Raw genomic sequence first — 288,358 nt, 5'->3', positions numbered from 1 at the left:
TCGTCTGCTTTCCCCTTTGATGCCCCCAATTGTTTTTCCCCCACCCTTTCCTTCCTCAAGCCAATCAGTGGCAAAGGAAGGGGCAATTTTTATAGTGTGACACTGCCCACTGTTGCTCTTGTAGGGCTCTGTAGATTCATTTACTCCAAGCAACACTGGGATGTCTGGGACACAATTTATGTACATGTTGCACAGTTGCTTTCTGTGTCTCCTCCCCAGGTCTGTTGATAAATAGGGATTTCAGTATCCAAGTCTGTTAATACAGCACCTTTTAAGAGCAGTGAATGAGGAAACCACTATGTGTCTGAAAGTTCAGTTCAGGTAGGCACTCCAGAAGTCCACATGATTAAATGAAACTCATCCAAACCTCTTGAATCTGCCATGTTTTCTTGTCTGTTCAGGTAATTCTATAAGATACCTCCCATGGTAGCACCTACCTACTTATTGAGCTAGACATCTATCTTGTTCCAGAAATCACTAAAGAATGTTTTCTTGTGAGACTTTCACTATTTCCTGATTCCAGGCTGGTACATGGAAATTAATTTTTTTAAAGTTATTCCAAGTACTCTATCAAATCTCCTAAAAAGTTGGCCTGTTTATTACAGTACTAGGACTAGCACAAAATTTTCAAAAGCACCTAAGTGACATAGGAGTCTAACCCTAATTAAAGATCAATAGGTCACATTTGAAAATGGGACTTAGGAGCCAGAGTGACTTATAGCAATGGCTCTCAACCTTTCCAGACTACTGTACCCCCTTCAGGACCCTGACTTGTCTTGCATACCCCCAAGTTTCACCTCACTTAAAAACTACTTACTTACAAAATCAGGCATAAAAATAAGCATTACAGCACACTATTACTGAAAAATAACTTACTTTCTCATTTTTACCATATAATTATAAAATAAATTGATTGGAATATAAATATGGTACTTACATTTCAGTGTACAGTGTGTAGAGCAATATAAACAAGTCATTGTCTGTATGAAATTTTAGTTTGTACTGACTTCACTAATGCTTTTAATGTAGCCTCTTATTAAACTAAGGAAATATCTAGATGAGTTGATGTACCCCCTAGGACACTCCTGCGTATTCCCACCCCTGCGTATCTCTGGTTGAGAACCACTAACAAACACTTTTGAAAAATTTATCCTAAGTCAAATATTACCCTAAGGTCACATAATGAAACCATAAAATGTGGTTCTACTCTGAAAAGTGACACTTCATTCAAAAGACAGCTATTCTGCTGAATTTACTGATTAATATATGTTTTTGCTACTTTTTATTGCTGAAAGCATAGGATAGACAGACAATGCAACTACAAGAGTGTGTCCTGGAGTCTATCAACAGATTTCTAATTAAGTTCCAACTGCAGATTCATTGAAGATTCATGTGTGTGTCAGAAACAGCCCAGCTTGACTTTCAGATTGTATGGAGAGATTACATGGCTAGCAGTTAGGGTAAAAAAAGTATCTGTAAAAAGAGTACATTTGTTCTGGAAATCACTGAAAGAAACAGAGGGCCCTATGATGACATTTTGACAGAATGTCACTTTTTTAAGAATAGAACTATATTTTAATTAATAAAATACCTCATTAAATTTTGGTACAGTTAATTGCCATTTGTACTAATATAAATAATGGAGGCTACTGAGGGTCCAAACCACAGTTCTTTGGATATTTCTGAAATTAGGGATGAGAGAACATGCTCAAGTGTATTTAGAATGCATTCAAAGTTTGAACAAAACATTCAAGCAACAGAATCAATGCTCTGTGAATAAAACTTACTGAATTTATGCCAATGTTTGGTTTCTAGGTACACTTAAGCTATGTTAGCAAAAATTTCACAGTAAACAGAGGACCAAAGAGTACTTCGCATTATTCCTACACGTGCTGTCAGCACAGAAATGTAACACTAACAAATAGCAGAACAAGAAAGTAGCAATGTAAGCACCAACAGGAAGAGAAAAAAAGCAAGATAAGGACTGAAAATCTGAAGGTGTCTGGAAAGATGGAAGGCATATTTCTCAACTCATAAGGTTCACAAAGTGTGACAGGCCCAAATAAGAGGCACAGTGCACACACACACACACAAAACTTAAAATGGTGTGTGAGTCATACCCTTAGTGTAAATAACTTCTTACTTCTGATGTGAATGTTTTTCAACAATAAAAGTGAAATGATATCAAATTTGTGTGGAAAGTAGGTAACCTTGCAACTCAAATGTATGATGTCCTTTGAAATGAGGTACACAACATGTATGGTGAGGTGACTGGTTGTGCACCTTGTTCTGGCAGGATCTGCAGACTTATCTCCACTGCTACAATGATCAACACCCCCTGAGGAGTGCTAAAACTAGGGATGTTGGGGGTGCAGCAGAACCCCCCTCCCTCCAGCTTGAATTGGCTTCCATTATATACAGGGTTTTCAGTTTTGTTCAATGGTTCTCAGTACCTCCACTATAAAAATTGTTCCTATGCCACTGCATCCTCAACAACACACCAACACAACAAGATTCATGGGTCCTACACGTGTCTCTCGCAACATGTGGTGTACCTTATCCAGTGCATTTAATGCCCCAAAAGCAACTATGTGGGTGAAACCAAACAATCATTACATTTTCGAAGTAACACAGGAAAATGATAAAAGACAAAAATACCCCATCCCCTCGGGGCAAACACTTTTCACAAAGCGATCACTCTATATCTGACCTTCTAGTCTTCATCGTCAAAGGAAACTTACACAACACTTTCAAAAGAGGAGCCTGGGAGCTCAAATTCATAACTTTGCTAGACACTGAAAACCATGGACTGAATAGAGCTACTGGATTTATGGCTTAATGCAACAATCGGTAACCCACTAACAAACCCCCCCTCTCCCCAATGACTTGAGGGGGGCAACGGGCCACTTCACCTTGAATGGTCCCTTGAAATATGTTAACTACTTACGCTAAAGAATCTGTTCAAACCTTGTATTTAACAGTGACTCTTTAAGTTAGTTTCCCAGACCTGAAGAAGAGCTCCAAAGCTTGTCTCTCTCACCAACAGAAGTTGGTCCAATAAAAGATAGTACCTCCCCCACTTCTAATCTCTAGTATATGATTAATGATGGGAGGGAACTTCAATTGCTGCAGCAGGGGTTTCGCTTGGGGAAATATAGGAAAGACTGGATACTTATCCAAACCTACTCAAGTTCTCTCACTTCCCATTACCATTACTAACAGGCCTAACATTCCTGTTCATTTGCTGCTGCCCAAAGGCCCTTCCCCAATAGCCTCTTCTGCATCCCCATCCCCCATGTTACCAATACTCATGGCATCATCCGGTCTTGCAAGACCCCACTGGTAATCTTCTGGGCTCTGTCATCTCTTTGCTGGGAGCAGGTGCAGGGTTTTGGTGAAAATTTTGTGGACCCTGGGGCTTCTCCACTCAAAAGAGGGGCCTCAAAGTTCAGAAGGCAACTGTGACAGTAATTACCTGAGTTCAGAGTTCATAGGGGGAGGATGGAAACTAACCAACACAGACCTGACAGAGAGAATGCTGAATACGAGGTGCATGTGTGGTGTGGCACGTGCATGGTAACTGCACTCCCATCTTTTAGAACAAGATATTCAGAAAAGCCTGCTTATGCCAATGGAGCAGCAGATGATAGGTGTAGTCTCCTCTGAATAACACAAAAATCTTAACTGGGGTCCTTCCAGCAGCTTGATTCCTCCACTGGAATAGCAGGATTTTCAGGGAGAATTGGCAGAAACTTTAATCCCCTCAACAGGCAAGCAGTACAACCTGGGGGAATCCACAGGCAGATCACTTCCTCCAGTAAACATTAAGGATACATTTCTTTGTATTCACTGTATATTTCATTTACACTGAAAGTCATTCTGTATAAATACAGGTAGACCAAACATTGCCCTTTTCGGCAAAAAAAGTTAAACTGAAAGAACTTGACTGAAGAATTGCAGAGAAATACAAATCATCACTTGGATTCAAGATTACACAAAACAAAACAGTTTAGGGAAAAAACATTAAATCTCTTCCTTATCCTAAACACAGAGGCCTGAATTAAACATAATCCTCCTCTGCTATTTGATTATAGTGGCCAGGCTGAAATACAAAAAACAAGGATTTTGTTAGTGGAACTGATACGCTATAAAAGAGGGTTCATATTAAAGTAAAGAAAGCTAAAGATGGAACACAATCATGTCACAATTAAAGTGAGCATAAGATTAATTGCAAGGCTCAAAGAATTTTCCTGGAATTCTTCCTCATACAGTACATAGTTTGCAAAGAAAGCTCAGTGTTCTCATACTTTTAATTTTGGGAAATATTTAGTGATGCCAGAATTGCTTTGATTCTGATTATCTCCTGATTACTTACACACACACACACCTCAGCCTGAATGTCTACACCACAATTAAACAGCCCCCAGCCTGAGCCCTGAAAGCCTGAGTCAGTTGACACAGGCCAGCCACTGGTGTTTAATTGCAATGTAGACATTCCCCTAGGAATACCCAGAGCATGGGGGTTGCATCCCTGACCACAGCAGCTAATCGCCATTTATGGGCCTATCCTTCATGAACTTACCTAATTCTTTGTTGAACCCAGTTATTTCTTTTATTTATTTTAAACCTGTGCCTATTAATTTCATTGAGTGACCCTAGTTCTTGTGTTCTGTGAAAGGGTAAAAAACACTTCCCTATTCACTCTCTCTATGATAAAGCAGTGAAAAGGAATTACACATTCTAACTTGGGTAAGAACACTAGTCAGGTATTCAGCTGGTGTACACTGGCCTGGCTCCATTGATTTCAACTGAGTTACACTGATTTACACCAGCTGATAATCTGGCCCATTATGTCTCCCTAAATCATCCCTGAAGCTTCAAACAGATAAATAATTCTTCACTTCTCATCCAAAACTTCTGCATAGAACTAATGAGAATTGTTAAAACAGTTGCTGCGGTTCACTCTAGAGGTGGCCACTTTTCTATTTCTGAAGTAGTAATTCCCTGGTGTATAGTTTGTACCTTAGTTTACATTTGCAAATGATTTTGAAATACTTCAATTTTTAGTCTATTCTTTTCAGATTTTTATACAGTGTCCATCATTGTAACTAAAGTGATTAAAGGAGCACTAGAAAAGTGTGACCTACTGTGTTATTAATTAGTATATACCAGGGCTATATATGGGAGTTGAGGGAGGAGAGTAAATGATAAAGATGATATTGCCTGCAGCACTTTATTTCAAAGGACATCCTGTCGGTGATTAATGCCTGCGCTGGATGAATGTGAAGAATGTATTCAATTCTGCCTTTGAAATATGACTCAGCGAGGCTGCCAAAATATATTCTTCTCAGGACAAACATTTCACTAGTTCTGAAATCTGCAGACAACTTGGAAGCTAAATCTTATAGATTCATAGATTTTAAGGCCAGAAAGGACTGTTAGGATCATATAATCTGACCTCCTAACACAGGACAAAGAACTTCACCCAGTAATTTCCACATTAAGACCACAATTAGTTTGAGCTATGGCATATATTTTTAAAAGATGGTTAATCTCCACTTAAAAACTATAAGTGACAGAGAATCCACCATTATGTCCCCAGGTAAGCTGTTCCAATGGTTAATTACCCTCACTGTTAAAACTCTGTGCTTTATTTCTAGTTTAAATTTGTCTAGCTTCAACATCCAGCCACTGGATTTCATTAGGTCATTTTCCACTAGATTAACGAGCTGTCTATTATCATAAATCTTTCCCTTGGAGGTACTTGTTGACCATGATCAAGTCAACCTCTTAACTTTCTATTGGATAAACTAAATAGATTAAGCTTCTTAAGAATATTCCTATAAGGTATGTTTTCCAGACCTCAAATAAACCTTGTAAATCTTTTCTGAACCCATTCCAATTTTTCAACATCTTTTTTGACATGTGGACACCAGAACTGGACACAGTATTCCAGTTGCTGTCTCACTGTATACAGATGTAATAGCATCTTTCTATTCCTTCTAGATATTCTCTTGTTTCGGAGGGAATTACACATTCTAACTTGGGTAAGAACACTAGTCATATACTCAGCCCTCAACTACAACATTGCATTGGATGCTCATGTTCAATTGTTTTTTTACCATGACTTTAAGTTCTTTTCATTCATCTTACATTCCAGGATACAGTCCCTATCCTGTGTGACCTATGTTCTTTGTTTCTAGATATATGACCTTGCATTTGGCTGTGTTGAAATGCATGTTGTTCAAATGAGCCCAATTTACTAAGCAGTCCAGTTCAATCTGTATGACTGAGCTGTGATTATTTATTGCTACACCAATTTTTGTGTCATGTGCAAACCTTACGAGCAGTGATTTTATATTTTCTTCCAGATCATTGAAACATTGGACCAAGAACAGATTCCTACAGGACCCCACTAGAAGCACCCCTATCGGATGATGATTCCCAATTTACAATTGCTTTTTCAGGTCTAGCAGTTACGCATTTCTTAATTCATTTAATATGGAATGCAGATTCTATATACTGCTATTTTTTAAAAACAGAATGTCATGTAGGACTAAATCAAATGTCCTACAGAAGAAGGCTACAAGGTCAACAACGTTACCTTTATTAGGCAAATATGGGAAGACATTCTCCTTTCTGAACACAGAACAGAAATATTTATTGAATACATCTGTCTTTTCTGCAACATGCATCGTAATTTTACCATCTTTGTCTTATACTGGATCTATAACCATTTCTAGGAATTTGTACTCCCCACCTCTTCTGCACACTTTATCTTTCTTAAATAGGGTGTATTCAGTGATTTTTTCCAGTTGTCAGTTATTCCTCTAGGTTTCAGTAATATCCATCATATTTCTTTTTGTAGTAAGAAGTGAGAGCTTAAGGCCTGTAAAACAGGCTAAGGCCTAAATGGAAAAAGCCGAGTGAACAGAAGTATAAGGGGTCACTCAAGTTAACTGAGACTGGTATAGGAAAGTGCTGATTCTGCAAGGTTGTAAGACTGCCAAAATATTACTAAAATATGTAGTGGGTATAAGAGGTACCAAGATACTAACTCTCTGAAATGACACTTTGATGGGTAGAAATGATACATGGAGTGGCAGTGCCCAAATCAGCCAATCAACAGAAAAAGGTGGTATTAGACTATGTCAGGAGGGTGGCAACTACCTACGTGAAAGGGGGCAGACCGAAAGTGTATGTAATAGTGTATAAAAGAGGGTGTCCGAGGGAATACCGGTGTCCGGTCTAGAGGATAACGGAAAGTCCCGCCGTTGGGCCGAGACCATTGTAACGCCGCCGATATGAAACTGACCCAGAGATACTCTGTAAGTCATTTCTCATTGTGCCGCACACAATAAACCTCGCTTGGGCGCCTTCGTTACTCAGCTAATCTGTGGTCGTGTCGACTCATTCGATCGTGAGAGCCGTCTCAATTCCCTGGCCAGAGCTGGGACAGCATTTACACAGGGACACATGCACGCAGCCTACACTGATAAACACCGGTGACCAACACACCGAGTACCACACTTTTCATAAATGAGTATTTCTAATTCCTCTTGTTTATTACCCAAGCTTCTAGCGTTGATACATAAACAATTGACGTATTTCTTCTCTTTACATCCCTCAATGCCTCGATTCTTTACATTAATGCTACCCTGAGTATGAGTTATGCTTGAGCATATGTGCTGTGCTAGTTTAAAGCCCTCCTGGCTACCAAAAGACTGAACATCGAGACCAAAGCAAGTACCAGCCATACATCCTCCTCCTCTCACCAGAAAAGGTGTCCCAATGTTACCCACACACACCAAACCTTCCTAATCTTACAGCACTTACCTAGCCAACTGTTTACCTCTGATATCGTCTGCTATTGTCTCTGAAATGTGGACTAGAAAATACCTCCAAGATGACTTGTATTTCCTATCTTTCAGCTCCCTTCTGAGATCCCTGAAGCTTTTAATGATCTGCGAAATGTTTTCCAAGGCAATGTCATTCATGCCAATAATATCATAACCAACAGATCCCTGTCCGCAGACTTCAGAGTCCCATTCAGTCCCTCAGTGATGTGTGTTGCCTTTGCTTCAGGAAGACAGCCCACATCCTGCTATTCTTTTGTCTCCTGCAGAACATTTTATCCACTCTCAGTAACAGTGAGTCCCCGATGAAAACATGTTTGATGTCCTCAAGCACTGAGCTGAGCATCCATCCTCAAGTGTGTCCCGTGGAGATCCCTGCTCATCCCCTCAACTGGAATCTTCAAGTGCATTATATGCTGCTTCTGCACTGAGTACCTGAAAGTGATTAGATACCTCTACATGAGGTGAATTTCTCCTGGTCCTCTTTCCTCCAGTGGTCTCAGACTGTCCATCTTCTGCTTCTGGCTGTACAGAATGTCTCCTCCTTCCATTTCCTTATTTTGTTATAAACTGCCAATTCTCCTCTCTGTTTTCCATTCTCTCCTGTTCCTTTGAAACCAATTCATTCTCCAGCTGTGTCCATGGAGGTGCTGCCCATATCTGGTTATGCCAGGACTCTCTTGCCTCTCTGATGCTATACGAGGTCAATCACTGCCCTTCGAAATCTGAGATTTTTTCTTCCAATACAGCCATCAACTTGCACTTCATACACCGGAAGTCTCTATTTTCAGACAAAAAACAGAACATGCACAGCCCTTGTAGGTTACAATAACTTTTCCATTACTGCATACATAGAGCTGTACATGCAGAAAAAATGTTCCTACACTCTAGCTTGCAAATCCCCTTAGAAACTTACCTGTTAGCCTGCTCAGGATTTCACTTGGCAACAAATTTATATTCTTAGATTCCCTGGTCAGCTCTGCCCCATCACAAACAGAGACTCAAACTACAGACTGCTCTCACCTGTCCTGCTCAGGGGTGCTAACTGCCTTTGCAGAAATCCAGCCAATAAACAAACAGATCACACCCACAATTCACCAAGTCCCTTTACCTCCAAGCACAGAATCTACAATTACTCCATAGAAATTCCCTTGGTAGACACTACTCATTGCCTGACAATGTAATGCAGCACTCTCTCTCTCTCAGATTCTGTTTGCATTTGTTCAAGGAGGAACAAATACCAGACAAATGACAACATTAAGTAAACACTGCTGATGTCCTAAGCAACCAGTTCAAGGGATGATAACCAGACAGTAGGATTCCAGGTGGTGTATATCTTTTTTAACCTTAATTTCCAGCATATTCATAGCTGTTTGTTGTTCCAGAAGTCTATGCATAAAATGGGGAACTTCTTTGTTTGTTCATTTCCTTTCTTTGAGGTCTTCTAATAGTCCAGATGCAATTCTGTGGATTAGGACAATGTCGCAGGCAAGGCTATTTCCTGGTTCAAATTAAATGTAGAAGACACCTTCAACCTGAATTCAGGCAGTGTCATGAGGATTACAGAGTTCTGGAGATAATCATCTAGTTGGTCCTTGTACCTTACAGAATAAGGGCATGCAGCTTCCTGAATTTTCTGGCAGAAGAAATTGCAACAAGAAATAGGATCATCAGGTACAGTAAACAGATTCTTCTCAGGGGCTCAAAAGGAGATGCTGTGAGAAAACTACTAACCTAATTTTAATGAAGAAAGTCTCAGTTTTTCTGATTTCTGGAGTCTAGACTCACCTATTTGGTGGCCCACAGAAAAGTGATCCACTGCACACAAGAATGCTACATCATCTATGGAATGTGCTGTAACTAAAGTGGCAATCAAAACTAAATCGAGACAAGGTTGCAGGAATTCCTGAACCAGAAGGAAAGTATTTTCCCATAAACTTTAAGGAAAAAGATGGCTTTCAGGAGAGTACCTTGGCAAATGTGACCCTATCTGACAACATGCTCTTTCTTTCCCATACCCTCCTCTTGGTTACTTTTATGACTACCACCATATACTCTGCTTTTTCAAGATATAATTTATGTCAACTTGCATTCACTAAACCAACATATGAGGCATAGTTTACACCACCATTTAAGTCACCTGTTTGGTCTTTCAGCTTTGCATGATTCTTATAGATGTTATCACAGGTGTTTATTTACCTTGCAAGATATTTTAAACCACAGCCTCTTCCCATCTGATATATTTTGGATAAAATAAAAAATTACAAACACCAAGGCTTGGATCCACAAAGGAATTTAGGTGTTACAAAGCTGAGCATTGCAACACCAAACTTTTAGGTACCTAGAAAATCACAGAACACTGAAATCATAAAGCCTGAGTTAGGTGCCTAGGTTCCTATACACTTAATGGAGAGAGATAAGTGCCTTAGAATGTGATTTACAAAAGTCAGCCTGCTAGGCAGCTCCCCATCTAACCTAGCCAATGGGAATGTTAAAGAGGGGTGTGTCCTTTAGCCTCACCCTTCTCACAGAGTTAGGCACCTAAATCCAGGTTGCAGGGAGATGCCTCTCCCTGCTAGCAATCCACAAGCAGGAACCCCTCTCCTGGAATCAGGTGGCTAAGTCATTTCTCGTGAGAATGAGTGAGGCACCTGTCTCATCGCACACAAAAGGCAGGTGGGGAGGGAGGTGGTGATGGTGTCCACTTTATAACTTTTAGCTCAATGTATGTGCAACTCACGTGGGATGTGGAGACCTGGCTTCAATCCCTTGCTCTGTCTGAGGTGGGGAAAGAATTTGAACAAGGTCTCCCACCTCTCAGGAGAGTGTGCTAAGCACTAAATGATGGACTAGTCTGGTGTGGGTCTCAATGTCTTCTGTTGAAGCTGTTTCAGTGTGTACATTGGGGCAGAGAGAGAGAGAGAGTAAGAATGAGGGAGCATGCACGCATGCTAAAATGACTCTATAGCCTGGTGGTTAGGTGGGAGACCCAGCATCCAGCCCCCCTGCTCCAAAGACTCTTTATTTATGCACAGTGGGATGGCTTCAACAGGCAACACTGAGGGAGCCCCACTTCAAAATACCCCAGAGCTTAGCAGCTGGAGCACTCAGAGGTGGAAGACCCCTGCTCAAATTCTCTCAAGCGGAGGGAGGAATTGAAGGCAGGTCTCCCATATCCCAGGCGAGTACTTTATCTACTGGGCTGAAAGTTATAAGGTGGGCACTGGCACCACCATCACCGGACAGATTCTGAATGGGGCCTAATCCCGTAGATGGCCTCTGAGCACACCTACCCAACTGGGCCCTGCATACAAGTTAGACAGAGGAGCACAGATCTTCCCCTGGTTCGTGTCTGGATGCCTAGAGAGAGGCAGCAGTGTGTGTGCCCAGAGGTTGAAACGTAGGCACCTAGGGAACTTTTCCTGCAAAAACTTAGACACCAAGTGATTTTAGGTGCCTAGAGTGTTAGACAGCAGCTGACTGGAAATTCTGTGGATTGCAGGGGAGCCTAAAACTGGGACATAGGTGCCCTAAATCTGGGGATTAGGCACCTAAATCCTTTTGTGGCTCTGGGCCCAAGTAAAGTTTTAGGGCTAAATATAAGACTGGTGGTTCATGGAGAAACAATCACCGACTCCTGCAGTAGGCGGAACAAACAATGGAATAGTTCAGAACTCTTGCAAGAAGATATTCTGAAGAATAAAAGGCAGTTTAACTTGAGTTTGTTTGCTTTAAGCAAGTGTAAGAAACAGCGTAACATTGATTCACAGCAGCAGTCGGCAAGCATATTCAGCATGGCCCAGTCTGCCACTGCATTGTCACAAAAGCATAAAGACATTTTTCAAAGAGAAGCGAGCAAGTGCAGCTGCATTTGAATAGTGCTATGTATTAAAATTAAGAAGAGTGATCAATGCAGCACATAGAAGCCATGCAAATCTTTTTTGTTGTGTTATGGTAACTGGTAACTCTCAGACCTCCTGCTGAAAGTTTTGGGGTTTCTTCCTTTTTTTTGTCTAAGGAAGAATGGTCCAGTGATTAAGGCACTAGCTTAGAACTTGAGACACATGGGTTTAAGTCAATGTTCCACCAAAGAATTCCTGTGTGACCTTGGGCAAGTCACTTCGTCTCTCAGTGTTTCAGTTCCTCATCTGTAATGTGGGGATAATAGCACTGCCTACCTCAGAAGTGCTGTGAGGCTACCTATATTAAAGAATATGAGGTACTCAGATACCACAGTAATGGGCACCATATAAAGTATTGAAAATAGATACCACGGGATTTGAGATTTATACTGAACCTTACAATTAAAACCATTAGTGCTAGATGTGTGGTGCACAGAATACATTTTCAGAATTTGTTGCCCTTTACAGTGACCATTTTCTGTCTGCATCACAACATGGCCTCATATTAACATTTCGGTGGTTTTGATGGGATACTTATACACAACCAATATGCCATTTAGACAGCAATTGAAATTCAAACCTCTATTTACACAGCAAAAGTAGATTCTTTCTAAATTCCATTGTGACTCAAAAGACATAACACATATACCAAGACTTATATCACCACTTCTGAATTTGACCCTTACATTTTACATCCTTGCTTTAGAATAGCTTATTGACATTTTTATGCTATAGGCCTTTGTTAAAAGCCTCCTTTTTACTAAAATCTTCTTAACAGGTTCCACTGCTACAGAGGTTTGCCATGGATGGCCCTTGCAGACTTGAAAGCTTAGTATAACAAGAAAATTTGGTGTGTTACTTTTCAAGGGGAATATTAATAAATGACACTGCTACCAAATAAAATATTTCTTTTGCATATGTACAGTGCTTACAGGTACCTCCCTGATCATTCTATGCTCCTATAGCTGCATGTTTTAAGGTTGGGCATACAGACTGCATCCCTACTTCCTTAATAATTATTTTGTGTAGTTCTGAACAGCAGACAAAGGGGAGGGAGGAAACAACACCTCAGTTGGTTGTTTTTCTTTAAATTACATTGTGGACATCATTAAACTTAATGTTATTCCCCCTTCTGTTCACAATCTGTATATAAAAGAACAATAAAACTCAAAAAAGCCATTATCCAAATCCAGAATAATTGGTTCCTATTTAAAGCCACTTCAAGAAGTAAGATAAACAACCTGTCACAGAAATTTGTGTGTGTGTTTTCAGACACCTTTTTAGATGAATTCCACTGCTTCTGTCTAATTTTTTCAGCTAACTCAGAAAGGAGAGTATTAGCTAAAGATTCCAGCCTTCTTTAGGCTATTCAGAATGTCAAAATTTCTTTATTTGCCCTTTTCACTTCTCTACACATCAGAATACCAAATATCCTGTCAGTCTGACTTCCAAGTCACAACTCTAAACACATCAGAACAACCAAATACAGTATCCTCTTGGTATGGGGCTCCAGCTTGAAACAACACTTGGAAACAATCAGGCTCACAGATAAAATAGGGATAGAATGCACACCTCTATACTGCTGTATGGGCATATGTTCAGATTTTACGGCACCCCACTAAAAAATACTGGACAACATTGTTCTTAATGCTCCAGTTATACTTGAAAAGTCACTGCTCAACAAGTTTAAACTGCATACCAAATGTAGTATGCAAGTATAACCAGCATCCGTTACTATACATACTACAGTATACTGGCATCACCATCTGATATAATAAATGCAGACCTCAGACCCTTGGCAGTAAGCCACATTCCAAATTGGTGCTGTAAATCCCACAGTAGGCTGAGCACTGTTTTTATTTTCAAAACCATTATCCTTAAATGCCAGTGGAAATCCCTAGGTGCCAAGCCTTCTTTAAAACTTCTGATTTGAAGCTAACTCACTTTCAACTGGTTAAGGCATCAGAGATGAAGTTGTTGTAACTCATATATTAGGATTGCTCCCTCCCTTTTAAATGCTATGCTAATTAGTGTTTGACACATTCTCAAATCATATTACTACATCCCAGGTTGTTAACCAATACTAGTACCTCAGTCAAGGTCACACACACATTAGAAGGACAAATCAGTATTACAAGCCAGGGACAAATATATTACTTTGACAGTAGATGAAGTCAGCATCTAATTAGGTGGGTTTTTACTTATGTTACATCACACTTTAATAGGCAGAAGTGACCAATGGAATTACAAAGTTGTCGGGAGCACCAGCACAGATTATCTGGACAGTCCCAATAGCATTCACTATCACAAATGCCACAATACTTACAATGATAATTTACCTACAGGTGAGGAGGCAAGAGCCATATGGTTGAAGTGAAACTGACAGTCTCATTCCAGCTGAGAGAATAAATAACTTTTATTAAAAAAATGCAAGCTACAATATACTAACCCTGATTGCTTCAGTCTTACACTATCCCATTAATCTTCTTTCCTTAGAGGGTGAAGTTCCAGAAATAGGAAGACAAAGAAGAATATCGTTTATTGAAACTAGCATTATCAGAGAGCAACGGGTGTGGGTGGGGAATTAAGAATGAACCTATTTAGTGAAGAAATAGGATTGACAGGTAAAAAAAAAATTATTATTTTTTTTTTTTTTACTGAAAATATACAGTCAGATGAGATCCGGTAACATTCATTTTAAGAATAGAGTGGGAATTACTTTCAAGAACAAAAGCTTGAACAATTGCTGATATATACTCTTCTGCAAAATTCAGGGACAGGATCATTTCTCTCTCAATTTTCCACCTGCATTTTGAACATCCACAAAACATCCAACTATAATGATCCACTAAAGGAACTATTCCAGGAATATATGGAAAACAAACGAAAAGCTTTGAACGGACTGGAGTACACCAATAAGGGCCAAACTATAGCTAGCCCCATGCAGGTATGGAGAGGATGCAAGGAGTGCACCCTTTTGTGCATGCACCTGCACAGTGAACAGCCATAATTCCAATCCATATGCTCCTGAGTTAAGAAGTGAGCGAGTCACAGCACCACCAGTACAGCTAGATATTCCAAGGGGGTAAGGCTGTGGCTGCATCCATTTTCTGAACTAGCTGATGGATTGCAGCAGACCAAGTGAGGGAACACACACTCAGTGTTACCAGCTCTTGAAATTTTAATGGGAGTCTCATGATATTCTGGTGTTTTTCTTGAAGTCCTTGCTCCTGGAAGGATGGTATTATATTTAAATCCCAGCTTTCATTTTTAAAAAGTTTCAGGCCCTCGTGCTTGCAAAGAAAAGCTTGACCCAAATTGAATGCTAAGGATTCAAAAACCAAAAAGCAAATAGTAAGTAATCAGAATGTATTTTTTTAAAACATCTTAGGATTTTTAAGTGTATTTCAGGATTTTTGGGAGCCTGACTCGTGATTTTTGAATGCTTGAGATGGCTATGCTGCACACTGCCCTTCCAGAAAGAAGGAACAAGGCCTGCTTTTCAGAGTGTTTTCCACCGGAAGCCCAGAGGCATTCTATCCATCTGTGCACCTCACACAGACCAAAAAATCCCCCAAACCTCTTCCAAGTGAAAGGAGAAAGGCTAATGTAAACTACATAAGAAAGTACAGAACTTTAATCTGTCAATCATGCACTGTATAAGCATTCACACAGCTTTTCCCCTTCACCTCTGTATTTGATACTGGCAGCTCTCAAGCCAGTGCTACTGGAACACGTGCATTGACCAACTTAATGCTACCCTCCTCGATCACAGAACAGAACTACAGTACATATGCCTAAACATTTATTGGAGCCATCTGAAAATGCTGCATACATGATGTGACAAACTTCTTCCTCTACCTTGGTCGGTCCAGCACTTCCTTCTAGTGGTACATCAGGGAACTGCTACACCCCTTAGTGTTCTTCCACCCTCTAGTGGAATACAGGAATACCCTCTAGGGTAATACAGCCTCTCTAAGGTGGCCCACTCCCTGCTGGGTCCCAGTCCTGTCTTTGGTTCTCAGAGACCCTTGCCTCTTCGCTGGGACTCTTGCCCCTCCAGTGAATGGCTGCGGGGGGGGGAGCCGAGTCCCACCCTCAACTCCAGGCCCGAACCCAGGGACCCTACAAGTAGCCTGTGCTGTGGCTTCAGGAAAGCTGCTAGTTTCTCTGGGTTACTTCCCTGTGCCCCTTGACTTAATGTCTGGACCTGCTCGGACAGGGGTCTTTCCTGGCCTCCTTGCCAGGGGAGGCTCTTGACCTCTCACAGTCCCACTGGGCGTGGTAGTGCCGAACCAAATGTCCAGTTCTATCTTCCCCTTCTGGCAGGGTCTTTTCTTTCAGGTCTCCAGGCCTGGGAAAGGTCCTTTGCCCTCTTCAGGCAGTTTTTCCTTCCCCAAGTCTTTGTACCTGCAAGGTTCTCTTCTGCCAGCGTTCTGCTCCTTCTCCAAAACCCTCCTGGTTTCTGACAGTGTCTTGCCTGCTCTCACATACTGTGGTAGCTCACCTCACTCTCTCAACTCTAGTCACACTCTTTCTCTGGAGGGGAGGCTTTTAACAAGTCCTAGGCGGGGCCCTGATTGGCTCCAGGTGTGTTAATTAACCTGGAGTAACCCCTGCTCAGCTACCAGGGGAAAAGGGACTTGCTGAGCTGGGGCTGATATATTGGCCATCTAGCATTCTCCAGTAGCCATCTAGTCTGACCTTGTCACAATGAATAGACATGGTAAGTTAAGTTCGGCATTACTACTGACAGGCTAAAAGCTATTATCAATTAATAGAATGATAGCATCTATTGCTTTGCTCCCATGTTCAGTATTAGGTTCCCTAGTGCCATCAAGAAAAACTTTGAAGCTGTTAAATAAAATGCCATAAATTCACTACATGCAGTATCTTCCACTACTTGGCCTAGACAACCAGAGGTAAGTAGCTCAAAGGAACTTAGGCATAACTCAACATAACTAGATCTCAAATGTTAGCCTCTCCTCAACTGTTCTTTGGCAAATTTGCTCCTATTATCTGACCAACTATTTTACTGAATAATTATATACATTCATCTGACAGGGTGCTTTTACACACCATACATCTTGATATATCATGGATGTGGATTCATTTTTTTAAAATCCCTATTTTTTAAGTTAATTTTCAGTTCAAGTGAAAGCTGGTCTTAAATTCATGGCTGTTACTCATTTTAGTATTTTTCAAACTGCTGCCGTGAATAGACATTTCAACAAAATCAAATCATGTGTATATTTAGTTAAAAATCCAGTGCAACTCTCAGTGGATCCATTGCCTAAATTCTTTTATTTCTGATTTGTGGATAAATCAGAAATAAACTGAATAAATGTAACTAATGTGTGACACAAACAACTCAGAAAATTCAATCCAGATGTATAGTTAAATACAAAAGTATCCTAAGTATAGTACTTTAAAGGCTTTATGACACTCGTATCAAGAAAATGAAGTTCTATGTACAGTGGTAAATCTTCTACTGAACTTTCAATTGTAGAGTTTTAGACATGTAACCTTTTTTAAAAATCCATTCCTCTATTACCCAAAGTATCACATTTTCAACATGTGGCCACTATAGGTCCATGTGCAACTCTGTGCAGGTAGTTTATGACAGGAAGTACATGCACAAAACCACATTTAATGGATTTAATTAGGTTTTTGAATATGCAAATGAAATTTACATGCACCAAATAGAACATGAAGGGAGAATTAAAACTTTAAAGATTAAGCCAAAATAGCCTACCAAAACAATAAAGAAAGAGTGTAGATCTAATTTCTTGATGTTATGCTAAGATTCAGATTTGTATTGGGTTAACTGAAATCTTGTGTGGATGTGAGAAATGCGGAAAAAAATGACCAGACTCAAATAACTGTATACTATTGTAACAGCTACATATGCAGCGTTACACACTTTCCAGATCTAGAGTCAGATCCAATGGGCTCTGGATCTTTGGGATACTTTCCACTGACTTCAATGAGTGTTGGACCACGTCCATAATGTACAGTAGCTGGTAAACAGAATAATCCAGGATTTTGAAGTTGCAGTAAGTTTGCACAGCTTCTACGTACCAAAAATTCTAGATTCACCACTTGCTATAATGCCTTAAATAGGCACAACATGTTATTTTTCCTCTCAACATGTCATGTTAAATATTGCCATACCAGAAGGCATTATATTGCATCAGAACCTAATTACGGTGGATGCCCTAGGACACAGCAACAGCAGAAATTACTGTTATGACCAAGTACATATCAGTGTATAAAATCACAACTATTAGAATTCAAATGAAAGATGATAATTAAAAAAATAACTAAAAGAAACAAGAAACCTGAATTAATATCAAATATATCCTCATAGAATGGGGGTGAGCAGTGAGAAATTGGAGAATGGTCTAATAACTATAAAATTAATGTTTTAAGTACTCATATGAAGTGTTATTTGATAAGAGGAACTACTGGGGGAAATGGTCACATGTAAAATTTGTAACTTGAACCTACAGTATTTAACTTCCATTAATTTGTGTGTGTAATATTAGCTAATAATTGATTCTGTCCTCCAACTCTCTCCTCTTCTTGTTTCACACTTGTCAGTTGTTCTTGGTGCAGCTCTAGGGATCCCAGTTTTTTCCTACCTGCTCCCCTTCAATTCATCTGCAGATAGATCAATCCATTAACTCTTAAAAATTGAGTCTAACAGCCCTTAAGCTCCAGGATTTATCGTTTCCTTGTTGGTTTCTCAGAAGTAGCTATGGGGCTGTTGCCCCTCCTCTTCTATCCCAGGCCTTTCTGCCTTCCTTTCTGTTCCCCCTTCTTTATAACTAGGCCTGTTTTCTTTATTGGTCCTACTTGTACTTGTCTCCACAATTGGCAGTTCTGGCAACTGTGCGGCAGTGTAATCAGCTAGACTGCCTGTACACAGGGAACTCTCCCCTCTCTCTTCTGCCTATTTTCAGGGATGGGGTTTGTAAACCCCCTGATATATTCTGCCTTTCAAGGTTGAGGTCTGGCCTTGAATGGAGAAGGCTACTTCTCGACAAAAAATTGGCATTGTGATGCAAACTTCCTTCCTGATGTTGAGATGGCTGCTAAGTAAACCAGTGTTCTTTAATGATAGACAGCACTCCAGTATGTCTTTTATCTGAACTAGAGAAATAAATAACTGGTAGTGTGCCCAAATAGTAAATCTCTTCCACCTGGTAGAGTAATTACGCCACAGAGTCCTTTCTACTGCGGATGAAAATATTCTGTTCTTCAGCTGAACAGGTGGTCCTCTTCACTTTGGGAATGAAAAATAATGGGAATAAAACCCTTTCCCCTGTATTCTTGAGGCACTTCTCTGAGATTTAGATCTGATGGCACCTCCAGATGCAGCATGCTTGTGTGAGAGGGGTCCCTGAAGGAAGACAGGGAAGGCAGGTGGAAGCCTGACGTTACTGATGTTAACCAATCAGTATCCATGCTGTATGGTGCAGGGAGGGTAGATTCAAATGGAAGATCTGTCCATCATTTCAGATATCAAATCCAGCTAGAAAGGCAATTACAGTGGAAGTTGAATGGAGAGATTCTTTAGATCTGAGAATCAGAACTGCCTCGGCTAAACTAGAACCGTCATGATCATGCTGGTTGAGGCCTGCCTGAGTTTCTGGAGAATTCTCAGGACTAATGGAATTGGAGAGTAAGCATACTTTAGGCCTGAGGACAAGGAGATTAGGAATGAGTCCCACAGAGATCTTCATCTCTGCTCTCCTCTGAAGCAGAACTTTTGGCATTTGTTTTCTTTGGTGACAAAGAGGTCAATAGTTGGATGACCCTCTCTCATGAATGTGTCGTGGATAACAGTATCCTTGACTGATCACTCGTGGTCATTTGAAAATTATCTGATGAGGTGATCTGCTATTACATTTTGCAAGTCAAGTACGGCTATCAGAGTAATCTTGTGATTGGTACAGCTTCTTGACACAGAGGGGTGGCTCTTGCTCACTCTCATTTGTTTATATAAAACATGGCTGTAGTGGTGTCAATCATAACTTGATATGTCCGACATTTTGGAACTGGGAAGAAAAGTGTGCATCCTCCACAAATGGCATTAGCTCCAAGACATTTACGTGAAGCCAGACTACTTGGGAAGTCCACATGAGCTGTGTTTGAAGGTTGTCTAAAGGAAACTCCCCATCCCAGCATGGAGGTATGTATCACCAACATCTTTGAAAGCTATGCTTGAGAGAAAGAAACTCTTTGAGCTTTGTGTTCCTGAGGCATTTCTTTGAGATTTAGATGTGACCGCACCTCCAGATGCGGCATGCTTGCATGAGAGGCATCCTTGAAGATGGACAGAGAAGGTGGGTGGTAGCTGAATAGGTGCCATAATGTTCCTTCTTGGGTCTTGAGCTACCCTTTTTGAGGCAACTCAAGGGGATTTCAGGTTTCTTAAGGAAGGAATTGAAGGAGACCTAGATCTCTTCACTTTGGAGGCTTGGTGTTCTTTTCTCCCCATCCCCCCAGGTTTTACCAGTTAAGGAGGATGGATCTTCAGGAATGGTTGTCTCAAGATCCATGAGCAGAGGGGCCAGCAGGAGCACTTTTTGAAGATGAATGCTCAGGAAAATCTGGGCCTGGATAGGCATGCATTGACCTCTCCAGAAGGCACATCTTCATATTAGACTCCCTAACTCTTTGGGTTCTTTTTTGAAAAGATTTAATCTGTTATGTACCCCTCAGCCAAACACAATAAGTATTTTATGTCCCTGTCATTAAGAGGCAATATCTCTCTCATGAAGAGCAGTTTTTAAAAGCCTGGAGATCTGTGTTCAGTCAGAATGACTGGTCCCAATACTGAAGCAAATTCCCAGGCAAAAAGGTTCTCTTCTCCTAAAGAAGAAAGGAAACACTATCAAAATATCTAAAACTAACACTAGTGACTAACTACTAAGTACCTATCTACTTACAAAGTAAAGGGTAAACTGCACAACAAGCAAAGAAACTTAGACACTGCAAATTCCAACTTGTAGTCACAGATGATGAGAATGAACTGAGGGGATGCTGGGGTCACCTTCCCCCCCCCCCCTTTACGCCTTTGGCTGCAGGTGCAAGGACACTCAGGGCCCAGGTGTGGCCCCAAAGCATGCTGCTGGTCAAAAGAATCTGAACTTGAGTACATGGGGGATCATGTGTGCTGACAGTGGAGTATATATGGACAAGTACTTGAAGAAAGCATAACTATTCCACCAGTCCAGGTCATTTTCTCTGACAAAATCAGAATAATTATATTCTGTAAAATACTTGGAGCTACTTCCATCTGAGACAAGTCTTTTAGAACCCACTCTGAGACTGTCCAGGAAGAGTTCCCCTTTAGGCTCATTTTATAGAGCTGTTTCCTATGGACTATCCGGAATATGGTTCATGTTTCAGCAACACACACGCGCGCACACACACACACACACACACACACACACACACACGCACACGCACGCACACTCTCTCTCTCTCTCTCTTCTGTAAAAGAGTTTACCACAGTTTTCCAGAGTAAGGTACTACTGAACATGAATAACTGTGAGTAGTCCCATTTAAATCAATGATACTACTCAGAATAAGGATACCAGAATCCAGTCCTTGGTGATTAAGCCTGCTCTAGTATTTTGCTTCCAGTTGGCAGATACAACACCTGATTTACTTTCAGGTTTTAGCATTTAATTACCAACAATATCTGATTTTGAGGTTAAACTGGCCAACATATATGCTTGAAACAAATTACTTTTGTTGTCTGCTCTCTAGAAAAGACAAGTAGCAATCAGAACTTAAAAAGGTCTGATAATTTGACAGTGTTTATTTTGTTTGGTTTGGAAATCCAGCAAAAATAGATTCTTCCCTGAGATTTCCAGTACTTCCTGGTTTTGGTAGAACAGAACATACTGTGAAAGTATCCCCTCTCATGGCTGTTCTCCTTTCAGTCCCAACAGAAAGCAGGAGGAGCAGAGCCATGAACATTTTTTTTTTTAAAGTTAAAACAAACTTGCTTGAATGTCAAAAATGGGTAAGGTCATGTTCAGTTTGAAGAAAGGTTCAGGCTCATTCAGGCTGATTCTTATTTAATCCAAACTAATTCACTAATTTGTACTAAAAACCAAGAGTGCTAAATCAATCTTACTGTTTCTTTACAATTTAGTGATATAAAAATGTAGCACAAAGTAAATATACAGCTGTTCTTCAGGGTATTATAATCAGTGAACTAAAAATGTTTTGCTTTTATGTTTCATCCATTGAAGAGGAGTGGAACAGTTGCAGTTTTCCATTGTTTGAATAATGCATCTTAAGTTATAGCATTGCCTGGAAAGGTCACTATAATTAACAGCCTGTCAGCATTTTCATGTGAAACTCCATCTTTTACAGGGTTCATAACAACTTGGCTGCTGATTTTACTTCTGGTAAAAAGCTGGAATCTGTCAGACTTCATGGGTGAAATCCTGGCCCTACTGAAGTCAGTGGGAGTTTTGCTAGTGACAACGATAGGGCCAGGATTTCATCCCTCGAGCTTTGTGGTGTATTCTGCCTATAAAGACTGCTATTCCTGCTTTAGATCACCTAACACTGCAACGTGCAATTTGAACATACTGTCAGGGACTTGGAGAGTTTCGTGATTTTACATAATGGTAAATTGCCCTCTGATGAAAAAGTCTAAACAGATTGGAAGTATATGTGATATATGCATGCTATAAAAGTCATTTGAATTCCATGAGAGCATTGAAATTGATTCTGATCTCTCAGACCAGTTTTGAACTCTTGTAACTTCATTGGCTTCTATACTGTTACTCCTAACTAACTTTGGTTTAAGTGAAATCTAAATCAAGTCCATTATGGTAAATTATTTTCCTACCATAAAATTTGATAGTACTCTTATGTTCAGACCCTTCCACCCTCATTTTTAAATGGTTAGCACTGTAATGTGTATTGGAGCTTTAGCATATGCTGCTCATATTTTAGTCAAACTTTCAATGTGTTAACATCACATCAATTTCTGGTATAAATACAATGCAGCTTGTTTTTGTAGGCATGCCATTATGGGAACCAAGTCACATCTATCAAAATTAATTGTAAGGATTTGGTGTCTGAATCTCCTCTTAGTTAGTAACGTAAGGATAAACCAGTGAACTCAGAAGAGTTACATCAGTGAAAAACTGGTGTAAGTGAACGGAGAATCAAGGCCCATCTTCTTCCATAAGAGGAAGAATGATCCATAAAGTTTATATGTGTTTAGAAAGATGTATATATTTTAAGGTACTTAAATCATACATGGCTTGTTTTATAAATGGAAGTGCAGAGAAATGTACAATTCATTTGTTCTGTTCTTAAATCACTAATGATACTGTAGTCAGTTAGGATTACTACTGAAGTTATCAATATTCACAAAACTTGTATATGAGGCAATAATTCCTAACAGTATTCTTACTAAAATAAGAATGTCAGTGTTTTGTTTTCTTTGGTGTTTTGTTTCTTATGGGTATGAAAAACAAAACAATTTAGACTAAAGATATTTTAAAGTATTTTAAGTGCATCATCCCATGTATACATTACATCTCTTTCCAAGAGCTGGCAATGGTCACCAGGACCAGTACAACGATCTATATTCCCTAATTATTGTTTAAGGGAATGACAGGCATAATACTGTTAACAGTTCAAAGTTTATAGGTTTTGTTGTTCCTTCTAGCATCTAGATCCAGAGAGTCAGGAACCTAAATAAGTGCCTAATTGGTGTGCTGATCACTCATGACTCCTGTGACGTCATTTGAGAGCTGCAATGCCTATCCACTCTGAAAACCAGGTCACTCATCTAGGTGACTAAATGTGGATCAAGATGCCTAAGTTTAGAGACCCAAGTTTGAACATTTTGGTTCATGTGTTTTTGAATTCTCTTTACCAGGGTATCCTAACCTAAGCTGACAACTGTATCATCATACCAGATTAAGAATTTGGCTATAACAGCAAGTGTGTGCCACTTCCCAATCAACAGTAAAAGCTCTCCTTCAGCACTGGTTGAATGCACTAAATGTCTTAAATCGCTGTAAGGACTTCAACACTTTGAATATTTTAGACCTGAGTTTGGTAATAACTGCATCCCTTCATGAACCTTTCAATTCCCCATTAGAACCACAGCACAATTCTCACGTGCCATATGGGTTATTGCTGTAAACCTCAGCTTTGTGCTGTGATCCCTATCCTTCTTTGTCCCATCCTCTTTCTACTGTTTGTCACTCTGTGATGGGGTATATAAATCCCACACTAGCATGGAAGGGGGTAAGAAGCTCCTTTGGGCTGGAATGCCCCTCTGCATCTGTAAATCATGCCAAGAAAGGAGGCAAAGTCAAAGGAAGGGAACTCCTCCCAAACCTGGGTAACCCTAGGAAGGGAGCAGACTGCCGAGCCCCTCCAGTCCTGAAGAGATGACTGACAGTCTGCAGAGGCCATGGCCTTGCAGAAGGAGGGTGCAGGACCCGAGCAGAAGGGGGGAGAGGACTGATACTTACACTAGCATCCTACTGGACTCTGAAGTGGATAGTGATACTCCCAGTGCTCCCTCTGAAACAAGTGAGCCCCATATCCTGGAAGGAGCTGCTCACATGTTTCTCTTTTCCTTCCTTTCGTTTAACACAGCTCTTTCTATTCCTTGTGGAAGTCTTCTTCAGTTTCAGATCTGGACTGTTTGTATTGCCACTTCACCTCTCCTTCAAACTTTGCTCTTTTCTGCCTTTGCAATATTTCTCAGATGGGTAGCAATACTGTTTGGAGAGACTAGATAATGACACTGTGCTGGATGGTTCTGAGCAGCACCAAAATTTTATGGTTAGTGCTTGAGAAGTTCTGCACACTCATCTCAGCAAGGAACGTAGATCTTATAACAACCTCCTGGAACTGATTAGGTTGCAGCTTTGCAAATAGCGTTTTTGAACCACATATGAGCTTCTTCAATAAAGATGTGTTGGATACAATTGGTACAGCAATCCGTGAACTGTGCAAACGTTAGCAAGTTTACTTTCCAATAGTTCCAGAGATGATTTGTGATGGTACTCATAATAGGTATAGTTACTCCATTCCAACTTTGGTAAGGATTGGACAATGTTGACTATGTGGGAAGTTTTTCAACACATGGCTTAGAGACTGAAGTGGATGGCTGCCTGCGTGGTTCATGTGCTGTCAGGAGTAGCTGTCTTGCTTCCATCTAGCAGATTGAAAAGTATTCTGTTGTTTTGGGTCATGGATGAGATTAAGGTCATAGAGGGAGGCCCAGTCCAAAAGATCACCTCCATTTTTAACTGACTCTCTATATGATGCAGTTCCTGCCGATTATCCCATAAACCAAAACTGTAACTAGCTGGCCAAATCTCTCAGATTTTAGCCAGCATCAAGTCTCAAGTCATCTCAGCCATGATGGACATTGGCCCATCTCTGAAAATCCTTCAGCTAAGTGTTGAAGGTCTTTTAGCTGCTAAACCTGCCGCTCTCCAGTCCCTAGCATCCAAACACAACACAGATATAATCTGCCTTTGGGAGACATGTTGATTTCCTTTCCACCAGCCTCTAACACTGAAGCTTATGACCTTGTGAGTTACTCTCTGCATAGCAAATTTAGCTGGGCTACCTATGTTAGAGCAGATCTTGCTGATATGGAACCACTCCTATCTAATTCAGATCTCTAATATTGTAAGAGTTGGTCATTTCAGAATGGCAAATAAGTACAAACCTGCTAGTCAACCCTGGCCTACCCCAAATATTCTTCCTAAGCTCCCACACTCTGCCATCTATATTGGAGATTTTAATAACCACCAGACCATCTGGGGATATAGGATATGTAATAGAATTGCAATGCATTGTAGAAGGACTAAGTGCATTTGAGGTAATGTATTTAGAAAAGAGGGACTTCCCTTAAGGGAAGAAAGGGTCAGCCCTACCTTTGTTACAATTAATTAGTTGCTTCCCAGACTGAGAAGGTGAGACTAAGGGGGCCAGTTAATAGCTTAATGCACACCTGGGGCTTCAAAAAAAGGGCTGAAAAAGATCAGTCTGGAATATGGAACCCAGGGAGCAGGCAGACTTCTGTGGATTACCTGAGCAAGGGTCTTCTGGAGGCCAGGCACTCCAGGAGAACCAGCCTAGGCACCAGTGCTCTGTACCAAAGCAGGGAAAGATGCAAGAAATCAGAGCCCTGCATGGGTTAAGAACAGTACTCCAGGGGAACCAGCCAAGGGGCTGAGTACTATACTGGAGCAGCAGAAAGACTCAAATGGTAACCCAGAAAACAGCTGAGAATGGGGTCCACAGGCTGGCTGAAAAGAAGAGCATGGAGTGCATAAAAACTTTTTTGTTTGAACTTTTTTTTTTGAACCCTGGAAGGGACATGGCTGGAGGGCCAACCCACATCTCCACCACTGACTTGTGTGTGGAAACTAGGACACTCACCTCAGAGAAAGAAACTGGGGCACATAGTACCAGCAGTGCCATGCTTGAACAGGGATGGCACAACAGGGTGATTGTGCCCTAGGATAAGAGTCTATAAATTCGGTTTATAAATCACACAAAGAAAATGAGCAGAACAGAAATCACTATCCAGCTATCTAGACTAGACTGATACATTTCTCAAATGTGACCACAACGTGAGCAAAGCTGGAGATCTCAGCAGTGTGCAGATGAAGAACTGAGTAGATTGCGAGACAATTAGGAACAAATAGCTTTCACTAGCCAGATATTAGATCAACAATCATTAACTATAATCTGAACCATCTTCCGTGATGAAAGCACATGAATAAAGCACATACAAACAGTTGCAAAAGTGTCACTGAGAATCTAATAATTGGTAGCAGATTGGCTCACTTGTAGAATACATCTAACAATTTATCATGATATGCTTCACTTCTTAATTTTAAATGAAATTCCTACTGACATTCAATATCAGGAAAAAAATGTTATTTAACATATTAGGCTATATTCGTCCCTGATGTAACCCCACTGAAATTAGCAAAGTTACATAAACAATGAATTTGGCTCACTGTATGCAATTTAATCTTTGTGGTATTTTAGAGTTTTTCCCTCATTTTCTACAGTTTTCAGTTTTTTCCAAGATAAAATTTTAAGCTTAGAGCATTATTCTTCTTCTCTACCTGTGTGCAATGCCTATGAATAATGAGTTGATATAATCAACTCTATATCTCTGTATCTCCCCCACCACAAACCTTACTACTACCATCACCTCAGCTATCTTACACCCCAGGCTATGCACCACTACCTTAACTCTGCCCCCCTCACCACACCTTTTTAGCAAAACATCCACGCCCAACACTATTAGTGCGGACGTTGAATGTACAGAAACTTACACTTTGAACCTGCAAGCAATAGAAACAGGTACAAGTATGTGTCACTGCCCTGGTAAAGCTCACCTTGCTGGACGCTTGCCAGGCTACTATGCTTGGGTCCCAAACACTAGACCCATGTGGTTTAAACTTCCCCTTTCTTATTAGGCTTCAGCACTGTCTCTTTCCTTAGGCTCCGTCTGTTATCCCTTCCTTGAAATGGGATCTCATGCTCCAGCCGCTCGCTCGGCTCCGCAGCCAGCCACACAGGCCACTGCTGGAGCAGCTGGAACAGCTCACTGGCCAGCCGCGCCGGCTGCTCCAGCAGCAACCAGTACAGTTGGCCCCAGGGGACCACCGAAGCAGGGATCCCAGGTGAGGCCCCGGGGATCACCAGTGCAGCAGCAGTCTGGGGGGCAGCCTGAGCAATGGCTGGAATGATACCCTGAAGGCCATCGGAGAGTGGGCAGCTGCTGGCCACGGGCAGTCAGCCTGTGCCATTGGAGCAGGAGCCAGCCATCAGCCCCTGGAGCCGCCGAGAGCAGCAACACTCCGGGAGTGGCTAAGATTTAGTCAGGGGTATTTATAGTAAAAGTCATCAACAGGTCACTGGCCATGAATTTGTTTATTGCCCGTGACCTGTCCATGACTTTTCCTAAAAATACCCACGACTAAATCTTAGCCTTAGTGATTACCCTCCCTTCTTCCACAGGCATCCCCATTGCTTTAATACACCCTTTCCCATAGTTCCTCCTTGTGGGTACTCTGGGTCACAGTTCATCTCTTCAGGATACATGATAGTGGAAGGAAACAGAAAAACAGGTTTTGCAAAAGGTTAAAAACACCAATTACTCTTCACAATAGACCAGTGGTTCTCAACCAGGGGCACGCCTACCCCTGGGGGTACGGAGAGGTTTTCCAGGGGGTACATCGAATCATCTAGATATTTGCCTAATTTTACAACAGGCTACATAAAAAGCACTAGCAAAGTCAGTACAAACCAAAATGTCATACAATGACTTGTTTATACTGCTCTATATACTTTACAGTGAAATGGAAGTACAATATTTATATTCCAATAGATTACATGATAAAAATGAGAAAGTAAGCAATTTTTCAGTAAGTGTGCTGTGACACTTCTGTATTTTTACGTCTGATTTTGTAAGCAAGTCATTTTTTTAAATGAGGTGAAACTTGGGGTATGTAAGACAAATCAGACTCCTGAATGAGAGCCACTGCTTTAGACAGCACCAGACATACAAAAATCTGAAAAAACAAAACAATACAACATTTGTATGCATTTCTGTGCCTACATCTCCTCTCTTCCAAGTGTTCTTTGAGTTTAAATCAAAGTCCTTTAAGACAGTGTTTCTCAACCTTTTTGATACCAGCGACCAGCTTGCTGCCTTCCTGAACTGTGTCAGGGAGCTCTCAGGGACCGGTGCCAGTCCACGGACTGGCCATTGAGAAGCACTTCTTTAGGATGTTCATGATCTTCTTCCTCTTCTCCAGCACCTGGCTTCTCCTCCTAATCATGGAGTCTCTCTGCCTCTCTCAGACTCTGGCAGTCAGTATCCTACTGCTCTCTAAAATGGCCTGCAAAAGACCATCTCTCTAACTTGCAATCACTTTTGTCAGGTGAGTCCCTGGTTCAGCATCTTCAGGTGATCAAAGTCTCTCACCAAATGATCTGTTGCTTCATTATCTCCATCCTGGAGTTCAGACTTGAAAAACAACTTTGTCCTAGGTGTTAGCATCTCTTTGTCTAAGGGTACTCCATTCGAACGGACAATCACAGTTCATCAATCCTCCATTGTTAGCCCTGTGCCAGGTGCAATAATTTCTCCATTCATCTCCTGCACATTTTAGCTCCATATGGAGACAAAACACAGCAGAGAATTCACACTGGAATTTGCAATCTGACTCAGATAGACACAGTCCCCAATATCAAACAGAATTCATAAAACTGATGTAGACAGATTCCCCAAATTGTCATAATATGGATAATATTTGGCAGGAGACAAAGTTGCAGCACTGAAGTTGGAGGTAAACTGATTGTGATGGGGCATATACCCCACACTGGATTGAAAGGAGTTAAGGTGGCCAGGCAGGCCAATTAACTCCATGGGCTGCACCTCGAGGAGGAGCCAGGGAGCAAGCCAGGTATCTGGCTCTTGCCCAGGGGAAGCTGCAAGGAAGTAGACTATAGTCACTCCTTGAGCGGAGGAAGCTGGAGGCTGGCAAACCCAGAGAGGGGAGAAGCCAGTAAGGTAGGATGAAGCACAAAGAAACTGCAGTGAGTTCTAAGGAGATATAGACCTTGGCTGCATGTTATAGGGTCCCTGAGCTGGAACCCAGTGTAGAGGACAAGTCTGGATTCCCCTACTAGCCACCAGGTAGTGGCACAGGGCGTTGAAGATGCCAGCCAGACAACAGAATCTGGAAGACTTGAATTCCATGGACGGGGAGGACTTTAGTGACTTGGCTAGAGGGCAAAGCCACAAAGAGGAAGCTGCAGATCTAAGAGTGAGCAGGACAGCAGAGTGAGACAAGAAGGGGAAGACATCACCTGAGGGAGAGTGCAGGCTGGTGGAACTAATCCCCAGCATGGCCAGCAGGAGGTGCTGCTATCACTGAATGAACCCTGGGACACTTTTTTTTTTTTACATCAATATTAGATTTTTAATATATATTTCACAAAATCCTCAGAGATGGGAAAACCTCAATGTAAGTTTAACAGGCTTATTTTCCAGGAATGTCTTAGCCTATAAAAGGAAAATAGACAGCAAAATGAGATTAATAACTTTCTTAAAATGTATTTTCATGAAAAGTGCTCTGTTTGTATTGCAAATAAAACCTTTAAATGTAACATGACAAGTAACAAGCTCCGTGTGCAATATACTGATTAGATGTACAAGCACTTTACATTAGAAAGGTTCCTCTAAATCATTTGATTAAGCATTTAAGTAAGCATTAAATTTGACCTAAGAAAACCACAATTCTGCTTAATAACCCTATAAAACACCAACTAAGAACCAAAAGGTATGAGCTTTAGGATCCAGGTCTTCTGCCTTGCTGATAATAACAGGAGTTTCACTTGAGTAAGGACTGCAAGATCAGGGACCAATTTTATTCTTAAATCCTTGGTCCTACAAAGAAGTGCATGAACCTGTGAAGAATCCTACTAAAATCAATGGGACTTTGTATGAGCACAAGAGTCCATCTGCACAGAATCAATTGTAGAACTGAAGCCTCAATGCTGTATTTGCTTCTTCATGCTTTTGAGTTTATGGCATCAGATTTGCTTCTAATGTTTTCTTAATTTCCTCAAGAAAACAAGTGAACAGTTTAAACGCCTCAGGGGTAACTCAAAAGTTATCTTGTGTGTTTGTCCAGCATCTAGCACAATGGAGCCCAAATCCTGATCAGGAGCCTTAGGTACTACTGTAATATAAATGTTTAATAGTACTACAACTAATAGTAAGAATTCTATGGAAACTCTGGGTCTAATACTGCACCCATTGAAAAGGATGACAAAATTCCCACATAGGGCTCAATCAAAGCAAGATTAAGGCCTATGGCTTTGATCCTGTGATTGACTTATTGCAAGAACACCTTTGCCTATATGTGGACATTAAAAATTATTTTAAAAATTCTGCATATATGGAAGAATAGAATTTTAAATAAATTTGTATGTTTAGAAAGATTTTCCCCCACAAAATATCTGTTTTCCCCCCAGAATGCATGTTGCATAACCCCCTACTTGGGGAGGTATCAAACCACAAGTTCCTGGCCTGAAAAGCAGACTCTAGAGCCAATATTAATAGTCTATTATAGTCATTCATGGAACCCGTTTCTTGAAGCCTGATTTTCATTCTTGCTAGAGCAGTTGCTATTCTGAAGAACAAAATGTATATGGAGAATTAAGTATATTATTTTCCTGTTTTTTCCTTAACCATAACTTACTAAAACATAATTCTGATATACATCAGTAACATGCTATTTATTTTTACATTTATTTTCATGTATTAAACAGAGTTCTGGGCTATATATTGACATATGGGAAACAAAAATTGGAACCAGTGTCTAAAATATACTTGATATTGTTATTTTCACTCTAAACTTTTGTGTAGTAATCCAGACCACACACTGGTAGTTGATATGCAAACAACAAAGCAGACGTGAGAATCCACAGTTCAGTAAATATAAGCATATGACAATTTACAGCAAAGCAACTTAATATTTTTTATCATATTTAGTGTAGCATTACTAATACTAATTCCATTGTTCTGCTAGTACACGTCTGTCTGTCCCACCCATCCCCATTCTCCTCAAGGATCTATATAAACAAACTTTCAGGTTTTTTTGTTCCTTGATATTTTCCCATTCGTCTCTTGTTTCATGTAAGAACTTGATATCAATCTTAGCCACTCCCTCTCCACTTAAAAAAAAAAAAAAAAAAAAAAAGTGGTTTCTGCAAATGCCGTCTCTGACTATTTATTATTTTCCAGCATCCCCCCTCTATATGCTTTTCTTGTTTAAAAGTTTTTAATTATGATGGTTTTATTTGCTTTTATGATTTTTGCAGTGTTGTATGAAGGCCCTGAGTACCTCCATGGGAGATTAGAAATAATTTCATTTATAAAGTAAACTACAAATATTCCCAACACTAAACATTTCATCCATATATATTCATACTCAATGCTTTTGCCAGCCTTGGGCTTTTTTTCCTTTTTCTATGGATAGACAAACAGACAGGGTGAAAGGCTTTTTTAAACTGTCAGCATCTGTCCCTGACACATGAACATTTTGCAAATGGTGTAGTTTAAAAAAAAAAAAGCTAATATTAATTCACTACATTTAACTGTCAAGCTGTACAAAAAGCCTGGGGACTTCATGTAAACAACTTTTTTACCTGTCAAAATATTCTGTTTCAGTACTAACAACTGCATCAAAACAACAAATATGAACAACTGCATAAAAATTCATTCCAAATATAAGAGACTTGAAGTAAGATGCTGCCAAGAAGCTTTTGCAAATCTTCTATTATATGTTTCATTACAAGAAAGGGACGTATTTTGTTTTTTATTATATAAAAAATTCCACTAATGGTAACAAATGTTAATGCTAACAAGCAATTAACTACATCCAATCCCCAATTGTTTTATTCAAAGCAATCAAAACTGAAACTATCATAAGACTGACAGACCATTTTGTAACAGAAAATCCTATAGCCATCATTCTCGTAAAGTTTCATATTTAGGGAATATTGTTTTGGACTACACAGCCAACTGTATGTTGTCCTTCACAGCCAAGAAAGATTGACAAAGAGTATCAAACTGTTACTTTAATGGTGTAGTTGAGAGGGAAACTTTCTGTGGTTTGAGGCTTTTCATTAGAAACCCCTCACCCCAAACTCACTTTTTTCTGTTACCACAGCTTTCATATGACTCTTTGCTCAGGCAACAGGTTACTAGATAGATAACATTCCTTGCAAGAATTCTCTGTTGAACATTCACCGGTATTGCTTGTTTCCATTAGAAGTGCAATTATTTCTCCTTTTAAATAAGTTAAGTGATACAACTCCAAAACCAATTCTGTTAACTATGGAAGATGTGATTCCTAGCAACTACTCACTTTCTACAAGAGGGTAAAATAATTGTTACATAACTCGGCAATAATTTCTCCTGGGGCACTGGGGGAGCACATTGCTAGATCAGAACTGATGGAGAGGGAAGGAGAACACACACTATCCTCTTATAAAAGCTATCACACTGTTCCTCTGGACAGTGATGAAAGAATGAAGAGTTCAATGTTTCGCCAGTGGCATCTTTGCCAGTGAGTCTCCTACAGAGCCCCTGCCAGAATCTCTCACTCACACTTCATCTTTCAACACCTGCAGAGGTAAATCAAGCTCCATATGTCTCATCTATGTGTGAATTTATCTACAATCATTGTGTCTGGTTTCATTACCCATACATATTTATTCCAGTGATAAGTGATGAACTTTGCCTTTCCAAAAAAAATGCATACAGCTAAAATATTTTGGATGTTTGCAAAATATTGCAGATAACTTAGCTCTTCACCCTACTATTTTTGATGGTTGCTTACAGACGTCATTTCCATTGCTGCAAAACTAAATGTGTAAATATAGAAGGGGAAGTGGGAAAAAAAAGATGTTTGAATTATATAGGAAATAACTTACTACAGAAAAAAGCAGCAAAAACTTTAATCTTTCTAAGATGTTTACTGGGCATTATAATGGGATAAAGTACTAATGTACATGTCAGGTATTATTTGCATTAATGCATGTAGGGTATATTTCTACTGTAAACACTCAGAGCATTAATTCTTAACTGTTACTAATGAAAGATGTCAATGTTGGATAAACTTGTTTCATAACACTGCCTAAAAGTTTTGTCTCCTGCTCAGACTTAGAGAAGGAGAAGCCTGGAGAAATCATTATTTGTTTATCCCCAAAGGAGCATGATCAGCACAGATATACAAGTGGGAAGGGACAGACTGTGATGGATGCAGCCCATAGATACAGACAGCTATTATTCTTTAATTCTGTCATCTCTTTAGGTTTCACATATTCAGGGCTTAATATTTTGTTTGGATGATTTATTGATGTTACAGCAACTGGTCTAAAGATTTTACATACATTTATTTTAAAGTAACCTATAACCCATAAATTATTTTGATCAAATTACATCAACTACAGCAATATGCAATTGTATGCCTCCATGGGCATTCAGCAAATTGTTGATTTAAAATATAGCTGGATGGACCCAAGAAAAATAAATCTATGCCTAGGGATTGCTGACTGCTACTCTGATGTGACATCCCAACACTCACTACACAGATGACCTCACATCAACCAGGGAATCTGTCTATAGCATGAAGTTGATCTATAGAGGAGACAGGAGAAGTGAGATTTTTAGCTATATGCTGTGGTTTTCCAAAGCCTGCAAAACTTTTTTTAATCACAGAAAAGTTCATTAACATAGCAGACCCATGAGTAAGGGAGTTACTACTTTCAAAAACAAACAACCCTCTTTTGTTGCAAAGGTGCCAAATGAGTTCAGAGAAAAATAAACAGTTCCAACATATGTAAATAGACATAATGGCCCAATTCATGGCTACGCTCTAGCCCATTTGTGGCAGTTTAGTGTCAGAAGAAGCAATAAACTGGCTGGATCTGGTCACCAAGAAGCATCCCTTGTGTAGGTGCCTTGAATTTGACTAAAGTGTGTAGTTCTCTTTCTCCTCTCTTCTTCAGGTTTTCCCCACTTTCTCTCCCTGCCTCTACTCAATGCAGTCCCAACCACATACTACTCTATACTGCTTTCCTTCCTACTATACCATCTTGGACTGCTCACCCTCACCATTCCACTACCAGAGTGTTGAGCCAGATCTAGCTAGCTGTGTACCTACCCTCCTATGGTATCAGATCATACATGGAATCTATGGCTATGTCCACACTGATGGCGGCAAATTCACTGCCGTCAGATCAACTTATCTGGATCGACTGAGTGGTCAGTGAAGACCTGCTCAGTCGATCCAGAAATCGACATATTAAGACCATCTCCTCAAGTGGCGTAGCGCTGCGTCAACGGGAACACAGTTTCCGTTGATGCAGGGCATTGAAGATGGAGCACAGAACAGAAGCACAGAAGTTGACGGGAGTTACGCAAATTTTTTGCGTAGTTTGCGTAACTCCGGTCAACTGCCATCGAATCTCCGAGGTAATTGTAGACAAGCCCTATGTATGTAAAGATGTTTACTCAGCTCTATTGATAGGAAACAATTTGGGACTAAATTAAATTAACTTCTCACTTAGGAATGTTACAATAAACGTAAAAACTCCAGTATGTCACTAATTTATTGTAGTGGCCCGTAAGTTCTTTCTATAGTTGTATGTCTGATTAAGTGTTTTTATTGAGGGAACTGTACTAATTTGTTTTAAAATTACATGTTCTTGGAGTGGCACTTTGAGCGGCACTCCCCCACCAGGCCCCATTTAAAAGTAGCACCAGCTAAACACAGCAACACCATGGTTATAATGAAAGCAACTACACGGGAGCATTAGCAGCAAGACATTTAAGGTATGGAAAAATAGAACTTCTGTGTTACTGACATGCTGGAATTCCAGTAGGTGGACGTTTCTGTCTTACAGCATCTTGCTTCATATACAGAAACAGAACCTGGGATGGAACTGCATCTTCAGTGGGTTTTCCAAACCATAGCTGAGAAGCAGTTGTTTTTTCCATGCATACCAGGAACTTTCCTTACCTTTTAAATGCTAATTGACTGAATTTCAATAAGTTCATTTTCAGTTGTTCGACTGCATCCTACTTTCCCACCTTCCCAAACTTTCTCACTTTCAAGCTGAGGGAAATATTCTTGCAGAATAGAAACATTTTATTATAAAGCCATCTAACCATTTCTGCGTGTGGTTGGAAATACTAATGATATTTGGCATTAGTTGCTGCACTTATATTTGGCACTATTAGTTAGAACTGAAGTTTTCTTCGGAATAATGACAAATACTTGGATTTAAGAACAGTTATCTAATGAAAGAACTCTTTGAATGGTGTGAATATAGGGACAGTCTTATTAGTGTACCAAACCACAACAATCTGCATTGAAAATTGAAAAGGAAAAGTGTATTCTCTTCCAAAGACTTATACAAATATGAGTAGTGCCGTACTAGGAAGGAATTGCCCTTTTATGTGGCAAAGTCTGTGTCAAGACTAGATTCAGTGACTCCATGGGTCAAGAGAGACCATGGGCATCTTTAATCAAGCAAAACTCCAAATGACTTCTCAACTCCACAGTAGAACTTCGCTCCACAGATGCAAAGTCAATATAGTGAAGGCTGTCTCTACCTTGCTCTTAGAGAAACCCCTTCTGTCCTTACATTGCACAGGAACCCTTCTTCATTCAGCATGCAGGTTAGAAGATGCGAAGTGAATGAAACTGGTGTTCAAAATGTATTTTTATCTTTGATTTTCAATTTGTGGTGCCCTATCTAATTTAACTGCACACCAAACATATGAGGCACAAGTCTCAAGGACCCCTGGCTCACTCACTCCACAAATATCCCACTTTGGAAATGAATGAGGTAGAGATCTGGTGCACGCATATACAGTATTTTTATTTAAACCCCCCTCATTTGATCAAATCAGAATAGATTTTCACTGGATCAATTAAAGGCACATCTGCAACCTGAGAGCTGCCACATTTCAAGCTTCTACCACGTATTGCTGAGGTAATTGAGCTGTTCCAGGTAAGATAGCCACAAACAAACAGTAAAGTAGCTCTTTTCACTCACTTCCCATTTGAAAATGGCTGATTTTTTAAAAAAATATATTTTTTTTACATTTGGGGAAAAAAAAGTCACCACTTTGTAAAAGTGGAAAATTTCAGCCTAAAGGGTGAAAATTTGAGAGAGTAATAAATGACACAGACATTTTAAAATGGAATCAGTCAGGGTCAATGATCCGCTTCTAATAACGGTCTCTAAAAATATATTTTGAATGATTCTTCCCCACTTTGGTTTCTCAAAATCATCTCTTAGTCTACCTCTAATTGTTGTGGTGACATTTTACAAAATGGACACACAATCAGATTGAATGCACAATGGACTATCTATATTATGATCTAGACCACTGGAAGGAGGATAAAAATGGCTGTTTTCATACAGTTTTATCATGGGTGGTATTCACCCAGTATATCTTCTCCAATATGTTAAGAAAAATGTGCTAAAATAAACCACTAAAAATGACTAAGTACGCTGGCTGACTGAGAAAGACATGGAATCATTGTAACCACTAATAGCATGAATGCTGATATTTTCCATAAACAAATGTAAGCTATCAATGGAGATAGTGTCTGCTTAAGCAATCAACCAACAAAAATGGAATTCTGATGCAACAGTAAGGTAATCAAACAGATTCAATCCCATACTAAGCAAATATATCTAGAAATTCTTGGTCTCCTTTACCAGTTCAACGTACCTGTTCCTCTCAGACCTCAGGGTCTGGAAGAACTTTGTGGTTTGGCAGTAAAGAGCAGCAGATAGGTGCAAATGTACACAATATTACAAAGAAAATCTTTATGATTTAATTTAAAAGAATGTAAATATACTAATCAAAAAGGAATTTATCTAATCAAAAAGGATGCACAGAGATGTGAGTTCAGCCATTCTGATTTCTCAATGGTTCCCCACATTCCAGGAACAATACCTGCCTTTGTCAAACCTTACATCTGTAAATAAGTTTTCAACACTGAAGTAACAGAAACCAAGTTAACTAAAATATGCCTTAAAATGTGATCGTGACTCGAGACAACTTTATACTCAGAACGTCTGCACACAATCTGGTATTCCTGCTACATCTTTCCTCCTTTCCAGTAGACTGGCTGTCACAAAGTTAGTCACGGTAGGCAGAGTTGCACAGGGGAGGGGACAGCAAACAGAGACTGCTCCCCTCCTCCTGGCCACACTCACTGCCTTGCCTCTCTTCCAGGAAGCAAACTATTCCCTGTCACTTGTTATAATCATCCATCATTGATCATCAGCAGGGATAGAATTCCAGACTTCTCACATAACAACTAAGGCTTCCACAGCTTGAGCTAAAGGACCACCTGGGTACAATTTTCAAAATCTCCTAAGTGAATTAAGGACCTAAGTCCCATTTCCATGAATGTCTGCTCCAGCTTTGTTCCAGAGGGCTATGGACCGCATATTAAGTGGCTTGCCAGGAGTCCAGTGCTATCTTGACGACATCCTGGTCACTGGCAAGAATGAGGAGGATCACCTTAAGAACTTGGAGACTGCCCTACAAAGACTGGAAAAATACGGCCTATGAGTCTGAAAAGACAAATGTGATTTTTTCCAGCCCTCTGTTGAATATTTGGGACATACAGATGCTACTGGCCTTCGTAAGGCTCCTGCAAAAGTCAAAGCTATTGTGGAAGCTCCATCGCCTCAAAACGTAAACCAACTTGGCTCTTTTTTAGGGCTATTGTATTATTATGGAAAGTTTTTTCCACCATTAGCAACAATACTAAAACCACTACATGAACTCCTTGGCCAGAACAAGATCTGGAAGTTGACTGAAGCCTGTGATGTTGCATTTAACAAGGCTAAAAGTGCGTTGCTAAATTCAGAGATTCTGATGCATTTTGATCCATCCTTACTTCTACAGTTGGCCTGCGATGCCTCCCCTTATGGAGTGGTTGTATCACACATTATGCCTTTGGGAAAGGAGAGACCCTTTGCTTTTGCCTCATGCACCCTAAGCAAAGCAGAAACTAACTATGCCCAAATCAAACGTGAAGCAATGGGAATTGTTTTTGGAATTTGGAAATTACACCAGTACCTGTTCGGATGGAAGTTCACATTTCTCACCGACCATCGACCTCTAACATCAATTTTTGAACCATGCACAGGCATTCCACCATTGGCTGCTAGTTGTCAACAATGGACATTGTTGCTTTTCACACACACACACGAGATCAAATATTGGAAATCCACTCTGCACTGCAACGCAGATGGTCTCTCAAGACTGCCTTTACCAGTTAAACATCAAGATATTGGCCAGAAAGAAATTTTCTACTCTGAACAGGTAGAGAACACACCCATCACTGCTACTCAGGTAAAGAAGGCAACTCGCGTTGACCCAGTACTGTCCCAAGTTATGGACCTAGTGATGCATGGAACATCTCTACGGGACTCAGGTCTCACCCGACCTTCTTCATTACATGTCTAGGAGGATGGAGTTATCTATCCATTCTGGTTGCTTGTTGGGGGGGATGCGCATCATTTTTCCACCACTACTGAGATCACAGATGTTAGAACAGCTACATTCAGGTCACTGTGGAATAGTGCACATGAAAGAAATTGTACAAAGCTACTTTTGGTGGACTGGCCTGGACAGTGCCATTGAAGAGAAGGCAAGAGCTTGTACTTCATGTCAGAGTGTGAGGAATGTGCCTCAGTTGGCGCCCCTACACCCATGAGACTGGCCTGAAAACCCATGGCAGTGTATTCACATTGATTTTGCTGGCCCATTTGAAGGAAGCATGTTCCTGGTTGTTGTAGACACCCACTCTAAATGGCCAGAAGTCTCTGTAATGCCATCCACTACTGCTGTAAGTGCTATCTAGAAACTGTGTGAAATCTTTAGTCGTTTTGGTCTGCCAGAACAACTTGTGAGCAACAACAGGCCGCAGTTCATCTCTCAGGAGTTTGAAAATTTTATGAAAGCAAATGGGATACAATCACAATCACTTCAGCACCATATCATCCATCCACCAATGGATTAACTGAAAGGTTTGTGCAGACCACAAAACAAGCTTTAATATCTGCAAGGGACATTTGTCCATTCAAAAGCATCTGGACACCTTCTTACTATCCTACAGAAATGCACCTCATGTTATGATCAAAATGTCCTCAGCCTTTCTAATGATGGGATGACAGCTGCGCACTTGCTTTGATCTGCTGAAACCTGCCAAAGTAGGACAAGTTGTGCAATGTCAACAGCAAAACCAAGTAATTAGACGTGCATACAAAGCAAAAGAATGAACCTTTAGTCCTGGACAGACTGTCCTAGCTCGGAACCATGCTTCTGGAGCTAAATGGGTCCCTGCTACAGTCATCACCCAAACATGACCTGTTTCCTACACTGTCCAGACTGCAGATGATCTGGCACATCAAGGCATGATCAAGGACATATCTCTAGTTGAACTGCCTCACCTCACCATTACAGGTGAGATATCATCAAATCAAGAGTCACCTGTTCCTGACTCCTCTTCTTCTTCCACCTCTGCAGCAGATACAGCCCCCTCCCCTGTTTGAGCAGATACAACATCCTCACCTGTATGAGCTACAACTCCTGAGCCCATTGTTAGACCCACACCAACAACACCTTCCGATGCAAGGACACCAGAAGTCTGCCGTAATCCACCTAGAGAAAGAAGGCCTCCTCAATGGCTGGATCTTTAGCTAGGCGAACCCACTTTATGAGGCAGAATAATCTCCGGGGTTTAGCTGGGAACTGAGGCAGTCTACCCTCATTCCCTAGTTTAGTGATTGTTCTGTAAATGAACGTTTTCTTTAAGGGGGGAGGAATATGTTGTGTATTTTTTGTCTTGCCTGATTGCCTAGGCTGCCATAGCAATGGAGCTTAGCTTGTTGCCATAGCAATAGAGTTAGACTATTAAGGGAAAGCTCAGCTAGTCCTGGCTTGTTTTAGTGTTAGTTCAATGAAGACGCTCCCTGTGTTGCATCTCTCTGTGATCATGTGCTGATTTCTCTCTCTCAATACAAGCAATGAAAAGGAATTCAACATAACAGGTTGGGTCTTTTTGTTTTGTTTGTTGGGCGTGGGGGGTTGGCCTCCCACTTCTTGGATTCTGTTCAGTCCGATAGCTGGCAGCTGTAGCAGACACATTAACCACTTATGTGGAAGAGACCAGAACGAGAGAAAGACACACACACTATGTTAATGTGGGTTATATGCTCATTCTCTGCAATCCACTTCTTCACCCCTGTACTACTGCACTCCTACCATAATATGCCACCCTCATCCCCTAAATGCCCCCTCCACACATTGTCCCATGATTCCCTCCATACTTCTAGAACATCACTCATTTGCTCTAGCACCTTTGGCCTTCCATTTACCGGCACTATCGCTCCTTAATCCTTTCAATACTTCCCCTCTGTGCCCACTTTTCCCCATTCCTCTTGTAAACATTTATATATCTAAATATTTACAGGGAACAAAAGATATATTGTGATGCTGGGGAGACAACCTGAGAATGGCAGCCAACGCCAAGGGATAAGGCAGAGCAGCACAGATGAAAAAGCAGGATGAATAGAAGCAAGCTGACCTCCATGCTTATTCAGTCCTTCATCCTAGCTCCTTAGGCTTGTAAACTCTCCCCACTTCATAACAGCTTCCTCTCCAATCCAAACCAGTTCCCTCCCTTTTAAATATTGTCTACCTGTTTCTAACACTTAAACTAATGAGCAGCTTTACTTCTAACCTTCCTGAAAATTCAATCTTTATCTCAAGTAGCATTGAAAGTTTGCTGTGCGACAAATTATTTTTCTTCTACAACAAGAGGGTGCAACCCACACTAAATTCAAATCTCTGTGGAATTTTAACTATGGGGTTACTACCAGCACCATGCATCACTGTTTTTAAGAACTAGTCTATTACAAGATTCAAAATGCAAAACAAACATTTCCTTGGAGATGTGCATAACTTCCCCTGATTTCATATCTTTGTCTTCTATTTTTAAAGGTATTCTAATCCACCATGCATGCAATTAAAAGTATTTAATAATTCCAATGACATGAAAAATTAAGGATTTGCAGTTATCTTGTAAACCAGCTTACCATCTGATGCATAATATTCTACTAACCCAAAATAAGTGGTTTTCAGTATTGCTTTTTGTGTTCCATTCTTTGGCATCTCTTCTTTCGTATCACTGTACATTAAAAATCCTAAAATAACTCAATGGAACAGGCAGTGGTTACAGAAATGGATGCTTCAAGACTATTACTATTTTTCACTTCAGCAATAAGGCACTCTCACAGTCCAGGCAGCCACAGTGATGTTAGCTAAACAACCAGACTATTGTTCTGCTTATTTACAGGAGCAGATGACAAAATAAACAAATATGTTTCCTCTGTAAGGTTCCTCCATCCAAAGCAGCCAGGTAAAAAAAGCACCTCTCTTCCCTACTCCAAATCTGAATTATAGATTAAATTTGTTTTCTTCAGATGGAAGCTACCCTCACTCCTGGAGAGCAAGAAAGCAGCTTCTTCTCTTCCAGGCTCCACCATGATTTCTGGTTTACATTCTCTATTGGAGGAGCTTAGAATTGTTAGCATTACTCCAGGGAATGCCCTAGTTCACAGGAGGCTGGCAGGTGGCTTCATTTTATTGCATAAAATCTTCATTTCTTTATTCAAGTGTTATTGATGGTACAGTCAGTACAGTACCATCAAGAGTTAATAATGACTTGTCTGTTAGGCTGTTTTAAAATAAAGCTGTTTTAAATAAGTTCTGTCAGAAATTCTGTTGCATATCTGTTCATGCAGTAACTTGCTGTCCCACTGGAAGGGCACAGATAACACTCCCCCGCCTCATTTGGCATTGATTCATTTCTGTACTTTGGTGTGTTATATACATCAAAACTCTCAACTGCAGAGAGAGAGAGAGAGAGTTTTTTCAAATGCAGTATGTTGGAGCTCAAGAATGTTTTATTTCTAAATTCTTCCTGCCTCATCTTGCCCACAGCATAGCAAGTCAACAGCCTTAAAAGACATTGACTATCTTCAATATTTTCAAGAGGAAAGGATACTCTATTACTATTCTATTAAAAATAGATGTATATATCTCCTGCCTAATTATGTAAGAGACATTTATTCTATGCAGATTTTTTTTATTACAGGTTTATTTCTATTTATGCCTTATTGAAATAACGAAACAATGAACCTAAAATAATTGAGGGATCCCATTAACATTTTTAGAGTAACTTTTAAAGAGCTATCTTTCAGTATCTAAAGGAAAAGTAACAAGAGCTGTGTAAGTCATGGGATAGTACTGCTTGAATAAAGCCTGCTAAATTAGCGGGGAAATTAGCTAAGGCAGCCAGGCTAGCAGCTTTCCAATGGAGAGCGTATCATATTCTGCAATGCAAACAAAATATTTTGAAGTTGAGTCATTTGTAGACAGAATTTGTTCCAGTCTTCAACTATAAAGATAATTTAGATCCAAAATTTGGAACAAGCATGTACTTAGTGGGGGAAAAATACTTCAGTTGACTAAACTATTCTAATATATCTACATACATACATTATTGATGGAAGAATCTCAAAAGTTTCATTTCGGAGAACACATCAAGTTTTCACAGGCTAACTGCAATTTATTCATTGTCTTTGGATTCATGTGTGTTTTACAAGAAAAAAGCAATAGTTCATACTTCACATTAAAAAAACCACAAAAACTGCACTGGAGAGGCCAAAGGAGGTTGGAAATCCTCATGAATTTGTTATGGGAGAAAGAACTGAGTTGTCCATTTTATTTTATATTTTTAAAAGATAAGCTGCAAATTGACAGATACTTAACTAAAGCAGACAATACAAACTACTTGAAAAATATATTCGCACTTAAACAGCACCACATTTGTTCTGATATTATTGGCCAATCTGCAAATGGTAACTGAGACTTGTGGGCATTTCCACCCCAATCACAATATGTTTTTGCCCTAATACATATTGCATTTCCTTAATAAAGGTGAAAACATATTGCATTTCCTTAATAAAGAGAGAATTTTAAATTGTATATGAAGTTGAAAAGATAATAGCAATGAATATTAGTTCTAATTAAAAGCACCAAAAGGAATTAGTTATGTGCTCCAGATATAACAAAAAGCTGTCAGATCTAACCTTTCATTTGGTTTACAGTACAATTTCTTGGAAATTCTCAAGTCTCATCTGCTAACACCATATCTATGGAATCCTAACACAGACTTGTTTAGGTGAAAGAATAATGTTTAATGTCATACTTCCTTAAAGTTTACATGATCTATAGTCCCATTTTATACCATTATTTAGAACATAGATAGCCCTGTGATTTATTTATTTTTCAAATATTTCATTAAGCTATTTCTTGCATTTGGTATCTTACATCTACAAATAAACATATTGGGAAAGTTAGCCAAAATATGATCATTAGAATCTCACAGAACTTTCTCAAGAGCAGGGTTCTTAGACTCACTCTCCTGTCTAAACTCCAATTGGGATAATTCGATTCTGATTATGCTATTCTATAGAGGGTTTTATACTGTGCTCATCATCATACTATCTGATCACTTAATTGAGCTGAAATCCAGTTTTATATTCTCTCTCTTGGAGTGTGTATGTTTACACAGCATTTTGAGATATTTTAGACTGAAAAGTACTACTCACATATACAGGCAAGATTAATATAACAACATTAATATTCAGATACTTTCAAGATGGGTCACACAAGAATCTATATGAACTATTGTTTCACTGTTTATATATTATTTTAAATCTTTAAATACTTGAAAAATTAGTTCATGCTATTCATAAAAATATATGAAGTGAACATTGAGTATGACATTTACAGCCTCCCAATGGCAGTGACTTCTGATGGGCTATTTCTCAAAATGTCTATGTCATACATATTTACTTTTATTTTGTGGAGACTTTTACAAAAAAAATTCAGTGCACTAGCTGCCTTTACTTTTTTACCATCACATATTTAAGTACAGATGAAGTTAGTTACGTTAGGTGTTGTACATGGAACCAGAGGCTCACCTAGTCCTAATATCTGTCTTATACTATTATTATTACCATAGTATTACCATAAGGAGATTTCCCACACATTAGTTTCACTTTTCAACTAAAATACTCTGACTACTTTCATTGGCTTCCGATCACTTTTGGTGACCATTAGTAGGTGGGAGCATAAACTTATGGGAATGTTTGGGAAAATACTTAAAAGGAAAGTGCTTGGATTAGAAATACATCTACTCTGGTAAACTCTTTTCTGAGATATTCAATTGATTTCCAAAATGTCACTGATATCTGCCCTGATTACCTTGCATGGTAGAACTGTGCCATAATTTTAAAAAGATTATGTGTTTTTCTTTCTGTGTGACTACAGAAATGTGTGTCTATTGAGGCATGTGAAATTAACAGTAATGTTGATTTCCACAAAGCAGCTGCCTCCACAAACAGATAATAATAGCAATACTCCAAAAATCACGATCAGTCAATAGGTTTGTTTTGAAACAATACTTATAATGTAATATTGCTGGAAGATTTTGGGTGGAGATTCTGTCAGATCATACAAATGGAATTTTTCCTTTCTAGCTTGTTCATAGTTTCAGATTATTTTCTCATTTACTCTTATGAATCTATTTGAGTAATTTTTCTAATTTACTTCCTGAGCAAAAATGACCACCTGTCATAAATTTTGAAGGATGTTGCCTAATTTGTGCCTTTTGTCCCAACTTGTATCAAATATTTGATCAGACAAAAAGTTTGTTTTCAAGGCATAATGCAAAGGATTATATGCTGAGATAGACATGTACAACTTCTAAAACTCTGTGGCATGGAGTACCTTAAACTATTTTCCTCATTTTTAATACAATTATTCCATATTTATTTTATGAAGCTATTCCTCCTAATAAGGGTATATCTATTGACTAGTTAATATAGTTTATAAAGCATATAGGGTCCAATACTCAGTCCATACGCACAAAACTAAGGACAATGGGCCAGATTTACAAAGGTATTCAGGTGCCTAAAGATGCAGTTATGCACCTAGTACAAAGTGGCTAAAGGCACCTAATGTACTAACTCCCATTGAGTTGAATGGGAGTTAGATGCCTAAGCTGCTTGAGCACTTGTGGAAATGTCACTAGGTGTCTAAATACCTTTGTAAATCTAGCCCAATGACATTAATGTCCATATAAGAGGTAGGTATTAATAATAATGTGAGGTTTTATCCAGGCAAGGACTGAATAAGGAGGTAATCACCGGGCCCATTATGAATATAGTCTAAAACCTTTCGTTTTAATGAAATTCTGAATGTTCTAAATCACTTGTTGTTTTCTAGAATGGCTGAGTTTGTTGATCCCACAGGGATCATCCTTAAAAGAATGCTATACATCAAAAGAATTACTGTCCTTTAGACAAACGTATAGAAGTGCACAATATATTATAGTACACATTTAATTACCAATGACAAGTTGCTGGATATCCAGTTTTGTTGCTGGTCATTCCATTCTCATTTGAAGTTGAGACAGGAATATCTAACACGTTAAGTTATACTATTATTATATAATCTGCACTAAGGCAGAGCCAGTCAGGACCAGGACACCATTGTAGGCAAAGTACAAACAGGTAGCAATTGACAGTATCATCAATGTCAAATAGTTACCAATAAAAGCGTTCTCATACCTCAGAGACTGAGCTGTTCAAAGCAAAGTTGGCCATATGGTATGATAATACACACTTTGAAGAACTAGATTATTGCAAAACAGCTGTAGAAAACTTTTCCCTCACATTTCTACTGAACACCTACTCAATAAGGCTATATTTGGTAGTTAAGGGATTTGTACCATTTTTAAGTTGGGTCCATACCATTACATTTATAAATGACTTATGAATTTGAGAGACAGAATATAGTAGCTTTGTAAGAAGTTAATGGGAGTTTCCCCTGACTAACAAGTTCAAGAGCAAGTCTTCTGTTCGTTACAAAAAATTCAATTTTTAAATAGGTTCAATATTTAAGACAACAAATGATCTTTGGTGTTAACCTGATAAAATTTGGTAAAGGCCATTTAGAAGTAAATGTTTAAATGCATCCACTTTCCAGGGAGTTTTAAATGAATGAGAGAATCAGGTTAGAGAAATAGGATATCAAAAAAGAGTCTCAATTACAATATAACCACTTTAGAACAGAACAATGATTTACGTAAGAGAAATTGAATACAGACAAGCATTTTTAAACAACCTTTTAAAAACAAAATAAATAAAACCAACCAACCCCCCTTCTTTCACTTTTCCCCAACCTCTTCAGATACAGGACTTCTGAACAAGCTTTTCATTCCATTTGAAAGGTACAAAGAAGATCCCAAAGCTAATGTGTGATCCAACATCACACAAACCTTGTCTATGGTGTAAAAATTGCAACTATGTGATGAAGAGTCCAAAGAAAGAAGATAAGCAGTTCCTCAGTTCTGCTTCACCTATCAAACCAAGAATCTAACCAAACTCCAATTAGTAAAAATCAGTTCTAGACAAAGGAAAGATATATATTGGGAGATGGAGTCTTAAATGGGAGATTCTGGAAACCATTGGACTTTATCCGCCCTAAGTTGTAGGATGAGTGCCCGTTTGCACCATTTGTCCTTCTCAGGGCACTGGCATCCCAAGAGCTGCAATGCATCTCCAAGATGACAGCACCTTTTAAATTAAAGCAGAAGTTATCACTTCAAATTCTTCCAAATATTGGCTGTCCCAAACAAACCGTAGTACAACTTAGAGCAGACCTGAGTCTGCTTTAAGTTTTGCTATCAGATAATGGCCAGTAAAGTGATCCCTTGGAGGTCAGGAGCATTGGGGCTTGTTGTATTTCGGTCCCAACTCAACTCATCCCAAAATACCCCTTTTTGTTGAGCAAGGGAGTAGGAGTGGTTGACAGAGCTAATAATTCATCTACACTAGACGAATCCTTAGCAGCTATCTTAAGAAGCATAGAGTCTAAAAATGATCATTCCTGAGTCTTGTCTTTATTAAGACAGATTAACAGTAAAATGACAGGGTAATGCTACAGTACTTGCCTCACAAACTACTCAACCCACATGCTAGATCCATGCACTGTAAAAAGCCACTCCCATCCTCCTTTTATCCAGGTGCAACAAGGAGTCAACAACACACACAATATTTTCCAGCCAGATCATCACCTTGATGAGGTTTTCAAGATAATATTGTTATCCTGTTACAAGAAGATATTTGTGCTGCGTGGTACATGTGTCAGCAAAAGCAAATCTGGACACATGAGTGACTTCCAGTATGTGCAGTTTTTGTGACTGGTTTGTTTTTAGAGAAGTGTTGATTTACTCACATTCTTTTACTAAGTACAGGACTTTTCTAAAAGAACTCAGTTTTAAATTCTGGACCATTTGTGCAATCTCACTTCAAAATTCCACTGTTTACCATTACAAAGAATGTGTTGATCAGTCATATAAATATAATTAACCTGTTTTAGTGAGCCATATTGTGACAGGGTGCTTGGAGCACCAGGTGGTCCAGTGGTTAGTGCACCTGACCGCCAACTCTTTGTCTCCCTGTTAGGGGGCAGTAGCAGTGCCTGGTCACTGCCCCCAGGCTGGGAGCATTTGGACCTCCCCACTGCATCTGGGACCTTTGCCCTTAAGTAGCTCAGGGCCCTGTGGGAAGTAAGACTGGCAGGATCCTTCCTCTAGAAAACCTAGATCTGCCATTCTGGGCTGCTACTTACCTATGTGCATCATCAGTTTGCGATGTGGTTCCTATAGTCTAAACAGTCAATAGTTTCACAAAGTCCCCAACAAGCAGGGCCCTGAAAAACCTGCTGCTTCTTAACTGAGAAGGCACAGCCAGGAGCCTTACCTACTCTGTAGTCCCCTCTCAGACTGCATCTTCTCACAGACTTCCTGAAGGATTCTTCTCTCCTGCAGCCTGACCACCACCACTTGCCTAGGCTTCTGAGCTCCTTTTAACTTGTTCCTCCTGTTGGACCATGCTCAGTAGGCCTGTAAGGGTGGGCTGCATAGCCCCGGTATTGCCTTTTAACCCCTCTGGGAACAGTGTGGGGTGTGTACACTCCATCACACACTTTCTTTAATGCAAAACAATGTACAGTAATCACACAAAAATGTAGGATTTTCATATAAGCTAAGCTTTTCACACTAAAGCATTAGCTAACTTTTTCCCGTGGTCATTGATAACTTGTTATAAAAATTAAACAACTTTTTCCAACTGCACTATAACATAAAAACTTAGTTTTTAAATAAGGATTATTGGACCTTTTTTATACTTTGAGTTAATTTGTAGAAATGTATTAATGTAAAGAAAAAAACATATTGTAGTAAAAATGTGGTGATCATTTCCTTTATAGTTATCTCCCATCTTGTACAATATTCCATCATTCTAGCACGGATTTTTAATTTTCTTTTTTTTTTTTTTTTTTTTTAATTCAACCACCACAAAAAGGTGCTCTGAATATGGGGACTATGACAACTTTTTAAAACATATTTTAAAGTGAACATTAACACTGATGGAAGTGGCTGGACTGACTGTCCAAGTGTTAACAGTAGGATGGTTTTTACCTCTCCAAATAATGTTTTTGTATTGTAGTCTTTTTTTCTTACAGTATTCCGATGAGAGACTTGGAAGTTCCATTTTTTTCGATTGGTTAAGGGGAGAAGTGATGATACAGGGCAGGAGTGATGACAAAGAAATGAGGAAAGACAGAGAACTGGGAGGAAAGTGTGTGTGAAGGGGAAATAAGAATACCTCCACTCATTCTCATGACTGGTGCCTGCAAAGTTACATGACCAACAGATGAAGTGGCATGTAGTGGGACTCAGGAAAATCCATATCACAAATATGCAAGAAATGTGCAAGTATAGGAGTACCGCCAAATATGTATACTGTTTTAATTACAAGCATGGGGGTCAGATAGTTATATTAAAGCCATCAATGATGCTGTGTGTGTGTAAGCAAAGATAAATAATCCATTTGATGTGTACTAAATTTTTACTGAATGAACACATTCATAAAATGAGACTTAGAGCTGTGTTCAGATTGCATCAGCCCTTCTTTGATACACCACAAATGGCATGAGATAAGACATATGCCTTGAAGTTTATCTTAAACTAATTATGAGAAACCAGATTGTTATCTGGCTTGTCAGTTATGAGGCCTGTGTGAGTTAAAAGGACCATCTGCAGTCTGAGATAAGGCCATGAGGTTTTCTCTCATTTGCTGCAGTATTAAAAATATATTCTATCAGGTTAGAACATTTGGCAGCAGTGAATACAAGACATTTTTGATAAATTAATAAAACCTTTCTACCCAATCAAGGCTCAGTCTCTTGAGATGTAAAATGGCCATCTAAGTGGTCTCTGGAAAGCTTACGTTTTTGGCATGAACAGCTTCACATGGTGGATTATTTCACAGCTTTTATAAATGTTTGCATAGAAAACAACTTTATGATGTTTGTTTTACATGTATTGTGTTACTTGTAGATTATATACATATGTGTACGCACACATGCATATATATGTACAAAATCATATGAGAGACACAAGGTGAGTGAAGTAATATTTTATATTGGACCAATGTATTTAAAAAACCTGATGACAGCTATCCAGCCCTATAGTTGTTTTAAGTTTCTTGCATGATTTCCAGGTAAGTTTCCTGATTTCTTTCTTCCCGTGTGCAGGAAGCATATAATGATTTCCTGTCTGAGATGGTCTCTTCTGGAGTGTCGGAGGTGCAATAAGTGGCTCCTCGGTTTTTCTGAAGTCCTTCTGCAGAGTTGTTCAGCATACTTGGAGTTGTATGTATGGTCAACTTCTTTGACCTATCTTGTCTCTCTAATATCCTAGGACCAACATTGCTAAAACAACACTGCATAAAATAATGAGGCATTCCTTCACGATTCCTCATTTCCTTCCCTACCCTCAAAAGCTTCACATCACATGAACTCTACTTTCTTCCAAAGAGGAGCTGGATGTCTCTTCAAAATGCAGACCAGTTTTCTAGGCTCCTTCAAGACCAAGCTAAAACCTGCATTTTGCCATACAAGTCTTTATCATGTAAAACATATTCTCTCTACTCCCACAACCAATTTTTGCTGCAAAACCACTGTCCAACTTTCAGTAAGTCACTATAAACAGTGTAGTGGCCTTGCTTTATGACAAGAGAAATGCACAACCCAGTTGTTTAGAGTGACAGGTTTGAGCTCTGTACCCAACTCACCCTCTTCAGAAACTGCTAGAAATAATTAAGAGAAATACAAAAAAGGCTGAAATCTTTTATAACATAATATTTCCAATCTAGACAAGAAATTCAGGTGTTTTGGAAAATGGTTTAGATGAGATGTAGAGTCCGGGGAAAGGCCTGTGATAAGACGACAGGATATTTGGCTTGATTCAAAAGGAGACTTCCAAAAATCTTTGAAGATATTGACAAAGTCAAATTTGAACCTAAAAACTAGGAGTACCCACAGTTCTGGCTTTTTTACTAATAAAAGTGCAGAGTATTTGTATGATTTAAAAATATCTTATTATGCTTGTAATGCACATTCTTAGAACAGATCAAAAAATTGTGGGAGCATTTGGGGTTTTTTGTCCAAGTATAAAAGACTTTTTCTGACCTAATGACTCACTATTCAGAGGTACAGATGATCCGCAATTTACACTGAAGTTAGTGGAAGCTGCAGGTTTGCAGCACTGCTTACAAAAGACACTTTAGCTGGATATAGAAACCCCGCTTCTGGCCTCCTAGTGAGGGAAAGAAGTGTAATAGGAATCCCGGCCCATAGTCCATCATGGGAGATGCAGTCTGGCCAGAGAGTCCATCACCCAGGGGAGAACAACCAAAGTCCACAGATTCTCTTCTTCCAACAATGCAAACAGAGCAATTATTCAATGTTACCACTGTTTGCATTGGCATCTCAACTTTTAAAGTTTACTTTAGGGCAGCAGCAATCAATGTCTCCTGATACGGCCTTGATTTTACTGTGATTTCTTCACTATATTTTTTCCCCTAAAATTTGCACCAGTGGTAATAATGTCAGGAATACTAGCATAGACAAAGTGCTTGTAGTTGCTGTTGTCATAATGACCACGATATCTAGATTGGCTTTGAGCAGGGTTAGGAAACATCATGGTCAAAATGTTGATTGGTGCCCAGAGCTAATGTTTCTGTGTTGCTGTCGCTGGTGGAGCTGCACCAGAATTACTGGGAAGAGGTCTGGCTCAATGAGCGCGCTCAAAGGAACATTCCAGAAAGAGAGGTTTGGCAACTTTGTTGTATGACAGATGTAGGATTAGTTCCTAAGGATTCTTCAAACCTCTGTCGATTTCACCAACTCACATGGCCAATAGGATCCTTCAGGTGACCTATCTGCTGTGGTTTACAAAAACCAGGACAAAGCACTAATCGCTGTAAAACCAATAGGGACAATCTCTGAAACCAGAGAGGCCTTGTTTTTAAAGGTAATCATATATCTTATTTATGTATAAAAAAGAGATTATGCTGTTCTTTCACATTATTGGACAATGGTGTATATTCACAGCAGACAACAGTGAATTACATTTTTGGGAAGATGGAACAGGAGTCAGTTGGGGGCAAGGGGAAGAAGGAGCAAACTTTTATGCAGTCTTGTTTAAAGAGTGTAGGTGGTGGGGATATTAAAATAGGATGGTAATTGTGAGCTGTATACGATATGTACAACATGAAGGTCTTTCGATGAGATCATAACTACATGAGTGAAGCTTGAGTTGTTTTCTTGGTGATATAATAGAATCCTAATGTGAATCTATAACCTTATTTAATTTTCCAGCATATTTATTTTATTTGATGGATAGCACACAATTGTAAAATAAAAACATGCTTATGAATTTACTAAAACAAAATATCCCACTGTCTTTGGTGTAAATGTTTGTGGCTGTTTTCTGCTCTCTAAATTCAGAACTAAAGTCATGAATAGATTTTTGCCTATCAGTGGGGTTTTTATATCTAACTGTCAATAAACATACAGCTAATTAAAATTTTAATTGTTTTTAGAAGATTAATGAAAACATTTTTACCTTTTTGTAAAAAAAGTCTATAAAAATGGAATATTTTGTATGTTAAATTGTCATATGGTTTTAATTGATAATGTTCTAGTTCACAATGTTTTATTGTTTTTGTATTAATTGTGCCAATCATTGGTAGATGAACATCAAAAGTTTGAGCTTATATAAAAACCTAACATTTTACATTGTTCTTCTAAACCTAAGCAAATCTTTCAAACCTCACAAGTAACTGAAACTGGACAAAATATTTGACACTTCTCCCACCAAAATAACTGCTAGTCTTAGGTGGTATTCCAACACCATGATTGGTTTTGATCACAGACAGAAACTAGAACTTAAAAAAATATATCCAAATATTTCAAAACTGTAAAAGTTTACTTTTTAAAATGCTTGAAGCTTTGGTGGCTATTCTTTTATCTGAATTGTTTCACCTATCACTAGGATCTATAAAGACATGCAGTTAAGTTTTACTTCTTTAAATGAAACAGAAATGCTGCATTTTTTTTTCTTTTGGTAATAGTTGGAATATGAAGTCACGCCATCATGAGAAAAAGTTCAAAAGAAAAAGCAGATATTGTGCTGTTAAAAGTTCTGAAGCAAAGTCACTACACAAAATTATTAAAATATTTCACACAAAATAAAACTTGAACAATTGCTTTCAGCTGTGATTTTCAGAGTAATGAAATATTTGCCAAATAATTGCCTTATCAAAACACAAAATATATTGTGGTTTGTTTCTATTTCTTTCTGGCTGCACAAATCAACCCATCTAAATGGTTAAAAATTAGGTATACAATCAAAAATATTGTAATTATCATCTTAAAAGATATCTCCTGGTAGATATCCCAATAATTTGTTTGATGTCTCTGAACACTTCACTTCTAGGTGTCACCTGGAACTTTACTTAATTAGGGTATAGAACCATATTTCTCTAAAACTGAAAACACAATTGGTAGTATTCCAAGTCCAAAGAGTACCAATGTCATGTCAACCAACCGGGATAAGGGAGGTCTAGCCTAGTGGTTAGAGGAGGCAGCAGGCCTAGTAGTTAGTAGACAGGAGCCAAAGCCAAGTGTCAAACCAGAAGGCAGAAACCAGATACCAGAGTTAGGGTCGAGCTGGAGTCCATGGTCAGGAGTCAGAGCCAAGGGTCAAACCGGAAGTCAGGAACTCGAGTCAGCAGGGTATCGGGCAAGAATTCCAGTTGCTGCTGTAGGTCCGACTCTGAATTATGTTGTAAGGGAATGGAATTTCACGTCTTTGCCAAAGCTATTTTCCCTTCAAGCTCTGCATTTTAGCCTAACCCATTTGTTTTTAGAATCCAAAGTCCTGTTATCTATTGGTGATCCTGTTTGCTTCTTTCGAAACTACCATCTGTTCATTGATTATCCTGTTTGTGAAGTTGCTGATGATTCTGTTTGTGAAAACACTGATGATTTTAGCTGTTCTAAGTTTGCTTGTGAAACTGCATCTTATTTCTTGTTTCTGGTGAGAATTTCTACAAAAGAAAGGGGGTAAAGTAGGGGGAATACCCCCTGGATTCCAAAAACACTGACTTACTAAGTATTAAAACTATCTAACTACCTAGAAGAGAGTAGAACTAATTACCAAAAAAACTAATTTAAAAGCAAAAATGCTGAGGGGTTCTGTCTCAGACAAGGGCTGGCAGAAAAGAACTAGAAAGGCAGTTGGTCCACACTGCCCCTTATGCCCTCAGTTCTGAGCATGATGAGGCAAAGGGCATAGGGATGGACCAACGGACACTGCTAGTGAAGAATCTTCTAGTTTGAGGTGCATGGAGCTCATGCGCAACCTCAGTGGAATACCCATTGGAGACCACCCCTCAAAGAAGCAGCAAAGAAACTATCTCCAGTTATTTGATTCCTACAGGGAAACAAAACTTTATATTCATTCTTTAAAAATCAACAAGATTGTGTCAAAGACATACTTGACTCCATCTTCAATTCCTCTGCCTAATGGAATGACTCTCAAGACCCAAATATTGGCTAACTGCTTGGATCAAAAGGGGTAACAGTATATTTGAGATAAACATGAAGAACAGATAGGTCAGTCTGACAGCATTATGTAAATATGTTTTTCAGACACTAGTATACCTAGTCTGCCTAAACAAGATTAATGCATTATCTGCCACTCTTGAACTTGGATGGTGAGAAATTTTTAGCAAACTAGTTCATATTTTAACATTAACTGAATGCTGCTGAAAATAACAGCTCATCTGATGCAAAATGTATTTTCCAGATAAGTAAAAATATGCTCAGTGCTTTTTGGCAATAGCTGACTAGACCCTAATCCACAACTTCCTGTCTTTGTAGCCAAAATCTCAAAGGAATATGGCCTCACTGTACCAGCTGGAATTAAGCTTTATCTTCAGATACTGTACCTCCGTATTTACATTTGGGTGTTTTGTTTGGAAAGAATGCTCCAGATTACAAAGCATAACAAAAATTTGACTCCGTTGATCTTGTAGACCAAAAGTCTTAAATGGTCTAAGTGAAGACCAGATCTTCTATTTGTAAAACAGTGATTTGCTAGACACCCCAGATGTCACATCTTGGTCGAATTGATCGTATATTTAAATATAATATATGTATATATTATTTATGTGTATATATACACATGCCATCTCTAATCTATGCTAAGATTTTTTTACCACATTATGCATTTTCAAATGATAATATAAATATTATAGTAAGCTAAATTTAGTTTTCTTCTGTTTTCCCATACATACAGTAATTTTAGCTGTACATTGTCCCCCAAGTCCTCATTACTAATATATTTTTATAAAAAATACAAGACTGTTTTACTAACAGCTCTCACAAAAGGCTGCACAGTAAACATATCATTTTAACTTTAGGCAACTTAGTATATATCACTTTTTAGAAACTTTTAATCAATCCTATCTCCCAAACTTAGATTGAGATCAATGTGTTCATACATTGTAAACTTTTTCACAGCAAGAACATTATCAACAACTACCTTGAATTCACTCCTTTTTACCGATGCAGTTGATTTAGAAACACTAAGACGCAGATCATGCTCTCCATTACACTTGTACAGAAAAATGGAGTAATTCCATTGATTTCCATATTGTTACTTGGGCATAATGGTGGTTTAACCAGAGTCCGGCCCTAATTACTTAGAATATTTTAACCACCTGAATTATATTAATATAACCATATGCTTTCTATATTGTGTAGCCATACTCTGTAGTATTTTTCTCAAGTTAAGCATGTAAAAAATGCTAATAAGTCTAATGGTAGACTCGTATCTCATTTGCTTCATGGTCATCTTCACCACATACCCTTTCATTATCTTTACTAATTCTGCTTCTCCTTGTTATGTCATAACCTGGCAACATTCTTTTAAAGTGCCAATATTGCATAAGCATGTTTGCCCCTCCAAGATAACATACAAGGCAGCACTGGAAGCAAAATTTGCCTAACTGAGATTTTTGAGGCATCAGGAAAGTGTTTACTCAGTGATTATTATTAAAATTTGCTACTCATTCTGGAATACGAGTAATGAATTTTCTATGAAAAATATACAGTATTAAGAGAATGCATAAATAGAAGTGCAGTGGTAAAAGGTATAAGACAGTCACTGAGGTTTCCCTAAATGGCTAACATTACAAGGAGTGTTCCATAATTGAGTGTTGTTACTGTACCTGGCCAGCTGCTGCTGGAATTAGGGGGCCAGAACAAAGTTCAAACCAGTAAAATTCCTACTGTTATTCAGATGTAATATGACTAAGCGTTTCAAGTTGACGATCCAACCAAAGGACTTCCAGATTTCTCTGAGAGGTCAATAATACATTTGGGGAAGCGGTTCCCACTGAAAGATATATAACCAAAGAACTGAGAGCACAGTGCCAGCTAGGATTAGGAAACAAAAGAAATTTCGGAAGGCAATTACTACAATGTGTCATTAATTTTGGTACTGCTGAAAGCATTGTTTACTATTGGTCAATTTTATCCTGCCACCTGAGACACACACACAAATTACTGCTGTTAAGAAAATGGAAAGTTTTTATCAACAAGGATTTTTAAACATAATGGTCTAGTGTGTGTGATCCCCTTACTCCCAGTTAGTGACCAGTTACTCATGTGAGTAGTTTCAATGATTTCAATGACACTACTTGTGTGAAAAACTACTCATCAGTTGGAGCGTAGGAGAAACCAATGTGTTTCAATGTGACCATATACAATTTAATGCAAAAAGCCACCATTAATGCAACATAGGTTCTCCCTGAGTCTGTGTTTTTATTCAGTGAAGAAGAGTATGGGGAGAATCAGGGATATTGAGGCAGCTCCCTGATCTTGTGGGGTGATTTACACCAGCTCCATTATGACTTAGAGAAGTCTAGAAGTTAATTTAACTTACACCAGAGGTGCATGGTCTCTATGAGTATTTCTACACTGCAATAAAAGAGCTGCAGCACAGCCACAGCTGGTCCAGGTCAGCTGACAGGGCTATAAACCTGCAGTGTAGACATTTGGCTCAGACAAGAACTCAGGCTCTGAGATCCCTGTTTGGGTCTCAGAGCCCAGGCTGCAGGCACAGCCTAAACATCTACACTGATATTTTTAGACCTGCGACCAAGCTCTGCAAGCCTGACTCAGATGACCCAGGCTCTGAGACTTGGAGCTGTAAGTTTTTTTTATTGCAGTGTAGACATACCCTTTGTGACTTTACAACATTGGAGGATAAATGTAACATAAGAACATAGTACTGGAAGGTACCTCCTGAGCTGAGTCCAGTCCCCTGCTATTGTAGGCAACCCTGCAACGCTCTTTTTATAATTTCTCTGTCAATTAAAGGAATGACACTGACAGGAAGCAATTAAGCATCAAGGAGAGAATTTGCAACAAGCTGTAATAATACATTAAGTAGCAGTACTTTTTGGGGAAAAAACCCCACGTAGAGCTTAATTCCTGGATTCTTTTACTTTCCAGATATTGTTTCCTTTAAATAGATATTTTTAACTCTATGATAGATGATGTCTAGTCTAAATATTAGTGTTTATTACATTTTAGCTATTGCTTCCTGCTTCTTGACACACTGAATTTTATTCCGTTGACTATCAATCTGTAATACAACATAAACGATGATGATGATGATTCCTAATTTGTGAGTAAGGTCTCTTGGTGCCTTAACAAAATTGACTAAAAACATTCTGTAATTTACAATACAGTTTTGGCCAGCATGTACCAAAAAAATCAGAAGCTTATTTTTGGCTCAGGTTACTTCCTAGATATGCAAGTGTTACTTCACAGAATTGGTCTGTTTCTCACTCTCTTTCCACTTAATTCTCTTACAGATCCACCCATACCCCAAACAAAAGGGTCATGAGCCAGGCCTCTATACTGCTCTTGCTGGAAATCAGTAGTGAAATTCTGGCCCCCACTGAATTCAATAGCAGTTTTCCCATTGTCTTCAATGGGACCAGAGTTTCACCCTAGAGCTTCTTCTTTAATCTCTTGCAGCATAGAGTCCAAACCTGAAACCCTTGACATACTGGCTCACCCCCCTTCTTAACAGATCTGGCCCTCTGACAAGTAATATACTCCATTACACGTGTTTTTAATACTCCTTGAACCTATGCTGTGAACAATATTACACATGATGACATTTAGTGTCATAGGAACAAAGATAGTCTTCTAATTGAAACCCAGTTTTCTTCAGCACCTGAAGAGCTCTGTGTAAGCTCAAAAGCTTGTGTCTCTCATCAATAGAAGTTGGTCCAATAAAAGATATTACCTCACCCACCTTGTCTCTCTAATATCCTGGGACCAATATGGTTACAACAACACTGCATATTTAACATGCAATTTAAAAAAACTCACACACCTTTAAAGTTCCCCTCTGAATTTGGCTCTGCAATGGGGCATACAATCCCACTCTGGGCCCAAAAGAGATAAAACGCAATACTGGGCACAGGTAACCTGCCCCTCTGAGCCTGCCAAGCATGCTTTGGCTGTACAAGAGTGTTAAAAGGCGCTCAGAAGCCTCGCCAAAGGATGGAGGACAGGCTGTAGGAGAGGTGAATCCTTCTCTAGGAAGCCACACAGAAGATTGGGCCTGAGAGGTGACTACAGAGCAGGTAAGCCCTCCAGGCAGTGCCTTCTCTAACCCAACCCTTTTGAGAACCATAAGGTCCTGCTCATTTGGACTCTTTTGAGAAGCTATTGACAGCATAGACTATCGGGGCCATGCCCCAAACTGAATAAAACACATAGGCAGGAAGTAGTCCAGGGCAGCAGATTTAGACTTTGTGCAGGGAAGACTTTGCTGTGTTGCTTCCCACATGGACCTAGGCTGGGACCTGGTGGAAAGGGAAGGCCTGGGTCCCCCTGCCATGTTCCCCTTAAGGGCAAAGGCCCAGATGTGAGTGGAGGCCAAAACCTCCTAGCCTAGGGTCATTAACCAGACACCTCTATTCTAAAGATAAAAGATGTCAAATAGGAAGTAACAATGTGATATTAATAATGATAGTAAAAGGTCAAGCTGGTGTTTGGTTAATTAATTGTGAGCAAACCTGCAGGTGAATCAATCTCCTGAGTTTGGTATGGCATCATTATACATGAGTAGGCATGGATACGGAGAGCTCTTGGTGTCTACACTGAAGAAATAAAACAGTTGGAAACATGCCCCTGCTGAGCATTTTCATGGCATGGAGGGGATTGTTGGGTGACAGTCACAATATAAGCAAATACTCTTCCCAGCCTCCCCTGGAAGAGGGAGGTTTGTCTGAATAAAAGGAGGGCATAGCTGAGGCATCTACGGCTGCCAAGTCAGCTCTTGGGGGCTATTGGCAGCTGGCACAAAGTACAGCAATTCTGGGACCACTCTACTTTATGCTGGGGATTAGAAGATTGTAGGGGAAGAGGAATACAAGATGATTTAATAGTACATTTGCTTCCTCTCCCATACTGTGCTGAGCACAGCTCAGAAAGGTCCAAGCAGCTGGGCCAAGATGTTGTGTGTGACTATATCATACTTTTCTGGAAGGCTGGAATCACTTTCTGTTGATATTTTAATTTGATACAGAAGTTGTCTGTCTTCTTTTGATAATTTATCTGTTGTTTGCTAATACTCAGATTTTTCCGAGCTGTTCCAAGGACTGTAAGATATGAGATGTGATTTATTCCATCTCTTATTTGTTGTGTTTTGTCTAGCCTTATTTTAATTGCAGGACTCCCCTTTATGGTACATTCCTTAGCAGCTACTGTTAAGATTTTAAACCGATGGTGTTTTGAAGTGTGTGGGGGGGGGGGGGAGGAGGGGGCGGGAACCTTCCCATAATATGTCACATTTTTATCAAACTGTGTGAAGTTATTTTGCAGGCTGTTGTGTATGATCCAAGGCCAGAATATTTGAATCTGTGTGCTGTCCCAAAGTGTGTGTGGGAAGAGGAGGGAGGGAGGAATTCAGGTGTTTGGGTTCATTTTGTTAGTGTTAACTGGTGTGTAGAAGAAACGCATGACACTGACACTCTCTTCAAGATGGCCACTGGAGGCAATATGAGATGTTCACAGGATACCTTCCCAGGTTATCGTCCAGAACAATTACATTCTAATTCCCCTTTCTCTTCTGTATGAAGTGTCTTTCTGTGTCTGCATCTTTAAGAGTTGCACAAAATCCTGATGAGAAGGGCAAGAGATAGGAAATTGCATCTAGAAGTAGACAGGGAACCCTCCAGAAACAAGGGAAGATCATTAGAACAAGCATGAGAGGAAGCTCTGGCTGAGCAATTGTCAGTTTCATTGGAAAAAGTTATTAATACTAGTAAGTGTGTCTGTATTTCAGCACAGGAAAAATGCTTCCCACTTCACGGCTTCTTTTTAAAATCTTCTCCTTTAGTGGACTTTTAGGTATTGATGCTCACCTGCTTATCCCCTTCAGTGTTATCTTATGGGTATTGATTATGTTTAATTCCTAGAAGAATGTTCTGCAATATGTATCCAGTTTAGTTTGCAATACTTAGATATTTCTTGCTCTCTGTGGACCTGATTTTCAGATATGCTAAGCACCTATGACTCTATATGAAGTCAGAGGATGTTGCAGGTGTCAAATACCTAAAAATTAGACCCTTCAAGTTTGTTTTACTGTCTGCCATTTTTTGAAAGAGAGATCAGTAAAAGCTACCAGCCTCCTCTTTCCCCTCCCCCACCTTAGAGAGAGAGAAAGTAATGATCAGTATTCTTATTTTTCTGCACATTTGTGGGTACTTTCTCTTTCTCGCTCTCTCTCTCTCTCCAGTTCCTTTAGTTAGCCCTCTCTACAGCATTCCCCCTGTAATTGCTTCCCTCTCTCCAGCTTGCCAGGCATGTGACTCCGTACTCTCCACCACTGCCTTTCTTCCAGAGGCCCCAATAGATTCTATTCCTACACCTCCAGCTCCCGTTAGCAACTTCCCTCCCTTTTGCCCTCAACGCTGTCCCTCCCCAATCCACTAGTCACCTGCCTCTATGGTCAGGAGTCTTGGTAGGTGGACTTTCACTATAAAGCTGAAGAGTCGTGTAGCCTACTGTATAGGACTCTCCTCCACCACTAAAGTAAATATTTCTAAAACTACAGCACTAATTCAATAAAATATCTAAACTTGCACCAAATACACTGAAGTACTTATTATGAATGTGCTATGGACTGAGAACTTTCTACATATCCCTTACAGTTGCAGTCACATTTAGCCATACTCATGTGGTGTACAGCTATGGCTTGCTGGCAACATACATAATCTTGGAGTGTCCCATAAGTTGTCCTTGTGTAGCTTGTTCACTGATGAACTTTTTAAATAATCCACCCTACCCCCAACCTTTTCACAGCTGTCATGGGTGCGTAGAATAGTTTCATTGGCATAAGCAAGTTTATCTTCTGAAGAACGTGAAGGCCTTCATTAATTGAGCAACAATGTTAGTGCTTTCTATTAGAATTTGTAAAAGAAGCTTGTGTTCTCCCACAGTCTTGTGTGCCTGATAGATGTAGAGAAATAGATGAGAACTACTCACGCAAATGAAGAAGCTTGGTAATGAATTAATGGAGAGAATGCCTCTTTCCCTGTGTCCCACTGAGGAAGTCCCAATGAACCGGGTCATTACAACTATTGGTTCATGGGGTCAAAGTCCCAGATGCCAGAAGCAGGACAGGGCCTACACTTCTGAAGTCTGCTCCCTTTAAATAGTTCAAAAAAACCCAAACCCAAGATCTTCAAAAGTAGCCAATGAGTTCTGGATGCCTCAACTTTTACGTGCCCAACTTCACACCTGATCAGTGGCCTGATTTCCAGTAAGTATTGAGGAACCTGGCTCTGAAAGCAGGCTAGTCATCCTTTTAAATCTTGGCCCATATTTGGCAAAATTCAGAGTATAGTACAAGTTGTATTTATACGGTTATGCTTTGGATAGATCTCTGAATCCATTTAATAGATGAGAATTGGATAGTTATGATTTTGCAAGTGTGCGAAGTGTTCTGTTATGTTAATTTAAAGGCTCCTTCTGTTAATTTTTTAATTGTTTTATTGATGTATGGCATTCTAACTTTAGTAATGAGATATAAATTTTAAATAACTAAAGTCTTGTGTAAGTACTATCTTGATATTCTTTTATAAAAACTTTGCTGATGAAAAGATTACTCTATAAGCTGCATTTACTTTTATTACTATACTTATATGAAACTTTACTAACTTAAGATTTAAAATCTATTTGCATTTGACTACACTGGACAGAAGGATTGGGCTGAAGTGCGCATCTAGTTTAGAGACGCATTGGGCCAAATTCTGCTCTCAAATGCACCAGTGATTGAAGTCTATGGGATTGCATATATGGGAGGGAAGAATTTAGCCCAATACCATAAGAGAACATACTGAGCTTTGAATGGCAAGTCACATGCAAGTTTAACAGTAGGCCTCTTTCTTTTTAATGCAAATATCTTTTTTGGATTCATCAAGGCAGAGGTGGTAACATCCCTCTAGACCAAACTGCAACATAAACCTGGGCTAAGACCCACATTTTCTAACAAAAATAGAGGACCATTACAAACTGCCTGTTTCAAAGACCTATGGGCTGCTGAAACTTCCTCACCAGCTAAAGTAGTGGATATAAAGAGGCTGAGTTTGACAGATCTCAAATCATTGTGGATGAAGGATTGGAGACTTGGCATACAAGACAGACCAGGTTGGGAGAAACATGTAATAGTCTTTCTCAACCTTCTGTGGTTCATCAGCCAGTTTTAACAAATGAACTGGAACATGGAGCTCACAGTATTGGGAAAAACTAGAAGAGGTTTGAGAATGGATGAATAGGTATATTGAATTTATGATCTCTCTGTTCCTTAAAAAGCATGTTTTTGTAAGTCTGTATCTATCCTTTGCCATTCCAGTGGCATTTGAATATTGGCATAAGAATTTTCCATCCTATCCTGAGGTCTCACTGTTCCAATAATGCAAAAAGTCTTGGAAAGATCTCATAAGCAACACAGCATAGTATGCAGAGTCCTGGTATGGTTCTCAATGATTTGTTTTAAATATTGGATTTCTATATAAAAGTGCTGTACTGATCCCTGAAAAAATAATGGAAAAAAATGTTAAATATCGTTCCCCCCTGTGAAAGACACCATGAGACTAGGATGTTAAGAGAAGGCTGGAGATCTTATGAAATGGTGCATCAGTTCCATTGGCCTGTTGAAGTGTGGCATAAATTATCCCATAAAATCAAAGATTGAATACATCCTCTTACAAATTAAGTATCTCTTTTGTGGCCACAGAATTTAGGTGCATTTTTCCCCTCTATTAACAACAACAACCCCTTTGCTGAAAACGATTTTATTTATAGCAATATCATTTTATAGCCAGATTGAGGCTGGCTGCTCTATAGGTATGTGCCTCAGTTTCCCTCAAAGTAATGTCTTAGTTTTCCCCTCACATGGGAGACCACTGGCTTCCAGTCCTATTAGATCCATGAAGGGACTTAACTCTGGTACTGGTAAGACTGAATCCCAACCCCTATGAAGAGCCAGCTTACCTGATGACAGTACATGAGGAACCTCTCTCTCACTGTGCCCTCACGAAAAAGCTAGCCAAAAATCACAATCCTACTGCTTCCCTGAGTACAGAGATGGCTCCTTCTTAGGTCCCTATAGGAGGAAAAGGACAGCTCAAAGGAGACAGGGAGGAGGCCAGGTTACAAAGGTCTTCACCACTTATTGGTCTTCACCACCAGTACACATCTCTGGACATACAGCGGTAAGAGCATGCTCTACAACTGAGCCCTCACTGTGTTTAATTAAAATAAACATTACAAAAAAAACCCAAAAAAACAAAAACCTCCATTTCTTACAACACAGCATTTTCCTATCTTTAAGCAAGAATCTCAGAAGGACATTTCATGCTTCGTCAAAAAAGAACAAGACTCCATTGGTTTCTGCATAAAACTAGGTTTAAGCAATCACTGAAGTACTGAAAACAATGATTCTCAGATTTAGTTTTTAGCAGGCAAGTCTGCTGGCTCAACAAAACAATCCAAAAATGTGCACATGTAATTATTTTCTTAAACTCTGCTATAGAACTCATAACATTTCATAAAAAGAAAGCTCACTAGTCTTTGAGCAGGACTCAGCATATGACAATTTGTTTCTCTTGAGAATAAAGGAGCTTACCTTGAACTAGAATATCAGCCGCCCGGGAGCCAGCTAACAGAGCTGTAAACAGTGGGAGTTCTATTGGAGGAGAAAGGAGGAGGCAAGCCCCTGTTCCACAGGTGGAGTGAGTGACTTTTTGTGTGTGGTTTGCTTTTCTGTTTTGGGGATGGGGGGTTGTTTGTTTGTTGTTCAGTTTACAGAGTGTGGTAGGGGAAGTATGCAGTGAAAGAAGCAGAGCCCTGATTAGGGGGCCTACATAGGCATCCAAGCAGTCAACCAGTGGCCCAGGAGCTAGCAAACAGAGCGGTAAACAGGAGAATATGAGCGGGGGTGTGTAAAAGGAGTTTGGGGGAAGGGAGTGTGTGGTGGTCTCATTTTGTTTGTTTTGTCTTTTTCCTTGTCAGGACTCTAGGTGGGAAGGCTATGACAGATACAGAGGCAGCAGTAGTGGTGACTCAAGGAATAGAAGAGACAATGAAGATGTCTGGATATGGAAGCTGCAGCATGTACATGATCCTGGAGCAGGTACCTGAAAAGTGCTTTGTTTGTAAGAAGTGCCACCTGTTGGAGTTGATGGAAGAGAAGATCCAGGGTTTGAAGATGCAGGTGATGGAGCAGAGGCAAGAGAAGGCTGAAGGGAAAAATCAAGACTTGCAGATAAAAGCTGGACTGAAGAACTCTGTGGGGGAGGCTGTGGATGAGGAAAGTGGCCAGTGGCAATTTTTACTCTTTGAAGTTTGATCTCTTGGAAAAGAAGTGTAAGCAAAGTCTGAGTGGCCCTCCTCTGCTCAGCCAGCTGAAATTTTTTATTTGCATGGGCTCTGTATTTGCATAAGTACAACTAGGTGCTCAGCATGATTGCACTGTATCTGCATAAGCACACCTAGGTGCTGAGCATGATGGGAAATGGTCAATCTGGATGATAATCACTTTAGTGTTAATTGCAGGGGTAATGAAATGTTGTTCCCCCACTGTATAAACAAATGGCAGCAAAATTGTGCTTAGCCTTCTGATGAAAAATTCACTCTCATCTGAACAGAACTCAACAAAGGAGGCATTCGGATGCCAGAGACTGTAAAAGCAAGAGGGAGGGATTGGGGGAATCTTCTTGCTGAAGCCGCAACAGCCCTGATTAAGGGCTGCCCTTAGGCATCTCATCCCACTGTTAAAAGATAGAATTAATTAATCCTCTGGGAGTCTTTTGTTAAAAAGCAGGGACAATGCTCCTGTGTCAGCAGAGGGTTTTTCCTGTAAACTGAGAGCTGAAACCACTGGAAGCTGAAACGCACTAGTGCTGGGAAACCTCGAGATACTGACAGCAGCAGAGGAGGCCCACAGGTGATGGGAGCCAGCATAGGGAGCCCGCAGGTGGCAGGAGCCAGAGGTCGAGGGTGGCAGGAGCAGCAGAGGGGACTGGCCACACCCTGCGACTGAGGTGGACAGTGCGACGATGGTCGGGAAGGCAGGGAAAAGCGAGAAGGGAGAGGTGAAGGACACGCCCCACGTACCCTAGGGTTAGTGCAGACAAAAAGAAAATTGAACTGGCTGCAATGAGATAAACCATCCTGGGTCAAAGACTTCCCTGGTGCAACTCACCTAACTTCAATGGGATCACGGATTTAAAAATTTTATTGAAGATAATGTTTAAAAAAATGGTCAGGTACAGAGTTTAAATGGAAGAGTTTCTGGATATCCAGGCATAATGTGCAGATTATCAGCGGGTACAGAGTTTCGTTGGGAGTCAGGGAGTACAATGAAAGGATTATCTGTGGTATCCTGGATGGGGGGGGGGGGATAATAGGTTTGACAGTTAACAGTACAAGCAATCAGTAATTCGGGAACATCACTTATTGCAGGGGTTACATGGGATGCGGTTAATGGGGAGTAGGTATGGCCCCATGTCCTAAAACCACATAATTCAGGCTCTGACAAGCTACTGCAGAGTCTTAATGCATGCTGTGCTATTTATGATATTGGAAAAATGCAGTCTTTACAAGGATAACCTAAGATTGATTTAGCACCATCAAAGCCAAAACTCAGTAAATGAAAACCTGAAAAAGAATTTTCCATGTCATTACAAAGACTGGCTTGCTGGTGGGGGAAAACTCCATGTAGCTGATGATTAAGTGAATAATCACTAGTGACCCAACACAGCAGAAGAATGGAGTTTTCATACAGATTTTTTTTTCTAAATTGAAATCTCCAGATGTGACCACTAGGAAAAATACACTGTGTTAGAAGCTAGTAAAGGATAATTCATATTTCCAGACACATCCAAAGTGATCTGTTGCCAATTTGAATAGTGCGGTGATTTTAGTGCTAACTTCAACTATCTGAGAAATCCACAAGTAAGGCTCCCAGCTGGCAGCTGTACAGATAACTTCATCCAAGCAGGTCAGCAGAAAATTAATATGATGTTTTCGATGGCTGCTGGGCAGATCTATCTGTGAGGACTTCAAACCCACATTTTTTGCTTTGCCAATCTGTCCCTGACCCACTTCCCCACCTGTCTTCTCATCCCAATTCCATTTTCCTCAACTAGCAAGTCCCAGTCTTCACTCCTCAAGCTTCTCTTTGCAGCCCCAGTCTCCCAGTCATTTCCAGTTCTGCCTTTCATGCCTTCTTATTCGATCTGTCTCTCCCTACTCTGGCCTCTAGTTATTTCCCCCTCACCATTAAGTTCCAATAGCCTACCCTAGGCTACTTTTCCAATTTCAATATGCCACCCCCAACCCTTTATCCTAGTATTTTTGTCCAACCTGTCCCAATTTTCTCCTCCTACACCCTGACTCCTTGTCAGTCCCAGTCTCAACTGCTCACTCAGTCTCAGTCAGTCCTCCCCAGTTCCCAGGCTCCTTGCCTAACCAACCATAGTCCTCACCCCTGCATCCCAATCTCAGTTTTCCTCTCCCGTTGCCAGACTCCAGTTCCAGTTTCAACTCTTGTCTTCTGTGCTTTCAAATCAGGGAGCTTCCTCCTTCACACTGCCTGTGCCAAGCAGGAAGCCTGACAGCAGACAAGTGACAGGCTCCCTACACTCAGTTCACATACTGGTACCTGGACTTTGATCCAGTATAACCCACAGCAGCCCAGGAATTGCAAGGAAAGTCCAGCTCGTCCTCAAGCTGGAGCATGCTCATTGTGGACAGAATCAAAACTGAGCTTAATAAATTTATGGAGGGGATGTATGATGGGACAGTCTAGTTTGGCAATTGACGGATCTTTGACTACTGGTGGTAGATATGCCTATGGCCTGTGATGGGACGTTTGATGGGGGGTGGGTTCTGAGTTATTAGAGAGAATTCTTTCTTGGGTGTCTGGCTGGTGAGTCTTGCCCACATGTTCAGGGTTTAACTGATCGCCATATTTGGGGTTGGGAAGGAATTTTCCCCCAGGGCAGATCGGCAAAGACTCTGGGGGTTTTTCACCTTTCTCTGTAGCCTGGGGTATGGCTCACTTGCTGGTGGATTCTCTGTACCTTAAAGTCTTTAAACCATGATTTGAGGACTTTAATAACTCAGTCGTAGGTTAGAGGTTTATTACAGGAGTGGGTGGGTCAGGTTCTGTGCCTGCACTGTGCAGGAGGTCAGACTAGATGATCATATTGGTCCCTTCTGACCTTAGATTCTATGAGTCTATGAGAATCTTTGGGTAATTTAGCTGCTAAATCTAAGTCTCTGACAGCACGTTCTAACTGCAATTACTCAAAGGCTTATAAGCTTGGCCATTGACTGCAGATCTTAAGTTGGTCCTAATATTTTACAGTATACCACTTTTCCTTCTGTGTGCTACAGTTTGAGTTAAACAGAAAATTAGTAATAAAAATCCACCTGATGCCCTCTGTACCATAGATTATATCATAAGCATCACAGCCATATTCCAATTGAAGCACATGTGGATCCAAGAACACAAAAATGCACAGCAAATGGACTGGTGAGACAAGTGTGATGACACCTGTCCCCATAATATATTCATCTACCGATACAACCTTTACATCTATTACAGAATGAGTCATCACAATTCTACCTGCATTTTAAGCCACATATAAGCAGGTAAATATTTTTTGCCCCTTCAGATCATAAAATAAAGTAAATCCTTGCCCCTAACTTTGTTCAGGCACCCAAATACTAGTACTTATACTGAAAATGTTGCTCAGAGAGCAATGTATTATCATTCCCATTTCAATGATGGGTAACAGTCATATGGAACAAGTAAGTAAATTGCCTAAGATAGCCCAGGAAGTCTAGGGCATAGCTGGGAATAGGGAACAACCCAGATATCTGGAGTTCCAGTCTAGTTATTGCCAGAAAAAGGATAACTAGGTATTGATGCTAAGGGGAAACCAGTTGGTACAACATAAAGGACAAGGATAGCTATACAAGAATAACAGCCATTTATTTGTATATAGGAAAAATGGAAAGTGTTAAACAATTAATCCATTAAATAGTCCAATAAATTCTATTAAAAAGATCAAACATAAAAATGAGAAAATCGGGCAAAGGTTAACCATAAACATTAGCTGTTGCTGTTTGTTTTAAGGTAGAACTTTCCGAATCAGGATCAAAACTCCATTCTGCTAGGCACTGCAAAAACATTTATTTTAAAGGACAATTTTAGTTCCGAAGAGCTTACAGAAAAAACTTAAATTTCTTTTAATGCAAATTTCTCTCATATTACGAGCATAGTAACCATTGATAAACTAGTGAAGGATAACATGTTACCAGAATTATTAAAATTTACAGTAAAGATACTATTGAATTTATTAGTACTATTTTTATCCTGACACTATCATAGACGTATTATACCATCTTTTCATAATCTTTGAGTTTATTATAAATATGCTTTAGCTTTGTTGAAATGAAAAAACCACAAATATTTGGGGGTTTTTTTTACTACACAGGCAAAATGTAACCAGATAAAAAGTGTGTATGTGTCTTATTTGTTTTACTGATAAATTCATAGTTGTGACAAAAATGGATAAGGAGCCACAACATCTGACAAAGGCGTTTTGCCAGCATATTGCTGACAGATGGCAATATGGTTAGAACCAATTTAAGGATATATGTGCATAGAATCTCTCTTCCAAGAAATCCTCTCTCCCACTGCTATTGAATCAGCTTATTTACTGGAAACAAATGTAGCTAGAACCCCCTTAGGCTGCTCACTTTTGCCTTTTCTTTTTTTAAAGGCATCTATAAACCATTCAGAGGTCTCTTCTATTAAAATGAGATTTCAAACAATATTTCTCATCCTGTAAAAGGAGCGGAGAAGAAAGGAGGACGAGAAATATAAAACCTGAAAAGCAAGTATTCTAGAAAGGTATATACAGCTACAGTTCTTAACTTGATATTTGCTGTAGATGACTAAATAAAAGTTGCAGTTTTTTAATGTCAGTATATTGTCTATAGTAAGGAAAGGAAACTACAAGGGAATACTGCAAATATTAAGGGTGGGAGATCTATTTCAATTGATAACTTCTGGGGGGATGGTGTTAGTACCACCACTTGAACTTTGCCACCCTCCAGCAACTATCCAGGAATTATAAAATTTGAATAAAAATGTTCTACAAAAAAAAGTTAATACAAATAGTCTTCAGCCTTGCAAACATTGCTCCTCAAAAAATATCTCCTCAAAACAAGCAGCAGCAATACTGGGAGAGCACAAATTCTTTAATGGTTCGCCCTCATTTAACTCAGACACAGGAAACACAGGTGGAAGACAGCTAAGAACAGCAGCAGCACTGGCATAGGGAGAATACTTATACGAGGGTTGTGCATAAGAGAAGCTGAGATCCAACAGCAGTTTCAATCTTGTCTCCTCTGTTATCTTCTCAACTCCCAACATCAGTACAGTTCAGACTACATAATCTGATGCTGGAAGGCAGGTTGAATTCAAGTAAACTATATAGAAAGTGTACTCTTTTCAAACCAGCTTAAGTCATTTTTTGTATGTGAGAGTCAATTCATTATGAATGCTACTGTATAACAAAGATAAATGTGATAGTTCATAAGGGATTGTAATTATTAAATGCCACTCAGATCACACAGATGGGCAAAGGAGAGAGACTGTTTCCCTGATATCAAGGGCACTTACCATGAAGCCCTTATACACCTAAATTGCAAAGAGAACAAGAGGGGGAAAAAAGTGTACCTGGGGAGATGAGGGACTAAAAGCCACGTTGATCACAGATTCCGTGTGTCCTGTCAATTTATGGGAAAAGGTGCTTGAACGCATCTCGTATATGTAAGCCTAAAAGACAACAAGAGTTTAAATTTTCAGTTTTGAGGCTTCTACTGAATTCTCTTAATTATAGCTTGATAGGAATAAGCATTCTAGCTAAAAAGTTTTAGCTATAGCAGATATTTCCAAATGGCCAGGCACATATAAAGTCTATAGATCTGACATTTTATATAATCAAGAATGATTTAACAAATGTTAACTTTTAAAATGTCCTAAAGGAAAAATGATTTAGAAAGAGCAACTATCTTTTTTCTTGGGGGGAGGGGGGGGGAGGAGAAAGGGCATATGGATGTGTTTCAAGTAGACACTAAAATAATGCCAAATATGACCTTTCTTAATCAGGTTATTCTGCTACAAAGTTGTTCTTCAGAATCTAAATATGTATTTTTTGCACAAAAAGTGTTAAAAAGTCCCATCATCTTGATGTCTGTGATTAAAAAGCTGCTATTTGTTTGTCAGCCACACTAAAATAGCATCTTCTTTCTGTTTATGGTTCCTAGCACCTGTTGGCTAACACATTGTTCTCAATAATGTGGAATTCCTGAACAATTAGTGACACAGATGCACTTACAAGGAATTGACATCTCCTGCCCCCCAAAAAAATGTTTCAGTAAAGTAGTGGGGAAATGAATGTCAGCCAAACATGAGAAGGTAGATTTGGTAGGAAAAGAATTACTGTTTGCAAGCTTTTAAGTGATTAAATGGAACCAAAGGAGAAATGCTCTAAAGGCCCAATCCAAAGCCGACTAACGTCAAAGGGATTTGGATCAGGCTTGCAAACTTCTAACATTAGTTCTTTTGTTTTGCTTAACTGAGTTAAATGTACATAAAATAAATCATGTATTAAGTATTTTTGTATGCAGAGAGACTAAGGAATCAGATGCCAATGCATGATTCTGCTCTACAGTCCCATTCAGCTGGTAAGAAGAAAGGAAGTAGATGTGACATAAAGTTGTCTGGTATTTATATTCAAAGCACATAAAAAGACAATGTACAAGAAATACACAGAACATTGAGTAAAACTGATTTAGTATATGGCAAAGAAAATGTATAAGAAAATAAGTTGTAACGGTATCTGAGAAAACACTGTACAAGTGAAACTCAGTAATCTGAGTAGGCTTTATAGTAATTTCAAAAATTGAATGTTCCTTTTTCACTGTATCTCTGTGGCTGTGCTTATGAACATGGAACTCATGAAAGCATTTTGGAGCCTAGCATAGGAAAGCCTGCCTGAATAGTTAATACTTTCATATTACAGTGTTTTTAAAAAAATTAACTCATTTAGGTTTTTGTTGGTGGGGACACAGGGAAATTCTGATCCCGCCAAGCCAGAGTAAAAAGCCTTTGCATGGAAAAAATTCAGAGATGCTAGTGAGACTAAAATCCTCACCCAAATTCAGGTACAGAGCCTGGAGCATCTATTCAACCTATTTCTTTGCACTCCCTTTACATGGGGTTGTGGTTCAGTACTTTCATGCAGTAACTTCCCCTCAGCATCAGTCTACAACTGCCCTGCACTCCCATATAGCTACAATGGAGCTTAGAGCCACATCACCCAGGGATCTAGAGCTCCCCTGAGCAGCTTCTCTGTTCTCCAGTCCCCAATGCAGCAACAATGTGGCACTTACAATGTAAAACATCACTTCTCTAGCTGAAAGATTTGACCACACCATAAATATAAAAGTATTAACATTGTTCAGTAACATACAGGATTAACAGCCAATAGTTATCAACACTTTAGCTTTCTTTGTATTAATAAGGATCTTAACAAGAATATACTTGTACTCATTCTACTGTATCGCATATAAATCACCTTTCAACAGGGTCTGAGCTAAGAAGGAACACAGTTCTCCTTTTAAACTACATGGATGTATTAGTGAGAGATCTGGCAGTGATGCCCATAGTTAAGATTGCCTAACACTATCCATCATAAATCCCTGTCTTGGTGGTTTATAACTCTGCCAAACCATAGCCATTAGGGATGACATTGTCCATGCCAGGCTCCTGCCTCAGACTGGAATTTATTTATTTTGCAAAGTTTCAGCTTGAACAACACCCAAATTAGTTGACAGTTGACAATTTCAGGCTTAATTGCTCCACGCCTCAATCTCCCTCTGTAAAAAGGAAATAATACCACCTCATCTCACAGGGTATTATGAAGATAAATTCATTAATGTTTGTGAAGCACACAGCTACTACAGTGATAAATGCCATAGGAAAGTCCCTGAGGAAATGATATATTCTGTACTCATCACATGGTTTGGATGGCATGCAGTAAATTAAGACATGGGGTCACTAATATGTGATCATTAAATACTATCTGATAGTACATATGTACAGCAGGGCTGAATTAAGGGCACAAAATCCATGAGTAATCCCTTTTGTTTCAATGGGACTATTTACAGAACAAGGTGCTACTGAGCATTAGTGAGAGTGGCAGAATCCGGCCTATAGTCAATTATCACCAGGCCTGGTAATTCATTTTTTAGAATTTTGACTGATATCAACATTTACTTTTAAGCATTTTTTAGTTTTATTGTTTTGATTTTTCACAGTTGCAGGAAATTATGGAGGGCAGACAATTACTTAATGACAGACAGATTTAAAAAGTTAAAACTTTATCAACTATTAAACACAAATTGTCAACATCACCTGTCAAAACATACAAAGTAAATATACTTAAATCAACAATCATACCTGTTTTTACTATTCATTCACTAGTCCATTTGTAACAAGACTATTCAATAGTCTAATCACTGGATTTTGACTCTAAATAGTTCTCAAGCAGCATTTTTTTTTTCTTTGCCTATCTGTAAATTTCAATTGTTATTAGTGGAAATAGGTCAGTTTGTATGTACGGTAAAATTGACATTTACCAACACTTACCAATTTACCAAAACCAGAACCAAACCCCAAATTTACCAAAACCAGAAATTTCACAAAAGGATTCTGCAATCCAACTATTAAATGCATTTATTTTCACATTTATCTTGTGGTTTCAAAAGCAGAAGTTGGAAATGTGACCAATCATCATATTAATGACTATCCTTCATTGGTATCCTTATTGGTGTATATTTTAATATCTGCAGCTAATCATCAATTTGGAAGGAAAATTATGTATTTTGGCAGAGAGAAAGATATATAAAAGTATAACTCTTTTCCTGAATAGTGCAAGAGTGAAGTAAAGATTTTTTTAAATCAGGAAGCAAGCCTTTCAAATTTTTTTTTTGTGCTTAAATTAAGCGAGAACATGTAACCATGTAATATAATGGAAACCCTCCATTTATTCACTGATCCAAACTAGTAAGCAGCTGAACCCAATTTTCTTCAACTTTACCCAAAATTTTAGGGACTACTCCATGTTACAGGATGTACCTGCCCCATAGCACCCTCCGCTAGCCAAAAGTAGTGTTGTAGGTGTTCCCTGCCTCAGTTCTCCTCATGTCTTAAAGAAGGCAACCAAAGGTTTACTCAGGGAACAAAGCCCCTTCTGAGTGGTCTAAGTTTATTAACCAAAGACCCAATGAAAACACAAGGAGGACTTTCATCCCGGCATCGTAGTTTGGAGAAAGTCACTAGTTTATCCATTGTCTCACATCCCCAGGTCCACCACTCCCCTCCAGGTGGGTTCTCTTGCATTGGGTCCTTTCTTGAAGTCATGCCTCTTGCCATTACCTGGGAAGAATCCTTCCTCAGAGCCAGGCTTCTGCAAAGAACTATCAGCTGCAACTCTTCTCTGGGACAACATATAGACCCTGAGAGGCAGGGCTTCCTGCCACTGTTTGGGAGTTTCCAGTTCCTAAGAGCACATCTTGCAGGCTCCTTGCACTCATGAGTTCTCCTGCTCAGCCCTCTTGAGAGCTTCTCTCCTCAGAAGCTTCCTGTCTCTAAGATCCACCTCAGCTAACCATGGTAACCTATTATCAGGCTAATAAGCTGTCCATAGTCACCAAGCCACTTTCAGGTGGATCTGAGTTGGTTCATTCTCCCTTACAAGAGTGTCACAGGTAGGCTGGTCCCTGACAACCCTGAAAAGGCCAGACCCTCACACTCCCCCTACTTTGAACAATTCAAAAGAATACATGAAAATTAAAGGGCCAAATTCCCTTTCAGATGCACCCCACTTAATTCAGTCAACACGACTTCCATGAGATTGCACTAGGTAACGTAAATGACATCAAAACTCGTCCCACTGTGTCTGCTTGTCAATTCCTTTTACCTAAAACTCTGCAGACTTGAATGCAATTCACTCCAAGCTAAAAGCCATCTTTTAAAAACATGAAATAACCAAAAAGCAATATAATGGTAGTCCGTTTTTACCCTTATGCTTCCAGTCAGCAATATACTAGTAATATCATGGCATTTAATATTTGCAGATTTTTGAAACAGTGCAGGGCAATGGTTATATGGTAAGAGTTAATGTTTACTTTCTTCTAAAAGCTACTGGACATATGGAATTGGAACAAATCCACTGAACAGGGTTGTCAGCTTGCCCACATGTGCAAGGTGACCTCCTCAAATAATAATATCTAGTTCTTAGTTAGCATTTTTTATCAGTAGATCTCGGTGAGCTTTACAAAGGAGGTCAGTACCATTATTCCCATTGTACAGATAGGGAAACTGAGGCACAGAGGTGAAGTGACTTGCACAAGGTAATCCTGCAGGCTATTAGCAAAGTCAGGCACAGCCTGATTTTCTGAATCCCAGTCCAGTGCTATCCATTCTGCTACCTGCTGTCATCACTTGCAGTTGGCGGATAAGCAGGACCTATGCTCCAATCCAAGGGTGCAAAGGGGAAAAGAGAACCAATGAAGGAGAATAGAGGGGAGAGACCAAGTGTGCAGCATAGAGATGGGGAGAAATAGGAAAGGAGGTAAGAGAACACTGAAGTGAATCTTCATTAGAAAGCAAAGAAAGATTTATAGGAAAACACTGGAATTTTTTAAAAGAATGAAAATTATGATGGAAAAATGGATGATATAAAAATGTAAATGGACCATTGAAGAAAAAAAGTGAGACAAAATGGAACAAACTAATCCTAATGTGTAGCTATACTGACATTAATGGAGTTTCACCAGCCTTAAATGTGGATAACAATGCTTAATTGTACCTAATCTTACCTTAAAAAAATTCACGTTTAAAAAAAAAAAATTAAAACCAGAAGAATTGTTTTCTGCTAAAACACCTGTCAATTTCATCCTGAAAATTTCAGGGGGCTGCTACTGTGGTCTGTTATGTAAAGAAAATCCTGACCCAGCCCAACAGATCAACTGGGGATAAAACTGAGTGAGCAGAATTCTTGCAGAAGTGTTCTCCCTTTTAGTCCTCCATTGCAGATTTCCCAACAGGAAGGTGCAATTGATCCCTATACTAATGAATATCCGAAGCACTGCACTGCTACATATATGGCAGAATCGGCAGGAAAAAAAAAGACATTGCATATGGAAACATATAGCAAACTCTTTCAAGCCCTTTGCGTCTATCCCCACTCCACTCAAACATGCACACACCTCTTTTTGCAGAAGTCCCTCATATGCTTTGGGTTTAAACATCAATAAAACATTTTTATTTTGCCACAACACCAGGAAGATTTGCTGATTGTAAGTTATTGCAACTTTAAGGTTTCAGTAGCAACTTAGTTTGCTTTTCCACAATAGTATAGACGTCGGCATTTGTCCTTGCCCTGATTCCTCTTAAACGTCTGTAGACAATACTTCCCTCCTCTGCCACCCACTTTTGGAGTCTGCCGACATTTTGTGGATATTCCACATGAGACTATTATTGTGTTGTAAGCTTTTATGGAAAGCAAAACTGAGGCAGTTTTTGAAGCAAGTCACTAATTGTTTCAACATGGAAACCATTACAACATGTGGCTCGGTATGAGTGTCTATGTAGTCAATACTAAATACTATGATATAGTTTACCAGGAATATTACAGCATGTGCACAATAAGTGTGTCACAAATAAGAAAAAACATTACCAAGACAAACACAATGTACAGAAACAGCTTCCAATTTTTCAATGAACTTTTGTCACTGATATTTAAGCTAACTAGTGATAGTCTAAACTCTAAGAATCAAACCCTCAACTTGGTGTAAGATCCAAGAAGAACCTTTCAGTAAATTTTTAACTTTAATTGTTAAATATGATTTCCTTTATTTTTAAACAAGCTGCATTCAGGCATTGCTAAGGAATGGACTAAATCCAACATCTATAAATTCCTATTTGAGTCCACTACAATTCTAGTTTTACTACAATTTCAGTGTCACAAACTGTTTTAATACTCTATACCTACTACATCCAAATAGGTGATTTTAGCACACATTTTTTTTAGAAAAACAACAGTAAATGAATAATAAATGATACCATAGCACCAATGACTGTGAAAAGTGTTGAATATGAATTCAACTACAGAAGTGGAACAGATTTTCTGCAAACCAAATGTAATAAAGTAGAAACTGGAGCAGTCAAGGAAGTATTCCAAAATACCCAAAATGCATGTGTGCATATAATCTGATGCAGATTCTAGCCAAAATCAATCCCTTTTTTTCATATTAGAACCAATTTCTTGTAATAAAAATACTGATTCAGTAGGTATTGATATTTCCTTTCCATCTTTGTTCAAGGGTCAGCCAAAAGTAAAAATTATTTACCTGCGCCATTAATTTCCAAACACGTTTCCTGCACCCATAACGATGCACCTATTTGTGTTTTCTTTTACTGGAAGTATGCAGAACACTGAGTATTCAGCTTTCAGTAAAACTGGAATGTGAAAGAGTATTTGTGCACTTAATGTTCATGTATCAGTTCTTTCTTCTCTACGGTTATGTGTGAAGACAGCAAGAGAAAGGGGGGAAAAGGGTGATGTCCTTCTCTGAGTAGGAGGTTTAATTCAAATGGGAAATGACTTAATACTACTGGGTTAGGAGGATTGAAGAATGTGCTGAATATGCTGAAGCTTTGTTTGAAAAGAGTTTCTGTACACTTCGATTTCTTACATTCTGTGCTTTCAAACTGACCCTTTCCTGCTCTGTTCCTATCGAGCAGCAACTGCCAGAAAGTCCTGTTTCCCTGGGCATGCTCAGTGCAGACAGAATCTTTGAGAAAATTAGCTGTAAGCCTCTCCCAAATAGCAATTTTCTGAAGCTTGAAGCATGGTGGATTTTCACACAATAGTAACAGGCACTTCTCTGACCTCAAGACAATCCTCCCCAGCTAAATTTAAAATCTTCTGCAAAGAAGGGAGGCATAAGAACTTCTCAAAATGGTTGTAAGGATTTTTTTTTTTTTTAACATTAGCAAAACAATGGATTTCCTCCTAAATCTCATTCTGAGAAATAGGTGAACCACTTTGGCTGAAATTAAAAACAAAAAACAAAAAGAAATCTGCCTGATGCAGCAATCAAGCATGGGAAATTTCAACCCAGGCAGTTAAAATTTGACAAAGATATCAGCAACTGAAAAAGGGGTTGTAAAGGCCAGTAGGAGCCAGGCCAGTAGTATCATCTGGGCTGGGGTCAAAGGCAGGAATTGAGACTAGTTACCAAGCCAAGTCAGGAAATAGGTATCAAGGTTGAAGTCAGGAGTAAGATGTGGCAAAAGACAGTGCAGATGCTGGCTTGCTACAGACATTGTTACTCAGATGACTCTCTGAGGTAACTTCCTGGTTTTAATTGTTGGCGTGACCCAATCAGGCAGCCCCAGGATTCTGTCACTCCGGCCTCTTTAGGTCGTACTTCCTGTGGTGCCTACCCCTGCAGTAAGCATTGGATGCTGCTTCATTTTGTTCCCCATTGGTGACATGGAGGCATCAGTTGCCCTGGACTGCATAACTCCAGGTTCTAGACTGTTGGACCCTTATAGAAAACAAAATGTTCAGCAACCTTAATCATAGGCATCACTACCAGCGCTATGTATAAGCAAACAAATTTCATCAGTATCTAAACACATAATATCACATTTTGATATTCTACGTATGTGTCCACATTCTGGTGTGGTGAAGGAAGTATTAGTCTAATCAGGCATGTCACCAGAACATTGATCAAATTAAGTAGGCGTGCTTTAAAAATCCCTTACAGTTTTAGAGGTGTTAAAGTGCAGGGACTTTTTTTTGCATTATTTGCTAACTTAGTGCCTCCCAGAAAGGGACCATAATCCTTGCTTGAGCTCTGTCAGTACAACCACAATAGGAAAAACAACAAATAATTAATACCTTTTATAACTGAAGAATACCATCAGAACCAGTAACATCTTTAAAACCACAATGTACTTAAAGTGAACAGCACAGTTATAACTAAAGTTCTTCAAATTTCCAATAGAATAAAATTTTATAAGCAGAACCCTTAATCAAACTCAAGTTTTGCTTTTGTAAATCTCCTTTCTCAGAAGATTATGATTCATTTTCTTCCCTTACTTTATTTAACAGTCGATTAGCCAATTCTGAGGCCTCAAATACAAGTTTTATCTGTCTGCCTATGCTAATTATATTGCACCCATCACTGCTGTATCCGGGCACTGGTTTTAAAAGTATAAGTGTTTTACTTTTATAATATATCCTAAAGTTAGCCAAGTACAGAACTATTGCTTTAATGTTTTCTTCTTGGAAAACAATCCTCAGCGCCACAGCCTGTCTCCAGAGGGACTATGTGGCTCAGCTAAGATCTAGGAAATTTTAAATTTTGTTTCCTGCAAATGTCTCTTTCCTGGCTGCTGCTGAGATTCTCTCTTTCTATAATCTAAAATTGTAGCAATACAGTAATTCCATTTCCTGTTTTGTATACTGAAGTTGACTCAGTAACAGGAACCCTAGAATACTTAACAACATATATAGAGTCATCTTACACTTTTAAATATAATATAGAAAAAATAATTTCCTCTAGGAAAACTATGAAATCAGGATTTTCCCTTTCCATGATATGTTTAAGACTACAATGAAATCTAGTATTAGAAATACAGGTGATACGTAGCAATAAAACTGAATAAAATTCTGCAACTGATAACACAGTAAAGGTAAATATTATATCTGACGTTTCTTTTTTAATAAAAGCCTTGCAAACTTAAGCTTTATTTTCAAATGTGGGCAACTGAACAAAGGGTCCAAATACTACAATTGGGCATTAAAAATGGGTATGTTATGTGCATAACCATTCAACATGTATTAGTGCTGATATGACACCCACAGTGTCTACATTTGAAAAGTGGGCCCTCTCTCTGTAAGAAAGATTCCTTAGCTAAGAGATGAATTATAAATACTTTTCAGCCAAACTTTGAGAATTATTTAAATCTTGAAAGTTAGCCTTTGCTTTGTGTTCTGTATGTATGTTTACACTGCAATTAGACATCTGTGGCTGGCCCACCAGCTGACTTGCACTTACATTAAGGGGCTGTTTAATTGCAGTGTAGACATTCAGGCTCTTGCTGCAGCTCAAGTTCTGAGACTCTCCCACCTCACAGAGTCCTAGAGCTTAGACTCCAGCCCAAGCTGGAGGGCTACATTGCAATTAAACAGCCCCTTAGTACGAGTCAGCTGGCATGGGCCAGCTGTGGTGCAGCATCGACATATCCTATGGGATCACCATAAAAAGGAATTTCCACATTAGGTAGGGAAGTACACCCTTCCTCCAGCCAACATGAACTTCTCAGCTGTCACAGTGGTACGCAACAAGGTGTGGTGTCAATCGTGGCCAGGTCTCAAACGCAAAAGGCACCACAGATTAAGCCAAAAACTTAACCTGAGCTAGAATCGAACAGTAATCCAGTGCAGCATCGGTATATTGTGCTTCTGCTCACCCATTTCCACTGAGCAGGTGAGCCATTGCATTCTCAACTAACTGAAGATTTTGAGTGGTATTAAAAGATTGTGCTGCTTCTAAACTCTATGTGGAGGTGAAAAAGGCGTGGTTCATATTAATAAGGAAACAGAGCAATTTCTTAGCTAATCCCAGATGAATAAAAGCAATACAAGCTATCACTGCTATCTGGGAATCCAAAGAGTCAGGAGTAGAAAAGTAAATCAAGGCTGTGAGATCCTTCGTTTGCAAGAAACAGATGTAATTTACCAATATATGGAATGGAGCCATCACAATCCCCCTCAGTTCTTCCTCCTATCAACCAGTAGTATCACCATCCTTTCCACACTAATCTTCAACAATCTTATTTTTACCCGGATCGCTGTGTAATATCCACTGAAAAAAGCACAAAAACTGCACTTCCTAGACTGCATTTATAAAGTCAGAGTATCAGCAGCATATCAATAACACTGCAACACAACATGCCACAGATTCTCCACAGCAGCCTTCCATACACGTCATGCTGGAATGTTGGTAGAATGGAACAATGAGGAACTCTATGTGTGATGCCTTTAGGACAGTGAACAATTACAAAGTATCACCTCCAGACTTTTCTGAGAGAGAAGAATTTTGCCACTAAAGAAAAATCTCACCTACCCCTGCCAAATGCTGTATGAAAGTCAACATCACACCATGGTCAACAGTTTCAAAGGCTTCTGATAAAGCTAAAAAAAATTGTGAACACCTGATTTCTGTCAATCGTCAGAAAGATATCAACCAAGGATTTTAATACTATTTCTGTACCATGAGTTATGTTCAAACCCAAACTGACAGTGATCTAAGAAACCAGAGGGATCTGGAGAAAGCTGGAGTTGTCCCAACCCAACCTTCTTAAAAAACATACCCTAAACTGAAAAGACAGGGCTGTAACTGGCAAGGTTAAAAAGATAGGAAACACAAATTTAAGGTTTTTACAACTACAGGGTTTCTTGATGTTGAAAAGAGGGAAGTGGGGGCACACACAGAGCAGTGCAGTGTAGACATATCCTATGGGATCACCAGAAGAATGGAAGGAGGAATGGTATGATATGGCAGAAATGGGCGGCAGAGCCCCTGGAATTGAGGGGGCAGGAAAATTGGAGGTGCCAACAAGGTTAGAGTTGGGGGATGGGAGAGTGGGACACAGGGTGAGGATTACAGATGGGGTAGGGCTGGTTGCAAATTTTCCAATTGAATGTTTTTTCTGATTTTAGTGGAAATCACGCTTTTCTGATTATTACTAAATCAGTAAGGTTATTCCCAGTGACAGCTAGAACATTCCCGGACATTTGGGAATTGATCTGATGTAGTCTTCAAACATCATCATGTTACAGCCAAAGAAATAGAGAAATGCCATCGAGTTGAGGGTTTGGCCTCACTTTACTTGGCCAATTAATTTGTATTACGATTGTGTTTAGACACTCCAACTGAGATTGGGTTCTGACTATGCATAGTGCTGTGGTAACATTTAGTAGGAGACAGACCCTGCCTCTGAGAACTTACAATCTAAACAAATAAGTCAGAAAAGGGGTGGGAGAAAGGATATATCACCATCCCAATTTTAGATGGGAACTAAAGCACAGAGAAATTAACTAACTTGCCCAACACAATACAGAAAGTCTATGGCACAGCCAAGAAACTAACTCAGATCTCTTAAGTCTCAATGCAGTGCTGTAACCATGAGACCAACCTTTCTCTGCAATTAATTTGTTAGAAATGGAAAAATGAAAAGACTCATGGTATGCCTTTGATGAACTCAAGCTTTTGTTTCTTGTTCCAAAGATTTTAGTGGTAGGGATCCAATCTACAGTGTGATAGTCCTAACTATTCTGACCCTTCAGTACATTCATATCATGAAGTAGCTGAGGTGGTTATTAAAATGATTACATCAGATATCAAAACTCCAAATTACTAAAGAAACATTTTAATCTTAAAAGAAGGCTATCGATTAAAAACAACTGTCTGTATTCACCAGTGTCACCCAAATTGTAGCAACAAATCAAGTGTGTAAGAGACAAAATGCTTCAGTATTTATCCAATAAAAAAAAATTAACACATTTTAGCCCTTACGTTAAAGGGGAAATATTTTAGATACACTTGTTTCCCTGAAAAAATAACTCCTCATACAATAAACCAACTTTAAGTACATTTTCTGGATTTATAAGAATTTGATAGGGACATTTTTCCACAGGTACAGTGCTCTGGTATTGCTGGAGTAACTTCAGTCAACCAAACATCAAAGAAGAGGGGTATAGTTTATTTATGATTAGAGAGTAAAATTGCAAAAATCAAAGTTAAAATCCTTTACATGCTGAATGTAATGGAAGGATATTAAGCTACTTGAAATACAAATATTAAACACACAGGCAGACAAGATGTTTCCAAATAGCTCATAGGAAGAGTACCAACTATCAGCCAGAAATCATTCTGATCTCTAAGAAAAGAAAACAATTGAGATTCTGGAACAATGTGTATGTTAGAATTTTTCTTCAGACTGAGGATAGTAAAGTTCATCAAGCAACATCTCATTCATTCTAGGAAGAGAAGAAAAATACAAAGCACTTTGAGACTGATCCAGCTCCACTCAAGCCAACAGAAGCCCTTCTATTGACCCAGAATGGGAGTTGGATCAGATCACTTGTAACCAGAAAGAAGACAGAAATGGAGGATATCTACCTGTAAATCTTAAAATTGCTGCATAGAGTGGGACTTTTAGTGAACAATATATAGACATAAATCTGTCCTTCAAAGGCCCTACAAACTGGAAAAATGGAGTGCCAACATTCAGAGATCATTACATTTAGAGCCCTGAGCGGATACAAAATTTGTATCTGCATCCAACATGCAAAAATGATCCACAGATATCCATGGATGCGGATATCCGCAGATATAAAGCGCATATTTGCAGATTTGCAGGCCTCTAATTATATATCCAGATCTCAGTACTGAAAGAGAAATATCCTTCCCAAACCAAAAATTTAAAAAAAACCCAAGCTGAACTGTTTCTGGCGTTTGCAGGCTATTTATCATAAAGAGATTTATGCCAGGTTTCTCCATCTTACTGACAAGGGACTTCATGAAGAAAAAAAAGTCATTTCTCATGTCTGATGTTCTGCAGTACATGGAAAGGCCATTCAGGTTCTTAAGGAGTGGTTACATAAGACAATATTATAAGTCTGTGACTTCAATAATCTAGATGCCATATGACCCACCCCCTCCACTGTTTACCAACAGAGTTGATTAGACTCAATTGAGAGTCCTTGTTTCTTGTCAATTCTCACTATGAGAGCTGAAACACTGATAAGGCTCAGTCCTCTAGACCAGTTTTAGTCTTGGTGTGGGGACAGCGTTGTGGTGAAAAAATGCAGAGAAGGCAGCAGTCAGGTTCCCTACTAGCCAGTGAAATTTCACTAAAAACTGGGCTAGGTGGTGGAACCTCAGTACATAGCATTACAGCCAACAGCAGCAATGACAGTGGTGAGCAGAGGTGGAAGCCTCATTTGACCACACACACACCCTCGGGTGGGAGGTGAATCCACCCAAATGCATACCTAGACCCTAGGACTAACAAACCGTGAGTGGGGTGCAGCAGAAGGAAAAGGGGAGTAGCATACTTGAAGGGACACTTGTCCACTGGACTTTCATAGTGCCTGGTGTGAAAGTGAGGCAAAATACTGCCCAAGCTTCTATGGAGTGGGTGTTTACTTATTGTGTACATGCTTTTGAATCGCGGTGTTCTCCCAAATTAATGCTGTGTTCCCTCTCCTCTTCATAAAAGTTTTCTTTTGTTATACACAGGCTTGGTGCTTGCGAGTGGGGAAGTATTGCCTCCTTCAGGCATGTGCCCAGTATAGTGTTTAGTTTTTCCAGATTTCTGGATAGGGGCTCAAGCCAGTTCTGTTTTGCAATGTTAAGAGAAACCCCTGGATATTGACCCTGGCCCTTGTTGCTGCTGTCACCATCAGGCAGAAAGTTTGCATATACTTTAAACAGACATGTTTGAGGTTGGTCTAGGAGCAGTATTCTATCTGTCTTAGGTATTTACATGACACCCATCACTGTAGTATGAGTCCCTCACTCTCTTTAATGTATTCAGCCCAGGTATTATTCCCATTGTAGAGATAGGGAAGAAGCAGAGAGAGACTAAATTATTTGCCTAGGGTCACATAGTATGCTTGTGGAAGAGCACAAATTGAACCTAGATCTTCCATAGCCCAGGATAGTGCTCTAACCATTGGACTATCCTTCCTCACAAGACAACAATCTCAGGAAATAAATGCGGAATAGCACTCAATACTTTATTACATCTAAAATTCATTTAGTTTTGTTTAGTTGTTTGTTTAGTGGAATAAATAATTATTAAAATGTATACTTATTTTAAATGTCAAATCCAATAAAATCTGTTAATAACGTTGGGAGTGGGAGGAGGAAATACAAGAAAAGTAAGTATGTATTCTTAGAATCAAAATACAGCTACCACATGGTTAAGAAGATAATGAAATTAGCAGTCAACATTATACTGTTTCACAAAGAAGCACTGACAAAATATAAGTAATAAATATCTAAAAAGTTATCCACTTTGGTGAAAGACCATAGAAAAAATAAAATTATTTTTGAATTCTGTTACATGATACAAGGATAACAAATATCACACTATAAGAGTAATGAATGTTACCAATCTAAAGGTAATTCAGTCCTGGAAACCTTTAAGCCAGTTCCCGATTCATAGGTGGGCAGATGAATTATAACCACATAAATGTCTGTTGGCACATCACTCAAATGTACAGGTTGTTAGAATTAAAGTTCTATAAAATAGCAACTTCAGTAGTCATTTAGACTTAAACATGTCAGCTTTCAAAAAAACTACAGGTTTTATGTTATGCCAAAGCCAGAATTTTATGTCTGAAACAAATTTGGGTTCAGTTATGACTCTTGGATCCAGGCTCGCATTAGGTGGTGGGAAGAAGTGTGTTATACACAGTAATGGCTGGAGGCATTATGTCCATAGAGACCAAGAACAGAGATAATGGTTCCAGCATCACTAGCACAGCCTTCCAACCACAAGCCGATGGATAAGGAGTTGGGATCATAAATATGTTTACACCAGCAGTCTGCACAAAATCCCTCCCTCAGGAATGCTGCATGCTGATGGTAGTGCTAGACCAGAGTGTGTAGGCAGCTGTATTATGGCTGCCTACTGTTCATGATCCCGGAGGTGGGAAGGAGAGGCTCCACCACTCTCTAGTTTTGCATCGTCAGCTCTGGAATACCCGAAGTTTGATTCTCTGCTTGGAACATGTTTAAAAATACATCACCATAGGCAATCCTTTATCATGGTGAAATACACAATTGAAATGGAAAATGGCCAAGAAGTTTTTACACACTATGTATATAATTACAATGGTCATTGAGGTTGCAACCATTCATGCCAAAAAAAGCTCCAATTCTTCAATACAGTGAGTGCAAACCGCTGCAGGCAGGCAAAGTCCCACTGGAATCTGAGACTCAAAGTGGGCACAGTGGTGTACACTAGCAAACTACATTTCAGAACTGAGGCCAAATTGTGCCCCTCAATTGTGCCCCTACAGTTCAAATAGAGCTAGCAAAAACAAATCTGAATATAATTAAAGACCTAAATCTTTATTTCTACATTCCTCATCTCTTTATTTCTGCAACCTTGGAATTTACTCAGGCACCATCAAGTATTCAAAGAAAAAAACTGAAGGAAATAACTTCTTGTATAATTAAACCAGTCAGCTAATAAAACCTCCTCATTAAATACAGTAGAGGAAAATGAAGCCAGGACACATGTGCATTCAAATATGTGTGCTTAAAAAAGTTATGTTTTCCATATACTTCTGATTTTTCTTCTTCTTCTTCTAGATTGTGATCTCTTTGGGGCACTGAATGTTTCTGCAAATGTTTTTGTACAGAGTTCAGCAACATGGAGCCCTGATCCTGGTTGGAGCCTGTTTCATATCTTTAATACTGATGTTTGCTATTTAGAGACTTCCAATGATCCATTTGGTTAGTCTGAAAGAAACTATTACATCCATTTATTTATTTACAAAAATCAACCTATATAAAATTGACAGCTATAAGTAAAAAGGCCTATTTTAAAATGAGCATTTCTGGTTTATCATGCTTTATAAGCCCTGGACATGATTCTGACTAAATTCAGGACCAGGATGTTACAGGTATCCGGTTAGGGGAACTTAAATTTTTCACACTATGGAAGCTATTGTGTTGGAGCTGATCCTGCCCTCACTATCAGACTGCTGTCTGACACTTGAGAGCATATATTCTGACAGGACATGGCCATTAGCAGAGCCTCTCATCCCTTGGTGGACCTCCTGCATGTACAGCTTCCACACCACTATACTGGAATCCTCATCATTAACTAGTAATAGCTCTGCCAAGCGAGTCAAAAGAAAACAGAGCTCTTGCTCAAACCAAACAGGAGCTGTGGTAAGTTGTTCTTAGCAAGAAATAGGTCTAACATACTTCATAAGTAGGGGAAAGGAGGATAGCATCTGCAATTTTTTGTTTATAATAACATGGTTCAGTGATCTGTTTCTGTACCCTGTGGAAATATGGTTTCAATTTTTCTTTTAATCAGTTTTGCCAACTCATTTTCTTCCTTGTCAAATACTTCACTTAACGTGAATACAATGACAGTTTAAGATTAATATCTCTGAATTATATTTCAGTAGTGGCTCGTTTGGCTTCAAATTCAGTTCACATTTGTTTAAAGAAGAGGTGCAAGTACTGTGCTTGATAAATGGAACCACAGATGGCTTTAAAATACATCATCATTACTGACTTGCTGGACAGAGGAAAGTTACATAAACTTGTTTCCAGAATCCAGTGCTTGAAGATAAGGTCTTTGCCTATGTTACTGAATTTCTGACACTCTTGCACAAATTTCCTCAGCTTCTGCAGATGTTCAAGTATAGAATATGGACTGTAAGTATATCTGGCTTCTTTAGATGTTCTGAAAAAACTGTTTCAGTTACAGCTCAGTTCAGTTGTCAGGATACTGCTATCAGTTTGGACAATATGTTTGGAATGTCAAGTGCTTTGATTTGTTTTTACATTTAAAAAGAACAATACAAACTATAAAGGATATCCATTTCAACATTTTAAAGATGTCCTCCTAAAAATATAAAAACTAAGATGTTACCCTAATAGACAGGATAGTGGCAGATCTTTTGGTAAAAGTCAAATACTGGCATTCTAAAGTTTCTGAATCTTCAAGGAAAACTCATTCAACAAAAAATGAAGGATATCTAAGTCCACATAATGCAATATTAATATCCAAAATTCCAGTGTTGGGACTGATTTGAATCAAACTTAGACGTATAACTTTATGTACAATAAACAAAGAGCTTTACAGAGCTGGAATGTTTTCACAGATTTGGCTGATTAATCCCCAATTTATTTTCAGGGTCTCAAGCAATCAGATATCAACAAGTTTTTGTAATGTGCCAAAGCATCATATATAGTATTTATATCCCACCATCCAATGGTCTATGTTGTTAACAATATGAGTTGCAGTAAACAGTGGGTTATAATTAGGTTAAGGAATAAGGTGCACATCAAAACATGTGCTGTAACTCCTAGAATATGATGGTTTTTTAAAAAATCTGATGTAGTGATTCATGTTTCCTAATATCAAAGCATACTTGAGAAAGCATGCTATAACACTATATTCATAGCTCTTGGTATGTTCAAGACCTCTTAGGAGTTGGCCTATGAGTAAAGTCAAACCCATGGTAGTAGGTGTGCCAGTTGAAATATAGCAAGCTAAATGCTTAAAGCTCAATGATTCTTTGTCCAGAGCAAAATGCAAGTAAGAGTAGCACACGGGTTGCACTAAAATGTGCTGGCTGGTAGTGTCCCCCAAAGACCATATGCCAACGGAGGTAGCTGGAATGAATAATGCATCATGCTCCATCCACTTTTACTCACCATCCACAACAGATCCCCCCCTTGCACTGGAGGGTGAAGAGAGAGCATAGAAGCTAACTCAGCTGGCTCCACACCTACTCGGGACTTTCCCATATTAGCATTATCCCAACAAGACTTGAGGCAGAAAGGCAGCAGAACAGTGTTTACAATCTGGTCGTATGTATTTTTATACTACCTATCATGGGCCTTAACTATTAGTCTCAACTAATTGTTTACATATCATATATAAATCATGAGTATACAGCTGAAACTTCAAACTAATTTAAATTGCATTTCATCTTAAAGACAAAAAACCCACAACCCTCTCTTCTGAAAATGTTTTTTTTTTCCAAAAAACATTTTGAAAAGCAGATTAAAAACATTCTGACAACAGAAATGTCAACAGAACCTTAACTACTACAACCCTTCCAGGCACCAATACCAATAAAAGAGTTAATTATAAAGAGTATAGATGAAAGCAAAAGAGATTTCCAACCAAAATGCTTTGAAGAGATTTATGCTCACTAGAAACCTGAACCCACGTAGAGTAGAGTATCCAAAGTATATTGCAGCAACTGGAAAGTAACTACCCCTAGTGAATCAATGAAGAAATGGAGCAAGGGCTGCTATCAAGCACATAGGGTATAGTCAAAATTATGCAAAGAAGTGCATAGCCTATGAAAATGTACATTATTTGAATACTTGTGCAAATTACAATCGGCTTTTATTCAAGAGTGTCTGCTACATCGAAGATAAATGCACAAGTAATTACAGGTAACAGTAGGGTCTGATGATACTAGTCAATGAGAAAAGAGAAACCACCTTTAAACAAGAACACCCATTGGTATCATTGTGATTCATTTCCGACGGAATCTAAGTACAGTTAAATGTCTTCTCATTTTTCATCTAGGTCACTGATTCATCTCCAACCCATTAATAAAAGTTGTCACCATCTGAAGGCAGTTTGGCGGTCTATGCAAAATGAGTCTGGAGCTTCTACACAGTTCCTGTTGGTCAGATGTGCACATCACAGGCACTGCCATAACACCTGGCACCATCTGCCATCCACTGTTGGTGGTAGTGACAACTCAGAATCATGCATTACATAAAATGTCATAAATTATCCTTTAAAACTGTTATGAATTCTGAGAGTCTGCTGCATTTTCCAGGAAAAATGATGGAATGTGAGCTATTTACAATAAAACTATTTTCTCTGCCATGCAAGAAAGTGCACTGGATATCAGATGCAAATGCATACATAAGGATGGTATCAAGAATCAGATATGTATGCTACATACAAATAAGAAAAGCTCTTTCAGAGTATTTGGAATCCAAAGCATACATACTATATTTCAAAAGGTAAGTAAAAAGTTTATCCGAAAGGCTCAAAGCACTTAAACTAACATATATACTACGGTCAACCAAATTAAAATGCAGCCAACAGTGGAGTGAGGGTGCAGGCAACAAGCACACAGCACATTGCGTAACAGTAAAAGGGAGAAGAAATTTTGGCCAATGCCATGGAGGGAAGGCTAGAGTCTTATGAATGTGAAATAGGATCCCTGATATTTCAAAGAGAGAGCACAAGATCTCAGTTTTTCTGCTCTTATCTAAGGCCCCAGAAGAATGCATGAAAGGACACTTTTTGTACATATAATAGAAGTAGCTCGATAGTTTGCAAAAAATAGTCATAAAATATTATTACGCACACTTTTATCTTCTGATCCACAGGCTATGAATTGCCCACAGGGAGTGACAGCTATTCCACATGGATGGCAGCGGTTAATATGTCCTTCAAAACGACGCTCACACCTTTAGGGGATTTAAAATAAACTAATTAATGCCGGCTAAAAAGTAATTTTTAACCTATCTGCAGAGTTCATAGGTATGCAGTAATAATTTATTTTTGTGATGTTTTGCTAAATTCAGATCAACATCTGCCTAGTTACCAATACAGTGCTAGAAATGAAATATTCAATATTATTTTTTGCATGAGGATTCTAATAAGAGTAATTGATGTTGAAGGAATGCAATAATCTACTAAAATAAACTTGAAACACTGGATGTTAGAATGTAAAGTTATAAAGAATGTTTACCAATTAGAATTTTTCATTTTAAGGTTTAAATTTTATGGGATAGAGTAAATTTCAATCTGGAGTGACCCAGGATGCAAATATTCTGGCCACAGTTTAGTAGACCAATTTGACTTTCATGCTTAAATTCTACACTAACGTTGGTGAAAACTACATAAAGGGTCCAACTTCATTTGAGTCAAGCAGGTGAAGACTGGCCTAGCAGGGGTTCTCTCATTGGGTACTCCCTAGCAGCAAACTTCTAGAACATCTAGAACAGTGGAAGCTTTGATCTTCTATCTGCTTGTTCTGCCTACACTGGTGCAGAACAGAGCACTTGCTTTGCATAATTTGTGACCAAATCGACCCTACAGCCCCCTCCAAAAGAAGAAAACAAGAAAGAAGAGCACTACCACTATTCTCTCCTGGCGCTCAGTGTGGGATGAGGAAAATAAAGGGGTGTTGGTATATGAGAAAAAGAAAATGTAAAATTTCAGATGTGTGGAATAGCCTTCTAATTAACTATGTGCTCATTAGCTACAAATTATTTATTTGCATTCATGTAGTGACCAAAAGCCCCCATTAGAATCAAGATCCAAATATACAAACACATAGGAAGACATAAATCACACAAATTTGCAACACACTGCAAATTGTTAAACCAGGTTTCTCTGAGTTAAAGATTGACATTGTGTGCAATAGCATACCAAATGTCAAGCTGATATCTCTCAACAGTCTTATATATGCCGGTTACCCACCATTCAATAAAGTGTACAAATGGCACTTCCGAAGGGATGTGGAAGCACTAACAGCATCTTAGATGGAGTAGCTCTTTGAAATGCAACAAGTTCAGGTAAGCATCACATTCTTATGCTCAAATACAGATTCCTACTGTACCTTAGCACTCCCATTGATTTTGATGGGCATTCTGGGTGCATAAGGAATGCAGAGTCAGGCCCTTACTTACCTTTAAATTGCCTATAAACTAAAATATCACTGTAAATTACCTCAATTTAAGAATATATTGTGGTCTATTAATACATACGGTATCTTTCAATGACTCTGAAGATGTTTTGCCATTATAAAAGGGCAAATATTTTTACCTTTATATACTATTGTTCTCTTACAATACACATCAGAAAAGATCACCACTCTTGTTCCTCAACAAAGCCAAGCTGAGAACCCCTCGGGCTCATATTTTAAAACCATTGTGACAGTATGGGGACATTTCATACCAGCTGCTTTTTAGAAGCGCAGTTATCTCTAATGTTTCAATTCCTTTCCAGCAGAAGGAGAAATCTCCCACACACACACACACACACACACACACCCCCACCCACCCACCCACCCACCCACCCAAAAAGTATAAAAATTGCAGAACCCTCAACTCTGTCTCAGAGAGTTAAATGTTGATCTGTTGTCACCTTCAGCCTATAACAATTCTTTCCTCATATGGATCAAGAGGAATGGATTGGGCCCCACAGTACTTATGTAGCAATAAAAGCATGCTTTGTGCTTTTGGCAAGGTCTCTGCCACAAACAGTTTACATGTGAAGCAAAATACATACAAAAGAAGGAATGCAACATAAAAGCAAAGTCACTGAAGAGCTACACTAATTCCACTTTCCTTTATATTATAATCTACAGTGGCAGAGTTTAAAAAGTTCCCTCCTTTTGTTCTTTCACTGTGCTATTGTGACCTTCCTCTTTGATAAAGCTTTTCCTTATAACCAGAATTGCCTTTACAATTTCCAACCATATCCACCACCCATAAAAAACTACCCCAAGTAGAGGTGCCAAGAACCTGAGAAAAGAAAAAAGCCGGATACTTCCCCAATATACATGAACTCAATATAATCTATTAACCTTGGAGGCATTCAGAAACAGTACTATGTCTATTTCACTTTAATTACTGCAACTCCTACAATAGTACTTAAAAGTTTCTTTATTTGGCTTCAAGATAGATAATTTTTAATTGTCTTGCTTTATGTTCTATTACAGAGCCCAAGTGCTGTGGTGATAGTTCAGAGAGACCTTCTCGTGCCCACAGACTCACTGGGGCTCCAAGGAAGTCTGTGCATCAGAACAGTTTATTGCAGTCAGGTCTGCCAGTCCATTACATCAACCTTCATACTTCATAGGAGATTTACTTTTCCAGTGTAGCAAAATATGGCATCTCAAACCAGTAAACCTCTATGTAGTCATCCCCTATGGTATGGTGACAGCCTCCATTTGCTGGGTATCTGACCCAATATGCAGGTATCTGCTTTAAGGTCAAGTGAAGTCACTAGGATCGTGTTAATTCTGGGTTTAGTGCCATCACAGAAGCTTGAAACAAGAAGGCATGACCAAAACATATGTGCAAGTGTGGCTTCTTTACCCTTACACCTCAAGAACTGATCACTGAAAGCAGCTGTAATTTTGTAAGGTCTTTGGGGTGACCAATGAACCCTAAAGATGATTTTTTGTTGAATGAGATGTAATCAGAGGTCCACGGTCGCTTCCTTGACCTCTCTTATGGCTCTATTCCACTACGGGGGTAGGATATTTTTTGCCAGTTCCTTGTTCCATTTTTGCCTCATTACATCTGTATTAACTCTTTGGCAGGCCATTAGGAATTTATATAATGTGGCTGCTGGTCTGGGGAACGAGAGCAACTCTCTACAACATTTGAGGAGTTCTGGTCTCTGAGCAGTGCAAGTGCTTCCAGGCCCAATTCTGAGGTGAGTAGGAGACACAATTGACAATGTTACTGTATTGCAGTGCTTGGTGACTTTTGACATGACAGTAGAAATCTTACCTTTTAGAATTTCCTGATTTTGATGGCTTGATTATTAATCCTTAACACTGCATCAATACTAATTTTTGCATTTAATTTTCCTAGCTGTTTAAAAAAAAAAAAAAAAAAAGAGCCTGCCCCCATACCAAATACCCCACCCTAAAAAGTAGAAAAAATAATGTCTCTAGTTCACTTGCTAACAAGTACCAGTCAGTCTATGGTTGACAGCTGCTTTTTATCATGGAAAGCTCCATACTTAAATTCACATACATGTGAAGTCTGCAGTTAAGCCTTACCCTGCAATTCGTATTCACATAAGTAGACCTTACTTGAGCTGCAAGATCAGTCTCTTTGAGATCCATGTGTTTGCGTGTAGTAGGAGCTTTATGAACATAAAACCAAACATTTTTTAAAGTGCATAATTGTTCAGTGTCCCTACACTTTAACGTAGATGTCTTCCATGATAAATCAGAACTTTCCAAACTCAGCCATCTATTAATTCTCTATGTGAATAACACCTACTGGACAGATTAGGAGAGAGTAAACTACTCTCTTCCTTGTGTGAACTAAAAATGGCTTAAAAAAGGCAAATTTTCCAGAAAATTCCACGGGTGGGTAGAGCAAGGATAGAAAATTTCATCTGAACAGGAGAAGTTTAGGAAGTTATAAGATATTGTTATAGCCCCAGCTTTTCACTCTTTTTTGCAGCTTCACTGCAGCAGTCACTGCCAGTGAGCACTATAGTTCATGTTTACAGACAGATATTTTATATATGGGCCACCAAGGACCTGCTTTAATTTTTTTAATTTAGCCATCTGAACTCAGTAGACATTTGACTATAATGACCCTGCCAAACTAAACAAGAAGCAAGAACATAAATAAATTATTCCCTTCCCCCCAGGACACATGCATTTAATTGATTACCCAGCTTTTATTTTTAACTACTTTACCATTCACCTGCTCTGCTTATATTAATATTTTAAAAAGGAAAAGGCAGGTAAGTGATCTGTAAAAAACTCTCAACTCATTTATTACTCTTCTAGAATAGTAGTTAGACCAGTTGATTACAAAAACATAGGAACATAATAGTTTCCAACCACAGACGTCTCCAGTTTTATTACTTTTTTTTTTTTTTTTTTTTTTGACACTGGTGTGGGTAATAAGGCACCATATTTTGGCAAGAACTTGCATGTCTTTCTATGGACTTAACAGATTTTTACAAAAAATAAAAATTAAAAAATAAATATCAAGTATTCCTTAATAAATAAATGAACTAATATGCAAACCATAAAACATTACATTTAATAAAAGTCTACATAAACAAGAATCCAAAAGTATCACTTAAAACTTATGCACCTCCCCACCCCTTCAAATCAGTTCTCTAAAACTTTTATCTTCTAGAAATATTTCGTACCTTAGCCTCCTCAACAGAGATTTTTCCCCAAATCCTCCCTTTTCTGAACAGCTGTCCCTCTTTTTTGTTTGTTTGATTGGTTTGCATTTGGGGGTTGAGGGGCAGCAGGACATCTTTTCTTGTGCTAGGTTGTAAGCATTTTTAAAGAGGGGCAATATGGTTTTAGAAAGCACCGCATACATTTATGGCTGTATATACATGATTTATAATAATAATTTAGTTACATAAAAGTACATTCCTATTGTAAACACCAGATCATATGGAGGATCTGTTATAACAAATAGGCTGACACAATGTTTTGGAAACATGGTCATTGTATACTTGAAATTTACCTTAGAATTTTCTTATATGTGGCAATAGTTGACAAATGTTGACTGTTCAATGGCTCCTACTTTAATGAGTCTTCCTGGGCGGCGAAGAGCTAAAATGTACCTTTTATTTTGTGTAAACAGTTAATATTCCTAAACAAACAATCTGAGATGATCCTTTAAAAGAAAAAGAAAAAGCTCAAGATTGCAAGCTTGATTCCGCACTCTATTACATCAGTTTTATGCTGGAATAACTCCACTGAAATTGATTTTAGTAGAAAAACGCTGATGTGATGAAGGTAAGTACCAGGTCCTGCATATTTATTATAAAGAAAAAAAACTACTATTGAGTTTACTGTAGCTACCATTGGCTAGCCATTTTCTTTATATAATAGTTTGCATGTGCCTTACATGTTCAAAGTATAGTACAGATGTTAACTAATTATACCTCACTTGCTTAAGCAAGGATGAAGACCCTGAATAAAAATATCTGACTTTTTAGTTCCAATGTAAATAATCTGGCCTTACCTCAGTGTTCTCAAATCCCAGAGTTTGATGCCATCACCTGTGGCTGTGGTCATGAAGAGATTGTAAGCTTCAGGCGGCTGAGTGCTAAAAGCTGATCCCTGTAACATTAGAAATTTCCTTCAGATGGCAGCACTTCAGGTGTTTAGAGATTTCATCCATTCAGTTAAAATCTAGACATACATTACCTAATGTTGAGCTGAAATATATAACTGGGGCTTTGCAACACCAGCAGGGTTCAGTTTGTATGGACTTCATGAGACTTCAGAAGGGTTTGCCACACAGCATATTCCTCAGGTTCTTCAGAACATGAACCTTCAAGACCACCTCTCTCAAACCCTCTTCCTGTAATGTACCCCTCCCTAACTTTACAACTGTTTGCAGGGGGAAGTATCTGTTGTAAGCAAATCCACACTGCAGTCCTTAAAGGGTCTTCAGACAAAGAGACAGGTTGCAGCCTGACCAACAGCTGTTAAGGCAACAAGAACAGGGAAAGACAGCTACTCCCATTGATAGGAACTGATACACTGAACAAAGGAACTTTATAAAGAAGCTAAGGAAACACTTGGGGTTCCTTAGCAACTGCTCAGGATAGAAATTATGGAACACCTCACTGAGTGTGTAGTCGATAGAGAACCCCATTGGCTCTCTAGCTACCTTGCTAAGAATTATGAAATGTATGATCCGCATACCAGCTGCTGGCGGTGCGAACAGGAATGTTTTCGCATCTCACACTGCCTTATGGAGAGGTTCAGTCCGTATTTTCCATTTTCCACAAAGACTTTATACATATTAGGGGTCAGCAAACCATAAAACTCCCTCCTCCCTTCCACAAGGAATTATCATCCTGCCAAAACCTTCAATTGAATACTTTACATTCTGTCTCAGAGAAACACTGTAGATGGGTCAATTATACAAAGGTGACATATGTTAGGAGATAACGTTCACCACCAAAGTATAATCCATGCAAGAGTGTAACAGCCATAAAATGACTAAGCATGTTTTTTATAAACACAAAACAAACAAGGAATATTTTAGCAATTTTCAACTTAGTTATGGTGTTTGTTTGAGATTATAAACAGAATTTACATCAACATGCAAAAAAAGAAACAGAAGAAAAAAATATAACATGTAGGAATTAACCACCTCTACAGAGTTTAACCCCATAATACAGGGATAGGACAACACCAAGCAATGGACCAAATTCAGCCCCAGCGTAAGAGGGCATAATTTCCATTGCTTTCAATAGAAGTTACATTAATTCACACCAGGGCTGAATTTGGCTTCATATCTTTAAATAATTAAATCCATTCTAACTTTAACTTCTTTCATTTGTAAACATCCATATCGACAAATCTTGGGTTTTTTGGTTTTTTTTTGCAAGCTACAAATTCTTTGTTACCAGGGAACTAAAAATAAACAGTTCAATTCCCCCTCCCTTCAAGTTCTTGAATTGGCTGCATACAACAGAAACCTCAAGGTCATTTCCCGCAATCGATGCTTGGCTGCCAGGAATCTTCTGTTCTTCACAAGAGCTGGCATACAACTGAGAAATACTCCAGTATTTAGTCAATGGATACAGAGCACTGCCATAAAAGTGACCTGCAAACAGGGTTATAACTCAACTCTAGAAATATCAAATGAATTTCCCAAATGGCAAGATTAAATGGGGCATTCAGCATTCACTTAATAGACTGTAATAACCTTCCTCCCCTCACCTCGCCTCTCTTTCTTATACAGCTTTCCTTAAACTGAGGGTCCCCATCTTCTGCTCCATAGGATGCTCCAACATGCAGTATGCTGCTGATTTCACAAACATCACAGACGTCAGCTGGAGTATGGAGCCAACAATTTTGGCTTGGGTTTTGTAACATTACCATTTCATGTCTCCAAACTGCAATATATCCAAAATACAGCAGCTCATCTCAACTCATAATTGGAAATAGGAAAATTTAATTCCATCCTGTCCTGCAACCCTATCCTCAAATCTTCACTAACTTCTGTACCTATTGCAATATCTCCCTCCTAGTCTCCAAGGGCCTTTTCAGCATCATTTCTCCTTGTGCTTCAGTCTCATCTCTTCCTATTCTCTAAACCATTCATTGAATTCATTGAATTCCACTAGTTTCAATTCTGTCCTCTTTCCATTTCTGAACCTGGGTAATTGATTTTAGGTCCAAGTTCTCCTCCCTGTCCACAATTAGAGGCAGACACATGGAACCTGATTTTTTCCATTGCTTTGCATCTTATGCAGTCATTTGCTAGTGTATTACATCCAATTTGCACTTACTTTACACAGGTGTAAATGATTTTACGATGTGCAAGGTAGTGGAAAATCATATAAGACCCTTTTCAAACCTCTCTCTTCTCTATAGCTTATTAACACCACATCCCTTTAAATCCGACTCCCACCTTTCTCAAACTTTTCTCAATCTTCAAATATTCTAGTATCCCTGCCACTGAATTATGATGTTCAGCCATTTGCCTAGATGTTGTCAGATGTGTGGATGCTGAATAAAACCCTGTGTATGCTGCTTATATTGCAAAATAAGCCTGTGTGAAGTGTTTTCTAAAAGATGTCATGCAAAAATAATTTTGCATTGCATTTTTTTTAAAAGGAAACCCTAAATCCAGGTGCCTGTGTCTAATCAAAGAAAGCTAGGTTACCTACCTGTAACTGGAGTTCTCCATCTGAATATATTGCTTCCATGAATGCACTCTTAGATCTGCACAGAAGAGTGCTTCCAAGAAGGAAGATCTATGGAGGTACTTTCATGAAGCAGCAGCAGTCACATTTTGTGACTAAGAGAAATGTATAACCCACACTAGAATTTGTGATCCTTTTTCCATAAGAGTTTTTTAATAGGGTTTTTTTTTTTTTTTTTAAACAATAGCATTTGATTCTGTGTTATAATAAAACAAGTGAAAAGCCTAGCTGAGTATGTCTAAAAAGAATGTAGAATTAAACCACACAGTAGGTTATTTAATATTTAGAGCATTGGGAGGGCAGCATAATACGATTTCTAATTGAAACATGACTAATATGTATGCTCACTGCACGTAACAGTGATTAAAAATGACCTACTTTCACATTTACTAGCAATATTACATTCGGGCACATTATGGTGAACTGCGTTTTTCATGTGTTTGTTCCACTCAGAGTATAACTGATAGTACATTAACAACAGTTCCCATGTGACTATGAGGCCCATTGACTTCAAAGAGACTACTCACATAAGTACATGTGACTTTAAGAACTTTGTTGAATCGGGACCTAAGTGCTGAATATTGCACAGCACATGTTAAATGTTGCACCTAACAGCATGGGAAAAATTGATGTGTAAACCAGGGAGCACAGGGGATTAATCTGACTGTATTATTGAGAGCATTTTTATGTGGCTACAAGGTTAGTTCTACCTAGTAACTAGGAGTAAGGCCAAAAATGGGAGTGCATGGATAAGCATATAAAATCACGTCTTCTCATTCATGCTTACTTTCCACATGCATACCACACCTTGTTAATCCTCTGCTCATGAGAGTAAGGGAGCACAAGAGACTTGAACATTACTTCTAGGTGTAGAGGACTAAAACCACACCCTGATCCAATACCCACTAACTTCAGTCAGTGTTGAAGTAGGCCACTAGTGCTTAATTTAGAAGATTGCTAACCAACAGCAAGAAGGGTGAAGTTCTGGAATAAACTTCTAATAGAAGCAATGGGGGAAAATAACCTAACTAGTTTTAAGACAGAGTTTGATAAAGTTATGAATGGGATTTTATGATGCGGTTGCCTGCAGTAGCAGTGTACTAGACTTGATGATCCAGTTTTATGTTCTATATACGTAACCATACTTGAGCTCATATCTAGCCTTCACTTGTGCTTACTATTCAGCTTGCATGTTCTCGTGCAACATCCAAGGTCTAAATACTTTCACATTCTCTATGTAATTGTGCTACAATGATTTTTTTTTAAATTAAAGAATGGAATATTTGTTAGAAAAACAAGATATAGATAAACTCTAAAGATTATAGGCCATCCCTCCTTACACATTTCTGATATTTATTTTTAGTTCTGAAACTTCTGTTCATCACCTGTTGATCACCAGTAAATAGCCACAATGCACAATATGATATACATAAAGAATATTTTTGCTGAATACTATTCAAATCATGCTTATTTCTTTATTTCTGGCATTCTACAAAGTGTTATATTAGTCCATTTTACCTTGTACAATGATTTTATTCAGTTAGGCAAGCAAACCAGTTTAGGATTATTTAACAAATCTTTAAAATAGTGACTTCCCAGTCAATTCTATTATTTTAGCTATACTCTTCTTGTTATATTTTAATACCCATTCCAGAGAATGTATTCCATGTTATTCAACATAGCCACTGTGTCGATATATTCTATTTTTCACAAAATATAGACTCCCCAGTTATATTTATGATACCTCAAAAGAATTAAGACAATGAATTTGCTCAAACTTTTGAGACTGACTTTTGGGGTGCAAGTTGAACAATTTTGAAATATTACAAGAACAGAGTAGGCGTAGCATAGTACCTGTTACTAATTTGGGGCATCATTCTCACTTTCTGTCCTGACAGCTAAATTACCCAAATAATCTCTCTCCTCTACAACTGTAATCTTCTCTACTCAGGTATTTTTAGATGCTAAACTCACTCCAATCTATCCATACTGCTGTTGCTAAATAAAGTTTTGCCCCAAATAAGACACAAATCTAAAGGATCCCTATCTCGTTCACTACATTTCATTCCATTCAATGCACATGGACACTGACCAACCAGTGCACTTGTTTATATCATGGATATTTTTGTAGCTGTGTGAAAATCAAATAATTCTTTGCCTAATCACCAATACGTAGTTTGCATTAGCTTGATCATCTACCAAAACAACTGAAAGTGTCAGCTACCTGCTGAACCATTTAAATTAAACATTGGGTTGGTATTAGTCTGAATCATGACATGACCTTCTAACTGAAGACCTACCAGTAAGAACTGCAATCAGACACTCATCTAGACTCATCTTGTGCAGACAGCAAAGCTTACTGAACTTTGGCCAAAAGAAAAAAAAGCTAGTAGTTCGGTGAACTTTCTAAAGGCTTTAGTCAACTTTGATGTTAAAAGGTTCTGGTTTCTTTTTTAATCCAGACTTTTGAGATGGGCCTTTGGGAACAGGAAAAGTGTCAGAATGATCAATTTTATTAAGGTGCAACTCCATCATGATCAACTTAAAATATATTCATATCACCTTATCTTTGTCAAACTTAGTATAAGGTGGATGAGTATAAGAACATAAAGCTCACTCACCACTCTGTGACAAAGGAAAATGACAAAAACTGAAAGATAGAGAGTGATTCAAAAGGAGTTTAATGGGAGTTGCTGGGTACTCTGCACTTTCCTGTTGAAAGAGGAGGAAAACTACACCTGGGATGACACCACTACTTAAAACATCCATCGGTCCAAAATAATGAGCTACCACTGCTCTGGCAACTCAAATGGCCTGTGGCCTGTCGGAAGCGAACATCCTGATCTCAAGTATAGTCAAAATAACTCTCTGAAGCAATAGAGCAATTTCCATGCCCCTTTCACTGGGAAGAATTATCTCAAGAATGATAGTAGTAAGATAATACCCAGTTTTTATGCAGCACTTTTCATCAAGAGATCTCAAAGAGCTTTACAAAGGAAGTCGGTATCATTATCCCAGTTTTAGAGATGGGAAAACAAAGACACGGAGAGGTAAAGTGACTTGCCCAAGGTCATCCAGCAAGCCACTGACAGAGCCAGGAACAGAACCCACGTCCTGAGTCCCAGTGCACTGCCATGTTCTATCCACTAAGCCACATTATTCTCCTGATGAATATGCAAAAGAGTTATTTGAGCCTCCTTAGGAGGAGGCAATTCCAGAAGATTTCTTACTGCTACTGCTGCTTTTTACTGCATGCAGGCAAGGAGCTTCAGAGAACAGCTGGTGGGTGTATCCTAGTGTTACCCTCTGGACATCAGCTCTCATTTCCTGTAAGCTCCGAATAGAGAGGGCCCCCCAACTACAGTATTACCAGACATACTTTTGAGAGAGACAAAAGGCTGATTTGCTTACTCAGCAATTTTAGGCAGAAAGTAGTATGAGTAGTCAGTTTGCTTAGACATCATCCTGCAACTCACTTCACTCAAGTGGGCCACTATTTCTGAACTAGATACATTTTAATATAGTCAGCTAGACCCTAAGGGCTCTGTATATCAAACTCTGAAAACTGCTAATCTACACTGGATCAGAACCATAAAAAGCACTGTAATGTATCTACATAAAAATATATAAGCAAACATGCATATGGTAGTAGGCACACTACCAAAAGAACTTCGATGATTTTCTGATCCCTACTATTTTCCCCAACGCAGGATTGTCCTCTTATAGGAGAGGTTTTCCCTAATATATACATTGATAACGAAATAGTTGACTTCATGACTTTTTCCACTGAGTTGTTCAGTTCTAAATATTAATGTATTTTATGTAACTGAAAAAGTTGATTTAGAAGCTTAGTTTACAGTTTTCCATAAAACAAGATCAGTTTTCTTTGCTATACCACAGTCTGCTTTTGTGCCTCTAATTTTTCTCCCAAATGAGTACTTGTCCACAGTTTTAAAGTGTTCTCTGCTGAAGTAACCTGAAGTCACTCAGCTGACAGGGCAAAAAGAGAAGCCAGAAAAAGTCTATCTATGTAAGTGTTACAAATAATACTGAGAGTTTAGCACAGTTAAGGATTTTACCAGACCACATGTCTCATATAATCACAAAAAGTTATGTGAAAGTAGCACTAAGGAACTATTTTAAACCCACAGAAGCAAAGACATTCAGAAATGAAGATGAAAAGCCATGCTTAACCTACCCCAATGCGCTAGATATTGCAGCATGTATGGTTTATAAAAAGGGTGGCCAAACCGTAGCTCGTGAGCCACGAGACTCTTTTACAGTTATAGTCCAGCTCGCAGATCCCTCTATGTCACTCCCATTCTCTGCCTACCAGACTGGGGTGGGTATCTCAGTGCTTCTGCCATGTGGCAGAATGGTGGGGCTAGAGAGCCCTGCCCAACATGGAAAGGGTTCTCGGTGGGGGCGGTCAGTAAGTTTGGCCACCCCTGGTCTATAAGATCATCCCTCATTTAACTCAACCTTCCCATAGGGAGAACTATGCATGAGTTTTCTTTAATTTTACTTACTTTTGTGCATTTAAATAAGACCTCATGATACTGATTAAAAAATTAAAAAATAAATCTGTTGATTCTCAGTATAACTGAGTTTACTTCAGAATCTAGTCTTCATATGCTAGGGATCATTGACATCAGAAATCAGGTTTGCTATCAAAAATCTTTTTTTTTTCCCCATAGATTCAGCTGTAAGATTCAGATTCTCCTTAACATTTTGGCTGCTGTCTTTAAGCACTACCACCATGATCAAAAGCACTCTAAATAGATCTTAGAGACTTTCCTAAATTAAGTAATTTTAGGGTCAGAATCATTCCCTTCTGAGGAAACCCCCTTCACAGTCAGTCACCCTGAAAGTTCCATGTATTCCTAAAAGACATCATACAGCATGGGGCGTGGGCAGAATTGGCTGTTCATGCAGTGAACGTTACCTCGTAGCCCCACAACTGACCTAAACTCAATGGGGATAGCCTGCAAACCTGAGGATTGGTAAATGGCTGAAGAACATTTACAGGGAGAAGTGGGTCCCTCCACATTAACCCATGGGCATAGCTCTTTGCCTCTAAATACCCTTTCCAGGGGGGCTTGCCAGCAAATAATGTGAATCCATATGTATGATTTTTTTCCTGCTAATTCTTCCCTGCAGCTTTGCCAGGTTATGATGATCCAAAGAATCTTAGTCATGCCACACTTAAGCATGACCCTTACCTAGTGAAACCCTCCTAAAATTGTAGACCCCAAATGTCAAGTTAATGTGGAAGAATCTCACTGATTCAGAGCTGCTCTATGATAATTTACCAATACTGTATATGGACCTGGTTATTGGGATGTTTACAGTGGCTCAAGTCATTAAAGAGCTATTGGAGAAAACAGAATCGTAGAATCATAGGACTGGAAGGGACCTCAAGAGGTCATCTATTCCAGTTCCCTGAACTTATGGCAGGACCAAGCATTATCTAGACCAGCAGTTCTCAACCGGTGGTACGCCGAAGAAGGCTGGGTGCTACGCAAGCCGTATTGCGCCGCCGAATCTGCCGCCGCCGGAAGGGCCATCCCGCCCACCCTCGCGAAACTCTGCTGCCAAAAAGGGGAAACGGTGGAAGGGTTTCGGCGGAGGGCATTGTTCCCGCCATGGAGCCCGCTGCGAAATCTTGCCACTGCCGCGAAACCCTGCCGCCACCGAAAGTACCGGCCCCTTTTTTTCCCCGGAGTGGTACTCGGCTGAGGTACAGTCAGGTCAAGTGGTACTTGACCTGACTGTACCTGACCCGAGTGGTACTCGGGGAAAAAAAGCTTGAGTGCCGCTGATCTAGACCATCCCTGACAAGTGTTTGTCTAACCTGCTCTTAAAAATCTCTAGTGGTGGAGATTCCACAACCTTCCTAGGCAATTTATTCCAGTGCATTCCAGTTCTTAACTACCCTGCTATTTAGTTATTTTTTCCTAATATCCAACCTAAAACACCCTTGCTGCAATTTAAGCCCACTGCTTCTTGTCCTATCCTCAGAGGTGAAGAACAATTTTTCTCTCTCCTCCTTGTAACAACCTTTTATGTACTTGACAATTGTTGTCAACCTCTCCCCCCTCCCCTCCCACCTTTTCTTCTCCAGCTTAAACAAACCCAGTTTTTTCGATTTTCCCTCATAGGTCATATTTTCTAGACCTTTAATCATTTTTGTTGCTTTTCTCTGGACTTTCTCTAATTTGTCCTCATCTGTCCTGAAATGTGGTGCCCAGAATTGGACACAATACTCCAATTGAGGCCTGATCAACGCAGAGTAGAGCGGAAGAATTACTTCTTGTGTCTTGCTTACAACACTCCTGCTAATACATCCCAGAATGAGGTTTGCTTTTTTTGCATCAGTGTTACACTGTTGACTCATATTTAGCTTGTGATCCACTATGACCCTCAGATCCCTTTCTGCAGCACTCTTTCCTAGGGAGTCATTTCCCATTATGTACGTGTGCAACTGATTGTTCCTTCCTAAGACGAGTATTTTGCATTGGTCTTTATTAAAATGTCATCCTATTTTTGCTTCTGATCATTTCTCCAGTTTGTCCAGATCATTTTGAATTTTAATCCTACCCTCCAAAGCATCTGCAACCCATCCCAGCTTGGTATTGCCCACAAGCTTTATAAGTGTTATACATGTAATCTCTCTGACATTATCTAAATCATTGATGAAGATATTGAACAGACCCAGAACTTGATCCCTACGGCACCCCACTCAATATGTCCTTCCAGGTCAAGATAAGAATGGCTCAAGATAAGCCACCACCCAGCACACATTTGAAATTTGCTAAGGGACAACCCGTTGACTCTGCAGACCCTGGCCCTATTTCCTGCTAAGCCTACAGCACTAGTTTTGACCAGAAGGGTCAAAGCCTGGGAACAAAGAAGAACTTCAGCAGGGTTAAAAAGGAACCTCTCTCAGGAAAGGCAATAGTAAACTGAGACAAAGGACTTGGATATAGGTGTGTCTGAAGAAGCTAGGCATACCTAGGTCATGATCAGGGAGAGGATTTTAATACTTTAGGTAAGATAGAAATGTGGATAGGCTTTTTATAGTTTTAAAACCTCTCTCTCTCAAAGCTTTGTTCCTCTTGCAAAATAAACAGTAGTTTGGTTGTAATGAGACTGTTTTGTCACTGTATATCACTGGCCACAGACTCATGAAGGGAAGAACTTCGGGTGTCAGAACTCAGTCTGACCTTCCAGGCAAACATGGTTGACCCACAGGGTAGTATAGCCCAGGGCCTGGTCTAGGAGTGGAAGAATTACAAAAATTCAAGCCCAGGAGAAATAAAGACAAGAGGCCTAACACTTGAGGAGATGTACTCAGACCACAAAGGGGACAGAGGTGTAGCTATCCCTGTAATTATGACAGGGGACTTCAGCATTTAAAAAATGATGCTATTTAGCAGTTAGACACATTTCCCTTCGTCTGATAAATTCTGGGCTCTTCCAGTGTGATTTATGCTACTTGAATTCTCTCTGTAGCAAACATATGAGAGGATGATCTAGTCCTATGTCACTGTTTTTAAATACTATAAAATAGAAAAACTGGTACATGCAGATTATGGAGTAACTGCCTACAAATATTCATTTTTTTAAATGGTGATTTATCGGAATGCAAAAAAACAGAAACCACAACAAACACCTTTTGCACTGAAGCAAACAGCTGAATTTATTTAAATCAAATTTGAAAACAATTTTTCCTTCTGACTGTTCTATGTGAAGTTTCAGACCAAGATGAGTTTTTATAGCTGTGTTATAAGCAATGGAAGAAAACTGGAGGACTGGGATTTGTAACAGAATTACTGACTAACTATTTTCTGCTATGGTAACTACATTTGGGCAGTAGAGATCCTAAATCCAATAAGCATCAGTACCAAGTCACGCAAGAGGAATCTTTCAAAAATGTTATTAGATATAACTCATAATATTGACAAACACCACACACCAGATGAGCATGGCAGAGAACATGTACTAAACTATTAACTCACAGAATTGAAGAACGATAATATTAATTTCAAATTATCTTTGTTTTATTAAATCACTGTCTTCTGGAAGAAAACTAAGGAAACACATTAGTAAACTATTATTCATAACATTGCTCATGCCTGGCTTTGGTTATCTGACAGTTTATTCATAAACTGATTCAAAATTATATGGAATGCAGATTTTTACAGTCTGACAACCAAAACACTTGAAAAAAATATATCAAGTGTTCGCAGAGGGACAATATTCTAAAAGCTAATGTGTAATTACAATAAAATACTCAGTTATAGATTATATTGGAAATTTGTAGTTTTATAAGGGAATCCAAGTTTTTAAAAAAAAATGTAGTAAAGAAATCCAAACCCCTCTGATCCAATTACAAACCTGAAAGTCCCTGTGCTGAAGCATAAATGTAAATGAGAAGTTGGAGTCTAATGTAGCAATAAGCTACTCCAGGGTGTGCATTCATACTATCAGTGTGTGACTTGATTGGAATGTGTGGTAGTAGGTCAAATGCAGAGTGCCTATGATCATCAGAGAAATACACCAATAGCCTACTAAACATACACCCTGAACTTGATTACTTTTATTAGACTAGGCCTCAGTTATTCCACATTTCATTATTATAAAAAATTGTTTTAAAAACCAATTTGAGGGAGAGGCTTTATTTAAAATATACTTCCACTAGGAAAAGTATTTCACAGAAGAAAGCGGAGAGAAAGTAGGGAAAAGAATATTACCATCTTCTCTCCCCAATTTTGACTATACAAATTGTAAATATTTTTTTTTTTTTAAATCAAATACTTTTTCTTCTCCCCCCCCTCGTTCCCAGGACCTGTGGGATCCCTTTTCCCTTCTCCAATCTTCATGAACCCAATTGACTTTCTGATGCAGCTTGTAAAGCAATGACTACTTTCCATTACAAAAACTAAATGAAAAAAATTAGTTTTGTAATGGACAGTGGGGGCTGAAAGTGTCCGGAAAGTGCAGCTGGGCTCAGAATGAGAGAAGAGCAGATGAAGACTAATGTTTCCTTCATCTCCAAACTCTCATCCCTCACTTTTCTTGCCTCAATCCACCAACTCTCACCTAAACTTGGTTTCTTAGGACAATAAACTGAACAAAGCACTTTAAATGCAACTCCTAGTTCAGCTTTCACATGTAAGCAGTTTGCAGACACCTCTACTGACGTATCTGCTTCTGTGTATCAGATCACTGCTATTTCTAATCATAAACAGAGGGATTTTAGGTTGGTTCAGGTTTTGTTTTTAAACTGGTTACTATTTCATGAGAAATGCCACTGAGTCATTCTTTCCGCATCACTGGAGAAAGGCCTCACCCAAAAGATGGGGTTTGCATTGTTTACAAATGTCCAGCATATCCCGATTTCTTATAGTAAAGGGTTCCACCATCATGTACCACCTGAAATGAAATTATTCCACCGTAGCCCCAGAAAAGTATCCTTGAAGGATCACGTCTTCCTATCTAATAGATAGCTGAACTGCATCCCCTTAAGGACTTTGAAAGGGAGGATCAGGAACTTGAACTGAACTGAGAGTAGAACAGGGAGCCAGTACAGTGTACATAGCATAGGGGTTATGTGTATATAATATATCAGCTCAGTTTATGTGATAATGTCTCTAGTGACTGGTTCCATATAGCCTATTGCTGTCTCATGGGTAAAAGTTCTACTTTAGCTCGAGGGGTGTTTTTGGCACTGAAGGTCTATGGTTCAAATTTCACCGACAACTATTGCGTCTGTACAAATGTGCAATTGTGGCTTGTTACAAAAACCTCTTCAAAATAACAAAAAGCTCGAACTTTTTAAAAAGTAATAATTGGCTATTATTTAAGCTTTTAGCTGGCCCAGTGTTCACACCAGCAGATTAGTACAGAGTATCAGAGCAGAGACTAAGGCAACGCCTACACTACACGGCTTGCAGCTGCGCTGCTGTAGTGCTGCTAGTGTAGACATTCTAAGCCAATAGGAGAGAGCTTAGTAAATAAAACAGGGCTAACAGAAAGCTATAAAATTATTGTGATGTCAAAACCATATTTTGGAGTTTGGCTTTGGTGGATAGCTCATGTTAGACTACCCTGTAATGTTACAATCTGCCCTGAGTAAGGAGAGGAGGATAATCATGCCGCACCAAGAGCGGACCAGAAAATGAAAATTCTACCTCCTGCTCTCACCCTACTCTGGAAAGAAGTAAGGCCCTGTTTACCCTTAACAATTTTGTCATTTTAACAATGCTAGCATATGATGGGGAGTGAATAGCCGTTTCGCTCCTAACCATAGCCAGAGTCACAGCCTGAGCAGGGCTGAGCAAGGGATTGAGAGAGGATCTTATTCTTGCTTACATCTCTTTGCAGCTAAGTAAAGGCTGTGACAATCTAGCCCTTTGATCTTGATACATGGCTTGGGACAGCAGACAAGTTTTTTAAATCATCATCTAATGTTTTCTGAATGTTCCTTATTTATTGTCTGTATTAAAAGACACAAATCAATAAAATTACCTACCTTATTTTGACAGATCTGATGGACTGATCTAGAATGAGCATCTGGTATTACTGCTGCACTGCAGCCTGCATTCAGGTCAAAAACTTCTAATGCTCGGTTGCTACCAGCTGCAAGTATAATATCTGTAACCTCTGGGAGTTAAAGTTCAAATAACACAAATAGATTTAATGGGGACAAGAACAAGAACAATGTGCCTATGTTTTTACTAACATCTATTTTATCAATTACTTGATTCATAAATGCATACTAAATTTCCATATACAGAGTTCCTGTCCCAATCAAAAATAGGCACAAATATAGACATACTTAGATTGAAACTAACTCCTTAACTATTTCGATATCCAGCTTCTTATTAGCTAATAGGCCCAAGTAAGTCAGCAGCCTGCAAGAGAACTGATTTTTAAATACAATATTAAACGTATTGTGGTGAACAATGCTATTATTCACTTGTGCTTTGCCAAGCATAATATGGTCATCCCAAATTCATGCCAACAGAATTGGTATACTACATCACCATATAGACATATATATTAGCAGCTCATATATAGTATATTTGGGGAGGGTGGGTTCCCTCCAAATATTTTTAAAACATTATCAAATTAATTCTCACAATGCCACCAGTAGTTAGTGGAGGACTGTTATCACCATTTTACAGATAGGAAAGCTGAGGCAGAGTGATGGAGTGATTTAACCAAGGTCAATGTCAGAAATCAGACTGTAACTGAAATATTCCTGAGTCCACATCATTTAAGGGTAATTAACCAGTGAAATAATTTACCAATGGTCACGGTGGATTTCCCATCACTGATAGTGTTTTAATCAAGATTGGATGTTTTTCTAAAAGATCTGTGCTAATAATTATTTTGGGGAAGTTCTATGGCCTATGTTATACAGGAAATCAGATTAGATTATCACAGTGGTCCCTTGCGGCCTTGCAATCTATGATGCTATTAATGCAACAATTATTTCATAAAAATATAAAAATAAAACAATTTTATTCTAAGTATTATTACTATTTATTTTGTGGTCACATCTAGGGATTCCAGTCATGGAGCAGGGCCCCACTGTGCTAGATACAATACAAACATATAATATTATGAAATAGTCCCTACCCCAAAGACCTTACAATCTAAATACATTAACCTTCTAGGCTGGAGTCCAGCAAAACTACTACGACAAATTACATTAGTACTATCATTGTAGAAAAAGATACTAGCTATAGAGTACATGCCAACTTTTTTTAACTTGAATATTTCCATGCCATTCAGCCTAAAATATTGTACAAAAACAATAATTAGCCAGGACCCAGGATACAAGAGTAGAAATCATTTATTGCTGAAAGGCTCGTAATTTCCACTGTAGAAGCCATGGGGAATTTCTGTACTGATTTGCAAATGCTCTTCTGTTTGTATCTGTAAAAGATAGAGATTAGTGTTACTACTTAGCAAAAAAAAAAAAAAAAAAAAAAAAAAAAATTATTTATGGCCAAAAGTAAACTCCTAATGAAAATATCATGAAACCAAAGATTCTCTTTTTATTACCAGATATAAAGCTACGGTAATGCAAAAGTTCAGATCTGTTAACAGCTAAAAAACAATTTATACATTTATTCATGGTAGAAAAAAACATTTATACACGTAACGAAGGTACGAGTACTTATTTGTTCTAATGTCTTCCAACTTTCCAGCAACTTAAAATCAAAAAGAATTCAGCCTTCATCTAGAAGGTGCTAGAGTAAATCTTCCAACTGTGATTATGAAAGTAGAAATATCACCAGGTGTAGAGCTGTATTTCGTGGTGATGCGTATGAGAGGGGGAAAAAAAAAAAAAAAGAGACAGAAAACTGGTTGAGGTCTCATAATGTATCCAACTCCAAACTGGGTCAGGACAAAGAATTCAAGTTTTGGCAACAGGCACTTAATTTGCTCTGCCAAGGTTTAAGTAAAACACTGCTCACAGGTGAACTCAGTACTCCATGCGACAGAATGGGAAACACCATGCAAACTGATCCCATGAGCTGAGTCTGAAGAAACAGGTACGGATATTTTCCCTCCCCAACATGCATGAACAATAGATAAAGGACATACTCCAAATCCCACTGAAATCAATGGGAGACTTTCCATTATCTGAAATAGGAATCGGATCAGGCTCAAAGAGTAGAGTCCCATTTCCCCCAACAAATGGGGAAATGTAATGGGGTGGGGGAGAGAAAGTATCCATCCCAATTGAGAGGCACTAGCACATTCAGGAGGCACTGGGATCCCACAGCAGAACCATATATAATTCCCCTCCTTAATTTCACAGACAGAAAGCTGGCTTTGCTCTGAGAAAAATGGCTTTGATGGTATACAGGATCTTGTGGAGAATTAGTCAGGAGAGCACCCATTGGAGGGAGGAGGAAGATGGAATGACAATCACTGTGCGATTGTGAGAAGTAGAGGAAAGGAAATCTTTTACTGCTTGACTACAGAAGGAAAGGACGATTAAATGAAATGAGGGAATATGACTATGAAAGAAGAGGTGACTTCAGAAAATGACTGTAGCTAGCAGGTAGAAAGGATGCACAGGAGCTTAGTATTTCTTGTATAAAGTAAGGAGTATTCTGGATGCAATACATATTTTATTTGAAATAAAATGTTTTGTGTTTCTGCAATGCTGAAAATTTCTTCATGTTTTTATTTCAAATTTTATTCACCTGATAATCTTAGAGCAGGGTAAGAATTTATTAAAAGGGAAGAAAAAAAATTTCTGTTTCACATCACAAGTGAGCACAGGAAATTAAAAATAAGTCCAACAGTAAGAACCTCACCACCACTCTGCCTGCTTTATGTTGGGTCAAACAGCCACAGAAGTGTAAAGGGGCCCAAAAAAGCCCTGGCTGAGGCGGGGGGAAGATACCGCTGTTGGAGGCACTGTGGAAGGCCAGAAGGCTGCCTTCCAAGGATTTAATCACAAGCACACAGTGCTGCAGCCCACAGCGCAACATGGGATGCTGTCATAATTTAAATTGACCCTAAGGGATTGTCTGAATCTGAGAAGAGATGGAATAGTATTGTCATCTAACCAGAATCCAGGGTTGCTCAGGTTAAAACAACTCCAAATTTTAAAGGGATTATGCAGCTTGAAATGATCCCAAGTTTGAATTGCAATGCCCCTAGTTGCCTTGGCTGGACTGATTTACTGGACCAACAGAGAGCTGTCCCTAGTTTCAAGATCTTCAAGCACACCCATGCAAGCATATAGAACTCTGACATTTAGACGAGTGTACCCTAGGGGGTGGGGAAAATGGTGACAATGTAAATGCAAGTTAGATAAATTTCATTTACAAATGTAAACTGTATTTATTATTTGATTTATGGAACTGCACCCTGGTGATTTCAAGAAAACATGATACAACAGACTGAGTAAAGGTGTGTTAACTCAAATCTAAATGTATATTGGGTGTATATTGTTTATAATTGGTACTTTTGAGTTAGACCCATTGCATAGATTAGTTCAGGTTTATTCCTGCAGGCTCCCAAGGCATACCACTTAGTGTGTACAGGGCCTAGCAAGGTGGAGGCATCACTAATTTTACTTTCCTTTACAAGTATAAGGACTGCAGCAGAGGGGTGATTAGAGGATTTCCAACTATGCAACATCACCACTGGGATACTCAGGATCTCCTTTACTGGCCACATCAGGCTCCCAGGCACACAGGTGAGTGTTGCATGCTCCCGAGTAACCAGGGAGGAAAGAGGGGTTACAGTACAATGAAGACTATCATTTCAGGGTGTAAGTGATATCAGAGGAATTGAATGGCTGCTTGAGACTTTAGCTCTGTGTTGAAGCTGGCACAATCCACGAACACGGCTGCTCCCCAGCCCCAGATGACTCCCCAAAAAGCCTCTCCTAATTCTTAGATAGGTACTCCACATAAAGAGACCAATCTGAAAAAAATATTTCCAGAAAAAGAAGTCTCCTCAAAGAAGCAAGGTTGCAGACCAGGTTGCACTTGAGAAATCCAAGATGGCAGCTGCCAGGTCTAGACTCCAGGTCCCTCAGAAGAGCAAGGGAGCAGGCGAAAGGCAGCTCTGTCACTAGAAAAGATTTTTTTGAGCTAATTTCAGAGTTCAGATCCCTAAAATTCTTCCTAGATGCCAAATTGGATGACATTAAATCAGATCTCAGCAACGTGGAAATGCGAGTGACTGGCCTGGAAACAGGTGGCAGGAGGAATGGAAGCAGAGGCTCTCCTGCAGAACACAACTTAAAAGCTGGGGGGGTGGGGGAGGGGGGGAGAGAGAGAGAGAGAGACCTGGCAGTGAAGGTGGGAGACATGAAAAACTGAGAGGAGAAATACCTTAAAAAAGATAAGGGAGTCTCCCTAAAGGAGCAGAGATTGCAATTTCGAAAGCAGGCTCTATATTCCTTCGTATACCCTGGAGAAAACAGAGGGACTGAGATGACAGAGCTCACACAGCCCTGTGTGCTCCCCCTTAAATTCCAATAGACCAAGAGACATATTTTTGCAACTTCACTATTTTGTGCAAAAAGTGAAAATATTAAGATTAGTCAGAAAGCTCCTTGTAGTAATGCAAGGAGTCATGGAGTACTGATCTTCCAGGACCTGGCAGCCACCTCTCTAAAAAGGGAGCTAGCTACAGTCACAGCAGCATTAAGGGAAGCTCTTTTAAGATACAGATGGAGTTTCCCTTTTAAACTGCTCTTCACCCACAAGAGACATATGATATAGGAGAAAAGTAAAACAGGATTAGAACCCTTAAAAGATTAAGCCTAATAGAAGGCAGCTCAGACTCCCATGAGGATACACACAGTCTAGCAAGCCAAAGTAAAGATTGGCAGTTAGTCAGACTTAGAAGAAAGAGATCACCAAAGAACAGGAATAGTAAAGTTAAGAAAAAGATTCTAAGACTAAGGAGATAGTCATCCAAAAAGAATCTGAAGAAGAGGAAGGAAAGTAATGAGAGAGCAAGAAACAAAGCAAAGAATCCACTTTGATTATGAATTGCTCTGAATCGTTTAATAAGGGTACTATTTAAATACCAGAATATAATGGGCAATGGGAACAAGGATTACAAATATGTTCTCGCTGCAAGATTTGGGGGCAGGAAAAAGGGGTGTATGTAACCACATGCTAAAACAGGACATAGACGGGGGAAACAGTGTGAAGTATGGCTTAGTTCAACTCCCTCCCAGATACTGGTCCTTTTAAAAAAAAAAGGAACAGCGTTCTGGCTTCACATGAGGTCAGTATTGAGGTCCCCACAAAGGGAGTTCTTTGTCCCAAGGAATGGGCAGGTTAACCAGATCCATCTGGGACTTTGGTGACTCCCCACATTGTAAAGGAGAAATGGAAATATTATTTTGGTTTCAGTTTATTTTGGAGGCTTGATAATTCTGCCCTCCACCCCCATTTCTGCGCACACAATTTATTTGGAGGTTTGGGGGATTTAGGAGGGAGAAGATGGGGGAAAGTACTGAGGAAATGAGTAACAACGTTCTAATGATTAATTTGACATTTATATCGAGTGTGTTAATTTTATATGATTGTAAAATAATGGGGGTGGGAGGAAGACAGACTAGTTGACAACTGGTCTCCAGGGAAAGGGAGGAGGGGAGATAAAGGTAAGTTATAAGTGGGGAGGAAAGTTGGGTGGTGGTAATTAAAATTATTTGAAATTGAAGATTTTTATTTTAAAGAATGAAAATGAATATTTCATACTCAATAATATTTTTGGTTTAAGTGGGAGGAGATACCTACAAATGGCACAAATACACTTGCAATTAAAATATTACTTTTTTAAAACACGAGACAGAGGTAAGAACTCAATAATTAGAATTACTGCTTTAGATGACATCTGGCTTTACTTTTTCTTCATACAATCTTATCTACCAACTATCAATTCCCCCCTCTTCTATTACAGCTAATACAATCAAATTCTATATTATAAATATCAATAGTCTTAACAGTAGTTAAGAAAAATGCTTTTTATGCTATGAAGGCTGAGACCCCAGATATATGTAAGAAACACATCTTAAGAAGGAACATAATAAATATATCAAAGGTAACTGGTTCCACATTCCTTGTTTCTCCAGAAATATCAAATTAAAGAGCAGCATCAATCATTACTGCCAAACATATATCTTTCCAAATAAAGGATAATAGGTAGATAATGAAGGCAGATGTCTACTAGTAAAAGATATAATTGATGACAGAATGCTAATCTAAGGAAGTATTTATGCCTCAAATCAAAGTCAAAAGCTTTTTTAAAGAAAATTCTCTCAGATATTTTAGAAGATTTTATAGAAGGTGATATCATTACTGGAGATTATAACTTAGTTATAGACCTGAGATTAGATAGGTCAGACGGCAGTATAATAAAGGGTAGAAAATCAGGCACAGAGTTATTAATCTCACTAACAAACAAACATGATGTCTAACTTTAGGAGGTGTGTTAATGCAAAGGAAAAAGACTACTCCCTTTCAATACCCCAAAGAATATATTCAAAATGAATATGGCTCTGATATCAGGTCTTTGCTTAATACAGTAATGTCAGCACTGCAATGCTGCATTTCCTGGGCAGATCATGCACCACTTTGGTTTCCTGTCAGAAACTGGGAATATCCACCTAAAATGAAAAGATGGTGATTAAACATCCCACTTCTGTTTGACCAAAAAAGAATTCAAGATATGAGAGAGGAAAATAAGCAATATTTTAAGGAAAACAATGCTGAACACATCCAAAAAAAAGCATTCTCTGGGATGCATTCAAAGAAGGATCGGGGCAACTGAATTAGTAAATTCATTAGTAAATTAAATTTGTTAGTCTTTAAAGTGCTACAGGACTCCCGTTGTTTTTGCTAAATTAGTAAAGACTCCTATGGTAGAAAAGAGGAAATGCAAACATTGCTCAATGAGACTGAAAAACTTAAAATATAAAAGAAGAATGAATAACTAAATAAATAACTAAATAAATAAAGAGAGGCCAGAACCAAGTGAGATTTCTACAAACAGAAAAAGCTGAACAAGCAATCAGATACGTTTTTCATAATATAGTTATTTTCATATATATAGTTAATATAGTTATTATTTCATAATACAGTGTAACAAAAACGATAGATGGTTAACCAACAGACTCACTTTTTAAAAGGTAAAAATGCCAGTCTGGAAAGCTCCAAATGAATTGGCAGCTGGCCCAAAGATATATGCAAGGTTTATGCAAATTTCTATAGGAGGCTTTACTCCCTAGAGTTAATAGACCATAAGATGATAAAGGAATATTTCACTAAAGCTAATATACCAGACACCTAGACCTAGAAGCCCTGGAGGAAGATATAAAACTAGAGAAAGTTCTAGAAGTTAAGTCCCTTATAGATAGCATATCCCCAGGCCACGATGGATTTCCTCCAGAATTCAATAATTTTTTTAGGGCACAACTAATACAACAATTAACAGAGGTCTTCAAAGAAATAGCAAAAGAAAAAAAGAACCTGGATTTTTGGAGAGAAGCTCAAAATGTAGTTATCCCAAAACCTGGTAAGGACTTATCTAACTGTGCATCTTATATGTCTATGTCTGTATTAAGTCAATATGCAAAAATGTATGCTTTTGTCCTAGCAAACAGACTGAAAAAATTATTACCCAGATCCATTAACAGAGAACAGACAGGGTTTGTGTTAAACAGGCAGCTGACAGGTAATATTCACAGTTTTAAATTTGATCTTCTTTGGAAGTTGTACCTGTAAGCAAGGTCTGAGTGTCGGAGTAAAGGGGGGCACATTATTTGCATGGGCTTTGTATCTGCATGAGTACAATTAAGTACTTAGCATAATTTACCTAGGTGCGGGGCATAATGGGAAATGGTTAGCAGGGCTGGGTTTGGGTTACAAAGCACTTTTGTGTTGACTGCTGGGGTAATGAAATGTTGTCCTTCAATTGTATGAACAGATGTCAGCAAAACTGTGCTTAGTCTGTTATGATAGAACACTTCACCCTAAACTAGGCAGAGCTCCCCAAGGGTGGCAGGCCGATGTTTCAGCCTGGAAAAGGGGGAGGTAGAGGAGTCTCCTATTGGGATTGCAGGGGCCAAGCGAAAGGGCTGCCCTAGGCAGGGAGTGACTCTCACCTCCCATTGTTAAAAGGTAGACTTAATGACTCATCTTGGAGTCTTTTGTCTCTTGAAAGCAGGGACATTTCCTGTATGACAGCAGAAGGTTTACCTATGAGCTGAAATCACTAAGAGCTGAACTTTGCCTGACCACTAACAGAACTGAGTGGGCAACAGGCAACTCTGGTGGGAGGCTAGCACAGTCGGTGCCAGCCCAGTCAACAAGGGGGGTTGGCACAGTCGGTGCCAGCCCAGGGCAGCCAGCGGTCGGTGGAGGGGCTGGCACAGTTGGTGCCAGCCCAGGGGGCCGGCGGTCAGCAGAGGGGCCGGCACAGTCGGTGCCAGCCCGGCCAGTGGTCAGCAGGAGCCAGGTGCGGTTGGTGCCCGCAGTCGGTGGGAGATCGGCGTGGTCATTGCCAGTGGTGGGGGACTCAGTGAGGCCCACAGGCGATAGGAGACGGCAGCAGAGGGGGCCTGGACAGGCCTGTGTTGGACTGGTGTGGCATACGGGGCGGAGCCACACCTGAGAGGTGGATATTGCAACTATGACGGTCAGTACAGGGGCAAGAAGGAAGGGAGAGGTGAAGGACACGCCCTGTACTCTGGGATGGGTTTGGGCCCATTGAGTTCATGAACTCTGTTTGCACTGTTTCCCAAACCAGTGCGGTGTTATCTCTGTTTTGCTATTAAAAGGGTTCTTTCTACACTCAGACTCTGTGCTTGCGAGAGGGGAAGTATTGCCCTTTGGAGGGCGCCAGGGGATAGGGTGTAATTTCCCAGGTGACTGGGTGGGGGCTCGAGCCAGTTTGGTGTTGCATCATTTACAGGGACCCCTAGATATAGAACCCAGCCCTTGCTGCTGCCGACTTGGTCTGGCAGAAGGGTTACATACCAAATGAGCCCCATCAATTTTTTATCACTAGATGCAGAAAAAGCTATTAACAAGGTAAACGGTCACTTCTTAAAAGATACTTTAGATCAATTTTAAAATTTGGGGCTTAAAGCAAATGTGGTTTCCATCTTGTATTCCAATCCATGTATTACTATAACAGTAAACAGATATCAGGAAAATTCCCTTTTTAGCAACACATGCCAAGGATGTCCATTATCACTTCTTTTTTGCCCTTTTGCTATTTATCAGCATTTTAAGGACTTTTCTTAGTTTAAAAAAAAAAAAAAAAAACTTAGCATGGAATTCTGCCTGTCCATGTATAGCATGTGCTAGTACAGCTGATTTGCAGTGTTGTAGTCATTTTGGTCCCAAGATGAGAGAGACAAGCTAGGTGAGGTAATATCTTTTATTGGACAAACTTCTGTGAAGTCTTTGAAGCTCAAAAGCTTGTCTCTTCCACCAACAGAAGTAGGTTCAATAAAACATATTACCTCACCCACCTTGTCACTCTAATACAGCTGACATTTTAAAATGTCAGAGTACATGTTCCATATCACTTATTACATACATACTGTTACTTTGAATAAGTGCTAAAAAAACTGATATACAATAGTTTACAGTAATTTGAATAGTGTTCTTATCTCATTTTACACTCCTTACATACTGTTGATTCCTTTCTTAAAAAGGAGGTATATCAGGTTAACTGCAAAAAGGAAGTAAAAACACAAGATTTGTCTGCTTCCAATTCTTTAAGTGGACTGAATGCACTTAAAGATTTGAAGCTATCTGAAAACAAATTAAAATTAATGGCAGATAGTGAATTTTCACTGCTTTCACCAGCAGTTACGTATGCTGACATGAGGAAATTTAACTAAATGGTAACATCAGAGAGTGAAAAGGAAGTTGTCGATAGAAACGATGATCTTGCAATTAACCAAAGACATAGGAGTCAGGCCATCTGGATTCTATTCCTAGGATTGCAATAAATATCTTGTGTGACATTTGCAAAGAAGACTCTCTCTGCCTCACTTTTCTCATTTAGTAAATAGTGCTAATATTTACCACCTCACAGGGATTTTGTGATGTTTAATTCACTAACGCTTACAGAACTCTTTGAGAACTCTTACAGAACTTCTTGCATGGAAGGCCCCACAGAACAGGAAAAGTATTTAAAAAAATTTTTAGCGGTAAAAGACAATACAATAATAAATAGTAAGAACACAGAAAATCCATTGGCCATCCAGATTGCATTACCATGCTCTTCTAATTAAAGGATTAAAGCATTCCTTATGGTTCCTTCTAGCCTCTTCTTGAATCTGTTCCAACAAGCATTTTTCCAAACTCAGAACATGGAGTGAGAGTTGTGAGAAACAAAAGAAGTGACACAGTGCTTTATAGAGTACAAATGCCAGGAAATGGACTGGAGGCAAGCCACAAAGAAAATGTCAAAGCAAATTACAGTTTTTTAAGATACTTTTTTTTTTTTTTAAATAATAACAATTGGCTGCAGAATAATTTGAGAGGTTTTTTTTAAAAATGTCAACAGTTGCATGTTTGGCCTTTTAGCATTAAAAAATAATTCAAGGAAACTAATGGCGCAGGTGTTGGAGTTGACTTGTTAAGTGATACTGAAATACTACAGCATTTAGAGGAAAATATTTGAACAAAAATAGAGATATCTAGATATTATACAATTATCCTACAATACAATTGCTTTGTAGAGTGAGCAAGGCCACAAAAATATTAAGAAAATCAAACCATTAAACAAGCCTTAGAATTGGAAAATAAAGTTTAGTAAGTTGGATCTGAAAGATCAGAATTGGAATTTCTATAGCATCTCATTTTGGGATCAAACATTATTCTTTATTTCATTATCTGTTTTACATTGGTTTCTATTAAATTTAAAAGTTTTTGGCATTTTGTAGTCCTTGATTCTTAAATCTGTAAAAGAGGTGCAACTACACTCTCCGTGCAAAGACAGTTGGCAGCAGGTCTAAATTCACGCAGATAAGGGTCACAGCAATCTCCATCAAGTGGAGAGGTTAGAGTTACTGTTACTCTGGCCACTTCTAAAATTGATGGAAAGCAGGGAATCACAAGTGCTTATGGATTGAGTGTCTAATTCTAAGCAGACATCTATACTTTGACAACAGAGATTAATTCCTACTTTGAACAATCTACTGTTTGAAGTCAGACTAGATCATCATACTGGTCCCTTCCAACCTCAAGATCTATGAATTTAAAATATATGCATATTTTAAAAAACAGCTTTCTAAGATATAAAAAAACCTTCATTTAAAAAAAAATAAAAGTTCATTTTAGCTCTTTGTTTTGGCACTGTAGATTATTAGAGTTTTAGAATTCGAACACGCATTTACCAGCCTAGGCCTTGAGGAAAACATCCCTGTTCAAGAGAGCACCTAAGCACATGCTTAAGTCCCACTGAAGATGATGGGATGGACTTAAGCACATGCTTACCATGCTTTCCTGAACTGGAGCCACAGGGCCAATGAAGCTATGACAGTTTCCCCAATTTAAGAGCTGGTCTATAGTGCTTACTCTCATGAGTTATTACTCATAGTAATAAGCACTATATCCAAACTGTTTTGCCTTTATTTCTTCCTTATTGCCCCTACCCCCCAAAATCTACAGTACCAATATAAAACAAAGTAAATTCCTTTAAAGCTTCTTTTTTTAAAAGTTTAAAGTAGTAGAAAGGAAAATGATAGAAAGGAAATTGTAGCACAGTGATGGCGTATGAATATAAAGATCAAAAATGAAATTTTAAGCTATTCATATGCACAAAAGTATTGCTGTAAACTAGCAACAGGGAACAGAAAACAGAAACATGCAGTAATGGGAGATCAGAAGGGTATGAAGTTTCAGTGGTAAGGTAAAAGATTAATAGGAAGGTCAGTGGCATTTCCACATAAATGGGTCAGAACAAGTGAAAGAATGACCCACAACAGTGGGGAGATTTGGGAAGAGGACTAAGAGGAGGCCACAGCTAGAAAATCATTGTAATGGAGGAGGAGTAGGTGGGTATAGTAGAACAGACCTATAGCAGAATAGAAAAAACGAGAATCCTGTAGCACCTTAAAGACTAACAAATTTCTGCGGGCATAAGCTTTCGCGGGCTGCAACCCACTTCGTCAGATGCATGAAAGAAATTCATGCAGAAGTTCAAGACTGAGAAAACAATTTTTGAATCGTATGGGATGACAGAAAGCCAGTGAAACTGATGGAAGTAATATGGTTTCATTTGCCAGAGCAGGAAAGCAATTTGGCTACCTCCGAAGTTCAGAAAATATTTAGGATGACCATAATAATTAAGACATGAATACATATTTCAGCAAAAGGTAGGGAGCAGTTTCAGGAGGTTAATGACAATAGTAGTAGTAGTAACCTTTGCCTCTGATAATATATTCTTGATCAAAAAAACTTTTGGGACATGATTCATTCTGTATTGCCCTGACAAAGATACATGTAAGATTTATCTTTTACTATTTGTTCAAATAGTATTTCATTCCTCCTCACTCTTGTTAAAATATTCCACAAAGCACTTTCTGATACAATACTTCCACTGTTGCATTAATGAAAATGTTTACCCACCGTTTTAGGTCATCCTTGCTCATGTCAAGATAGTAACTTAACAGATGAAATTCAGCTCCACAACACAGCAATATAAATGTATCTATGTAATAAAACTGTGCAAAGCGTATAGATTTATGGAACATCTCCTTCCCCTGAAATGCAAAGTGAAAGCTATTAATAGAATCGATATAATACATATTATAAAATTTTCTCCATGAAATTTCTAGTACTCAGATATAACAGGTTAACTGAGTAAAGATATGCCCCTTTCATTCTCACTACTTACTCATCCCAAGGCCTACTCTTTTTTTTTTTTTTTTTTTTGGTTAAATTAGTTGGCACTAAAGTTAATAACATCTGTAGTTAGTTAAATCTAATATAATCTGGTTTAACATATTGAACTTCCATTTTTTTTTTAATTGAATTCAGGGATAGTCTGAAGTTAAACATGGTATTACGGACTAGAGCCAATAAAAGTATGAAGAATTATAGAGTATAGTGAGTAAGGCCAAAACTTTCAGAAGTATCCCCTAATTTTGGGTGCCTCTATTTTTGGTTATATAACTTGAGACATGTAAGGCCTGATTTGCAAAGTTGATAGGTACCCATAGTTCTCATTGGTGTCAAAGTTATGAGTACTCAGCAACTCAAAGTCAGCAGAAATGCCAACTCTTGCAAATTTATCATGAGATGTGATTTCTAAGCATAAAAACCCTTGACATTTGAGAGTTCTAGTCCAAGATCATGAGTGAGGCTTAATTTTATTTAGAAATCACTGCCAACCCATCCCAGGCAGCTGGCGGCTCCCAGTGCCAGCCCGGGAAGTGGGAGAATGAACCCTACTGCAGCCCCCTCAGGCCTGGGAAGGGTGAAGAACCCTAAGAGGAGCAGAGGTGAGGCTGGGAAGACTGAACTATGGCTTGGGAGCTACAGGGGGGCTGAAGTGAGGAAGGGGGCCTGTATTGATGATGGGTTCTGAGCAAATGGGGTGGGTGCTGGAAGTGTGAGCTGAGGGCGTTGGGGGTCGATGAGGTAGGGGGCTGAACTGATGGGTGATGATGGGGGCTGGGGAACTGAACTAAAGGGGCACTGAATTGAGGTGTGGACAGAACTAATGGGGAACTGGAGGACAAGATTAACTGTTGGGCAGGAGACAGGCAGAAGTGGGGAGTGAAAGCACCTGCAGCAGGAGCCAAAATCACCTTATTCAGTACATGTGGAAGAGTGGGCAACACTAACTGTCACATGCACACACCCTGGGAATGGGTAGAGGGAGTTAAAAAAAAATCAAGGGACTGACCTAAAAAAAAACACAACATAATTTTTATTTTTAAACTTCATGATATTTTGGGCCAATCTCATGATTTCTGGGGGTCTGACACATGATTTTGAAGCTGGCAATACTGAGTCAGGCATTGTGTCTCCTAAGCTGGGCTCCCAAAAAAGGGAGTTTTGGGTACTGATAAAATCAGAACATGTCAAACTGACATGAGTTACTCATTACCAGAAATAGGGCAGGTTCTGTATTGCGGACTGACCAGATCCTTAATGTTCTATCTTCTGATGCAGAAACTAGCCACTTCTTGTCATGACTCCAGCCAACAGAGTTAATTGCACCATCATGACCTAACAAAAATAATAATCAGACTATCAGTCTATTTCTCACATACATCCAGAGATAACCAGACTGATCTGATATAATTATTCTGCATTTTAAAAATACTTTTTATATATAGGCTTCAAAGAGTTAGATTTAAATCAGTAAACATCAATCCTTGCTGATGTTTCCCTCCACCCAAAAACAGATTTAAAAAGGCTTTCATTAATAATCCAAATTCACAATGTTAAAAAAGTATCAGGAAAGTATCACATTGTTACATTGTATACAACTGATGAACGTTTTCCTGCCAGTGCTATTAAGTAATTAGTAAGAAAACAACATAATACATGTTTTATTCCAGATTTTGTTACATGGTTCATTTTTAGAGTTTTAGCCCATGGCAAGATTTAATTATTGTACCGTTTGATGATTTATCTTTTAAAGATCTAAAGAATAAAGACTTCTTTTGCATTTAAAATAAAATACCATTAGGAATTTCAAAAAGCTCATAAAGGTACTTCGTCATGGAACATAAAATACTTTCTGTATTTTGATTCAATTTGTTCCATAAAATCAACAGCCATTTTACTAGTTTCACTGAAAATTAGGTTTGCAATTTTAGCTCTCGATGTTAAGTACATTTGTGGACCATCCTCTCTGGCCACATAAATATGGATGTGAAACCAAGTCTTATGAAGTAATTGTTGTGGTATGGCTGAATCACTGCCATGTTATGTGGAGGCTGATTCTCACTCACTCACTCACTCACTCACTCACTCACTCACTCACACACACACACACACTCACTCACACACACACACACACACACACACACACACACACACACACACACACACACACGCCATTGGATTTTCACTGTGATGTGTCTAAAAAGAAAAATGCAAATGAGAAACACTGACTTGCCTGTAAATACACTACTGCCAATATTTAATTAATCTTGTATAATACGCTGCTAAAATTGGGACTAAAATTGAGATTGTACAGTTTGCTTAAAATCAACCATTGCTGATTAGACTAATATTACTCAAATGATAGCACAAAACTTACCCCAGAAAATAGAAATGCAAGGAACCTTTTTAGTGTCAAGTTTCCAAAGTCAGAGAATTCTGAGAAGTCTGATTAATCAGCCTCTATGACCACTTCCCCCTAGGACTCTCCCTCACCCCCAGCAAAAGCTTGAACACCAACAAACTTACAGTACTGAAAGCAGAGTTTAAGTAGTATGGTTGATTCCTTGTTCTGGACACTTGCAGTTCCACTAGGACCTGTAAGAGTTTTGCTGATGAAAGGCCTCAGCCTAAAAAGAACTTGGATTCAGGGAGGGTTATTCTCACATTGCCATTTAATGTCTTCAGGCTCTCTTTTACAAAGTTATCCAAAAAACGGAAAGTTACCTGAGAGGCAAAGAGTCTCCATTTTCAAAATTTTGAGAACCTCCATTTTTGGATACTTAATGTAAGGTGCTTGAAGCCTGATTATCAGAGGTGCTGAGTGTCAAAAATTACAACGGAAGTCAATAGGGCTGTTAGGAGGACAGTTGAAAGGAGAAGATCAACAAGGCAGGGTATCAGTGACCTGGAGGAATGTGGCACCCTTGCACTTGCCTCAGCCATTTGAAGTGCTACTAGATACTTTATCAGATAAGGTTTGGTGCTACAGAACACAACACCCGCACCACCACCACCAAGATCAACAATTTCAAAAGAACTGCCCTCTTAATTCACCTACAGATTACTGTAGCCCTAAATCTAATTTTGTGAAGTCACTAGAAAGGAGACTTTAGTAAAGAAACTTCCTTGAAGGTAAAACTCAAATAAATAGGTAATATTACATCAAAGAAAAGAACCATGTATCCTATTTTTAGTGGAATTTGACCTGAAGGCAAAATATCCATTTAAATACTGGAATCTGGAAACCATTTAACAACTCTGAGAAGACATAGCCCTTACAATGCTATGATTTTATATTTTTATTGCTGAACAATTTGTTATTATAACCACAAGGAAATAAGTGACTTCCACTGTAGACATAGTCCTGCAGCAGCTGCTAACTGTTAAGAAAATATTTCATAAAAAGAGATAGTTATTGATTGCAGATCATAGTTTACAGCAGCTACAACCCCTCATCAGCAAACATCTTTGTGGAAGAAGCAGCCTTTTTCAGTTTGGTTTGAGGCTGTTAAAATGAGAGTTAGCTACTACGAAGACAACACTTCAAAAATCAGACACACTACAGAGAAATCAATTAGTTAATTCTAATTCCTGATCACTTCTAATTTACAATATACACATCCTGCTAACATCTGTGAACAATGCACAAGAAAAGGGCTACATAAAAGCCAATTATCATGTTTTGTTAATGTTATTTACCTATAAGAAATCTGTTGAATTTCAGGTAAGACATTTGAAGTTCCTATGCTGCCCTCTTGTGCACATTTTTATAGTTCAGTCAACTGCATTTTGCCTGGAACAGATCTTTATATTACTTTAATTACCCTGAGATATTGCACTGTTGCAGCATGTAACAAGGAAAAACTGTAATTAAGGTTTTCAGTGATAAACTTTATCAATAAACACTAGCTTCTAAAGTTTACAATCTAACTACTATAATTATCAGGTCAGGCTCTCATAACATCTTTGCCTGTAAACTACCTGATACATCTTGAATGTTATTGTACTTTATTTTTTGTATAATAATCAACCCTACAATTAAGGTATAGAAAGCACTTGCACTTTATGTTCTTCTCACAGTGCAATTCACACCCAAAAGGATCATAGCCTTTCAGGTAAAATTTCAAAGCCAGGACTTATTTTCAGAACAAAGGAGGGGTTTTATATGTTTTAGTTTTTAGAATTGTACAGAATTCTATTTAGGAACTTGAGATGCGTGTGTACAAAGTAAAAAATTCAGTATCATACAACTCCCATTTCCTAAAAATGGCAGGGAACATGAGAAACCTTAGGAAAATCTGAGATTTGGAAAACTGCAGGTGCTATCCAGGACACTTCCATTTTCTGCAATACAGGTCCCGCAACTCCAAAGCACAATGAAGAAGAGGTCGCTTGGCTTCAAAAGAGTCTTCGCTCAGGGCTCTCCAATCCTGATGCATATCAACTAGGAGGATGGCTGGCTTTGTACAGTGATTGGCTTCAAAAGAGCCAGGCTAGCTGTAACCAGGCTGTAACCAGGCTAGCTGTAAAAGCTGGCCAGCGCACTCTTCACTTGGCTCTAAGAGTTGGGACACCTAGAGCCAACTCTGAACAGGAATGTAGTACAGCCACCGGTGATAAAACCAAGCTTAATTTAAACCGGGAGTTCCAGTTAACTGGACTTTGGTGTAGTGGGGTTATCATGCTCCTCCATGATGATGTAGTACAAAAAGGTGTTTTCCAGCAGTCAAAAAATATGTCCAGATGCTTTTCTTGGCACTCAAACAACTTAATAGCTGCTGTTGCTTTTTTTTCTTTTTAAAAAAAATTGAGGTTCAAAGTTGCCATGGATGTACATTGTCAATGAGAATTAGTGCTTTTGACAAAAAAAAAAAATGTATGTAAACATATTAATCTGGTGATCCAAACAGCAGCACAGTTGTTAGAAGTTAGTAGGAAACCAATAAAGGATTTCCGGATACTCTGAGATATGCAGACTAAGCTATGCGAATGGAAAAAAGCAAAAAGATCTACTGCTATACAGTTGAAATGTTTGTTCTCAGGCTATTAAATATTTTACAGTATTTCACAGATGCTCTAATCAGGGATGGCCCTATTTTACTAAAAGGCTTTAAAAATATATATTTAAGAGAGAATCCCAGCACAAAAGGCGCTCACAGTCTAGAGTAATGATAAAAAGCAGAGGTAAATGACACAAGCAGATAGGCATAGGCTGGGGGTAATAGTAACACAAGCACATTTTTGTGTAGACTAACTGTGCACACAGCGTAGCTTCCTATCTGCCTAGCTGTTATCAAATAGCAATGTTCTGAATGCATCTTAAGAAAGGATTTGAAGATAAATAAAATGCACACATCTTTTCAAAGTGTGTCATATATAAAGGCTGGCAAGGGATAAGGAGCAAAAATAATCGGTGGAAGAAGTGAACTGGCAGGTGGTGAAAACTAAGAACATGGATGGGGCAAAGACCGTTGTTAACAATACAATAAGGCAATAAGGCTACTGCTAAGTCATCTTAAAAGTGAGGACAAGAAACATATTGGATACAAATGCCTTCTGTTAGAAGCAACACCTCCCCCCACCCCCACCAACATTTTTTTAAAATGAAAATTCTGGCACAACTGTAATTATAGTGCTACCACCATTCCACAATAAACAAAGATGCCCTTGAGAAAGCTTTAAGGTTACGTCAGCAATCTAGATTTAAAGAACAAATCTATTTGGTCTTTTGTCTTTTACACAATGCTTGTTTTGAAGAAAGAGGGGAGCGTACTATTAAAAATATCTTATTCCATAGTTTTTAAGTATAAAAGCATATCATCTAATGTTTTATTTGAAAGGGAAAACCCTTTAATGTCAAATAAATTCACAAAAGCAGAATTACGGTTAAGTGAAAACCTAATGACTCTCTAATACTAGGAAATAAAAGCATTGCTTATTATCTAATGGAGGCATGGGTTTTCTGCTAAGAAAGCAATGGACGACGGAGGAAATTGTTGTTCCCTTTATAGATTATGGAGAGGTAAGAATGGAAGTTCTCTTTAGAAGTTAACAAACCTCTTCTCTCTACACCTTTTTCAAAGGGAGACATGCTAGTATAAGTATAATTAAAAGTACTCCAAACTAGGTAGACTAAGATGCAGATAAACAAACAAAACAATTCTCCCACAAACATTACAAGGTCTGCCCAACCAGTCACTACACTAGGAAAGTGCCCTCTCCACTGATTTTACATATTAGCCTTCTGTGGGCTTTTAGAATGTTTTCACCCACAGTAATATGGGTGAAAAGATATGGTCAACAGACAGGGCTTTTTTATTGTGATGAAGAAACTGGGTTGTCCCCCCAAATTGTTGAACATCATTCACTGGTATGAGGGCAACTGTAGTGTATAAAAACATGGAATCAAATGTCTTTGACATCAACAATGGGATGAAACCGGGGTGTTTTTAAGCCCCTGCACTTGGTAACATTTACTTTTCGTTCCTGCTTTTTCATGCATTTAAGGACAGCGATGATGGCATTTATCTTTGAACCAGACTAGATATAGAGGCTTGTTCAGCATCAAAGTTTACAGTGAAAACCAAGGTGACAGAGCTGGTTCTGAGAGATTTCCTGTTTGCAGATGACACGGCCTTAGTTGCCCACAGTGAATCTTCCCTGCAAAATCACTTGGATAGATTTTCTGTGTTATGCAAGAGCTTCAGGCTGATAATTAGTTTCAGGAAGACTGTGATCATGTACCAAGGGGTGGAAGAACATCACTCTGGAGGGTAAATGTTTTGGCATTGTTGACAGTTTTTGGTACTTGAGTTCTATGATCAGCAGGAATCTTGATCTTCAGACTGAACTGACTGAGTCAGAAAATGAAGAATTTTAGGCTATTTTCAAAACATGCATGGAATAACAGCAAATTATCAACTACGGTGAAGATGCAAATCTATGAGACTTGTGTGATGTCATCGCTGCTTTATGGTTCAGAAATGCGGACTACATATGGTAGGCATAACAGAAGACTCAACAGTTTCCACATGAGATGCCTGTGCAAGATCCTGAAAATAAAGTGGACAAACAAAATACCAAAACACAGAGGTGCTGGAGCACACAGGACAGACATTTAGAAACTACTATCAAAAAAGAGAAGGTTGTGATGGCTCGTTCATCTCAGGAAAATGGGAGGAGACCGTATCCCAAAGAACATTTTGTACAGCGAGATTCAAGACGGCTTTAGAAAGCAGGGTTGCCCTATATGGCGATTGTCATGCTGGTTAGATGGGGGGGGGAGGGGGGGGCATGTAATATATGGTTTAACATCAATATATCAAAATCATAATAATTCATGCGAAATATGCCATGTCAGATACTGTTAGAAAAGTTGTAATATGCTAAGTAAGATGATAATACTTATATTCATGTATTATATGTAAAATGGAAGTTATGGATGTATTTGATATTTCTGTATGTTAATTTGGGCTGGCTGGGAAATACCCCAGACAGAGCGGCGGCAGAACAATAGCTGGCTTAATGGCCCATTAAGACACACATGAATGCAAAAGGCCCAGGAAGAAAAACAGGGTTACTTACCAGTAACTGTTGTTCTTCGAGATGTGTTGCTCATATCCATTCCAATGTAGGTGTGTGTGCACCCCGTGCACTGGTCCCCGGAACTTTTTTGCCCTTACCAAGCCTCGTAGGGCCAGCTCCGGTGCCCCCTGGAGTGCCGCGCTCATGCCGTGGTATATCAAGTGCCGCCGGCCCTGAGGGCCCTCAGTCCCTTCTTTCTGTCGACTCCGACAGCAGGGACGGAGGGCACGTGTGGAACGGATATGAGCAACACATCTCGAAGAACAACAGTTACTGGTAAGTAACCCTGTTTTCTACTTCGAGTGATTGCTCATATCCATTCCAATATAGGTGATTAAATAGCCATATCTTGGAGGTGGGTAGAAGTCAGCGTCGAGCTACTCTCATCAGTATGGCCCTGCTGAAGCCCGCGTCCTCTCTCACCTGCTGCACGATGATGTTGTGGGACGTGAAGGTGTGGACCGACAACCAGGTCGCTGCCTTGCAGATGTCCTGCAGGGGCACTCTTTCCAGGAAGGCTGCCAACGAGGCCTGTGCTCTGGTTGAATGCGCTGACACAGTACCTGGGAGCGGCACCCTCGCCTGCTCATAGCAGGTCCTGATGCAGGTGGTGATCCAGGCGGAGATGCGCTGGGTGGAGACAGGTGAGCCCTTCATCCAGTCTGCCACTGCCACAAACAACTGTGTTGACTTCCGGAATGACCGTGTCCGCTTGATGTAGTAGGCCAGGGCTCGTCTGACATCCAGGGAGTGCCATCTCTGCTCCTCCTCCGAACCATGTGGTCTGGGAAAAAAAACAGAGAGGAAGAAATCCTGGTTACAATGAAACAGACTCCATGTTAGGCAGGAAGGCCGAGTGGGGTCTCAGCCACACCTTGTCTTTATAAAAGACAGTGTAGGGAGGCTCCGAGGTTAAAGCCCATATCTCGGACATCCTCCTACCCGAAGTAATGGCCACCAGGAAGGCCACTTTCCAAGACAGGACGAGCAGCAGGCACGTAGCCATGGGCTCGAATGGGGGTCCCGTCAGTCTGGTAAGGTCCAAGTTCAAATCCCAGGGAGGCACCGGGTCGTTGACCTGCGGATACAGCCTCTCCACCCCTTTGAGGAACCTGACTGACATGGGGTGCGAGAATAGTGACTTCCCTTCCATCGGCTGGTGGAAGGCCGAGATGGCCGCCAGGTGCACCCTCAGGGAGGCCAGAGCTAGGCCCTGTAGCTTCAGGTGAAGCAGGTACTCCAAAATCACCTGTATGGGCGAACGGCTCGGTAGGCTACCCCGGGACTCCGCCCAACAGGTAAAGCGCTTCCACTTAGCTCGGTACACCACGTGAGTGGAAGGTTTCCTGCTACCTAGCAGAACCTGTTGGACCTGCCCCGAGCAGGCTCTCTCTCCCTCCGTCAGCCACAAAAGTCTCCATGCTGTCAGGTGGACGGAGTCCAGGTCCGGGTGCAGCAGGTGACCCTGGTCCTGGGACAGCAGGTCGTAATGCCTCGGGAGAGGCATTGGCGTGGTGATGGACAGGTCTAGCAACATGCTGAACCAATGTGGTCTCGACCAGGCCAGGGCGATCAGTATGATGTCCGCTCTGTCCCTCTTGATCTTCAATAGGACTTTGGGCAGCAGCGAAATGGGGGAAAACACGTACATGAGGGTCCCCGTCCAATCTATGAGGAACGCGTCGGAGATGGAGCCCGGATCGCGACCCCGGAGCGAGCAGAACCTCGGGTACTTCCTGTTCCAGGACGACCCGAACAGGTCCAGTTGGGGAATACCCCACTTGCGGAAAATGAAGGTGCACTACCGGGTGCAGTGACCAGTCGTGGCAGGATAGAAACGACCTGCTGAGGCGATCCGCCTTGTTGTTCCTGACTCCCGGGAGGTGGAGAGGCAGATGTGGAAGTCATGCCTCACCGCAAGGTTCCAAAGGCGAATGGCCTCTTGGCAAAGGGCTGAGGAGCGTGCCCCCCCCCCTTGCCTGTTCATATAGAACATGGCCGCTGCGTTGCCCGTGAGGACCTGCACCATCCTGCCCCTCAGGAATCTGAGGAACATCTTGCAGGCCAGGCAGACTGCCCTGAGCTCCTGGACATTGATATGGAGACCCTTCTCTTGTGCCGACCAGAGTTCCTGGGTGCTGAGGTTGCTGCTGATGTGGGCCCCCCCAGCCCACATCTGAGGCATCCGTGATAAGAGTTACCAATGGAGCCACGTCCCTGAAGGGAACACCCAATAGAACCTCCCCTGGGTCCCTCCACCAATCCAGGGAGGTCAGAACCCGAGTGGGAACCACAATCACTCTGTTCAACAAGTGCCTGGCTGGTGCATACATGGAGGCCAGTCACGCCTGGAGAGACCTGAGCTTGAGGCGAGCCAGCCTCACCACATATGTACAGGCCGCCATATGCCCCAACAGCTGAAGGCAGTGCCTGGCTGTCGTCGTGGGGGACCTGTGGAGATCGCTGATTATGGCCGCTGTCACCTCGAAGTGAGGTTGTGGGAGGAAGGCTCTGGCCTGGATGGCGTCCAGGGTTGCCCCGATAAAGTCTATGCGCTGCACCGGGGTGAGGATGGACTTCTGCTCGTTTATGAGCAGCCCCAGTCTGGTGCATGTCGCGCAGGTGAGTGCCAGGCTGTTCCTCACGTGGGCTCTGGACCTGCCCCGAATCAGCCAATCGTCCAGGTAGGGGAAGATCTGGACCCCTCTGCGGCTCAGGCTACCACGAATCTGAGGAACCGTCTGTGACCGGGGAGGATAGAAATATAAAAATAAGCGTCCTTTAAGTCGAGGGCAGCGTACCAGTCCCCTGGATCTAGAGCAGAAATGATGGAGGCTAGGGAAACTATACAGAACCTGAGGCATCTGATGAATTTGTTCAGAAGGCGGAGGTCTAATATGGGCCTCAGGCCCCCCTTTGCCTTGGGAATGAGGAAATAACGTGACTAAAAACCCTTTTCCCTTTCCCGTGGAGGAACCTCTTCCACGGCTCCAAGGTGGAGAAGGGAATCCACCTCCTGTATAAGGAGTTGCTCGTGAGAGGGGTCCCTGAAGAGGGACGGGGTCGGGGGAGAGTCCGGGGGGAAGGCCATGAGTTGGAGGGCATAGCCCCTGCGGACTACACTGAGGACCCAGCGGTCTGATGTAATGTTCCGCCACTCGGTGAAGAATGGCCGGAGTCTGTAGGCAAAGGGCAGGGTTAGATCCAGAGGGACGGGAGAAGTGCCACTCTCGGGCACACCATCAAAACTGCCGCTTGTTATTATTCCCCTTGGCTGGGCCTTGTTGAGGGCCCGCCGAGGATCCCTGGTGGTCGAGGTGGTTGGGTGGCCTATACCTGTCTCAACCCCTCCTGGGTTTGAGCTGGTCTGGGAGGCGGCCTATGAGCAGGCTGGGGCTGGCGCTGGGTTTGCAGCCGAGACTGACGCCTCGAGGCCTGCGGTGTGTAAAGCCCTAGCGATCTCAATGTAGCCCTACAGTCTTTGAGGGCATGCAGTTTGTCATCTGTTTTCTCGGAAAAGAGGCCAGTGCCATCGAAAGGTAGGTCCTGGATGGACTGCTGGGCCTCTTGTGACAGCCCGGAAGACTGCAGCCAAGCAGACCTTCGCATCACGATGCCCAACGCCATCACTCTGCTAGCAGCATCTGCTGCGTCACTGGTCGACTGCAGGGCCGCCCCTGCCACTGCAGTACCCTCCTCAATGACCGTAGTAAAATCCCCCGCCCCTGCAAGGAGGACCAGAGGTTCAGATTATAGCAGCCGAGGAGATGGTTCGAGATCCCCAGCTGCAGGGCCCCCGTAGAGTAGACCTTGCGGCCAAAAAGGTCTAACTTTTTGCCATCCTTCTTTTTGGGGGTGTTGGCCTGGGCCCCCTGCCTGTCTCACTGGTTGGCGGCATCAACCACGAGAGACCTCGGGGCAGGATGGTTGTAGAGGAAGTTGAACCCTTCCGCGGGAACATAGTATTTATGCTCAGCGCCCTTAGATGTCAGGGCAACCGAGGCAGGGGTTTGCCAGAGGGCCTTGGCCAGCTTCGAGACCCTCTCATGCACTGGCAGGGCAACCCTGGCTGGCCCTGCCAACCCAGACACACCAAAGAGAGGGTCCTCTTCCTCAGAGAGCTCCTTGAGCTCGAGGTTCAAGTTGCTAGCCACCCTCTTAAGCAGTTCCTGGTATGCCTTAAAGTCAGGAACTGGCGCCCTACGGTCCCTGGCGGCCGCATCATCAGGGGAGGACAAGGAGGATTGCAGGAAGCGCCCCATGGAGGGACCTTCCTGAAGGTCCGATTCCTCGTCCGAGAAATGGCCCTTTCCCTGCTGGCTCGGGGGTGGGGGGTGCTGGCTGGGCCGTCGATGACTGGATGGAGACGGTATCCTGGCCCGCCTGGGATCCCCAGGGCCCCCAGTAAGGCCATTACCATGGTCGTTGAGGCTACGCTGGCACCGGTTCCGGTGCCTGCTGGGAAGCGTGCCGAAGGGCACGGGACCCCGTGCCCCTGGAGCGCTGCCAACAAGACTTGTAGCCCCGGTCCGATCTCGCCAATGACCTGCTCCGAGACGACGAGTAGGAGCGTCGGTGCTGATGCCTGCGGTGCCGGTGGGGGGGAGGGGGCAGGGAGCGGCTGGAGGAGCTGGAATGCGATCTCCGCCTGGGCGCCAAGGTCTTATATTGGTGCTTGCCCCAAGGAGATCAGGACCGGTGCTGGCAGTAACGTGACCGCCCCGTCTCCAACTCAAAGGATCTGGAGTGGCGGCACGGTGCCGGAGGTGTCTGTGCCGAGACTGTCGGTACCGGGATCCGCGCCGGGCTAGGGCCCAGGGATCGGGACCGGTGCCGATGCGGCACCGCAGGAATGCGCCAGGGATCTGTAATGGCACTGTCTGTCCTTGTCGGCGGGTGCCGGGATGCGCGGGGCTGTGAGCCAGGGATCAGGACCGATGCCGAGCTCGCTTGAGCTCACCAGGCGACGGGGGCCACAGTGGGCTGCTGGTCCACGGCTGGGACCGGGACAGTGCTGTCAAGGTCTTTCAGCCTCTGGGCTCCACGCTGGGCTGCATGCCGGGGAGCGAGACCAGCGTCGGGTCTGGTCGGGCGCCAGGGTCCATGCCAGGCTACGTGGCGGAGATCGGTGCCGAGCACGTTGGAAGTCTTGAGCCACCGGGATCCGCGCCAGGCTGTGTGCCGGGGATTGAGACAGGTGCCGTGCTGGACTCGGTGCTGGGGTACAGGATCCCGAAGTGTGATCTCCGCGCGAGATGGAACTGTAGCGACGTCGCCTCAGACTGGAGCCTCGAGACCACCCTCGGTGCCGCACTGTCGGGGAGCTCGATGACTCGAAGTCGGACCTGGGAGGGGATCCCGCACTCTCTACCTTCCGTGACTGTCTAGTGGGAGACCTGGATTCCTGCCTCGACCACCAACCGGGGCAACCCAGCGGCGCCGGTCCCTTCACCCTTGGCCGAGGGGGGGACAGAGGCGTGGGCATGCCCATCAGGGCACGTGCCGCAGCGAATGCCTCCGGCGTCGACGGCCCTTGCAGGGTCGCTCTCCCACCCCCAGGAGTCGGGGGAGGCTCCCTGCGAGGAGATGCCGGTGCCAGAGTACTCTCTACAGCCCATGGCTGGGGCATCTCTTGATTGGTCCCCGGCCCAACCGGTGGTGCGGGGAGTCCTTTTGGGTGGTCTCCTGCCTCTTCTTCTTCCTCGGCACTGAAGGTTGATGGGACAACTCTGGTGCCGGCGGGGCGCTGCGCACAGAGGAGACACTCGGTGCCGCAGGGGATCGTGCTGGTTCGGAGTCCGCGCTCCAGCCGGACTCCATCAGGATGGCCTTCAAGCGGGCGTCCCTCTCCTTCTGGGTCCGCGGCTTGAAGGCCTTGCATATTTTGCATTTATCTTTGCAGTGCTGCTCCTCGAGGCAACGGAGGCAGCGGTCATGAGGGTCACTCCCGGGGAAAGCCTTCCACAAGCGGCACAGGCCTTAAAACCGGTTGAGCCAGGCATGGCCCCAACCTTAAGCCCCTGAGGGCTAACTATGTATTGTTTCTAACTAATCTCTAACTAATTAACTATACTGCTATACTTAACACTACTCTAAGACCAACAACAACTATGAAACGGGGATTGCTACTTGCTGTTCAGAAGGGGCAGACGTTCCAGCAACTGTCAATGGGCGGAAAGAAGGAACTAAAGGCCCTCAGGGCCGGCGGCACCTGATATACCGCGGCATGAGCGCAGCACTCCAAGGGGCGCTGGAGCCGGCCCTATGGGGCTTGCTAAGGGCAAAAACGTTCCAGGGACCAATGCACGGGGTGCACACTCACCTATATTGGAACGGATATGAGGAATCACTCGAAGCAGAACTAAAGGCACACCTGAAGAGTTACCAGGATTGGCCCATGTAACTCTGGTCTCCATTTTAGTTCTTGTAATATTCCACAAGACAGCATGGCCAAGGCCAGAGGGTATATAAGGCCGAGCCACAGAATCCATTTTGTCTTTGTTCCTGTTCAACAACAGACACATACCTACCTCTGGATCAATTCATTTTGCAACTGAACCGAAGGACTAAGACCCATCCTGGGACTGGATGTATACCAGAGGAACTGTACAAGCCTGCAAACTCCACAATTCTCCTAGAAACTTGATGTATATGGACTTTCAATCATTTGTATGTATCTGATTTGCTTTGACCCTTTAACATTTCTCTCATGGTTTGTTTCTTTCTTTTTTTTTTTTTTTGCAATAAACCTTTAGTTTTAGTTACTAAAGGATTGGCTGGCAGCGTGATATTTTGGGTAAGATCCAAACTTCTACTGATCTGGTATTGTGGCTGACCCTTTGGGGTCAGAGGGAATCTTTTTAGTAAAGAGCATAGAGTTCAAATAACGGGTCTCTTTACTGGACCCAGTGGCTAACTGGGAGCCAGAAGCTGAAATGCAGTAAAGGGGGCTGTGTGCATTTATATACTGGCTTCTGTGGGGATTCAGAAGTGCAGTTTGTGGCTGGTTGGGAAGTCTGGCTTCAGTGCCACCCACCAGTGCTGGGAGAACCTGTTCTTCGTTTGCAGCCTGCCCTGACCTTGGCATTTTCAGGGGGCTACCCAGGACGGGTCACAGCGGTAACACTATGTGTGCAAAAATGATATGAAGTCTTTTAACATCAGCATAGAAAGCTGGCAGGAGCACACAGAATCCCATCCAATCTGGGTGCAGCTCAACAAGAAGCGGCTTGGATCCAGAGGATAGAAGCGAAGTGAGAAAGAAGAAAGCAGCATGCTGTAACTACACATGGATCTGTGAAATTTGTAACAATCTGTCTTGCTCTTGAATAGGGTCTGTCAGCCAGAAGCAGATTCATCAGGCACCTAACTAGACCTTTTGTGTGTACACTATGACCCAGTGGAACAACGATTGCCTATAATAAATAGAATTTGGCGAAATCTAGCAAAACAAAAAAATCCTGACTTTTATTTTATACACAGAATTGCATTTAACACAAAATCATTACGAGCATGCATGTCACAAGCTATATTTTAGAAGATATAAAGGCTAAACTTACCTGTTTAGACTTTTGTTTAGTTTATTTATATAACTTTTTAAACATATTTTGCATTTGTTTTTAGAATTGAAGATATTTATTCATAGTTTTGTGAATATATAAAATTATATTACAAATATTAAGCCAAGTTATCTTGTAAAGCTTTGCCCCTACGAAGACATTTGACATTTTTATTGCAAGTTATTATTAAAGAACAAAAAATATAATAAATGAATTTTTATGAGATTTTATACAAGCTATAATTTCCTTACCATAACTCAAAATTTTAAACACAAACAAAATAAATTGCTGAAAGGTCTGAAGATACAAACCTGTTAATAATCAGAGTACCGTAATCTCTTTAAAAGAAATCTCAAAATAATTGAAGAGAAACATACTGGGTGTAAATTATTCTATAATTAAACTTGACAAGTCGTATCTAATATCGAGGGATGCATTTTATACCTTCTAATCTAACTCTAATTTTTAGTACAATGCTTTAAAAGCCTCTTTTAAATAATAATGATCTGTAAGATTATAGAATCTTTATCAAGACATCATTTTCCAAAAATTTTTACATAAATCATTTGTTTTAGATCTATTTTATATTTCTTTTACATAAATCTGTTTTAGATTTGTTTAGATTTTAAAAATGACTAAATCAGCTTCCATTACAGAATTCCACAACAAAATCCTGATCCAACTATATCACATTATATAAATGATGAAGTTTATTGTTGTTTTTGATGTTAGAGCCTGATCCTGCAAACCTTTAGGCCTCTCCCGTAACAAGGCTTATTTACAGTGTGTAAAATTAAGCATGTGCATAAAAGTCTTAACAGGATTGGGACTTTCCTCCTTTGACTTCTCATAAGCAAGGGTCTGCAGGATCAGGCCCGTCATTATGCAAATCATTATATTCAACTTTTTGGCTGAAAGCAGTCATCTGACAAGTACATTTCTATTGTTTACCTTCTCAGTGATCTGAGGAATTCTGAAAAAAACAGAAGCCAACTCAAGCCCAGAACGTTAATCAGACATGCAAGTTTAATATATCTTTACTCAGAAGCAGTAGGGTTTTCTTAATTCTTCATATAGTGACAAGAGGGGAATCTTAATTAATTTACAGTTTTAATAACTGTGCGCTTCATTACATATAAACTATGATTACAAAAAGTTTACCTGAAAAAACAGCTGGTGTTCCTGACAGGTTGGAATTGAATACCAGTAAAGATTTGTCGGCAAGGCCACAAGCTAATAGCTCTCCATCCCCTGTAAAAAGATTCCCTCCAGGTTTATGGTTTGTGAAGAGTAGGTCTCTAATATCATGGGGTTTTTAAATCAAAAATATACTACACAGAGGAAAAACATTACAGCACACTGAACTTGTTTACCATTTTTCTTTCTATGAAAATCAGTTAAGTTGCAGAAGAAAAAAAAAATCACAAAACAAAATTCACATTTTTAAACAAAAAATCCTAATAAAATATTACAGAAATATTTAACAGTCACATTTACCTACTCCCTGATTTATAAAAATTACTGTGCATCTTTGTGTAAAAGTCTCATCCCCTTTTCATGGGTACCAGGAAAAAAACAAAAAACAAAAAACACACTTATGAGAGTACAGACTCCTTTGTCAGTATCTGATAACTTCTGAAGCAAAGGAGTACAAGCCCTCCCCATCATAGCTTTACAGCCTCATCCTGCAAATTTTACTAAGAAGTTCAGTGGCATTTCTCATTGAGTAAAGTTATGCAAATGGTGGCAAGATCAGGCCATTCAGTGTTTACCTAGATGTAGTGAGTAGGATGGGAAAATTAATTGTTTCACCCAAATAATATTTCTGAAAGAGTAAAGATGGTTTGGGACTTTAAATGTAGGATCCCACCGTAAACTAATATAAAATGTTTGCAAACCAGAAGGCAAAAGAAATCAAACAAAAAAAGGAAAGACATTCCTATCTTAGGTTCAATTTATGCTATGACACCCATCCATGTTAGCAAATCTCTGCATTCTGACAAGCATTTATGATTGGAAAATGTTTTGCAGAAAATACTGGTTACTTCTAACTCATGTTTCTCTTGAAAATGAAAACTTTTGTTGTCCCCCAAATGCTTAAGATAATATAAACTTCTTTTGAGATGTTTTATTTGAAAATATTTTGTATCTAAATGCAAGTCTTCATATAACAACTGCTTGATAAGATTGCAATGTGAATAGTAAAATTTTTATGAGCCATTATACCAAGGTCATTTGATTACAACTGATTAATATATGAAGCCATCTGTGTATAAAAATATTAGGCTTGGAAGGATTAGATTTTTATTGGTAAATATCAATTTTACCACGCACACACAAACGGACGAAGAATATTTCTACAGATGATCATCAATATTCACAGATAAAGTAAGAAAAATGCTGCTTTAGAACTTAGAGTTTAAATCACTGGATTTTGACTTTTGAATTAGGCGTGTTGCAAATGAATTATCAAACAAATAGTAAAAACAGGTGATTTGTCGATTTAAGAATATTCATTTTGCATATTTTGACAATGTGTGTTTTAATGGTTTATAAAGTTTTAATTATTTGAACCTCTATGTCTACTGCTATTACATAATTGTCTGACCCCTCCATAATTTCCTGCAATTGTAAAAATTTAAACTATAAAAATCGAAAAAAAAAAAGCTTAAAAAACAAACGGGTATCCTTCCAAATTATAAAAAAATAAAAATTGAATTTTTCCATGACTGAGGAAATAATTAGTTATCTGGCAATGCTTAAGCAACTTCTTCCCAAACTCAGGGCAGGTCTACACTACCTCTTAAGTCGATCTAACTTATGTCACTCAGGAGTCTGAAAAAAAGACATGCCTCTGAGTAACGCAAGTTACAGAAACCTAAACTGTGCACTCTGGCACTATCGGTGGGAGATATTCTCTCACCTTATATACTCTCACACTTGTTCTTATTACACTTTCTCTTACACTTTCACTCCTATGCATTCTTACACACTCAGTGCTTAACTCAGCTTGTTCATCTTATCTCTAACAAGCAAGCAAACAGCACCAACAAGGCAGCTAAGACAGCCACAATGCAGGTTCAAGAAGTAATTTACAGTTAAACAGAGCTTCTGCAATTTGATGACACCATTGAAACTTCAGCATCCTGGGTGAGATGGAGTTTGCAAAAGCACTGCCAAATGGGTTGATTTTTATTTTTTCTTGTAAGAATTTTAAAGAGATATTGCAATGCTAACTAACAGCTTCTCCTATTAAACAGCAGATTGTTTAGACTATGTATTCCTGGAGAGGAAATATCAATCAACCTTGGTAAACAGAGAGAAATGGTGGGATTCAAACTGAACATAAGATTCTTAATATTCATTAATTTGACTATCTGAAAATCACTCCTTGAACGGCTTCTTTTAAGTAATTTCAGTTAAATACTTTTTTGGTTTCATAAGACTTAGTTAAGATTATTTACTTCTGCCCATTTATAACTTGTTAAAGTTATGAATGACAGAATTCTCCAATCCTTAGACAAAATTCCTTTGCCCATCTATAACTTGTTTTAGGTATCTGTGATACACCAAGACACGACTCACTACTAATTTGGGGAATAATATACTTTGGTCTTATTTTAAGAGAAGAGTGTCCCCACCAGAGTGGGCCCATTCAGGTTGCAATCTCTGTTGAAAGCTCTCCACAGAGAAATAGAAAAGAGACTGTAGAAGTAACCATTCTTTATGGCTTGTGTTCTGTTGTTTGGGGGGGGGGGTATGTTTATTTTCCTTTCTTTAATAAAGTAGCCATTAATTAATAATTGTGATTATTTTGCTTGTGTCTAATTCTGGTGTCCTCTCTTAGTCATAACAAGCACCCCATCTGACTAAAACAATGGGAGACACATTCCTTAACAAGCAGTAAGAGAGATATTTATCAAGAATTGGCCAACCATATCTTGTTTCTCTAGACTATATGTTTTTAGTAATTTTTGTGATAATTACTTGCTCAACACCTTAAAATATCCCTTTTTACCCCTAAACTGATGTCCAGTGCAGGTACTCATTCTATAGGGGTCCAATTTCTTGATACCTGGAACTGGAAATGAACTTAGAGGAAGACATCTCCCTAAAGAAACTGAGCAATAGAGTTGGGCTCTTCATGTCTGGTACAGTGAGGAGACAACTTCCTTTCCCAACCCCTCAATCCTCATAGCAGTGGAGATTGGGGGTCCCAGCAACAGTCTGGGACCAGGTGTGGAAGGCTGACAACAATCCTCTGCTGGGTGCAGAAAATTAAGTAAGGAATAATGACCTGCACTATGCAAATTATTGCCAAACAGTTCCCAGATAAGTAAAGCTGCTGCCTAAATAAACCACAATCCTTGCATGTTGTTTTTCTTTCTGCATGTCAGGCACATTAGCATGTCTCAGTGGTCATACATACCTGAATACTGAATACAGCAAATAGAGGTTGGTTTATTAGCTACAGATATCTGTCTCTCAGATTTAGTTGGAGGAAAACTTTCCAGTGGATATTCTTTGTTTTTTCTTTTAAAGAAAAAAAGAAAGAAAAGGAAAATATAGTTAAAGGTCATAAGAACAGTACATTTTCACTTTAGCTGTAATATAAATGTTTACTATGTAAAGTAAATTACAAGTATAATTCATCCATACTTCTTCCTTCTTTTTTAGATTACCAAAGAAAAATTGTGGTAAGAAAAAGTTGAGTCAGAATAGATAACAGTAATTTAAGGGTGAAAAAACATAACTGGGATGTTTTAATTACCCCAATAACCAAGCATTGTAAAACCCAGGAAATGATGAGTCAATGATAACTTTAAAAAAATAATCCAAACATATAAAGTTATGTAAATACACAAGGTAAGTATGCAGACAACAAATTTTGTCCTGTAGTCACAACAAGCAATAACTGTATGATTATGATTGATGCATATTAGTTGCATTGATGCATATTAGGTTCCAATTTAAAACAACTTTTAAAGGTTTTTTTCCCCATATTTTTCCCTTATGGTGTCCTTCCCGGGCAGCTAGTATAGAGAAAGCTTTGTAGCTGAACTCGTCAGGGCTACTGCAAGGCCCAAACGCGCTCCAGCATGTTGTCGACCAGAGGTCTTGGATCTCATCGGTCTGTGGGGCGAGGAGTCCATTATGGCTCAGCTCAGAGCCAGCAAAAGAAATTTGGACATTTACGGGAAGATTTCGCAGGGCATGTTGGAGAAGGGGCACAACAGGCGCAGCAGTGCCGCGTGAAGATCAAGGAGCTACAGCAAGCATATCAAAAAGCCAGGGAAGCTAACAGCCATTCTAGCTCCTCGCCCAAAACATGCCACTTCTACAAGAAGCTGGATCCCAGTCCAGTCCAGGGATAATGATGAGGACTCTGTGGAGGAGGAGGAGGATGAGAGCAGGGTGCAGGAGAGCGGGGTGTCCGTTCTCCCAGACAGTCAGGACCTATTCCTGACCCCAGAACAGACCAGCAGCACAAAGGACAGCAATAATGATCCCAGGGAAGGCACATCTGGTGAGTTTTATTTTTCTTCTTAGCAGTTATATCCTTTTAAATGGGGGGAGGAAGGGGATTTCAGGAGTTTAGTGGACTTTACTGGGGGGTTACTCCCGGAACAGATTATTTATGTGCAGAGCTATGCTTGTTGGGCTTTTAATGCTAGATTTTGGGGTAACTATAGTATTTCTTATGTTTCTCTCCCTGAAGTTATTGATATTTATTCTCAGCTTTAACTCCGTTGTAACATAGTTTTGTCTGGGAATTTTTTTTAAACATATTAAAATGTTTATATATTAACATAAACAAGAATCTTAAAGAGAATGCTACCAAGCAATACTTCTAATGATTAGAAAATACATCATATTAATTGTACATTATATAATTTTATTTATTTTAACTTTTAGGACCAGATACACTGGTATGCTTTGGCTGCTTCTCACTCTAGAGCAGCTAAACTGTACTGATCAGTTAAGCTAGATTTACAGCTGCTTGCCTGAGCTCCCGTAACATTGCTGCCCTAGTACACAGTGCAGTCAAGGCCACTGTGTCACGGGGATGGGAGCCTTTTAAGCACTAACGCCCATGGTAGCATGGGGCCAAGAAATATTTAAAACACAGAACAACTGGCCCAACCGACCTATCAAGGAGAGCTCTTGACATGCCATGAACTGAATCTCCCTCATACCACTGACTCTCCACAACCAATAGCACTGTAACATGGAAATTAGCTGTAAAAGGAAGGATGAAGATTGTTCGACTTACCTCTGCAGTCATAATGGTCCCAGTTAAGAATGATATGAGCCGTTGAGCTGTCCCAGTCTATGATCATAACAATTAGAGCAGGGGTTCTCAAACTGGGGGTTGTGACCTGTCTGGGGGTTGTGAGGTTATTATGGGGGGTGGGGGGGAAGCTGTCAGTCCCCATGCATGCTGGTAAGGGTGGCATAGCATGGCAAGGGGTCATCACTATTGTGGGGGAGGAGGGGTTTGTCATCATAGCATGAAATATTTTCAAAGGGGATCCCAGCAAAAAGAGTTTGAAAACCCCTGAATTAGAGGCACCAATAACTTAACTGAATTACAACCTGATCTTCTCAAAAATAGCCTGCCCACAAGACTTCAATAATTTTAACAATATGGGAAGTTTGAAGACTATGTTATTCCATTACTGAGATCATTCAGGACAAAATGAGGTTTGCTCCCCGATATTAAATTTCTAAGCACCCATTTTTAATTTAGTTTATCTCAAACAAATTAATGGATTTCCTCGCAAATTCTCAAGGAATCCATTCTGCATTCAAAGACTAAGTGATTTAAGTATGTGGAAGATATGCTGAATTTTCCATACCTAACTAGACTTGACTGCATGATTATTTTTTATGGGAATATGATTCCAAACACTTTTAGCACAAATGTGGGGGCTGGTTAGGTTAAATGCATCATTTTAAAAAAAAAAAGAGAGAGAGAGAACATAAATATACGTATCTTTTGTACAAAAAACTTGGTTAAGATTAATTAATGTAATCGAAATGTCTTTGGCGTACAACATTTAGCAGTTTTTCCAGCTGTACATCAGAAAAATGTATTTCATAGCAAACCTAAGAAACATTTTAATTCAACTCATATCCCCAATTTTAAAATGTCCAACAAAATCTTTTCAGTAACACATCTATTTCTCATCATTTCAATATTTTTTTAATGCATCCATTGCATTACCTACCGTTTGCAGCTGCTCTTCCACTCTGATATCTTGTTATTTTTCTTCAAGTTAGTCTTTGGAGAAAACATGGTCATTCTGCAGAGAAGAAAAAAGGCTTTACCATGCGTATATAAAAGTACTTCTGAGACATTGTTCAGGAATATGTATTTTATTTAAAAAACAACAGTGGTTCTGTTGTCCTCCTCATACATGCAGTTGTTCCGTTAGTTACAGTGAGAAATATATACACATATCAACAGAAAAAGAGATCTCTGTAATCATCTTACTTTCTAGTTTACTCCCAAATATTGCTTGTGATAGCACACTTGATGGGAGCTACACTTCGAAGAACAAACCATAATATAAAAGGTTTGAGGGATCTACTTCTGAACAACAGTCTTCTTACACAAGCAGCTTGTAGGATGTCACTGTACCAAGTGGACAGAACTCATCCAACAAATTTTGAGATGACATGAAAAAGTTGCCTATAGGGAACGGCCGTTTCTAGCATGTATGATTGTTCCCAGCCCCAATCAATTATCTCACACAACCATAAGCACTCCCAGTTCAAATTAATTAATTTTACCCTTCTCTCCAAGTCTCCTTCAAGGACCCAAACTGGTATTCCATAAATTTGTAGCATAACTCCTCTTTCATCTTACCAGAGATATTCATATTTATGAATATCCACACAAATATTATATACTCACACACAATATGCACACATGTAACTGGTTCTGGGATCTAAGAATCTTGTGCGTTTATGTACCATACACCCACAGTGGATAGTTTTATAATGTTTTGTCAGCTAATCTTAACATTGAATAACTGAGGCTTGGGCTATACCAGCGATTCTCAACCAGGGGTCCGCAGCCCACCAAATTCAGGGGGCCGCTAGGCCCCGATCCCCAGCACCCACCACGAGGCTGAAGCCCAGCACCCTGAGCCCTGGTGCTTCCCATAGGGCTGAAACCAGGAGCAAAGACGTGGGGAGCCCCAAGCCATGCAGGGCTGAAGCACGAAGCCCAGAACCCCGAAGCCCAGAACCGCCGCTGGGCCCTGGAGTTTTTAGTATTTTGGAAGGGGCCTCAAAGAAAAATGTTGAGAACCCCTGGTCTATACTATAATGTTAGGTCAATATATGGTAGTTTATGCCAACCTAATGTCAGTGTACAGTATGCCTTGCTCCCACCGATGTAAGCACCCCACTACACTGACATAACTCCACCACCACAAGAGGCGTAGGGCTTACCTCGGTGTAGTTAGGGTGATGTTTTCTTACAATCGGCTGTTGGCTGTCATCCTTGTCAATTTCACAGCTCCATGCTACAGCCGTGAAATTGACAAGAAAGCAGGGTGTGGGGAGGGCTCCAGCTAGAGCCCGGCTGCCCCTGGGCTCCCCACTCCCTTCTGGGCTTCTGCTCAGACTCCCCACTCCAAGCTGGGCTGCGCCCCCAGGGCTCCCTGCTAGGAGCGTGGCTGCCCCTCAGGAGCCTAGGTGCTGCCTCGAGGCTCCGGGCTGGGAGCCCGGCTGTCTTCCCCACTGGCTCTTGGCTCCCCACTCTCCACCAGGAGCACAGCTGTCCCGCTACCCACCGGGGTCTCGGCTCCCTGCTCAGCAGCTGCCCTGTTTTGGGTGGGGAGCTGGGAGCTTCGGGGCAGCATCCAGACTCCCACTGGAGAGCCAGAAGCCCAGGCTCTCAACTTCCCATAATGCCCCTCTTAAGTCGGTGGAAGCGCTCCTGGTGAGCACGCACATGACGGACAGCATGGACATGAACCACTGCAGTAATGGCTGTAGGTCAATCTATGCTAGTCAGCCTACGCTTTTAGCGTAAACATGCCCTTAGTCACTTATTTAACTCAGATGGTCACATTGTGACATGAGAACAAAAATCTTTATGGGATTAAAAACACGTCACGCTACTTAAATTATTTTCACTTTCTGAACCTACAGAAAATCTATGGGAAAAATGATAGTTGTCAGGAGTAGGTACCAGGAAGCATAGATGGTAGTTGATAGCCATCAGGCTTAGTACCAAGTGCTTCATGTAGTACCATTAGCTTATGCCTCATTGCTTTGAGTACAAAAAGAAGTTAGATTAGAGAGGTCATCAGCACTGTCTTCCTCTCCCATTTTCATTGAATGCCAAGTCCTTCAATCTTAACGGTTGATCTTGTTTATATTTCAGAGCATAAGTGCGTCCTTTTCAGCCATTTTAGCTATCTCCCCTCTGACTGACTCCATTGTGACGCAGAAGCAGAAGAGGAGCAATTATTTGCAGGTTTAGCACTGGCTACTACTGAAGATAGCAGCTGCAGAGGAGCTTGAACTGAGCCATCAGAATACTATTGTGTGCAGCCTTAATGGGCTCCCTGCCCAGTCAGCCACTGCAGGGACCGTGTGGGAAGGATTTACAACCCTGGAGCAGCACTGCAGAAGCAACAACTACCTACTGCTCCTCCCTCATCCCCTTTAAGCTGCCTCTCAACTGTGCAGAGGAGTGGAAAAGATGTTGGCCAATTGCTCCCTTGGCAGAGGCTGCAGAAGCAGCAATTTTTAGCTTCACTCCAGCTGCAAAGATCTTCAGGCTAGTCGTGGCCCATTTAACAGGAAAAGGAAGATCATGCACACTCATCTCCAATTTCTAGGGGGAGGAGACAACTGTTAGTTGGCCTCCCTTCACTGGGTATGAGGGAAGAGGAATTCAGTGTCTTGGAATTCCTCTCCTCTGTCTGCATACTCACTGTGAAGACTCATTCCTCACTCAAAGAGCTCACTGTGATCCTCTGAAGCCTGGAGAAGAGTAAGTGAGTGGAGGAAGTTAAAGTGTGTAAGTTGGAGATGCCCAGAGTGACTAGCAGTTGACAGCACTGCAGAAAGATAGGGATGGAAAGAGTGATGGGAAATACGAGAAAGACCAAGAGAGATTTAAGAGTACGATAGAGAGGTGGTAAGAGAGAAAGAACAACATACAAGAAAGAAGAAAGAAAAAGGGAATTATTGCACATTCTTTATTAAACTGATTTAATAGAGAAAAACAGAAATCAAAAATATATGTTGAAGGAGAGCAAACGTGATCAATTGGAAGAGAAGGACAGTGAACCAAATGTTGCTCTCAGTTGCATGTGTCTATCCCTATTGAGTACGTGAGATATTAAATACCAGTAAATTGCTCATAAATTGTGGATATTTTAATTTCGAACACATTGTTAACAGCCTAGTTATTTGTATTTTGTACCATTATACTATTTTCTATGTATAAATTATTCCAGTTGCCACAATGCATTTTTAGACAAAAAAAGGAAACAAGATACAGCAATATTACATCCATGTAAAATATCTTTAACAGCATTTCTACTCACTGTGGTGCTTTTGTATAACCTGATGACTTAATTTTACTGTGGAAAACCAGTGACTGGTCTTTCATTGTGCCCTTTATACCTGCATTAAAATAGTTTGAATTTTGAGTAGAGCATTTTCTTAACATTACATTTCTATATTCAAGTTAGATGGATATTATTTCTTTAAGATAAGGAGTGTTCCATTGTGTATAAATTGTTATGCATTCTAAATATTTAAAATTGGATAATAATTATGAAAGGTATGGCAAATTTATCATCTAAAATACTGGTAAGTGGAGAGTTGAGAGAAAGAAATAGGAATATGTAAGACTGCAATTTAGATCTGTGTGACAATTAATAAAACAAATGCTAAACATCAGATTAAAAATTTAATTATTAAATATTAGGTCTTCACCGTCTACAGCATTCAGCAGAAATGATCATAGGTCTCTCTGATGCCAGCTTCCATAAAAGCATTGAATTGCATGAAGATTTATAGTTTTGTACCCAGTCACTAGAATGCAACAGCCATTTTTGTGGAACAGTTTCATCAGAGCAAATCTCAGGTCCACTTTATTATCATCTACAAATTTCATGCAATTGTTTGGCAACTGATCAGCATACAAATCAGTTAAAGATCTTTTGAAATCATCCTTAAATAATATAAACAGATACATCTCACAGATGAAAGTCAGTATATGTTGGCCAATAAACCCAAATGCTTCAAAGCACAAGCCAACCACTATATTTCCTAGCATTAGAAAGAAACTTCTATGGGCAGGTCATTTCACAACCATCCACTGTAGAGTTATTTTAAAACTAAAGTTCAGGGTGTATCATAGCTCAGGGCAACTGCACCTGTATTTTCCCCCTCACGGTCCAGCAAGTGCATCCATTCTAGGCTCCCATCACCTCTCTTGGATGGAGACCCATGTCTCTCTCCATGCAGACCAGGGTTTTGCCTACGTTGCACATTTCCTAGCCTATGCTGTGAGCTCCCCAGCAAGACAAATGGCCTAAATAGGCTGGCATCTGTGCTTTCCTTACTCTTCAAAGGCTATGAATAATGTAATTGACAAAGTTATAAGCTACCACTGAGCCCTTTCTAAAGCAAGCATATTAATTTGTAAGTGAAAGCATTACAGAGAAAAATCATTAAAAACAACAGAACCTACATGCATGCTAGTAGGCTGACCAGAGATCACCCCCCACTCCAACAAGAGCTCTGGTAGGATACAGTCCTCCAAACCGCATCAAGAGGTTTTTCTGTGGTTACAAGTTCATAACATTTTTTGCTCAGAACAAGGACATTGAAGCATAGGTTACTCTTTCCTTTATACAGCTTGTCTTTGAACTGAAGAGACTATAAATAGGTAATCAGTCAGACAACAGTTCTCTCCTCTGGGTGTAGCTTCAAAAGGCGGGGGCCAGTTGCATACCCATCTATGATACGGTGCTCGGAGGGCCAGACATCTTAGTAGTTAGTGCACCTAACTTCCAGCCCCTGGTCACTCTGACAGAGCAGCAGAGGTGCTTGTTCTTGATCCTAAGCCAGGAACCTTCAGTTCTCCACCCACATCTGGGCCTCAGCCTTTAGGTTGGTGTGGTGAGGGGACCTGGGACCCTCCCTCTCCACGAGGACAAAACCCAGGGCCCTGTGGAAAGCAACAACAGCAGGGTCCTCCCTGCAACCTGGTCTAAGTCTACTTCTACTGCCTGCTTTACTTCCCATCCATATGGCCCTTCGTTTGCGGTGTGACCTATAGAGTTCAAACAGTCAATCATTTAACAAAAGGTCCAATAGAGCAAGGCACTACAGGACTTGCTGGTTCTCAAATGGGAGGGAGGGGGGTTAGTGAAGGCCCTGTGAGAGCCTTACTCGTGCTGTAGTCCCCTCTCAAGCTCAACCTTCTGTCTGGTTTCTTGGAGAAGGATTCCTCTCTCCTGCAGCCTGCCCACCAACCTTTGCTTGACATCCGAGTTCCTCTTAACCCGATTCTCCAGTTGCACCATGCTCGGGAGGCTCAGAGGGGAAAGGCAACCTGGGCCTGTATTACCCTTTAACCCCTTCAGGCCCAGTGTGGGGTTTATATACCCTATCACATGCTCTCACCAAGTAATTCTTAGGAAATCCACTTAACTTTGTTTGTCCCAAAAGTTCCTTCTTGTCTGAAACATTGTTTAAAATAGTCCTTTGAAGCTCATATCACTTCCCACATCTCACCCTAGAGAAGTTGTACACAATTCCACAATAATACATAAACTTTGCGTTCATAATACAATGGTCTCCAAAGCTATTTCAACTCAATTAAATAAAGACCTCCCAAAGATACTGCAAGAAATTGTCATGCCTGTGGACGTATCTGCACTATGTCTATACAGCTGAGACAAGGAGATGACAAAAATTTTCTTCCAGTACCTGAAAAACTAAGGGCTTGTCTATACTTACCTTGGAGATTTGGCAGCAGTCGATCAGAGTTAAGCAAACTACGCAAAAAACTTGCGTAACTCCCGTCGACTTCCATGCTTCTGTTCTGTGCGCGGTCTTCACGGCACTGCGCCACTTGAGAAGGTGGTCTTAATACATCGATTTCTGGATCAACTGAGCGGGTCTTCACTGACCGCTCAGTTGATCCAGATAAGTTGATCTGACGGCAGCGAATTTGCCACCGTCAGTGAAGACATAGCCTAAGTAATAAGATGCTTTTACTTAAAAGCAGTTTTTTCTTCTCCCTCTAGATGAAATTCATAGGGAAGATTATCATCTGGCAGCAGGTTGACATGCTGCTCATCAGTCTTAGGGGGTGTGTGTCAAAAGGCGAATCAGTGATTTTTCATTAAAAATGTGAGGAGAAACCATACAAATTATGCCTTGATCTCTAGTGCCTCTTGAAGGATATACTAGACAGACTTATGTTCTACAAAAGTCAGTTTAAAGTTGCCAATGGTTATGAACACAGACATAGCTGGATTCACTATCCTGACAGTGTTAGACAGCATAGATATAGCACTCTTTGCAGAAAGCTCTGGAGTTAACTGAAAGTAAGACATCAGTCTACTTTAGAGAATGCACATGACCTTGCTCCCACTAAAGTCAAAGGGAATTTATTTTTATATATATAAATATCCCTAAGCATCCCTTAGCAAAGGACTTATTTTTATATCTCCATTATTAATGCTGTTGACTATTAGAAACTCTATCCACGACAAGTCTGAGCAATAGAGAGTTATATAATGATAGGAGACTAAAGGCATTCCAATTTTGTCCTATGATCTGACAAGATTCAACAAATACATCCCACACATTATAGCAAATAGCTTAATCATACATATGTCTTTGATGGCCCAATTATGCAAAGACAGAATAGTTCTCCTTTCTACTCTCATCTACTCTGATTAATTCATGTACTCTGTACTATTTTACATATTTTTTCTTCTGCATTTCTCATGCACTAGTTACAACAGCTATTATTGCACCACTTTTCCTCCACTTGAGAGGAAAGCGTGATTGGTTTCTTCTAACACCTGCTCATGAACTGACAAGACTTACATTCTGCAAGGCTTACTTCTGCCCCAGATACATGCACAGCTCCCAGTTGAGTTAGTGAGAGCTATATGTGAACCTGGAAGCAGAATTCAGCTTTTTAAGACAGATATAACTTCCATTCTAATGTCAAGTGCCATCTCAGCCATTACCTACTTTCTACAAACCTCTATTTAAAGAACTTTAGATCATGCTGTAACCCTAATTTTTGGCTCAGGAGTAGGATATTAACACTGACACTGAGCCAGTGATTTCATGATATCTGGAAATATAGCCTATTTTAAAGCCCCAGAATTGCTACCATGTTATACTTGTCAAAAAAATCTTACTATATTAAACTGTAACTACATTTGCTGCAGAATACCAAAAGCAGGATAAACAGTATAATAAATTCAGAGAGTAACTGTAGGAGATATACCACAAACAGTATTTATTAAATTATAAAAATACTTCCAGTACAAAGCACAATTTAGCCAAATATTTTATATAAACTTTGTTTTATGAGTCCTGTTATAAGCATCATAAAAATTTCATACAATTATGAATGTGTTTTGAAATAAATGTTCACCAGTTGCTGTAAAATGTTTGAGAGGCTGTACAAAGTCTTAACAGAATTATTTTTTTTAAACGACCAATTCCACAAGGTCAAACTTACGTCAACCTCGTCTAAGCAATATTACTATATATTACACACTTTTAGTTGCCCTGTTAATCAAAGTGGGTGTTGGTTCTCTTGGATTGGGAGTTTTGTTATTAACACAGGAATGCATCTGAGTATGCATTCCTTTGTCAGAGATGGATTTCATAACGTATGCATGTTCAACTTCTGAGAATTACAATAAATCTCAATTACTGTGTATGAATTAAACATAGGATAATTCATTTATTGTCATCTTAAACAGAAAAACATTCCAAAGATGACAAGCAGTAATGCTCAAAGTACAGGTATAATGATTCTATACAGTGTATTAGGAAGCAGCAGCAAAAACTTAAGACAGGTGGCAGAACAGTTAAATAATTAGCCATATGATCAACTTTGTAAAACTTGGATTTCAAATGAGAGTTCTAATAATGGAAGCATTACTATAAGATCATAAATTAATATTAAGGATGGAATATTTTATGTGGTCTGAATCCTCATATAGTTACTGTCTGGAAGGAAATTATACATAGTAATAGGATTACATTATTTTAAAATTAATAATTTTTATTAATATTTCTTAGCATAACTGATTCAATTTTAATGCCATTTGAACAGTATAGTGTATAACTGTCATTCCCTTTTTAGTTGCCTATTTCATTACAGTTGTCTTTTGTGTGCTTCTATTACGGGGGTGGCCAAACTGTGGCTCATTAGCCGCATGCGGCTCTTTTACAGTTAAAGTGCTGCTCATGGAGTCCTCCAAGTCCCCCCACATTCTCTGCCTATCCGACTGGAGTGGGTAGCTTGGAGCTTCTGCCTTGCGGCAGGGTGGAGGGTCTAGAGGATTCTGCCCAGTGGGGAGGGAGGTCTTGGGGGCTCAGTGAGTTTGGCCACCCCTGTTCTATAAGAATAAAAGGTGACATTTTTGTGGTTGTGCACGTTCATTTATTTCCCACGTGAAATTTTTCCAAAGGAGAAAAACTTTTACCAACATATTTCTCAACATTCACAGAAGCCAAAGCTTGGAAATTAAATCACTATATAACTACACTATAAAGCATCTACTAACTAGCTACTATATTCAAGTTTAAAATTTACATCAAGCACCAAATTCTGGTCTCAGTAAAATGTGTGGAAACTCTCTCAAATCAGGAGTATTATAGGGGTGCAACCAAATACAGGAGTACAATTGAGGGCAGACTAACAGAAAACCATTTTGAAACACTTAAAACTATTTTTCTGATGTGAAGTTAATAATTTTGTACATGTCAACTCAAAAAGGATAGTGAACCAAATTTAACCCTTTGAAGTCCATGTGCGACCAGAGCCGACCAAAACTCGGGGATTTCGGTATTTATGAATATGCTTTCATTCTGATTTGGAATGTAAGCATATTTGCCAACATTTTCCAGTGAACCAGAGATCCTCTAAAACTTCATTTCATAAATACTATGGTGTTCCTGAAACAAGGTGTGAAACTGATATTCTTGTCAATTTTATGGCTGCCATTCACTGAATAGTAACCATGAAAATGACAAGAATGTTGATTTCACTTGGCTGCTCCATGCAGAGAACCTGCTAGCCTTTGGTTCTCCAGCTGGAGCTGTGGCTCTAGAAGCTGTTAGGATTCCGCTTCAGACAGAATTTGGGGAATGAAAGGCTTCCTGCAACAATGCAGGGAGCCTAGCAACCCCAACAGTCCTGACTCCAGATAGGTTCCCAAGGCTACTGCTACAGAATGAGGAGCCTGCCAGCCCCCAGAGCCCTGGCTCCAGCTAGGGAACCCTTCTGTGATGAGGGGAAACTTGCTAGCCCCCAAAGCCCCAGCTCTAGCTAGCTATGGGGCTGGCAGGCTTCCTACTGGCATAGTGGAGTGCCATGTTTCCAATGGAAACCTGCCTGTGTTTTGGCAAAAGTTTTGTTGATACTTACAGATTCAGCAAAGCGTTTCATTACAATGAATCAGCATTTTCCAACAAAACTATGTTTCATCAGAAAATTTCTGACCAGCTTTACATCCAAGTGACACAATGCATCGGTGGCAAGCTAAAGGCATCAAAGAAGTAAAGCAATAAAGATTATGAATTTTTTTTTAGAATATTATACCTTACAGTAGAACAGATTTACACCACTGTGTATAAATACAGGGCTTTAAAAGAATCTCAACAATGAGGTTTAGACAAAACAATGAGCATTTTGCAATAGAGAATCTAGTGTACAGACAAAAAAAAAGCATATGCCTGACAAATGATTGATGACTCATGCTGTACACCATTGTTAATAATAAACCCTTTCCACAGATGCTTAGACAGTCAGGCACTGGCAACTAGTCAGTCACTCATTATCCACACTGTTGCAAACCCTATTTTATTTTCAGTATCTTCTGACAGACTTTTTTGCAGTTCTGACAAAAATATATAGTATTCTTTAAGTGTTTCAAAATCCTATTCATTGACCAAATCACAGACCATTTTACAATTCTATGAACATACTAACTACTTAAAAGTATTTTGATCAGTCACATATAATACACTTAGATTCTATAATACATAAGGTCATACAGAAAATGGTCTATCAAGTTTAGCATTTTTCCAAGTATTGGTATGAGCCCTGCTCTTGGAATTCTCTAGGAGTACATGGTCCCATTTCATTCAGTAACTCAAAGAAAATTGTGTGGTATCAATTATACATTAAAAAATGATTTTTGGTTTGGGAAAAAGCTTTAAATCCTATTTAAAACACATCAGGTGTTTTTTTTTTTTCTTAGTAGCTAGGAAGTACTGAAGTGTCTGTCAGGGGCACAAATTAAAAGATAAGTAAAACCTCTGAGAACTCTCAGATTTTGTTCTTGTATTTTGTAAAAGAAATATAAACTGTTATTTTTCCTATGGAGACCTGCTTTAGACCTACCTTCTACAGATACCTAGCTTTTAGAACCTCAGTTCTATAACTGGATTCATGCCTTTTGCTGAAGGCAGATCACTTGCTCAGAGAAGCACATCATGTCAAGTAGTCACTGATGTGCTGAGTGGTGAGCACGACTTGCTCACCCTGACTAGTCACTAGGCAGTAAACAGAAAACCCACACTGGATTCAACAGGAATTACCCACATTTAGCTGCAGATTTGGGGCCTTTACTGAGTGTGTCAAAGGACTTCTTTTCTAGCTACTTTATAAAGTACATCTTACTGTCTTTATATACAGATGTTACATGCGCTGCTACAGCTATTGGAAGTAGACCAGTAGAATTCTTCACAATCAAGTAAACTCTGCATTTGCATGCGGTGTGCACTCATTAAAAAAGTTGTCAAAAGACAACTCATTCAAGAGGAAGACTGGAAAACTCACCATAAATACATACAAATTTAAAAGACGACAAACAATACTGAAAATTATAGTAAACCCTCTGGAGAAAAAAAAGCAAACTAACATACGTGTGAATCACATGTACAAACTGAAAAGGTGTGGTGCATTGAAACCCTGTTAAATTGTAGACTTTCACTTTAAATTTCAGGGTAGGATAGGGCACTCTGTAGAGAAGTGTGCAATCTGGGCCCAAAACCAGACAGTTTTGCAAACAGACAGCTAGAGTAAGGCGGGGTGAACTGTGCCTCTGTTTGAGGAAGCAGCCTGCTCTGTCTGTCTCTGTTCTTGGGATCTTGCAAGTTATCATTCTAAGAAATAAAATAGTGTTACCTTGCAATCTGCCAGCAACAGTATTTCATGTTTTTATCTAACTCCTCTCTGCACATGCTGTGAAACATAATTAAAGATTCCATACTCCCCACAGAAAGTTCTCAAAAGTTAAGTTTTTGTTTTTAAAAAAACACCACTCATACTATAGGTACATTTTTAGGAATGAAAGTAGCACTAATTAAAGCATAGAATTAAAAATATAATGTAACTTACAAGTTGACAACGAACTTGATATATCGATTAGATATAGCACTGGTTAGCTGTATAAGCTATTATGATGAAGAATCTATATATCGATGATTAACCTTAAGATTCGTTTACACTTACCAAGTTCTTTTTTATTGATAGGTTTGCTGCTTTCCTTCTTGAAAGACTCAATACACAATGGAGAATTTGGCAACAGAGAGCAACTAATGATAAAAATCAACAAAATTGCATTAGATACAAACTTCATATTAGAAGAAGATACTATAAGTTGGGGTAGTCAATTATTTTTGTCAAGGTCCAAATTTCTTGATCAAGATATAGTCAAGGTCCAGGCTCCAGAGAAAATTTAAAAAAAGGTCCCAACAACAAGAAGTAAATAAAAACAACGAGAGTTCTGTGGTACTTTAAAGACTAACAAATTTAATATTTGTAGACGTAAGCTTTCGAGAGATTTCAGCTCTCCTTCAGATGCAGTAGTACAGAAAATAGGAAACAGAGGCATGTTATAGATATCCAGGTGCATTGAGAACAATGGGGGAGGTGGAGTCCGGTACTTAAGACCTAATGACGACCATTGAGTAGGAGGTGAGAATGGGTGAGCAAAGTAATTTACCTTCGGTAGTGAGATAGCCACTCCAAGTCTCTGTTTAAACCCTGTTTAAATATCTCAAAAGCTTATGTCTACAAATATTAAATTTGTTAGTCTTTAAAGTGCCACAGAACTCTCGTTGTTTTTGCTGTATACAGACTAACATGGCTACCCCTCTGGAACTATTCTACATGGAAGGCAATAAGTAAAGAAGAAGATTTTGGGGTCCGTTCAAAAATATCTACTGACTACTCTAAGTTATATTTTTGGCTATCAGACAGAAAGCAACAGAGATACCAATAAGATTTTTGCAAAGTGCAAATTTAAAGAAAGTGCAGTTGACTAAGTTCACCCCAAATGTATGGGATGACAAGGACCACACAGAGGCGCAGCAAAACCTGTCCTATAATTCAGACACCCAAATCATTACCTAAGAATTTAAACTCAGGTTCATTGCTCATTTATTTGAATACTAACTGGAGAGTCCAGAGAGAGTATGGGTGAAGTCCTGGTTTTACTGAAGTCAACTGAAGGGCTGCCAAAGACTTCAGTGAAGCCAAGATTTCACCCAGTGTAAGTAGCTAAACTACAATATTTTACAGTGATAGGCAAATGAATAGATTCATAAGATGTGAATATGGAACAATATAACCTCTAATGTTTTTGAAACTGTATATTTCAGATTTAGAAAACAAATCCATAGATCTGTACACAGAAAAAATGAAAGGTTACTCACCCTGCGCAGCAACTGGAGTTTTTCAAGGTGTGGACCCTCCCCCCCTGCAAACGGGCTCTCCACTTCACGTGTGCTTACATCCAATGCACCTCTGATCTGAGATTTTTGGTAGCACTACCTATTGAGCCCGCACATGTACCCTACACATCCTTGCACCCCATATTGAGGCTATATAGGGCTGTGCCATCAAAGTACATTCAGTTCCTTCTCAAAGCGCAAAGTCCTCAAAGAAAACTCTGAAGCAGAGGGGAAGTAGGACAGTTAGTGGAACACCCATGGGGATACACATCTCAACATCAACACATCTCCGCTTACTGCACAGGGTGAGTAACCTCTCCTTTTTCAAGTAATGTTCCCATGGGGCTTCACTTCAGGTGACTACCAAGCAGTAGCCCCAACTGGAGGATGAGGCTTCAGCGTCACATCCGAGACTGCTAACAAGACTGCATTCCCAAACGCATCATCTGATCTTGAAGACTAGACTACAGCTTAATGTCTGGAAAAGGTACATATTACATATATGTTGAAGTTCCATTTGCAGCCCTTGCAAATGTCCAGAATAGGAACCCATCTGAGCAATGCCATAGAGTTAGAGAGAGATCTAGTGTAATGAGCCAGCTCCCTAGAAGGAGGCTGATGTCAGCAGATTTGTAGCATGATACAACACAATCAGAAGTTCCTCAGGAGAGTCTCTGGGTGGAAATTTTTGAACCTTTAGACCTACCTGCAATGAACACAAGCAGCCTGGGTGAGTTCCTAAATGACCTGATTCTGCCCAGGTAAATGGGTAATGCTTTCCTAACATCCAAGGTTTGTAATGCCAGCATCCTCCCTGGACTGATTTGGGGAAAAGACAGAAAGATGGAGGAGTTGGTTAATATGAAACTCATATGATACCTTGTGTTAAAATTTCAGATATAGACATAAGGAAACTTTGTCCTTGAAAAATGCTGTAAACAGAAGATCCACCACTAGAGCCCCTATTTCTCCAATGCTTCAGGCAGAGATGATGCAGCTGTCTTCATAGAAGAATTAATAAGGGAAGAGGTAGCCACTGAATCAAAGAGAAGAATTGTAAGGCATTTAAGTACAAATTCAAATCCACATTAGAGTGGGTTCCTTAACTTGAGGGAAAAGGCTCCCCAATCCTCTGAGAAATCTCACAGTTGTGGGATGAGTGAAAACTGAAATCCTTCAACCTAGGTTATAACCACTGGGTGTCCCCTGATAGAATTATTTATGAGTTATATCTTTTTAAACTCTAGAAAAGGTAGTCCAAACATTGAGAGGAATGACTGAACAGGTGGAAAAGGTCTCTGATCTCACCAAATGCCGAAACTCTTCAACTTGTGAAGGTAAGTCTCTATTTCCATGAACCATCGAGAAGCCAAACTTTGAGAGGAAGAATTGTCCAATTAGGGTGAAACAAACAATTTGCATCTTGAGAGAGAAGAGGAGGAATGGATGGAAGAGTGATTGCCTGACAAACAGCTAGGTGAATTAGATAAGGACACCAGGTCTGGCAAGGCCTTCTCGGAATTATTAATATGACCTTGGTCTTGCCATGCTTTATTTTGTTTACCTCCCTCAGAACCAGGAGCATCAGAGGAAATACATATAGAAGACCTCATGGCCACGGAACAAGAAAGACATCTCCCAGTGAGAGAGGGTCTAAACCCCCTAAGCCAAAGAAAATCATTTGCATTTCTTGTTGACAATGATCTATTTCTGGAACTCCTCAAGTCAAAGATTTGATTGAGTATTTGAGAATCCAACTCCCATTTGTATTCCTTGAACTCCCACGCAGACCTTGTCTGGGTCTTTCCACCAACTGAGAGAATCTCAAATTTGACAAGGGATCCACACCAGCTTGCTCAGACTGTGTTTACTTGGAATATAAATAGTCCTGAGCTAGTCCTGAAAACATCAAATGTGTAGCCTGACATGAAGTGTCACAAAGGTACACATTGCCATGTGTCTGAGTAGTTGAAGACAATTTCTTATTGATGTCTGTGGCTGATTTGACTCTTTGAGATTACAGCTATTAACATCAGGAATCTGACAGGGTAGGTAAGACCTGGCTGATATTGCACCTAACAAGGCCCAACATCAAACTAGATTTCCTGATGTTGAGCTGCAACCCTAGCTCACAGAATAGGGACCTTGTTATCCTTACTGCAGAGAGAACTCACTGAAGATTGTCTGGATGACTGGCTACTCAAGACCAGAGACACACAGTTATCCCCAGGTGTTGGACGCAAGCTACAACCCCTGCTAACACCTTCCAGAACACCCTTAGGGCAGGAGAGAGACCAAATGGGAGCACTCAATACTGATAGTGATCTTGACTTATCATAAGCAAAGGAATTGCTTGTGAAATGGATGAATTGCGATATGAAAATAGGTGTCCTGAAGGTCAAGGGGCGAAAGCCATTACTCCAGTTCCTACGATGGAATCATCACTGTGAGAATCACCATCCTGAATTTTTGGGATTTCACAAAGTTGTTTAGGAGTCTTATATCTAAAAAGCATTCTCCATCCCCCACATTTTTCAGGACAAAGAAATAGTTAGAGTAGAAGCCCCTCTCTCTGTGCTGAACTGGAACTATTTCTATGGCTCCTATGCGCATAAGGGAGTCAACCTCCTGCCTGAGGAAGGACTCACAACAGGGGTCCCTGAGAAGCAGCAGGGAAGGAGGATACACAACAGGAAAAGGAGGTAAAAATGGATGGAGTATCCCAATTTTATAGCCTCCAGCACCCATTTTTCCAATGTAACCTGCTCCCATGTGGACTGAAAATGGGAAAGATGGTCTCCAAAAGGGGACAACAGGGTAGAATGATGCAGCTCAGTTCTATGAGATTATTCCAGGCCCTCAACTAGACCATCAAAAATGTTGTTGAGATGTTGACTGGGGCTCAGAGGTAGACACTGAAGAAACAAATGGTCTCTTACTCTGAAATTATGGTTTCTTTTTTAATGGTTCTCTGTGCCATCTGGAATCTACTAAACCTTCTTCTTTTGTTTGTAGATGCATAAATCCCTAGAGATTTCAAGGTGGCTCTGGAATCCTTTAGGGTGTGCAAGGATTCATTCATGGATTCAGCAAGGAGTTTGAGACCATCAAAGGGAAGGTCCTCAACCATGTTTTGGATCTCCCTTGGAAATCCCGAAAGCTGAAGCCAGGATGCTCTCCGCATGACCACTGCTGTAGAGATGGACTAGATAGCAGCGTCTGTGGTGTCCAGCAACGCCCACAAGACATTTTGGCTAACAGTTGGCCCTCATTAATAATAGCCTAAAACTGCTCACACTGTTCAGCTGGTAAATGTACAATAAAGGTGGTAAATTTGGTGTAATTGGAATGGTTTTATTTACACATGAGAGCCTGATAATTAACAATTCTAAACTGAAGTATCACAGATGAGCAGGATCTGCAGCCAAATAGATCAAAACATTTATCTTTATCATATGGAGTGGCGTTAGCATGGTACTTCCAGCCACATTCGTTCACTGCCTCCAAAACCAGGAAGTTTGATGTAGGATAAGTAAACAAGAATTCAGAGTCGTTAGCTGGACCATCAACTCATATACTTGGTGGTGGTATTGTTGCCAGGCTCTGCCAGAAGGTTTTGGCAGGATCCAATAGGGATGGATGGATAGATCATTGATGGATAGAGCAACATGGGCAGGAGTCCATTGAAGGATATCTAGGAGTTTATGCTTTGACTCTTTGACCTCCTCTAATGGGATCTGTAAGGAATCAGCAATATGTTTCATTAACTCCTGGAAGTCTCAGATATATCAGATGGTAGAAAGTGGGGGACAAATAACCACCTCATCTGGGGAAGAAGAAGAGGTATTTGTCTGCTGCATAGCCTCCTTATCTGCCCTGGCTTTCTGCTCCTCAAAGGGTTCTTGAAGTTGAGGGAGCTGAGGAGAGATAGACAGGGTAGAAGAATTTATTTTTCTACAGTCCCCATGAGACGAACTAAGAGCCCGTAAAAATTGTTAGTGACATGCCGCCCAAGGATCCCAGTATGGCTACTGAGGGGGTCTGTAGGGCACCAGGGTGGCATCCACTGGTGCTTGAACCAGGTTGTAGGCACCCAGTCTTGTCTTAGATGAAACTCCTGCCTTTTCTCAAAGGCAGGAGGAAGGAATTCCTTCATTTGGTGAGTAAGGGAATCCTAGGCAGAAACAAGTAAGGCAGAGGAGAATGCATCTTCATCAAGTGGGGGCACTTAACTACACTTTGAAGGTGTTGGGGAGTCAAATGGTACTCGAGAAGGTCCAATCTCAGTGACAGTACCTGTGCCAAAACTGATAGTATTTCAGTACCCGCTAGCAAGGGAGACTCCAGTTTATCTGAAACAAGTAGGTCTATGGAATATTTGAATTCCTGAAGTACTGGGTAAGTTTGAGGTACAGACCTAAATTCCATTGTCATTACCAAGGACATCAGCAGCTCTCTGGCAGGTCTCTCCTGGTAGATATAGTCGGTACTGATGAGGATGTCTTAGGAGGCACTGAGATCATATGAAAAGTGTGGCTAATACAGAGGATGATTTGGAGCTCGATGTAGACATAGAGGGTATTGAAGGAGTTGTAGGTACTGCCTCCTTAGAACAGAAGTGCATAGACTCCTGTGCTGCTGGTTTCTGTGGTACACAAGGTCTCAGTACCAAAATACGTTTGGTGCCCCTATTCTTAGAAGAGCCCAGTGGCCCAGACAGGAGGTCAGTACTGATGATGCCTGGAGCCTCAGTGGTACAAAGAGCGGGATGTGAGGTCTCCAAACAGTATTACTTAGAGGAGACAGAGTTTATCAAAGTAGGCTCCTTCTGAGGAGAATAGTTTGTCTTTTAATGGGACTTCTTCGATGATTTACCTCAGATCCATGTGAATGTGAAGAAGTTGAAAGGGTGTTGTGCTCAGTTACAGGCCGACATCCAGGGCGGGGTAGTCCTGGATCTGAGAGTGGATGGAGAGAATGCTCCATCAGTAAGAGTCAGAATCTCATCTCTCAATTCTTTAAAGGCAGGGCTAGGAAAGCAGAGCAAATGGAGCACTTTGAGGGATATACAACTCCTCCAAGCAAGAGATAGACTGGGAATGTGTGTCACTGACCAGGATAGCTTCCTGGCAAGAGAGGCACCATTTGAAGTCTAGAGAGTTTGGTAGACCCCAGAGAAATGGTGATCTGAGGAGGAGGTTCCCCCCAGTAAGGGGAAGGGATTGAGGGAAGGAAGAGTAGTTTGTAGTTTTGAACAGGAAGGCACACTAACGCTGTCTCAGGACAAGGTGATTGAGAAGGAACTGAGCGCAGTTTGGCCTCACAGCCTTATATAGTCTCAGTGCAGGGCAGGGGGATATGTAGGACACACGCACAGGCCAAACGGGCACTACCACCAAAAATCTCTGAACAAAGGTGCATGGGGGTATAAACCCAACTGAAGCGGTACACACATGGGGATGCTGCTGGAAGGACCACCAAATATTTGAAACCATCCCATACCTTGCAATAACTGAAAGCTGCTTCTCCTTTCCACATAAGAGAAAATCATTGCGCTGAGATCTCATCAAAGCAGCAAGGTTAATCTCCAGCCAAGCAATAGTATTTTCAAACATCGAGGTAAGCAAACAGAAAACCTGCAGTGACAAGACCATGATGTAATATTCCCCTCACTTCAAAATTAAGCTAAACTCTAGATAAGCATTATTGATGATAGCAATTATCGATTATTTTATGTCATTCATAAAAACTGCTAACAAACCAGTAACTAACTTTATTCAGGTGGATCTAATCCATCTAACAGGAGAGTAAGCAGTACTCAAGAGGGCAGCATTGTCCTCCTAAACATATGTACGGACTGGCTCAGGAACTTAATTGCTTCCCAAACAGGCCTGCATACCTGAGGTGAAATGTGAACGCTAACCCCCTATACAACACCGGTATCACGAGAGTAGCATGAAAAGGGGGTGTATCTGAGAGGAGATGGATTTATGTCAGGATCCTGGGCTGCAGGGATGAGTGAGCAGCAGTCATCTTTAAAACAGAAACATACTCCTGTTTTCAAGTAGGTTTAAGGCTCTTGGCTCAGCTCACAGTTCTGTGGGCAACAGGCAGTGCAGCAAAGAATAGGCCACACAAGCATGAAAACCTCACATGCCCTAAGCTACAGGCCATGCTTTCCTGAAAACTTGATACACAGGCTGCCACACAATCAAATAACTTTCAGAGCTCTCTCTAAATGACTGGGAAAGAGGAGGAAGACTCCTATGTCTTCTTCCCCACCAGAGCACCTGCATCTACCTTACTTGTTGTTCATGACACTGATGTAACTATCAAAGTTCATATATTTAAAAAAAAAAAAAAAAAAAAAAAACTAGAAAAACTAGAAAAAATCTATTTAGGTTTTTGTTACTTGTAGCTCTAACAGTGCCTGTATGGTGCGGATTTTAATGTTACTCATTGACTATGCAGTAAAATCATCAACCACCTTTAGTAAAAGTACTATACAATTCATAGCAAGTAAAAAAAAATTATTCAGCATGCTTTCAGCATTTTGATAACAAAACTTTAGAAAATAAAGCACAAAAATTTAAAAACAATTGAACTTGTATTTGCACTGTTTCTCTGAAAGTTATTGAATACTTAACTTATTTAACAAACACAGGAATTGTGTACTTACCTTACCATTAACTGCTTTCCTCATTAATGTGCATGATCCAGCAAACTGAATGCTGAGGCCACTGTAATCTTTACCAGAAAAATTGTAAAATTATATTTTCCTTTTTCTGACAAGAAATACCATTAAATCAGAGAAAATATTGGGTACATATCATTTCTATACTAATTTTACACCAGTGTAATCCATTGTCTTCAGTGAGGATACTCCCAATTTACATCAGTAAAGTGGGAACATGAATCAAAGCCCTTATGTCTAATAATCATAAATAAATTATAAAACAGATGCACATTCATTACTAGTCATTACATAAAACACTGGGCTTATGCAACTGATCAGCACAACCAGGAAAAGGAACAAGTGAATTATCATAACGTTTTGACCAGAAGCCCTGGCTTTCAGCCCTGTGCAACTATTTTGCATACCAATCCTTATGTCATTCACATCAGATCAGAGGAAAAAAAACCCAAACACTTATGAATCATATCAAACTGCAATTAAATATGTTATGATCATACCTTTATAATGTAAAACAGCTTCTAATTCAAAATTTGCCAAGTTAATTATGAACAAACCAGTAGAGCTTCCTATCCACAAACATCTGGTATTCACAGCAGGAAAGCTAATTGTAAAAGAAGGAAGAAAGTTATGTCATTTTTCCTTTTTATCACTCGAGACACAGAAACCGCTTTGTTCAAGCATTCTATTCCCCATCCTACCTCCACCCCTACACAAAGAAAAATTGCATCCCAAAAACATAAACCTGGGTGTTACAATGTTAAATGCAGATGTATTTTTAAAAATACAAGTAAATAGAAAAGTTGACAGGCTTTGAGAAGTAAGAATAGAGCAATATCTATGATTTTCCATAATTGCTCAAAATGTTTAGGTTCTGAAAGAGATAAGACAAACTAATCATAATACATGCAAAGAGAAAAGATGGATGTGAAAAATCAGATGCTGTTTTTAACATGGACTTTTTACCTCTATGTATTTGTTTCTTTTATGGTGGTGAATCAACATTTACTATAATTCCTGAAATGTAAGTTACAGTGTTGTAATATTTTTTGTATTTCTAAGATTTCCACTGATGTATTTTCATTTTAAAGTCTTCCTTCTACTCCAATTACTATGACATTGTTGTTTTTTATCTGGTGGAGTGACATTCTAAGAGTAGTACTGGTCAAAAATTTTCCATTGGAAATGCTGTTTCGACATAATTGACATAGTCCATGGAAACACGTCAGTTCTGTCAACATTTTCAGTGGAAGCCAGACAGACTGGCCGGCATGTCAGCCTTGTCTCCCCCTCCCACCTGCCAAGCAGGCTGCCCAGCTCCCCACCTGACAGGCAGGCTGCCCCAGCATCCTAGCTAGCTGGCTCCTGGTTTTTCTATATTATGTCAACTGAAACAGGAAATTACCAGGTTACTGAACAAAATACCAGTTATGCCAAATACAAGTGAGCAGTTAGAATACCAGTTGAATACACCAGGTACCAATTAAAAAACAATTAGAGTATCAATTACTAATTCAAATACCAAGTAGCCATTACAGTATTAGTTATCAGTTAGCAATTTATATAAAAATATACACTATAAAAACATTTATATTATGACATGACATAAAATACTCAAAACATTTTGACTTTTATATTATAAACATATATAACTAAAGTCTAGCTGATAGTCAAAACAACAATTTTGATGGTATTAAAACAAAATGTCATTTCAATTTATTTGAAATCAAATTTGGGGATTCCATTCCGCAGGAAATTTCAAAAAAGCTTTTTTTTTTTTTTTTTTTAAATTATGCTAAACAAAAAAACAAACACACACATTTTGGAAGTCTTTGCAGAACAGGAATTTCAGTTTCCAAACAGATCTACCTAACAGACACTTGTGAATGCTACTGTCAGACTAAAAAAAAGTTAATAAAACAGCAATTAACCACCAGTCTAGTCTCTCTTTCACTAAGCTCTTGAGTACATAGCTATATGATCTCCACTGATCCTGTAACCAAAAGTCCTGTCTAACTCTCTAATTCAGATATCTAGTATCCTATCATGATTTTGTTCTTACCAAGCAACTAAGTTGCTCTAACAAATTTCATGAATTTTTCTGGTTAATATTTAGGATATTTTCTATGTACACGTATCGAACGTTCATTTACAAGTATTTCTTAAGTATTAGTATTGCTGCATATTCTTTAATGAACCACGATAAATGCAAGATCCATTAAGGAGTATAGAAAGCAGTCATATTTGCATTGTGATAGCCAAATAAAATAGGGGAGAGAACTGTACCCTGTGGGGAAAATATTTCCCTGCAGAAAGTTCTCAAATATTTTGCAAAAACCTTCTGAAACTAATCTGTTTAGTAAAATCCCAACCTCCTCCAGGTTCTTTCATTCCTCCAATAATATCAAAGCAATGCAGTCAAAATGCACACTCTTTTTGGTAGATCTTTGTAGACCACTCTCTTCCTCATGAACACACATTTTCACACATGAAATTGAAGTTTTAATAGCAAAGTATTTTTTTCTAAACTGGGTGCTGTGTCAGATCTGCATTTTTCCTTTTTCTTTTCAGAGTGAACTGCAAGTTCCCTCAGCGCCACCCATTATGAATCTGACCTAGAGCCAGCTGGCATAGGGAATCTTTCCATTGACATCAATAGGCTTTCTATCAGACCCTAAAAGGAAGGCTGCAAAAAGACTGTATAGTTTTCCAATACTTCAATAAGAAGTAATCAGTGACAATTTAGTAATGAAATGAGCAAAATCAGGATTTGCTCTCTCTTTTTATTCCCTTCCTTGGGCCACTGCCACTACCCCTGGGTGTGTGTGTGGGTGGGCAGTTTAACCATTTTGTGACAGATCAAAAATGGAATTTAAAATAAAGAATACAATTTCACCACCTGACCGTGTTAAACGAAAAACATCATATTTTTTAATTATTGCATTTTGTAATAATTGAGGTGCAATATAAAATCTCTAGCTAAAAAGAATATATGCAAACACTATGCTTATTTGCATATACCCTTAACTTTATCTACCTGTAATGTGAACCCAGCAAAGACAATTTAACTAAAGATACATCTTTGGACATAGCCAGAATATAAGAGGAGAACTGGCATGAATTAAGGAAAATGCCACACTAACAAAGCCAGAACAAACCTAGAATGTCCACACGAGCGTGTTAAAGCAGCAATATTGGACATTTTATAAAATGAAATCCACAACTCAAAAACACAAAGGAATAACTGATCTGTTGTAATTTCGGCCACCACTCTTATGGAAAGAGCTATAATTGAACCATGAGGCAGTAATCCTAAAGATTGAGAAATGTGTTTAGGAAAAATATTAAAATTTGTTTTTGACAAAGACCAACAATGTTTTGATGTCAAAGCAAAAAAAACCTGGATCAACTTTTTTAAAATTTTCATTCCAAATAAAAATCAGTAGACCTTAAGGGACCGCTTATAAAGTAAGGCCTCAAGAGTTGAAGTGAGGACATGGAAAAACACAAGACTAAAGTTTGGTATGCAAATTGTCACCACAAATGTACAATTTCTCTTTTAAAAAAAAAAAACAATCAAACCCAGTTCTAAATATTAGAGCAGGAAAATATAATTTTATTTGTGGTCTATGATACTTCTGTCATGCTGTAGCTAAAAAATATGCTTTTATTGCTCAGTTCTTAGTATGTGTGGACTTCTACTTTAAAAATTATTTTAAATCAGCTATGTTATCAAGTTATGAAAAGTGAACACTGTACATATGGGACTTGATTCTGATCTCATACCAGTTTCACGCTGGTGAAACTCCATTAACTTCAATGGTCAGAGTCTTGATAGACACAGATTTTGAGAGGAGATTTAGGCCTACAATCTTTGTACCAAGCTTTTTAAGGCTTTATTGTTCAAAACAATAGATGAATTTAATCAACAATTTGCATACTACATAGGGGTTTAGACATTTTACATTTTCTAAACAATATACATACCTAGAACAATGGCACCTGAATATCAACCAATAAAAGGCAAGGCAGGGGTCTCCTATGCCTGGTCCACAAACAGTCTTTGTACCAGTCTAGCTATATCATGAAAGGTCCGATTTGATTGTATTTTTTTAAATGAAACTGTTATACTGATACAACCCCTCATATGGACAGTTACATCAGTATAAAGGTGTTGTATATTGCTATATTTTAACTCCTTCCCACAGAGAAATATGCTATACTAGTATGTACGCTTTTATATGGGTATAACTGTGACCTTATCTACACTTGTAGTGGTGTGCGTATATGCTGCACTGAAATGCAGACTGCATCCACGTTCACTGCAGCATGTAGCTATATGTGGCAGTGAAAGGCTTGGATAAGGGGGAGGCATGAGGGAAAGGCTCCAGCAGCGAGGAGCAGCCAGAGCCTTTCCCCGCTGCCTCCCCACTCCTGGAGGCTTTCCCTGCCACAGTGAAAGGCTCCAGCAGAGGGAAAAGGCTACAGCAGGGGGGACGCATGTAACACTACACTGCTAAATAGAGCAGTGTAGACCTGGGAGGCACTGCTTGGGCATGTAGAGAGCCATGTACAGTATATACTCTTGGGTTTGGGTGTGTAGGGCACTCTACTCACTTATGCCATGCCTCACCATCTACACTGCTGTTTATACCCGTTCTAGCTGGGTATGCAAAGTCTGTATTTGACTCATTGCATCCACACTAGGGAAGTTATTTCAACTATACCAGTACAATGAAAACAATACAACTTGTGTTTACACAAGCCTCCGCTTTGTAATATTAGCTCTTATAGGGAAAGCCGGTAGAGATGCCTATATTTAGATTGCCTAACAGTACTTAAACCCTCAATATTTTTTTTTAAAGAAGCTATACCTCCACCATTTACAGCAGATCTTTGAAGTTTGGCCAGGCATAGCGTACAGATATGCGTTTCCCATGACATTTTTAAAATTGACAGGACTAGACAACTTACACCCAAGAATATTAAAAGTGGCTAAGGAGCTCTCTGAACCCTTAATGCCAATGTTTAACATACATGTAACACTAGAAAAGTTCCAGAGGATGGGAAAAAAAGCAAATGTTATAGTAATATTTAAAATGGGATGACCCAGGGAATCATAGGCAAATTAGTCCAATATCAATCCAAGGCAAAATCATGGGAAGTCCAATATGAGGCATTGTCAGTAGCATTAAAGGATGGTAGCCTAATTAATGCCCATCAACATGGTTTTATGGAAAATAGGACTTGTCATACTTGATATAGTTTTTGGATACTATCACAAGTTTGGCTGATAAAGTGTACAATGTCGATTTAATATATTTAGACTTCTATAGGTCATTTGACTTCTAATCAGCTCACAACATTTATTAGACCCTAATACCCTTAGGGCAAATCTACGCTACAAAATTAAGTCAAGCTAAGTTATGCTGACATACAGCCACCACAAGTAAATGAATCACTTTTGCTTTTCCACATATGCTCCTTGTGTCAGCGATGCGCATCCTCACCAGAAGCACTTGCACCAACTTAATTGTCAGTGTGGGGCATTGTGGGACGGCTTCTGAAAGGCAGCAACAGTCAATGTAAGCAACCTCGTGTCTACACTGACACCGTTGACTTAAGCACTGCACCTCTTGTGGAGATAGAGCATGTTGGTGCAGTGGGTGAGCTACATTTTAGTGTAGATGCTTAGAGAGTTAGGTCGATGTAAGCTGCCTTATGTCAACCTAACTATAGTGTAGACCAGGCCTCAGTCCTACATGACATTCTTACCAAAAAAATCAGTGTAGAACATATTAAATGGAGTAAGAACTGGTTAACTGATAGACCTCAAATAGTAATAATAAATGAGGACATCATCATCCTCTTGGTGGGGGAGGGTGCATTAGTGAGGTCCCAGAAGCATCTGTTCTTCACTCAGTGCTATTCAATAGATTTATCAATAAACTGGAAGAAAAATAAAATCACCGTTGGTAAAATTTGCAAATGATGCAAAGATGGGGGATGTGGTAAATAACAACAGAGCCAGGTTAATTATATAGACCAATGTGGAGTGCTTGGTAAAGTGGGCTCATTTGAACAAATGTATTTTAATACAGCTAAATTCAAGGTCACAATGTAGGAACAAAATGTAGATCACACGAGATGAGGGGCTGTATCCTGGAATATAGGATGAATTAAAAGGATTTAGGGATTATGGTAGATACTCAACTGAACACAAGATCCCACTGCAATCCTGTAGGTAAAAAAACAAAAACACAAACCTTGGATGTATGAGCAGGGGAATATCAAGAAGGAACAGAGGTGGTATCACCTCTGTATACAGCATTAGTAAGAACATTACTGGAACGTTGTGTCCAGTTCTAATGGCAACACTTCAAAAAGGATGTTGAAAAATTGGAAAGGGCTAAGAAAAGAGCAGCAAGAATTATTCAAGATCTGGAAAACATGCCTTATAAGTTACAGACTTTAAAAGCTCCACTGACTTAGTTTAGCCAAGAGAATCATAGAAATGTAGCACTGGAAAGGATCTCAAGAGGCCATCTAGTCCAGCCTATGCGCTGAGGCAGGACCAAGTAAACCCAGACCATCCCTGGCAGTTGTTTGTCCAGCCTGTTCTTAAAAACCTCCAATGACAGGGATACCAAACCTCCTTTGGAAGCCTATTACAGAGCTTAACTACCCATATAGTTAGAAAGTTTTTCTTACTATCTAACCTAAATCTCCCTTGCTGACTAAACAGGCCCAGTTTTTTTTTAGCTTTTCCTCATAGGTCAGGTTTTCTAGAATGAAGACTAAGAGGAGACTTGATCACACAGTCTACAAGTACCTGCATAGGAAAAAGATTTCTGGCAGCAGATGGCTTTTTAATCTAACAGAAAGACACAACAAGATCCATTGTCTGAAAACTAAAATTAGACAAACAGATTAGAAATAAAGTGTAAATTTTGTAAAAATGAGGATAATAAACCACAACAACAAATTTATCTCAGAACATGGCATATTCGCCATGAAGTTTTAAATCAAGACTAACTGTCTGAAAGATAGGCTGTAGCTCAAACAGAAGTTATGGGCTTGATGCAGAAATTGCTCGGTAAGGTTCTATTGCATGTGTTACACAAGAGGTCAGACTAGAGTATCCGAATGATCCCTCTTCTAGCCTTAAATCTATAAAAATTCCATTCAGATTTGGCTGAGATAGAGTTGATCCCACACTGCCACCAAGGCAGCAGCAGCCCCACCACAGATTGCTGAAAATGCTTGGGAGCAACTGAAGAGACAAGAGGGGAAATAGGGAGCTGTGCCAGACTCTGCAGGTACCACTTGCTACCCAGAATATCTGCAGTCTTATGTGCCCTCCCCCTCACAGTACTTCCCTCCAGCCTCAACCAGGACAGGACCTCTATGCCAGGGCTTCAAGAGGTCCTAAAAAAAACTACACTGGCTGTCTCTCAGTTCCTGTATCAGGGATTTCTCCTTCTGGCCATACCCATACCTCCACCTGCCCTCTGCCTCTCCCTTTAGGCTACTTTGGCCTTCTTTCCTGGTGGAAGGTGCTGGAACAGAGATGATACTCTCATTCAGGATTTTTAGCATATAAATAACTATCAATATCAGTGGGACATCAGTGAAAAAGTTCTTTTAAAAAAAGAAAGGTAATGAAACAAAAAGCTACACTTACAATAACATTAAGGATATGACTAACTGACAGAAGAACTTAAGTTATGCTGCCTCTTCACCTTTAATTTGATCTTTCACACATACTGTTGTGTAAGTGAAACATAAGATTACAACAGATCTGATCCCTGAAAACTGTTGGCATAAATAAGGAGAACTAGAGTAGCAAGCTTGACTGTTACTTATTGTCTGCTTTTTTCAATTTGTCGCAGATCCTTTACATGTGGTTGAACTCTAAATACTGACTGTGAACAGCGGGCATCCTCTTACTCTACAGATGTGCTCCCTGTCTATATTCAGAGTCACTGCTGCTAATTGTAGAGATAAAGTTTAGCAAAAGCTTATTTTCACTCCTGGTAACCCTGCAGAGTAAATAAAACTATCAGAGAGACAGTTGAATTCTATTCCTTTTGGTACATCAACAAAATTGTTTATAGATTCCAGCTGCAAGGCCAACGAGTTACACCTTGTGACACTCTGTACCTCAAAGTAGCACCCTGGAACTCTCATATGCACCACTATCCTATAATTATAATAAGATGTGTACCAAGTATGCCTTGTGAGGTATTTAAAAAATCTTGATTTGTTGAACATTAATAGCCTGATGAATTGTATGTACTATCGTATGTGAAGTTATGAGGTATTGCTAATGTGCTACTGAAATATGTTGTGAGTTTGAGAAGGCTATAGCCAGACTTTCACTTGCAACAAAGGAGGGCCCAGACAGCGTTAATGGCCCATCAAGAAAACAATTCACTATCCCACAGGCTCCTTAGAGAAGGCACATACACAAGGGAGACTGCTTGACCAAAGCAGACTGATTGACACCCTCCTCCCCTCCCCCACGTTACAGCAAGGGCCTTTCTAGCAGCTGGAAGAAAGTATAAAAAGAGAGACAGTTACATCACTTGGCCTTTCTCTGTCCCCCATCTCAACACCTGGAAGAATGTGTGGAAGACAAAGACTTTGAACTGGGGAAGTTTGGTCCTAGCCTGGAAAGTCTGTGTACTGAGGAACTGTAACCAGCTTGTACCATCTGTTAGGATGTGGCATTGTTTGATTCAAATCTTGCTTAGGCTGTTAAACAGAGTTTAGATTAAAAACGAGAGTTCTGTAGCACTTTAAAGACGAACAAATTTAATTTCAGCAGGCTTCAGCCCACTTCCTTAGTTTAGATTGCATTTCTATTTTATTCCTTAGGTTACCAACTTTGATCTCTATGCCGGCTACTTATAATCACTTATAATCTATCTATCTTTCTGTAGTTAAAATATAGAACATATTTATTACCTAAAACAGTGTGTTTTGGTTGAAGTGCTTGGGAAATCTCAGCTCAGGTTACAAAGGCTGGTGCATGTCGGCTTTCCTATGAAGAAGTGGCAAACTAATGAACTTGCACTGATCAGAAGTTTGACCAGTGTAAGACACTACAGTTCTGGGGGTGCAAGACTGGGAAGCAAGACTGGGGGCTGGGAAGAATTGGCTGGAGCCTCTCTATTGATGGTTCATGAGTGGCTGGGAGATCATTCATGTAACTCAGTGGGGTGTGTCCCTGCCTGTGGATGGCTGTGTAAGTGCAGTGCTTGTCAGAGGCTTGTAGCTTAACATTACCATCACAGTGTGAGAGGCAGACGAGGCTAGTGCATTTGGAGGGCTCAGCAGTCCCACAGCCCAGGTTGCATTCTGGGGACCCTGTCACATACTTGTACAACCCCACTGAGGGCGATAGGGTTACACAAGTGTTGTCACGCACATCATTTGGCCTGAAGAACTTTTCTCACTGTCAGCAATGCGTAAGAAGGAAAAAACCAAGCATGACTTTTAGATTCTAAGATGAGTTTGCAGTGCTGGCAGTTGCAAAAAAGTTCTTTTCTTTTTAATTTGAAAAGAGAGCATTGTTGATTTGGAAATAGAGAGATAAATCTCACAATACCTTGATTCTTCTTCCAGAATCACTTTTCAGAGTAGAAGCTAATTTTGTAAATTAATTTTGTATATTCTACTTAAATAAGAATAAGTTACTAGGGCTTGTATCTCACTGAATGAATAAGCCAATGTTACTATTATAGCATGAAAATAGAATAGCCTGCTGTGAAATAAATTTGAGAACAATAATGAAATTGCTAGGCAAGATTTTCAGCCAAATAGTCAATGATAAAATTAATCACACTTACAAGTTTTCTTCTTTGCCTAAATGTATTGACTGGTCACAGTGCTCAATTCTGAGGACTGGCAACATTGTTTCCACTGTATCTTCTGGTCTCATGTCATTTGCGCTATACAGCTTAGAAAACTTCTGTATTTGATCTAAAGAAGATAGACATTGACCACTGTCAGATTAGAAAAATGGATCAAAACTGACAAATGGAATAAAGAATTAAAAAGGTAACTCAGTGGTAGGACAAAATACTAGCATGAAGGGAGATCACATTTAGAGGCCTTTGCTACAGCAGAAAGGAATACTAAAGCCAGTACAGTAGAAAACACCTCATCCCACTCTGAAACAATATCACTCTTTTAGGGGTAACTGGTCTCAGAAGCCTAGTCCTGTCATTACCAGATGGAAATAGTCACCACACTATAGAAATACTGATGTGGGAGCAAAAGCAAATAGCAAAAATAAAGATTCTTAGAACTTTCAGAGGAACTAACAAGTGTTTATTCCAGTTACACAAGTGATGAATAACTCAACAGGACCCAATTCTGCTCTCCTTTGAAATCTCTGGCAAATCTCCCACTGACTTCAATGAGAACAGTATCTAATCTACAACGTACAATGTTTGATATACACACACAAAGGGCAAACGTATACACTTAGATATATGTGTGTAAATCCTATTGACGTCAGCGAAAGTTGTATGTGAAAAACTGAGGGTAGAGTTCAACTAATGATGTTTATAAAGATTATGCATTCAGTAACATACAATGTCAATTAAAGCATAACACAGGAAACAAGTGTTCTAGAAACATCACAATACCTAATTGGTGTCTAGATTTTCCTGTTTTGCTGTAGAATTTCTCTTGCTCTTTCTTTAAGTTTATATGTACCACACAACGGTACTGGTGTTCACTGAGCAAACTGAAGATCCAAAGCTGAAAGAGGAGGTAAGAATTAGTCACAGTAACTTTTTTTTTTTTTTTTTTTTTTTTTGGACATTAACCATAACTCCACACTGTGCATGAGTGTTAGCATTTAGTGTTTGGCCTCAAGTTTAATCAGTCTAACTCGCATAAATTAATACCAGTTAACTCTCACATTGAGGCATCTATGGCTTTAACAGGATATTTTAGGAAATTTTAATTTCACAAGTGCAGAATTTATAACAGAGTTAGTCATAAATATATGTTTCAACAATATCAAGGAAGACTTTCAAATGACAAGTGGCAGTTAGGAGCGTTATCCCCATTGACTTTCAATGAGAGTTAGACGTCTAACTGCTGTTTGCACCTTTGAAAATCTCCCCCATCATCTTTTTCACATAAATTATAAAATGTTACAGAAATATTTGGAAATCTGCATGTGATACCTCATTGGCTCACATATGTCCTTTATTGCTTACACTTTCTAGACACTCAAGATTATCATGGATCTCAATTTGCAAGGACTCTCAGCAAGATACCACAGTTAGGCTGTCCCATAGGCTTCTTGCTTAGACTGAAAGCCATACATACTGATTGGCCAATAAGTAAAAAATTTAATTGATTTTCACATATCTCTATTTGAAACACACTTGCAACTTTTCAGTTTGCACTCAGTTTTTCCAATGTATTTAGAAAAGTTTTTCCGTTTAGTTTTAAAGCTCAGAAGTTCTATGGCGACAGTAATCAAAACAATTAAAGTTCAGAGCAGTGAACTATGCTAGAGTTGTCTTTAACAATTCAAAATACTGATTGTGAAGCTTCCTGATACACAGGACTTTCATAAATGTTTTGATATTTTGACTAAAGTTAATATTTTCAGCATTTGCTTGAGTCTCACCTGTCCATCAGCACATCCTGTAATAATCTGTTTATTTTCCTCATCAATGAACAGACTTAGTAAAGGAAATGCTGTACAAAAAAGATGCAGTTATTTTCATAATATACATAAATCAGATTTTATATTTAAAAATATGGTCCCAATTCAGTCAATGGGACGTAAGCACATGCTTAAGCGCCTTCTCAAATTGTGTTTAAAAAAAACCCTCTCTTTTCATCATACGTGTATCCTAATTAGAAAAAAAGTGCATAAATAACATGGAAACGCCATGTATTGTGATCGTCCTAAGAAAATGTTAACACAGCATTTACGTAAAAAGTATTACAGCATGTACACAGAACAGGAAGGTTGTGTATGGCACAAAGAAACATCTGACAAATTACAAGAACAAGTGCTCAGATAGAATGGGAACTAGTATAGCATAAAATACCTATATATACTAAATGAGAAAGCACCAATTCAAGCATGTCAGTAATATCAACAGATAAAATGTGGCTATGCAATACCTTCACTTAGGCTTACTTTTTTCTTAGTGTGAGGATGTTTGCCTTTTAAAAGGCAGTCATACAAAAAGAAAACCTTACCTGTTAGCACTGCTGATTGGTATATTAGCAGTCCAGTACAATAGTCCCAAACCTTAGGAAAAATGTACATTAAAATGTAATGCTTATGTAGATAATTATGAAAGATAAAACTTTCTCTGATATAATTTTATCTAAAGAAAAAAGTACAACATTGCAAACTGATATAAACTATAAATCTACTTCAAGTGATGAATCTGAAGAAATACAGATATTAAAAACGGTAATGACTAGGCAGGGATCTGTTCAACATGCACCTTATGAGATGTATTTGTTCACTATACAGGTTAGGCCTTGTCTACACACATTAACTAAATCATTTTAGAAACTGATAGCACTAATTTAACCAATCTTCATGTGTGGACACATTTAAATTGGTTTAAGAATACTTTATCTCACTTAAACTTATATCAATTCTTCACCAGGTTAAGCTAAAATCAACAAAAAGACATTCAAACTGATTTCAGAGTGGCCACACAAGGAACTTGCATCAGTTTAATCAGTTTCTAAAACAATTTATTTAAAATCAATACAACTTTTGCATGCAGACTAAGCCTAAATTAGCCAGGCACAAATGCAAATCACAGGCTTCCTTAAGAAATGACACAGCAAATGTTATTGTTAAAATTTTACTACCAAATGCAATTTTCCAAAAGAGTCCTAACTCAGCTAAACAAAAAAAACAAACAAAAAAACCAATTTTCACTGGAACACTCAGTGACACCTTTGTCTAATTTAAATTCTATCTCCACCCATTTCAGAACGGTTAAAAAAGTTACAAAAACGTTTTAGTAATGGAAAAAGTGTATTTTCCTCTGCTCTCCTCATACTTTGAAATGGCCAGAGTTTTACATGCTTTCCAAACAAAACAAAACAAAAAAAAACCTCTTTAGGAACAGAACTAACCTTTTGGGCTGAAAGTTCCCAGGCAAAAGCTAGAGAAAGTTATGACTAACTCTAAACAATGTCTTAGAATGGAAGAGCTTGTTCAGCCTTAACTGTAGTTAATGTTCCAGCCAAAATATATAAAAATATTCAAATAAGTAGTCTCAAAACAAGTCAAAACGTGTCACTACAGTATTGGTTATAATTTCTCCCTCATAATTAAGTCTATTAAAAAAAATTCCAAAGACTTGTATTGAAGCCTTCTTGAATTATTGCTCCATTTCAGACTTAGTATACGTTTTGAATGATCAATATTTATTCCTTTTCACTAAGCAAATTTTGGACACAAAAATGGGAAATGGGCCCAATCCCGATCTCATTGACATAAAGGAGAGATTTCCCATCGACTTTAATGGGAAAAGAACCACCTATAACCTGCAAATCTTTACCAGTAAGAGTAGTCCTGGCTCAACAAGAGTAGTTCCATAAAGTGCAAATCTGGGCCCTGACATTAGAAGAAGTTTTTATTATGATATTAATTTTTATCTGTAGATCTATGTGTACACATTTGAAATACTGTCTTTTTTAATTAAAAAATAGATTGCAATTTCTGTACTCTTCATAGTAGTTGATTACAGAAAGCCAAATAAAAACAAGTATATTGTCCCCCAGCTCTCACTTCCATTATAGTATAAAAGGGAATGGAGTGAGAATGACAGCCAGGACCTACTTGCTGCTTATGGTTGTCTAATGTTTGTTTGGCTGTCAGCTCTTTTTCAGCCATATTTTGTGTACTCTCGGCTGTAACACCATTTTTTGAATGGATATTTTATAAGGTTATCTTTCCAAACCATATCAATGGTAAAAAGACAGGACCAGCATAAACTGGCCGTAAAAGCCTTGTACACAGTTGGGGGATGATTCCACTAGTGTAGGCACTGCAGAAAACACTAGTATAGTTGCCCTCCAAGAACCTTCTCATAACCCCTGGCGTCAAAGGCGTGCCTGGGGGAAGGCTAGAGGCGATAGGGCTGTGTCAAGGCAGGGCTGTGGAGATTCCAGGCAGTGTTGCAGACCATAGGGCAATTCAGGGAGGCTGCCGTAACTTAACCAAGACAGAGCAGACAAGGATTAGGAGGGTAAAAAGGTGGTTTAAAGCCGCCATAGGCTACCATCACCCTTTCCCTGGGTGACAAGTTCTGTGTTGCACCTCAGAACCACAGCACTGAATCTCACCCATTCTTGTCCTACCATGGGCAAAAGCAGTTAAAGCAGTAAACTGAATAGTAGATAGTGATGTATTTTTGCAACAAACACATAAAAGGTGACCATTACCAGGTAAGTAAAGGAAAACTGTATTGAATTGTCATTTCTATTTCTAGCTTTTTATCTAGGTAGAACAGATATTAGTAAAAATTATGTGCAGTTTATCAAATCTTCATCAAATTAATAACTAACAACTACAGGGAATATTCTCTGCAGATATATTTTCTTGACAATGCACATTGGATAATTCCAACTATACATACAAAATGATGGGATCTAAATTAGCTGTTTCCGTTCAAGAAAGAGTTCTTGAATCTCTGAAAACATTTGCTCAATGTAAAGAATGTTAGGAAGCATTAGGAAAAGGGTTGATAAATCAGACTGTAAATGTAATGCCACTATAAAAATTCATGGTATACCTATTGTCGTGCTGGTTAGATTAGAGGGGCATTTAACATACGCGTTAACATCAGTATGTCAAAATCATAATAATTCATGTGAGATATACCATGTCAGGTACTGTTAGAAAGGTTATAATATGCTAAATAAGATGATAATACTTATGTTCATGTATGATATGTAAAATGGAAGTTATAGATATATTTGATATAGCTGTATTTCAAATTGTGCTGTCTGGGTAACGACTCAGACAGGATGGATGCAGAACAATAGCCTGCTTGATGACCCATTAAAACATTTCCAGGTGCAAGGGGCCCAGGGGGAGAAGACAGAGATATACCTGGTGAGACACCAGGACTTGCCCATGTGGCTCTGGACTCCATTTTAGTTCCTGTAAAACTCTACAAACCGCATGGCCAGGGCCAGAGGGTACATAAGGCAGAGGCTTTGGGAATCCATTTTGTCTTCAGCCAGGACTCATCTTCAGGTACCAACTTACCTCTGGATCAGCTGATCTACAACTGAACTGAAGCTGTGAAACAAAGGACTGAGACCCACCCAAAGATTGGCTGCACACCAGAGGAACTATACAAGCCTGCAACTCCACAATTCTTCTAGAAACCTGATGTACATGGACTTTCAATCATTTGTATGTATCTGATTGCTCTAATCCTTTAACATTTCCCTTATGGTTTATTTCTTTCTTTTTACAATAAACCTTTAGTTTTAGTTACTAAAGGATTGGCTGGCAGCATGGTATTTAGGTAAGATCCAAACTTATATTGAACTGGTATGTGGCTGACCCTGAAATGCAGTAAAGGAGGCTGTGTGCGTTTGTATACTGACTTCTTTAGGTATTCAGAAGTGCAGTTTGTGGCTGGTTGGGAAGTCTGGCTTCAGTGCCATCCACCAGTGCTAGGAGAATCTGCTCTCCGTTTGCAGCCTTGGCATTATCAGTTGGCTACCCTGGGCACGGGATGGATCACACCTATACCATCAATACTTTGTGCAGGTCTGCCAATCCCATCTCAAAAAAGATATATTAGAATTGGAAAAAGTTCAGAGAATGGCAACAAAAATGATTAGGGGTATGGAACAGCTTCCATTAGGAAAAAAAAAAAGATTACAAAAAGTGGGACTGCTCACCTTAGAAAATAGACAACCCATGGAGAATATAATAGAGGTCCATAAAATCATGACTGGTGTGGAGAAAGTGAATAAGGAAGTGTTATTTAGTCCTTCACATAACACAAGAACCAGGGGTCACCCAATGAAATTAATAGGCAGCAGGCTTTATACAAACATAAGCAGTACTACTTAAAAAAAATGCAGAGTAAACCCAGAATTCATTGCCAGGGGACGTTGTGAAAGCCCAAAGTATAACTGTGTTAAAAAAAACAGTTAGACAAATTCATGGAGGATAGGTCCATCAATGGATATTAACCAAGATGGTCAAGTAGACAACCCCATTCTCTGGACATCCCTCGACCTCTGACTGCTTGAAGCTGGGACTAGATAACAGGGGAGGGATCACTCAATAAATTGCCATGCTCTACTCATTGCTTCTGAAGCATCTTGCACTGGCGTCTGTTGGAAAATAGGATACTGGGCTAGATGATTGATCTGACCCAATATGGCTATTCTTATGTTCAATATTTAAAGGGGAAAACGCCCATTTTACTGCAAATAGACTACATTTGTTAAAAATTAGAGTATAAATTTCCTTGCCTTAAAGCTCCTGTCTTCAGAGACTGATATAAGCATATTTCTCTCCCAGGTGCAAAACTCAGCTGCAGTCACTGGAGCCAGATGGCCTTCCAACTCAGCTAATGTAGCCACATTCTGTGAAATTGAACAAGAAAGAAAAGTTGATCAAACTTCAAAATAAAATGTTTCATTTCTTCTGACTTATAAGTAATTAAAAAATGACTTTTTATTTTTTGGTGGTAAACTGGGGCATATTATACTATTTCACTTACACCTGTTCTCTTACAATACATATGGATGCAAGTGGGTATCACTGGCAAAAATCACTATGTCTATTGTATTCCCTTCTCCAAACATGATCACATATAAAAATGCTGTCAGGTTCATCTATAAATTTCTAAGTTATCCTAAATGGATTTACACATCATAATTTGTACTACTGTTTTCCCCAGTAAAGAGAATAAACCAACATGCCTGTAAACTTTTTAATTCTTTCTTCCTTCTGTTCCTCCTCCCAATTTCTTAAAAGGCGGATACCATACTATATTTATCTTGGCACCAATTCTGCTCTCAGAGTCACGTAATAATTATGTACAATCCTCTCCAAACTTACCATACTTACTCTTTGAGTACAGACAATTTTTTTCTGAGAATTTACAAGTAAATCTGTTAATTAGTTTGAATTAAAACTATTTAAAAATGGGTCCTTTAAGAAATGTAGCACCTGAGTCAGCCTTTTCTTTATAAAAAATTATCTTAACAATGGAATAAAACAGACACATTTTACATATAGTTAAAATTAATTGAAATCTTCTACATATCTGAAGAAGCTAGGTTGTAATTAAACTAAATTATTAATTATTGTTGTACCTAATTGCTATGATTGGATAGGCTACACAGATTCAGGTCAACAACTCAAATAACTCTTAAAAAGAGGCCACTAAGAAAAAGAAGTACCTCAACCAATCACCATCTCCAATACAGCTAATTGGCAAGCAACAATTATATTGGATGTAGTAACTCAGTAGTATGAGGAAAACTGGACATGTGACAATAGTTCTTACTGGTAGGTTACATGGAATCTTCAAAGACCAGCAATAGTTGGGCAGCATGCTAGGCTAGCTTAGTCATAAGCGTTTCAAAGGTTCCCACGGCACCGTTGCCTCAACTCCACTGTGCATTAAGGCAACATGACAGAGAACTGCAGAAAGGCACCAGTCTCACTAACACAGCAAGCCATAAAGTCAATTACAAATTAAGGTACAGATTTACTAGTATGTTTTGGCTGCTTTGGTGACTAGCTGATGCACTCTAGTTACTTTGGTGTAATGGTGCATCTACCCTTAAAAATACAAATTTTAAAAAAAATTAAGATTGATACTATAGATCCTCAGAACCTTAGAAATATTGCATGGGATCATTCCTATTGTGCTTTTTGTATGAAACTTTTAGTAATTAAATAACTTAGGAAATTCCCACATAAAAACCTATGTATTAAAAAGGAGTTATAATTGAGAATAAACATCAGTCACTTTGGAGTAAAAAAAACAATACAGGGAAGTTGTAATTATCTCAAAACTAAACATTATAAGCCAAGCAAATTCAGAGTTAAGATTACATTTAGCATAAGCAAGAGACCTCGTAGCCTAGTCTTATGAGAGGTTGGATGGTCCAGTGGTTAGTGTGCTAGCCAGAGACTCAAGAGACCCAGATTTAACTCCCTGTTCAGCTACTGACTCCCTGCGTGAGCTTGAATAAGTCACTTAGGTTGATGTAAGCTGTCTTGCCTCGACCTAGTTGTGCACGTGTCTATACTAAAACTGGTCTCCCACCAATGTAAGCACTCTGTCATGACAACACAGTAACACTATCCCATAGGTGTCTTTTGACTTCTGTGTTGGGGGTAACTCCAAGCAAGCCATGTGTGTGTGTGGGGGGGGCGGGCAAATTCCATGCCTGCCCGAGGCTTGCAGTTTGGTGTGGCAATGCTCCCCCACCCCAAACTATGCCCATGGAGAAAGGCCCAAAAGTTCCTGCAGGAAAAATGAGAGAGAGCTGCACCAGGACATAGTGGGGCTTTACCAGCAGCAAACACAGATGCTGCAGACTCTTGTGGACCTACAGGTTCAACAATCACAGAATTGCCTCCCTTTGCAGTCCATGGAGAACTCCACCATAGCACATTCCTACACACATCCCCAACATTCCACATGGCATTAGGGGCCACATGCCTCCCCCTACCACTCCACACTGGGGGACAGTAAAAACAACCACAGCTTCACCTATCCACAGTTGCTATCTATGTAGCCAAAATGGACCCAAATATTCTTTTCCCTTAAGTTCTGTTCCATTAATTTAAATTGCACGTTTTTTTTTTGTTTTGTTTTTGTTTTTTGGCAGTGGTTTTGTTACTCATAATTCTGTTTGTAAAATAATTCATCTTCATTAGTTCACAACATATGCCTCAAAGTGCTGAGTGGTATTGAAAGCACCCACTTTGTTATCATCATACAGTGTGCCAACTCGCAAAATCAGTGACATAGTGCAATAATCGTAAATGTATAGCAAGCACCACCCAATTCGTAACAGGCCCCAAAACTACATGACTATAGAAAAGAGATCTTTCTGTTGCTGCACTCTGGAACAAGGCAGTCTGATGCCAGAATAGGGATGGGTGTGCCATCTGGCACTCCACTGCAGTTCAGGAACTCCATTGCTGGAAACCCATCCATTATATTCTGCAAATTGCTAAGAGTCACAATCCTGCATAGCAGAAGGTGATTAACACACTTGCATGATGATGGCCCCCCCCCAATGGATTTTCCAACTCCAAAACAATTTCCCACTGACTGGTAGCAACCAGGCATTGTAAGATTCCAGAGTCAGATCATCACTTGTTTCTTCACTGTCAGTGCAATTCTCATTCTGGTGTCCCTGCACTGGAGAGCTGGAGTGAGTTGGAGACACAGATCCAGGAATATGGCCTTGCTCATCCAAAAGTTCTGCAGTTGCTGCTCATCATCCCAAGCCTGTATTACTATGCAATCCCACCAGTCAGTGCTTGTTTCTCAGGCCCATGAGCAGTGCTCCGCTGTCTGCAGCTGCTCCAGGAATGAATGCCACCCAACAATCTTGAATTTTCACTATGCCCCACAGCAGTCTGTCCTCCACTAGACTGTCATGTTAGCTGCTTATTCGATTCTTCTTGTGGCTCTGCAAATACCAGAGGATCGTGTGTCCTGTGCTTGCAATGCTCATGACTATAGTGAAGCTGTGCAGGTTCCATGCTTCTGTGAGAGATGGCAGACAGCAAGGAGGGCCGTGCAGGTCCATGGGATTTATATGAAAGGCATAAAATTATAGAATATGTATGACATTATGGGATGAAGAAAGCTGCATGGTGGGAAGTTGATCTTTTGCTCCCAGTCACCCCTGCATGATTTGTTTCTGCTCCACCATGCATTGCCAAAACTTCCCAAAGGACACTGCACTAGATGGTGGCAAGTTGCACACTAGGATACCTACCCACGATGCACAACACTGTACATCGACCAAAGCGCTCCTGGTGAGCACACACAGCTTTGACTGAAGCAGCCAAGACTGCAGGCACACGAGCAATATACTAACTGCAGCGGCTTTATGTCAACGTAATTTACATCGTCTAGTCTGTAGTGCAGCCATGGCCTTAATCTCTCAGTGCCTCAGCTCCCCCATCTGTAAAATGGGGATAATAGCACTTCCTTATCTCACAAGTACTGCAGGGACAAATACATAAAAGACGGTGAGGTGCTCAGGTACTATAATAATGGGGACTATACAAGATAAAAGGATAGGAAATGCACAGTTAAGGCCCCCAAACAACCCAAATTTAGCCCTGTTGTGGTGGTGGTGAAATCAAAAATGCCTTTAAAAATCAGTTTAATTAAATCTGGGACCACAAAACATTAAAAGTATCTTAATCATAATTACATAGTTATGTATGACAATTTCAGGACAGAAATAATGTTGTTTAACTGCACACTTCTTACGCTTAAAAGAAATCCAAATATGTTAAGGTAACCTTAACTCTGAATTTCCTCAGTTTATAATGCTTAATTTGGGAATAGTTACAACCTCCCTGTCATTTTTTCCTACCCTTAAGTTACTAATACATACTCTGAACCTTAAGTTCATCTTAACATGGTCTTTTGTCTGGAATATATAATCAAGCATTAGACCATGCCCATTTTTATCTATGAGCAGATGAACATTTTTGCTCAACAATTATTAGGTTTTCTGAAAGACATGTTATTTTTAATTAGCATGGGTTAATTTGAAAGTGAACATGTGTCTAGACTCTTTAACATCTTGTTTTCAAGAGAAAAGACAAACTCACCTTTGCATTTAACACATATATCCGATTTCCAGCACATACTGCCACAGCCTGGTCATCTGGACTAAAACGTACATAAAGCACCATTCCCAAAAGAGTTCCTATAACAATTCCTCGAGGCATTAAACCTATAGTGATTTTAAAAGATTAGTATTGGGTTATGAAAACAAAAATTCAAACACTGATAATATTAAATTTAATAAGCATAAATTAGTAACTGAATGGCTATTAGAGAGAGGTCAATAGCCACTCACTAAGGATGTGTTGAGCTTTTAATTTAAAGCAGGATTGTATTCCCTTTATTTCACTCTATTACCTTTCATTTCTAAATTTACAATTAAACATTCAAAAGACAGGGAACTTTCTGTATAAATTGTTTGCTCAATTTTCTACTAAAAACATTTCAGTCATCCAGTTTTCAACTTTAGCCCAAAATAGCTTGCCATTTTTTGCCTGTTTATAACATAACATTGAGGGGGGGAAAAAAAGAGACATCTGAAAAGTGAACACCTTGTGTATCTATAGCAGGAAGGTCTGATGACCAGCTTGCATGAAGTCAGCTCATCGCCTTACAGTTTCTGCTAGTCTAGTAATCCCAGAGAGGGCCCCAGTCATGGCCTCAATCACTCCCTCATGCTCTGATTGCTCCCCCAGAGCTTAGTTACCACAAAAGAGTCAGGGGGAGGATACATCACTGAATCTTGAAGGGCCTGTGGCCAGGAGCTTTGTAGAAAGGGGGGAGTAAGGCTCCTCTCTTATCCAACCAATTGGGAATGAGCAGGGCGATGGGGACTAGCATGTATACTGCTTACCCCCTAACTGGGCAGGCACCAGCAGAAGAAGGGTGTGAAATCCTCTGGACTAAGCAGGGTCATCTGAGGTTGAAACTAGGTATTGCACTAAAGCAGACTAAAGGACACTCAGCTCCATGAGGAGATCTGGGGACTCCTGAATTAAGGAATGATGTAATAACTGCCTCAATTACCCAGTTCCAGGAGGAGGGCTAGGGTGCTTGACTTGAGAAGAAACAGTGAGCGGAAGTACACACAGCTCCAGGAGGAGAGCTGGGGACATCCAGCTTAAGAAGGGAGGCAATAACTGCTTGAATTACCCAGGTTCCAGGGAAGCAGTCCATAAGAGGAACAAAGAACTATAAATTGAACCCAGGAGGGGGTGAAAAGACTTTTTTTCCACATTAATGTGGGACTATTGTTGAAGGGATTGTTTATTGTGGGACTTTGAGTACCTCAGAAGGGCACTGAACTTTTAAGTGACCTAGCCTGAGGCCTAAGCCAAAGAGGGTCCAGAGACAGCCACTAGGAGATGGCAACTGAGAAGACTCAGCAACCCCACCCAGCCACAAGAGTCTGTTGGCTGGTGAGTGCTGTGGGAAGGGAACCAAAACAGGTAGGTTCTCTCATAACAGGGTTCCTTGCATCTTCATCTGAAGTTGCTGTTACTGGCCACTGATGGAGACCGGATACTGGAATAGATTCCAAGGACAGAAGGGACCACTGTGACCATCTAGTCTGACCTCCTGTATAACATAAACCATAGACACTCCCCAAAATAATTCCTAGATCATATCTTTTAGACAAACACCCCTTGATTTATAACTTGTCAGTGATGGAGAATCTTTGTAAATTGTTCCAATGATTAATAACTCTCCCTGTTAAAAATGAATGCCTTATTTCCAGTCAATTTGTGTAGCTTCAACTTCCAGGCACTGGATCGTGTTGTACCTTTCTCTGTTAGAATAAAGAGCCCATTATTAAAATATTTGTTCCCCATGTAAGTTTATAGACTGTAATCAAGTCACTCCTTAACCTTCTCTTTGTTAAGCTAAATAAATTGAGCTCTTTGAGTTGATCACTACAAAGCATGTTTCCCAATCCTTTGTTCATTCACATGGCTCTTCTGTGAACCTCCTCCAAGTTATGAACAATCTTTTTGAATTGTGGACACCGGAACCGGACACAGTATTACAGCAGCGGTTACCCCAGTGCCAAACACAGAAATAAAATAATGTCTTCTACTCTTACTCAAGATTCCCTGTTAATGCATCCCAGCAATGCATTAGCTCTTTTTACCATAGCATCAAATTTGGAGCTTATGTTCAACTGATTAGCCACCATGAACCCCAAATCTTTTTCAGAGTCACTACTTCCGATGACAGAACGCCCCTTCCTAAATGTATGGCTATGTTCTTTGTTCTTAGATATATACATTTAGCCATATTCAAACACATATTGTTTGCTTGAGCCCAGTTTACCAAACAAATCAAATTGCTCTGAAACAAGTGACGTGTCTTCTTAATTATTGTCTACTCCTCCAATTTTTGTATTGTCTGCAAACTTTTTTCCAATTATGATTTTATGTTTTCTGTCAGGTCATTGAAAAAAAATGTTTAATAATACAGGGCCAAAAACTGCTCTCTGTGGAATCCCACTGAAAACACACCCACTTAATGATGATTCCTTATTTACAGTTATATTGTGAGACCTATCAATTAGCCAGTTTTTAATCCATTTAATGTGTGCCATGTTAGTTTTATATCATTCCAGCTTTTAATTAAAATGTTATGCGGTACTAAGTCAAACATCTTACAAAAGTCTAAATATGTTATGTCAACCCTATTACCTTTAACAACCAAACCTGTAGTCTCAAAAAAAATAAAAATTCAAGTTAGTCTGACAGGAGCTGTTTTCCATAAACACATATTGATTTGCATTAATTATATTACTCTCCCTTATTTATTTATTAATTGAGTCCTGTGTCAGTTACTCTATTATTTTCCTTGGGGTCAATATCAGGCTTACAGGCCTATAATTACTCAGACCATCCTGTTTACCATTTTTAAAAATTAGCACAACAACATTAGTTTTCTTCCAGCCTTATGGAACTTTCCAGTGTTCAAAGACTTAGTAATTAAATAAAAATAAACATTAACTATCCAGCTAGCTCCTCAGGCAGCTCTTTTAAAACACTTGGATGCACATTTTCTGGGCCTTCTGCTATAAAGATGTCTAACTTTAATAGCTGCTGTTTTCATTCCACTAATATCTCTGGAGGATGTTAAAGATTTTTAACATTACCATATGATGAGACTATAACATCTCCTTTCCGCCCCCCCCCAAATACAGAATAGAAATATTTACTAAACGCTTCTGCCTTTTCTGCATTATTATTGATACTTCTACCATTTCCATCTAGTAATGGATCAATACCATTATCAGGATTATTTTTTCCTAATATTTTTAAAACTCCTTTTTATTGTCATTAACTCTGCTGGCTACAGAGGTCTCCTTGTGTTCTTTTGCTTCCCTTATCAATTGTCTACAATTCCTAACTTCTGATTTATAAACTGTGCTACCAACTTCCCCTTTCTTTCATTTGTTACATTTTATTTTGCGTAGTTGCGTTCACATACCAACCTGGTGTAGACAGTATTTTTAACCAGTGCGGCCTTCTTCCTTGCTTGTGGCTTTTTGGGCATCGAGTAAGGGTTCTTAAATGACTCCCAATTATCATTCACATTTTTCTGATTAAAATTCTTCCTCCAAGCTAAGCTGATTGAGCTCATAATTGCTTTTAGCTTTATGAAATTGGCCCTACTAAAGAACCAATTATGTATACTACTGGTCTGAACTTTATTTTGCTTGCATATTATAAATATGATCAAGTCGTGATCACTTGTACCTCAACTACCAATATTTTTTAGTATTGTGATCAGTTCCTCTATCTATTAAGACAAGATAAAGAATTCCCCCATGTTGGTTGCAACATTTTTTGAGTTAGAAAAATTTGTCATTTATAATGTTTGGAACATCCAAGGATGTTTAGTACTGGCAGCATGAGACCTCAAAAGGACATCCACCCATGATCACACAGGTTTTTTTCCCCCTACACATTATAAATAGGTGCGTAAGGAGGGGTTACCCTGTTTCCTATTGTGATTTGGTGGTCTGTAGCAGACACCAAATACTCCATCTTGTGCTTTAACTGTTAGAACATTGATCCATAAGCATTCAAGATCATTTTCTTCCAAGTCATATGTTACTCAAACAAGTAATGCCATTTTTGACGTGGAGTGCTACCCTCCCTCCTTGTTGCCAACTTGATCCTTCCTAAATAGGTTATAAACAATTTATTTAAACATGCCATGAGCATAAATCATTCCATCATGTATCAGTAATACCAACTAGAGCAAATTTATGTTCATAAATGAGCAATTCCAATTGCTCTTGTTGGTTACCCAGGCTCTTAGCATTGATGTATAGGCATTCCAAGAATTGCTTCTCTTCAGGTCCTTTGGTTCCTTGATTAATTTTGTTCTCAACATCTTGATGTTGTGCTGAATACTCATATATTCCCTCTTTCTACCCTTTCCATTTGCTTTTTATTTAACGCCTTCCTGATTACTCTAGCCACCCTGTCCCTGAGGAGAAAGACTGCTGATCTGATACATGGCAATTCCTATGAGACAAATAAAAGAATAAGGTACTACTCATCATGAGTAAGGGTGGCAGAATCCAGCTTTAAGAAGTCACATTTACCACCTGCTACTCAAAAGTAACTTTTTATAAAAATGCTTTACCTTGTAATACTTTCTTTGTGCACTCATCCAGGTTCCACACGATCACATAGTCACAGGAAGCAGAGCAGACAAGAAGTGGATTGATTTTACTTCCAAATGCCAGTGCAGTGATTGAATGATGATGTCCTATCAAGTGTAGTGGCTAGCAAATATAACATAATGTTTTATGTCCATAGATTATTTCCAATGACGATGAAAACATAGCAAATAAGAGGAAAAAATACAGCTAACACTTATCTGAATAACTAACAACGCTCAATTATTCATCCACACTGACTATTCTTTAATGTTTAAAATCCATTCATTGAACTGCATTATGGTTTATTGCCATGCTTGCCAAAATAACAAAGTCAAATAATTGTCCACATTCCAGACATAAAATGTGGAGTCTAGTAAGGACCATAGCCCGCACTGCAAAAATGATATACCCAACCCAGTGTTTTTCTTTTAAACTATTACACTGAAAGTCTAAACAAACAAGTTTTGTTTTTTACCCGATGATGAGCAGGGTTATTGCCTGTGTTCCAGATGCATAGCTCATTTCCATTCAAAGGAAAAGCATAATAATGTAGACTACAAGCAAGCTGAACATGAGATTCAGACACTTTGGATCGAAACACTTGTTTCTCAAGAACTACGTCCATGGCTACATCCTTCTTCAATAAAACAAAGGTCCACTGGGCTTTCCATAATACAGCTGAAATAAACATTACATTAAAATATCACTGTAAAGTGCTCATTAAGATTAATTTTCTTGGGGTTGTTTCCCCCCTCATTTTGCCACCTTCTGAATCATCCACTACAGACTACTCCCAGAGACAGATTACTGGGCATTGTATCTGGTTCTGAAAGTGCCAAATAATATGAAGTTCCAACTAAATAATTGGAGATAAAGAGTGCTCAGTTTTACAAAGGAGGATCTCTGCATCTTGCAGGATTGTGCCCAGTGATTTCTTGTAGAAGAATGAGACTATTAGAAGAACAATGTCAAAAATCTAACAGTGGTATACATAAAAAGATAATATACCTTAAAGCAGAGGCTCTCAATCTGAGAGTCATAACCCAAAATTGGGTCACCAGAATGCATAAAAAGATTATGCGGAAAGCCCGGATGGCAAGGGATAGAGAGCCTGCCCCCACACTAACCCCACAGAGACAAAGTCTATAATTCCCATTCCACAGTGCTGGCTAGGCTTAGCTGCCCATTATAGGTATTGCAAATTGGTACAAGGTGTTGCAGCATCACTCAGGTTTGACCTAGCTGCCCCTCCATCATGATAATCAGGGACCCACCTGGGACAAATTTGTGTAAGTGGCAGTGTAATCCCGACCACTAAATCAGGCCACAGACACACACAAATTTGGCCCAGATGCCCCCCCCCCATTAGGGGGTCGGCTGGACCAAGCCTGAGCAGTGCAGTGACCCCAGGTGAAAACACACAGTGCGGGACGCGAAGCCCAGCCAGCCCCACGGGACAGGAGCTGCCGCTAGGTACGTGGGCACGGTGCACTGATTACAGTAGCCTGTGTATTACAGATCAGGGCTAAGAAATATTTAATAAACCAGATGCGGGGGGGGGGGGCACTAAAGCTACTTACTGGATTGCGGGGGGGGGGGCATCCAGGTTTACCAAGGGCCCCACAAAGACTGAGAGTCACCACAGCCCTTACGGAAGAGTTTGATTGTCGAGTGTGCTTCACTCTTTCCAAAGCACGGCGTGGAGTACTGCCCCGCCACACGACGAGCCCGGGCTTACCGGAACGGATCTTGCACCAGCGCCCCTAACGCGCACGGGAACTCCTCGGGGCTGCCATTCACCCCGGACCGGCGCAAGGCTCGAGCCTGCCACGCTCAACACAAGGCTCGAGTGAGACGATGGGCGCGGGGCGGCCCGGCCGCACCAATGGTCACTTGCACCCCGTGGGAGGTGGGGGCTTCCCTTCCCAACCAGGCCCCCCCCAACCCAGGCTCGCTGTATCCATGGAGACAGAGAGCACGTGGTCAAGCCATGCACGTCACTCAGCGTCGCAGCTGAGTTCAGCGCGGCTCGCGCGCCTCCTCCGGACGGGCAGGGGACTGGGAGCGGCCCCTCGCCGAGGCGGCGGCGGCGGCGGCGGCTCCAGATAGGTGATTGTTACGTCATGACGCGTCACAGCCCGATAATGAGCGACAGGTGAGGCGCGGAAAAAGACCGACCTCCGCTGCGGTCGGGGGGCAGCGTCCGAGCCCGCAGGCACGGAGGAACCGTGATGGGCTCCCTGCGGCCGCCTCTGCACCCCGATGGCGGTGGGCGGGGCGGAGAGCAGGCGAGAGAGTCAGCCCGGCTGTGGCTGCACAATACGCAGCGGGCACAGCCTCCCGCCCCGGACAACAGCCATAAACCCCACTGCTGTACCGCAGTGCACAGTGAATGGCCTTGCGATCCACAGCCCATCCTCAACAGTGCCCTGCAGACCTCCGCTGGCTGTAGCTGCCCTTTGCTGGGCACTCACCATCTTTGGACTGACTGGATCCATGTGCTTTTAGCTCCCCTAGGTCTGAGTAGGTTCCCCTCACTGTCCCTTCCTTTGGCCCGTAGCCTCAAGCCCACTTCTAAACCCCACAAGACTCCCCAGTAGCTTAATCATGCCTTTCCCAGAACTCCACCATTATGGGTGCTCTGATTTACAGTTTGTCCTTGGAAAGACTTGTGGTAGTTGAGGCAACTACAATACAGACTTTTGGGCTACACTACAGAATTTGTAGACCAAAGTCATCATTTTGTGTCATAACTGATGGTGTACACACTTCAATATCCCCGCTCACCCAACTCCCCTGATTTTGCAACAAAATAACAACAGGTGTAGAGCTTTTTGTGCCAAATTTATAGCAACAAAGCATCAGTGTAGACATCATCCTTGGTTCTATCGCAGTAAATGTTCCCCAGGAAGTGTCCCACAGTGCCTATCCTGACCACTTTGGCTCTGGCCATCAGTTTTAGCTCTGCTGCTCTGCAGCCATCCACCGTTCCCCCTTTAAAGTCCCACGAATTTTTGAAATTCCACCTCCTGCTTGGTCAGCGTGGAGAGCTCACCTCTCATCTTCCCAGCTGATGATCATTGCGGCTCCACACACCAAATGCTCTCCCGTTTGGAGCACACTGGAGCTTCTGGATCTAATCAGCATTTGGGGAGAGGAGGCTGTGCAGTCCCAGCTCTGCTCCAGCCAAAGGAACTTCGATACATATGGTCAAATTTCTCATTTAATGGTGAAGAGGGGCTATGAACGTGACATGCTGCAGTGCTGTGCGAAAATCAAGGAGCTGCGGCAGGGGTACCAAAAGGCTAGCAAGTCAAACAATCACTCTGGTGCAGATCCAAAGACTTGCTGCTTCTATAAGGAGCTGGAAGCCTTTCTCGGCGATGACCTCACTTCCCCTGGCAAGAGATCCGTGGATACCTCTGGAGGCACTGGATACCGGACTCAGCCCCAACAAAAAAGTCATGGATGAGGAGATTGAGTTGGAGGACGATGTGGAGCAGAGGACTGGATTGTTTGTTAACATGGGGAGCCAGGACTTGACCCCAGAGGGTTTGAGCCAGCTCTGGTATGCAGGAGAGGAGAGCTTGGATAAGTGATATTTTTGAGCTGATGCTGCTTGGTTACATGAGGTACGGGTTAGGGTTAGGGTGTTTCTAGCAGTCAATTTAGGTGACCTATCTCTCCTGGTGCTGCAGAACCTACCCCAAAAAAGAAACTGAGTTATCCAGACCTGGTACAAGCTGTTGACATGCCATTTGGGGCTGGCCCTCAATCTGAGCTGGCCAGGCCAATTGAAACATCCCAGGGCCCCAACGTTTGACTAGCCACTTGGGTCAAAAATGTGTAACAATACAGTATCCATTGCTACGATTTCAGTTCTACGTTTGCCTCACATGTAAGAGTATCAGTCAAAACTTTTTATTTCAGTATTGTGATGACAACAAAGATATCATATATAAGTACTGCAGCCATGAATATTGTGACAGCTTATTCAACTACATGTGAAGATAAGTGCCCATATCCAAATTAAAATGTGCTGTTTAGGCAAGAGAATCATACTACCTACGAGAAAAGAGCTAGTTTTGAAACATGTAAACATGGTTTGGGTAACTGTTGTAGGTATGATATTAGGAAGCAAGCATCTTCCCATTTCTTTCTTCTACTTGATGTTACTTGCACCTTTCAGTTTCTTTAGTTATGATATCATTTAACTTAATCACTGAGGAACTGATCCACAGCCCAATGAAATCAACGGGAGTCTTTCTATTGACTTCAATGGACTTTAGATCAGGTCTTGAGGACCTAATCCTGAGATGCTGAGCATCTACAACTTCCACTGATTTCAATGGGTATTGCAAGCCCTCAGTATCTTTTAGGAACTGGCTTATGTGGAGAAACATTATTGTCAACCTTGGATGGGGTCACTCTTCTTTGAACCCCTCCCTCATTACTCCTCCATATCTTAAAAAAGCGCACACTGGCAGCAGCTAGGGCGACCCCTAGAAAGAGAAGTTTTGGATGGACTTGGAAAATCGTGGAAGTTCAGCTGGACTCAGGGCTTCATCATAGAAAGAGAGAACTTTTTCTTCAATCATATAGGAATATACCAAAATGATTACTGTACAGAATATGAGGTATAAAAATATTGATGGGAACTGTGTTCTAGTAGTGATGCTTTCCCATATTTATGATTCATATAGGGAGACAAGGAAACTTTTGAAGGAATACAGGTATCAGTAATATGGTGGAAGAACAGCAAGATCATAGTTAACATTATATTAGATTATTCTCTGAAATAGTTATTTTAATTATACCATTGAGATAATGGGTCTGATCCTCGGCTGGTGTGAACTGGAGTTATTCCATTGTCTTAAAGGGAACTATACAGATCTACACCAGATGAGGATCTGACCCAATATCATTAATTATTGCAGATGTAAAAAGGCATTTACATTAAAACAAACGCATAACTCTTTCAGTGTTCAAGAAAGATAGATGTTTGACAACCCTGGTGATCAAAGTTCTCTGTTCACCCACAATGAAGGTGCAGCACAGAAAGTGGCAGTGCAAGCTTCCCCATGCTTCTCCATTAGTATCCCTCCATTCTGAACTGGAAGGACTGTCTGTAGAGATTACAGCATAGTTTAGTCTCTGAATCCATTTAGTCCCTGGCCTTTCTGCTGGGACTGCCATCAAGGCTGCTAAATTGTGCCAACTATGTAATGGTCTCTTTTTATGTCATGGGCAGCCGTCACTGAACTGAGATCGACTCATGGGTGACCAAAAAGTAAGCAGATGGAAAAGTGAATTGGTTGCAAACAGGTGACCTATAGGTGAGAGGCTTCATATCCTTATTTATTTACAGCATGTATTTAAAACATATTTATGCTTTACTACATCAACTCTTTGATCTTTAGTGTCCAGGAAGACTACTAACAGATTTTTTCACCTTTATTTTGTTTTGACGCAGAACCAAAAAAAATATTTAAAGTATTTATTTCTTTAATATGTGTTCACTTAACTGACTTTAGTTCATTTTAAAAGTCTGAGGCCTTACTGAAAAACTAGGAAAATAATCTAAACAAGGTCTCACTTTCTCTCAAATGAATTGAGAAATGCAAATTCTTTAACAAAAATGATAATTCTTTTACCAGACCACTTAGTGTTTAACAAGAAGCAGCCAAGGATTCTAGACATTATGTTCTTAGGTATCTATTTAATTTTCCAAATTTGATTATCTATATTAAAATTGCAATAACAAAGGACATGTATTTTTAACTAAAACCACTTGTACCAAACCTAAAAATGTGACCATTTTTATACAATTAAAGTTATACTGTCAAATAGGAACAGTATGTGAGTTGTGATCTGCCAAGAACACATGGTTTTGTGCTTTCACATTGATGTAGAGAGTTCATCCTCAAGGACTAGCTAACATCTGAGAAAGATAAAATTACACATGGTATTTATACATGTAAACAAATAATTTGGGGCCTGATTCATCTCTCACACTGGAAGAAATAAATAATATTTCTGTTACAGTGAAGTCACAGTTGTGTCAAAACAGCATATGGGAGATCAGAATGAGAACTGTTAGTTTTATTATACAACTGGTACAGTAGAGAAAAATTCACATATGTGCAGGAGAGTAGTAGGGTTTATCTCCTCTTATAGGCTGTAGCAACTAGCATTTACAAGATGATGCTCGCTTGAGCTGACATGCTATTCTCTCCATTAAAGGATGGCAATAGAGCCAGGAGCTCCACTCACTGTTTCAGTTCAGCAGTAGAGTGAGTGGAGTAGCACAGTCCTCACTGAATCCTCTTGGTTCTCCTAATCAGGGACCCATGAGGATGCAAACTGTTCCCTCTTCCCCTCTCCTGTTCCGCCTCCCATGACCAACTTCAGGTTCCTTCTACTGCCCAACTCTCAGCACGTCATCCTTCTCCAGGTAGGGGACATAGAACACAGCAGCTCCTGACTCTCCCTCTCTAGCAAGGAATAGGTAGAGCAGAACATCTGGGCTGTTCTGTGAAGACTAAGGAAACAGCAGTGAAGAGAAAACATGAATTCTGACCCGAGGGAAGAGGAGCTGAAGCATCAGATCCCTTGTGGGGGCTAACTTGGATTTCTCGCTAATACAAACAGTAAATTGACTGCAGATAGCTTTGGCAGAAATCAAGTTTTTTGGTTTTTTTAAAATAATTTTGATGGATATTTGTTTATTTTTAAGCATTTAAAAATCATTTTTATTAATTTAAATTTTTACAGTTTTGGGAAGTTTTCTGGCTCCCCCTATAATTATTTAATGACAATAGACAGATTCAAAAAGTTAAAGCTGTAAAACTGTTAAAACAAATTGTCAAAATATACACAATAAATATTTTTAAATCAAACTCATATTTTTTTCTTATTTTGCCTATCTATAAATTTTTATTAGTGGCAGTGGAAATATTTTATTGTCGGTTTGTATGGGTACAATGAAATCTACATTTACCAGTAAAAATCTAATCTTTTCAAGTCAATCTACGGAGAACTTTGAAGAAGAACAAAACCAAAGGACCTTCCGTCCACCTTTAAGGGCTCCACATGTAAATGCACAACTCTTTACACATACATGGCCTTCACATCAACACCTCTGAAAATCAGGGGCTTATTTAGGTGCCTTGTCAGTTTATCTGCAGGGACTGCTGAATGGATGTCTAAATCTCCACGCATCAGTGTCTACTGCCTGAGCTAAAAGACCAAGTCTGTTAGCAGGGAGACAGTAGCAGAGTCACAAATCTCATAATGTATGCAGTGTAGTTGCAGACATGTAGGTTCCAGGATATTAGAGCAACAAGATGTCAAATAAAAGGTATTTTTATACTAACTTATGTTGGTAAGTGAGTGAGACAAGCTTTGGAGCCACAGAGAGGTCTTCTTTTCCCAGACCTGAAGGGCTTTGTGGTGCTTGAAAGCTTTTCTCTAACCTACAGAAGTTGGCCCAATGACAGATATTACCTCACCCACCTTGTCTCTCTAAATCTCATAATGGTCCGGCCAGTAGGAGTAAGTCAGCGATCCAGAGTGGGTGAAAGTGTGTTACACAGGGGGGCTCTGTTGTGAAAACTTTGGCCCATTGCAGTGGGGGCTGGGGATACTTTGGTAACAGCACCTGTTTTCTGACGTGAGTTGACACATGGCACAGTCAAAGTACAGGGAGGTGTCCTCACGCACCTGGGGAAAGGACCCCCCCCCCCACACACACACACACACGGCTGACCCGGGGCCCGGCTCAGACGGGGAGAAAGGGCCCGGGCACAGCACAAAGTTGGGGTCCTGCTGTGTCAGGCCAACTCGGCGACGGTGGCTGGATGGGTCTTGGCGGGGTCCGGGTCTGCCCCGCGCCTGAGCCTGTTGCCTGTTGCCATGGCAGCCACGGGACAGCGAGCGCCGGGTTGATGACAGTGGGCCGGGGGAGGGGGGGAAGGCACCTGAACTTCCGGCCCAACCCCACCCCCCTGCTGAGTACTCGGCTCCGCCCCCACGTGAGGACCCGCCCCCGCGTGGTCTGGTTGTCATGGGGACGCCTGCAGTCCCGCCGCTGTTCTCGGACGCGGACACTCTCGCGATAGCATAGCCGGCGTCCTGCGAGCGACCTTGCGTGCCGTGCGCTGGCCTGGCGCTGAGTGGGCGGCGGCGGGTCCGGTCCGGTCCGGGTGTCGCTCGACCCGGGGGTGAGCGGAGCTGAGCTGAGCTGAGCTGAGCGGGGGGGACCCGGCGCGCCCAGGGGAGCCGCCCCCCCCCCCTCCCTCCCTCCCGCGGGGCTCAGGCTGTTTCCTCTGGAGGCGGGTGCCCCGGAGGGGCTGCGCCTGTGAGCGCCGCGGCCGCCGGCCCTGGGGCCTGTCAGAGGCAGCGCGCGGAGCCTGCTCTCCGGGCGGGAGAGCCACCCTCCCCGCCCGCTGCTCGCTGGACGGGCGGGGGCCGTGGGCTCTAGGGCGACCCCGGAGTCGGGGCTGCGCCGCGCTCGGTACCCGGGGGTCGCGGACGCCGCCAAGAGTTAAAAGCTGTCGGCATCGCGGGGCGCCGCTGAGCAGGGCCCTGCGCTCGTTTTGTCTGAGCCGGGTGCGGGAGGAAGGGGCCCTTGCGGGCTGCCGGGGCCTGGGGAGAAACGTGGCCTTGTTCAGCGTCTGCCGAGAGCCCCAGAACAAGGCCGCGCAGGCGAGAGAAGCAGGGGCGCTCGTATTTGTTCCTCTCACTCTGTTCCTGTGGGCTCAACTGAAAGTGGGTCCCGGTCCTCCCGCTGTGAAAGCTCTTGTTTTCAGGGAAAAGATGGCATGGCCGTGGCAACGTCCCTGTTTCATTGCTTCAGGAGCCCCTCCGCAGGTCTAGCTTGTACATCACCCTGTGATTCGGGCTTCCTTGGGTTTCTGTCACTCTGCCCTTGCCTCGTTCTCCTAGGCTGCTGCCTACTTCATCAGGGTTAGCCCCTCTGTAGCCTTTTCTTTCATCCTCTTCAAACCCATGGTCTCAGTTGTTCCCACTGTCTCTTATTGCTTATGCGTGATAACTTTCATTTACTTCTCCATCTCTTCCTGTTCCGTGTTCTAAGAGATGGAGAAGACTTCCTCAAATTAAAATGGGTAAGGTACTCAACACATTAACTTTCTGCCTAAAACATTTTCTCTCCATCCTTTATCACTTTTCACAAATCTACTGTCTGCCTCATCACTCAAGTGCTCATTTCCCTCATGTACCTTTACAGAATTGTGGCCTTAGATCGTAAGTCTTTGGGGCAAGCATCCTGCAAATTATGAGGCTATATAAATATTTTAATTATATAAAGCTAGCTAAAATTTGTACAAAAACTATTGAGTGAAATCTCTTGAGGGCAGGACTCTGTCCTGTATGAGTGGAAAGCACTTAAGTCCATTTTGGGTGCTACTATAATGCAAATATACTGCTTATATTAATGTTCTATAATAACTTGTGCAGTTTTTATGGAGGAGATATGTCTAAATCAAGTGGTGGTTGAAACTTACTTTGGTCTGAAACATGACACTTGTTAAATTTAGAATATTCAATGTAATTTTAAATGCAAAAAAAAAAACTTGATATGGTTGACTTTATATTCTCAAACCAGGCACGGTACTTGAAACTGAAATGTTGCCTCTTTGTACACACATTGTATATGGCCTTTTCACCTTCAACATGACAGGATTTGTTATGGGAAACATACCTTTGAATTTCATTTATGTGCACAAACTCAGCTGTTAAGTTTTTACACTTATTTGGATAACTCCATTTTCTTAAACTGTATGTTTATATGTTCTGATGGATTCCACTAACTTGTTTACTTAAATGTCTGTCCTATTTCTCAATATGTAGCAATCTCCCTATATACTTTTATACACAAATCCAGATCTATATCTCAGTACATTAACAAAACTAGATGAAAAACCAAATGTGACATGCCAAACTATTCTAATACAAACTACATTAAGCTTCTTCAAGCACAAACGTCTTAATTAAATACTTTTTCGAACCATAAAATCACTTTTGTATCTTTTTCCCTTTACCTCTACCTCCCACCTCTGTTGGTTAAGTTTAATAATTTGAAATAAGATAATATTCACTCAGTACTATAAGTTCACAACAGCAAACTAGTGTTTCCTGATCAATTGCTACTTAAAACTAAGTTTATGCTTTATGTATTTAAGCAATTCAAATATATTATCTCACATTAGCACATTTAAACTATTGGTAATAGTTATTGGTCCCCTATAAATCAAAATACACTTCACTTAAGTTAATTTTACATGGACTAATGTTTTGAAACTGAATTGGATACTTTAAAAACAGGAATTTAAGAGATCTTTCCCAAGAGTGGAACACATTGAAACTTGAATTATTTCTTCTGTATTAACAGGGTATTTACACGTGATGTTGGAAGAGGTCCTTTAATGTCAAACGAAGAGTTATGGCAGTACATTGGAAGAAAGTGTTGGTGATCCTTCTAGCAGCTCAAGCATTGCTTGTGGTTGATAGCTTTGAGGAAGAGGATGTACCTGATGAATGGATTCTTCTTCATGTAGTCCAAGGTCAGATTGGAGCTGGAAACTATAGCTACTTGAGACTAAATCATGAGGGGAAGATAGTACTTCAGATGCAGAGTTTAAAAGGCGATGCAGATTTGTATATATCTGATATGACCCTTCACCCCAGTTTTGATGAATATGAGTTACAGTCTGTAACTTGTGGCCAAGATGTTGTTTATGTACCAGCCCACTTCCGCCGCCCAGTGGGAATAGGAATCTATGGTCATCCCTCTCACCTGGAGAGTGAGTTTGAAATGAAAGTATATTACGATAGAACAATTGTAGATTATCCATTTGGTGAGGCTTCCTACAGTCCAGAAGAGATGGAGGCAAGGCAGAAGCACTCTCATTCACCAGAAGATCAATCTCAGGATGAAGAATCTGTTTTTTGGACTATACTCATTGGAATTTTGAAACTAATACTTGAAATTCTTTTTTAAAAGAACTAACTGGACATACACTGGACTAGAGTGCACTTATAGCCTATGACATTGAACATGAATGGCTTGCTGTGAGCATTGGTACTTTTTTTGTAAAGTTACCTGAAGACATTCAGTTTACCTTTTCTATGCTGAGGAGGGGAAAAGCAAAGCCATATTTAATTTTGTATTGAAACACCTTCTCTTCAGAAGTAAAATGAGCAGCAAGCACAATATAATGTATAGTTTTCTTTATAAATCAGGGATAAAGTGACTACAATAAAGGGAACCTTATTAAAATGTCTTACTCTGAAGAGATGCATAAGAAAATGGACTTTGATAATTCAAAGTGGTTTTTATTAGTGATAATTTTATACAAAAATTAATCTGGAAGGTGTGGTTTTAACAACCCCTCCCAATTTAAAAATAAAGAACTAATTTTCTAATCTCTTTGCAGTATGAACAGATCTTTAGCAAGTAGCACTTGAAAATACTGGCAACCATTGGAATTTGAAAGCAATGTAACAAAGACCAGGAACCATCAAAGTAAAGATTTTAGGTGCCTACCTCGAGCCAGTTTAAAGGGGCTTGACTTTTCAAAGAGTAGGTGCGCTCATGCCTTTTTCAGTGTGCACTCTAAGGTATCAAGTTGGACATTTAAATGGAGGCATCCAAAATCACGACCTGGATCAAGTTTGCGGTCTTCTTTATTTTCTTTAAAGATAGAGGCTGATCTTTCTAGTCAGGCGAATGATTATCGTGAATTCAGCTATTTTTATATCTGTAAATATATATGACGTCACACATTAAAAGCAACTCAGCCTGCATTATCTAAGGAAAAGGGTTCTTCTCCATAGATGTACCCCTTTTCTTAAGTTTACCCAAAATTTTAGTGCAACTTTCATTGTCATCTATCTTTTATGGTTATTGGTGCATCTTTATGAATGTTAGCTGCATCTAACTCTTGGGGTACAAACTATTTTCCACTGGGTTGCTATAAACTGCCTCTTTGACACAATAAATGGTGCCTATTTACAGACTTCTTTTCTGAAAGTTTTCTCTCTTCGATAGAAATTTCAGTTGTCAATCTAAACCGCTAGAACTGAAAGAATACATGTTCAATTACTACCATCATAGGAAAACTCATCTAGACCAAGTTATAAAAAATTTATTTGGTAAAACATGCTTAAGTGGTTTTGTTCCTTATACAGAGTGGTTGGTTAAATAGCACCAAAATTATCACTTCAATTTGTGCAGTTAATAGTATTGGAAGGTAAACGTTATTCCGTTATCCCTCTTTGCTGTTTTTCCCCCATCTTCCTCCTCTTCTTGGTGTGCGGTGGTCTTTTTGACAACAGTCACAAATCCAGCGACCTAAGAAAGTAAAGTTGACGTTAGTTAATATTTTTATTCCTCCTGTAGAGCCCCTGACTAGTTTATAAAATTTGTAAATACTTATTTTTGCACTACCTCTGCTGGTAACATGCAAAATATAAACCAATATCCAGAAGTTAATACTTTTTCCTTTACATTTGAGGATAAGTTGTGTACATAAGACAATACTGGTTAGAAGTAGTTAGTGCATACCCTGAGTATTTGGGGAAGGGTGTAAACACACTGGCTGCAAATTTGCTGTCTGATTTATCCAGATCAATTGAGCGGAAGTGAAGACCAGCTCAGTTGAGTAAAACCACCTTCCCAAAAAGCGTAGTACTGCATTGACGCATTTCCCGATGGTGCACAGAAGAGGATTTAGGAAGTCGACGCAAGCTACTACACATAGCTTCATTGTATCTCAAACTGGGCTTCAGAAGAATTGAGGTTCCACTGCTACTGTAGGATGGGTCTGAGATGAAAGTAAACACTCCATATGCATACTTCACCACTGACTCAAGTATAACTGAGTGCATTAGATTACAGGAATTTTAATTTGTTGACCAATTACTTTAGAGGAGTATCAACCTCATCTACCTATATTCTGCCTTTAATATAGCTGTTAGTGTACAGCCTCGTGTAAATCAGTAACAATTTGCATGGAAGAGCATTCAACAGTAGTAGAACAACTGCCAACTCTGCTGCCGCTCACAGCATTTTCAGAACTTGAAGTAGTGGTGGCACGGCCAATGCTAGTACTACGGTATTTCTTAAGTATGTGCAGCAGTACAGTAGCTGTATTTTGCATCATGGATTTAGTTTTAACACAATGAGACTGACCACTCCTCAATTATCTAGTTCTTTAATTCTCATTCTACACTGCCTTTACACTATGTGCAGTCATTTACACAGGTTAAAAATGCTACCAAATCAGCATGGGTAGTGCTTTATATTAATGTAAAGTAGGCATAAATGACTGCATGTAGTGCAAGGCACCAGCTTTGTTTCAATTTAAAGTTTAGGCATGTTTTTTGGTTTACATAGTTGACTATACAAGTTGTGATGTAAAAATGGGCTCCAAGTGTTTACATAGATGAAGCACATATTTTTTTCTTCTATTTTAATAAAGCATTTACTATTGTTAAAGCTTCTAAAAATGCAAAGGTTATACTCTTCACAATATGCAGCAATGCAGTGTTCATATGTGCTGCTTTTATGGATATAGATAGCTATGCAGTGTTTTGGGGGAATCCTGAAGAAGTGGGGTTCTGAGTCACAGCCCTGCTCAAGTTCTGAGAGGAACAGTCATGTTGTAAAACAGTGAAGCTACCAATCCTATTTCTTCATTCCAAGTACTCTGAACATTACTAAAATATGCAGAAAATTTCTAGAACTCAAATGTTTCTGCTGTTTTGGACAATTCAATGAATGCTATCTTAAATGTTAAGTAGCATCTACAGTGTATGTTCAACTAATTCATATATCCCTATGGAACTGTAATCTTGTAACTGTAGAAAACCCCAGCCCTTAAAATACCGATTTTTGCTTCTTTACCTGAAGGGATAGCACCAAGCCCCACACAAAAGGTGTGATAACCACGGTCACACACATCACAGAACATCATTTCTTCTTCATGGTGAGGCTGCCCACATATAATGCATGTTTTACACTCCATACACTGCCAAGGGTAGGTCTTAATCATAGCAACAAGCTCCATGGTCATATCAAGACAAGAAGGATGGCCTAGATTAAAACCAATATTATTACTAGTACTTTTTGAAATGAAGTTTTAAAATAATCAGTATAATCTATTAGCTATTTTACAAAAATCAAGTTTATCTCACCTAAGAGACTCAGTGCAGTGAATGTGTTCTAATACATAAGTATGATTAAGAAATTTTAAAAAGAAAGTCAATTTCTAAGACGACTGAAATGTTTGTAGGCAAATTTAGTAGTATACAAAATACTTCCACTGTAGTAAGATTTAGCAATTAAAATTCCTAGGAATCCAGTTAAAGTGTATATAGATACTTACCGCTGTTGTCACATTGGGAGCAGTGTATAAGTGCTTCAGTCTTTCCTTTCTTGTTGGACTCCTTACCCTTCAGACAAATTCCACATATAGCATTTGGAGTGACCTTTGGCTGGAAGGGTAGAAGAGGGCTATGAATTCATCCCAGAAGAATTTATAATGGATTTAACAGGAAATTTGTTAATGTATCTCCATTTTAACTTTTGTAAATTATTAATGAAGTTTCTGTATGATGTGATCCAAGTGAATCTTAAGACATAAGGTGATATTGACAAACACTGGTTATTTTAAAATCTTAGGAAAGATGCATACAAATATGATATTTAGAACATGTACACAGCTATATGTAAATCATTTTACAAAAAAAAAAAAGCCAAACCAAAAGTGTATGTTAGTTCCTCCTGTAAACTTGTCAGTTTGCACTTCCCTTAATAGTGAATACAAATAATACACATTATATCATGATAACTTTAAAGCTAAATCAAATTTGTTCAAATGTAGAAGGAATAGGAGACGGTTTATATGAATCTCCAAATTCACAAGCTTCCATGCATGTGAGGGAATATAACCCATATTATATCAACCCATCTATATGGAAGCTTAAAACTAATATCCTAAAAGAGAATTTTATACTCTTAATTTTTATTGTTTAAGCTTCCAAAATGTCTAACAGACAAGTTAGATGTGTTGCTTTAATCAGTTTTATTGTTCCTGTCTTCCATATCCAAAGTCACAATTGCTGTTGCTATAGAAAATACCGCAATTCTACATTTACAACGCTGCTAGGAGAAGATGATCTGAGAAAGAAAGGAACTGAGTGTTCATAAGATCTATTTAAGGCAAAGAGAAATTCCAGGTCGTTATATTGGCTGAAAGATGGATATTTGTGTTGTAATTTTGTGACCATACCCAAAAGATAAGGGTTTGGATTCAAATATAACACTGATGTTCAATCCACCATTGCCAGAGATTTTTAAAAAGCCAGTGTCTGTCTCAGTGATATTTGAGTTCTGCTGTACAGAAGCAGCCATCTAGTCAAAGGAGGAAGTTTGAATTAAAAGCCTACTCCATAAGGAATTGTGTGATTGCTGATAAATAGTCATAATGGGATTTGCTCCATTAAAAAAAAAAAAAAAACACTTGCCTAATGGGAGAAAAAAAAAGTGACAGAGTATTTTTCAGCCAAAGATGGTATTAATAAAAATGGCAGTGAACATTAAACTATTAAAAATAAAAAAATATTCAGTATTGTCCCTTTTAAAACAAAATATTTACCAGCCAGTTCTTTTCTAACACTTAGCAAGATAGTTTATGTCTTTAGGAATTCTTAATCTTCCAGAATTCGTTGCCCTGCTTTGAAAATTTTTTAAGTTACTAAGCCCCCTATGTAAATTAAAATATAGCTACAGTCTACTTTAACTTGTCTGGCCTGAGGAGTTTTAAACAAAACAAAAAAACCACCAAATGTTACATATAAACTTCCTTTTCAAAAGATGACAGAGGCATTCATAAAGACTTTTTTTGCTTATTTATTTTAAAAAAGCATAGTCAAACCTGTTTTATACATAAATATAGTAAAACCGTAAAAGAAGTCTAACATTCACAAATGTCTCTACAAAATAAATATCATGGAAGTAAAAGCATACATAGAAAATTCTTACTGGAAACTATTCTACAACTCCTACATATATACCTTTTATACCCTGCTCCTCCCAACAAAAGGATAGTGGCACATGCTTAAATCTCAGTTTTGCAGTGTGTACCCTCTTGTTGCTTACTGCTACATTCTAAGAATAAAGTTTTTGTTGTGTTTACCTATATCTAAGTAAAACAAACCTCTCTAAAATAGCAAGTGCACTTCTCTAATCAAAATTCTATTTCTTCTGTAAATTATTCATATTATACTGCCATAATATACAGCAGCATACTCCCTCTCACTCCACTGAAACTAAAGTGAACTAACTTTGGGTTATTGTACCTGTGCTAGTATATGTGCAGTTAATACTTTGATACATATAATTATAAAATTAGACACTGACTTAGGTGTATTTATTGTTAATACTTCCCTCTACTTCCACTCCACTAACTTGTGTTCACTAGAAACAGTGAAATAATCACAGCATATTAAAAACTTGAGAGCCCCAAAGATATCGAAGCACTCTGTTTTAAACAAAAATAACAAAATGCAAGGTATTCACATTTCAAAGCAATTCAAGTTCTATCACCATAAAGAAATGAAATGGCTTTTAGGGAACACTATGAAAAATTCTGTCTATGGGACATCATAATATCCCATTTAACTATTTTACATTTTGCTTTCCAAATCACCTTAATCTTATCTTGATAAAGGGTATGGCAGTGGGACTCCTTTGTAACTAACTTGCATGCTACAGTTTGCAGCTCAGAGTCTCAAATCAAGCACTCCAAACAATCAGACAAGCATGAGTTTTCTATGAGGTCCTGCTGCCCGTGGGCAAGGCATTCCATTTTCATATATAGCGAACCCAAAGCAAAATGTTTTGGGGACCTAGTATCTCAACACATGGCAGATTTATGTGCAAAAAACCTCCTGAACGCCAAGAACAGAACCCTGTGTGTGCAACTGTAGTAACTAGTCCTGCATCAATTGGAGCAACATCCAAGACACTACTTTGTGATGTAACGAACTGTAAAACATGCTAACCATTATATATCAGTTAAGAAGCTGACACTTAATAAAAATGGTTTCATACAAAATATACCAGTTTTCCTGCTTAAAAAAAGAAGTAAATATGATAATTCCAATCACTTATACTGTAATGACTATAGCTATACACTTATATGTTGATGTAGCAGCAATTATCCTTCAATTTTAATTAAATGTAACCTAAAGATTACTATCCTATAAAATGCGGGCAAACAGTGAATAATACAAAAAAATTAGAACTTAAAGGGACATTTAATATCGGTTTATAGCCTTCAGCTTAGAGCGCCTTTATATTTAGGCACGTTCTGGTGTATCAATACCTGTTAAATCTTTTTATAGACAAACTCTAACCAGAATGTTCACATCTAATCAGTTTTAAGATATTTCTTGTAATGGAGCATATTAAAAATGTTCAAAAATTCCCATAGAAACAATGCACAACTGTGCCACCTTGGAGGTATCAACAGTCCAATGCATAACCTTTGAGTAATGCTAGATACACTGAAGTTGTGAAGACGTGCCATAAAAATATTTTGGCACTGTAAGTTATCAAATTAGCTTGCACTATTTGCTTTGTTACTAACATAATTAATAGCTTTAAACTAATGGGTAATAGCCATTTGGATCCACATTCAAACTGCAGTACTGCATTACCTGTACAACTCTACATCTAGGAGTTCAGAACCTTAGAAATGGTTCTGTTTAATTAGTTCTCTCTATATTCAAAAAGGCCACCAGACAGAGCAGACTAACCAAACAGACACTGTACTTTGTGGTCTTCATACCTAAGAGAAGCTCCTTTTTCTATCAGACCAGTCACATACAATTTCTAATGTATAGTTAAACAAAGCTAGCACTTTTCCAAGCTTCATCTTTGGATTTCATGTTCTTGAAAATATTGGCATGAGTTTGGGTCTGCAATAAACAATTTGCGAAGTTACATATATAAAAATATATGTATACTACAACCGTTCAAATATCCATAATTTGCATCTGTCTTAAGCAGTTCCTCAAAAGAGGAGAGATAGCTAAGGCTTGATAGTTTTGTTCTAAACTGCAAAAAATATGCATTTGTGTAGTTATAGAATTTACAGAAACTTTTTCCAATCAACTGAAGCTGCACATTCCTGTTGAAGACTAACTTCTAAGTTTGATTTATAGCTTCTTTATCAACAAATAGTAAATTTAGATGTTAGCAAACCTTCCTGAATATAAAATTCAAACCATTTAACAGCTCACAATTACCTTTGTTGCTGCAAGATTTCCCAGAACATATGATCTTGATATCATAGAAAGAATTCTTGGTTTTTAACAGCATCTTTTGGCAAACACTCCCAATCACTATGCTTTACACCTTTCCATACTGTAGCATCTTTCCACACAACGGGCCTTATCCTACTCCCATGTAGTCAATGACAAACTCTTACTGGATCAATTGGAGCAGGGTTGGGCCACATGTATATATTTGAAGGTGTACAATCAAGACCCTTTTACTGTACAAAGTTCTATAGACTAAAATTCAAATCATGCAGATGAATTTCAATTTCTCTTAAAATGTTAATCCTCATTTGACTAATGGGAAATGTTACATTACTAGTACTGATTATTATATCCTGGGTTTGGTAAACACTGCTTTACAGATGTTAAAGTGCCTCAATGTCCTAGCCAAATTTTACCTTGAGTAAGAAACATTCTGCCTATGGAACTTCTTCTTGTATCATGAATTAGATAAAATTGTTATTCTCCATATCTGTCCTAAGTGGTTTTGTAGTGTTGCTTAAACTGTAGTTAATTTTGCATTCCACCCCAAAGGTGGCTGCACTTGTTGGCAAGTGAAGTAAAATCTATAAATAATCTAAGATTTTGGGATCCTTCAGGATGAAAAGCTCTATTTAAATGCATATTATGCCAATATATTCAACCATATCACTGTGCTTTACAGCACTGGTCTCATGGTCTGCAGCCATACTAACTACTGGTAAGACAATAACAGCAAATATTTAATGCCAGTTTTACACTGACAGGTAATTCTGACTGCTATATTAAAGCAGTCATGAAAATATAAAGTTCTCTTTATAACAGCCAGAATTTTTTGTGCTGTAATTGCTCAGGAATCAGTTTTGACATAGAAATAGAAGCCACTCCATAGCCAGGGTAACAGAAAAGCCCCTAGTGAAATAAAGCAAAAAAGGAAGGAAGGAAGCAAACAGTTGGAGAGCACAATAGGAGAGCAGCTAGTGAAGTACAGCAAGCAGAAGTTCCATTTTTTGAAAAACAAAGTTAAATATTTCAGGGAGAAGCTGATCAGTAAAGAAGCGGAGTCAGGGGCTTTTTTCTTCTACCTTGTACCCAGGAACTGATTTGGACAGTACAGAACGTTTGGAACCATCTTTTCTTGGAGTAGCACTTTTCTCTCTTGATTTTTGTCTTCCCTGAAAAGAATCCTCCTGGTTGTCATTGGCGCATTCACCTTCAGAAACATTGCCAGACGAGTTGTCCTATAACAAAAATACCATAACTTTTTTTTTTTTTGGTTAGAAAAAGACTAGTCTTTTCTAGCTCCAAAGCAAACAAGGGCTAGTACCTTCTTTTCTACAGGAGCATGGGGGACATTTAAATATGGTACGGCCTTTTTTATTGTAACCTTTTATGACTATATGTCTCTCACAAAAAGGCTGCCATCATAGCAGAAGTGTTCCAGTATTTTCCAAAAGATTCTGATACAAGACCAAGGATAGAGCAGGATTTATCCTTTGTTCTAAATTGTTTTAATTTATGACTTGTCAGAACCAAATTCTATTTACCAATAAACTGGATGCTCAACATCTGCCAAGTCTTTCACAGATACAGGCCAGCAAAGCAGAAAAAGTTAAACTGCACTATTCACATTTTTAAAATATGCTAGCAAACTGCATGTAATGTAATAAGTGAAAATTTTTATGCCACCCTCATTTAATATTTTCACCAAGAACAACCTGAATATCATCTCTGGATCACAGCACAGGAATGTCAAAGGCAAAAGACACTCAGCAGAGATTCAAGGAGAATTTATGTAGCAGATGTTAAAGGAGATTTGTGGGGAGTAGGGGGGTGGGAACCTTCAGGGTCAGAATCAACATGGTGTCATTTTTTTTAAAAAAAGCAGCACAAGTTGGTTGGTTTGATAGTTTTGGGGGGCACATTAATGGCCTTCAAGAGATCCCAGCAAAAACACAGTAAGTACCCATCTCACTAACACTGAAGAGGACAGAGTACCTTAGAATTCCTTCAGCATGCAGGAGGGTAGGCAACATGAGGCAGCTCAGCTGTAGCTATTGGGAAATGGAAGCCATTCTGCTGTTTAGGAAGTGGGAAAATAGGCACCCCCAAAATTCCAGAGGAGAGGCAGGGTGAGAAACAAGCAAATCTCACCCACAGAGGTACTCAGCAAAAAGGGAGGACCTCGGTGTTCCCAGAGATAGACGTTTTCTTCCACCTCTAACACTCTGCCTCTTTCTGTGAGGTACTTGGGCGGAAGGGAGAGAGACTTCTGTTGGTCACACTCTCTCCCATTAATAATTTAGCCACGTGGGAGCTGAAGAGCTGATAGAACCACTATCAAACCAGCTATCTGGTCTCTGATTTCATCTGCTCCTTCTAAGTGCCGGCATGATCTCCCTGGCTTCTGCACTCCCATCTGCTGGATGGCCTTCTGAAGTACCATGCATAGGGAGCGGATAGCATCTGCTCAGCCCCAGTTCCTTCTCATATTCCTCTACTGGTGGAGAGGCACCACAACTGGAAAAACGAATGGGGCAGACATAGTGCAGTATTAAGTGAAAACTGATGTTTTTCCGTTTTTTAAAGAGTAAGGAGCAGCAACAGACATTTTGCGATTAATTTTAATATTTGTGAAATTCTTAAGAACTTTAAAGATTCAAAGGGAAAAAGCACATTAACGGCTACCTCTCCTTTTTCAGGCTACCAAGTCAGCCATTTCATCTTGTTTTTTCTTTAGTTACTAAAGCTTTAATTGCAAATACTTAAACAAAATTAACATTTACATAGCTAAGTTTAATATCTTAACTAATCCATATTCAAAGATTTCTAGTTGTTAGGCCATTATTTGATGTATTCCAGATTTTATACTAGAATCTCCTTATTGTGCTGTTACAAATATCATGCTTCTTGAAGCAGGTTGCTAGCACTAATAGGAACAAATAACTTAAAGATCTTTCTATTGAACTTTGCAGTTCAGAATACCCTGACATCCCAAATGGGCATAGCTTTCCTTTATCTTCCAATAAATGGTGCTTTAATGTTTGGATAAAATGAAGAGTATAATACACTTTTAATTTAGATAAAACAAAGGAGGGAGAATGATTGTTAAAGCTGAATTGCAAAGAAAAAGACACCCTATGCCTTTTACTATCTTTACAACGTAAAAGGATGGCCTTAAGCTATTTTTCCGTCTTAAAGGTACTTTCCTCCTCCTATTTTTCATTAGAAATCAGGCTCACACTTACTTCTCTTTAATAAAGGACTTAGAGGACTGGAGCAGAGAAATCACACAAGTCTATGACCTGAACTGCAACACTCCCTCCCTACAACTGTTAGCATCCTCTCCCCTTCAACTGAGAGGAAAGAGTGAGGTGGAAAGTTGCAGTGTGGGTCACAGATCTGTATAATCATAAAGATTCTTCAGTGAAGAGGAAAATGAGGGCCTGGACTTGGTATTTTTAGTGTAAAACAGAAGCAGGAAAATTGTTATAAAAAGTTGGGTCAAATTTCATAAGTAAAAAGAGCATTAAAATGGTAAAACCAATTTTTTTTTTTTTTTTTTTTTTTTTTTTTGCTTTTGCCTCTCAGTTCTCCTATAACCTAAACTCTACTGGAAACAGATATTAAAAATCCCAGTAAAGCAACTACTGAAACTGAACAAAGGGAAGGGGAGAAAAGAGAATCTCTTTTTTGTTAAAAATCACTTTTCAATTTATCTCACCGAATTGCCTTTGATTTTCCGTTTGTCATCACCTCGACCCTCTTCTGCATCATCTGAATCTCCATCGCTGTCCAATGCAGGCAGTTCTGGATCCAAAGGAGGTTCATAAAGCGCTGTGTTTAATGGCAAATAACGAAGTTCATCGGGGGAGTATCTAAAATCAAGAAATAATTATGTTTAATATCATGCCCATCAATAAAATATAAAAACCACTTAATTGTCAGTGAAAAAGAATTTTAAAAAGGCTGGCTAAACTCAAAGCCCATTTTTTCATAATTGCATATAAAATGACCACAACTGTGTGCATACGCATAGTAATTATGTACACAATTCTGAAAATCTGGGCCACAAACGCATCTCCTCCCCTCAGTCATAAATGTTACCCCATGTTAAACAACATTTGGTTACATTTTAAAAAACATTTCAGCTACTCAGTCCAGTAAATGGTGCATGTTCCCTCACACCTTAAGGATGAAGGCCTGACCCAAAGACTACTGAACGTCTTTCCATTGATTTTAATGGGCTTTGGATCAAGCTCTAAATCCTAGTGTTTGAGCAATCAACTAAATTGGTCTCCCAAGTGTTTGAGAGACATTCAAACAGAGAGAAAGCACCAAAAACTATTCAACATCACATGGAGCTGCATGAAAAAGAGCTTTCTAAGGCTTCAATCCTGCACTGGCACCTGTCATTTAGAACCCTTTTGTCACTGTAGAGATCCCCTGAAGTCAACAGGAATCTGCACAGCCAAAGAGATTATAGCTAACAGATACTAATGCAGCCTGAGGACCTAGATGTGTACAGTAAAAGAAGAATAGTCAGCTCAATATCCGGAGATTGATTTAACATGTTTGTTGGTTCAAGGTGCCCTGTTCCAGCTGGCTGACTCAAGATGTTCTGTATTAATTTTGGTTAAAAATAATAAAAACTAGCAGCTTAATGGAGACTAATATATTAACTATATTTCTATTTGGGCTGGTAGATGAAGATTATGAGTTCATCTAAGAGACTGTTCCATGGATTATGCCAAACATTTCACACCCACATATTCGCCGAAGACCATATAAGGCATACACACTGAACCCTCCAACAAGTCATGTTTACTATCCCGCACAGGTTATTTATTTTATAATATATAAAATACCCTTATGGACATGCATAAATATAAAACAAGTTCCATGATTATTAGTTAGTTTCCAAAAGAAAGCAGTAAGGGCCATGGCATCATGTGGCTTGTTTCCTGCATCTCTGATAAGGAATGCCAGCTCCTCTGGCTGGAGCATCATAAGCTTTGGCATGCCTCTGGTATAGGGTGCTTGTGGCCTGGCACAGCCTAAAGGGGAGGCCACAGCTGAAAAGTTACATGTCTTTTATACTTCAATGATATAAATGCTGCAAAATGTTGCAACTCCTCTCCCCATTAAGGATAAACACAAGTAGGTTGCATTCTTTTCTACGATGTTCAAAAAGTATGAAGATAGATCTGCATCAACTTGTTCTCAGATTCGAAATTTCAAAAATATGCCCATTACATTTCCGTGCACATTTCATATTATGTTAATTTTGAAATGTACTTCTTTAAGAAATGAGTTTGCTTGTTTCAACAAAAATATCCCTAGCAACTAAATATCTGAGAGGGTGGCCATGCATTAGTTATTCCACTTAAACTATCTTTAATTTTAGTCAGCATTAGGAAAGATGAATGGGAAATACAGGTGCATTAGGTGTGGACATAAGCTTTTTTGGTAAAACCACATCCTTTTGGAAATCATTTTGCCTTATATAGCAACTTTGATTTAATGATCTCAAAACACTTTACCAAGCTGAACACTATTCCTGTTTTACAGATGGTGAAACTGAGGCCTACTGTGATTAAGTGACTGCAACCCAGTGGCAGTCAGGAATAAAATGTTGGCTCCCAGTTCTCTGTTCCAATATCCAAATCAAGCTGCATTTCCATTTGCTTCACTCTGTGGGTGATGCACATTGAGTCATCCTTACATACAACATGGAAGTTTCTGAAGAAAACATTTCCATGCTAATCTTGGGCAATACAACATATTAAGGCTATGTGCCATAGGGCAGAGGTTTTAAAACTTTATACACACATTGAAGCATAGGCATTTTGGGAGGTAGAGGGGTCAGTTTACCAAAACTTTTCCTCCTCTCACACACATTCAATTTCATCTAAAGTCTTAGGCCATGCAAAAATCAATCAAAATGAGGTTTTAGCAGTGATCTGTCTTAGAAAAACCACCCCCTAAAACTATTTCTCTGCATTCATGAACGATTGCTGCATAAAAAGCATTTGACTACGAGCCTGCAATACAAAATTTAGATATACTGCAAATACTCTTGACAGTCTCAGAAGAGGCCAAATACTGAATTGGCACAGAAAGTGAATTACTCCCTGCTGCATGTCAAATTGGTCCCTCCAGAACAAGGCTGAGGAATGCTGATACAGCAGCGTAGAGAAACTTGCACCGTTGCTGCCAGTGCCAAACTTGTTCAGTGGAGGGACTTCAATCTCTGGGTGGGTCAGACTTGCATATCTCACAGACCCAAAATTCACTCAAAATTATTTTGAAAGTATTACTACTACTATCAGTGCTTAATTTGTGCCAGAACTTGCCAGTGCTGAGCCCCAGTACCACTGGGCTTGCTGCATCAATTATGAATGTACTAAAATTGCTTGAGCCGGGGCACCTTTTTCATTATAAATTAAGCACTGACTACTATTTTTCACAGCTAGTTTCCTGGGATATACAGCAAGTAGATGAACGTAATATAAATAGCAGCTATATTTTTAAGTACCTTTTGTAGTACTCCTGGAATTGGCCTGGTATGAGAGCCACCGGATAAGGACTAACCTTTGTTCTCTCTGTAGGTAAGATTTTGTATTTTCCTTGAGGCACCTGGATAATCTGTATTGTTTAATACAAAACAAAAATCTCATTTTCCACACAAGCAACCTTTTTTTAAAAAAAAAAGGTTATTTGTCTTTTCCATATGATCAAATAAATATTTTTGGACTCAGCCTTTATTATGCTGGAATGATCTGATTTTTCCCACATGCACTCCTCCAGCACTTTAGGGCATATATTGTATATGGCATATTTTGTACTGTCAAAGTAAAATTCTATTAAAAAAATCTAAATAATAAAGATCCATTTAACACAATGAATAACTAATCTCCTTTATGGCACCATGACTCTGTAATAAGATAGAAAAATAAAAAATATATTCTTATTAAATTGAAATTACTTTATTGAGTAGCTTGTATGGTAAGTAAAACATAAGTTAATTTTCATATTGGACATCTTTAAAATGAAATTTTACCATAGCTGCATGGTAGTGAGAACAAGGAAATCTAACTTTGAAAGCAAGCTGTTGTGTACAAAAGCATCAGGTTAATATATGATGAGCATACACAAAACAGAAGTTCACGGGATCTTTTTTTTTTTTTTTTTTTTAAATAAAAGATCAGACCAATGGTCCACTAGCCTATCACAGACAGGGGCCGATATCAGAAAAGTCTAAAACCTCCAAATAGACTATTACGCAATAATTTATCTATGGGGAGTTTCTGCTTAACTGATCTCCAGCAAGGAGTGGCTGGCTTACATTCCTAAGCAAGACTGATAAATATTTTTATCCTTCCTAGTGGAACAATGGAAAACATATTTATTCATACATGTCTAAACCTTTTCAGAATACTACTAAAATTTTTGCCTCAATAATAATTTATATAATTTATTGTCACAACTTTTCGACAATCGGTAATCATCATTTTAAAATGTGTTGCCTTTTAATTTCATTAGGTGTCCCCTTATTCCTGTATAATAAGAAATAGTAACAGGAGCATTCTAATGACCTGACCTCCTTTATGCTATTTTATATTTTACTACCACAACACAACTTATTTGTCTCATTTCTAAACTAGGTAGTGCTAATAGTGCTTCCTCACATGGAAGTTTTTCCAGCTTGAGAAATCAATTAATTAATTAAAAGATTTAAAAAATTGAAATGGAAAGGTCTATTCTATTTGGTAAAATAACTCTTAAATGTATATATTCAAATTTATCAAATTAATTCTAATCCAGTGTTATGATAAAAAAAGGTTATATTAATATGTTTTCAGAAAAAGCACCAAAAAGACTAACATCTTTACTATAATAAACAAGGAGCCACCTATTATCATTGATCAATAAATTTAAGGCAACCTACATGTGTCTGTAAATCAAAATAGGCTCTTCTTTCTTCCATTCGTTCCCGGTTTAAATTGCTGTTAAACTCTGCAGCTTTCTTGGCAGCTTTTTTAATATATTCCGGAACTTTACTAGCTTCTACTTTTTGTGTGTTCTGCTGTTGCATTTGCTGAAATAAAAATTTTATTAATTCACAAAACTAACTTGATAAATCATATTTTGCAAAAGGCACTTAATCCCCATGCCCAGTATGTTATGGATCTGGTTCATTAAAATTAGAGGGATCACTTACAGAGTACTCTTTATAATGATCTGTTATTCGCTGACGTTCTTTTTCTTGCAGTATTACAGAATACTCAGCATGTTTGGCAGGGTATTCTTTAATCATCAAATCAATCACTTCATCACTGCGCAAGGCTGTTAGACCTAGATTAGATAAAAAACATACAAATAATGCTACATTGCAAAACAAATTGCAAGTCATTTACCCTTTTGATCAGTAGTCTACTATAAAGTTTGCCATAAAAGCAGACAGCCTAGCCTATACAATACGTTTCACAGAACATAGCAATTATGCTTTAGCAACACTCCTTTTAAAAAACCCTAAAACAAATCAATCTCCTACCCTTTAATTTAAAAAAAAAAAGGGGGGGGGGGGCTGTTAGCTGTGTGATTCTCACTGACTTTAATGGAAACTGTATGTCTAACACCCCATGTTTTGCTTAAAAAAAGGGTTATGGAAACTAGCCCAAAATATTATGCAGCGGCTGATATCCTGTTTATAGATTCTGTCACATCATATAAACCACTGATGACTTAAAAGATACAGCATACAGGGAAGCAATGAAAGTCATTTTATAAAATAGTCAACTTCCTGTACCAAATGAGAGAGTAGAGTTACATAGATTAGTGATATCAAAGACAAAAGAATTGTGATAGGCATTAGTCAATCAGTACATCAATCCAAGTTAATGTTGATCATAAAAGAAAGAAGTATTAAGAAGGAGATGAAATGGACACTCTATGAAGGTTTTTATTCTGATATGAATATGCTCAAGTACTTTAGTCTAATTCATATGACCTCGAATTTGCAAGATGATCTATGCAGGCAGATCCTTATACCAGCACAAAGCCCCATCTAAGCCAATGGGTCTTCATGCTGACAGAGAGGTTCTCTTGATCAATTTGGAGGAGCAGGGCCTATGTTACTAAATAAAATATCCCTGTTAGCAAATGAAATCACTAGAACTGGCAAAAAATATATAAAATGTAGAGTCTAGTAATCTGTTGAAGCCCTCAGACAAAAAATGTTACACATTCTTAAATTTACATTACATTTTAAAATGTAAAATAAATAAACTTATTGTAATCAAAACCAATTTAAATTTCTAGTCAACAATTACTTGCTTTTATTATTTTTAGGCAGGAATCAAATAGTCCAGCCTAATCCAACTGCATCGTTTAATTCTTCTGTCACTTTTAAAATGTTGTATACAAAAGAAAGCTGAAAATTCATTTTGTTTTCTTACCTAAAGTACACTGAGTCTCTGTGATGACATTTAATTCTCTGAGGTAGAGTTTCTCCTTGTGAGACAGATCTCGTCTCTCTAAATCTCCAAGAAAAGACAAAACAGCAGTAAAAACGTGTAATGTTATACACTTCCACATTCATCATATAGGAAGTTTCAATTGGGCCAAAAACTAGTTTATAATTTATTTTCCATGTGATGAAAAAGGAAGTCTGTACAAATAAAATGTCTGTTTTAGCTAATATTTAGTTTAGCACAATCCAGGGGTAATAGTAGAAAGTCTAAAAAAAATTACATTAAGATGTAATCTAAGGGGATATTAGTTTAATACACACAAAATTATTCCAACAAACAAAAGTATTACAATGCCACTATACAAAACGATCTGTTAACGTTTCTTTTATAAATAGTTAAAAAAATAGATTCCCCCTCAAGAAATTGCATTAAAAGCATACTGACAAGTAGTTTTGAAGAGTGTTTTACAAATTCTAATATAAGGATTATAGTAGTTAATGATGGAAAAGACAGGCATCAATTCTCACATAAGTGAAACACAGATCTCCCAGATTATTCTGACATTTTCCCCTCAGTGTGGAAATAATGCAATGCACTATTGTGCAAGAACTGGAAACTGAAGCTGACCAATCTAGTTTCCTTATCCAAGTTGAGCAAAATTCAGAAAGTTATCAATAATAATAATAAATGCTCAAAAATAAACTAGGGCCAAGACTAACAAAAGTGACTTAAGTATCTCATCCTCTGAAAAACAAGCCCCTTTACAGCATTTCAATAATCACTAATCACTTTTGAAATCTTTGGCTCAGATTTTCAGCTAATGTAAGTTATTAGTAACAGAGACAGAAAAAATGGAAAAGCTTGATTTTTATCTTGACAGTGTCCTCTTAATTGAAAGATTTGTGTTATATTCCAAAAGATGTGAGCTGCCAGTTTTAGACTTTTGAATCGACAGATTTTTAACAAAAATTTTTGCAACCTGGATACCTGGATATTTTCGTTTAAATGAGGTCACACCCAAGTATTCACTGACTTGCTCCTGAAGCATATAGTATTCTCCCGTTTCATCAGGTGGCCATTTGTATTCTATCAAATTTTCAGCAGGAAAGTAGCTAAAGCTAAACACAAAAATAATGGCCTTGAAATGATAATAATACATTGTACTAAAACATATATATTGTGTAAAAATGTTAGAATATTCAAAATAAAACATTAATAAGTCGATACGACTCCCATTAAAGTTGGTTCAGTCTCTTAGAATATATCCACTTCCTATCCCATCTCAAAACTACACACATTTAATTATGTGTTTCATTTCACTAGGGTTTCACAAAACTAGTATTTATCAATGAATCATTGGACATCAAATCAAAGAGTGTGTAATCTATAACAAGGTAAGAACAAGAAAACTCTAGCATGAACATGCATTCATACTGTCAGATAATATTTAAAAAGCTATAAAATTATAAAATGAAAAAAAAAAAATTTACAAGTAAGGTCAGTCCTCAGTGACACAATGAAGGTGACATTAAACTACATTAAAAGCAATGTTGAAGCAAGGAAGTTGCTCACACATCGCTTTAATTCACCATGCCTCAGCACCACAGAGGTCAGAGAAATACATGAGTAACATATGGGCAGAGAAAGGAGAAGAGCTAATGTTAAAACTTATGGAAAAACACAACAAAATAGTATTTAAAAAATAAAACCTCAGTAAAGTGACATTACCCAAGGTCTTGACTAGAAGTTTCACAACTTCGAGAACTGTCGCCTGAGCCCATACGTCGTCTTTTTGATGGCTGGCTGCCATCATTTGAATTTTCTTCTGTGTCATCCTGAAATAAACACGAATAGCAAGCATTAGAAACAAAGCCAAGAAGTACAGAATGTACTCAGTGTATTAGGATATCACAACGTAAAGACTCAGAAAGATGTAATAAACTAATAATTTTGGGGTTGTGGTGGCTGTGTCTATGACTCCAACAAATGTGCTCCCTAGAAGTACTATGTTATTTCAAATGCATTTTGTGAGCCTAATCATGGGCTGGTTTGCACAGTTCCTTACTCCCTTGTATTGGCTGCTCATCATGCTTAGCAGCACAGAAGGGGAACCAAGTTCTGCAGAGTCGCTATGTTCCTCCCTTGTCACACAGGTGGGGCAAGATGGGATTGGAAATGGGTAGAGTCACCAGCACCAATATGTCTACAGGTGAAACTGTGTCTGCACATCAGGCAACGCATACTGAGCCAGCTAAAGATCGGCCGGTTTACTCAATCCCTGGAGCAGTGAAGAAACTGGGAGGACGACTGTGACTCTCAAAATTATTGTCTTGCTCCTGGGCGGTTCCTTGCACTGCCCCTTGCTAGCACTGATACTTACAAATCAAGGAGCTTGATTTGTAAGTATCAGTCCTAGTAAAGGGCAATGCAAGGAGAGGCATGGTCATCCTCCCAGTTTCTTCACTGCTCTAAGAATTGAGTAAACTGGCGGATCTTTAGCTGGCTCAGCATGTGTTGACTGCCTGATGTGCAGTCATTGATCATCAATGACAAAGAGCATTTACATAAACATTTTCAAAGTAACAAAAATATATTCTCTCAAATGGGCGTAGAAAAGGAGCTGTGTCTAGTTTACATAAAGCTTTGAATACAGTGCTACAAAAGAACTGCTTTTCATGAAGAAATAGGTAAGATGTAGGGAGAAAAACAATGGAGTTGAAATATATACTGAAGGCAGAAATATATACCAAGGGCATCTTCAAAATGAGCTGTTACAAAAGAGAAGTTATTTTGTCAGTGGTACCTTTTCCCAGTCAGATTTAAAGAACCTATGGCAAGAGAAAGGATGAGATTTTGAATATGCATTGTGATGAGATCTGCTGCATACTTGAGAGTCATGCCTTAAAATGGGGAAAGGAGAAGGAAAAATATACAAACAGTATTATGGTGTTACCAAATGTGAAAGACCAATGAAACCACTATGTCTTATTGTTGGGATTTCCACTGAATAAGTCAACTATATCTAAAAGATGAATATTGTAATATTAATAGATTGAAATCCTGTATCCTATTAAGCCTGTAAAAAGATGTAGGAACCACTGAGCATCAGCCATATACCATCTTAATAGCTGCAACTCTATGTCACACTGCAAATCATCGGGAAATAACAAAAGCCTTCAGTGGCTTTATCCTGTTTAATAACATTTGTGAAATATTGCTGATGGAAGAACTAATCTGTCAAAAACAGTCAGGCCCACATAGTTACACTTAGTATTTGTTTATTAATTAATGACAAGTACAATTATTAGGCCTTGTTTAGTGAACGTCTTTCCTCTTATATTGATATGTAAAACTCAAAGTGTTATATTTAAGAGACAACAGCAATTTATAAACTAATTTTTCTCTACTTTAGCTACATAACACTTAAGATCAATATAAACAAAGGACTAGAAAAAACATGTCTGTCTCCCTCTCTATTCCTGTTTTACTTTGTATATTTGACAGCTCTTTATGTCTAGTCTTTTTCCCCTTTCATTTGTGTGGGTCTTTCATGCAGCAAAAAAAAAAAAAGAGAAACATTTTTTAAATTAGGAAAAATGTAGTAAGCAGGCTTTGAGGCAGATGCATCTAGATCTATTTTTAAAACTTTTTTAAACTTGATGATCTCAAGCTGATAGTGTCCTTTTAAAAGAGGTGGAAAGTTTTCATGAAAGGAAACTTAGGGAAGTAGAAAAAGAAAATGTTGAGAGCACCAAATCTTATGGTTTTATTACAAAAACTATTTATATGAAAAAATAATATTAATTGATCAAAATCCTGCATTGTTTGCTATTCAGCTTGTAAACACTTGTAGGAACCACTAAGCATCAGCCATGTAGCCTCATCAGCACTAAAATAAGTGGCAATGAAGGAGAGCACAGAGGCAATGAGTCACCTAATATTAAGTACTAGGAGCACATAGGCATGATACACTGACAATTTCTGTAACTGTTTTGAAAAATGTTTTATCCCATCTCCACCTCAACCACACCTTTTTCAAAAATAGTTGAGAGTGTGGCAGGGGACCCCAACACTGACAACTGTAGTCTAACCACCGTTTCTCTTCTTAGATCTATGTTTTCTAATGCTAGATTTGGCATTACCCAAAAAATGGCTGCTGAGCACCTTGAGATTAGTAAAGGAGAAAGGGTTATTTATTCACCTCTCTATTTTCATTATTTTTAATTTTATTTTTAATTTTTTTTTAAAAAATGATTTCACCAGTTGCTATTGCACAAACTTCTAGTTAGAGATTAAGAGATAAAAAGATGTACTGTGCTGCAGAGGACATGGCTCTGGGCTAACAGTGAAAAGATCTGGGTTTCCAGCCAAACATAAGGTCATAATGATCAGATGGGGGACTATCATGGGAAGCAGTGATTCTGAAAAAAAGACTTTGGGGTTACGGTGGAGAATAGCTGAACAGGAGCCCACAGAGCAACAGCGTGCCTAAAAGAAATAAACTGGAGAGGAGTTAGAGAAGAACCATGAGAATGATTAAAAATTGGAAAACATGCCTTACAGTGAGAGACTCAAGGAGCTTATTCTATGTAGTTAAACAAAGAGAAGATTAAGAGGTTATTTGATCACTGTCTATAAGGACCTACATGAGGAACAGAAATTTGATAAGAGGATTCTTTAATCTAGCACAGAAAGGTGTAACAATAAACTAGTCAAATTCAGACTAGAAATGAAGTGCAAAATTAAGTGAAGATAATCAGCCACCATCAGAAACTTTTAAATTGAGTGTTCCCCTTTTCAACTTGAGCAGTAAGTCAAAATTTGGGGTCCTAGGGGTGTTCCAAATGAGACTAAAAAATTGGTGATATTTATTTGATGCAGTTTTGTTTATTTACAAAGAATATACAAAAGTCCTTTATCTCTGAACACAGAAGAAATCAAAAGAAAACAGCTTTTTTTGCTCAGAGCACCACGAGCACGCTTTTCATCCTGCACCCCAATCCAAAAACCTTCCCCCAGTTTCTTCAAGGTCAGTCACCCTGCTTTCAGCTGTTCCTTCAGGCGCTCTCTGTCTTTTCCAGTTTTTTCCCATCTGTTCTGCCTTCCCACACACACTCCTACCCAGCAAAAGTTCCTGGATGGATTCACACACTCCTTTTTTCTCACTTGGGGGTGTGTGCTTACAGTTATGTTAACTGGAATGTGAATTTATGCTTATCAATCTCAATAGGATTTTAACTCAATCCAAAACAATTTTTCACCCAGCTCATAAGACAAGATTTTTTTTCCAAAGGAGATGATCTAGTTCAACCACAGCTATTAGACATGGAATAGAAATTAATACACAGAAATCCTATGACCTGAGTTACACAGCAGATCAAATGGGACCAGATGATTAAAATGGTCCTTTCTTGACTTAAATATATATGATTCTATTCTCAGCTCTGCCACACACCTCCTGTGTGACCACGGGCAAATCACTTCCTTTCTATGTACCTTGGTTTCCCCAGCTATATAAATACGATAGTGATACTTAGCCTCCTCTGTACTGATTAAAAGTGCTATGTATGATTATCCATCCTTATCCCACTTGCAAGCTTGACTTTTCCAAGATAATTTCAGACAGCATTTGCTAACGTCACCCCTGAATCAGGGAAGGGGAGAAGCAGGAAACCAATGCACACCACTGGAAAGCCCAGATGCTTTGCAAACCTATTAGCCATCATTTATCCATGACGCACGGGTACCGTTTCCAGCCTGCTGCAGGACTGTACAGGGCCAGTGCCAAACCTTGGACCCGGGCAACTTTCAGGCCTGTAAACCAGCACTGGAGAGAACCAGGAACTCTATCCCCTCCTCCCCATACGTGCTTGGCCCCTCTAGGCTGACGAGCTGCAGCCCGTCGGCTGGAAGAGGCGGTCAGGGCTAGTCTGTATCCCAGCATCTAGGCGGAAGCTGCCTGCCGGCCTCTCGCCCCACGCTGGGGGCTGGCACGACAGGGCCTCCCCGGACCGGTGTGGGGCGGGGCAAGGGCACAGGTTAGGGGGGTGGGGCCGGGGAGGTGGCGGAGCAGCGCAGCCTGTTCTCCCTCGGGGCTCGCTGCCCGCCCGGTCTCCTCTCTCTCCCCCCATGACACGGAGGGCGGGAGGGGGGGGTGTCAGGCTGACTTCCCGGCCCCCTCAGGGGTCTCCCGCTCCCCGCCCGCGCTTCCCCGCCCCGGCCGCCGCCGCCCCCCGGGGCTCCCTGTGAGGGTCCCGCTGGGCCGCGGGGGGGTGTCTCAGCCCGGCCCGGCCCCGCCTCCCTCACCTTCAGGGACTGGGCCCCGGGCGTGGCTGGGTCGCTGTCACAGACCCGCGGGGACAACACCGCCGCCATGGCCGCCGCCTCCCGCTCCCTCCGCCAGCCCCTCAGCGCTGGGCGGGGCGAGAGAAGCCGCAACGCAGCGTCCTCGGCTCGCGTCACCCCCGCCTCGGCCGGCCCCGCAGCGCCACCTGCCGGCCAGACCCGAAGCCGACGCGCGCCCCGCTGCCAACCAGGGTCTCCCTGGGCCCCCGCCGGCCTGTTGCAGTCACCTCCCCTCGTATCCGCCCCCGCTGTTCTCCAGCCTGCCTCCCCTTCTGCCCCCTCCACGGGTCCTGCCCTCTCCTCCTTCCCCTCTCCCCCACTTTCTAGTGATCCCCACAGATCCAGCTCCCCTGGGAGCGCACTGGTGTAGGAGAAGCCCAGCGGCTCCTGGTGTTTTTTTACCAGTCTCTGCCATGGTTTGTGTTACCATGGCCTAAAAGCCCCACTGAGAGAGCAGGACCCTACTGCCTAGGCAGGGTACAAACACAGCGACAGTCCCTGCTCCCAAGAGCTTACAGTCTATGCTACAACCCTACAGCAGTTTAACTACCTCACTCAGGTGTGACAAATCCACAAACACAGTCCGCAAAATAACAGTGCTATGCTGACAGAAGGGTTTCTCCTATGGACATATCAACTGCCTCTGGGAGGAGGTGGATTAACTGCAGGGACAAGAGAAACTTTCCCGTCGCCATAGTAGTGTCGCCATAGTAGTGTCTTCACTGCACTGGCGCAGCATTTTAAGTATAGCTCTGTCCTAAGTATAAGGCCTGGTCTATACTGTAAAGCTAAGTCAACCTATGTTAGATTGACTTACTGCCACTGCATTAATTACTGCGGCGACTAATGATCACACTATCCTCCTTGGGCCGGTGCTGTGCATCCTCACCAGGAACGCTTCCACTGACCCAAGGGGCAGGGTGGAGAGCTGAGAGCAGAGCCCAAGCATAATTTTTTGGGCCCATTACAAACTTGTAACACGGGTCCCCTTCCACACACATACCACAAGCCCTCATCCCATACATACAATCTCATGAGCCATGAAAATTTTTTTCCTCATGGTAATGGGGTTTGCAACCTGGTAAAGTGTACCCTTTCCCTCCCCTCCTCCAATGTGGGGGCCCTGGCTGAGAGACCAGGCTCTGCTGGCAGTTCCCTGAGGGGAGTCTGGCTGGTTACCCCCACCCATCCCCGTTCCCTGCCAGGAGCCGGGGAAAACCGCCCAGGACTTCTCACCCCGGGGGAGTGTGGTCCACCTGTCCTGGCTCCCCCCCCCCCCCCCCAACTCTCCCCTGCAGCCTTGTCAATTTCAGAGCAGCCATGAAATTGACAAGGCAATAGAAAAGCCAGGCAGACTTCTCCCCTCCCTGTTCTCCACCCACAGCAGGATCCATCTGCCCGGGGCTTCTCACCCAACTCCCAGGCTGGAGTGGGATCCAGCTACTCAACTCTCCAAGGGAGTGGGGGTGTAGCTGGGCTAACTGCCCTCCTTGCTTGTCAATTTCACAAGAATGACAGCCAGCAGCCAATGTAAGGAAGGCAGTATCTACACTGACACTGTGTTGCCCTAACTACATTGACATAAGCCCTCACCTCTTGTGGAAGTGGTTTTATGATGTCAGCATAGCAGGGGAATTACACTGGTTGGAGGCACATTTCAGCATGTACACCTCCACTGTTTTGTTGACAAAACTCTGTAGCATAGACCAGCCCTAAGATGAGACACCAGATGCTCCAGCCAGACAGATGGGGGAGTACAATAAGACAATACTGGTCAGTACGATAGACAGTGAGCTCAGCAAACCGTCTGCTATCAAGCTTTTTGTAGGTGTCACAGCAAGGTGAGTATTAAAGAGGGATGGGAAGGTGGGTAATGAGACAGCTTTGCAGATATTTATGGGGAATGACTCCCAAGTGTGTGGGGCAGTATGATCGATCGTGTGCTGCCAAAAAGGGCAGTGGCCTTAGTTAACCCTGTTTGCACACACACTACACATTTGTTCAAGCCTGCTTCTCATTTGTTTTTTGAAGGTGGGGAATTGTATTTAGCAGCCAGTGTAGAACAGAGTTAAAAATTCCACAATAGCTCAATTTTAGTGCTGCAACATCCAGAACTCTTAAGCAAAAAGGGGCCTTTGTGTGAAAATACTTGAGAACTGTCCCAATCCAATCCTGTCATGCCCCTAAAATCAGACAGGGAGCCAGACATTGGGTTTTCCTGGCGGTGGTTCTGTGGATGCAAGGAGGAGCATGGTGCATAGGCTCTGTTTCAAGGTGTACAAATCTGCTTCAGAGGGTTTTTTCCTACTTTGCAAACACTAGCTTGAATTGGGAAACCTCCAATTGAGCCATGGAATTTTCTTGCAATAGTAAATGGGGGTGTAAAAACAGTGTAAAGAGTTCCCATTGTACATTTCATAAACATCCACCGAAAATGGGCAGCTTTTGGCTTGATCGAAATAGCAAGAAAACTCGAAATGATTAGATCTGCTTTGTCAAGTGTCTGCAGTTTTTGGAAATATCAAAGGTGGCCAACTGCATAAGTAAACTGTCAACCAGTGCTGTTTTATATAGTTATATACTATACAATTTCTTCATAAAACACAACACTTCTATGAAAAATGAAATCTTTGAAGTTAATTTGTTCTACAATGTTTTGTATAGAGAAAATATTGAACACAAAGTCTCACTACACTATGTACAAAGTTTGGATTCTAGCTTCACATCAGTTCCAGTTATTAAAGGGTGGATTTCCCCCTCCATGTAACGTATGATTCACATTACCATTCAAGTTGTTGAAATACAGAACAAAATATGGATAAACCCTTATAGATAGCCTTGAAAGATTTTGATCTGTAAATGTTGATTTCACTGTACATACACAAACTGACAAAAAATAATTCCATCAGTAATAATGGAAATTTACATAGGCAAAGTAAGAAAAATGGTGCTTAAGAACTTATTAAGATTGACTTAAGGATATTTACTTTGTATATTTTGACATGTAATGTTGACAATTTGTGTTTTAACAGTTATTATAATGCTTGAACTTTTTGAATCTCTACATTTGTCATTAAATAATTATTTTCTGACACCCCATAATTTCCTGCAACTGAAAATTTAAATGAATAAAAATTAAAAAAATACTTAAAATCCATAATTTTGTGCAACTGTGAAAATTTAAACAGAAAAAAGCTTGAAAATAAACATTGATATTATCCATCAAAATTATTTAAAAAATAAAATTCTGCCAAGTCTACTTATAGAAAAGTTAAGGCCCCAATTCTAGGTTACCACTTCTAGATGAAATTTTCATTCTGATGATTTGTCTTTGTAAGAAGTAATGGCTTTGTGGCAGGGGTGGATGCAGCCTTTTGATTCAATGGATGCACTATACTCAGCTGCCGAGCGGGTACTGACCACCCACAGCACCACCCTCTGCCCAACACCACAATCCTAATGGGGAGGGGAAGTCCTAGGTGAAGGGAGGCAGAAGACTTGAAGAGCGAGACTGCACCACTCATCCAGCAATGCAGATCCTGTCCCTCTCTGCTCTGGGCATTGTGACCTGGTGCATGGGGTCACAGGATGTCATCACAACACCCAGAGCTGGGAGCATGGCCCAACCCTGTGGGACAGGAGCCATCTCTGCAGGGTGATTTCTATGGGTACAATTGAACCTATGAACCCACACTGAAGCCACCCTTGATTCGTGATATAAAACATTAACTACAATCTGACATTACCAAGCCATCAGGCATTTTAACAGAAAATTAAACATGTTTTGTATTATTTTGAAAACAAATACTATTTATTTTTTTTCTGAATTATTATATTTGAACAATAGCATTGAAATAATAGCAGATTTGAGTCACTGTTAGGTTAAATATAGCAACAGTTCTAATATTCTTTGTAAATACTTTGTAAGTTTCGTCCTAGCCATTCTTTTCAATATATATATACATATATATATATATATACACATATATGTATTCTTGTGATTAACTGTCAATTACATATCCAGCTCCTAGGATTTTAGGTTGTCACTGAATGGATTTTACAATTTTCTGGCTTCGTTGTCATTAGGAACCAATTTGATTAAATGAAAAAAGTCATTGAATCCATTATATACATTATATCAGTCTCCAGACTATAACACAGTTGATGGTTTCTAATTTTGGGGGCCATCCTGGTATCAGTGACGTCAATGACAACACTCCCATCAACTTCAACAGGAGCAGGATTGAGACCTTATATGGAATGTGCCAAACTTAAAAATACAAAAATAAGAGTTTAACAGACATAAGAAGTAACAGTTGGTTATAGTGGTGAAAATGTATTTAATCCAAGAACAACAACAGAAATAACAGAAATCCAAGAAAAAATAACCCACATTATAGTGGCTTCCTGGACTAGATCTCTGAAGATACTCTTGCAGTGGAATTTGGTGAATATGACTACAACTGAGAGTAAATACAATGTTACTTTTCTGTTGCAGAGTCACATCAACAGAACTGTCACTTGTAATTTGTTGGAAACCCATTCTTTACCAACTCATGTGAGGCTACATTCAGCACCTTGCAAAATCTGTCCGTAACATCTGTCATAAATTCATAAACACAGCATTATAACACATGTATACAGTAAGCATCTTTTTAAAATGTATAGAAACAATTGGTAAAATTAGTTTAAATTTATGTGCATTTCAATGTATCAACTCTTTTCACTTAAAGAAAGTATTCTAAAATAACTATAACTTCATGAAGATTTTTTGAACAATAACAGTATTGTGATGAACATTAACAAAAAGTTGCTTTTAGAAAACTACTCATAATAACAAGCAATTATCAAAGCCAATGAAACAAAGGATTCTGTTTCACATTTAGCTGAAACCCAGTTGTCCCTTGCAACATCCCAGACCCATCTGCTGGAAATCTATGGGGAAGAAAAGCACAAAATACTAATAAATTGATTAAAACAGCACAAGTCTTAAGGAAATATTTTTCAGATTAGAACTTTACAATGAACATGTAGCATTATATAGATTCAGCTAGTTTATATACATTTATTAAAAATAATAATGTATATTACATTTCAAATTACAAGCAGTTTGAACTTTTTATTATTATTAACTGCATTTTATTTTCCTTTAGAGAAAATCTACTTTAAGAGTTCTGAAAATCTAGAAGCCAAAAACTATTGTTCAGTGATTTTCCTTATCACTTTTAACATACCTACTGAAACACACAGTGGGCTAAATATACAATACTTGCTCAGGCTAACCTCTTATGCTCTCTTCACGCTGACCAGCAGTGTTGGTCAGCCATGGTGAAGCATATAGCTGTAGTCCAATAAGTGTGACAGAGAAGCTGAGTTTCCTCTGCACCCCTGGGAGCTCCAAGAGGTAGTTCATCCTAACACAACATAGATCTGGACCACCCTGAATATGGTGGTATGCCCAAGATGCACAATAGGGCCCCAAACATGTAACTTAGCTTTGTGAAAATGTTATGAGTAAACTAATTTGTCTACTCACTTTTATTGCCTGACCAGTCTTTTGCATGATTAGGACTGTTACTACGTATTTATAGCGATCAAAGCCCATGTCCTTAATAGCTGTTAATATTTCTTCTGAAATTGAAGTACACAAGGAGATACCAGTCTCACCATTATACTTGGTTTCTTGAAGTCTTTGCTATCAAAAGAGGTTTTTTTTAATTGTAATCTCCATCCTAACAGGCTTTTGTATTAAAAAAAAATCTTAATTTTAGCTATAAAGGAAATGAACTACTGGAATGTTTGCACATAATAGACGATGTCGCCAAATAACAAAAAGTTAATAATGTTATCACTTTTATCAATCAAAAATATTGAAATAATATTTTGCTTTAAAACATTTTAAACAAATCTTGTTATTTTTTTTTTTTTTTATAATGAACAACCGTGTACTTTTTTCCTTTTGACTCAATTTCATGGAAAATAACCTACAGAGCAGCTGGTCTGCATATCCACGGCATGTCTCCTACACTGCAGTGTCATTGGGATTAGTTCTTAGTTTTAAAGGTAAATAGTACAATTTCCTTACTCTTTTGCAACTGCAAACTGTCTCAGTAGGTTCTCCCTTAATTCAGTTTAACTTGACTTTCAGATATGGCAATCAGATTGTTGATAATACCACCAGAGGGACCCCACCAAGAATATTTAGTTCTCATGTCATGAAATGTCAACCGAACCAATTAATGGAATAAAATTACAAAAATCCACAATTTCCTGTTATTTTATTTTGGATAGTTCTCTGACCCATTTTAATCTATTAACAGAAAAGAGATCCAATCCTGTACGGAGCTGGGAACCCTCAACTTCCACCTTCACTCAGCGTGCACCATGAAAAAGACATTCAGTACCTTAGGCCTTGTCTACACTAGAAAAATAAGTCGACCTATGTTAGATTGACTTACAGCCACCACAGTACTGCAGTGGTGTCCACTACCCTCCTTGGGCCAATGGAGTGCATCCTCAGCAGGAGCACTTCCACTGACCTAAGAGGGACAGTAGAGGGAACTGAGAGTCCAGTCTTCTTCCTGCTGGGAGCCCCACAGGCTCCTGAGTTAGGGTGGGTTGCCTCCCCACTCCCCGTTCCCTGCGGAGAGCCAGCACCAGGCTTCTCCCCTCTGTGTTCCCCGCTGGGAGTTGGGGGAAGCCGCCAGGGGCTTCCCCCGCCCCATTCCCAGGGGGAAGGCGCCCAGGCTTCTAACCCTGCTCCCAGCCAGGAACAGAGATCAGCTGCTCAGCTCTCACCTGAGCTTTCTTGTCAATTCCACTCTAGAAATTGACAAGAATGACAGCCCCACAGCCAATGTAAGAGACGCAGTGTCTACATTGACACTGCATCACCCTAACTAAACCGACATAAGTCCAACCCCTCTCGTTGAGATGGTTTTATTATGTCAGCATAGCAGGGGAGTTACATCAGTGGGAGGAACATTTTAGTCTGTACACCTCTACTGTTTTGTAGACAAAAGCTGACTTTTGTCAACAAAACTGTCTCGTGTAGACCAGCCCTTACAGCATAGAGCCAGTGATGATCACATAGATAGGTGTACAATGAGGGTGTTAGCACTGTATTTGCTCTAATTCTCCAAAGACTTATGGATATGCTTAACTTTATAGTAACTTTGTAGCAGCTCAATGCCTGTCTTTGAGGTACTGGGGCCTAGTATTTGCACTAAAATTAAGTATTTTACATACAGACAATTTAAACAAAATATTACTCTACCGTTAGTATCTGTTGAGCTTTGTTTCTTACTAAATGAGCCTGGAATTTCCTGTATGGCTCCATTTTGTATGTATTGGCATATCTTATTTTTGCCATGCTGGCCTTCAATGCAAATATTTCACTTTTCCCAAACTCTGCAAAAGACTCATTGTCCATTGGTTCCATACCGTGAACTTCATGGCTTGAACTTTTCATTCTTTCTTTTACAATCTGTGTATACTTTTAAGAAAAAATAAATAAAAATAAAGCTCAGTACCATACTGTAGTATTTGACAGTTAAAAGTTTTCTAATGACATTTCAAAATGGTATCGCTAGAGGGAAAGACTTGAATTTTGTTTGGGATCACTTTAGAAGATATCTGAAAAAAAACTAGATGGTGAATTGTTCACCTCTATTATGGATAATTGAGAAGCAGTGCTAGTTATCTGATGCTCCTTCCAGGAAAAGAGCAAAAGTTCATATCCTGCTCACCTAAGCTTTGATTTTGCTTACATTGAAGTCTATGGAAATTTTGCAGTTGATTTCAGTGCACACAGAATTGGGCATTCAGAGCAATTTTGGAAAGAAGAAACCTTCAACCAACCTGTCAATAAATCCTTTTCACTTTCTTTAGAAAGTGTTGGAAAGCGTAATCCCAGGCATTTATTTAAATATTTATGTTACCCAGTAATAAATTTTCAGTACTGATGCTGATGCTTTATAGAATATCAATATATTAAACATTACTGATTTGTTTACTGATTGATCTTTAGTGTGATTATATTCTGAAAAACTACCTTACAGATTTCATTGCAGAGATGCATATAGGTTGTGTCTCAATGACTTCCAGATAAAATTTGCTCAATTTCTAGCAGAAATATAGTTATATTTTTCTATTTGCAAGAATTAAAAACTCAGCTTGGGAGCTGAAAGTGAAGCAGTGTTCATTTTTGTTTGTTCATCTTTATTATTAATAAAGATTCTGCCCAGCCAAATTCTATGCTCAGTTACACTTGTATAATGTCATTCTCTTCAATAGGTGTAACTAAAGGCAGTATTTGGCACTACAGTTGAAAGTTAAGTAATCGTATTAATGATTTAGACAGAGACAAAATAGAATCAAAATCAGTCTCCCAGAGGTGTGTTGGCTTTGCATTTGTACCAGGAGTAAAAAGTAGTATAAACATATTTTTGTCACTACAATGAATGCATATGATCCTTAATATACATATAGTGATAAAGCAGATTTATTGAGTAAGAAAGTGACATTTTGCCCTCCCGCCCCCATAATTAGAGGGGATCCTTCATGCTCAGGTGTCACCTCTCCTACCCAGAAGGTGGGTCTGCTGCCACTATGGTAACAGCCCCCCATCCCATGGACATACAGATATGGGTTTAGGATCTGTTCTGAGGAGGTGGTAGGGAACAAAGAGTGGGCTGCCCCAGGATGTGTGGAATCAAAAGGGACACACATCATCCCCAAGACTAATCCCTTGCAAATTCCTTAGCACCAATGAGCCCCCAGTCACAAAGCAGAACCCAACTGTGCTAGGTGCTATACAAACACAGAACAAAAAGACAGTCCCTGCTTTGAAGAGCTTATAATCAAAATATAAAAAAGACAAGTGAATACAGACAAACAGGAAGCACAAGGAATCAATGAGACAGTAACAATAGGCAAGATAGGCAGTGGTCTCATCACACCAGCTAACCATTTTTGTAGACATCGTGACAAAGGAGAGTTTTAAGGAGGGATTTTACAGAGAGCAATGAGGTAGCTTTATAGATGTTTAAGGGGAGCTCTCCCCAGATCTGTATAACCTGGAACTGTATTACCTTTCCCACAAAGCCCTCTTCAAAGTGTGGATCTTCTTTTAAGAGGGACCAGGGCAGCCACAGCAAGGGAGAAGGAGGTGTGATGTCCAGGGGGACAAAGTTGGCATTGAGGCACAAGGTCTTCATGCTGATGTCCCTGACCTCTCACTGATCCTCCAAAATCTGTGTGGATCCACAGGACTCACAAGGTTTAGGGTCAATCCTGTATCTTATTCAGTAAGTGAGGGATAGACCCCACTCATGATGGAACAAAATGGGAAATTTTCCACAAAGGAAACCTCTGAGTTTTCTTTTCTCTTTATTCCCTTTGGGGATTTTATTGCGGAAGGGAGCAATCCAGCCCTAACATTAATTTTTAGGGCAGGGAGACAAGCTTTTGAGCTTCCACCAACAGAAGCTGGTTTGATAAAAGGTATTAGCTCACTCACCTTGTCTCTAATATCCTGGGAGTGACACAGCTACAATAACACTGCATAAAATGTACAGGGCGATAATTTTAGATTTCCTAATCTCTGTGTTGTCATGTTCTATTAGTTTTGTAAAAAAAAAAAAAAATTGAACTGAAATAGTATTAGTTATAGAAGTTATCTGTGGAACTGACAAGCGATTCTGTTGTCTGAGAACTGGACATCGAGTTCATCCAGCAAGTGCCATGAAACCAAACTTCAGTGGACTCAGCTGAAAACAAAGTCCTTCCATCTGAACTTTTTTCCAATAGCATTTTAAGCTTCCAAAATCCCATTTGTCTCCAAAATGTAAAAGTGGATATATGCATTTATTTGAGTGTATCTTAAATTACAAACAGTGGTCTTGGAACGGTAAAGTCAAGGAACTATATGCAAGGGGGAGGAATGGGAGAATAGCCGTTGAAATGAAGACGGTGGCAGGCATTCACATATTTTTAAAGGAGGAAATAAACACATCCATTTTACCATATTAAACTCTCCCAAAATAATAAAATAAAGACTACCACATGCTTGCATTAACTAAAATGACACAACCCAAGAAGGAAGAAAAATGGAAATTCTACATAAAACAGAAAAAAATGTTTACCTGTACTGTAACTATTCTTCTTCAATATGCATTGCACACACGTATTCCATTCAGATGTGAGTGCTTCCAGGATTCCAGAGAATAGAGAATTGTCTGCAGTGAGACCCATCAGGACGACACATGTGTCCAGCACATCTTTGTGGCCTCTCCTGAGGCTATGTAAGGGCAATGCTGCCAAAATTCCCCTCCATTCTTTAACACCATAACCATGGTGAACAGGACTCTGATGCAGATGGGATGGAGGGTAGGTCATAGGGTACACGTGCAACAGATCTCAAAGAACAACAGTTACAAAACACATAAGTAACTGTTTTTTCTTCTTCAAGTAGTTGCACGTTTTCCCCTAAAATAACTCAAAAGCAATACTATTATTGGAGTCTACCTAAACAGTGATTGCAATATGGTCTTTTCAAAGATCTCAAATCAGTTATGACAGTATAATGATGAGTGAAAGTATGCACTGAAGACCAAGTAGAGAGGCCACCAAGATAGCATGAGCTCTTGTCAAATGAGCTGACAGCTTTTGTGGAGAAGGGTTGTTTCTTATCCCATAATGCAGGAAGCTATCCATTGAAAAATACTTTGTACTCTAACTGCCTGTCCTTTCATTCTGTAAGCATAGGAAATGAATAGATAAGGAGACAATCTGAAAGCGTTAGCCCTGCAAAGAAAAAAGCCAACACTTGTCTTACATCTATCTAATCTATGAGGACAGTCTTCATCCTTATGAGAGTGTAGTTTGTGTGTGGGGGAGGAAGGGGGTAAAGGATATTGTCTGGATCAAATGGAAATTGGATACCATTCTCATCACTAATTTTGGATATGGCCTCAATCCTGCTTTGTCTCTGAAAATACCATGTATAGAGATCCTGCCATGACTGCCTTAAGCTCATCTATTCTTCTGGTGGATGTAACAGCTATTAGAAATGATATCTTCTGAGACAGGTCAGACAAGGAACAAGTGGCCATTGGCACAAATGGAGGACTGTAATGAGATTCCTGTACAGAGGGGGTTAATTAACACTGTTGGACTCAACTAACCCCATCCCTTCCCCCTCAGAGTAAGTGTGGGTGCGGGGCAGGAAGTATAAAGAAAAGATTCTGCAGCTCAGTATCAATTAGGGCCAGACCAGGGAAGGAGACAAGATGTCCTTCCCAGGGAGCAACGCTGTCTGCCGTACCCTTGATTGGCTGTGATGGATGATGACTTTCCTGATCTGGCCAGGAGAGAAGGTGCACTGCTGCCCTGGGAGATGGGGAGACTCAGAGAGGTAGCAGAGAGTGAGCTGCTTGATGTGGAGATGAGGAACCAGGACTGAGCAGCTGCTGGTAGGAAGTAGCGCAGGAAAGCAAGACATTGACTCAGCTGTATTGTTGGGAGACAAGACAGTGACCACACACTTTCCTGCCAATCCTGTGTGCATCACCCATCAGTTCTAGGGCCCTGGACTAGGACCTGCTGCAGCAGGGTGGACCTGGGGTAACCCTATCCCTGACCCCGCACTCAGGACTGTAGGAGCACTAACCACAGACTTGACTTGCAGCCTTCATTTAAGAGTTCCTTAGCCCCTACACAGGAAGGCTGAACTACCACTTGCCTGTGGGCTCAGCTGCGAACCAGGACACCTGATCAACCCACCTGGTGTGAGTACCGATTTCCCTGCCACCGCCAAAGGAGACACCATGGCCCTGAGACTCAAGGAACCCATCAGAACAGCTAACACAATCTGGAGACCCCAAGGCAACTACACATCCTTCACTGGGGGAAAAAACTCAACAATCCTCTTTAAAAATCTGGAAACTATTAAATTAGAAAAAACTGATCTGCCCTGGACTGGTGGATAAATTGCTGAGATCATTGCTAAATGGAATCTCTGGGAACCTAGGGAAGACTTGAGGATTTCAGATGTAAACTTGACACAATCAAACTGGGTCAGAGTCGGGACATGGAATGGTTATCTCATTACAAGAAGTAATTGTCACTGATCACACATATTCATCTCCTAATCAATGGTTGTGAATAGGCCTCAACTACTCTAACTGAATGGACTTTGCTTTTATCCACTTTCCCCATTGTTGTGACTTCCTTTGGATATGTATATATATGCCTCCTATGTGATTTCTATTCCTTACATCTGACAAAGTGGGTTACAGCCCACGAAAGCTTATGCCTGCAGAAATTAAATTTGTCTTTAAAGTGCTACACAACTCTCATTTGTTTGTTTTTTAAATATCCTGTATCCTAGCTTCTGTTGAAGGTAATGGTTCCTTTTGATGCAAAGGCTGGTCAAGGGTAATAAAGTCTTTCTGTATCTCCAAAACAGGTGCCTCCAGAAGCTTTGCTATTATGTGCTCTGGAGATCTCCCTCTAGTATGGACCTCTGATCATGCTCTGGACAAATGAGAACCCAGGGGTTCCAAAACAGCCACTGGGGAAGAGCATAGGGCAGCTGGAGTCAGCAGGAATTTAGCCACAGTGATCTGTCCCTGCTTTCATAAGAGCTCTCTCTCTTTTGGGACTGATATTCCCTTTGTGGAGGCAGTCTGGAGTAGCTACTAGACTATCTGTGCCTGGGAGGAAACTGTGAAGTGTTGCAAGCCTCTAAACCTCTCTGGTGAGGAGTCACCAGAATAGTCTGTATGCAGTCTAGGCAACCTGAATGATCTCACCCATTGTGAAGAGGACAATATTGATACTGATGTAGGTATGGTAATCAGTACTATAGAGGATTCACAAGAAATTGATAGTACAGTGGCTTGAGGTGGTGCTGAGAAGGGCCCCATAGCCAGCAGCATGGTAGAAAGTGAAGTCAGTAGCAAGGAAGATGACCATAATGGTGCCAAGATGGTGCTCCAGGAGCTAATTGTAGTCAGTGAGCAGGAAGGAGTCTAGGAGGAGTATCCAAATTAAGAACCCCCTGTGCAACGGCCAAGCCTGTGCCCTAGGAAGCAAGTGGCCTGGAGGTCATAGCACAGTGACTCCCCACCCCACGCCTGCTGCTCCCTGCTGTGCAGCCACGCACGTGCTGTCATGCACCCAATGACGAGGTGGCTGGCAAGGCCTGTCCCTCCCCCTCGGAACCAAGAGAGAGGTCGCCCATTGGCTCCCTCTTCTTTCCCCGCCCCGGCTATTCGCCGCGCGCCGTATGGGCGCATGCGCACCTATTTTCACTTCCCTCAGCACGCGAGAACAACAGGTGCCAGAGCCGCCACTGGCGTCCACGCACGTGCGCACTTCTCTCCCATCCCACGGGAGGAAGCCTTTTCCCTACCCTCATCCCCTCCACCATCCGACAGAAAACCGTAGTGCCCCGCCCCACAACCCGCGCCTGCGCACTGCCTGCTGCCGCTCACGTTGTCTTTCTCGAACATGCTTAAACGCCGCCCCCCCGGGGGAAGGCCGAGCGGTTTCGACGCGTTCGCGTGCTTGTCCATGGCTTCCGCCCGCAAGCGAGGTGCTCCCGTGAAGGAGGAAGAGACCCGCCCCAACGCCTTCCCCGCCCAACCGTCGAGCAACGGCAACTAAAAAGTTCCACGTTCCAATCTAGCTTCGCGAGCAGCCTGGCAGAGCAAGGCGTGGCTTTCCCGCCCGTGCCGGCCGTGACGTCACTGGCCCGAGAGCGGCAGAGCGCGGCCGGGCTGCGTCACTCAGGGTTGTGAGGCGGAAGGGGCGGGGTCCGGGTCCGAGGAGGAGCGCGGCAGTAGCTGAGGAGGTAACTAACAGCTGTGGCCGTTGGTGGCGGTGCCTGCGCGCGTGCGCGCCGTTACTGCGCCGGCCGGGGAAGAAGGAGGGGGGCGGCTGCGGCGCCTCTTCGGAGGGTTGGTTCCGCGCGGGCTGGTCCGGGTGACGCCTCCGCCCCTGGATGGTCCGAGTCGCGCGGTTGGGAAACTGCCACCCAGCGAAGCGCCCTTTGCCGCGGAGGGAATCGTGCCTCACTGCCCCGCACAGCCCCGCTGGAGTCACCCAGCCTCAGCCTCGCTGCGCCCCCCCCCCCTTCCTCCCCGGCTTGGGCTGTGCCCGGGCTTGGAGCCAGGCAGTAACCTCGGCCCGGGATAACGGCTCCTACTTCCAGGAAACCGGCCCTTGTTTTTCCCCCACCCCACCTCCCGCGGTCTGGTCAGCCGGATCTATGGGCGCGGGGAGTGGGAAAGCTCCGTGGCACTGACAAGGGTGCTGCGCCGCCGGGGTCACAGGGATCCCCCTCGGGAGCGGGGTGGTTTAAGCGTCTCGGCTGTCGGTGGGTGTTAATGAAGCAGGCATCAAACTCCTTGGGACCCTGACAGCCTAACCCCAGGAGATCGGGACGTCTCCGTGATTCTCAGACTGGTCTGGTGTGGGACATCCTGCTGGCTTGGTGTGTGAGGAGCATAAGTCACTTTAAGGAAACCGGACTTCAATTTACTTGTTAAATGCTACATTAAAGCGGGCCTAGGGAGTAGCTTTCGCTTTTAACTTACTTAAAATCAATAAAACAGGCGTGGAAAAGGCACACCGTAACCTGCAGCCTGTTAAATACACTTTCTAACTTTGTCATCTAGTAATACAGAAAGTTAATGTTTCAGGAAAACAAATATACTACAATGGGAAAGATTCTTTCTGAACTTAACTTACTGTATATTTAGCGAGTGCTTTTATTAATTTTGGTCTGGTCAGATCCTTCTAGTGAAGGATTCTGTCCTTCTCCAAGGAGCCCTTTTCTTCCTCACTTCTTTTAAGGAATGAACCACCCTTGGAATAAAACACCTTTTGGAGGGTCTCATTTGTTTAGCTGCCCTTCCTTAGATTCAACTGGATATTCAGTGATGCTGATGGAAGGCCTAGTGACATTGGCATAAAGGGGCCACACCCCACTGCTTTAGGAGGTATATCTTCACTGCAGAGTGATTGGCACCCAAGTTAACCTAGCCTGGGGGTAAGCATTACCACTGCAAAGCTATTCCCAGGTTACTGTCCTCACTTTTTCTGTGTGTGTGTGTGAGAGAGAGAGAGAACAACATATCTCATAGTTATTTGTAATGAGGTGCTTTCCCAGAATTCTTTCCTAGCCAATTGTGGGAGAACTCGTCTGTCCTTCGGGGAAGTGTGGGAAAGCATTGGAGGATTAGTAGCACTAGTGTGATTTTGTTAATCTTCACTGTGAACTTTGTGGGTTCCAGCCAGAGTTAAAGCAGACCTTAGGCTCTAACCCAACTGTGCTAGCTGGGACAGAAAGCACCTCTAAATCCAGGTAAAAAGTTCCTGTGTATGAAGCATAAGGGAGGGTTGGGTTAAAACTTGGGTAAGAGCGTGGGTTAACTCTGGAGTGAATATATTGGGTATATGTTGGGACAGAGGACTGAAGAAAGAAGGAAAGAGAAGTTGTTTTGGCAAACACATGGCTTTCAACAAGATGCGAGGTGTTTACAGGATACTTGCTGCCTTTGCTCTGAACACTGTCTCCAGAGGAGCAGGGGAAAATAACTTACTCCCCATCTAGAGCAGAGTCTGGTGCCACAAAGAAACTTGTCATTTCCTTACTCTTCGCTCTTGTGAGGTAGGACTTTTTATTGGGTACCCTACCCTTTTGGGTATGCATAATACATGAATTTCCCATACTATTTTCAAGTACTAAAAGTCTGGCATTGAAGGAGCTTCCTATCTGAAACTATGTTCCAGACATGAAAGAACCCTCTCTCTATACAGGACTAAAGCGGACTCTTTACTGTTTAAAATACATGCAGTAGATGGTTTAGCCTGGTAACTTTTACTGCCTGGCTCTCTAGGAGAAAAACTATAATGAAGTTAATATACATCATAATAAACTTCTGTCACCTGTATATGTGTATGTTTCCTATTGATTTACGAATTGTAAGTACAATAATTCTCAATGTATGTAAACAAACAAGGTATTGCATTAATTTTGTATATTTTTTATAACAATAAAGATTTTTAAATCTGTCACCACTATTCCCAAACAATCAAATGTTTGCTACATTTCCCTCTTATTTAGTCAGAATTGTAGGAATTGCCATATTGGATTAGACTAATGGTCCATCTAGTCCAGTATGCTGGCTCTGAGAGTGGCCAGTAGCAGATGCCTCAGAGAAAGGTGCAAGTACCCCACAGAAAACAGATGTGAAATAATCTGTCCCCATGAAGGTCTCATCGTAATAACGAGAGATCAGTTTAAAACATGAACCATGAGGTTTTAATCCCTTTTAGAACTGCTTGCATTAATTGTAATAATTAGGTATTCTTGTTATCAATCCCTCTTTAAAGCCAAGCATTTAGTAAGCATCAATGTCCTGTGACAGTGAGTTTCACCACCAACCTGGACAAAGTTTTACCTTTTATTCGTTTTGAATTTGCCACCTTTCACTTTTAATGAATGTCTCGTTGTGGTCTATCTTTCTCACATAGCTCTTGATTTGTAGCTTCTCAAAGCTACTAATTATTTTATATATTTTTATCAGACCCACTTTTTTTCATCTCCTTGCTAAAGGAAACAATCCTAATCTTTTCAGTCTCTTCATAGAGGTTTTCTGTGCCTCTAATTATAGAGTTTAAGGCCAGAAGGGTTCACTAGAATATATTAATAATGTAGTCTGACGGGCAAATCACAGGGCACTAAACCCCATCCAGTTACCCTTGCATTGAACCCAATAACCAGGATTAGACTAAAATATTACAGAATCTTGTAAGGTCTGTTAGTTCAAATATTTCCTTCCAATGTATGTTATTTCTTGTCAACATTGAAATTCATCTACCATCACATTGCCCATTTACTAGTATGGTTAAGGTCCTCTAAAGTTCCTCAGTCTTCTCTGGACTTTAACTCTGTGTTATCTGAAAACTTTGCCTCCTTCCTGTCCCTTTTCCAAATAATAAATATATTAACCAACACTTGACCTAATATTGAACCTAGTTAAACTTTTGCTATGATGAAAATTGGCCATTTGTCTACTTTTTTTTCATATCTTAGTCATTTTTGATCCCATGGCAATACTATTCTGACTCCATGACTAGTTTCCTTAGTAGCCTCTTGTGAGGGACCTGAAAGCCTAATTAAAATATTCTTATTTTTTTGTAGCACTTAGGGAAAGTTGAGAGTTGATATGTGGGGGGATGGTAAGAAGGTATTTAGTAATGGGAATCGTGGGGCTCAGAAGAGTGGTTTGGTTTTGAGGAGCTTACTAAGGGATAGATTGTGCTTGGATTCAAACAGTTGCGTTGGATTTTAAAAAATTGATTTTCTTAAAGTGTGTTTAGAACTTAAGATATACAAAAGATTAATCTAAAATATCATAAGTGAATCTATCTTCAGATAAAACCTGAACACATGTGGGTCACTTCCTGCAGTGGGTAGACATTTGGATATTTATTACTTCACTTCCTGTCCTACTCTTTTTTTCATAGTTCAGTGTGCTCTTCAACACAAGTTTCAGCAATGTTGTGGTTAATTTTAAACTTCATTGGATTTATACTTCTCCTTTGGAATCATTTCACTTTTCTCTTTATAGCAGTTTGGAAAATTAATATGCAGCTGTTTATGCATAGAATTTGTCATTCCCTTCATTGTGAAACATATAAATCCTGTAAGAGGCTTTTATTTTCTGAAAGGAATTTCTAAGCCTATAGTTTCACCCCTTGTAAACAAGGATTGAAGTAATATTAATTCCCACACAAATCCAGGGGTTAAGCAGGAGATATTAAAATGGACGGTTGTCCTTTTCTCCATTCTCCTCCATCACTCGAACTTAAACCTTACAGGAGAAAGATCCTATCCAGAAGTTCTGTTCTCCCAGACTTTACAAGGCATAATATAATCACATATAACTTCCTTATGCTGACACAGTATTGCTGTCCCTCTTTCCCCAAATTTTTCTGAAATGATGCCCCTGATTATAGTGCTTAATGGACTCTAGTTGGATCACCATGTTGAACACAATTGTAAACACATACTCTAGGTTACGGTATCACTGAATAGTCACTTTCTTGTTTTATACTCTTTTTTTCCCTCCCTTCTGGTAATAGGAACTACCTTTTGTTTTGTGTTCCAGATGTCAATAGCTGACCCAGTCACCACCTGTCTTTCCCCTGCAGTGCATTATATGGTTTGCAAACTTGGATTTGAGATAGAAGACAGCCATTCTGTTAATAGTATTGTGTCTGAAAATGGTGAAGTATGTTGGAAAACAATCACAGAGCATGTGCATTACCTTGAATCAGGTCAGTGTTTTCTTTAGATCTATTGTTTATGATGTGTCTGAAAACAAAAACAATTCAACTCGAGGTGGACCTAGCATGGTCATTGTATTATAGCACATTGTATTATAGTGTAGCAATAGCTGCATCATAGTTAGGTTGTTACAACATTCACTTTTAAAAAGAACTTAAAACCTTTATTTTTGTGGGGGTGTGGGTGATTTAAACACAAAATCTCAATGAAATGGTTAAAAAAAACCAGAATATATACTTTAAACACTATCTGATCTTATTTATCATGACGACTGGATGAAAATAATTGGTACAAAGACAATAATATGTTTAAAAATCACCTCTTTTGTGGATTTTCCCTTCCACTCAGATGGTTTCATTTTTCTTTGTATGCCCCCTTGCAAGAAATCTAAAACACTCTGGCACCTGCCCTTTGATTGTTGTTCCCCCATGTGCTGATTACTACAATGCCAGTGATAGAGGTAATACTTCTCTCTAAAGCATTTTGTAACACTTTAGTCATAACAGAAAATGAGCAACAAGGTGAACCTGCTGAATTTTCATTTGACAAATCTGCTGCAGCACAAATGCTGTCACTTGCTTCCAGGGATGACAGAAATGAAAGAGAAGTTATGTTGTCTGCCTTGATAACATGTAACAGTTACATATGTGAATACAGCTTAGGGGGCACACTATTTTTCCCCCTTAGGTTGCTAATTTCATCCTAAAGAGAGGAGGTGATGTAATGCTAAGAAAAATTACATGTGGAGGGCCATATCCTCAGACGTTCCTCCACTGAAGTCAGTGGAGTTACACCAACGTATATTAGCTGGGAATCTGATCTGTTATGTCAGCAGGACCTGCAGCAGGCAACCTGTACAGCTTAGTCACTACACTTCAATCCTGATCCCAGCACGGCTATCATTCCAGCCTTTGTTTGAGTGGCTGTCTATTATTGCAAGTCATATGGCGATTTTATGATTCATGTTCATGTTCAAAGATCTTATTACTCATCTCTACTAGAGATGGTAAAAATGATTGGCAAGTGCATTATAAAACACTTGTACTGTGCCCTCTGCAATACATCTTTAATTTGTGCACCACTTATTTTTGTAAAAAGTAATTTGTGGAGCAGCTTTATATAGTACCATGTTACATACTACTTCTCTCTTCCGGGTCACTTGGTCCTGTGGGTAAGGCATGGTACTGGGAGTTCTGGGTTCTGTTCCTATCTCTGGCCTGATCTACACTTACCTTCAAATTCGGCAGTAGTTGATGGGTGTTACGCAAGCTACTCTGTGTAGCTTTAGTAGCATGTTCGCTGCTTTACTCTGCGTGTTTTAGTAGTATCTTCACTGCACTGCACCACTTGAAGAGGTGCTTTTAACACATCGACTTCTGGATCGATTGAGCAGGTCTTCACTGACTGCTCAATCGATCCAGATAGATCAATCTAAGGGTGGCAAATTCACCGCCATCAGTGAAGACGTACCCTCTGTGACCTTTATGAAATCACTTAGAGCTAGGTTCTGCAAGCTCAGCCTCCCTTTCTACTTCTGCATTGTATAGGCATATGATGTTTAGATACTTAAGTAACTGAGTCCATGTTAAAAAAACCAAACCTTTAAATTGATTTTCTATCTGTAAACATAAAAGCAAACTATTAGAATATGACATTCATGATAACTGTCAAAGGGGAAATCTCCTTAGAGTATATAAGAAAGAGAAAGAAGCAACTACATGTATTTCAGGTTGTTAGGTAAGACAAGTGTCTGGAAGTATTGTTTTCTCATATGATTGAGTTCTTCCAACTTCCATTGGAACGGGGCTTTAAAAAAATCCTTTTAGCTTGCATATCTCAAATTTAAAAAAGAAAAAGTTTTTATCTTTCCTTATTTAGGATAGGTGCTTACTCTTGTCTTGTTTTCCATTGTAACCTTTCCTTAATTTTCCATCTACTACAAGCATCCTGTGAGGCAGTGAACAATAACACATTAATCCAGGCAGAATAATCTGTTTGGGGTGAGAGAGACTTTTGACTTTTAAAACACACAGAGTGATGAGAGCAAGTTTCATTTTCCTTAGGATTTGGGATAATGGACCTTTTGAATTTAGCTGCTCTGACCACCCTTTTATTTTTCATTTTAAGATCAAAGTGTGGATTATATAAAAAGTGTGCAGCTGTTGGGATCTTTTTGTGAATCTATTCATTTGCATCTACAATCCCTGACAATGGAACAGTTCGAAGTTCAGTACTCACAGTGGTTCCAGTGGACAAACTATACAGAGGTATGAAAACTAATATTGGCAGTAAATATTTTAAATTAGGCAGCTGACTGAAGCGTTTGGGACCAGATTATACAAAAAAAAAACAGCAAAGCAACTTACTCTCTGTAGCCTAGTTTTCAGAATTTGAAACTAATTGGCGTTCTATGAAGCAATAGAATAAGAACTCTGCTTAAATATGTTCACTTACTGCTTTTGTTGATTTTATAACTACAATTTATCCACATTACCACAATCAAAAAACGCACTAAATGTTTTTGGCCTGCACCAACAGATGGGTGTAGGACTGTCTTTGCTTTTCTGTGAAGTCTAATATGTTTATTTGCTTCTCTTTAAGGGTCCTCCTTTTGTTGAATTGTTTTTTTGTGTCAGAAATAAAAGGCTAGGTACTGTGTGAACAGAAAGTTAAAATGATTCTCTAGATGGTGATCTTGCCAACTTTTTCTGCAGTCTGGCCTCATGGACAGAGAAGTGTATATATTTGCATATAAGTGAAAAAAATCACTGTGAAACACTTAGGAGACTTCATTTCAACTAACCGTATTTGTATGCATATTTGATAGCTTTCTTCTGTTTTTGTGTCAGTGCATTGATAGTGGAAAACATCACTTTCCCCCTTTCTTCTGACCTCACAGCTATTTTTTGAAGTGTTTGCTGCACTGGACAGCATGGAAGCTACAGCAATTGCACTTAGTTTAATGAAACTAACATCATGTCTGGAGCGAGCCTTGGGTGATGTAAGTGCAAACAATTTTGGTTTAAGAAGCTCAGAAATGTGCTCGTGCATCTTACTGCAGTTGAAACTAGGATTCTATTGTATATGTTACTGGATAGGGCAACGTCTAGAATAAGCCTTGTATACTACCTTGAAATCTAGGTGCCAGCTGGTAATTTCAGTTCCTGAGATAATTACAAGGTTAGAAGAGATTGGTTAATCTAATGAGTTTATAATGTTAGAATAGTAAAATATTTTTTGTGAGACTTAGCCCCTCCTCCCAATCTTTTTCTTTTTATGACCATTGGAAGCCTGAAAATAAAATCTCTTCACTAACTGGAAGCTTGTCTCCTGTGTCTCCAGGTTTCTTATTTTATAGCATGCTGTAGAACGTTGGGCTGCTTGCATAGTCAATTTCTACATGAAACAGAAGTAATTTTACTCCTTTGGCCTTGCTTTTCATGCAGATTCCTTTGTGGTGCCCACTGCTTTAGAATGATTTTGTTCTATCTTTTGGCCAAAGTGGCCTGTAAGAACAAGGAATAGTTTGCCTTTATGTTACATGGTTTTTGTTCCTGTATCCTAATATGTAATGTAAAAGTTCACACTCCTGGTTTATGTTTCTGGAATAATGTCTAGAGAAAAGCTGGTCTCTGTCTGAAGAATTCTTCAATTTTTTTACTACATCAAAATCCAGTCTTGGTTTCTAGTACTGGAGCAATGAAAAATTTGGCATATGATCTGGTTTGTAGATGGTTGGTGGTGTGTCATGGGATTCAGTAACTACATTTGACTCTCACAGCAGATCCTCAGCAATGTCCTAATTCATGAGCCTTGCTTAGCCTTTTCCAGTAAATGCTATTGGGTTGTGTGCTTAAACTCACTGTTGAGCCCCCTTCCCACTCTACACCATTTTTTGTACCCTACATTCTCTCCACTAAGCTTCTTGTCATGCCTCTTCCTCATCAAATTCTTGCTTCTTTGTAGAAATAATTTACCTTTTTAAATTTCTGGTTAGTGTCTGTCTTATTTCTTTCTAGTACTGGAATTAGAGTGGCACTGGAATCAGAGAAACTACTTACGTAAGATTCTGTGATTAGATGATATGATTCATGGTACAGTTTCTTATGTCAGTCTGTCCTTTTATCGTCTCATGAAACTTCAGAGTAGAGGGGTTTTTTTTTTTAAATGTTCTTAGTTGAACTGAGTATTGATGTAGAAAAGAAATAGTTGTATATTTGAAACATTTAAACATATATCAAGTTATATATATCTTTATTTCACAATATGCTGCTTTGATTTTTAGGTATTCTTACTAATTGGTAAAGACTGTCCTTTCCTTTTAAGAGACTTACTTGCATCTCATGAACTTGCTGCTGTCTTTGGACAATCTGAGGTGAGTGTATGGCTTTTTTTAAGTCAATTCGTACTGCTTGTGAGGTGCATTGTCCTTTAATAACATGATCCAGATTCAAGCAAACTACAACTTAGGTTGAACAAGAGTTTGTAAATATTGTAGTATGTATGTAGTTGATATCCGTTTACAAATATTACACTACTACTTGTAATTAAGTGAGGGAGGGAATAGAGCAAGAATGTTAGCTAAAATTTTAATCTTAAATGGAAATAAGTATTTATGGTGATGTACATAAATGAGTAATCTTACCATCTGTATAGTGTCCAATCAAAAATCGATATACATGAAAATTAATATCAGAAGTTACAGAAATTTAAACATTTTAGGTCTGTGGCTTCTAGAATGTGATGTAACAAATTATTATAGTCCACTACAAGTCAGAAGATGTCACATCGGAACAGTTTAGTTTTAAAAGAATCTGCCACTAAGTTGTAGTGAAATGTCTTCTAAAGTTCCCAGAATTAGTATTTTTTTTATAATGATGCAGAGCACCTCGTCAAAAAAAAAGAGAAGGGTATTTTTCTAGTAGTGCCTACATCATGGTAGGCTTTTTGTGTAAACAAGAGAAGTTACAGTTTCTTCTCAAAGAACTTACACTTTTAAAAATATATAATGGGAAAGACAGACCTGAATTATTTGATACCGCTTCAGAGGTCTAGTGTATTTGTGTCTTTGTTACAGTAGTTTAAGCCAATATACATGTCACAAAGATGACTGTTTAATCTTTGGGTTTTGATAGTATGTGCAGTCCAAATTTCACAAATAAACAAAATCATCAGCAGAGTTTTTCAGATTATTTTTCTCTTTCGGACATGAATCTGGAAAATCCAACCTGACTAAAGAAGTCCCAACTCTTGGGCCAAGTTCTGCTCTGTTACATTAGTAAAAATATATTGATCTATATGAAATTATTGGGGATTTATACCTTTAGAAAGTAGAGCAAAATTTGGTCCCATTTGTTTGTTTTTCCAGATCCAGCAGAGTTTGAAACTTTTGTTAGAGTGGCTGCTTCCATTTTATACTCTGTTTTTTTACATACAAACTGAATAATGTACAAGCAAAATAGGGAAAAAAAATCTCCTTTTAGAGTGTGCCATGCATCACGAGTGAATTATTTTTGTGGCTTTTGTTGAAAACTATGATCAATCAGCTTGATGGGGCTAAGCTTATGAAGAACACTCCTTCAAGATGTTAATATCAGCTTAAAATAGCCTCTCAAATTTTTTAGCAGCAGAAAGCCACACAAGAGCTAAAATATATATTTCCTTACATAGTAATTATTCTCTGTCCCAATTAGATGAATGTACTAAGAGTATTTATTGGGTCTCCATATGGTCTAAATCTCCGTAACATTTTATGGCATGGATTTGCTTCCCCTCAAGAAATTCCTGCAAAGTAAGTTACCAGTGAAATTTTCTAAATATCTCTCTCTTGTTTGTCAGGCTGCAAGTGGTAGAGGAGCATTCAGCAGAACCAATAGCTCTCTCTTGAAATTAAAAACTGGTATATTTTCCTCCACAGTCTTCTGGCTGGTGGTTTTCTAAACACTCCCCTTTCTTCACCAATGTTCTTCCAACAGAATATTTCAACCCTAAATAAAACTAATGAACAGAATCTGTATTTATGGTTATATGAGGAAGGGCTAATGGGGAGAGCAGGCCAGAGCACAGGGGAAAATCAGAACAGCACTTCACTGCTTTATTTTTTTAAAACAGAAGCTTTGTAATGGCACTAGCATGGCCAGCTGTGCTCCAGACATGTCTCAGTTGGCTAGTCAAGTTTCATTGTGTGTTTGGGGAGTGGGAAATTCATTCAGGAGTTGTGTTCACTTTGGTGTTAAACTTTGAGTTTAAAATATTTAATTGTGCTAATAGGGAAGTGAGTGAGTCAGTGCTGTTTTGGGAAAGCTGATGCCTTGTGTGTTTAGAGAAGGTGATTTGGCAGTGGGAATAAGCAGGTGCAAACGATACAGAAATGGGGCAGATAGAAAAGCCAACAGACAGAAGTAGAAAAGAATTATAAAAACTCACTTATGTTTTCCTTCACCTAATCAGATGTTAGGTGTTTGCACTCAGATGACTGGGAGAGAGGAAGGATTGGACCTGCTATAAAAAACAGCAATTAATCATGTAATGATCTTGTGTGTGGAGACTTCTTCAGAATATCCCAATGCCTCAAACATCAGTTTTTCTGAAACATATGTACAAGCTCTCTTCTGACATATTGTGTTGTTGTGGTATTTTCCCTAGATATTGCTCTGTGCTGCTTTTTTTAACTGCAGGCTTGGGCCAGTTGCTAAGGAGATACCTACTGCAAACTGAAACCATTTTAGTACATCGACCTTATATAGCCTTCACTAACTTACAAGAGTTGGACATTTTTCCAGGCAAGTATCTAACTGTTAACAAGCTCTGACATCTGAAGTTTGGCTGCTGAATTCTTTGTAAACCCAAAATTACTGTTGGAAACAATGGCTATTCCTCAGTTTTAGGATTGAGCCCTTAATTAAGACATCTGTGTGTGCGGCTGTTAAATGAAGACACTAAATTGCAGAAGTATTTTTAATACGCTTAATGGAGTTTTGCCATTTTTTTAAATGGAAAAAGAATGTCATTCAAAATCTTAGATGGGCATTTAAGCCCAGGAAATTTAAGCTTTCTTATAAAGAGTATAGTGCATAGTCTAATCTTTTGATAGTGAAAGTACAATCTATGTAATAAAGAATTTCCTACTGTATCTCTGCAAAGTTTTTAACTCTTTCCAGAGTCTGAATGTTTCACTCACCCATGTGGGCTTGTGAAGGACTTCATTCTGCACCCAACTGCAGATTCAGTCCTTAGGGAAGACAAGGCCTAGTACTGCTGCCATACCCTGGTGCTTCTGCCAGAGAAGAGCATCTTTTTTTTTTTTTTTTTTGGCCAGGGTTCTCTTGAAATCCTGCTAGTAGAGGCTGCCTGACAAGAATCTTTTGGATTTCCTGGCTATTCCCCCTTCTTAGGCAACCCCTCCCACTCTGTGGGTGGCACCAGTATGCCCCAAGGCCTTCAGCTTAGTGGGGGTTATGGGCACTTTTGTGCTGTATTGACCCATTTCCAGGTGGATTCTCATTCTGCTGGTGGAACCAAGACCAGGCCTTTCAGGGCAGAATCCAGCTCAACGTTCAGGACCTCCTTGTATTGTTAAATTCTATAGCTGCTTCTGAATTTGTCCTTTTGCCACATCATTATGCTTCAGAATCTAAGCTTTCTTTTAGAAAGGAAATTATTTCTAGTCTTTATGGCTACAGAGAAAAGCTTCATAATGTGAACCTAATGCCAGGCAGTGCAGTGAGTGTCCAGGTTGCCTGACACAATGGCTTTGAGAGGTGTGAAATGCTGTATTTATTGTGATGAGTTATCATGCTGAAACCTAAAATGACAATCTGAGGAACATAGAAAAATGAAAATGCATGGATAGTATGAAATTGAATTAATAAACTATCAGGGGAGTTACTGTACTGACTTAATGAAATTAAATGAATAATAAGACCTACACTTTTTAAATTTATCTGAAGGTGATGCAGAACTTCCACCATAGTGTCACAGAACTCAGGTTGATCTTGCTGTGGAGTACACAAGTCTTGCCAATAGGCAGGAACCAGTTTTTAAAATTCATGCTTTATTTTAGTCTGTCATGGACAGCAGCTCACTGGTAATGCATCTTATCACTCTTTTCAATTTCTGATCTTAAAAATGTTTTTAAGTGTATGGTTTTATTTAGCTGAAGTTAAAAAGTTTAATCAAGTAATTGAATAACTGTTAGATCTCTTTACAGATTGAGCAGAAGTAATTTGTAATTTTGAGTGAAGTGCTGTGAATAATTCCTCTTCAGTAAGTCTAATGCTCTACATTTAGTAAATATTGTTAATTTAAAAAAATGTTTTTGCTGATTTGTAGATATTAATCATGAAGCACTTTCCTTAACTGAAGAACTAGCAAAGAGATCCAGTTTTGTATTAAAAACAATGTTATCATTTTGGGTTGCTGCACTAACAGCTTTCAGGCAACACAGGTAACAGAACTGCAATATTATATTTTCCTTCATTTGTTTCTTCTTAATCTCAGAATGAATTTTTGATCATACGCATCCATTATTTATGGAATAATCTGTTAGTTTGCATGGCTTTTTGAACCAGAACTATTAATGGCATCTAAACATGTTAGACTAGCATCCTGCAAGTGTACAATTCATGGACCTGGCATTCAGTTTTGCTTGCATTTGTATTCAACCATGTTTTCATTAGAATGCAGCATAAAGTCAAATTAAATATTACACTTTTTTATGTGAACCCCTTTGTATGAGAAAATAGCACACCTCTTCAACAGACAAATGACAGCTAGAACTCTAAATTAGATTTTGAAGTCAGCGTAAGAATTTATATGATAGTCACAGAAAACTGAAGCCAAGAAACCAAGCATTACAATATATTTTTTTAAATTGAAACCTGCAAACTTTGCACATTTGCTGGCCTGCGTAATCCTATGCTATGTTAATTTTATCCTCCCTTCCCCTCTCCATTATATGCTATTCCAGTTTGTTACATCTTGTTCTGATGTAGATTATAAGATACTTTCTGGGCAGGGTTTATTATTTATTGTATAAATATACAATACCCAGCACAATTGACTCCGATCTTGATTGGGTGCCTAGAGTACCACTGTCCATTAGCACTTATTAAAATTAAAATATTACAATCATAGCTTCCATAAGGATCAGTATGTGTTTAAAGAAAAAACTAAGATATTATATGCATTCCTCTAATTTTTTAGGTATGCTGATTGTGTTATACTGTTACTCCCTCAGCTGGAAAATGGACTTAGATTACTCTTCACCACAGTTAATAAGTGTCCAAATAGACTGCTAACTGCTGAGGTAGGTTTTTTTATGACCATGTCACCTTTATTATGATATAGTACTAACAAGCTTAAAACCAATCCTAAAAATAGTTATAATATTATATTTACAGAAGCAGCTTTTTAGTGAACCATATAGTTTGACCTCTTTTACAGACCTTTGATACTCCTTTTAGAGTGTCATATGGCAGCTCTCTTCCTTTGTTTACAGAGGTTTGAAAAGTATAGCACTGCCACTTGAATGTAGTAGCCTATAGCGTAAAACCGCTTATGCTGTTTTTACCTCTTTTCTTACGTTAAAGGGATAATTCCAATTTATAGCAACTTTGGTCTGTCATGTGAATTAATAAGGTCAAAACTCAAGATGCAAGTGTAGTTGGTATCCCTGTTTTTTATTTCTGAAAATGGAATTAATATTATGGTATTTTTTTTCTATTTTAGTCATCTTCTCTTTATACCACTTTTGATGAGGTAAGTTGACTGTAAAATCTTTCAGAATATTTGAACACCTTTTTTTCTTTACCATAAAGCGTTTTGTAGAATTCAAGCCCAGAGAAAGATGGAACAATGCTCTTGTTCCCTTAAACGTACTAAAATAAATGAAAGATATAAATGCATCATGCAAATGGACCATGCTGAAAGCCTTTTGAAAATATAAAGATAATTCCATGAACTTTTTAAAATTGAGAAAAGATTTCACAGAACTGAGGTGGCAGACAAAGAAATAAGACTCATTACAGCATCTATAAACCCCCTGGCAGCTCTTCAGTGTACACTTACGTATTTTCTTCATGGTCCTTTATCTTCCTGGTAGCCCAACTCTGAATCTCTCCCAGCTTATCAATATTTATTTTCCATTAAAGTGCTCAAAAGCGTACACAGAATTCTAAGTGTGACTGAACCAGTGATATACAAAGAAGGGATATTATCTCATCAGTCCTTGGGGCTTGGTACAAACAATACGTTATAATTCTTAATGAGAGATCATGGCTAACATGAAATATTTGGTATTGTTCTTCATTGTGACTATGCTCACTTCTTTTTAGTACTAATGGTCAGTAAGCTCTTTCCCACCAGGTTGGACAGATGTGAAGATTTTTCCTTAGTTGTGGTAGCACACATTTTTATTATTAAACTGTTGAGACTCTTGCCTATATTGAATGGGATTTGGTATACTTTGGGAAGATATAGGAGGTTAGTATCCAGTATTCTATTTCAAGGAAAAAGAGGCATGGAGCCACTATTTTGATAGTGACCATACTAAAATACAGCACTTACTTTTTTGATTCAAGACCAGCTAGCTTGTTTGGAACCGAAAGCGTTTCTATGAATTAGAATTGTTTTCAGTCCTCTTATTAACCCCATAAACAGTGATCTGTTTCCAAAGTACAGTGGCTCTGCTGTGCATAAAGTCAGGGAAGTAGCTGTTCCCAAAAGCTGCAACAGAATGGAATATAAAATCAAAAGCTGAAGAGGGGAAGTGATTAGGACCCCTTACATTATGTTTCAATAAAAATGAAAACCATAAAGTATTTCGTATGTCCCTGTTGCTTATTTAATGAGTAGATTAATTTAATTTCTTGTAAACAGCTTTTATTTTCTGTCACTAATAAAAACAAGATAGAAGAGTATATCGCCATAGGATCACTTATTTGAAGTGAATGCAAACATACACACACAAGCAAACATTTCTTTCCTATTTTATTCTCCAAAAGCCAAAATACTTTATCCCATGTTGTTCATCACTGCTAAAAAAAAAAAAAATAGTTAACTTTGGTGCTAGTTATGTGATGATTTGGTGGTAGTTCCTTAATATTAGGGATGCTTACTACTCTAGCCAGTATTTTTAATTTAGCTTTATAACTTTGGGTTTGGTCGACGTTAAGTTGTCTTCAGTTTCAAATTATTTTTTTTTTCTAGATGCTAACAAAACAGTTGAACGACAAAGAGATCAATCAACTTCCTCTAATTCTTGGAGAGCCTGCAATGGTAAGTGTATTAAGTGCTTTTTATTTAGCAGCACATTTATAATTAATATTACTAAAAATGTAATAGCTACTTTAGACATAAGATCACTTCTCCATCAGCTTACAGTCCAGTACCCCCAATCCTGTTTCAGTATGAAAAATGAAAAATAATACTTGGCATATAAGTATAAGATTAGCTCAAACAGCACAGGTTTTTGAAGAGGAAACCCAACTTGAGAACATCAATTTTTACAGGGAATTGGCTTTGTTGCCTGGCATCTAGAAACTCAAACTGCCAATAGGGAGTGATTTTTTTCTTGGAAGATGGCTAGTTATTATTAACATCTTTACTTTATTCCTTAACTGTTTATCATATTGCCATCCAGTTTCTCAATTCCATTATATCTACCAGAGCAATAAAGTATAAACTAAGGAGTCTTTGCTTAAATGTAGTCATTTTCAGCTCTTTTTGTTGATTGTGGGTTGGTGCTGAATTTTTTGTTTGTTCACTTCCTTTCCTCAGACCTTTCCCAAGATAGCAGAGGTGCCTTTTTTAAAGAAGTGTGGTTTAAGAGGTGTTCCTCTTGTCTCTCATAAGTGCATCATTTCAAATGGGCCTAAGTACCTTTTGTGCCCAAAGAATTGCATTCTTAGTTGAGTTTCTATAGAATTGTGCTGTATATTTAGTTTTGTCCACATGTAATTCCACAGGAATTCCTTTGGGACTTCTTGAACCATCAAGAGGGTCCACGTGTACGAGATCATTTAAGCCATGGAGAGATCAACTTAAATGAGTTTCCAAGAGAAATAGCCAATCAGATACTTGCATTTTCAGTTACACTTTTATGCAGATTTTCAGAAGAGGAGGAAGCCTCAGCTCTTAAGGTAGGGGCTGCTATTGTCCAAGAGGAACAATGTACAATTGTTTGGGTGCCAAATATGATTTTAAAACCTTTTATGGGCTACCCCTCTGCACCTTTTTGTGGCAATAGGGTCTACACTAAGCTTTAAGAATTTTCCTAACATTGCTCTGTTGCACTGTAATACTGAAATGAAGCATAGAAAAACTTTCCCAATATTGCCCTTCCTGATTCTAGTCTGTTTTGTTCTTTTCACACCATCTTGTTAACACTTGTTTCTTCTGACTGTACTTCACTGCTTAATTTTTACCTAAACTATATATGTTTAATTTAAGACTGTCATTTTGTCCTCTCCACCTTGCAGTTTATCTCCCTGATAGCTCAACTCTGAATTACCTTCAGTTTATCTGTATCTTCCATTGAAGTACCTAAAAGTGCTCACAGTAAAGTGTGGCTAAATCAATTATGGAGATAAGATCTGACACTCGGTCTTGTCTTTGAGAGAATACCACTATGAATATGAACTTGGTACAATAATGGAAATGTGGTTTTGGCCATGCACTGTATTGTGAATCATGTCTAGTTGTCTTATCTACCAACACATGTATTTCAACGTTAATGGTCAATAAGCATATTCCTCCCAATTTCCTATTGATATTTAGGATTACTTTCCCTAATTTCAGTGCATTAACGCAAATTCTACTGAGCTAAACCTCCATTTATTAGCTATAGCTCATTTTACTAGCTCTTCAAGGTATAGCATGTGCTATTCCAGTGAAGAGTGGACCTTTTTTTTTTTACCACAAAGTTTTATTGATAAAGAAAACAACTCAGAAACGTTATAATTATCACCTAACATATTCAATCCTGTACTTTGACACATTTCATGTACATCTATAACTAGTCCCTTTTGAAGTCAATGACACTGTCACATGTCTAAAGTAAAGTATGTGCATAAGTTTTTGCAGGATCAGGATCTAGCTTTTCAAAATTAGTACATGTTTTAACATTTATTTTTGTAAACCAGGAGTATACAGTTATTAAATCCCTGATCAGCTGTGCAAGTTGCTACCGTTCTCGGTTTCATCCAATTGCCCGACTTAAGAAACAGGTATGTAGATTTGACAGGGAGGGTCAACATTCCATACATCTTTAAAAATTTGTTTAACTGTTGTATTTTTGCTTTGCTTGTCCTGAATATCAGTTAGGTTTTTGAGGGAAGTTAAATTTTATCTACCTATTCAGTTTATTGTCTCTCTTCTTGATTGAAATTTAAGTTAGATGATAGGGAAAAGCTTTCTAACTATAAGGATAATTAAGTACGGGAATAGGCTTCCAAGAGAGGTTGTGGAATCCCTGTCATTGAAAGTTTTTAAGAACAGATTAGGCAAACACCTGTCAGGCATGGTCTAGGTGTCGTTGGCCTTGCCTCAGTGCTGGGGGCTGGACTATCAGGCCTCTTGAGGTCCCTTCCAGCTCTACATTTCTATGACTTCTATAGCTTCCAGTTTATTAAGATTGCTTGTTAGTGCACTTCTCTTGTTGTATTTGGGGCTCTGTTCAGCCTCCTCAGGTCACTTTGCAGTTTTATTCCATTGTCGTCTGTTTGCTGCCCCACTAATTTTAGGGTTGTCTGCAAATGTGTTAGTAATTAGATATACATTAAAGAGATAACTGACAAAGTTATGAAGGCAGCTATCTCTGCCAAGAGAGACTTTTTTTTTTAGTTGGTTAATAAAACCCCTGGAAACCATAGGTGTGCTGAATTAGGCTACAACTAGTAAGAGATGTCCCTATTAATGAAAACCAACTGATGTTTCACCATAGCGACAGAAGCTGCGCCCTGGGAGTAATCTGCAGATCGCAGTTTGAGAACCACTGAACTGGTTGATGGTCTCTCTTTTTATTGAATTGGGTCTGTATTACACAGTGCCTTCATACAACCTTTTAAATTGAGGATATGAAGTACATTACAATGATAGTACGGATTAATTCTTCAATATTTAAACAATGGGAAAAGAAAGAAATGGCTGCAACTTAAGCTTATATTATGGCATGAACTTTTCATTTATATTAGGACTTTCCACCCTTTTGTCTGGAATGTAAATGCCTTAATTGTAACTACTGAACTAATGACTTACAAGATAGAGTAATAGAGATTAAAAAAAATTAAAATAGTAAAATGTATTATTGTTGCATAGTGTCTCATATGGAATATACCCTGTACTGAAAGATTGGCTTTACTAAAGTGTATTTTGACTTCCTAGGTGCTGGAGTGTATGAAGAGCATTAGTTCATGGCCGGAGCTTCCTATAGTGCCTGAAGAGCAAATTCAAGAAATTACAGGGTATACCTGATCCAATTTAAAAAAAAAATCATACCTTGAAACCATACTTACTTATAAGGTCCCGTGTACTCCATAGCAAGTAAGACCTAATTCTGCAGCAGGACTTTCTGTATATTACAGCACCTGGAATTCTATGGCAGCTTCGTTTAAACTAAATATGGAAGTTTCTATTGAATTCAACTTTAAAATGAATAATACAGTTACTACAATATCTCTCATGCCTTCGGTAAATGGGCTAGCCCTTTGGGGGTATGTCCACTCACAGTTTTTAACTCCAAGTTACCAATGAACTTAAGATGGTTAACATCATGAGACGTGTCCAGACTAGCCTTTCTAAAACATTTATTCCAGAATACAGATGTTTGTGGTTTTTCCTTAGGGATGTATACACAATTCACTGGAGATTTACTTAGTAATTCAATGTGCTTAATTTATTAGGTGTAGATGGTTTGTTTCATTCTGTTATCCTTTTTAATAAGACACTCATGCTTTCCTATACTAAGTTGTTCTGAATCTGGGATTGAATTAACTTTCCTTCTCAGAGGTTTAATAACCACACTTCAGAGATGAGCAACTTTGTATATGAAAGAGAAAGAAAGAAAGCTGAGTACCTTTGCCTTCCTTAGAAGAGGTGGTAATGGTGTACATTTATAAAATATTTGCAGACTAAAAATGCTAATGTTTATAAATTACACTTAGCCTACTACAGAACCATGTTAGAAATAGGGGAAGGTAATATGAGTCAAAGCCGTGGTGAAACAATTCCGGAAGGTAATTTTAGCAGTGGCTCTTTGGAGAGACTGTATGATGTAAAAATAAGATGTGGTGAAGCCAGAGAAATTTACAGTAATTTTGGGTCAGAGATGACCAACAGTTTTGATAATGATTAACAAAATCCACTTTTTCCTCATTTTGTCCAAGTGGTGACAGGACTTAAGTGAGTGGACATAAAGGGAGGAGGAAAAGAAGAGTAAAAGATAAGCTTATGAGCCTTTGAAATAGTAAGGTTAGTGAAGTAGTTGTTGATAGAGAGGATGGTGGTGGGGCGAATTGAGGAATAAAGAGCAGTTCTGGTTTGAAAATATGGAGAGGACAGAAAACAGGGAGCCAGAGGAGATGGAAGATAGGAAGCCTGACTGTATGTAATGGAAGTACAGTATTTAGTACTTCGCAGGATTTTGGAGAAGGAATAAGGAGATGGGATGATGGTAAATAGGGAGGCTGGTGAGACTGAGAAAAGGTTGCTTTCGAGAGGGAGAACACAAGAATTTGCTTGTAAAATGGAGAGAAAGGAGCCAAAGGATTACAGAGTAATAGTGGGCATTTGGATAAATTGCTCTGACAAAATAGCTTTTACTTGAATTCATTGTGTTGAAATGTAAACTGTACATGCTTCTTTATTTCTGTGAAAGATTCTGAAAGTACTTTTTATCTTTGTTTTTAAGGTTGGAAAGAAGTACAGAAACTAGTCCTTGTATTTCTATGACTACAGAAATTCTCTCTCAGTTGCAACACCATTTGCCCCAGAATTGCTACATTTTAGATGATCTAGTGAATAATCTTCTAACTGAGAAGTAAGTTTAATGTTCCCCCGCCCTTGAGTCTGCCCCTGAGTACAATTTACTTCTGGAAATAAGCAATGTGGGACAGTAATGAGAGCTCACTGCACAAGTGTTCCTTCCCTTATCTATGGAGCAGTGTTGTTGAAGGAACATGTATCTCTGTGTGGTACTATAGTTTCTTCAGTCTAAAAGTCCTTAGGATTCAACTGAGAACTGTCCCCAGAATGAAGGGGAGATGTTCAGAATGCTGTTGTAGTAATCTTTTTGCATTGGAGTACAATTTGAAAAAATAACCACGCCTGTATTTCAGAAGTGGGAAGTGGCTACAGATGTGCAAGAACTTTATTACAATAAAATCTGCTTTATGGTGCTGTATAACACTCTGCACTAGAGATTTTAGTCTTAGCATTGTGGTTCGTGTTATAGGTGTGCATGACACTTAAAAGTGATGATCTGCCTCTACATAGTTCTCTTTTAGCCAAACTTACATTTCTTGAGTCTTTGAAGTAGAAGCTGAGATTTACAATATTTTTTTTTGTTGCTGATGTTTCTGGAGGTCTAAATATAGCTAGATTACTTCAGTTCAGTTTCAATTTTTAAATGTATTATCTGTTCGCATTTTTTAAATCCCCATTTAAGGGTTTGCAAAGAGTCTTTCTTTACCACCCTGGGCTGGATTTAAACAGTGAAGTACAGTCATTTCCTTGTGATGGCTCTTCATTGACCTTGTTAATATGAACTTGTGGACTTAATCTGGTTTATAGAGGACAAATGTCATCTGCATCAGGCTCATTGCACGTGGGCAGGATAACGTGCAAGATGGTACTTCTGTTGCCTTTTCTTTACATAATTTATAGTCAAATTTTTGTTTTCCATTCCTGTTAATCTGTCACTTTTCATAAATACTAAAATCCCTTTTAAAGCATAATTTATTAGGCTTCTTAATACTGTTTAAGATTTTTTACACTTATGACCATTATGTCTGCCATGGCAAAATATTTTGCTTGTTGTTTGTTTTTTAATAAGTTCTCCCCTAAAAACAAAACATTTGAAGTGGTGTGGCCATCAAGAATTGTGACATACTTAGATTTAGCTGACTAGCATATATAAAGATGACCACACAAGTTGGCATTTTAAGATCTCTTAATGAAGCCTAACCTACTACTGTAGTATTGATTAAAACTATGACTTTACTACTTATATTTTATAAAATGTTAAGACTAGTTCTTTTTGTACTACTACTACTAACTAGCTAATGGTATCTTGTTTTGGTGGATTTTCTCTTTTGGACACAGTTCTGTTGTGAACTGAACTACAGTTAGTGAGAGGTTTAAAACACAGACACATCCTGATTCACTAGTGTATATTGTATATTTTGGTCAGTTTTGTGTATTGTGGCATTATTTCGTACTGTTCTGGTCTGGGATGAGAAACATTTCACACTTCTAGTGATGTGACATTACTTATTGTAATGTGAGAGAGAACACAAATCACTCATGATGAATAGATTTTTGCTTTGGTGAGTCATGAATAGATTTGAGTAAACCTGTTTCCAGGACATCTGGATTAGAATTTATTTTTAGCTCAAGCTAAAGTGGAATGGTCAAATGGATGTGTTTCTAAATCCTGCTAATGAAAACAAACTCTAAGAAATATTTCCTGTTTTACAGGCTACTGATTGAACTCTGTAGTATGCACATTTGTACTCTGTACTGCCCACGTTCTGTACTGGAAATATTGGTAGTGCTCCGTAAGATAAGTGCACAGTGCCATCAAGTGTCAGATCAAGTTATTGCCAGCACTGAAATGAGATACAAACAGTGGATACACAAGATACTGCGTTCTCGCCAGAGGCATAACTATCTACGAATGTTAAACAGGTTGGTTGTTTTTCCTTTTTTTGGAGGTGAAGGGGTACTTTTAAGATAGGATTTAACAGGATAACTGAACACTTCTTTCCTTTTACTCTGCATGTGTACTTTTCAATATTCTATTTACATAATGTTAAAGCTAACTACATTTTGTGTCATTGGTGTACTTAGAGATAAGGATCTGTCATAACTTCCATTATACACTAATATATTAGTGGCAAACAAAACTTAAATCGAAGAATAATTTATTTGGATAGGTAACATTTTTCTGTTGTCTGACCAGGAATTATTAGAGTCCAAATAAAAGTCATTTATTTATTTATTTATTTCATTTATTTAGTAGAAATGTGCTCTCTTGGATGAAACTAAGCACTAAAAAAAGAAGAGGGGGAGAGGGGGAAAGTAAAACTTGGTCTGTTAAAACTGAATTACAGAGAGTGTCCCCATCTTATCCCTGCTTCTCTCATCTTATCGATTAGGATGCTGACCCAGATGAGGAGTAATGACTATGAGTCCATTAACGTAATTCCCAACCAGCAGTGTTGCTTGGCATCTATGATTAAGCTTTAAAAAATGAGTGTGGTCAGAGAAACTTGAATTCTAATAAATTGTTTAATTTTAATTTTATGTGGGATTACAAATGCTAAAATACCTTAGTTATATATATATATAATGATTATTGGATGATGTCACTACAGGGCAAAGTTAAGGTTGTTTTGTGTGCCCTAACTGTGTGTTTCTGTTCCTTACATATTTGGATTTACTTTGTGAACTTCAAATTTTCTGGCTATCTAATACTTGTTTTTGGAATAACTACATGATCTAAAAGTTTATTTAAAATAAATTATGTACTCTCAACCATAACCTTATCTTGACACTCATTTTCATTTGGAAATTTAAATATATGGCTCTTGTAAATTGTCTGTTTATAACTATGATCTTTGCCCCATGCTTCACTAATGAATTTTCAGATTTTCTTCTCCCACTGTCCATACCCATTTTAGGGTGGAACAGGAAATCTGAAGAACAGTTTTGTATTTAAAAAAAAAAAAATCTATTACAGTTTTCTTCTTATTTCTAGCATTAAATTTCTATCTCCTGTGTTACGCCTAATTTTAATGTTGATTATTCTGGAACTAATCAACATCCATAGAGTTTGTGAGAAGAATCCTTATGGTTATCAGCAATATCTAAAGTGAGTATATAGTACTTGCTTTATTAAAATAAGTGACTAATAGAGACTCCTTTCACCCTCATTTGAACACCTTTGGTATATATCAGGATTAGTCAATAGGCATCCTGTGGTCCAAATACGGACGGCTAAAAGCTTTTCACCAGACCATGGGGTGCTCCGGGGTTTGGGCTTCAGTCCCTGCTGAATGTCTCACTGGGGCTCAGGGCTACATTTAGGAAGGCCGAAGCCTTCTCTTCCTCCCCCTGCTCCCCACCCTCCCAAATTATGAGTCTGTACCAGGCGCTTGCCGGGGCTCCTGCTGTCAGCCCTGTGGGGACAGGGCTCCATTTAGGGAGGGTGGGAGGGCACCTGTCAACCCCGGGTGCCAGCTCCCCCAAACCTGTCAGCACATGGCCAGTCAGTCCTCTACCTGCACTAGCCCCTCCGCCCCAGACTAACTGGCCCCCGACCCTCAGAGTTTCATGGTCTGGTCAAAAGCCTCTGGTGGTCTGGATTTGGCCCATGGTCCACCTATTGACTACACCTGCAACAGGTCCTGGGTCTATTACACAGCATTGTATGTGTTCCTTGAACAGGGGCATTTGTGATGTGAAAAATGTTTCTCTCAAGTCTTGACCTTGACCATGAAATCCGGACTTTGACAAAAAATAACTGACTATCCCATGTCTACATTATGTATCCTTACTGAAATTAAGGTTTTAACAGCATGTGGGACATCAGGTAGTCAGTCTGTTTCCCCTATCCTTGCAGTAATCATTTGGGGAACTGGTGAAGAGCCCTCTTACTAAAAAGTATTTGTTTACAACATGTCATTCAGCTATTCACAATCTCAATTTTTATTACTTTCCATTAGTACAAGTAGGAGGATAGTCTCACATTCAAGCACAAAATTAATAATGCATAATAAATGTTTCATTTAGCATGTAATCAACTTCATTATTTCCACTCTTCACTTTATTGAAGATCAAAGGCATTGTAAAGTGTTTGGCTGCCAAAGAAAGGACACTGTAGGAGAGAACGCCTCTATATACTGTTATATTACTATATTCCCACAATATTGCATTTTTTGTGCACCAGTATGAACTGCAATTCTGAAAATTGATTGTCAGTGTCTTTTTCTCTCCAGCCACCCTTGCCATAGGTAAGGAAGAGAAAAGTGATGTAGCAGAGATCATGTGAGGGTGGGAGATTTGCAAATCTGGAAAAAGTAGCAGCCCCAAGTTAGGCATCATCAAAGTGTGGTCTGTCTTCCTTTTAGAAAGTCTTTTTAAGAATGATTTTCTCATATTTTTTTAAATTTCTCGTAGGTTTCTAAAGTCAGTCTTGCAGTATACCGAGAATTTGGTGACATACACAAACCCAGAGAAAAACAAATGGGATGAATCCATGGAGCTTACACACAAAGCTTTGATAAAAATTAGGACTTTCAGCGAGAGAAAGCTAACATTAATGCAGATCGCAACACAAGTGAAGTTGTCCTGAAAATGCTTGGTTTCTGTTACATTTTAAAACTTTTTTTTTAATGCCTCAGCTTAATGTGGCCAAAATCCTTAGAATAATCTGCTCTTCTTTCTCTGAGTGCAGCTTCCAGCAAAATGCCTTGGAAAGCAGAATTTATCATTTACTTAGCAACAGTGTTGCTGATTGGAGATGGATAATTGCACTTCCTGCAGATGGAACATTTGTCAAGTACACAATGAGACTCAGGCTGAGCTCTGGCCTCAAAATGATTTGAAATGTACCTATTATTTAAGTGTATTATGTGCTTTAAAGCTTGTTTTTTTTGTTTGTTTTTTTACAATGTACCTGAACATGACCAGGAAAGCAACTGAAATAAATGTATTGGGGAAAATATTGAACTGAAAAAAGCTTTCATTGTGGTGAAACTAATACTTGGTGATTTCCATGTCCTCATACTACCCATTATCTCTCATATGCCCTTAAAAATTCCCACAACAAAAAAACCCAACAATACGTTACAACGTTTTGAGTTAACAGCATTTCCTAGCATTGTTCACTAGTATTAGCACAGAAATGGGCAAACCTTGGTGTCTGGTGGCTTTTTTTGTTTGTTTGTTTGTTTGGGGGGGGAGGGGGGAGGTTGGCAGTGGGATACAGTTCTGTCTAGGATTTGCAACTGTTTACATGTGAAAACACACTAACACATTTTTGTGTTCTCAACAAAAGGTATTCAGCAGAGTATTTTTACACTCTTTGTTGTCATGGTATCTTTTTTGATTAGTTTAATTTTTCACTTTATCTGCTAGTCCCCAATCTTTAATAATTCAGTGTAGGTAGAAATTTGGTTTTGTACATTGCAAATCAGAATACATATATAAATGTTCATCTTGATCCTAAAAGTGATATTGTCCTTATGTTGCATACCTCATTTTTATCTGTTTTTGAAAAGTTATGAAAATAAATTTCCCTTCTCCCCCCAAAAAAGAAAGGAGGCTGCATCAATTCAATAAACAAGCCATCTACTGAGGAGCATCAATCCATGTTTTTTTTCCTAATGGACATAAAACGGAGATAAATGTCTCTTCGTTAGGTCATTTTTTTAATATTTATATATTAGTGCTATAAGAGGCCTATTACAATAAAAGATTGATGTGTTTAGTCTGAGGATCACTCCACAGATGTCCTTTTCTTTTGTATTCTAAAACCACAAGCTAGGTGAGATAGAAGTATGAAGGTCTCTGTTGGCTGTCTGGAACACTCTCACTAATGTGTGTCATTATTCTGTGCATCCAGAAAGTAATTTTTCTTTCAAAGTTCAATCAAAGGGCATCGGGCTAACATCATTGAAGATCTGAGTTGCATTTTTTTTAGGAGTTATGTATCCTTCATTGAAAATCCCCATTGGAGAACTAGTGGATCAATTATTTTAGTTCCTGTGATCTTATGTATTGTGTTTGTCCCTGGAAGAGATGCAAACTTTAGCAGGCCTACTACATACAAATACACCTTTTCCTCAACAGTAAGTACCTGTAGCAGTATGTTTCTCAGGTGGTATTTATAATTTTACATGTAAACATTCACTTTTCATTACTACATAGTCAAAAGGACATAGAAATTAGGAATGTTCCAAAGAAGGAAATAAAAACTAGAGGCATGGGTGTAAAAAGAGAGGTCTAGAACTGGAGAGATAATATAGGTTAGAATTGTGGTCACTGGTGAGCACACTGGTCACTGTTTAGGCAGTGGTAAACGTCTCCACATTATACTAGTTCAAGCCACTACACTTAGTCCCTCCATTTCATTTTTAAATGTAAAGGAGTACTTATTACCAACAAAGATTTTTAGTCACAGTTGGAAGCTGTTCTTACCACTTGCATAACAAATCCCCCACAATACTTGCGTAACTTCCATGCCTGTAGGTTACCACACTTAATGTGTTAAACTAATTTAAACCTCAGACTTTGTGTGTGTGTGTGTGTGTGTGTGTGTGTTTGCAAAGGGGGGAGGGAATCTTTTACACTGTAATGTGGATTCATTTCGTAATACAGTAGCTTGGTTTCTGGTGCTTCGTGGTGATTTACTGAGCACATTTCCTTTGGTTTACTATTTTACATTTATGGTCAGGCAGATACAGCTGCAGCAAAATTAATTAATCAACTGATTTTAAAATGTCATAGATTATCGTTGACATACTGCCTGCAACAAAGCACACACTTAGGTTGTATATACACAGTGCATATCTTGGCTGGGAGAACTTTGGCCATTGAGGCGTATGCATACTCCTTTCCAGTACTGAATGGGGTAAACTGCAGCCTTCATTCTTCCAACCACTGGAGCACGTGTTAGGAACTCTGCTGCCATCTTCACCAGACAGACATTCTTGGAACTGACTTGGAAAATGCAATTATTTCTGAATCAGCCATTCACTTATTCCTTCTTCTGTTAGGTCTTGTGTGGTTTATGGTTTTGCAAGGCTTAGAATGAGAACTGTGGTGTGCAAATAGAAAGTTTTTCTTTTTCTTAGTCTGGTTTCCTGAAAGCACAAGTGGCTGTCCTTCAAGCCTTTTGGCTTTGAAGAACAATGTGGTCATTGCTACTTACATTGCTCTCATCCTCTGTCCTCTCTTCCTTGGAATTTGTGTGTTGGGCTTTGAGGTAATAGAAAGAACTTCAGCTTTGACCATTTAGTACTGTAAAGAAACATCAGGCCCAAAGCCCTTCAGAAGGTATATGCATATCTTATGCACACTGGATTTTTTTTCCTCAGTTGTCTGACTTTTTTCTTTGTAACTAAATGATGTTTGGGGCTAGTCTTTCAAAAAGGTCAGCTTCCCTGTATACCAGTAAAGATGCCATATTTTCAAAATTGCTCAGCCCACAATAGCTCACAAAATACATCCTCAAGCTTAAATGTGGAAAGATTTATTTTGTTTAGTCAGGAGTGAAAAGCTGTCGAGTGAGTTTGGAAACTGTGTAGAATTAGATATGCATATCATCTACTATCCTCTTCATACAGCTGTATATTTTGCTACAAGCTGGGTTATTTTTCAAATTCCTAGGATTGCATTAAGTGCGTCAGAGTGATTATTTGTTTTAACTGTAGAGCAGCATTCTAATCCCCTGGTTTTTACAGCTATGGAATTCCCGTCTCTACAGTCATGCTCGTGTTGAACAAGTGTAACTGAGAGGCAGAGCTTGACCTAAAGAAGAGTGTTTGGTTTTTTTTACAGAGCACCTTTCATAGGCTTAACATACTAAGTGCTATTCCTCATGCAGTCCTTCCATAACTCCTATTTAGTAAGTACCACTGAAGAAAAATGAATAGCCATCAATCTGCCATGAGTTCCTTATGTTACCACATGACATCAAGGATCCAGATAAACAAGATTAGTAATATGTTGTATTACCTTAGTGCCGAAGAATCAATCAAGAGTGGGATCCTGTTATACTAAGCCTTGTACAACCATAGAATTACAGACAGTTCCTGCCGTGAAGAGCTTGCACTCCAAATACAAAAGATAGACACGGTAGAGGTTTAACAAATGGGTGTAAAAGTGGGATTTTCAAAAGCACCTGTGAAAGTCAGGCATCCACCTCCCATTGAAAGTCAATGGGAGTCTCATATGCTTTTGAAAATCCCAGCCTAAAAATGAAAGAGAAACCCATTAGATCATCCCAGGCCACTACCGTCAAGATAGAGCAAGATAATTCCTCCCTCCCCCCAGGAGGGGAGGTTTCAGATGATAAAATACTATACTAGATATTAAAACCAAGCAAGTTTCAATGCAAATGTGGCTGCCAATCACAAAACTGTGTTTAGTTTTTGCATGGGGAATAGAAGTTTAACACTTTGTGGGTCAAATACTGAAAAATAAGTGATAGGAAGCATTCAGTTTGAGTTACGTGTTCATACCTTTTGTTCATATAAATGTTTTGGAATGGCCCTTCCTTGAATGAATATATATATTCATGCAATTATTTTATTAACACCAGAGGAGCCCAGTCATAGATCAGGATCGCCTTGTGCTCAGTGCTGTACAAACATAACAAAAAGCCAATTGCTGCAGGGATTTTTTGAATAATTACTTGCTGTTCATTATTCACTATTTATCATTCATTTGTTATCCTCCAATCTTGAGAGAGGGAATGAGGGGTAGAAACTATATCATGACCAAATACCCCAAATAAGTATATGTGACTGACAAAGCTTAAGAACTTGTATTGTAAATCCTTTTGGGTTGGGATGGCTATTTTGTTATGCAAAGATACATTTCTCCAGTAATTTATTAGCAACATGTAATTTTACCAGCTCTACCTTCAACATTTATCCTCTGACTGAATTTTAAAAGAATCTGCTGTTCACTACAGCAAACAGTTGGAGGCAGCATTTGTTAACTAAAATAATATTGCATCCTAAGATCTCATTCTCAGCTGCTCCCTATGAATGGTAATAAACTTGAGTTCCTTTAAACCGCATTAGTATCTACTAGATATTAATGGCATGCATTGTGATTATCACTTGTGATGAAATTTTTTTTCATCTTTGCTTCTAAATAACCTTAAGACTTGTCTAAAAAGGTGGATCACAAATAGTGTTTTAGTAATCAGCTCACAACCACACACTCAGGATTTATGAAATTTGCCAAAAGTTAAGATCTTCAGAGAAAAACAAAGTACATTTCCAGGAGTGGGCTCTATTGGCTCAATTATTAGCTTTGCAAGTCACGCTAATTTGGGGTGTGATCAAAAATCTGCACTATATGTTGGTGACATTGCAAAAAAGAAAGGACTCCAGTTTATCCTTCATTAGTCAGAATTACACCCTGAGCAAAATTAGTCCTTTATTCTCAAAAGCTAAATAAAATCTTTGTTCTAGTAACTGTTAAGGGTTTTTTTGTTTGTTTTTTGTTTTTTTTTTAAAAACCACTAAATCTGTTTGGTGTGAAAATTTGTTCTCATATTTCAGCCTTGTTGCTATGAGTAATGATTTTTCAGCCTATTAGTAAGAACTGAAATGTGCTATACTATATCACCCTGTTAAGAAGTACTCACTGTGTGGCCTTTGAAACCTATGAGCATAGTAGCACAGAGGTTGCAGTTAAAAAGTAGAGGGGTAGCCGTGTTAGTCTGTATACAGACAAAACAACGAGAGTCCTGTAGCACCTTAAAAACTAAGGAATTTCTGCGGGCATAAGCTTTTTGAAGTGGGTTGCACAGCCCACAAAAGCTTATGCCTGCAGAAATTTGTTACTCTTTAAGGTGCTACAGGATTCTCCTTGTTTTAGTTAAAAAGTAGGTAGCATGAGTTGCAGCTGCACAAAGCAATTTCTTTATGCTGTGATACAAACCGTTTTCAGAAGTATTGGGACCTCCTCTCCCTGCCAGGAAACATTCTTGTCTTACCTTGTTGTGGTGTACCTGTTCTGTATGTGGTGCCTGTCCATTTTTTAATCAATCATAGAACGCATGCTGGCGCAGATGCTTGGCTGAGATAAGATGTCATGGTTCCACTGGCTGCAATATAGCTATGACAATTTACAGTAGATTTTCCTTCTATCTTCGAGTGATTGCTCATATGCATTCCACTGTAGGTGTGTGCGCGCCCCGTGCACAGATTCCCGGAACTTTTTCCCTAGCAAGCCCCGCATGGCCAGCTCAGGCGCCCCCTGGAGTGCCGCGCTCATAACGCGGTATAAAGGGCACTGCTGGCACCGCGGGTCCCCAGTTCCTTCTTTCCGCCTGTGACGGTTGCTGGAACTATCGCCTCTTGCTGCGTGCAAGTAGCTCATTCCCTAGTTGTTTGACTGTTTTTCAAAGTTGTTGTTTATAGTGTTTATAGAGTTAGTTAGTTTATAGTTTAGTGTTAAGTCTGAACCCCGGACGGGGTTCCTCCTTCTGGAGTCATGCCGGGCTCCACTGGCTTTAAGAACTGTGTCTTGTGCACCAAAGCCTTTCCGATCAGTGACCCGCATGACCGTTGTCTCCGGTGCCTTGGGGAAGAACACCGTCGAGACAATTGCAGAATCTGCAAGTCCTTTAAGCCTCGCACCCAAAAGGAGAGGGACGCGAGGCTAAAGGCAATACTTATGGAGTCGGCGCTCCGTCCAGCCTCTGAACCGTCCCGGTCTCCGTCGGCACCGAGTGTGTAGTCGGTGCGGAGCGCCCCCCCACCGGCACCGCTTTCGGCACCGCAGAAGGCCTCCAAGGGTCCCAAGAAGTCGGCACGGCCCTCGGCCGCACCGGAGATCTCCCCCCGGCCCTCGCAGGGCGGCGGGAGCACGGAGACGCCCCAGTCACGGGCCGTAGAGGTTACTCCGGCACCGGGGTCTCCGCGCGGGTTGCCTCCCCCGACTCCTGGGGGTAGGGGAGTGCACCCGCAAGGGCCGTCGACGCCGGAGGCATTTACCGCGGCACGGGCCCTTATGGCCATGCCTATGCCTCCGTCCCCCCCTCGGCCGAGGGACAAGGGACCTGCGTCTCGAGGCAAACCCGCGCTGGGTGGTCTCGGTGGTTGGAGACGTTCCCAATCCAAGTCTCCTTCCAGACGGTCGCGGAGGGTGGAGAGCGTCGGCTCCCCTCCGAGCTCCGACTCTAGGTCGTCGAGCGACTCGGCACCGCGGCACCGTGGGCGGTCCCGAGTCCGTCGCCGGAGCCGTGTGTCCAGCTCCAATGCCAGCAGGGACCGAGACTCGGGCTCGCACTCTTCGGCACGGAGCCCGTCTCGGCACCGCTCCCGGTCACCGTCGGTCTCGAAAGGCCCAGAGACACCGATGGCTCCGGCACCGATGGTCCAGGCACCATTAGGCTCGGCACCGATGGGGGCCGCACCGATGATGGGCCCGGCACCGGTTGGCCCGACGCCGACATCGGGGCGACGGGACTCTCCTCTACGTCGCCATCATCGGTACCGCTCTCGGTCCCGGGGAGGGAAGCGGTACCACAAGTCCTCTCACCGCAGAGGCCGGTCGGCTACGTCGTCGTCATCATCCTCGACTTCCTCGTATCGCCGGCACCGCCGACGTCGGCACCGGTCCGCGTCGTCCTCGCCCGACCGCTCCACGCGTCGGTGACATAGACGACGCACGGCGGGCTCGGGGGACAGGAAGGCTGTGCAGCTGCAGCAGCCTTCCCTGCAGGCCCCAGGATGGACCCAAGGGCCTTGGCAGTGGCCATACTGGGGGCCTTGGAATGCCACTATGCCCCAGGGCTCAGTGTCGCTGCAGTCGGCGGTGGCTCCCCCCGTACCTCCCGCACCTAAGGTTCAGGAGCAAGGGTCGGAGGATTCGGACCCAGGGGAGGGACCCTCCACTGCGCCCCTATCCTTCTCTTCCTCCTCATCGCCTGATGAGGCAGCAGCCAGGGATCGTAAGGGGCCCCTGTTTGACTTTAGGGCTCATCAAGACCTCCTAAAGAGAGCGGCTGAAAACTTAGGCATGGAGTTTAAGCTCATGTCCGAGGAGGAGGACCCCCTTTTTGGGCCCTCGAGCTCTTTGGGACCCTCACGGGCCACCTTGCCAGTACATGACAATGTCATGAAGATAGCCAGGAAACTCTGGCAGACCCCGTCCTCTCTGCCCTCTACGTCCAAGGGGTGGAACGCAAGTATTATGTCCCCAAGGAACCATTTGAGTTCCTCTACAACCACCCGGCACCTTGCTCCCTGGTGGTCGATGCGGCCAACCAGAGGGACCGCCAGGGGAACCAGGGTAACACGCCCAAGGACAAGGAGGGTCGCAAGATGGACTTATTTGGGAGGAAGGTTTACTCTACTGCGGCGCTGCAGTTTAGAGTAGCGAACCATCAGGCCCTGTTTGGGAAATATAATAAAAACTTGTGGGCCTCTATGCAGAGGTTTGCCTCCCAGCTGCCCCCGGACCAGGAGGCAGACTTTTCCACTATCCTCCAGGAAGGGGCTGCTGTGGCCACCGCTGCGCTGCAGTCGGCTAGTGACGCGGCGGACACAGCCAGCAGGGCTATGGCCTCGGCGATAGTGATGCGCCGCTGTTCATGGCTTCAGGCTTCTGGCCTCACCCAGGAGGTACAGCAGGCCATTCAGGACTTACCGTTTGATGGCCTGGGTCTGTTCTCGGAGAAGACAGACGACAAACTCCACGCACTCAAGGACTCTCGGGCCACCCTGAAGTCACTTGGGTTGTATACCCCTCAGGCCTCCAAACAGCAGTCCAGACCTCAAGCCCAGAGGCAACCACCACCCCGCCCAGGCCGGCTCCTCGCCCCGCCCAGCAGAGGAGGGGTCGTGAGCGCTACCGCGGTCCCAGCAGAGGAGGCCGCCAAGGGTCCTCTGCAGGGGGCCAGCAGGGGCCTTCGAAAGGGGGTAATCCGAATAAACGTTTTTGACCCAGAACCGGAGGGTGGTACTCTTCCTTCTCTCTGGGATCTTGGCCGGCCGTTCGCAGATAGGCTTCGCCCTTTCCTTGCGGATTGGGAAGCCATTACTACGGACCGGTGGGTCCTGGAGGTGATTGCTAAGGGGTACTCCCTCCAGCTCACAGCTTTTCCCCCAACAACCCTCCGCGGCTGTCCCCCATTGGGGATCCGGCCTCAGTTCAACTCCTTGTGCGGGAGATTGGGTCGCTCCTCACGTTGGGGGCAGTGGAGGAAGTCCCACTGGCCGAAGAGGGCAGGGGCTTTTACTCTAAATATTTCTTAATCCCCAAGGCGAAGGGAGGCCTTAGGCCCATTCTGGACCTCCGTGGCCTAAATAGGTATATTAGGCGGGTTAAGTTTCGTATGGTCTCCCTCGCCACAATCATTCTGGTCCTTGACCCAGGGGATTGGTATGCCGCCCTTGACCTAAAGGATGCATACTTTCACATCTCAATATTACCGGCCCATAGGCGGTTCTTGAGGTTTGTGGTAGCGGGACGCCATTATCAGTTTCGGTCCCTACCCTTTGGGCTCTCCTCAGCACCTAGGGTCTTTACTAAGTGTATGGCTGTGGTGGTAGCCCACCTGCGCCGTAAAGGTGTTCAAATCTTCCCCTACCTGGATGACTGGTTAATCGGGGAGGTCGAGTTCCCATGTGAGACATAGTCTGTTCCTCACACGCGAATTGTGCGCTAGACTGGGGCTGCTTATCAATGAGCAAAAGTCCACACTCACTCCGGTACAATGTATTGAGTTTATTGGAGCCAGGCTAGATGCGGTACAAGCCAGGGCCTTCCTCCCTCAAGCAAGATTTGAGGCGATGGCAGCCATCATATCTGATCTCCACTTGTCCCCCATGACGACAGCCAGGCACTGCCTGCAGCTGTTGGGACATATGGCGGCTTCTACATATGTGGTGAGACTGGCACGATTGAGGCTTAGACCTCTCCAGGCGTGGCTGGCTTCGGTGTATGTACCACACCGGCATTCTCTAACTAGAATGGTCCTGGTTCCCCCACAGGTGCTGTCATCCCTCGATTGGTGGAGGGACCCGAGGGAAGTGATGATGGGCGTCCCCTTCAGAGAGTTCATCCCATCTGTGACGCTCATCACAGACGCATCCGATCGGGGATGGGGAGCCCACATTTCTCACGATCAGGGCACCCAAGGGCTTTGGTCACTGGAGGAGAGAGCTCTGCACATCAACGTGCGCGAGCTCAGAGCGGTCCGATTGGCCTGCAAGGCCTTCCTCCACTTCCTCAGGGGCAGAGTGGTCCGAGTCCTTACGGACAATACGGCAGCCATGTTCTACATGAACAGGCAAGGGGGGCACGTTCCTCGGCACTCTGCCAGGAAGCCATTCACCTCTGGGACTTCGCGGTGAGGCACGGGTTTCATTTATCTGCCTCTCACCTCCCGGGGGTACGGAACAGCGAGGCAGACCGCCTCAGCAGATTTTTTTCTCCCCGCCACGAATGGTCCTTACACCAGGACATAGTGGCTTGCCTCTTCCAACGGTGGGGTACTCCCCGTCTGGACCTGTTCGCTACAGCGGAGAACAGGAAATGCCCGAGGTTTTGCTCGCTCAGGGGTCGCGAGCCGGGCTCTCTGTCCGATGCCTTTTTGATTCCCTGGACAGGGGATTTAATGTATGCTTTTCCCCCTGTCCCGCTCCTGCCACAAGTCCTCCTCAAAATCAAGAGGGACAGGGCGGACATTATCCTGATTGCCCCAGCGTGGCCGAGGCAGCATTGGTACAGCATGCTGCTCGACCTCTCCATCACCGAACCGATTCCGCTACCCAGACGGTGCGACCTGATCTCCCAGGACCATGGGAGATTGTTGCACCCCGACCTGGACTCCCTCCACCTCACCGCCTGGAGACTTTGTGGCTGACAGAGGGAGAGAGAGCCTGTTCCATGCAGGTTCAACAGGTCCTCCTGGGCAGCAGGAAGCCGTCCACGCAAGTAACATATAAAGCTAAGTGGCGGAGGTTTTCGGGGTGGGCAGAAGCGAGAGGGTTACACCCTAGCATCTCACCTATACAGGCCATCTTGGAGTACTTACTGCAGCTTAAACTGCAGGGCCTGGCTTTGGCCTCCCTCAAGGTCCACCTAGCAGCCATCTCGGCCTTCCACCAACCCATGGAGGGCCGCTCCCTGTTTTCTCACCCTATGTCGGTGAGGTTCCTTAAGGGGGTGGAGAGGACTTTCCCTCAGGTGCGGGACCCGGTGCCACCCTGGGACCTCAACTTGGTCCTTAACGGGCTGATGGGTCATCCATTCGAGCCCTTGGCTACATGCTCCCTTCTACTTTTGTCATGGAAGGTGGCCTTCCTAGTGGCTATCACCTCGGCCAGAAGGGTCTCCGAACTGAGGGCATTAACCTCGGAGCCCCCCTACACGGTTTTTTTATAAGGATAAGGTCCGGCTGAGGCCTCACCCGGCTTTTATGCCTAAGGTGGTGTCTCAGTTCCACTGTAACCAGGACATTTTCCTTCCTGTGTTCTTTCCAAAACCCCACGGGTCGGAGGAGGAAAGGAGGGGGCATTCGCTGGATGTCAGGTGAGCCTTGGCCTTCTATCTCGAGAGGACCAAGCCTTTCCGGAAGTCGACACAGCTCTTCGTGGCTGTGGCGGATAGGATGAAGGGCTTGCCTGTCTCCACCCAGCGCATCTCCAAGTGGATTACTGCCTGCATTAAAGCATGCTATGAGCAGGCAGGAGTACCCCTCCCAGGGCCGGTGAGAGCACACTCCACTAGGGCTCAGGCCTCTTCCGCAGCCTTTCTAGAAAGGGTTCCCCTGCAGGACATCTGCAGGGCAGCGACCTGGTCGTCAGTCCATACGTTCACGTCGCATTACGCCATCGTGGAACAAGCAAGGGAAGACGCAGGGTTCGGCAGGGCCGTGCTGTCTAGAGCAGGTCACCGATAACTCCTACCCTCCTCCAAGGTATGGCTACTCAATCACCTACATTGGAATGCATATGAGCAATCACTCGAAGATAGAAAACAAGGTTACTTACCAGTAACTGTTGTTCTTCGAGATGTGTTGCTCATATCCATTCCAAACCCACCCCCGTCCCCACTGTCGGAGTTGGCAGAAAGAAGGGACTGGGGACCCGCGGTGCCAGCAGTGCCCTTTATACCGCGTTATGAGCGCGGCACTCCAGGGGGCGCCTGAGCTGGCCATGCGGGGCTTGCTAGGGAAAAAGTTCCGGGAATCTGTGCACAGGGCGCGCACACACCTACATTGGAATGGATATGACCAACACATCTCGAAGAACAACAGTTACTGGTAAGTAACCTTGTTTTACAGTGGATTGGTTCTCATGTGTGCTGCATTTTCAAGTTTACATGATTCATTCTCTCTGTGGTCTAGAAATATGTGTTTTAGATAAATCAAGCAAACAAAACTTAACTAACAGCGGTTTACCTGGCATGCTTGTTGATGGGCAATGCTTTATAGTTACATGCAAAACATCAAATTCTTCCTGGACTGTGTGGGGGTTTTTGTTGTGGGTTTTGGTTTTTTTGGGAGGAGGGGGAGGGGGGGGGAGTGTCTCTGCTACTGTCTGATTGCATACTTCCAGTTCCAAATGAGGTGTGTGGTTGACTGGTTAGTTCATAACTGAAGTGTAACTCTGAGGTCCTACTATACTACTCATCGACCAGCCTGGAAGTTTCTGAAAAGCTCCCCTAGCTCCATGACTTCAACCAATAGCAATATACATGATAGCAAGTGTTGGCAGGATGAGACGGCAGGTGTTTATTCTGGAGGTGAGAAACTACAGGCATGAACACAACTGCAACCACATGTGTTGCCTGTAATAGGGCATCCATGGTTTCTGGTATTCTTCACTGAATCCCTCCTCTGTTCCACTCCCATGTACATGAATCTCATAGTTCACTACAATAAAGCATGAGAGAACCAGCCAACACCAGTTTGTTTTCCATGTTTTCTTTCCCATATAAGGCATTATTCTTCAGTCACACATTTTCATGTGCCAGAGAGAAGCTGACCATTAACTCTTTTCCCATGCACTGATCCTGCCCACAGCCCTGCAAAATTGAAGTGTGGGAATGGTTATTTATTAACTTTTCTTTGTAGCTACAGAAAGTAAATGTACTGTGTAAACATACTTTATACAGAACAGACAGTGGTTATGATCTGGCAATAAGTGAAGCATAAGACTTTGGAGCTGCAATGCCATGCTAGAAACTCAAAGGTGCAATTGGACTAATGTAAAATTAAACACTAAGAATTTGTTTAGAAAAATTAGTTGTGGTATTTATTTAAATGCAGTTTGCTTTTATGTAATCAATGATAAAAAAAATAAATGTTTTCTAGTCCTGTTTGTATCTGTAACAAATGCCTGAAACTGGAAGTTAGGAGCCTAAATATCTCTGTGGATCTAGGCCCAAGTGTCTTAGTATAAGTCCCATTAAAAACCAAAGGGGCTTGTGTGCCTACATCATTCATCATTTCTAAAAATACCATCCAAAGTGTACTCTAAGATAGAATGCAACAGAAACACCGTCAATATGTTGTAGAAGAAACATGTCCTTTCTAAACAGCCAGAACTGTTCAAGAGGTTTCCTGTCCTCTTACTATGACAAATTTGATGCTGTTAAAATTCCCCAAAACCAGGACTAAGGGTTGCTCCTCCCTATCTCTGCATCAAAAGATGGATCTCTACACTAGAAGGAAGTTTAGCACCATCTTGTAAGAGCAGCCCACCCTCACCCCATACCTGTAGCTTACAAGTGCTTCACAGTGAGATAGAGAGGATACTCTTTCTGCTGAGAATATGGTCATTTCCTCTTGCCAAAAGAGGCAGTCAAGCAAAATGTTTTGACTGTTGCAATGGCCCATATGGAAGAGATTGGCCTTTTCTGCCATCAACTCTTCCCTGGGCTGCAAGCCGCTATGTTTGCCAAGATGTCCCGAAGTCAGAGGACAGGATGAGAATTGCCACAGTGTGGGACTTTGGGACCTGGATGGATATAACTGCTCTCACTAGCATAACCCTTTAATGTGACCTTCAACACCATTGAGATTGCAAGGCAGCCATCAAGTGGCGTGTAGGTGGAGCATGACAGATACTCCCCTGTAGACAAGAAAAAAAGATAACATTTGAGGGGTTCAGGTAGTAGTGCTCTCCAGTTCATGTCTCTGAGGGGTCATCAGGAAGTGGACCAACTCTCTGACCACCATTCCACTCTTTCCATCTCCTTAGGCATTTCCAGTCTTATGAGTACTGGGGATCCCCTTGCAGGGTCCAAACTGGGGTGCTGCAGAAGAATGAGTGCCACAGGTTCTCCCCATCTGTTCTCACGGCTGCGGTTCCCTAGCCCTATGCAGAGACTCAGAAGGATTACAATCAGCTCCCTGACGTCCCTGCACTAGATAAGAAGGTGTATGCTTGGACAATTCCAGCATCCAAAAGGTTGAAGCTCTCAGGCCTACCAGTTTGCTGCCAAGGATCTGGACTTTTGCAGGGAGAACCTGGCCCCTTGAAGCCTCCTCTATTTAAATGGGCAGATGGCATTACTAGAGTGCCAGATATATTTAATTATATTAAATATCACATATATTATGCTCTTAAAGTTTTACTTTTTAAAAAAAAGTGGGTAAAAAAACAGCAGAAGTAAAAACAACAGTATCAGTCAGTCGCCACCACCATGCTGCAGAAGGGCTGCCTTGTTCTTAGTTAACAATGAATTTCCTGCTTTAGTTCCTTCTCTGTGGTCCTGGAGAAATATGCTACGTTACTGCATGTGATTGTGTTGTACTTTAATGGTTGGCCCCACTCACTTGCACAGGTTGCTGTTTACTCACAGGTGAAGGAGTTTCCCTCAACGAAGCTGTTAACAGTTTGTATAAGGGAATCTTCAGATCCCATGTTTGATTCCTGCTGGTGTCTTTATGTAGGAGGCTATGGTTTGTTAGCCTGACTCCTCATGTTTCAGCTTTCCCTGAAGTAATATGACTTGTTCAAAAGAAGGAGAACTATAATCTAACTAACCTGTCCTCAGTACACGTCCTACACATAGCTCTAGTGGTGTTAAGGCAGGGGGGTTTACTAATTAGTTTTAATGGGGAGACTTAATACCCTACAACATGTTGGAGTTCAATGATGAGCAATCATAATTAGCCATGTTCATTAATTTTGGAGCAGTAAAGGGGATGCAGAGATGCATCCACCCTCTTTGCAAAGAAAAAAAATAGATGCAGCTGACCCTTCCGGATATAATGCACTTGTGTCAACATGGACTCTGCCCAAACATTGTTCTGTTGTGGAAGCAGCTGGATGCCCTGCCTTCTGGTTTATATAGTACTCAAAAAAAAAAAAAAAAAAAACCTGAGAGAAGAGGGCGGGAAAGATACAAGAGAGGAAGGTAAAATAAATCTGGCTTCCCTCCCAAAACATCATGACTTTCTCAACTGATAATGTCCTATGAGTCAGCCCTGTTACTACTTTTTATGATTTTCCTTGATGCTTAGGGACCTGGATCGGGAGAGAAAGTCCCTCTACCTCACAGCCCAATGGACCATTAAAACAAAGCAATCCTTACACTTCCTTTCAAAATATTTTTCGCCTATGGGGTGGGGGATAGAGGGACGATAAGCATCTTTGGAATCATTAATCCAGGGGCTTACATTCGGTCTCTGATTTATGGTGTTCTTTGTGTCATTTTAATGGGTGTGCTAATGCTGTAGTCAGGAATATCTATTCCTCTTAAAAAATGAATCTGATAATAAATCTCTCTCTGGGGCAGCAGCTATGGAACAATTACAGAACCGATGACTATCAAATTGATAGCATTTCTGTGTCCTCCTGAGTCTTCTGCTGTAAAAGCAGACAGGGTGTTTTCTGGTTAAGAGTAATGGCCTATATACTATATACAATGGCAGATGTGGTCCAGCACCTGCGCTCTGGATCCAAGATTTACAGAGCTGCTGCACAATTATCTTCCAGTTTGGTGTTAATTTCCATTCAGATTAATCAATGGCTGCTTGACATGTGGAATCACATTATGAGCTTTAAAGCTTTGTCACCCAACATTTTTTATTTATTTATTTTAAATCCATGATTAGAACTAGAAATACTGGCCAGTCTAACCTTATTTTTTTTTTTTTTTGGGGGGGGGCTCAAGTCTCCCTTGTCATTTGCATGTGGACGAAAAACACATTTTCTGCATGCTCCATGCATCAAGTATATTAGATAGCATGGAAGTTGTTAAACTAGAGAAGATGACAGACCCTTAACTAGAACTGAGTTACTGTTCTAAAGAAAGTGAGATGTTGGCAATCTCAGGAGAGAAGCCAAGAACTAAATGGGAATTCAGACTGAATTATCATCATGTATTACTTGCATTATAGTAGTAATGACTCAAAGCCCCATGTGAGATTATAAATAATAATCTGAACTGAATGGAAGATCAGAGGCCCATTGTACTAGGCATTGTACAAACATGTTGAGAGATAGATAGTCCCTGCCCCAAAGAGCTGACTAAGGGAGGGGAAATTAAGTTACTTGCCCAGCGTCACACAAACTCAAGTGGGATGGTCAGGAATAGAGCCATGGTCTTTTAGCTCTCAGTCTAGTGTCCTGTCTGCCACCCTCCCCCAGCTTGTCCCTTCAGAACAGGACTGAAGAACATTGATGGGATGATTATACTGCGGCTTCCCAAGCTGTTTGTTTTATGGACTTTAGTCAGCTTCACACACTAACATTAAATTACCAGACAAGAGCTAACTACATTGAAAGTGAACTATTGAAAATGAGCCAACATCTAAAAGAACATAAGAATGGCCATTCTGGGTCAGCCCAATGGTCCATCTAGCCCAGTGTCCTGTCTTCTGACAGCGGCCTGTGCAAGATTGTAGCACGAGGACTGGCTGGGCCCCGTCGTTGTGGCCCTTCCTCAGGCTCAGGCTCTGGCTCTGAGGAAGGCCACTGCACCTTCCAAAAAGGGGAACGTTAGCGTCTGGATATGTTGCAGTCTGGGCCCTCAGGCAGGGCGGACTGCCAGGTAGTCTATCACCCTGGCCCTCAGGCAGGGCGGGCGAACGAGCAAGCAGCAGTGTTCTCTAGTCAGGAGAGTAGGGGACGGTATTCACACCCTGTGTGGCGAGGACAAGCGGGAGGGGAGGCGGACGCAGGCCCACCCGACTCCACTGCATCCCAGCCCAGGGCCCTAGCAGTGGCAAAGATGTTGCCACTGTGTCAGTGGGGCTCCCACCACAACACACTGACGGGGTCTCGCCCCTGTCTCAGCCACGGCTATGGCTGTCCCTGGGCCACTTCCTTCCCTTACCCCCAGGTACCTGTATCGGTGGGATCCTCGGTGTCACTGGGTACACAGCCCACGGCAGGCTCGTCAGTCCCTCTGTGTCCACAGGCGGCAAGGCAGGGAGCTCCTCTGTGAGGGGCAGCTCCTCCAGGTCACATGGCTCCGGGGATGGCTCAGCCTCAGGCAGCTCCTCCAGGTCCTGTCCCATCTCAGGGGATGTCTCAACCTCAGGCAGCTCCTCCAGGTCAGGTCCGGCCTTGGGGGGATCTCCCGGCCAGGGGCCTGGCCCAGTCCTTGGGGCTGGTAGGCCTAGGCCAGTCTAAGGGACCCGGAGGCCCTATCCAACCCTTGGGACTTGGTCGCTTGGGCGTCCCCGGGTCCTAGGTTTTGGGAGGAGCTCGCTTGGGGTAGTGGCCCGGCTGGGTTCAGGTCTTGGCTGCAGCCAGCAAAACAACACATCTGCCTCCAGCAGCAGCCTGTCCCCCACCAAGCTGCGGGGCCTGCTTTTTATACTCTCAGCCCAGGCTGATGTTCCACCCCTCTGTTTCTGGATTGGCTGGCCGGTGGGACCTATCGCTGGCCAGCTCCCTGGTTGCTGGGCAGACTGGACAGCCGGCCCTTTTTCTGCCTGCTCTGGGTATTGTGGCCCTTCCTCTGGCCCAGGCTCGGAGGAAGGCCACTGGACCTTCCTACAGAGATGCTGCAGAGGGACTAAATAGAACAGGGCAATTACTGAGTGACCCATCCCCTGTTGTCCAGTCCCAACTTCTAGCAGCTGGAGATTTAGGGAAATCCAAAGCATGGGGTTGTGTCCCTGACCATCTTGACTAATAGTCATTGATGGACCTATCCTCCATGAACTTATCTAATTCTTTTTTACCCAATTATACTTTTGACATTTGCAACTTCCTCTGGCAACAAGTTCCAGAAGTTGATTGTACATTGTGTGAAACAGTACTTTCTTCTGTTTGTTTTAAACCTGCTGCCTATTAATTTAATCTGGTGACCCCTAGTGCTTGTGTTAGGTGAAGGGGTAAATAATACTTCCCTCACAGTTTAAATTTATGGGGGACTGCAGAGGTAAAAAAGCAATTGGTTTGTAGTTGGTTTTGGCTTCCATGATTATAACTAATGGTACAATAACAAAAAATTAATAATTATGACTCATATTCACTTATCAGTAGGATTTGATGGACTACTTCCTACATAAGAATAAAGATGTCTCATGGAAAAATGAGCTAGTTAAATCTCCTCTCAGAAATATTATTTCCTTGAATAATGAACAATCACTTTCCCAAGGACTGTGCTAAAATCAAATGAAGGAACTTTGGTGATATACTGGTCTATAGATAACTAGGACTTTTTCATCTTCTTCCATGTAAAAGAAAATGGATGGTAGAAAAATAAGCAAATATAACACTTGAGAGCCATGGACAATGTTAGATGTTACTTCTGGAGGGAACCTGTGAGAAACAAATATCATGACCCTCTGCATGATTGCTAGGGATCTGCAAGGAATCCTGTCGCCAGCCTGTGGATATTGGGGGCATCCACTCAGAGGGATTGGCCCTTCATGCCACTCCTGAGCTCCGCTTTCTCGAAATGGCATGCTGACTTGTGAGGTGGGCTGCTATTAGCTTTGTCTCATGTGGCTAAATGCTACCCTCATCCATGAAAAGGCCAAAAATACAGAGAACGAGTTCATACAACATGAACGGTATTGCTTCCATGAGAAATTCTGCTTAGTTTGCTCGGGGATGATGCTTTAAAGAATAGCCTCATCTCCTAACTCTGTCCTCTTCTGACTAGCTACTACCCCCTGAAGTCTGTGGCTCCCTAACTGTTTAGTGCTTGCATGGAAGAGCATTCATGGATTTGGTGAGAGGGACATGATCCTTCTTGTACCTGTATGATCCGCCTTTGCTTGCTTACCACCCAGTCTGGCTTGGAGTTGTGCTGTTTTGATGCTCCCTGTCGAGCTGATGTAAGGAGCTTGTGATGGGGTATACAAACCCCACACTGTGCCCAAAGGGGGTAAAAAGGCAATACTGGGCCAAGTAGCTCTGCCCCTACAGGCCCGCTGAGCATGTTCTGGTGGGAGGAGCAAGTTAAAAGGGGCTCAGAAGCCCAGACAAGGCGTGGTGGACAGGTTGCAGGAGACAGGAATCCCTCTCCGGGAAGCCAGACGCAAGGTGGAGCCTGAGAAGGGACCACTAAGTGGGTAATGTCCTCAGGAAATGCCTTCTCCAACCACCACCCACTCTGAGAACCAGCAGGTCTTGTGGGGCCTGCTCATTTGGAACTTTGTTTGTGACGCTATTGTCCATTTGATTATAGAAGCCGTGCCCCAAACTGAAGGAGCACATAGACAGGAAGTAGCCCATGGTGGCAGCCTTAGTCTCTCTATGGAAAGAAACTTGCCAGTGTTACGTCCCACAGGGCTCTGGGCTGAGACCTGGTGGAGAGGGAGGGCCTGGGTCCCCCTACTGTGCCCAACTTAAGGGCAAAGGCCCTAACACTCCTGGCCTGGGGTCAGGAACCAGACACTGCTACCATCCCCCTCTGACAGAGAGACAAGTGATTGGAGGTCAGGTGCACAATCACTAGGCCACCCAGCCTTCCGAGCTCTGAATGGACATTGCCGCCTATCTACTTCTGATCTGCACTGATGCCCCTAGAGTCTGTTGGGGGTCGCGGGGTGCTCTGCCCTATCCTGAGCTGACACACAACGCTCCATCCCATTCCTTCAGTGGAATGTTAGAACAAGAAACAATAACACGCTCTCAGTCATGGCTTGAGTAAAATTTTACAAGGAGAGCAGGTGTGCCTGCTTGAAAGATAAACTATTCCCCCTGCAACGATAAGATAAATGATCCAAATCTTGTGATTTAGTTAATGTTTCTCTCCTTAGCCTGCTGTGTACACAGCACCCTGCGGGTTAAACTTCCTAGCAGTGTGTGCCTTTGTGTGCACAGAGCTATCATAGCCTGCAATATCATCCCCTCACCTGGTGTCCTTAACTAAACAACCTTTAATCATTACACCTAATTAATCTGCTCTCTGGATTGTACAGTACAACAATTACCTTCCTTTCAAAGAAAAATCAACTCCAACATTAAATAAAATAATTGGCTTGTGACTTTAAGATCTTATTTCACAGCTACTTTAGGTTGTCACATTTCTCCAGATCAGAATTTAAATTACATCTGAATTTAAGCAAATGTTTTGGTTTAGCTGCCTTGTGAATTAGAGGTAATCCACCTTTCTCACCAAAGGGAAAATTCCTCCAGAAGCATCTCGCTCTTGTTTCCCTGCTGATTACTTATCACTGTCAGTTTTAATGTTAGCAGGCTGGGGCATTCCAGCTGCATTTGAATAGTGAAAGAAAAGCCAGCTGGTGCTCTGGGCACTCCCCTATTCTGATTTTTATAGCAGCGTTTTGGTTTCAAAGACATTTATCTAATCTTATTAACTGGCTTTGCCGAGAAGATTTCCTCAAAGATTTAACTCATTGAAAACAAATATATGGGAAGAGTATTTTCTGTTATTCTGCACAGAAGCATGTTTTTATGTAGGGACAAAATAATCAGGTCTTCCAGTGCCTAATCACTGGCCCCTACAAACTGAGCCCGTTTCCTCAGTGCACTTGTGCAGAGACACTACAGAATGCAGACCCAATCCCCTTCAGAACTAGGTGGGAGGCATGACCCAACACTCAACAGCTTCAAGGGATCACGGTCAGGAGCCCTTGGAGTGTGGCCAGGCCTCTGGCCCCCTTGATCTACTTGTGTATTTGGCAAAAACACTAATGGAAGCTCAGACTGATCCCTTCGGGAGACGAAGCAAGAAGTGCTACTGCACATATGATTCCTCCCAGTCTTTCCGAACCACTGTGCCCCATGCAGGCAAAATGTCTTTGGGACTCTCCTCTCAGTCATTGCTGCTCTGCTCCACTACACTTCCTGCCTCACACTCACAGGGACAGAAGGTTGCCTTATGCCGGGATTTTTTTTTATGGCATGATGTTAAACAAAGAGAAAGCATGATGTATACACCTCCGCTCAAATGGCATCAGTAACAGACAATATATAACCCTTGCGAATTTGTAAGTCACTTAGCATATCCATAATTTACCTGGCTACAAAAAAGGCAGAGATTTATTAAGATAGCATCTCAAATTTTGGGACTAAGCCTAGAGATGACCCTGTTATCAGTCAGTAGTGGTAGCAGAGAAATAAAAAATTGACTTTAAAATCTTAACCTATTAAAGTACGACTTAGTGGGTCCAACTGGAAGCAAAGGACACTTCTTCCTTTCTAAGCATTTGTGTGCATAGCCTCTACTACAATGTCACTGCATTATTTAGTTTTAAAAAATCAAATATGAAACAGGGATTAGTGTTTTACCAGAAAGCAGTTGTTAAGAAAAGATCAACTGAGCCACATTCCAGTGCTATTGGGAGATGTGTTCTTTCCTTTCCAATACGAGGCTAATGCTGTGGAGGCAATTTGCTCTGACCCTTTGGGAGTGGGATGGGAGATTGTACTGCATGCCCCTTGATAGTGATCCTTTTAAGGGCCCTGAAAGGAGTTCCAACCAGACTTTGACTAGAAGGATAGTGGCTATAGCCTGAGGTGATGTGTTTAGCAAAAGGGAAAACAGAAGAGGGGAACATCTGGGTTCTGATAATGACTTCTGTTTCTTTCAAGGAACAGGAGAATAACAAAGGAGACAAGAATACATCTAAGAATAACTGGAAAAATCTCTATGGCACTTTTGGATCCATTGTATCTGATAGACATGTCAGATACTGTACTATCACTAGGGATTCATAGATTTTTAATCCCAGACGGGATTATTGTGATTATCTAGAATAACTCCTGTATAACACATGCCATAGGACTTCCTAAACTAATTACTACTTCAAGCCCCAATAGCTGTGGTTAATCTGGAGCACATCTTTTAGAAAAACATACCCTTGATTTAAAAATTTCCAGTGATTGAGAATCCATCACAAATCCTTGGTAAATTGTTCCAATGATTAATTTCCCTTACTGTTAAAAACTTGCACCTTGCTCCTAGTCTGAATTTGTCTAGCTTCAACTTCCAGCCATTAGATCTTGTCATACTTTTGTCAGCTAGAATGAAGAGTCCTCTATTATCAGATTTCTGTTCCCCATATAGGTACTTAGTCTGTGATCAAATCATCCCTTAACCGTCTCTTTTAATATGGTAAATAGATTGAACTTCTTAAGTCTCTCACTATAAGGCATGTTGTCCAATCTTCTAATCATTCTCATAGCTCTTCCCTGAACTCTCTTGGGTTTTTCAACATCCTCCCTGAAGTGTGGATACCAGAACCGGACACAGTATTCCAGAAGGGGTTGCACAAGTGCCAAAAACAGAGGTACTATAACTTCCTTACTCTTATTTGATATTTCCCTGTTTATACATCCACAGATTGCATTGGTCCCGAAAGTGTTGCACTGAGAGATCCTGTTCATCTGATTATCCACCGTGACCCTCAACTCTTTTTTAGAGTCACTGCTTTCTAGGATAGAGGCCCCAATCCTATAAGTATGGCCTCCATTCTTTGTTACTAGATGTATGACCTTACATTTGGCCCTGTTAAAAAACATATTGTTTGCTTGCGCTCAGCTTACCAAGTAAACCAGATTGCTCTATGTCTTTGACCTGTCCTCTTCATAATTTACCACTCTCCCCAATCTTTGTGCCAGACTGCAAACTTTTTCAGCGATTTTGGCCCAGATCCATAAAGAGAGGGGAATAGAACCAGGGTCTCCTACATCCTGGGTGAGTGCTATAATCCCTGGACCAAAAGTTATAAGGGAGACTTCCTCCCTGTCCCTACCTCCACTTTGTGTAGCATTAGGCATGCTCTGTACACATCTACCAGACTGGGCAGTCCATGGCCAGAGGCAAAAACATAGATGTCTAGGGAATTTTTACAGCAAAAATGTAAGTGCTGAGTGAGTTGAGGTGACTACAGAGTTAGGCAGCAGCTGAGTATGGGGTTTTGGAATTGAAGAGGTGCCTAAAACTGGAACTTAGATGCCTATACCTGTGTTTTAGGCACCTCAGTCCCTTTGTGGATCTGGGCCTTTATGTTTCCTTCCAGGTCACTGCTAAAAATATCAAACAAGGTAAGACCAAGAACTAATCCCTGCAGAACCCTGCTAAAAACACACTCCCTGCAAAATTATTCCTTATTTACATTTAGAGACCTATCAATTAGCCAGATAGGTTTCAATCCATGTAATATGTGCCAGGTTGATTGTGTATTGTTCTAGTTTCTTAATCAAAATGGCCTACAGTACCAAGCCAAATGTCTTACGCTGGTCTATGACATCAGTCCTAACACCCTTAACAACTAAGCTTATAACTTCATCCAAAATTATATCAAGTTTGTTTGACAAACTGATCTATTTTCCATAAACTCACGTTGATTATCCTGGATGTCATATTTTGGAAAGCCCCCCTCCCCATGTTGCTGACCAGGGCTTTGGAACAATCACAGTAGATACAGTGCCTGAAGAATCCATTTTAGCTGGAAAACAAGACCCAGCTTCCACCAGGGCTGGATGCTGTGTGGGTGTTTAATCAGTACCTGTGTAGACATCCATCCAGGATGGATGAATACAATAAAGCCACAGGGTTTGCATCTTAAAACTAAGTCCTAGTGTATTAATTCAAGGTTGTCAGTCACTTGGGAAACACCACCAGAATGGCCCTACCATAAAGACCTCAGCAGGAATCTTTGTGGCAGGTAGCTTGGAAGAAACATAGCAGTAGGGTTGCTCATTTACTTTGTTTGTGAAGTATTATGAAAAGGGAGATTTGAAGTGGGTGCATGTTTCTGTAGGAGAAGGTCTCTATAGCTACAAGATATTCTGATTAATTCAAGTTCCTTTGAGGTCAATTGCATAGCCCTAGTACACAAAGACATCCACACTTTTTCAATCTAACGCAGAGCACACACAGGATATAGTTCCTACTCCCCCCTTCTGGAGATTTACCTTGAATATTAATACAAATAACAACAAAACTTAAACTTTCTCTTGAGCTGTTCCTAGGATCTCATCCCCAGGGTATTGGCATCAACATCTCCTTTCCTGTCCTTAATTCCCTCTGCTGTAGACAGGGACTTTCAGCCTTCAATACTTATATTTTCCGGGTCTGAAATAGTTAAAAATTTCTCTGCTGCCTTCATTTTTCTTCCTCTTTATCTTTGTATTCCACCCTGCTCAGGAGCCAGTAGCTAAGCATATCATCTGTGCAGCACATGACGTGGTCTCCACTGGAGGGAGCTAGAGTCATGCAATCATTGCTGATTTTAAATCTGGATCTCCCATACTGCATCAGGACTTGATGCTACCTCATAGTCAGACCAAGCTACTGCGAGCAGTCAGCTTCACACCTTTTGAATAGTTTGTATAAAGCAAAACATAGTGACTATAGCGCATCCTAACTCTGCCAGCTAGCTAACCAGCCAACACACATATCAGGATGAGTCATAATAAAGGCGGTGGTTCTTGCTAACAATGTTCTGGGCTGGTAGACTGGTGACCATGCTCCCACTGTTTATATCTGGTCTTCAGCTGAAACAGATTTGCTTGGTCACTTGCAACTAGTGCTGCTCAGATACCAGGAGTGCCCCATAAATCTTTGAACCGGTTCCAGCAGCAACTCCCTTGAAGTGCCATAGAACATGGTGTTATGGGAAATAGAATGGCTCAGAACAGAACCATTCGTGAGTGGCTGAAATTGGGGACATGGTATGAAAAGGGTTCAGCTCTACTGAATGAGTGTCTGTCATCAAGATTGTCCCTTATATAGCTCTCTCTCTTATGATATAAGAAAGCTCTAATTTGCACTATGGGTGCTAGACCTGCTTAGATTCCCTTTGTGGTATTTCACTCAGCCACTTGTGAGATGATGCTATCATCTGTCTATCCATATCCATATCCTATCTATCTATCCATCCAATGATCCATCGTCCTATGCATCCACACCATGGTATCTAACTGTGGCATCTGCTGGAATAAGAATCACGGGCCCTATTTTATTAAAGAGCCTGCCTCTGACCCTATACCCATCACAGCTGGGACACCACAGCTGGGGACCAATGTTTCTAGAGGCAAACACTCCTAGATGAGCAACAAAGGTTTATTTACTGAAGGGCCCTTATCTTGGCAACCTGTTTCAGCTGACTGTCCACCGAAGCCTGGTCACCAAAGAATGATGTAAGGTGCCTTGATTGGATCAGGCATTGGACAATATGCTACAAGCTGCCTGACAACATGAGGGCCATTTGGATGCAGCTGTGTTATGAAATTGAGAACATTTGGGGATATCTTTTTTATGTAGCATAATATTTTTTGTATTTTTTGCATGTGTGTATATGTATGTGTGTGTGTGTGTGTGCGCGTGTGTTTATATTTTGTAAGGAGCCAGATGCTAAAGTTCTAGGCATAAAAAAAATCCCCACATAAGTAAATAAGGACCTGTTTTCTGAATGTAGGCTGCCTGTTTTTGTGCATGCTCTCTGAAGGGTTTTTTTTCGTAAGTATGAAGTGTTAATTTAAAAAAAAAATCAACATGTACTATAAATGGCAACTTGTTATGGATGTAAATATTAATTATACATTGAAATTCTGGAAATGTTTTTACTAGAAGCTTGTTAGCTTGTTAATTATCATAATTATCATACAAGGGGATGGGGAAGAGAGAGAGGAAGACTGATTAGTGTTGGTAATTTGCCTCGTCCTTTCTGTGTTGTTGCCATTTTCATTTTGGGAAATTAATTGTGAAATTATCACTAGAGATCTGTGTGCCCCAGGACACGTCTGTATTAGGCGGTATTGTTCTGACAGAATGCAGACTTAATTCATGCTTGGCACCTCTCCTGTCTTTCTCTGTGCTGCCATATTTGAGTCTGACACAGTTGGGCAATGTCGCATTGCTCACTATTCTTCCCTGAAAATAATGAGGAGTTATGCATAGGGATGGGTAATCAGAGCTCATGGAACTTCAGGTAAGTGCAACCTGATGGAGATGTAAAGGAGGATGTTTGTGGTTTAAATAAAGTAGAATTCAAGAAAATTCTATCCTTAGATGCACATGGCTTCCACTGAAAACAGCTACAAGCCAGAGGCAGTTTTAGCATTTTGGAGTGGTCCTATGAAACAATTCCTCCTCTGCCAAGATTAAAGGGCCCCCTATTCATTGTGTTAATACCCATATGCATGGGACCAGCCTTAGGATTTTGGGGAGGGCCAACAACAATTATTTTTTACCCCCACCTCTCAACTTATCCATATATACAAGCTGGCTTTGAAATAGGTATCGAAGAGTAGGCATAAATGGCTAATTTTCATCATTGCAAAAGATTAACAGCAGGGTGCCTCAAGGTTCCATATTAGGTCCAGTGTTGTTTAATATTAATGATCTGAAAAAGGTGGAGGTAAAGCATGATCAAGCCCATTTTTCAGGAAATAGAGTTCCTGACTTCCAGAGAAGACTGACAAACTCTAGAGGGATTCAGCCAAACTAGGTAAATGGTCAACACAATGGCAAATGAAGCTGAGTGTTGATTAAAGGCAAAGTGTTGCACCTTGGAGGGAAAAATATGGAACTACTCATACACCTTACAGGTATCTAAATTAGCTGCATGGACTTAGGACAGGGACCTGGGCAATATTGTGGACAGCTGAACTGAACCTGAACAGGATCTCTCTGCTCAGTGTGCAGCTCCAGTCAAAAAAGAAAACAAGATGTTGGGATGAATAAAGAACAGGATGGAGAATAACGTGGAAAATATAAATTATTCATAT

At 40.1% G+C, this 288,358-nt stretch overlaps 5 protein-coding genes across 11 annotated transcripts; 2 read left to right on the top strand and 3 right to left on the bottom strand.

The window, feature by feature from the left end:
- Positions 1-68,563: 68,563 nt before the first annotated feature.
- Positions 68,564-190,790, bottom strand: WDR27 (WD repeat domain 27). Its single transcript, XM_067535952.1, is given in 26 exon segments — positions 68,564-68,753; positions 70,321-70,419; positions 89,897-89,999; positions 95,289-95,386; positions 108,530-108,651; positions 109,844-109,941; positions 121,146-121,279; positions 122,632-122,753; positions 137,723-137,812; positions 140,991-141,094; positions 143,794-143,868; positions 147,139-147,217; positions 155,328-155,410; positions 162,053-162,186; positions 163,230-163,297; positions 163,745-163,848; positions 173,099-173,231; positions 173,903-174,017; positions 174,904-174,974; positions 175,488-175,539; positions 179,763-179,876; positions 184,117-184,241; positions 188,711-188,852; positions 189,205-189,351; positions 189,353-189,407; positions 190,468-190,790. Coding segments are annotated over 25 exon segments (2,541 nt in total). The 5' UTR covers positions 189,401-189,407; positions 190,468-190,790; the 3' UTR covers positions 68,564-68,672.
- Positions 190,791-196,916: 6,126 nt separating this feature from the next.
- On the top strand, positions 196,917-201,262 carry CUNH6orf120 (chromosome unknown C6orf120 homolog). 3 transcript variants are annotated; one of them, XM_067535995.1, is made up of 2 exons: positions 196,917-196,951; positions 199,144-201,262. In XM_067535995.1, the coding sequence occupies exon 2, from the start codon at positions 199,195-199,197 to the stop codon at positions 199,750-199,752; it is 558 nt and encodes a 185-aa protein (XP_067392096.1). In that variant the 5' UTR covers positions 196,917-196,951; positions 199,144-199,194; the 3' UTR covers positions 199,753-201,262. The 3 variants fall into 3 exon arrangements, with proteins under 3 accessions (XP_067392096.1, XP_067392097.1, XP_067392094.1); XM_067535996.1 differs by lacking the exon at positions 196,917-196,951 and adding an exon at positions 196,996-197,600; XM_067535993.1 differs by lacking the exon at positions 196,917-196,951 and adding an exon at positions 196,996-197,857.
- PHF10 (PHD finger protein 10) lies at positions 200,884-222,950 on the bottom strand. Of its 2 annotated transcripts, none has more exons than XM_067535991.1 (12): positions 222,863-222,950; positions 218,285-218,391; positions 217,544-217,674; positions 216,542-216,625; positions 215,305-215,438; positions 215,032-215,181; positions 213,619-213,728; positions 210,805-210,958; positions 208,166-208,321; positions 203,141-203,249; positions 202,660-202,848; positions 200,884-201,105 (listed from the first exon to the last, which is right to left on the bottom strand). In XM_067535991.1, exons 1-12 carry the CDS (start codon positions 222,929-222,931, stop codon positions 201,020-201,022), a joined length of 1,479 nt encoding a protein of 492 aa, XP_067392092.1. In that variant the 5' UTR covers positions 222,932-222,950; the 3' UTR covers positions 200,884-201,019. The 2 variants fall into 2 exon arrangements, with proteins under 2 accessions (XP_067392092.1, XP_067392093.1); XM_067535992.1 differs by having other exon boundaries at positions 216,542-216,619.
- Positions 222,951-227,691: 4,741 nt separating this feature from the next.
- Positions 227,692-236,718, bottom strand: DYNLT2 (dynein light chain Tctex-type 2). Its single transcript, XM_067535880.1, has 4 exons — positions 236,401-236,718; positions 230,178-230,396; positions 228,438-228,596; positions 227,692-227,836 (listed from the first exon to the last, which is right to left on the bottom strand). Exons 1-4 carry the CDS (start codon positions 236,479-236,481, stop codon positions 227,726-227,728), a joined length of 570 nt encoding a protein of 189 aa, XP_067391981.1. The 5' UTR covers positions 236,482-236,718; the 3' UTR covers positions 227,692-227,725.
- A 3-nt stretch (positions 236,719-236,721) lies between these two features.
- On the top strand, positions 236,722-262,209 carry ERMARD (ER membrane associated RNA degradation). Of its 4 annotated transcripts, none has more exons than XM_067535876.1 (18): positions 236,722-236,759; positions 241,087-241,255; positions 243,393-243,532; positions 244,165-244,266; positions 245,551-245,640; positions 246,959-247,056; positions 247,911-248,047; positions 249,597-249,711; positions 250,470-250,572; positions 250,995-251,024; positions 252,474-252,542; positions 253,232-253,405; positions 254,408-254,491; positions 255,648-255,727; positions 257,173-257,301; positions 258,960-259,169; positions 260,242-260,355; positions 261,663-262,209. In XM_067535876.1, exons 2-18 carry the CDS (start codon positions 241,087-241,089, stop codon positions 261,835-261,837), a joined length of 2,019 nt encoding a protein of 672 aa, XP_067391977.1. In that variant the 5' UTR covers positions 236,722-236,759; the 3' UTR covers positions 261,838-262,209. The 4 variants fall into 4 exon arrangements, with proteins under 4 accessions (XP_067391977.1, XP_067391976.1, XP_067391978.1 ...); XM_067535875.1 differs by having other exon boundaries at positions 260,224-260,355; XM_067535877.1 differs by lacking the exon at positions 260,242-260,355.
- Positions 262,210-288,358: the final 26,149 nt, after the last annotated feature.

The sequence above is a fragment of the Emydura macquarii genome, unplaced genomic scaffold (assembly GCF_026122565.2).
Source record: "Emydura macquarii macquarii isolate MOO-44397 ecotype Brisbane River unplaced genomic scaffold, CSIRO-AGI_Emac_v2 contig_3517, whole genome shotgun sequence".
Taxonomy (NCBI): domain Eukaryota; kingdom Metazoa; phylum Chordata; order Testudines; family Chelidae; genus Emydura; species Emydura macquarii.
The sequence above is the reverse complement of the archived record's forward strand: the minus strand, read 5'-3'. Positions and strand labels throughout refer to the sequence as shown.

Excerpts from the sequence above, each read along its gene's own strand:
- CUNH6orf120 (XM_067535995.1), top strand. The coding sequence starts at position 199,195 with ATGGCAGTACATTGGAAGAAAGTGTTGGTGATCCTTCTAGCAGCTCAA.
- PHF10 (XM_067535991.1), bottom strand. The coding sequence starts at position 222,931 with ATGGCGGCGGTGTTGTCCCCGCGGGTCTGTGACAGCGACCCAGCCACG. Across the intron at positions 216,626-217,543 it reads ATTTAAACGAAAATATCCAG|ATTTAGAGAGACGAGATCTG; the intron begins GTATCCAGGTTG and ends CTTTTCTTGGAG. Across the intron at positions 210,959-213,618 it reads TTCCAGGAGTACTACAAAAG|ATACTCCCCCGATGAACTTC; the intron begins GTACTTAAAAAT and ends TCTTGATTTTAG.
- DYNLT2 (XM_067535880.1), bottom strand. The coding sequence starts at position 236,481 with ATGGACAAGCACGCGAACGCGTCGAAACCGCTCGGCCTTCCCCCGGGG. Across the intron at positions 230,397-236,400 it reads GCATGTTCGAGAAAGACAAC|TATACACAGATTGTAAAAGA; the intron begins GTGAGCGGCAGC and ends TTTTCTTAAAAG. Across the intron at positions 228,597-230,177 it reads AAGCTCAACAGATACTAACG|CAAAGACTTCAAGAAACCAA; the intron begins GTAGAGTAATAT and ends CTCTTTTGATAG.
- ERMARD (XM_067535875.1), top strand. The coding sequence starts at position 241,087 with ATGTCAATAGCTGACCCAGTCACCACCTGTCTTTCCCCTGCAGTGCAT. Across the intron at positions 254,492-255,647 it reads TTGCCCGACTTAAGAAACAG|GTGCTGGAGTGTATGAAGAG; the intron begins GTATGTAGATTT and ends TTGACTTCCTAG. Across the intron at positions 259,170-260,223 it reads TATCTACGAATGTTAAACAG|TTTTCTTCTTATTTCTAGCA; the intron begins GTTGGTTGTTTT and ends AATCTATTACAG.